We start from the raw sequence: 288358 nt of genomic DNA on the forward strand, positions 1-288358 counted from the left end.
CCAAAGATTGAATGAACCTGCATTACGACCATGGGTAATTGTAAGCACCACGGGGAAGGTCGAAGCTGCACACTGCACCTGTATGGCCGGAGTTGCTGAGACCTGCACCCATGTCGCTGCACTTCTATTTAAAGTGGAGGCAACAGTGAGGATCCGTGGCACAAAGACTGTCAGAAATGCAGCCGCGAGTGGTCACAAAGTTTTTCCTTCTGGTGTCTAGTTTTCTGTCAGAAGTGCATTGAAATATGTATAACTTGATTTCAAACCTGCAGCACTTACCATGTAACAATTGTCAAACTGTAAAATAAAGAGTGAAATACAGTTATTTGTTATCTTGCTTTTATTATAACGTCATTTTAGTGAAACAGGTACAGAAATGGTTACATAACGTAATGTCAGTGTGTTCATACAATAACACATAAAAAAAAAAAGGTTTTACTAGTACTGTCTTCAGAGACATACTGAGAGTTTTCACAATTATTAATTAACAAGTACAAGTCTCATGTGTGCCTGGTTTCACTACCACACTAGGGCACATGTTAACCAAAACACAACACACCCTCACAATTTTATTAATGAAGGTAACGTCTTCACCCTCACATGGAAGAAGAGGACGGATTGGCATGGTGGTATGTAGCATTTTGAACTTGTTGCGCAAACTGCCAATTACTCGCTCGACATGGATTCTTAGGTGTGCAATGGCTCGTGTATTTTCTATGTCCTTGGCATCTAGTTGACAGAAGCCCCTTGTAAATGCTGGGATCTTAACCTCCGCACACATCATTCCCACCGCATCTCTGATGTCAAAGCCTCTGTCAGCCAAAACTACATCCCCTGGTAACAGCTTGTTAAGTATTCCACATTGCTCTGTGATGTGTTTATCTGATGCACTGTCCATCTCTGGCTGCTCTCCTGTGGTAACTTCTGCTGGGGCTTCACCTTCACATTCTGCAGCTCCATTGTGAAAGCCTGTCCAATAAAAGAGTGCAAATACACAAGGGAATTTTAAAGTGGTTTATACATTAAGGCAGTATGAATACTCAAATGTTTGTGTTAATTGACTAAGATCAACTTTTAAAATAAGAGACTGTGGTTGGGGGTGCGGTTGTTGTTTACCTCCTACTAGTGCTTTTTTTGTTGCCGTTGTGTTCGCCTCCTGTGACGGTCTGACTGTGATGTTCGGATTTCGGAGTGCCCCATGTGTAGCGTTGGTACCCAGTCTGGATTTGTTTGATCCATTTCATAGGCAGGCTTCCCTACAGTTGTGCAAAAGAATTAGCGAATCTTTACATAGCACATATGTCTGCAAAGTCACTCCATTCATGTTTGATCGCAATTTCTATAACTTCCGAGACCACCAACGATAATATTATTCAGCTATAAAGTGTGATATGAACATATCTAGCACTTACCGGAATGAAAATGTCTGGAGCACACCAAGTGATATGGGAGATGGAACAGAACTTGATATCAGCTCGTCTCACGGCTGCTATCCAGGCTCGACGCCTTCGTTTGGTAACATCCGATACATGAGCTCCTTGATATTGCTTCCAGGTTGGGAAAGCATAAAAAGACAACCCAAGCTTATTCCGGTGCCGATCGTAAGATCGAACATTGCAGCCGACCACACAGCAAGTACGAACCATTGCTGTGCTTTCGCTCCTTCGTCGCTTGCTCTTAGACCCCGAAAATGGCGGATCAGGCCAAAATCCTTTCCACGCCCACCCCCGTGACATCACGCTCCAAAGCCCTATACGGATTATCCATTGTTTAAATGTCCCGGGCAGTCGAAAAGGAGGCAGATCTGTTGAGAAATGCTAGGAGCTAACTGGGCGCTAACCGTATCATTCAAATATATTGAATGTCGCAATGTTGGCAAAGAGAGGAAGTGACGTAAGATTTGCGCATGCGGGGTACGGATCGGGTTTCCGGTACGGATCGGGTAGTGACAGGCACAACTCGTATCGCACAACTGTCTTCAGTTTCTGGGAGAGTTTAACAATGAGAGACTGATGATGCAGAAGAAATCTCCGTGGTTAAAAACATTAAAAACAGTCGTCCAGGATGATGAGATCAGCCATTGGCTCAGACTGCTGTATATCAGCCGGAGACCCGAGATTAAGTCACGCAGCAGGTATGTAAAACTGTGATGTTCTCAATGAACTAACACAGGAATGATCTGAGCTCAGTCTGTAAGCTAACAGGCTAAAATCAGAGAGCAGCTAATCAAACAAGTGCGTCCCTTTTTTAAAGGTCAACTTTTAACAATAGACATTCATGAGACACATCAAAATCAAACAGGGAGGGAAAGCTTCGGTTTTCTGCACTGTGCCACAGTTCGCTGTCTGCTTCGGTTCACGATGCCTCACTCCGGGGCTACAGACAGTTCTCTGCCGCCTGTGGTGCTCCTCACCTCCGTCTGCACCCACAGACTTCCCGAGGTGGAGGCAGGCCGGCAGGGACTTTGAGAGATGGGCTTTACTTTCAAAAATACCTCTTAATCAGGGTCTAACTCACTAAAAGATGGCCATATGTCTCTCTCCAACTTAATCTCTTTTAAGTAATTGTTTTTCATTGAAATGAAATTAATTGTTCAATAAAATTATTACATTTATAATTTAATTAAAGTTAAATTAATCAAGGTGATTTTGACTTTGCTAGTTAACAGGAAGAGAAACAAACTTACACAGGATAAAATTAAATTTGGACCCAGCAGAAAAAGTCAGATCACAGACAAACAGAAACATTCCTCTTTGGCTAAAATAAAATGCAGATTATTGCTCATCTGCAGTTTTAATCATGGTGAATAATAATTAATGATTCAGCCAAGTAAGATTCTTCTGTGTGGAGGTTTTTCCCCTGTCAAAAGGCATTGACCTTTACCTTCATCTAAACATGGAATTTAAGTCATGTAGTTGCCGTTGTTTGTTTTTAAAGAGGTCATAATATCTTGTGATAGTAGAAATTTATCTTCAAAGTAAAAGTTATAAAGTGAATTAATAAGACTTTCCAAAAAAGAGAGTGAGTCACATGGTGCTTCTGAAACATTTGTACAAACCTCTCTCACAGTCCTGCTGATTGAGGCTGCACCTTTACCTGTCTAATCTTTTTCTTTTTACTTTGTTCCTCAAGTCCCACATCAACATGAAGTGTAAGGAGGAGGAAGATCTGGCTGGCCAGCAGGTCTGCAACCAGGAGAGGAACTTCAATCTGGACCAGGAGGACACAGAGCCTCCACAGATCAAAGAGGAACAGGAGGAACTCTGCATCAGTCAAGAGGGAGAACAGCTTGTAGTGAAACACGAGGATGAAGGCATCGTCGTCTGGGCCGGGGAAGAGCAGCTCAGACAGCTGCATAACATCTGGAAACCTGAGAAAGATTTACAGACCACCGGTAAAACTGTAATCGCTTTTCTGAAGTGTTAACATTAATATTAAACCTACAGTTTGTATCAGTCAGATCTATTTAATGCGTATTTGTGAAAACATGACAGGGAGTTTTAAATGGACTGGTTCTTATAAAGCGCTTTTCTACTCAATCTTGAGCACTCAAAGCGCTTTACAAAAACTTGTGCATTCACCCATTCGCACAAGCACATTTTTCTTAGCCAACATTCAGACACACATTCCACAAATCAAAGAGCAACTTGAGGCAACTTGGAGTTAGTATCTTGCCCAAGGATATTTGAAATGCAGACTAGGTGAAGCCGGGAATCAAACCGATCAGTAGATGATCTGCTCTACCGCCTGAGCCACAGCCACCCCTAATAGTGAAGATTATTTTGAAAATATCAAGATGTAGATCAGTTTCTAGATCAACTCCAAAATAGATCATCAGTCAGTCAGAAATAAGTGAGTTCTTTTTTGTTTTAAAGGGTTTTTTTTACTCTTAATGTTGCTGAAAAATGTGAGAACTCAAGTTCTCATTTGCATCAGAGTGCACAAATATCTTCATTTTTACACACTTTTAATTTCACCTGCAAATGTGAGCAACATGCCCTCATTACAGACTTTAACTAAAACTTTATTTTATCTTCTCAGAAGTGTTTTTCTATAATTACCTTTTTTTATTGTTCGTTTAGACCTCCACCAGCAAACTACCTGTAAGGAGGAGGAGTTTGTCGCCAATCAGCAGGAGAGGAACTCAAGTCTGGACCAGGAGGACCCAGATCCTCCACAGATTAAAGAGGAACAGGAGGAACTGCTGGAGGAGATTGCAGGAGATCAATAGTTTTATGGTGACTTCTAGTTTTGAGGAAAGTGACCTCAGTGAATCAGAACCAAACGATGACCAGCTCCTTGCTCTTCACTTTCCTGAACCAGAGCTTGAGGAACAGGAAGAAAACCAGCATGTGGACTCGGGATCAACTAGAAATGCGGAGCTGAAGAAAAGGAGACGTCACAAAAACAGAACAGATAAGTCTCGAAGTGAAACTGATACAAGTAAAAAATCTGTAAGCTGTGACACTTGTGGAAAAACTTTTCAGTGTAAATCCAACCTGACGAGACACATGAGAGTTCACACAAGTGAGAAGCCACATTCTTGTAGCACCTGTGGGAAAAGATTCATTTGGAAATCAGGATTGGAAACTCACGTAAGGATCCACACAGGCGAGAAGCCATATTTTCGCATCACCTGTGGGAAAAGATTTAATAAGAAATCCGGATTTTAAAGTCACGTGAGAATCCACACAGGTGAGAAGCCGTATTTCTGTAGCACCTGCGGGAAAAGATTTGGTAAGAAATCAGGACTAGAAACTCATTTGAGAATCCACACCGGTGAGAAACCGTATTCTTGCAACGTCTGTAGGAAAGAGTTTAGAGACTTGTCGACTATGAAAAGTCACAGAAGGATCCACACAGGGGAGAAACCATATATTTGTAGCTCCTGTGGGGAAAGATTCAGTTGGAAATCAGGACTGAATTTTCATCTAAGGATCCACCCGAGTGACAAACCAAATCACTTTAGCACCCGAGGTAGAAAATGACCTCATGCTCCAAGTCCATCCATCCATCCATCCATCCATCCATCTTCATCCGCTTTATCCGGGGCCGGGTCGCGGGGGCAGCAGCCTAAGCAAAGAGGCCCAGACCTCCCTCTCCCCAGCCACCTCCTCCAGCTCATCCGGGGAAACACCAAGGCGTTCCCAGGCCAGCCGAGAGATATAATCTCTCCAGCGTGTCCTGGGTCTGCCCCGGGGCCTCCTCCCGGTGGGACATGCCTGGAACACCTCACCCAGGAGGCGCCCAGGGGGCATCCTTGTCACATGCCCAAACCACCTCAGCTGGCTCCTTTCGACGTGGAGCAGCAGCGGCTCTACTCTGAGCCCCTCCCGGATGGCCGAACTTCTCACCCTATCTCTAAGGGAGATGCCAGCCACCCTTCGGAGGAAGCTCATTTCCGCCGCTTGTATCCGCGATCTCGTCCTTTCGGTCACTACCCACAGCTCGTGGCCATAGGTGAGGGTAGGGACGTAGATCGACCGGTAAATTGAGAGCTTTGCTTTTACACTCAGCTCCCTCTTCACCACGACGGACCGGTGCAGCGTCTGCATTACTGCAGCTGCAGCCCCAATCCGTCTGTCGATCTCCGGCTCCCTTCTCCCATCACTCGCGAACAAGACCCCGAGATACTTGAACTCCTCCACTTGGGGCAGCACCTCATCCCCGACCCGGAGTGGGCACTCCACCCTTTTCCGGCTGAGAACCATGGCCTCAGATTTGGAGGTGCTGATCCTCATTCCCGCTGCTTCACACTCGGCTGCGAACCGCTCCAGTGCGAGCTGGAGGCCCTCACCCGATGAAGCCAACAGAACCACATCATCCGCAAAAATCAGAGATGAGATCCTGAGGCCACCAAAGCGAAAGCCCTCCGCCACTTGGCTGCGCCTAGAAATCCTGTCCATAAAAATTATGAACAGAACCGGTGACAAAGGGCAGCCCTGGCGGAGCCCATCACCCACCGGGAACGAGTCCGACTTATTGCCGGCAATGCGAACCAAGCTCTTGCAACGGTTGTATAGGGATCGAATGGCCCGTAGCAATGGGCCAGACACCCCATACTCCCGCGACACCTCCCACAGGACACCCCGAGGGACACGGTCGAATGCCTTCTCCAAGTCCACAAAACATATGTAGACTGGTTGGGCAAACTCCCATGCACCCTCAAGTATCCTCGAGAGGATGAAGAGCTGGTCCAGTGTTCCGCGACCAGGACGAAAACCGCATTGTTCCTCCTGTATCCGAGGTTCGACTAGCGGATGAACTCTCCTTTCCAGCACCCTGGCATAGACTTTCCCGGGGAGGCTGAGGAGTGTGATCCCCCTGTAGTTGGAACACACCCTCCGGTCCCCCTTCTTAAAGATGGGGACCACCACCCCGGTCTGCCAATCCACGGGTACTGCCCCTGATCTCCACGCAACATTGCAGAGGCGTGTCAACCAGGACAGCCCTACAACGTCCAGAGCCTTCAGGAACTCGGGGCGGGCCTCATCAACACCAGGGGCTCTGCCACCAAGGAGTTGTTTAACTGCCTCAGTGACCTCGCCCCCGGAAATTGGCGAGTCATTCCCCTCATCCCCAGACTCTGCTTCCTCCTCGGAAGACGCGTCAGTGGGATTAAGGAGGTCCTCGAAGTATTCCTTCCACCGCCTGACAATTTTCTCAGTCGACGTCAGCAGCGCTCCGCCAGCACTATACACAGTGCAGGTAGAGCACCGCTTTCCCCTCCTGAGACGCCTGACGGTTTGCCAGAACCTCTTCGAGGCAGTCCGAAAGTCTTTTTCCATGGCCTCTCCGAACTCCTCCCACACCCGAGTTTTTGCTTCAGCCACTGCCCGAGCCGCATTCCGCTTGGCCTGTCGATACCTGTCGGCTGCCTCCGGAGTCCCACAGGCTAACCAAGCCCGATAGGACTCCTTCTTCAGCCTGGTGGCTCCCTTCACCTCTGGTGTCCACCATTTGGTTCGGGGATTACCACCACGACAGGCACCAACCACCTTGCGGCCGCAGCTCAATGCAGCAGCTTCGGCAATGGAGGCACTGAACATGGTCCATTCGGACTCAATGTCCCCCGCCTCCCTCGGAATGCTGTTGAAGCTCTGCCGGAGGTGTGCGTTGAAGATCTCGCGGACTGGGGCCTCTGCTAGTCGTTCCCAGCACACCCTCACTACGCGTTTAGGTGCACCAGGTCTGTCCAGCGTCCTCCCCCGCCACCTGATCCAACTCACCACCAGGTGGTGATCAGTTGACAGCTCAGCCCCTCTCTTTACCCGAGTGTCCAGAACATATGGTCGCAGGTCTGGTGATACGATTACAAAATCGATCATCGACCTACGGCCTAGAGCGTCCTGGTGCCACGTGCACTTATGGACACTCTTATGTTCGAACAAGGTGTTCGTTATGGCCAAACTGTGATTAGCACAGAAGTCCAATAACAAAGCACCGCTCGGGTTCAGATCAGGGAGGCCGTTCCTCCCAATCACGCCCCTCCAGGTCACGCTGTCGTTACCCACGTGAGCATTGAAGTCTCCCAGCAGGACAACAGAGTCTCCAGGTGGAGCACCTTCCAGCACCCCCCCAAGGGACTCTAAGAAGGCTGGGTACTCCGAACTGCCACTCGGCGCATAAGCGCAGATGACAGTCAGGACCCGTTCCCCGACCCTAAGGCGCAGGGAACAAACCCTCTCGTCCACCGGGAAAAACTCCAACGTACCGGCAGCAAGCCGAGGGGATATTAGAATACCCACCCCAGCCCGCCGCCTCTCACCAGGGGCAACTCCAGACTGAGACAGAGTCCAGCCCCTCTCCAGGAGACTGGTTCCAGAGCCCAAGCCGTGCGTAGAGGGTGAGCCCGACTATATCTAGCCGGTACCTCTCAACCTCACGCACTAACTCAGGCTCCTTCCCCACCAGAGAGGTGACATTCCATGTCCCTATTGCCAGTCTTGGCAGCCGGGGGTCAGTCCGCCAGGGCCTCCGCTCCTGGCCGCCACCCGGCACACAATGCACCCGACCCCTATGGCGCCTCCTGAGGGTGGTGGGCCTGCGGGAGGATGGGTCCATGTCTCCTCTTCGGGCTGTGCCCGGCCGGGCCCCATGGACTAAGGCCCGGCCACCAGACGCTCGCCCTCGGGCACCCTCCCCGGGCCTGGCTCCAGGGCGGGGCCCCGGTAACCCTATCCCAGGCAGGGTAAACTGTTCCCTCTGTGTTTTTTTCATAAGGGTCTTTTGACCTCATGCTCCAAGTCATGGTACATTTTCTGTCCACAGCAGTGACAAGTTTGATATATTTTTTTTTATTGGTCTTTAAAGGTGACACAAATATTTATTGAACAAAGATGCTCTTTTAATATTTACCACAGAAACTTGTATTTCTTCTTCAGTGTAGAAGAAAACAAACATGAAAATGAGTTTTTCATCACTTGTTTCTTGTAACAACCATGATGTGATTCCTTTTTATCAGCCAATAAATAAGTTTTAATACACAGGAATAAAGATTTTAAAAAAGTTCAAGACAAGTATACAATTTTTATTTAAATATTTTTCCTTTGTGATTTATGTTAATGAAGGTTATACTTCAGTATGGTTTTGACCTGGTTGTCCTGGTTCTTCTTAGCAACATGTTGCAAGATTTGATTAAAAATTTTTGTGACTAATTTTGTCTATTGTGTAATCCCTGCTAAATAAAAGCAGTTAAATGTGCTACATTGGCTCGTGATAAGTGTTTATATCATTTTGCCTAAATGCAAGTAAACTCATTGTTTGCCAACTCTGTGTGTGCAGTTTGCTTCATAAGTACAGTAACAGAACTTAAACTACATGGAGCCTATTTTGATTACATCATTACAGATGTAGATATTATTCATAGTTCATATTTCACAGTGTGCTGCAATCTTCTCCACAGACCTGCATTGCTCTCTTTTCAGACCCGTCATCTTCAAGATGTCCACTAGATGTCGTCAGAGTTCCCCCCCTTTCCTCATCTATTGTGTTGTCATTACCTGAGCCTGCTTAAAACCTACAGTCCTTTACATATGGGTTCATTCAGGGTCTTGTTCCAGAAGGCAGGTTTAACTTTACCTCTGAGTAAGTAACTGGAGTAACAGACTCACTGATTCCTCCCCTCCTGCTGGACATGAACCAGCTGACTGACACTTGTTTTCATTTTCTCATTCATAAAGTTGCTCTCAGTTCAATTCATTTATATTCATATAGTGCCAAAAAAGAACAACAGTTGCCTCAAGGTGCTTATATTGTAAGGTTAAGAATGTAAAAAACCTCCACAATTGAACAAGCTGGAAAGAGCAAATGCTTGGCACCAGTGGCAGAAACAGGCTTTCTGTCGTAATCACTGGTCAGTCATTTGTTGTGTTGCAATCGGTTACGCTGAGGGAAAAAATTTCACAACTGGATCTCGGAGATAATGTGAATATTTGTGAAAATATGTGAAGATGAGGCTGAAATAACTCTGAGACTCTAAAACATGATGAAATGCTTACATATTGAAATGTGTGTAGTAGCATGACCTACAGCTTGTTTAAGAACTCGTGATTTTTTCCCCTGTTGGCATAAGATGAAATCCTGCATAAAGGAGGTGACCTTTGCTTCCTGACTCAGACTTGATAAACATGGCCCAAATCATTCACGTTGGTGCCAAATAATGTTTTGTTAAAGTTTAACAAGCTTTCCCAGCCTGAAACTGCCAGACAAACAAATCACCAACTGATTCAAAGGAGATGCTGGTTTAGCTCCCTGGGTAAAGTGGGTGACCCAGATGCTAAAGCCCAGCTACGACTCCTGCCTGAGGACTTTTAGTCTTGGTTTGCATCCAACTTTAAGATTGAAAATAATGGTTGTCATTACTTTTCATTCAGTCATATATTAAGATACAGAAACACCATCTGTTGTTTGTAAAAATGAACAGTAGGGGTAGGGTGATTTTCACCAGATTAAAGTCATGGATTCAAAATTATGGTTTGGTGCTGTTGAGTACCTGGATAGAAAATGCACATGTGGAATGGTAGAAAGTGTTCAGCATGCTTTGATGATCTGCTTCAATTATTCTGGGGTGAGCATTACAGACTGCTTCTTAAATTTAATACCAAAATTGGATCAATGGGGAACTATAAATTCTACATTTGGATTTCTGATTATTATATCTGGCTGATTTTCATTAGATCAACCTGAGTAGGGCAGCGACAGATGTGTGCGGTCCAGAAGAAGAAGAAGAAGAAGAAGGAGGAGAGCAGAAATGATGACATTCTAGATCTCACTTTTCACCTTTGATGTACTCTTAGCTGGAAGACTTTGGTTTGGTGATGTGTTAGAGATAATTTAGTGGTGGAAGCTACTGTGGACTGACCAGATCTGCCATCAGCTCAGAGTGCTGGATATCACCGGTGTGTGAAACTGTGATGGTCTCAGTGAAATAACACTGACTCATGCAGGACTCTGATCAAAACTCAGCTTGTGGGCTAACAGACTAAAATCAAAGAATGCTTCTCTTTTTCTCTTTTGTTAAAAACTTTGAACATCCAGTGAGACACAGAGTAAAGTGACTTTCCAAGATTGTTTCTTCTTCTACAGATTCAGATAAATGATGTCATTTTGAGCCAGAAAGAACATTTCCATCATAAAGTAGAAGACTTTTATATTCTTTATTTGTTTATCTGGTAAAAAGTCTCATTGACTTTAAAATGTCTTTTTCAAAAGAGATCTGGCCAAGACCAGAAGCTCCAGTTTTCTCTGCTTCTGTTTGCAACAGAGCAAAAAGGACGAGAGAAGACATGAGACAAAGACATGAATGGGACCAAATACTAACCAAGACAACCTAAACAACAAATACTGAATAAATTCAAGAGCGTAAGCCCTTGAATTCTGATTTAATAAAGTAAATCAGAATACTTTATTAATCCTTCGGGATTAATAAAGTATTCTGATTCTGATAACTAGGAAACATAAGATGCAAAACAAGAGATTGGTAGATCACCACCATCCTGACCCCCACATACCGAGTCGGTCAACAGGTATGGCTCTCTGCAAAACACATTCCACTAAAGACTGAGTCAAGTAGTTAGCCCCACGTTTTATCTGTCCCTTTTCCATCCAAGCAGTATTGAACCCTGTAACTTTACAACTAGCGCTTCCCCGTTCCATGAGAGTTCACACTGTTTTTCTTGTATCCCAGGTGAGGCCAGTCCGGACCAGCCCTTTGGGACTCTGTTCAGACAAACCAAGCCTTGTCATGTGGGAGTCTGTTGAGAGGAGCTTTGTGAGTGCTACCCGGTCACAGCCCAACAGAACAAAACATTGCTGCACTCATTATCGGTGGATGGGAGCAGTTCTCATGATGTTTAAAGCTGCCATCTATGAAGACAGACAGCAGGCTGAAAGCTCAAGTTACTGTAGAAAGCAGGAAAAGATCAGGTTTAGTGCTGCAGAACTGCTGCAGTCTGAGCACAGATGTTAGGAGTATAGCAGGGTGCGCTAGAGCCTCTCAGGTGACTCCATCCATGAGCCCTGATGACACAGTTTAGGTATGTGGAGTTCTGTTTATGTTCCCCTAATGCCCATAAACTTTGGTCTAGCCAGACTGTTTATACTGGGGATGATATTGGTTTTATATTGTGACCTCTATACTTTCTAAACAAGGCTGCATAAATTTAACTGTGACAATAAAGTTTTTTTGTATATAAATCTCAATGTGCATCCTCACTCTAAGCTGAATACAGTTGAGCTGAGACAAGTTTTACTTCAGTGAGGTTTAAATGTCAAAAGCAAATTGGACAGCAAAACAGCAGAGGGTAAAAGGACCAGGGTAGCATCCAGTCTGCCTAACATAAAAGGAAGATTTTTACAAATGTCAATAAGTGTTGCTTAATTTTCTAGTATACCCAAAATAAATTTGGAAATTTCTTCCATTCCTTGTTCTGTCTTTTACTTTTCTGGACCAAAAGTTTAAAATGTAGAGAAAAAGATTTCCAGCTATTTGATCTATTGATCTCTGACGAGCCGTCTGCCATTTCTGTTCATCTGAACAATTTGAATGAGAAAGAAAAGAAACATCAGGAGGTCAGACTCAATAATATTTTAAAAAGAACTCTGACAAGTGTATAAAAAGGGTTAAACACATACTCTTTCTGGTATTAAGTACAACCTGATAACTCTTCCTCTTTGTCCTCTTATCTAACTTAGCACCTCCTCTCTTTCCACCTGTTTCCAGATCTACAGGTGTAACCAGATTTGAGTTATAAGGAAGTGAAACTCACACAGTCACTGACACTGAGAGGAGAAATGGCGCAGAAAAGTGTTCAGCTGGACCGAGAAACCTTCTCTTGTTCGATCTGTTTGGATCTACTGAAGGATCCGGTGGCTATTCCCTGTGGACACAGCTACTGCATGAACTGTATTAAAAGCTTTTGGGATGAAGAGGAAAAGAAGAAACTCTACAGCTGCCCTCAGTGCAGACAGACTTTCACAGCGAGGCCTGTCCTGGTGAAAAACACCATGTTAGCAGATTTAGTGGAGCAGCTGAAGAAGACTGGACTCCAAGCTGCTCCTGCTGATCACTGCTATGCTGGACCTGAAGATGTGGCCTGTGATGTCTGCACTGGAAGAAAAATGAAAGCCTTCAAGTCCTGTTTAGTCTGTCTGGCATCTTACTGTGAGAAACACCTTCAGCCTCATTATGATGTGGCTCCATTAAAGAAACACAAGCTGGTGGAGCCCTCCAAGAAGGTCCAGGAGAACATCTGCTCTCGTCATGATGAGGTGATGAAGATGTTCTGCCGTACTGATCAGCAGAGTATCTGTTATCTCTGCTCTGTGGATGAACATAAAGGCCACGACACAGTCTCAGCTGCAGCAGAAAGGACTGAGAGGCAGAGAGAGCTGGAGGTGAGTCGACAAAACATCCAGCAGAGAATCCAGGACGGAGAGAAAGATGTGAAGCTGCTTCAACAGGAGGTGGAGGCCATCAATCTGTCTGCTGATCAAACAGTGGAGCACAGTGAGAAGATCTTCACTGAGCTGATCCATCTCATCCAGAAAAGAAGCTCTGATGTGAAGCAGCAGATCAGATCCCAGCAGGAAACTGAAGTGAGTCGAGTCAAAGAGCTTCAGGAGAAGCTGGAGCAGGAGATCACTGAGCTGAAGAGGAAAGATGCTGAGCTGAAGCAGCTCTCACACACAGAGGATCACATCCAGTTTCTACACAACTACCCCTCACTGTCAGCACTCAGTGAGTCTACAGACTCATCCAGCATCAATATCCGTCCTCTGAGCTACTTTGAGGATGTGACAGCAGCTGTGTCAGAGGTCAGAGATAAACTACAGGACATTCTGAGAGAGGAATGGACAAACATCTCACTGACAGTCACCGAAGTGGATGTTTTACTACCTAATCAGGAGGAACGCCTCGGGATCCATTCCAACCTACCCCGTGCAATGGCTTACCCCTGTAGTGCCTTCATTTGCGTCTTCCCCTCTGGTGTCTCCCCGTGTAGTGCCTCCCCGTACAATGGCTTCCCCTGTAGTGCCTTCATTTGTGCCTTCTCCTCGTGTGTCTCCCCGTGTAGTGCCTCCCCGCACCCCATTAGTGGTTCCCCGTGTACAGCATCAACCAGCTTTCTTAGATCTAAGAAGAAGGGCATACCAGAACCAACTGAAAATGTTTAAAAGTAATAGAAAAAAATTCTAATGACATTCAATGATGAGGATGTTTTACTTACACCACCAGAGCTAAAGAGGCAGGAGAGACGCCTCCTGTGTGGAGCCCTCCCCACTGAGTGTTGTTAGTGTTGCTTCTAGTACACTTCTAGATTTGTCTGTTCATGGGTTGGTTTTATTTTTGTTGTAGGTATTTCATATTTTATTTCCTTGATTATTTTATTAGTTAATTTTGGTTAATTTTGCTAGTTTTTCCAAGGGAAACTTCCCATGTCTCTTTAGTCGTGGAGGCTATCACTGCTCATATGATTTTATGATTTTCATTTTAAACATATATATTTTTTCCAAATGTAAATCTTAAATCTAAATGTAAATCAAAAATTTTATTTAACATGTATATTAATGCTTTTGTATGTTATTGTTGTTTCTCCTTCACTTCATGGGTTTTCCATTATCACAGTTTTTATTTTCTAAATCAAAAAACAAATGGGGTGTTATCAGAACGTTTCTGTGATCACACTTGACGAGGAGATTAGTCATTATGTTCATTGTTTAATGTGGGAACCAGCTGAAGGGTTTTCAAATAAATACATTTTTGAACAAAGTCTTTTCTTCAGTCTTCATTCCAGGATCTTGACGTCAGACTGGTGTTAGTTTGGATGTGTTTTCCTTTGGAATATGAGGTTTATTTTTTGGTTTTTACATTATACAGAATTTAACTCTGTTAGTAGGTCCATACCCAGTGTTATATTAAAATCAATGAAAGTCTCCAAAAAGCCGCAGGAGGTCCTCAAACCTGAACACATCATCGTATAAATGAAATGAGAAATTAATGCACACACAGACATGTAAGAAAAAGCTTCGGATTCCAGGAATTCTTTTCAAATACTGCATCACAAAGTAAAACTGATTCTGTAAATATTACATAATAACTCATAAACATATGAAGCTTTCTAAATGTTTGTGACAGTTACACCTTTTACAAGGCTGAGCAGTAAAGTAAAAGTAGATTTCTGTTTGCACATAATGTTGACATAATGATTACAGTATGCACTGTGTGATCGCCACAGGCCAGGCCGTGTTTTCTTGTTCTCTGTCTCATTCAGGTACCTGCTAGGTGGAGCTGACCTGATTTTGGATGAACATACGTGAGCAGGTCAGGCTCAGGTGCACTATAAAGAAACCCTTTCAGGACTTTTCACAGGCCTTTCTCTGCTCCTCTCTTTTTCATGGATGATACTTGCTATTAACCATTTGTACTTTTCCTTGGGCATATTTTTACAGTGGGGCAAAAAAGTATTTAGTCAGCCACCGATTGTGCAAGTTCCCCCACTTAAAATGATGACAGAGGTCAGTAATTTGCACCAGAGGTACACTTCAACTGTGAGAGACAGAATGTGGAAAAAAAATCCATGAATTCACATGGTAGGATTTGTAAATAATTTATTCGTAAATCAGGGTGGAAAATAAGTATTTGGTCAATAACAAAAATACAACTCAATACTTTGTAACATAACCTTTGTTGGCAATAACAGAGGTCAAACGTTTACTATAGGTCTTCACCAGGTTTGCACACACAGTAGCTGGTATTTTGGCCCATTCCTCCATGCAGATCTTCTCAAGAGCAGTGATGTTTTGGGGCTGTCGCCGAGCAACACGGACTTTCAACTCCCGCCACAGATTTTCTATGGGGTTGAGGTCTGGAGACTGGCTAGGCCACTCCAGGACTTTCAAATGCTTCTTACGGAGCCACTCCTTTGTTGCCCGGGCTGTGTGTTTTGGATCATTGTCATGTTGGAAGACCCAGCCTCATTTCATCTTCAAAGTTCTCACTGATGGAAGGAGGTTTTGGCTCAAAATCTCACGATACTTGGCCCCATTCATTCTGTCCTTAACACGGATCATGTCGTCCTGTCCCCTTGGCAGAAAAACAGCCCCATAGCATGATGTTTCCACCCCCATGCTTCACAGTAGGTATGGTGTTCTTGGGATGCAACTCAGTATTCTTCTTCCTCCAAACACGACGAGTTGAGTTTATACCAAAAAGTTCTACTTTGGTTTCATCTGACCACATGACATTCTCCCAATCCTCTGCTGTATCATCCATGTGCTCTCTGGCAAACTTCAGACGGGCCTGGACATGCACTGGCTTCAGCAGCGGAACACGTCTGGCACTGCGTATTTGATTCCTGCCGTTGTAGTGTGTTACTGATGGTGACCTTTGTTACTTTGGTCCCAGCTCTCTGCAGGTCATTCACCAGGTCCCCCCGTGTGGTTCTGGGATCTTTGCTCACTGTTCTAATGATCATTTTGACCCCACGGGATGAGATCTTGCGTTGAGCCCCAGATCGAGGGAGATTATCAGTGGTCTTGTATGTCTTCCATTTTCTGATGATTGCTCCCACAGTTGATTTTTTCACACCAAGCTGCTTGCCTATTGTAGATTCACTCTTCCCAGTCTGGTGCAGGTCTACAATTCTTTTCCTGGTGTCCTTCGAAAGCTCTTTGGTCTTGGCCATGGCGGCGTTTGGAGTCTGACTGGTTGAGGCTGTGGACAGGTGTCTTTTATACAGATGATGAGGTCAAACAGGTGCCATTCATACAGGTAACGAGTGGGGGACAGAAAAGCTTCTTACAGAAGACGTTACAGGTCTGTGAGAGCCAGGGATTTTCCTTGTTTGAGGTGACCAAATACTTATTTTCCACCCTGATTTACGAATAAATTCTTTACAAATCCTACCATGTGAATTCATGGATTTTTTTTCACATTCTGTCTCTCACAGTTGAAGTGTACCTCTGGTGCAAATTACTGACCTCTGTCATCATTTTAAGTGGGGGAACTTGCACAATCGGTGGCTGACTAAATACTTTTTTGCCCCACTGTAGGTCACTGCAGAGTGACCACCTAAATACAACTAAGCCTGAATAAAGATTAAGAGGAAAGATGCTGAGCTGAAGCAGCTCTCAGGGCGGGGGGACCCTCCCCGCCCTGGAGCCAGGCCCGGGGAGGGTGCCCGCGGGCGAGCATCTGGTGGCCGGGCCTTAGTCCATGGTGCTCGGCCGGGAACAGCCCGAAGAGGAGACATGGGCCCATCCTCCCGCAGGCCCACCACCCACAGGAGGCGCCATAGGGGTCGGGCCGGAAGGTGCTCCACCTGGAGACTCTGTTGTCCTGCTGGGACACTTCAATGCTCATGTGGGTAACGACAGCGAGATCTGGAGGGGCGTGATTGGGAGGAACGGCCTCCCTGATCTGAACCCGAGCGGTGCTTTGTTATTGGACTTCTGTGCTAATCACAGTTTGGCCATAACGAACACTTTGTTCAAACATAAGAGTGTCCACAAGTGCACGTGGCACCAGGACGCTCTAGGCCGTAGGTCGATGATCGATTTTGTAATCGTATTACCAGACCTGCGACCATATGTTCTGGACACTCGGGTAAAGAGAGGGGCTGAGCTGTCAACTGATCACCACCTGGTGGTGAGTTGGATCAGGTGGCGAGTTGGATCAGGTGGCGGGGGAGGACGCTGGACAGACCTGGTGTACCTAAACGAGTAGTGAGGGTGTTCTGGGAATGACTAGCAGAGGCCCCAGTCCGCGAGATCTTCAACGCACACCTACAGCAGAGCTTCAACAGGATTCCGAGGGAGACAGGGGACATTGAGTCCGAATGGACCATGTTCAGTGTCTCCATTGCCGAAGCTGCTGCATTGAGCTGCGGCTGCAAGGTGGTTGGTGCCTGCCGTGGTGGTAATCCCCGAACCAAATGGTGGACACCAGAGGTGAAGGGAGCCACCAGGCTGAAGAAGGAGTCCTATCGGGCTTGGTTAGCCTGTGGGACTCCGGAGGCAGCCGACAGGTATCGACAGGCCAAGCAGAATGCAGCACGGGCAGTGGCTGAAGCAAAAACTCGGGTGTGGGAGGAGTTCGGAGAGGCCATGGAAAAAGACTTTCGGACTGCCTCGAAGTGATTCTGGCAAACCGTCAGGTGTCTCATGAGGGGAAAGTGGTGCTCTACCTGCACTGTGTATAGTGCTTGCGGAGCGCTGCTGACGTCGACTGAGAAAATTGTCAGGCGGTGGAAGGAATACTTCGAGGACCTCCTTAATCCCACTGACACGTCTTCCGAGGAGGAAGCAGAGTCTGGGGATGAGGGGAATGACCCGCCAATTTCCGGGGGCGAGGTCACTGAGGCAGTTAAACAACTCCTTGGTGGCAGAGCCCCTGGTGTTGATGAGGTCCGCCCCGAGTTCCTGAAGGCTCTGGACGTTGTAGGGCTGTCCTGGTTGACACGCCTCTGCAATGTTGCGTGGAGATCAGGGGCAGTACCCGTGGACTGGCAGACCGGGGTGGTGGTCCCCATCTTTAAGAAGGGGGACCGGAGGGTGTGTTCCAACTACAGGGGGATCACACTCCTCAGCCTCCCTGGGAAAGTCTATGCCAGGGTGCTGGAAAGGAGAGTTCGTCCGCTAGTCGAACCTCGGATACAGGAGGAACAATGCGGTTTTCGTCCTGGTCGCGGAACACTGGACCAGCTCTTCATCCTCTCGAGGATACTTGAGGGTGCATGGGAGTTTGCCCAACCAGTCTACATGTATTTTGTGGACTTGGAGAAGGCATTCGACCGTGTCCCTCGGGGTGTCCTGTGGGAGGTGTTGCGGGAGTATGGGGTGTCTGGCCCATTGCTACGAGCCAGTCGATCCCTATACAACCGTTGCAAGAGCTTGGTTCGCATTGCCAGCAATAAGTCTGACTCGTTCCCGGTGGGTGATGGGCTCCGCCAGGGCTGCCCTTTGTCACCGGTTCTGTTCATAATTTTTATGTACAGGATTTCTAGGCGCAGCCAAGTGGCGGAGGGCTTTCGCTTTGGTGGCCTCAGAATCTCATCTCTGATTTTTGCGGATGATGTGGTTCTGTTGGCTTCATCGGGTGAGGGCCTCCAGCTCGCACTGGAGTGGTTCGCAGCTGAGTGTGAAGCAGCGGGAATGAGGATCAGCACCTCCAAATCTGAGGCCATGGTTCTCAGCCGGAAAAGGGTGGAGTGCCCACTCCGGGTCGGGGATGAGTTCCTCTCCCAAGTGGAGGAGTTCAAGTATCTCGGGGTCTTGTTCGCGAGTGATGGGAGAAGGGAGCCGGAGATCGACAGACGGATTGGGGCTGCAGCTGCAGTAATGCAGACGCTGCACTGGTCCGTCGTGGTGAAGAGGGAGCTGAGTGTAAAAGCGAAGCTCTCAATTTGCCGGTCGATCTACGTCCCTACCCTCACCTATGGCCACGAGCTGTGGGTAGTGACCGAAAGAACGAGATCGCGGATACAAGCGGCAGAAATGAGCTTCCTCCGAAGGGTGGCTGGCCCTTAGAGATAGGGTGAGAAGTTCGGCCATCCGGGAGGGGCTCAGAGTAGAGCCGCTGCTGCTCCACATCGAAAGGAGCCAGCTGAGGTGGTTCGGGCATCTGACAAAGATGCCCCCTGGGCGCCTCCTGGGTGAGGTGTTCCAGGCATGTCCCACCGGGAGGAGGCCCCGGGGCAGACCCAGGACATGCTGGAGAGATTATCTCTCGGCTGGCCTGGGAACGCCTTGGTGTTTCCCCAGGTAAGCTGGAGGAGGTGGCTGGGGAGAGGGAGGTCTGGGCCTCTTTGCTTAGGCTGCTGCCCCCGCCACCCGGCCTCGGATAAAGCGGATGAAAATGGATGGATGGATAGGTGATAAAGCGATAGATCTTTCAACACAATTCAACTTTTTCTATATAATCATCATACAAAATGTAATCAAATGGAAAAGTCTCTTTTTAAAACTTGTTTTATTAGTTTTAATCTTTAAACTTTATGCATCAAGCAAAAATTTAATTATCTGCAACATTCTCTGACTGGAAGAAATTAGTTTAATATTTAAACCTATTTTCTGCACATTCCAGCACATAAAATAAAATATTTTTTGTGTGTGTTTACACTCAGTCTTTCAAATACATGCAAGTAAAACACAGCAGAAAATAAATAAAGTCACAGACTAGCGGTCCTTTTGCTCTATTTTCACCTGTAAAGCAGGAGTGGGGTAGGCGGAGGTTTACCCTGGTGCAGGTGTGCCGCAGCGGTCAGTGGAAGAATCCGCGAGTTTCTCTGTGAGTTTCCCATTACGTTGTAGCGCACTCGGTGCTTGCTTGGAAGTTTGGGGGGGGGGGGGGGGGGGGGGTTTGTTGTAAAAAGAAGTTCTTCCCACGCACAGCGGACACTAATGTTTTTGTCACTTTTTATGGAATCAAACTCAAAGTAAGGTCAGTACTTCCACGCTTTAAATGCTGCACGCTCATACTCTCTCTGCACTCGATATATGATCCATTGTTGATCTGCACACAGCTGTTTTCACGAACATCACACTTGCTTACGTCACTGCCATGAGACATTCTCGCAAAAAAAAAAAAAAAAAAAAAAAATCACGGTATTAGTAACGCAGTAATGCAGCATTCCTACGGGAAAGTAAGGGTAATCGAATTACCGTTTTTGCAATAGTAATCCCTTACTTTACTCGTTACCTGAAAAAAGTAATCAGATTACAGTAATGCGTTACAAGTAACGCGTTACGACCATAGATGGGCAGTAACTAATGATGGAGAGTCAGAGGTGGGAAAGTGTGTGGGGGGGAAAGAGAGCGGCTTCTCTCTGTCTTCCTCTTTTACAAACAAGAACAAAGAAAATGAAGGAGTGGAGGTAGAGGAGGAGAATGTGGGGAGATAAAGGATAAAGATTAAGAATAATTAGTCTCTGACTGCTCATCTCACTGTCATAGTTCAGTGTGTTTGGCCCAGAGTCTTAAGATTTTTGGTGGCTCGTGATTTTTTCTTTTGGATTTAAGAGTTCTCTTAAGTCCTTTAAATATTATAGTGATTTTGAGTTTTCTTTTCTATGATCATCAGATGATCTTAGTTTCCATTCATGTCCTGTCTGTCTCATCCCGTCTCTGTGTTTGAAGTCTCCTGTATGAAGGAAGTCCTGTCTCTGTTTGTTTTGCTTTCTGTCCTTGTGGCAGGTCAAGTGCCTGATTGAAGGTAGCTAAAAGCATCTTCAGGTCTGATAGCATAGGGATGTTCAGCTGCTACAGTTTTTGCCTTGCAGTTAGAGGTTTCTTATTCTGAAGGTGGCTCCTTTAACATACTTTAGGGCCCTTTCATAGACGAGTAAAAGTTTATTACAGTAAGATTTAACTATCAAAAGCAAGTGGAATAACAACCAGCATCCACTGTGCCCAAGTGAAGAAAAATAAGTTATGCAGGTCAGTTTGTGTTGCTCAGAAGCAGTTTGCACAAAGTTGCTTATGTTGTTTTTCCTAACTTTCCCCCCATGTTCTTTTATGTGATGTTTCAGTGTTAGTCATTGACTTCTCATTTTATTTGATGGTCATTTGTCTCTTATGCTTTGTATTTAGTTTCACTTCCTGCGTCATTAATTCTGATGAGTCTCACCTGTGTGTTCAGTCGTTCCCTATTCCCCTGATTAGCTCTAATGTGTATAAATTTGTATGAAAAGCACAACATGTATTAGTATAAATAATTTCAGTTATCCTTTGTGACCTTGTCTGTTTTTCAGTCGGGATTTTGTTTGTTGCTTTTCTTCTGAATTTTTGTGGTGTTCTTGCTGGACTGTCACGGGTTGCTCTGAGGATCCACACGCAGGACTCCGGGGTTGTGATTTAACAGAGAAAGTTTTATTTACAGGCAGTGCGGAAATTGTGCTATTTACAAGACGTGAGGGGCGGGGTTCCATGGAAAAAGGGAAATCCCACACATGTCCACGCCGACCTCTCTCCACACTCCACACGGGGAAACACGGGGATGGGTCTGGGGAATCTAGAGACACAGAAACACACTTTAACGTCTGATATGTCGGCACAGGAACAATGAGTGAACAATGAACTCACCCGAAACTCTGATTGACTGATTGGGACCCACACCCAGTTTCACACCTTGGCTCAGGCGATTAGAGGATCATCAGGGGGTCCTTTTGTCTCTCTGTGGGGGGAAACTCCCACTAGGTTTATATCTGGGACTCTCCACCATTTGACCTTAGAACTGAAGAAGCTTCTCGGATGAGAGGTGAAACGTCTTCAAGCAACTTAAAGAAGTCCAGACGCTTTCCTTGCAAGCTCCTTTGACTGCGATGACCTGGATGACTGAGAACCTTCACAGACGTAATAAACACAAAGTTTTGGTTCCATAACATTTTTCTATCATTGCTTTATTATGGATTAGGTGCAAGAGTTGTTAAAATGTATAATTAAATAATAGATGAATTCAATAGCAAATTGTGCCTCATTCTCAGATGGACAGCAAGTGGAATGTGATAGATGAGATGAGGAGATGGAAGGAAGAAGAGAGGCAAAGAGTGATTCACAGGCAGAGCTTAGTTTATTTCCCACAGTTTTGTTGCCTTATGGTTCCAAGAGCTGTGACCAGTCTTTGTGTTTTATTATTATCTCATAACACTTGTTTAATCAGCTACCCTCTCTCCTGTGGACTGTTTAATCTCTACAGTCTCAGATCAACACGGCCCTGCCCTCCAGCACTATCAGCAGCAAGAGCAGAAGCAACCCCCCAAACAGCAACATTGTACCCATCAGGTAAAAAATAGGCTACGTTTGCTTTGCATCGTGCCCACCTGATGACAGTGATATAGTGTGATGCGATTCCATATTAGATTCTTGATGAATGTGGGTTGTTGTTCTTCAGCCTGCTTCTATGAGCCCTTTTTAACTGTGAGCACCCGCCCCTTTAAACATCTCTGCACTGCCCTGACTAAATGTATATATAAACTGTCTCTATGGTTTACAGTCTGAGTCTGACAAGCTGTCAGCTGTTCATTTCTGCTATTTGAATTGTTAAAAGAAACAGAAACTATTCATTTAGCAGATTAACATAAAGAATTGAGAGGCATCCAGTTATTGACATTTATATTATTTAGTTAAAGGTTTGAACAGAAAACAATTAAACACAGAGCCTCTCCCCGCTTTCTGGAATGAATCACAGCATGAAAACCCTTCCTCTTCTTCCTGCTCTCTAGCTAAGCACCTCCTGTCTGTCCATATCTTTCTGTGTTCCCTCCCCTTTAGATCTACATTATGAAGATGGGTGTAACCAACATGTGTTGGCAGGCCCCATCACATGTTGTTCAGATCAGACGTCAGAACAGTTTCTATAATAAGGAAGTGAAACTTACACAATCACTGACACTGAGAGGAGAAATGGCGCAGAAAGGAGTTCAGCTGGACCGAGAAACTTTCTCTTGTTCGATCTGTTTGGATCTACTGAAGGATCCGGTGGCTATTCCCTGTGGACACAGCTACTGCATGAAGTGTATTAAAAGCTTCTGGGATGAAGAGGAAAAGAAGAAAATCTACAGCTGCCCTCAGTGCAGACAGACGTTCACACCGAGGCCTGTCCTGGTGAAAAACACCATGTTAGCAGATTTAGTGGAGCAGCTGAAGAAGACTGGACTCCAAGCTGCTCCTGCTGATCACTGCTATGCTGGACCTGAAGATGTGGCCTGTGATGTCTGCACTGGAAGAAAAATGAAAGCCTTCAAGTCCTGTTTAGTCTGTCTGGCATCTTACTGTGAGAAACACCTTCAGACTCATTATGATTCACCTACATTCAAGAAACACAAGCTGGTGGAGCCCTCCAAGAAGCTCCAGGAGAACATCTGCTCTCATCATGATGAGATGATGAAGATGTTCTGCCGTACTGATCAGCAGAGTATCTGTTATCTCTGCTCTGTGGATGAACATAAAGGCCACGACACAGTCTCAGCTGCAGCAGAAAGGACTGAGAGGCAGAGAGAGCTGGAGGTGAGTCGACAAAACATCCAGCAGAGAATCCAGGACAGAGAGAAAGATGTGAAGCTGCTTCAACAGGAGGTGGAGGCCATCAATCAGTCTGCTGATCAAACAGTGGAGCACAGTGAGAAGATCTTCACTGAGCTGATCCATCTCATCCAGAAAAGAAGCTCTGATGTGAAGCAGCAGATCAGATCCCAGCAGGAAACTGAAGCGAGTCGAGTCAAAGAGCTTCAGGAGAAGCTGGAGCAGGAGATCACTGAGCTGAAGAGGAAAGATGCTGAGCTGAAGCAGCTCTCACACACAGAGGATCACATCCAGTTTCTACACAACTACCCCTCACTGTCAGCACTCAGTGAGTCTACAGACTCATCCAGCATCAATATCCGTCCTCTGAGCTACTTTGAGGATGTGACAGCAGCTGTGTCAGAGGTCAGAGATAAACTACAGGACATTCTGAGAGAGGAACGGACAAACATCTCACTGACAGTCACTGAAGTGGATGTTTTACTGTCAGATCCACCAGAGCCAAAGACCAGAGCTGAATTCTTAAAATATTCATGTGAAATCACACTGGATCCAAACACAGCAAACACATATCTGTTATTATCAGAGGAGAACAGAAAAGTAACAGCAGTGAATCAACAACAGTCTTATTCTGATCATCCAGACAGATTCACTGGATGGTTTCAGGTCCTGAGTAGAGAGAGTCTGACTGGACGTTGTTACTGGGAGGTGGAGTGGAGAGGGAGAGTTCGAGTAGCAGTCGCTTACAAGAATATCAGCAGAAAAGGAGAGGGTAATGAATGCTGGTTTGGACGTAATGACAAATCTTGGTCATTAGATTGTGACAACAACAGTTATACATTTCGGTACAACAACATCCAAACTCGTGTCTCAGGTCCTCGTTCCTCCAGAGTAGGAGTGTACCTGGATCACAGAGCAGGTATTTTGTCCTTCTACAGCGTCTCTGAAACCATGACTCTCCTTCACAGAGTCCAGACCACATTCACTCAGCCGCTCTATGCTGGACTGAGGGTTGGACACATGGCTGAGTTGATTAAAGTGAAATAGACTGAAGTCTTTCATATTGTTGTAAGTTTAAATCTGTATTTTAGTTCCCTTTTAGTTTCTCTCCATCATTATTGTGGTATTTATGTGCTGCACATAAATCAGATGTCAGTCAAACATTATGGGCAGAACCTCGACATCTTCAAGATGTTGTCTTGATGTTTTTACGTTTTATAGGTGGAGCTCTTTCCTGTGTCTGTTCAGCCATGGAGACTATCAATGCTTATGAATATTTTTATTTTAAAAAATTTCTCCACATGAAAACATAAACTTCTCTATCTTCTAAATGTTTACTGAATATTTTTTTTTAGGTATTTGTATGTTGTTGTTTCTCTTCACTGATCTTAACAGAGAAGTCTACAGACCTTCCTTTATCACACAGATTTTATTCTCATTACTTTGTACATTTATAAAGAAAACAATTAATTACAGAGCAATAAGAAATTTTAAGAAAGTGCACTATATCATAATTTATAGTAAAGTGTATTAAAGCATCGTTAGTTAGTCACTTATTTAGTTTGGAGCTGTATCATCTGACACTGTGGAAACATTTCCTCCAGCTTCAGCACAGAATGTTAAAAACAGAACAGAACTATTAATGAGAACAAACAGTAGGAACACAGTATCAGCAAACATCATGGCTTAAAATGGAGAGTAAAAATCAAAAAATAAATAAAATAAATTAGTAAAAAGGATTTCCTGTTGACATGTTATTGGTCCTTACTTGTCTGCAGCACCTCCAGGATGTTTCTTATATGTTTCTGGTTATTTTTGCACCAATTTTAGTTTCTGTCAGTAGGAAGTTCAAGTTCAACTCAGTGTGTTTGTTTGTTTTTTTCAAACTGATACCTGACCTTGAACACCTTTAAAAAAAAAAACTGTCAATAAAGCGATGATATAAAATGCTTATATTAGTACTGAAAAACCCTGCATACCCACTTTACAGATATAAATAATTATATAAATCCACAGCTGAACTGGAGGAGCAGCTGATCTAGTTCACTCATGTGTTTCTGGACTAAGAGTTGGAGCAAATACCTTATGATTCAGTGATGTTTGTTTTGTTAAATATTTTGTAGATCCAAGAGTGAGTTTGACTCATGATGATGATGTTCAATTAAACAAAGTTGGTCACAAATTCTTCAAAGCTGTTTATTAAGAATATATTCACTTGGACTCATCAGAGAGGCTTGTGATCCAAGGGAGCCATCAACTGGACAATTACTGACATGACAACAAAAAAGCTGAGTACAGAGGGGGGAACAGAGGTGAAAATGCTTGCTTTAAAGGATTGTAATGTTTCCTTTTAAAATAAGTCTCTAAGGTCAGACAAAGGGACAGAAACTCATAGCATTCGACCAGCCCAATGACAAAACTATAAGTTGTTTTTTAACATCTACTTTTTCATCTATTTCGTACGGAGCCCCGCAGGGGACATGGGAGAAAAAAAACGGACTTTTGCGAGATCTCGCAAAAGTCCGTTTTTTTTCTCCCATGTCCCCTGCGGGGCTCCGTAGCTCCGTAATTTCGCAGTCACAGTCAAAGTATAAACATTGGCACGCTTTGTCTTGTGATTCTGCTGCTAAAAAATTACCATGTGCAAAGTACCGGACTTTAAGGCTTTGACTTGATGCCAATGGCCTGAGGAGGACAGTATTACCCTTGGACATGTGTAGTCTGCCGTCTATTCAATAGAAGAACAAGAAGCGCGGAAATGGCACAACTCGTATCGCACAACTGTCTTCAGTTTCTGGGAGAGTTTAACAATGAGAGACTGATGATGCAGAAGAAATCTCCGTGGTTAAAAACATTAAAAACAGTCGTCCAGGATGATGAGATCAGCCATTGGCTCAGACTGCTGTATATCAGCCGGAGACCCGAGATTAAGTCACGCAGCAGGTATGTAAAACTGTGATGTTCTCAATGAACTAACACAGGAATGATCTGAGCTCAGTCTGTAAGCTAACAGGCTAAAATCAGAGAGCAGCTAATCAAACAAGTGCGTCCCTTTTTTTAAAAGGTCAACTTTTAACAATAGACATTCATGAGACACATCAAAACCAAACAGGGAGGGAAAGCTTCGGTTTTCTGCACTGTGCCACAGTTCGCTGTCTGCTTCGGTTCACGATGCCTCACTCCGGGGCTACAGACAGTTCTCTGCCGCCTGTGGTGCTCCTCACCTCCGTCTGCACCCACAGACTTCCCGAGGTGGAGGCAGGCCGGCAGGGACTTTGAGAGATGGGCTTTACTTTCAAAAATACCCCTTAATCAGGGTCTAACTCACTAAAAGATGGCCATATGTCTCTCTCCAACTTAATCTCTTTCTTTTAAGTAATTGTTTTTAATTGAAATGAAATTAATTGTTCAATAAAATTATTACATTTATAATTTAATTAAAGTTAAATCAATCAAATTGATTGTGACTTTGCTAGTTAACAGGAAGAGAAACAAACTTACACAGGATAAGATTAAATTTGGACCCAGCAGAAAAAGTCAGAACACAGACAAACAGAAACATTCCTCTTTGGTTAAAATAAAATGCAGATTATTGCTCATCTGCAGTTTTAATCATGGTGAATAATTTATGATTCAGCCAAGTAAGATTCTTCTGTGTGGAGGTTTTTCCCCTGTCAAAAGGCATTGACCTTTACCTTCATCTAAACATGGACTTTAAGTCATGTAGTTGCCGTTGTTTGTTTTTAAAGAGGTCATAATATCTTTGTGATAGTAGAAATTTATCTTCAAAGTAAAAGTTATAAAGTGAATTAATAAGACTTTCCAAAAAAGAGAGGGAGTCACATGGTGCTTCTGAAACATTTGTACAAACCTCTCTCACAGCCCTGCTGATTGAGGCTGCACCTTTACCTGTCTAATCTTTTTCTTTTTACTTTGTTCCTCAAGTCCCACATCAACATGAAGTGTAAGGAGGAGGAAGATCTGGCTGGCCAGCAGGTCTGCAACCAGGAGAGGAACTTCAATCTGGACCAGGAGGACACAGAGCCTCCACAGATCAAAGAGGAACAGGAGGAACTCTGCATCAGTCAAGAGGGAGAACAGCTTGTAGTGAAACACGAGGATGAAGGCATCGTCGTCTGGACCGGGGAAGAGCGGCTCAGACAGCTGCATAACATCTGGAAACCTGAGAAAGATTTACAGAGCACCGGTAAAACTGTAATCGCTTTTCTGAAGTGTTAACATTAATATTAAACCTACAGTTTGTATCAGTCAGATCTATTTAATGTGTATTTGTGAAAACATGACAGGGAGTTTTAAATGGACTGGTTCTTATTAGAGATGGACCGATCCGATATTACGTATCGGTATCGGTCCGATACTGACCTAAATTACTGGATCGGATATCGGAGAGAAATAAAAAATGTAATCCGATCCATTAAATATCAAAAAAGCACCTCACAAAACTTGGCGACATGGCGAGCCGGAGCAGTGTGGTCACGTGATAGAGCCGCTGTGTGTATTTGTAGCCTGCTAGCAAACATTTCATCTCCGAGGACGTTTTCCCAGAGAGAAGTAAAGCAAGTGTGTAAGTTCATCTCTGAATGTTTGTAAAGCATTCCCACCTTAAGCTTAACAACAGATATATGGAGCGACTACCTCTTCTCTCTCTCTCTCTGCTACTTGTGAAACTGATTAATGATCAGCTGATCGGCTTTTCTGTCGCGAGTCCGTCTCTCTTCTTAGTTTTTGGCCCACTTCTCACCAGAAAGAGGAAACCAGCAGCTGAACAACAGCAGCACGTTTAAGCTTGATAAGCTGTTGTTAGAATTTATTTAATATTACTTTCTACACCAGGATCTTTTTCTACAGCTGACGGCTGGTAACTGTGCAGGGGCGGATCTAGCAAAGTTTAGCCAGGGGGGCCGATAGGGCATGGACAGGGAAAAGGGGGCACAAAGACATACTTTTCTTTCTTGTTCTCATTTAAAATGTCGAGCTTTTAATAAATAATTATCTGAATCTTACACCCAAAGTTTTAATCTGATGTAAAATGTATAGAAGTCCATTACTGTATATAGTAACTGTTAAGTCTAATATACCCTAGTAAGATATACTACTGTTTCCTTTGGGAAGATACCATCTGTGCAGTCTGCAGTTCTGTTGAAGAAAGATGTTGAATCTATTTAATTATTCTTGAAAAATAATTTCTTTCTGTGCATTTTTCCCCCTGCATCAAATTAAATTTGATTACATCGATTAAGCATCATAAGGTGGAGGGTGGTTCCCTATTTTATTTTTTTTTTGCTGGGAGTTTGCAACCCTATTAGTTAGGTTGCTTAATATTTCTGCTAAGTACTCTTTAAAATACCAGAATAGGGAGGATGGAGCAGGTTTAACTTTATTAGATTGATCAGTGTTGCTGAACTATGAAATATTTTGGGCGCAGTGTATTTTTTACATACAGGTGTAACAGAATAGCTTTAGTGTTGTTGTTTATTTAAACTTGAGTATAAACTTATACAAAATGCAGCAAGATATTAAAAAAACGTTTTATTGATTAAAAAACACACTATATCGGATTCATATCGGTATCGGCAGATATCCAAATTTATGATATCGGTATCGGTATCGGACATAAAAAAGTGGTATCGTGCCATCTCTAGTTCTTATAAAGCGCTTTTCTACTCAATCTTGAGCACTCAAAGCGCTTTACAAAACTTGTGTATTCACCCATTTGCACAAGCACATTTTTCTTAGCCAACCTTCAGACACACATTCCACAAATCAAAGAGCAACTTGAGGCAATTTGGAGTTAGTATCTTGCCCAAGGATATTTGAAATGCAGACTAGGTGAAGCCGGGAATCAAACCGATCAGTAGATGATCTGCTCTACCGCCTGAGCCACAGCCACCCCTAATAGTGAAGATTATTTTGAAAAATATCAAGATGTAGATCAGTTTCTAGATCAACTCCAAAATAGATCATCAGTCAGTCAGAAATAAGTGAGTTCTTTTTTGTTTTAAAGGTTTTCTTTACTCTTAATGTTGCTGAAAAATGTCAGAACTCAAGTTCTCATTTGCATCAGAGTGCACAAATAACTTCATTTTTACACACTTTTAATTTCACCTGCAAATGTGAGCAACATGCCCTCATTACAAACTTTAACTAAAACTTTATTTTATCTTCTCAGAAGTGTTTTTCTATAATTACCTTTTTTTATTGTTCGTTTAGACCTCCACCAGCAAACTACCTGTAAGGAGGAGGAGTTTGTCGCCAATCAGCAGGAGAGGAACTCAAGTCTGGACCAGGAGGACCCAGATCCTCCACAGATTAAAGAGGAACAGGAGGAACTGCTGGAGGAGATTGTACTGAAGCAGGAGATCAATAGTTTTATGGTGACTTCTAGTTTTGAGGAAAGTGACCTCAGTGAATCAGAACCAAACGATGACCAGCTCCTTGCTCTTCACTTTCCTGAACCAGAGCTTGAGGAACAGGAAGAAAACCAGCATGTGGACTCGGGATCAACTAGAAATGCGGAGCTGAAGAAAAGGAGACGTCACAAAAACAGAACAGATAAGTCTCGGAGTGAAACTGATACAAGTAAAAAATCTGTAAGCTGTGACACTTGTGGAAAAACCTTTCAGTGTAAATCCAACCTGACGAGACACATGAGAGTTCACACAAGTGAGAAGCCACAATCTTGTAGCACCTGTGGGAAAAGATTGATTTGGAAATCAGGATTGGAAACTCACGTGAGAATCCACACAGGCGAGAAGCCGTATTTCTGTAGCACCTGTGGGAAAAGATTTGGTAAGAAATCAGGACTAGAAACTCATTTGAGAATCCACACCGGTGAGAAACCGTATTCTTGCAACGTCTGTAGGAAAGAGTTTAGAGACTTGTCGACTATGAAAAGTCACAGAAGGATCCACACAGGGGAGAAACCATATATTTGTAGCTCCTGTGGGGAAAGATTCAGTTGGAAATCAGGACTGAATTTTCATCTAAGGATCCACCTGAGTGACAAACCAAATCACTGCAGCACCCGAGGTAGAAAATGACCTCATGCTCCAAGTCATGGTACATTTTCTGTCCACAGCAGTGAAGAGCACTCTATGTTGTTTATTCCAGCCCTGACTTTATGTTTCTCTAAGTTTGATTTTTTTTTATTGGTCTTTAAAGGTGACACAAATATTTATTGAACAAAGATGCTCTTTTAATATTTACCACAGAAACTTGTATTTCTTCTTCAGTGTAGAAGAAAACAAACATGAAAATTAGTTTTTCATCACTTGTTTCTTGATGTGATTCCTCTTTATCAGCCAATAAATAAGTTTTAATACACAGAAATAAAGTTTTTTATAAAAAAAAAAGTATAGCATTTTCATTTAAATATGTTTTCTTTGTGATTTTTAAGGAAGGTACTTCAGTATGGCTTTGTCCTGGTTTAGATTCTTGTCCTGTTTCTTCACAGCCTGGGTAATGTGTTACGAGATTTGATTAAAATTTCTTTTGACTAATTTTGTCTATATCCCTGCAATATAAAAGCAGTCATGATTGCCATATTGGCTCATGATAAGTATTTATGTCATAAATGCAAGTAAACCCATTGTTTGCTAACTCTGTGTGTGCAGTTTGCTTCATAAGTACAGAACTTAAACTTAAACTTATCCATCACAGATGTAGATACGAAAATTGGATCAACAGGGAACCATAAATTCTACATTTGGATTTCTGATTATTATTTCTGCCTGATTTTCATTATATTGACCTGAGTAGGGCAGCAACAGATGTGAAGAAGAAGAAGAAGAAAAAAAGAAGAGAGCAGAAATGAAATTCTAGGTCAGGGGTCGGCAACCTGCAGCTCTTTAGTCCTTACAGTGCGGCTCCGCGTGGTTTGGGAAAATAAATTAGAAGTTTTTAGCTGAAGTGTATTTTATTTATGTTAGTTATTTTTTTTAACTTGTAGTTCTAAATTGGAAGATTATTGTGAAATTGAAGTATTAAAATAAAATTATATTTTATTATTTTTTCATCGCTCAAAATAAGCATCACACTCACAGAAGCCGGTGTACCCGCCGAAACTCCGTGCATTTATCGAGACTTTCAACCCCAGGTAGGTCAATTATGGATCTTTGGATCCACATTATGTCAGCAGCTCCACCGTGAACTAAGTTAAAAACAAACACCGCTCACGCCTCACAGACGACAGCTGACAGTCCTGCGTAAAGATGAAAGCCCCGATCTGCAGACGCTGTGCGCAGAGGTTCAGGAGCAGAAGTCTCATTGTAAACATATCACGGCAGACCCGACGATGTTTGCATGAACACGCTTTTCAGCATCTCTTTATTGACCACTTTTCACACACGGTTGCTGTACGCATACAGCCGGCTGTAGCTTTGCAGCTCACAGCCCGACAACACAACAGCAGAGAGAGCACAGACGTTAAGGCGGCGAGGCGTGATTGCGGGTGCCGCTCAGGTGCGTCCGCCTCCCCTGCAGCGGCGCTGCAGACCACGCCCCACCACACACATTAACCTGGTAAAATACATATTTAGGCAGAATTTTTCATCTTTTAGCAGCATAGAGCTTTTTTTCCAGTTATTTTTTAAAAGTCAGGTCAAGGCTCCAAAAGCCCAAAGGAGATATAACGGTGGTGGCTCACAGCAGTTTTTGTTTGCTGGATCATTTTAGTTCAGCTTTCCTTTTTTTATATTTCTTTAAGAGTTCAAAATGTGTTAATTACATAAATAAAATGTAATTTTCTTTGTAGCACTTCATGGATTTCATAAGCAACACACCTTATTTGTTCACACAAAGCATAAAGGTAAAAAACAATATATACAGTGTTATCTTCATTGTAGATGTCAAAAAGTATTTGCGGCTCCCAGAGTTTTCTTTTGCGTGGAAACCGGGTCCAAATGGCTCTTTGGGTCTTAAAGGTTGCAGACCCCTGTTCTAGGGTCACTTTTAAACTGTAATGAACTCTTAGCTGGAAGACTTTGGTTTGGTGATGTGTTAGAGAGATAATTCAGTGGTTGAAGCAACAGTGGACTGACTGCTGTGGAAGAAATCCTCCCAGAGAAGATGTGATCGACCTCTTTGAGGAGATCAGCCATCAGCTCAGAGTGCTGGATATCAATGCAAACCCAAGATAAAGTCATACAGAACAGGTGTGTAAACCAGTGTTGGTCTCAGTGAAATAACACAGGAATACGACTCATGATCAGATCAGAGCTCAGCTAGTGGGCTAACAGAATAAAATCAAGGAGTGCTTCTCATTTTCTTTCTGTTTAATTCTGATTATTCTTAGTTTTTGTTCAGTTAGTTCAAACTAAACTCCCATTGGATACCAGGTGTTCATTTAAAAAAGCTGCAGGTTCAAATGTAATAGCAACATTTTTAAAAATGTGTCTCTAAGCATCATCATTGCTTTTATTCAAATCAGCCATAACTCATATTTAATTTGATGTAGATTTCCCCTCATTTGCATATTGTCTGACCTGCTGTCTACTATTGCATTTTTTTTATCCTTGCACTCACAAAAGATGCAGTGAAGCAGCCGAATGTCAAGATTTTAATGTCATTTAATTCAAAATTTATTGTAGTACTTTGATTAAACTGAATCAAAAATCTTGTGATTTTTATTTTTATTCCTGGACTCTAACTCCAAAATAAAAATAGCTTTGCATGATTAACATAAAAAAATCACATTAAAATAATTTCCTTATTTATTTTGATCTGCAACCCATTACTACATCTTCTGTATCGAACAAACCATTTCAGCTCCTCTTGCTTTCAGTCCACTTTTAAGCTAACTATCTTCTGATTGACTGCTCCTTAAAAACAAAGGTTTAATTAGCACCTGGGGAGGGTTTCTATTTTTCATAATTACTGCTTATTCCACAGGTTCTTCCCCCTGTCCTTCTGTATTCTCTGTGACAATTTTGTGTCCCTGTGTCCCGTGGTTAATTACTTTATTTTGACAGTCCTTCGTCAGTATCAGGTGGATACTATTCAGCTGTTCCCCAGGTGTGTCCTCCCTCTTGCGTTTATATTGTCTGTTTCACCCATTATTTCTTGTCATGTCATCGTCTTATTACTGATTTGACAAATTAATTTCTGCTATATATCACATCACAACTGTGCAACCAACATGAGAGTGGAGGGTTACAAATTTGCTGGTTGGCTAGTAAGTAAAGTTGAATTATATAGCACTTTTTAAGACTATAACCTGTCACAATGTGCTTTACAAAGAATAATCAAGTTGCAGAACTTAGCTGGATTTTTTTGTAGTCATGGCCAAATGAAGCTTTCTGAAGTTAGTATTGAAAACTGTTCATAACTCGAAGCTTTTCAACACAGTCCTCTTTAACGGCATCTGGTGGCCAAAAACCTGAATCTACAACGTAGGATTAACTGCTTCATTATGTTTGATGTCATGTGACAGTTCTGTCTGATATCGGGCTGATGTGCCATGGTGTTTTTCCTTTTGCTTGTGACTTCTGGATGTTTTATATTAATTAAAATAAAAAATACTTCATATATAACAATGTGCAACACAATCTTATAATAGGTTGGGAGTAATGCTTGTGCTGTGAGGTCCCTGCTGCCACCTGATTATATAATTAACCAGTGGACAGGTACGTTTATATAATATACTATAACCTCTATAAATATAAGTATATGTATATCATGTTTCTTACGTACATTTTAAGCCTGGGAGCAGAAATGCTGATGATCTGGTTTTTATTTAATAATATGGAGAGCGTCCTTTCTTCCTGGCTCCATGTCTCTAATTATGTCACACAGTGATTCGCTCTCTATTGCACAAAATCACCAAAACACAGCACAAATCCCACCAATGATTCAATGCCTTATAAACCAACGAGTCAGGAATTGAAGCAACATGCTGAATGAAGCTCCGAATGTCATTGATCACACGACTCTGTTCAGGGAAACCAAGCCTCGGCACAGTGTTTCTGAAGCAGTGTGTTGATTTTTTGACACATATGCTGGAGCTTCAGCCATCACTACTTTTTTTTTACATTCTTTCTTAAATAAAAAGGTTAAACAAAGATTTGGATCACTTATTAAATTAGGTTACTCGTGTTCAAACGATAGACAATCCCTCTACTGTCTGATTACACTTTATTTACAACAAAGAAAAGTAGAAAATAAAACATTAAGCTGTTGTCAGGAAGTTGAAACTCAAACATTGGAAAACTTTGATTAGAAATCACCTGCATGGTAAGTATGTATGGAGGCTCAGAGACATACTGAGCCTCCATACATACTAACCACTAAGTGCAATAATTACTGACTGTAGAGAGGAAGCTGGGAGCAGCAGTGAGTGCACCTGTAGGAAGTTTCAAAGGAGGTGACCAATCAGTAATGTGGGAGTCTGGAGAGAGGAGCGTTGTGAGGGGTAGTGGGTCACAGCCCAACAGAACAAAACATTGCTGCACTCATTATCGGTGGATGGGAGCAGTTCTCATGATGTTTAAAGCTGCCATCTATGAAGACAGACAGCAGGCTGAAAGCTCAAGTTACTGTAGAAAGCAGGAAAAGATCAGGTTTAGTGCTGCAGAACTGCTGCAGTCTGAGCACAGATGTTAGGAGTATAGCAGGGTGCGCTAGAGCCTCTCAGGTGACTCCATCCATGAGCCCTGATGACACAGTTTAGGTATGTGGAGTTCTGTTTATGTTCCCCTAATGCCCATAAACTTTGGTCTAGTCAGAGTGTTTATACTGGGGATGATATTGGTTTTATATTGTGACCTCTATACTTTCTAAACAAGGCTGCATGAATTTAACTGTGACAATAAAGTTTTTTTGTATATAAATCTCAATGTGCATCCTCACTCTAAGCTGAATACAGTTGAGCTGAGAAAACTTTTAATTTATTAAGGTTTAAATGTCAAAAGCAACTTGGACAGCAAAACAGAAGAGGGCAAAAAGGACCAGGGTAGCATCCAGTCTGCCTAACATAAAAGGAAAAGGTTATGAATGTCAGTAAGTGTTGGCTAATTTTCTAGTTTACCCAAAATAAATTTGGAAATTTCCTCCATTCCTTATTCTGTCTTTTACTCTTCTTGACCAAAAGTTTAAAATGTAGAGAAAAAGATTTCCATCTTGTTGGTCTATCAGTCTCTGATAAGCTGTCAGTAATTTGTGTTCATCTGGACTATTTGAATGAGAAAGAAAAGCAATTAGTGCAGCAAATTTACGTGAGAAAGTCAGGTGATTTTTTTTAAAACACAACTCTGACAAGTATTTTAACTCAGAAATTATCTCTGCTGTAAAAAGGGTTGAACACATACTCTTCCTAGAATAAATTACAGCCTGATAACCCTCCCTCTTCTTCCTGCTCTCTCACTCAGCACCTCCTCTCTCTCCACCTATTTCCTTGTTTCCTCCCGATTCCTCGACAATCTACACGTGTGTTTGAATGTAACCAATGAGGTGACGTGGAAAAGCTGACACTCCCCATTCACTGCAGAAATTCATGTTGTTATTGTCAGAGCTCAGACCAGTTTCAGTTATAAGGAAGTGAAACTTACACAGTCACTGACACTGAGAGGAGAAATGGCGCAGAAAGGAGTTCAGCTGGACCGAGAAACTTTCTCTTGTTCGATCTGTTTGGATCTACTGAAGGATCCGGTGACTCTTCCCTGTGGACACAGCTACTGCATGAACTGTATTAATGGCTTTTGGGATGAAGAGGAAAAGAAGAAAATCTACAGCTGCCCTCAGTGCCGGAGGACTTTCACAGCGAGGCCTGTCCTGGTGAAAAACACCATGTTAGCAGATTTAGTGGAGCAGCTGAAGAAGACTGGACTCCAAGCTGCTCCTGCTGATCACTGCTATGCTGGACCTGAAGATGTGGCCTGTGATGTCTGCACTGGAAGAAGAATGAAAGCCTTCAAGTCCTGCCTTGTTTGTGTGATCTCTTACTGTGAACAACATGTTAGGCTTCATTATGAATGTCCTGCCTTTGAAAAACACAAGCTGGTGGAGCCCTCCAAGAAGCTCCAGGAGAACATCTGCTCTCGTCATGATGAGGTGATGAAGATGTTCTGCCGTACTGATCAGCAGAGTATCTGTTATCTCTGCCCTGTGGATGAACATAAAGGCCACGACACAGTCTCAGCTGCAGCAGAAAGGACTGAGAGGCAGAGAGAGCTGGAGGTGAGTCGACAAAACATCCAGCAGAGAATCCAGGACAGAGAGAAAGATGTGAAGCTGCTTCAACAGGAGGTGGAGGCCATCAATCAGTCTGCTGATCAAACAGTGGAGCACAGTGAGAAGATCTTCACTGAGCTGATCCATCTCATCCAGAAAAGAAGCTCTGATGTGAAGCAGCAGATCAGATCCCAGCAGGAAACTGAAGTGAGTCGAGTCAAAGAGCTTCAGGAGAAGCTGGAGCAGGAGATCACTGAGCTGAAGAGGAAAGATGCTGAGCTGAAGCAGCTCTCACACACAGAGGATCACATCCAGTTTCTACACAACTACCCCTCACTGTCAGCACTCAGTGAGTCTACAGACTCATCCAGCATCAATATCCGTCCTCTGAGCTACTTTGAGGATGTGACAGCAGCTGTGTCAGAGGTCAGAGATAAACTACAGGACATTCTGAGAGAGGAATGGACAAACATCTCACTGACAGTCACTGAAGTGGATGTTTTACTGTCAGATCCACCAGAGCCAAAGACCAGAGCTGGATTCTTAAAATATTCATGTGAAATCACACTGGATCCAAACACAGCAAACAAACAGCTGTTATTATCAGAGGGGAACAGAAAAGTAACAGCAGTGAATCAACAACAGTCTTATTCTGATCATCCAGACAGATTCACTGACAGGTTTCAGGTCCTGAGTAGAGAGAGTCTGACTGGACGTTGTTACTGGGAGGTGGAGTGGAGAGGGGGGGAAGTTTATGTCGCAGTCGCATACAAGAATATCAGCAGAAAAGGAGGTAATGAATGTGTATTTGGATATAATGACAAATCTTGGTCATTTGATTGTATCAACAACAGTTATACATTTTGGTACAACAACATCCAAACTCGTGTCTCAGGTCCTCGTTCCTCCAGAGTAGGAGTGTACCTGGATCACAGAGCAGGTATTTTGTCCTTCTACAGCGTCTCTGAAACCATGACTCTCCTCCACAGAGTCCAGACCACATTCACTCAGCCGCTCTATGCTGGACTTTGGGTTGGACACATGGCTGAGTTGATTAAAGTGAAATAGACTGAAGTCTTTCATATTGTTGTAAGTTTAAATCTGTATTTTAGTTCCCTTTTAGTTTCTCTCCATCATTATTGTGGTATTTATGTGCTGCACATAAATCAGATGTCAGTCAAACATTATGGGCAGAACCTCGACATCTTCAAGATGTTGTCTTGATGTTTTTACGTTTTATAGGTGGAGCTCTTTCCTGTGTGTGTTCAGCCATGGAGACTATCAATGCTTATGAATATTTTTATTTTAAAAAATTTCTCCACATGAAAACATAAACTTCTCTATCTTCTAAATGTTTACTGAATATTTTTTTAGGTATTTGTATGTTGTTGTTTCTCTTCACTGATCTTAACAGAGAAGTCTACAGACCTTCCTTTATCACACAGATTTTATTCTCATTACTTTGTACATTTATAAAGAAAACAATTAATTACAGAGCAATAAGAAATTTTAAGAAAGTGCACTATATCATAATTTATAGTAAAGTGTATTAAAGCATCGTTAGTTAGTCACTTATTTAGTTTGGAGCTGTATCATCTGACATGTTATTGGTCCTTACTTGTCTGCAGCACCTCCAGGATGTTTCTTATATGTTTCTGGTTATTTTTGCACCAATTTTAGTTTCTGTCAGTAGGAAGTTCAAGTTCAACTCAGTGTGTTTGTTTGTTTGTTTTTTTCAAACCGATATCTGACCTTGAACACCTTTAAAAAACATCTGTCAATAAAGCGATGATATAAAATGCTTATATTAGTACTAAAAACCCTGCATACCCACTTTACAAATATAAATAATTATATAAATCCACAGCTGAACTGGAGGAGCAGCTGATCTAGTTCACTCATGTGTTTCTGGACTAAGAGTTGGAGCAAATACCTTATGATTCAGTGATGTTTGTTTTTGTTAAATATTTTGTAGATCCAAGAGTGAGTTTGACTCATGATGATGATGTTCAATTAAACAAAGTTGGTCACAAATTCTTCAAAGCTGTTTATTAAGAATATATTCACTTGGACTCATCAGAGAGGCTTGTGATCCAAGGGAGCCATCAACTGGACAATTACTGACATGACAACAAAAAAGCTAAGTACAGAGGGGGGAACAGAGGTGAAAATGCTTGCTTTAAAGGATTGTAATGTTTCCTTTTAAAATAAGTCTCTAAGGTCAGACAAAGGGACAGAAACTCATAGCATTCGACCAGCCCAATGACAAAACTATAAGTTGTTTTTTAACATCTACTTTTTCATCTATTTCGTACGGAGCCCCGCAGGGGACATGGGAGAAAAAAAATTAAGACGGACTTTTGCGAGATCTCGCAAAACTAACTCGGGAAAAGTCGAATTCTCGCAAAAGTTGAATTCCAACAATGGCGGCAGCTACTTAGTTGTAATATTACTCTTTCTGGGTCACAAAATACACTTTTAAGATATTTTGAGGCGTGAATGTAGTTGTGTAAACGTCAGATACCTGCTCGGTTTACAAGACATCAAAAGTGCTCCGACGTTTTCGGAGATCTGACACCCACCATCTCGAAGCTAACGGGAGGTCGAGACCTACTACAGCCGGGAGGAACACCGCTGTCCCGGCACATCGTGCCTCAACCTCCCGGTCGGCTTCGAGCTGGCGGCCTCCGAAGAATGCGGCTAAAACTTTTGCGAGATCCCGAGTTTGTTTTGCGAGATCTCGCAAAAGTCCGTCTTAATTTTTTTCTCCCATGTCCCCTGCGGGGCTCCGTAATTTCGCAGTCACAGTCAAAGCATAAACATTGGCACGCTTTGTCTTGTGATTCTGCTGCTAAAAAATTACCATGTGCAAAGTACCGGACTTTAAGGCTTTGACTTGATGCCAATGGCCTGAGGAGGACAGTATTACCCTTGGACATGTGTAGTCTGCCGTCTATTCAATAGAAGAACAAGAAGCGCGGAAATGGCACAACTCGTATCGCACAACTGTCTTCAGTTTCTGGGAGAGTTTAACAACGAGAGACTGATGATGCAGAAGAAATCTCCGTGGTTAAAAACATTAAAAACAGTCGTCCAGGATGATGAGATCAGCCATTGGCTCAGACTGCTGTATATCAGCCGGAGACCCGAGATTAAGTCACGCAGCAGGTATGTAAAACTGTGATGTTCTCAATGAACTAACACAGGAATGATCTGAGCTCAGTCTGTAAGCTAACAGGCTAAAATCAGAGAGCAGCTAATCAAACAAGTGCGTCCCTTTTTTTAAAAGGTCAACTTTTAACAATAGACATTCATGAGACACATCAAAATCAAACAGGGAGGGAAAGCTTCGGTTTTCTGCACTGTGCCACAGTTCGCTGTCTGCTTCGGTTCACGATGCCTCACTCCGGGGCTACAGACAGTTCTCTGCCGCCTGTGGTGCTCCTCACCTCCGTCTGCACCCACAGACTTCCCGAGGTGGAGGCAGGCCGGCAGGGACTTTGAGAGATGGGCTTTACTTTTAAAAATACCCCTTAATCAGGGTCTAACTCACTAAAAGATGGCCATATGTCTCTCTCCAACTTAATCTCTTTTAAGTAATTGTTTTTAATTGAATTGAAATTAATTGTTCAATAAAATTATTACATTTATAATTTAATTAAAGTTAAATTAATCAAGGTGATTTTGACTTTGCTAGTTAACAGGAAGAGAAACAAACTTACACAGGATAAAATAAAATTTGGACCCAGCAGAAAAAGTCAGATCACAGACAAACAGAAACATTCCTCTTTGGCTAAAATTAAATGCAGATTATTGCTCATCTGCAGTTTTAATCATGGTGAATAATTTATGATTCAGCCAAGTAAGATTCTTCTGTGTGGAGGTTTTTCCCCTGTCAAAAGGCATTGACCTTTACCTTCATCTAAACATGGAATTTAAGTCATGTAGTTGCCGGTGTTTGTTTTTAAAGAGGTCATAATATCTTTGTGATAGTAGAAATTTATCTTCAAAGTAAAAGTTATAAAGTGAATTAATAAGACTTTCCAAAAAACAGTCACATGGTGCTTCTGAAACATTTGTACAAACCTCTCTCACAGCCCTGCTGATTGAGGCTGCACCTTTACCTGTCTAATCTTCTTCTTTTTACTTTGTTCCTCAAGTCCCACATCAACATGAAGTGTAAGGAGGAGGAAGATCTGGCTGGCCAGCAGGTCTGCAACCAGGAGAGGAACTTCAATCTGGACCAGGAGGACACAGAGCCTCCACAGATCAAAGAGGAACAGGAGGAACTCTGCATCAGTCAAGAGGGAGAACAGCTTGTAGTGAAACACGAGGATGAAGGCATCGTCGTCTGGACCGGGGAAGAGCGGCTCAGACAGCTGCATAACATCTGGAAACCTGAGAAAGATTTACAGAGCACCGGTAAAACTGTAATCGCTTTTCTGAAGTGTTAACATTAATATTAAACCTACAGTTTGTATCAGTCAGATCTATTTAATGTGTATTTGTGAAAACATGACAGGGAGTTTTAAATGGACTGGTTCTTATAAAGCGCTTTTCTACTCAATCTTGAGCTCTCAAAGCGCTTTACAAAACTTGTGCATTCACCCATTCGCACAAGCACATTTTTCTTAGTGCTTTTCTACCAACATTCAGACACATTCCACAAATCAAAGAGCAACTTGAGGCAACTTGGAGTTGGTATCTTGCCCAAGGATATTTGAAATGCAGACTAGGTGAAGCCGGGAATCAAACCGATCAGTAGATGATCTGCTCTACCGCCTGAGCCACAGCCACCCCTAATAGTGAAGATTATTTTGAAAAATATCAAGATGTAGATCAGTTTCTAGATCAACTCCAAAATAGATCATCAGTCAGTCAGAAATAAGTGAGTTCTTTTTTGTTTTAAAGGTTTTTTTACTCTTAATGTTGCTGAAAAATGTCAGAACTCAAGTTCTCATTTGCATCAGAGTGCACAAATAACTTCATTTTTACACACTTTTAATTTCACCTGCAAATGTGAGCAACATGCCCTCATTACAGACTTTAACTAAAACGTTATTTTATCTTCTCAGAAGTGTTTTTCTATAATTAGCTTTTTTTATTGTTCGTTTAGACCTCCACCAGCAAACTACCTGTAAGGAGGAGGAGTTTGTCGCCAATCAGCAGGAGAGGAACTCAAGTCTGGACCAGGAGGACCCAGATCCTCCACAGATTAAAGAGGAACAGGAGGAACTGCTGGAGGAGATTGTACTGAAGCAGGAGATCAATAGTTTTATGGTGACTTCTAGTTTTGAGGAAAGTGACCTCAGTGAATCAGAACCAAACGATGACCAGCTCCTTGCTCTTCACTTTCCTGAACCAGAGCTTGAGGAACAGGAAGAAAACCAGCATGTGGACTCGGGATCAACTAGAAATGCGGAGCTGAAGAAAAGGAGACGTCACAAAAACAGAACAGATAAGTCTCGGAGTGAAACTGATACAAGTAAAAAATCTGTAAGCTGTGACACTTGTGGAAAAACCTTTCAGTGTAAATCCAACCTGACGAGACACATGAGAGTTCACACAAGTGAGAAGCCACATTCTTGTAGCACCTGTGGGAAAAGATTGATTTGGAAATCAGGATTGGAAACTCACGTGAGAATCCACACCGGTGAGAAACCGTATTTCTGTAGCACCTGCGGGAAAAGATTTGGTAAGAAATCAGGACTAGAAACTCATTTGAGAATCCACACCGGTGAGAAACCGTATTCTTGCAACGTCTGTAGGAAAGAGTTTAGAGACTTGTCGACTATGAAAAGTCACAGAAGGATCCACACAGGGGAGAAACCATATATTTGTAGCTCCTGTGGGGAAAGATTCAGTTGGAAATCAGGACTGAATTTTCATCTAAGGATCCACCCGAGTGACAAACCAAATCACTGCAGCACCCGAGGTAGAAAATGACCTCATGCTCCAAGTCATGGTACATTTTCTGTCCACAGCAGTGAAGAGCACTCTATGTTGTTTATTCCAGCCCTGACTTTATGTTTCTCTAAGTTTGATATTTTTTTTTATTGGTCTTTAAAGGTGACACAAATATTTATTGAACAAAGATGCTCTTTTAATATTTACCACAGAAACTTGTATTTCTTCTTCAGTGTTGAAGAAAACAAACAAACATGAGTTTTTCATCACTTGTTTCTTGATGTGATTCCTCTTTATCAGCCAATAAATAAGTTTTAATACACAGAAATAAAGTTTTTCATATAAAAAAAAGTATAGCATTTTCATTTAAATATGTTTTCTTTGTGATTTTTAAGGAAGGTACTTCAGTATGGCTTTGTCCTGGTTTAGATTCTTGTCCTGTTTCTTCACAGCCTGGGTAATGTGTTACGAGATTTGATTAAAATTTCTTTTGACTAATTTTGTCTATATCCCTGCAATATAAAAGCAGTCATGATTGCCATATTGGCTCATGATAAGTATTTATGTCATAAATGCAAGTAAACCCATTGTTTGCTAACTCTGTGTGTGCAGTTTGCTTCATAAGTACAGAACTTAAACTTAAACTTATCCATCACAGATGTAGATACGAAAATTGGATCAACAGGGAACCATAAATTCTACATTTGGATTTCTGATTATTATTTCTGCCTGATTTTCATTATATCGACCTGAGTAGGGCAGCAACAGATGTGAAGAAGAAGAAGAAGAAAAAAAGAAGAGAGCAGAAATGAAATTCTAGGTCAGGGGTCGGCAACCTGCAGCTCTTTAGTCCTTACAGTGCGGCTCCGCGTGGTTTGGGAAAATAAATTAGAAGTTTTTAGCTGAAGTGTATTTTATTTATGTTAGTTATTTTTTTTAACTTGTAGTTCTAAATTGGAAGATTATTGTGAAATTGAAGTATTAAAATAAAATTATATTTTATTATTTTTTCATCGCTCAAAATAAGCGTCACACTCGCAGAAGCCGGTGTACCCGCCGAAACGCCGTGCATTTATCGAGACTTTCAACCCCAGGTAGGTCAATTATGGATCTTTGGATCCACATTATGTCAGCAGCTCCACCGTGAACTAAGTTAAAAACAAACACGCTCACGCCTCACAGACGACAGCTGACAGTCCTGCGTAAAGATGAAAGCCCCGATCTGCAGACGCTGTGCGCAAAGGTTCAGGAGCAGAAGTCTCATTGTAAACATATCACTGCAGACCCGACGATGTTTGCATGAACACGCTTTTCAGCATCTCTTTATTGACCACTTTTCACACACGGTTGCTGTACGCATACAGCCGGCTGTAGCTTTGCAGCTCACAGCCCGACAACACAACAGCAGAGAGAGCACAGACGTTAAGGCGGCGAGGCGTGATTGCGGGTGCCGCTCAGGTGCGTCCGCCTCCCCTGCAGCGGCGCTGCAGACCACGCCCCACCACACACATTAACCTGGTAAAATACATATTTAGGCAGAATTTTTCATCTTTTAGCAGCATAGAGCTTTTTTTCCAGTTATTTTTTAAAAGTCAGGTCAAGGCTCCAAAAGCCCAAAGGAGATATAAGGGTGGCGGCTCACAACAGTTTTTGTTTGCTGGATCATTTTAGTTCAGCTTTCCTTTTTTTATATTTCTTTAAGAGTTCAAAATGTGTTAATTACATAAATAAAATGTAATTTTCTTTGTAGCACTTCATGGATTTCATAAGCAACACACCTTATTTGTTCACACAAAGCATAAAGGTAAAAAACAATATATACAGTGTTATCTTCATTGTAGATGTCAGAAAGTATTTGCGGCTCCCAGAGTTTTCTTTTGCGTGGAAACCGGGTCCAAATGTCTCTTTGGGTCTTAAAGGTTGCAGACCCCTGTTCTAGGGTCACTTTTAAACTGTAATGAACTCTTAGCTGGAAGACTTTGGTTTGGTGACGTGTTAGAGAGATAATTCAGTGGTTGAAGCAACAGTGGACTGACTGCTGTGGAAGAAATCCTCCCAGAGAAGATGTGATCGACCTCTTTGAGGAGATCAGCCATCAGCTCAGAGTGCTGGATATCAATGCAAACCCAAGATAAAGTCATACAGAACAGGTGTGTAAACCAGTGTTGGTCTCAGTGAAATAACACAGGAATACGACTCATGATCACATCAGATCAGAGCTCAGCTAGTGGGCTAACAGAATAAAATCAAGGAGTGCTTCTCATTTTCTTTCTGTTTAATTCTGATTATTCTTAGTTTTTGTTCAGTTAGTTCAAACTAAACTCCCATTGGATACCAGGTGTTCATTTAAAAAGCTGCAGGTTCAAATGTAATAGCAACGTTTTTAAAAATGTGTCTCTAAGCATCATCATTGCTTTTATTCAAATCAGCCATAACTCATATTTAATTTGATGTAGATTTCCCCTCATTTGCATATTGTCTGACCTGCTGTCTACTATTGCATTTTTTTTATCCTTGCACTCACAAAAGATGCAGTGAAGCAGCCGAATGTCAAGATTTTAATGTAATTTAATTCAAAATTTAATGTAGTACTTTGATTAAACTGAATCAAAAATCTTGTGATTTTTATTTTTATTCCTGGACTCTAACTCCAAAATAAAAATAGCTTTGCATGATTAACATAAAAAAATCACATTAAAATAATTTCCTTATTTATTTTGATCTGCAACCCATTACTACATCTTCTGTATCGAACAAACCATTTCAGCTCCTCTTGCTTTCAGTCCACTTTTAAGCTAACTATCTTCTGATTGACTGCCCCTTAAAAACAGAAGGTTTAATTAGCACCTGGGGAGGGTTTCTATTTTTCATAATTACTGCTTATTCCACAGGTTCTTCCCCCTGTCCTTCTGTATTCTCTGTGACAATTTTGTGTCCCTGTGTCCCGTGGTTAATTACTTTATTTTGACAGTCCTTCGTCAGTATCAGGTGGACACTATTCAGCTGTTCCCCAGGTGTGTCCTCCCTCTTGCGTTTATATTGTCTGTTTCACCCATTATTTCTTGTCATGTCATCGTCTTATTACTGATTTGACAAATTAATTTCTGCTATATATCACATCACAACTGTGCAACCAACATGAGAGTGGAGGGTTACAAATTTGCTGGTTGGCTAGTAAGTAAAGTTGAATTATATCGCACTTTCTAAGACTATAACCTGTCACAATGTGCTTTACAAAGAATAATCAAGTTGCAGACCTTAGCTGGATTTTTTTGTAGTCATGGCCAAATGAAGCTTTCTGAAGTTAGTATTGAAAACTGTTCATAACTCGAAGCTTTTCAACACAGTCCTCTTTAATGGCATCTGGTGGCCAAAAACTTGAATCTACAACGTAGGATTAACTGCTTCATTATGTTTGATGTCATGTGACAGTTCTGTCTGATATCGGGCTGATGTGCCATGGTGTTTTTCCTTTTGCTTGTGACTTCTTGATGTTTTATATTAATTAAAATAAAAAATACTTCATATATAACAATGTGCAACACAATCTTATAATAGGTTGGGAGTAATGCTTGTGCTGTGAGGTCCCTGCTGCCACCTGATTATATAATTAACCAGTGGACAGGTACGTTTATATAATATACTATAACCTCTATAAATATAAGTATATGTATATCATGTTTCTTATGTACATTTTAAGCCTGGGAGCAGAAATGCTGATGATCTGGTTTTTATTTAATAATATGGAGAGCGTCCTTTCTTCCTGGCTCCATGTCTCTAATTATGTCACACAGTGATTCGCTCTCTATTGCACAAAATCACCAAAACACAGCACAAATCCCACCAATGATTCAATGCCTTATAAACCAACGAGTCAGGAATTGAAGCAACATGCTGAATGAAGCTCCGAATGTCATTGATCACACGACTCTGTTCAGGGAAACCAAGCCTCGGCACAGTGTTTCTGAAGCAGTGTGTTGATTTTTTGACACATATGCTGGAGCTTCAACCATCACTACTTTTTTTTTTACATTCTTTCTTAAATAAATAAAAAGGTTAAACAAAGATTTAGATCACTTATTAAATTAGGTTACTCGTGTTCAAACGATAGACAATCCCTCTACTGTCTGATTACACTTTATTTACAACAAAGAAAAGTAGAAAATAAAACATTAAGCTGTTGTCAGGAAGTTGAAACTCAAACATTGGAAAACTTTGATTAGAAATCACCTGCATGGTAAGTATGTATGGAGGCTCAGAGACATACTGAGCCTCCATACATACTAACCACTAAGTGCAATAATTACTGACTGTAGAGAGGAAGCTGGGAGCAGCAGTGAGTGCACCTGTAGGAAGTTTCAAAGGAGGTGACCAATCAGTAATGTGGGAGTCTGGAGAGAGGAGCGTTGTGAGGGGTAGTGGGTCACAGCCCAACAGAACAAAACATTGCTGCACTCATTATCGGTGGATGGGAGCAGTTCTCATGATGTTTAAAGCTGCCATCTATGAAGACAGACAGCAGGCTGAAAGCTCAAGTTACTGTAGAAAGCAGGAAAAGATCAGGTTTAGTGCTGCAGAACTGCTGCAGTCTGAGCACAGATGTTAGGAGTATAGCAGGGTGCGCTAGAGCCTCTCAGGTGACTCCATCCATGAGCCCTGATGACACAGTTTAGGTATGTGGAGTTCTGTTTATGTTCCCCTAATGCCCATAAACTTTGGTCTAGCCAGAGTGTTTATACTGGGGATGATATTGGTTTTATATTGTGTTGTCTATACTTTCTAAATAAGGCAAAGTGCTGTGACAGTAAACTTTCTTGACTCTAAATTTCAATGTGCACCCTCATTCTAAGCTGAATACAGTTGAGCTGAGACAACTTTTAATTTATTAAGGTTTAAATGTCAAAAGCAACTTGGACAGCAAAACAGAAGAGGGCAAAAAGGACCAGGGTAGCATCCAGTCTGCCTAACATAAAAGGAAAAGGTTATGAATGTCAGTAAGTGTTGGCTAATTTTCTAGTATACCCAAAATAAATTTGGAAATTTCCTCCATTCCTTATTCTGTCTTTTACTCTTCTTGACCAAAAGTTTAAAATGTAGAGAAAAAGATTCCCATCTTGTTGGTCTATCAGTCTCTGATAAGCTGTCAGTAATTTGTGTTCATCTGGACTATTTGAATGAGAAAGAAAAGCAATTAGTGCAGCAAATTTACGTGAGAAAGTCAGGTGATTTTTTTTTAAACACAACTCTGACAAGTATTTTAACTCAGAAATTATCTCTGCTGTAAAAAGGGTTGAACACATGCTCTTCCTAGAATAAATTACAGCCTGATAACCCTCCCTCTTCTTCCTGCTCTCTCACTTAGCACCTCCTCTCTCTCCACCTATTTCCTTGTTTCCTCCCGATTCCTCGACAATCTACACGTGTGTTTGAATGTAACCAATGAGGTGACGCGGAAAAGCTGACACTCCCCATTCACTGCAGAAATTCATGTTGTTATTGTCAGAGCTCAGACCAGTTTCAGTTATAAGGAAGTGAAACTCACACAGTCACTGACACTGAGAGGAGAAATGGCGCAGAAAGGAGTTCAGCTGGACCGAGAAACCTTCTCTTGTTCGATCTGTTTGGATCTTCTGAAGGATCCGGTGGCTCTTCCCTGTGGACACAGCTACTGTATGAACTGTATTAATGGCTTTTGGGATGAAGAGGAAGAGAAGAAAATCTACAGCTGCCCTCAGTGCAGACAGACGTTCACACCGAGGCCTGTCCTGGTGAAAAACACCATGTTAGCAGTTTTAGTGGAGCAGCTGAAGAAGACTGGACTCCAAGCTGCTCCTGCTGATCACTGCTATGCTGGACCTGAAGATGTGGCCTGTGATGTCTGCACTGGAAGAAAAATGAAAGCAATTAAGTCCTGTTTGATGTGTTTGGTTTCTTACTGTGAGAAACACCTTCAGCCTCATTATGATGTGGCTCCATTAAAGAAACACAAGCTGGTGGAGCCCTCCAAGAAGCTCCAGGAGAACATCTGCTCTCGTCATGATGAGGTGATGAAGATGTTCTGTCGTACTGATCAGCAGATTATCTGTTATCTCTGCTCTGTGGATGAACATAAAGGCCACGACACAGTCTCAGCTGCAGCAGAAAGGACTGAGAGGCAGAGAGAGCTGGAGGTGAGTCGACAAAACATCCAGCAGAGAATCCAGGACGGAGAGAAAGATGTGAAGCTGCTTCAACAGGAGGTGGAGGCCATCAATCAGTCTGCTGATCAAACAGTGGAGCACAGTGAGAAGATCTTCACTGAGCTGATCCATCTCATCCAGAAAAGAAGCTCTGATGTGAAGCAGCAGATCAGATCCCAGCAGGAAACTGAAGTGAGTCGAGTCAAAGAGCTTCAGGAGAAGCTGGAGCAGGAGATCACTGAGCTGAAGAGGAAAGATGCTGAGCTGAAGCAGCTCTCACACACAGAGGATCACATCCAGTTTCTACACAACTACCCCTCACTGTCAGCACTCAGTGAGTCTACAGACTCATCCAGCATCAATATCCGTCCTCTGAGCTACTTTGAGGATGTGACAGCAGCTGTGTCAGAGGTCAGAGATAAACTACAGGACATTCTGAGAGAGGAATGGACAAACATCTCACTGACAGTCACCGAAGTGGATGTTTTACTACCTAATCAGGAGGAACGCCTCGTGGATGCATTACACCTCCCCCGTGTAGTGCCTCCACTTTTAGTGGCTCCCCGTGCAATGCCTTCCCCTGTAGTGCCGTCATTTGCGCCTTCACCTGTAGTGCCTTCATTTGCGCCTTCACCTGTAGTGCCGTCATTTGCGCCTTCCCCTCTGGTGTCTCCCCGTGTAGTGCCTCCCCGTGCAATCCCTCCCCGTGTAGTGCCTCAACTTCCTTACTTTGTAGAAACTCTACATGAGCCTCCCCTTTTTTTAGTCCCCCCTTCTTTGACAAACAAAAACAAAAACAAAAAAAAATAGGGTTGTGATTGGATTCAATGTTGCTTGCTTTGGTTCATTTCTAGTTCACTTTAGCTTTCTCTGTTCATGGTCCTTTGAGTTTAGTATTATTTTTGTAGTAAGGTTTTCAAGATTTATTTTCTTGATTATTTTGTCAGTAAATTTTGGTTAATTTTGCTACTTTTTCGAAGGAAGACAATTGTGTTCAGAGTTTATCTAAACTTTTATTTCCTTTTTCTTACTACAGCAGTTGATTAATGCACTATATGCATGCTGAAGAAAAATGAAAGCTAAGAAAAAGAATAAAACTAAAGAGGAAAAAAGATAAATGACTCTTAATTTCAGTTTTAACCAATATGTTCTAGAAACACCTTTGATTTCTCTAAAGACAACTGTAATAAGTAGGAGTCAGTCTCTCAAACTCTGCAAAGTCTTTCCTACAACACATTCCCAGAGGAATTAAACCATGAAAAGGATCCAAACCATAGTAAAGTCAAGTGGAGTTATGAGGAGCAGTCAGAAATAGAAGTTTATCAAACAGAAGCCCTAAAATATTTTACTCAGACTTTAATTAGATGTTTTTGACACTAGGACACACAGCACAGTTAGGTTTTACACTAAGTGTTGTGTGTTTCAAGGTCACAGAAACGTCACAGGATAGGAGCTGGTGATTTAGCAGCTCAGCAGCTCATTCAATGTGTGAGAATGAGTGAATGAACACAAACAACCCACTCTCAGCAGATAATCTGTTTCCATCATGGTGGTGCATCTTTACTGTATATTGATGTTTCTCTACATCACATACAAAGATACAATACGTTTTGTAAATTTAGTGTTATTATTGCCATTGGTGGGGTTCTTGGTCTGAGATAATTTTGTGGTTTTCAGTTCAAATAAAATAGTTATTGTTGCATTTGTGAGTCAGAGGTTTCCTTGATTGAGTTCAGAAAATTTGTTTTTTACAGTTTTGAGAAAACAGTGGAAGATTTGAAGAAGTGTCTCTCAGTGTCTCTCTCTTGTGAAGCACTATTTGAATTTATATCTTTAAAGATGCTATATAAATAAAGTTTCAGTTAGTTACTTGTGTGATAAACATCTCACTGACAGTCACTTAGGTGAATGTTTTACTATCAGATCCAGCAGACTCCAACTGAATTCTTAAAATATTCAAGTTAAATCACACTGGATCCAATCACAGCATATGCGCATCTTTTATTATCAGGGGGAACACAAAAGTAACCACAATGAAATAAAAGTCTTATTCTGATCATCCAGACAGATTCACTGAAAGGTGTCAGGTCCTGAGAAGAGAGAGTGGAGAGGGAGAGGCGTTTGTGTAGCATTCACATACAATAATAGCAAGCTTGAAGAGTAGGAGTGTACCTGGATCACAGAGCAGGTATTTTGTCCTTCTACAGCGTCTCTGAAACCATGACTCTCCTCCACAGAGTCCAGACCACATTCACTCAGCCGCTCTATGCTGGACTGGCTATACATAGATGAATGTTTTTTGTTTTTGTTTTTTAAACACAGAAAAACAATTGCTGAGTTCAATAAAATGAAATAGGCTAGTCTTTCATATGGTTGTCCACATGTAAATGTTATCTAAATGTTTTTTGAATATGTATATTAATGCATTTGTATGTTATTGTTGTTTCTCCTTCACTTCCTGGGCCTTCCATTATCACACAGTTTTTATTTTCTAAATAAAAAACAAATGGATTTATCAGAATATGGTTGATCCCAATCAACAAGGAGATTATTCATGTTTATTGTTTAATGTGGGAACCAACTGAAGGGTTTTCTAATAAATAAATCTTTCTTCTGTCTTCCGTCAGGGTCTTGACGTCAGACTGGTTTATTTTTTTGTTTTTTACATTTTACAGAATTTAATTATGTTATTAGGTCCATACCCAGTGGTATATTAGAATCAAAGTCTTCAAAAAGCAACAGGTCCTCACACCTGAACACATCATATAAATGCAAATGAGCAATAAATGCACAAACAGACATGTAAGGAAAAGCTTCTGATTCCAGGAATTCTTTTCAAATACTGCATCACAAAGAAAAACTGAATCTGTAAATAATAATAACTCATAAACATGTGAAGCTTTTAAATGTTTATGACAGTTATACTTTTTTCAAGTCTAGCAGGAAAGTAAAGCTAAATGATTTGTACTTGCACATAATGTTTGATTACAGTATGCACTGTGTGATAGCCACAGGGCAGGCCTTGTTTTCTTTTTGTCTGCGTCTGTCTCTTTCAGGCAACTGGTAGGCGGAGCTGACCTGATTTTGGATGAACATACGCGAGCAGGTCAGACTCAGGTGCACTATAAAGCATCCCTGTCAGAACCTCTCACAGGCATTTCTCTGCTCCTCTCTTTGTCATGGATGCTACTTGCTATTAACCATTTGCACTTTTCCTTGGGTACATTTTTAAGTCACTGCAGAGTGACCACCTAAATACAGCTAAATGTGAATACAGCTACTTTTAGTACCATTGATGTTAAGTTAGAGTCTTTTTCTCCAATCGATCTTTCTGAGTTAACTTCAATAATTACTTCCTCCAAACCATCAACGTGTCTTTTAGAACCCATTCCTACAAAACTGCTCAAAGAAGTCCTGCCATTAATTAATTCTTCGATCTTAAATATGATCAACCTATCTCTAATAATCGGCTATGTACCACAGGCCTTCAAGGTGGCTGCAGTTAAACCTTTACTCAAAAAGCCATCTCTAGACCCAGCAGTCTTAGCTAATTATAGGCCAATCTCCAACCTTCCTTTCATATCAAAAATCCTTGAAAGAGTAGTTGTCAAACAGCTAACAGATCATCTGCAGAGGAATGGTTTATTTGAAGAGTTTCAGTCAGGTTTCAGAGTTCATCACAGCACAGAAACAGCTTTAGTGAAGGTTACAAATGATCTTCTTATGGCCTCTGACAGTGGACTCATCTCTGTGCTTGTCCTTCTTGACCTTAGTGCAGCATTCGATACTGTTGACCATAATATCCTATTAGAGCGATTAGAACATGCTGTAGGTATTACAGGTATTGCACTGCAGTGGTTTGTATCATATCTATCTAATAGACTCCAATTTGTGCATGTAAATGGAGAGTCCTCTTCACACACTGAGGTTAATTATGGAGTTCCACAGGGTTCAGTGCTAGGACCAATTCTGTTTACATTATACATGCTTCCCCTAGGCAGCATCATTAGAAGACATAGCATATATTTTCACTGCTATGCAGATGACACCCAGCTCTATCTGTCCATGAAGCCAGATAACACACACCAATTAGTTAAACTGCAGGAATGTCTTAAAGACATAAAGACCTGGATGGCCGCTAACTTTCTGCTTCTTAACTCAGATAAAACTGAGGTCATTGTACTCGGCGCTGAAAAGCTTAGAAATATGGTATCTAACCAGATTCTTACTCTGGATGGCATTACCTTGGCCTCCAGTAACGCTGTGAGGAACCTTGGAGTCATTTTTGACCAGGATATGTCCTTCAACGCACATATTAAACAAATATGTAAGACTGCGTTCTTCCATTTGCGCAACATCTCTAAAATTAGAAATATCCTGTCTCAGAGTGATACTGAAAAACTAGTTCATGCATTTATTACTTCCAGGCTGGATGACTGTAATTCATTGTTATCAGGATGTCCAAAAAACTCACTGAAAAGCCTTCAGCTAATCCAAAATGCTGCAGCAAGAGTACTGACAGGGACTAGAAAGAGAGAGCATATTTCTCCTGTTTTGGCTTCCCTTCATTGGCTTCCTGTTAAATCCAGAATTGAATTCAAAATCCTGCTCCTCACATACAAGGTCTTAAATAATCAGGCCCCATCTTATCTTAATGACCTTGTAGTACCATATCACCCTATTAGAGCACTTCGCTCTCGCTCTGCAGGCCTACTTGTTGTTCCTAGAGTATTTAAAAGTAGAATGGGAGGGAGAGCCTTCAGTTTTCAGGCCCCTCTTCTGTGGAACCAGCTTCCAGTTTGGATTCGGGAGACAGACACTATCTCTACTTTTAAGATTAGGCTTAAAACTTTCCTTTTTGCTAAAGCATATAGTTAGGGCTGGACCAGGTGACCCTGAATCCTCCCTTAGTTATGCTGCAATAGACGTAGGCTGCCGGGGGATTCCCATGATGCATTGAGTTTTTCCTTCCCACTGTCGCCAAAGTGCTTGCTCATAGGGGGTCATATGATTGTTGGGTTTTTCTCTGTATCTATGAAGCGCCTTGAGGCGACTTTTGTTGTGATTTGGCGCTATATAAATAAAATTGAATTGAATTGAATTAAAGACAAATTTTCTCAAATCAGCTTTGAATTTAGTGTTAAGACATGCAGAACAAAACAAAACCTTTTATTTTCACATGCTTGCTTCTGACTCAAATAGTGGGAGATGACAGAGGCAGCAGGTGGAGGAAAAGCCTGTGGAGGAGGTCACCTTGTGGCCGTAACTAATGGTGGCGAGTCAGAGGTGGGAGAGTGGCTTCTCCCTTGCTTCCTCTTTCACAAAGAAGAACGAAGCGAAGGTACAAGAGGAGAATGTGGAGAGACAAAGGATAAAGATTAAGAATAAATCTGTCATCAAAACAAAACTCTGAACATAGGAACTGAGCCACTAAACCGGAGCCTAACCAAACTAGAGTTGATAGTCCAGGAGTCCAAGCTGTTCAGGAGGCCGACCCAGGGGGCCAACGTTGAGCCAGACGTGAACGATGCGGTGGCATGCCAACCAGAGGGCCAGACGAGGCAGGGCCAGACGAGGCAGGGCCAGACGAGGCAGGGCCAGACGAGGCAGGGCCAGACGAGGCAGGGCCAGACGAGGCAGGGCCAGACGACGGCGTGGCAGCCGCAAACAATGGAGCAGGTGGTGGCTCTGCAGGCTGGATGGAACCCTTGGACCCTCCAGCGAAGACTGAAGACGCCTGAGGCGATCCCTTGGACCCTCCAGCTGAGACTGAAGACGGCTGAGGCGATCCCTCGGACCCTCCAGTGGAAGCAGGCTGCTGAACAAGCCCACGGACCCTCCAGCGAATGCAGGCTCTGGGCCAGCAGGCACGGAGATCTCTGGCAGAGTCGAGACAAAACCAGCAGGCGCAGAAACCTCTGGCGGAGACGAGACAGGACCAGCAGGCCTGGAGACCTCTGGCAGAGACGAAGCTGATTGGAGCTGCACAGGACGGTGGCTCTGCTCAAGCAGTAACAGCAAGATGCAGTCCTTAGCTGGCTGAATGAGCTCACTAGAGCTTCCAGCATAGAATGGAGGTGGCAGAGTTAACTCCCCTGAGCTTTCAGCAGGGATTAAAGACTGAGACAGCAACCTGTTTCTCTCCTCTCAGGAAAAACAGGTTGCGCTGGCTTCTTCATGTCCAGGCGTCCAGAGTTAGCTGAGGGCTGAAACCCAGCCTCTGGGGAGGCCCTGGAGCAACAGTCTCTAAATAGGCCAGGTCTTGAGAAACACAAAAGTCTTAGTAGGGCTATCCCCCTCCTGAGATATGAGTGGGTGGAGATAGTGGCTGAATAGACTGTGGAGCTGTAACCTGAGTTGATAGGTTACAATTAATCCTGATTAGTCTCACCTGTGTACACAGTCTTTCCCTATTCCCCTTATTAGCCCTAATGGGTATAAATTAGTGTGAACAGCATAACATATATTTGTGGTGTGGTTTTTGATAAGAGATTAACTTGGGAAAATCCCATAGAGCACGTTATGGGGAAAAGTAAAAAGGTTCTTAATATTATGAGGTGTTTAGTAGGGCTGACATGGGGTGCCAATTTTGATGCACTTAAAAGTATTTATGTTACTTTAATTCGGTCAAGATTAGATTATGGGTGTGTGGTATATAGGGAAGCTGGATGTAATCCAAGCTCGAGCAATGAGACTTTGCTTAGGGGCAGTTAAAACAACGCCAATATGTGCTCTACAAGTGGAATCAGGAGAAATGCCACTGTATATTAGAAGGCAACAGTTGATGGTTAACTATTGGATACATTTGAAAGGTCATGACGAAAACCATCCTGTTAATAAAGTGCTAGATAATTGTTGGGAAAGAGGAAAGGATTTTAAAAATAGTTTTGGGTTGGGGTTGATAGAGTGAGAGCTTTTAAAGTGTATGACAAAGACTTCAGTCAGACAGTGTTGTGGCCTTTACGACCCACATGGACATGGGATTACATTAAAGTAGGCAGATCATTAACAGATACTAAGAGAGGAAATTTACAACAGATATTTGTCAAGAATTTTATAACCGATTGGAGAGCAAATATAGTGACTTTTTACAGTTGTAAACAGATGGGTCGAAATATCCCAGAACTGAAGCAACTGGGGTAGCAGTGGTAATTCCAGAGTTAAGTATCAAGATTGCAAAAAGAACATCAAATCTTCTGAGTACATATGCAGTTGAGTTATATGTCATACTGTTGGCTTTAGAATGGGTGGAAGACAGCAGAATTTCAAAAGTGATAATATGTAGTGATTCATTGTCAGCATTATTAAGTACTGAAAAAGGAAACACAAGTAAGCAAATTTTGTATGACCTTCTTTTTGCTCATCATAGATTGTCTGAACAAAATAAACATATAGTAATAATGTGGACTCCAGCTCATGTAGGTATTTTGGGGAATGAAAGAGCAGATATTTTGGCTAAAGCAGCTGTCAAAAAAGTAGATTTAGATGTACAGATACCATTGTCAAAATCTGAAGGGAAAAGTATCGTTTGGACAGAAAGTAAGAACTTCTGGCAAATGGCATGGGATAATGAAACAAAAGGGAAACATTTATATAGGGTACAAAACACAATAGAATTTAAGAGGAGTAGTGGGTTAAATAGACAGGAGGAGGTTATTATAAGTAGAATATGAACAGGTCATTGCTTTCTAAATGGTACTCTTTTTAGGATGGGGAAACATCCGACTGGGTTGTGTGGTTGGTGTAATGCTATGGAGACGGTTGAACGTGTGCTTATTAGTTGTAGGAAGTATGTCACAGGAGGGTGATGAGGGTTGAAATGAGTGGTGGAATGGAAGTTATGTTAGAAAAAGTGGTTAATCAGTTAAGTCATGGTGAAGGGAAAGGGGCGGTTTTTTGTTTTTTGAGAAATACTGGTCTCATCAAGAGGATCTGAGGACTCGGAAGTTAAGTAAGAGTAAAAGCCAGGAGATGGCAGTAGCGCAACATCTTTGGATGCAAGCTGCCGTTAAACATGAAGGAAGAAGAAGAAGAAGAAGAGCCTATATTTGTATAAATAGTTTCAGTTATCCTTTGTTCTTTGTGACCTTGTCTGTTTTTCAGTTTGGATTTTGTTTGTTGCTTTTCTTCTGAATTTTTGTGGTGTTCTTGCTGGACTGTCACGGGTTGCTCTGAGGATCCACACGCAGGACTCCGGGGTTGTGATTTAACAGAGAAAGTTTTATTTACAGGCAGTGCGGAAATTGTGTTATTTACAAGACGTGAGGGGCGGGGTTCCAGGAAAAAAGGGAAATCCCACACATGTCCATGCCGACCTCTCTCCACACTCCACACGGGGATGGGTCTGGGGAATCTAGAGACACAGAAACACACTTTAACGTCTGATATGTCGGCACAGGAACAATGAGTGAACAATGAACTCACCCAAAACTCTGACTGATTGGGACCCACACCCAGTTTCACACCTTGGCTCAGGTGATTAGAGGATCATCAGGGGGTCCTTTTGTCCCTCTGTGGGGGGACACTCCCACTAGGTTTATATCTGGGACTCTCCACCATTTGACCTTAGAACTGAAGAAGCTTCTCGGATGAGAGGTGAAACGTCTTCAAGCAACTTAAAGAAGTCCAGACGCTTTTCTTTACAAGCTCCTTTGACTACGATGACCTGGATGACTGAGAACCTTCACAGACATAATAAACAAAGTTTTGGTTCCATAACATTTTTCTATCATTGCTTTATTATGGATTAGGTGCAAGAGTTGTTAAAATGTATAATTAAATAATAGATGAATTCAATAGCAAATTCTGCCTCATTCTCATATGGACAGCAAGTGGAATGTGATAGATGAGATGAGGAGATGGAAGGAAGAAGAGAGGCAAAGAGTGATTCACAGGCAGAGCTTAGTTTATTTCCCACAGTTTTGTTGCCTTATGGTTCCAAGCGCTGTGACCAGTCTTTGTGTTTTATTATTATCTCATAACACTTGTTTAATCAGCTACCCTCTCTCCTGTGGACTGTTTAATCTCTACAGTCTCAGATCAACACAGCCCTGCCCTCCAGCACTATCAGCAGCAAGAGAAGAAGCAACCCCCCAAACAGCAACATTGTACCCATCAGGTAAAAAAAAGGCTACGTTTGCTTTGCATCGTGCCCACCTGATGACAGTGATATAGTGTGATGCGATTCCATATTAGATTCTTGATGAATGTGGGTTGTTGTTCTTCAGCCTGCTTCTATGAGCCCTTTTTAACTGTGAGCACCCGCCCCTTTAAACATCTCTGCACTGCCCTGACTAAATGTATATATAAACTGTCTCTATGGTTTACAGTCTGAGTCTGACAAGCTGTCAGCTGTTCATTTCTGCTATTTGAATTGTTAAAAGAAACAGAAACTATTCATTTAGCAGATTAACAAAAAGGATAGAGAGGCATCCAGTTATTGACATTTATATTATTTAGTTAAAGGTTTGAACAGAAAACAATTAAACACAGAGCCTCTCCCCGCTTTCTGGAATGAATCACAGCATGAAAACCCTTCCTCTTCTTCCTGCTCTCTAGCTAAGCACCTCCTGTCTGTCCATATCTTTCTGTGTTCCCTCCCCTTTAGATCTACATTATGAAGATGGGTGTAACCAACATGTGTTGGCAGGCCCCATCACATGTTGTTCAGATCAGAGGTCAGAACAGCTTCTATAATAAGGAAGTGAAACTTACACAGTCACTGACACTGAGAGGAGAAATGGCGCAGAAAGGAGTTCAGCTGGACCGAGAAACCTTCTCTTGTTCGATCTGTTTGGATCTTCTGAAGGATCTGGTGACTATTCCCTGTGGACACAGCTACTGCATGAAGTGTATTAAAAGCTTCTGGGATGAAGAGGAAAAGAAGAAAATCTACAGCTGCCCTCAGTGCAGACAGACTTTCACAGCGAGGCCTGTCCTGGAGAAAAACACCATGTTAGCAGTTTTAGTGGAGCAGCTGAAGAAGACTGGACTCCAAGCTGCTCCTGCTGATCACTGCTATGCTGGACCTGAAGATGTGGCCTGTGATGTCTGCACTGGAAGAAAAATCAAAGCCTTCAAGTCCTGTTTATTCTGTCTGGCATCTTACTGTGAGAAACACCTTCAGCCTCATTATGATGTGGCTGCATTAAAGAAACACAAGCTGGTGGAGCCCTCCAAGAAGCTCCAGGAGAAGATCTGCTCTCGTCATGATGAGGTGATGAAGATGTTCTGCCGTACTGATCAGCAGAGTATCTGTTATCTCTGCTCTGTGGATGAACATAAAGGCCACGACACAGTCTCAGCTGCAGCAGAAAGGACTGAGAGGCAGAGAGAGCTGGAGGTGAGTCGACAAAACATCCAGCAGAGAATCCAGGACAGAGAGAAAGATGTGAAGCTGCTTCAACAGGAGGTGGAGGCCATCAATCAGTCTGCTGATCAAACAGTGGAGCACAGTGAGAAGATCTTCACTGAGCTGATCCATCTCATCCAGAAAAGAAGCTCTGATGTGAAGCAGCAGATCAGATCCCAGCAGGAAACTGAAGTGAGTCGAGTCAAAGAGCTTCAGGAGAAGCTGGAGCAGGAGATCACTGAGCTGAAGAGGAAAGATGCTGAGCTGAAGCAGCTCTCACACACAGAGGATCACATCCAGTTTCTACACAACTACCCCTCACTGTCAGCACTCAGTGAGTCTACAGACTCATCCAGCATCAATATCCGTCCTCTGAGCTACTTTGAGGATGTGACAGCAGCTGTGTCAGAGGTCAGAGATAAACTACAGGACATTCTGAGAGAGGAATGGACAAACATCTCACTGACAGTCACTGAAGTGGATGTTTTACTGTCAGATCCACCAGAGCCAAAGACCAGAGCTGGATTCTTAAAATATTCATGTGAAATCACACTGGATCCAAACACAGCAAACACATGGCTGTTATTATCAGAGGGGAACAGAAAAGTAACAAACATGTATCAACAACAGTCTTATTCTGATCATCCAGACAGATTCACTGGATGGTCTCAGGTCCTGAGTAGAGAGTCTGACTGGACGTTGTTACTGGGAGGTGGAGTGGAGAGGGGGAGTTTATGTCGCAGTCGCTTACAAGAATATCAGCAGAGCAGGGAGTGGAAATGAATGTGGTCTTGGACATAATGACAAATCTTGGTCATTAGATTGTGACAACAACAGTTATACATTTCAGTACAACAAGATCCAAACTCGTGTCTCAGGTCCTCGTTCCTCCAGAGTAGGAGTGTACCTGGATCACAGAGGAGGTATTTTGTCCTTCTACAGCGTCTCTGAAACCATGACTCTCCTCCACAGAGTCCAGACCACATTCACTCAGCCGCTCTATGCTGGACTTTGGGTTGGACACATGGCTGAGTTCATTAAAGTGAAATAGACTGAAGTCTTTCATATTGTTGTAAGTTTAAATCTGTATTTTAGTTCCCTTTTAGTTTCTCTCCATCATTATTGTGATATTTATGTGCTGCACATAAATCAGATGTCAGTCAAACATTATGGGCAGAACCTCGACATCTTCAAGATGTTGTCTCGCGTAGTGCCTCCCTGCACCCCATTAGTGGTTCCCCGTGTACAGCATCAATCAGCTATTTCAGATGTAAGAAGAAGGTTACGCCAGAACCAACTGAAAATGTTAAAAAATAATAGAAAAAAATTCTAATGACATTCAATGAAGTGGATGTTTTACTTACACCATCAGAGCTAAAGAGGCAGGAGAGACGCCTCCTGTGTGGAGCCCTCCCCATTGAGTGTTGTTAGTGTTGCTTCTAGTACACTTCTAGATTTGTCTGTTCATGGGTTGGTTTTATTTTTGTTGTAGGTATTTCATATTTTATTTCCTTGATTATTTTATTAGTTAATTTTGGTTAATTTTGCTAGTTTTTCCAAAGGAAACTTCCCATGTCTCTTTAGTCGTGGAGGCTATCACTGCTCATAATAATTTTATGATTTTCATTTTAAACATATATATTTTTTCCAAATGTAAATCTTAAATCTAAATGTAAATTAAAAATTTTATTTAACATGTATATTAATGCTTTTGTATGTTATTGTTGTTTCTCCTTCACTTCATGGGTTTTCCATTATCACAGTTTTTATTTTCTAAATCAAAAAACAAATGGGGTGTTATCAGAACGTTTCTGTGATCACACTTGACGAGGAGATTAGTCATTATGTTCATTGTTTAATGTGGGAACCAGCTGAAGGGTTTTCTAATAAATACATCTTTGAACAAAGTCTTTTCTTCAGTCTTCATTCCAGGATCTTGACGTCAGACTGGTGTTAGTTTGGGTGTGTTTTCCTTTGGAATATGAGGTTTATTTTTTGGTTTTTACATTATACAGAATTTAACTCTGTTAGTAGGTCCATACCCAGTGTTATATTAAAATCAATGAAAGTCTCCAAAAAGCCGCAGGAGGTCCTCAAACCTGAACACATCATCGCATAAATGAAATGAGAAATTAATGCACACACAGACATGTAAGAAAAAGCTTCGGATTCCAGGAATTCTTTTCAAATACTGCATCACAAAGTAAAACTGATTCTGTAAATATTACATAATAACTCATAAACATGTGAAGCTTTTAAATGTTCGTGACAGTTACACCTTTTACAAGGCTGAGCAGTAAAGTAAAAGTAGATTTCTGTTTGCACATAATGTTGACATAATGATTACAGTATGCACTGTGTGATCGCCACAGGCCAGGCCGTGTTTTCTTGTTCTCTGTCTCATTCAGGTACCTGCTAGGTGGAGCTGACCTGATTTTGGATGAACATACATGAGCAGGTCAGGCTCAGGTGCACTATAAAGAAACCCTTTCAGGACTTTTCACAGGCCTTTCTCTGCTCCTCTCTTTTTCATGGATGATGCTTGCTACTAACCATTTGCACTTTTCCTTGGGTATATTTTTAGGTCACTGCAGAGTGACCACCTAAATACAGCTAAGCCTGAATAAAGATTAATTTTCTGTTAATATATGCAGTACAAAACAAAACTTTTTATCTTCACATTCTTGCAGAGGTCCACCTGTGGTCGTAACTAATGATGGAGAGTCAGAGGTGGGAGAGTGTGTGTGGAAGAAAGAGAGCGGCTTCTCTCTGTCTTCCTCTTTTACAAAGAAGAACAAAGAAAATGAAGGAGTGGAGGTAGAGGAGGAGAATGTGGGGAGATAAAGGATAAAGATTAAGAATAATTAGTCTCTGACTGCTCAGCTCACTGTCATAGTTCAGTGTGTTTGGCCCAGAGTCTTAAGATTTTTGGTGGCTCGTGATTTTTTCTTTTGGATTTAAGAGTTCTCTTAAGTCCTTTAAATATTATAGTGATTTTGAGTTTTCTTTTCTATGATCATCAGATGATCTTAGTTTCCTTTCATGTCCTGTCTGTCCTATCCCGTCTCTGTGTTTGAAGTCTCCTGTATGAAGGAAGTCCTGTCTCTGTTTGTTTTGCTTTCTGTCCTTGTGGCAGGTCAAGTGCCTGATTGAAGGTAGCTAAAAGCATCTTCAGGTCTGATAGCATAGGGATGTTCAGCTGCTACAGTTTTTGCCTTGCAGTTAGAGGTTTCTTATTCTGAAGGTGGCTCCTTTAACATACTTTAGGGCCCTTTCATAGATGAGTAAAAGTTTATTACAGTAAGATTTAACTATCAAAAGCAAGTGGAATAACAACCAGCATCCAGTGTGCCCAAGTGAAGAAAAATAAGTTATGCAGGTCAGTTTGTGTTGCTCAGAAGCAGTTTGCACAAAGTTGCTTATGTTGTTTTTCCTAACTTTTCCCCCATGTTCTTTTATGTGATGTTTCAGTGTTAGTCATTGACTTCCCATTTTATTTGATGGTCATTTGTCTCTTATGCTTTGTATTTAGTTTCACTTCCTGCGTCATTAATTCTGATGAGTCTCACCTGTGTGTTCAGTCGTTCCCTATTCCCCTGATTAGCTCTAATGTGTATAAATTTGTATGAAAAGCACAACATGTATTAGTATAAATAATTTCAGTTATTGTGACCTTGTCTGTTTTTCAGTCGGGATTTTGTTTGTTGCTTTTCTTCTGAATTTTTATGGTGTTCTTGCTGGACTGTCACGGGTTGCTCTGAGGATCCACACGCAGGACTCCGGGGTTGTGATTTAACAGAGAAAGTTTTATTTATAGGCAGTGCGGAAATTGTGTTATTTACAAGACGTGAGGGGCAGGATTCCATGAAAAAAGGGAAATCCCACACATGTCCACGCCGACCTCTCTCCACACTCCACACGGGGAAACACGGGGATGGGTCTGGGGAATCTAGAGACACAGAAACACACTTTAACGTCTGATATGTCGGCACAGGAACAATGAGTGAACAATGAACTCACCCAAAACTCTGGCTGATTGGGACCCACACCCAGTTTCACACCTTGGCTCAGGCGATTAGAGGATCATCAGGGGGTCCTTTTGTCCCTCTGTGGGGGGAAACTCCCACTAGGTTTATATCTGGGACTCTCCACCATTTGACCTTAGAACTGAAGAAGCTTCTCGGATGAGAGGTGAAACGTCTTCAAGCAACTTAAAGAAGTCCAGACGCTTTTCTTTACAAGCTCCTTTGACTACGATGACCTGGATGACTGAGAACCTTCACAGACATAATAAACACAAAGTTTTGGTTCCATAACATTTTTCTATCATTGCTTTATTATGGATTAGGTGCAAGAGTTGTTAAAATGTATAATTAAATAATAGATGAATTCAATAGCAAATTGTGCCTCATTCTCAGATGGACAGCAAGTGGAATGTGATAGATGAGATGAGGAGATGGAAGGAAGAAGAGAGGCAAAGAGTGATTCACAGGCAGAGCTTAGTTTATTTCCCACAGTCTTGTTACCTTATGGTTCCAAGAGCTGTGACCAGTCTTTGTGTTTTATTATTATCTCATAACACTTGTTTAATCAGCTACCCTCTCTCCTGTGGACTGTTTAATCTCTACAGTCTCAGATCAACACAGCCCTGCCCTCCAGCACTATCAGCAGCAAGAGCAGAAGCAACCCCCCAAACAGCAACATTGTACCCATCAGGTAAAAAATAGGCTACATTTGCTTTGCATTGTGCCCACCTGATGACAGTGATATAGTGTGATGCGATTCCATATTAGATTCTTGATGAATGTGGGTTGTTGTTCTTCAGCCTGCTTCTATGAGCCCTTTTTAACTGTGAGCACCCGCCCCTTTAAACATCTCTGCACTGCCCTGACTAAATGTATATATAAACTGTCTCTATGGTTTACAGTCTGAGTCTGACAAGCTGTCAGCTGTTCATTTCTGCTATTTGAATTGTTAAAAGAAACAGAAACTATTCATTTAGCAGATTAACAAAAAGGATAGAGAGGCATCCAGTTATTGACATTTATATTATTTAGTTAAAGGTTTGAACAGAAAACAATTAAACACAGAGCCTCTCCCCGCTTTCTGGAATGAATCACAGCATGAAAACCCTTCCTCTTCTTCCTGCTCTCTAGCTAAGCACCTCCTGTCTGTCCATATCTTTCTGTGTTCCCTCCCCTTTAGATCTACATTATGAAGATGGGTGTAACCAACATGTGTTGGCAGGCCCCATCACATGTTGTTCAGATCAGACGTCAGACCAGTTTCTATAATAAGGAAGTGAAACTTACACAATCACTGACACTGAGAGGAGAAATGGCGCAGAAAGGAGTTCAGCTGGACCGAGAAACCTTCTCTTGTTCGATCTGTTTGGATCTTCTGAAAGATCCGGTGACTCTTCCCTGTGGACACAGCTACTGCATGAACTGTATTAATGGCTTTTGGGATGAAGAGAAAGAGAAGAAAATCTACAGCTGCCCTCAGTGCAGACAGACTTTCACACCGAGGCCTGTCCTGGTGAAAAGCACCATGTTAGCAGTTTTAGTGGAGCAGCTGAAGAAGACTGGACTCCAAGCTGCTCCTGCTGATCACTGCTATGCTGGACCTGAAGATGTGGCCTGTGATGTCTGCACTGGAAGAAAAATGAAAGCCTTCAAGTCCTGTTTATTCTGTCTGGCATCTTACTGTGAGAAACACCTTCAGCCTCATTATGATGCTGCTCCATTAAAGAAACACAAGCTGGTGGAGCCCTCCAAGAAGCTCCAGGAGAACATCTGCTCTCGTCATGATGAGGTGATGAAGATGTTCTGCCGTACTGATCAGCAGATTATCTGTTATCTCTGCTCTGTGGATGAACATAAAGGCCACGACACAGTCTCAGCTGCAGCAGAAAGGACTGAGAGGCAGAGAGAGCTGGAGGTGAGTCGACAAAACATCCAGCAGAGAATCCAGGACAGAGAGAAAGATGTGAAGCTGCTTCAACAGGAGGTGGAGGCCATCAATCAGTCTGCTGATCAAACAGTGGAGCACAGTGAGAAGATCTTCACTGAGCTGATCCATCTCATCCAGAAAAGAAGCTCTGATGTGAAGCAGCAGATCAGATCCCAGCAGGAAACTGAAGTGAGTCGAGTCAAAGAGCTTCAGGAGAAGCTGGAGCAGGAGATCACTGAGCTGAAGAGGAAAGATGCTGAGCTGAAGCAGCTCTCACACACAGAGGATCACATCCAGTTTCTACACAACTACCCCTCACTGTCAGCACTCAGTGAGTCTACAGACTCATCCAGCATCAATATCCGTCCTCTGAGCTACTTTGAGGATGTGACAGCAGCTGTGTCAGAGCTCAGAGATAAACTACAGGACATTCTGAGAGAGGAATGGACAAACATCTCACTGACAGTCACTGAAGTGGATGTTTTACTGTCACAACCAGAGCCAAAGACCAGAGCTGGATTCTTAAAATATTCAAAGGAAATCTCACTGGATCCAAACACAGCAAACAAACAGCTGTTATTATCAGAGGGGAACAGAAAAGTAACATTCATTTATCAACAACAGTCTTATTCTGATCATCCAGACAGATTCACTAACAAGTCTCAGGTCCTGAGTAAAGAGAGTCTGACTGGACGTTGTTACTGGGAGGTGGAGTGGAGAGGGAGCGTTTATGTCGCAGTCGCATACAAGAATATCAGCAGAAAAGGATATGAATGTGTGTTTGGATATAATGACAAATCTTGGTCATTAGATTGTAACAACAACAGTTATAAATTTTGGTACAACAACATCCAAACTCGTGTCTCAGGTCCTCGTTCCTCCAGAGTAGGAGTGTACCTGGATCACAGAGCAGGTATTTTGTCCTTCTACAGCGTCTCTGAAACCATGACTCTCCTCCACAGAGTCCAGACCACATTCACTCAGCCGCTCTATGCTGGACTTTGGGTTGGAGAGACTGCTGAGTTGATTAAAGTGAAATAGACTGAAGTCTTTCATATTGTTGTAAGTTTAAATCTGTATTTTAGTTCCCTTTTAGTTTCTCTCCATCATTATTGTGGTATTTATGTGCTGCACATAAATCAGATGTCAGTCAAACATTATGGGCAGAACCTCGACATCTTCAAGATGTTGTCTTGATGTTTTTACGTTTTATAGGTGGAGCTCTTTCCTGTGTCTGTTCAGCCATGGAGACTATCAATGCTTATGAATATTTTTATTTAAAACAATTTCTCCACATGAAAACATAAACTTCTCTATCTTCTAAATGTTTACTGAATTTTTTAGGTATTTGTATGTTGTTGTTTCTCTTCACTGATCTTAACAGAGAAGTCTACAGACCTTCCTTTATCACACAGATTTTATTCTCATTACTTTGTACATTTATAAAGAAAACAATTAATTACAGAGCAATAAGAAATTTTAAGAAAGTGCACTATATCATAATTTATAGTAAAGTGTATTAAAGCATCGTTAGTTAGTCACTTATTTAGTTTGGAGCTGTATCATCTGACACTGTGGAAACATTTCCTCCAGCTTCAGCACAGAATGTTAAAAACAGAACAGAACTATTAATGAGAACAAACAGTAGGAACACAGTATCAGCAAACATCATGGCTTAAAATGGAGAGTAAAAATAAAAAAAATAATAAAATAAATTAGTAAAAAGGATTTCCTGTTGACATGTTATTGGTCCTTACTTGTCTGCAGCACCTCCAGGATGTTTCTTATATGTTCTGGTTATTTTTGCACCAATTTTAGTTTCTGTCAGTAGGAAGTTCAAGTTCAACTCAGTGTGTTTGTTTGTTTTTTTCAAACTGATACCTGACCTTGAACACCTTTAAAAAAAATACATCTGTCAATAAAGCGATGATATAAAATGCTTATATTAGTACTGAAAAACCCTGCATACCCACTTTACAAATATAAATAATTATATAAATCCACAGCTGAACTGGAGGAGCAGCTGATCTAGTTCACTCATGTGTTTCTGGACTAAGAGTTGGAGCAAATACCTTATGATTCAGTGATGTTTGTTTTTGTTAAATATTTTGTAGATCCAAGAGTGAGTTTGACTCATGATGATGATGTTCAATTAAACAAAGTTGGTCACAAATTCTTCAAAGCTGTTTATTAAGAATATATTCACTTGGACTCATCAGAGAGGCTTGTGATCCAAGGGAGCCATCAACTGGACAATTACTGACATGACAACAAAAAAGCTAAGTACAGAGGGGGGAACAGAGGTGAAAATACTTGCTTTAAAGGATTGTAATGTTTCCTTTTAAAATAAGTCTCTAAGGTCAGACAAAGGGACAGAAACTCATAGCATTCGACCAGCCCAATGACAAAACTATAAGTTGTGTTTTAACATCTACTTTTTCATCTATTTCGTACGGAGCCCCGCAGGGGACATGGGAGAAAAAAAATTAAGACGGACTTTTGCGAGATCTCGCAAAACAAACTCGGGAAAAGTTGAATTATCGCAAAAGTTGAATTCCAAAAATGGCGGCAGCTACTTAGTTGTAATATTCCTCTTTCTGGGTCACAAAATACACTTTTAAGATATTTTGAGGCGTGAATGTAGTTGTGTAAACGCCTGCTCGGTTTACAAGACATCAAAAGTGCTCCGACGTTTTCGGAGATCTGACACCCACCATCTCGAAGCTAACGGGAGGTCGAGACCTACAGCCGGGAGGAACACCGCTGTCCCGGCACATCGTCCCTCAACCTCCCGGTCGGCCTCGAGCTGGCGGCCTCCGAAGAATGCGGCTAAAACTTTTGCGAGATCCCGAGTTTGTTTTGCGAGATCTCGCAAAAATCCGTCTTAATTTTTTTCTCCCATGTCCCCTGCGGGGCTCCGTAATTTCGCAGTCACAGTCAAAGTATAAACATTGGCACGCTTTGTCTTGTGATTCTGCTGCTAAAAAATTACCATGTGCAAAGTACCGGACTTTAAGGCTTTGACTTGATGCCAATGGCCTGAGGAGGACAGTATTACCCTTGGACATGTGTAGTCTGCCGTCTATTCAATAGAAGAACAAGAAGCGCGGAAATGGCACAACTCGTATCGCACAACTGTCTTCAGTTTCTGGGAGAGTTTAACAATGAGAGACTGATGATGCAGAAGAAATCTCCGTGGTTAAAAACATTAAAAACAGTCGTCCAGGATGATGAAATCAGCCATTGGCTCAGACTGCTGTATATCAGCCGGAGACCCGAGATTAAGTCACGCAGCAGGTATGTAAAACTGTGATGTTCTCAATGAACTAACACAGGAATGATCTGAGCTCAGTCTGTAAGCTAACAGGCTAAAATCAGAGAGCAGCTAATCAAACAAGTGCGTCCCTTTTTTTAAAGGTCAACTTTTAACAATAGACATTCATGAGACACATCAAAATCAAACAGGGAGGGAAAGCTTCGGTTTTCTGCACTGTGCCACAGTTCGCTGTCTGCTTCGGTTCACGATGCCTCACTCCGGGGCTACAGACAGTTCTCTGCCGCCTGTGGTGCTCCTCACCTCCGTCTGCACCCACAGACTTCCCGAGGTGGAGGCAGGCCGGCAGGGACTTTGAGAGATGGGCTTTACTTTCAAAAATACCTCTTAATCAGGGTCTAACTCACTAAAAGATGGCCATATGTCTCTCTCCAACTTAATCTCTTTTAAGTAATTGTTTTTCATTGAAATGAAATTAATTGTTCAATAAAATTATTACATTTATAATTTAATTAAAGTTAAATTAATCAAGGTGATTTTGACTTTGCTAGTTAACAGGAAGAGAAACAAACTTACACAGGATAAAATTAAATTTGGACCCAGCAGAAAAAGTCAGATCACAGACAAACAGAAACATTCCTCTTTGGCTAAAATAAAATGCAGATTATTGCTCATCTGCAGTTTTAATCATGGTGAATAATAATTAATGATTCAGCCAAGTAAGATTCTTCTGTGTGGAGGTTTTTCCCCTGTCAAAAGGCATTGACCTTTACCTTCATCTAAACATGGAATTTAAGTCATGTAGTTGCCGTTGTTTGTTTTTAAAGAGGTCATAATATCTTTGTGATAGTAGAAATTTATCTTCAAAGTAAAAGTTATAAAGTGAATTAATAAGACTTTCCAAAAAAGAGAGTGAGTCACATGGTGCTTCTGAAACATTTGTACAAACCTCTCTCACAGTCCTGCTGATTGAGGCTGCACCTTTACCTGTCTAATCTTTTTCTTTTTACTTTGTTCCTCAAGTCCCACATCAACATGAAGTGTAAGGAGGAGGAAGATCTGGCTGGCCAGCAGGTCTGCAACCAGGAGAGGAACTTCAATCTGGACCAGGAGGACACAGAGCCTCCACAGATCAAAGAGGAACAGGAGGAACTCTGCATCAGTCAAGAGGGAGAACAGCTTGTAGTGAAACACGAGGATGAAGGCATCGTCGTCTGGGCCGGGGAAGAGCAGCTCAGACAGCTGCATAACATCTGGAAACCTGAGAAAGATTTACAGACCACCGGTAAAACTGTAATCGCTTTTCTGAAGTGTTAACATTAATATTAAACCTACAGTTTGTATCAGTCAGATCTATTTAATGCGTATTTGTGAAAACATGACAGGGAGTTTTAAATGGACTGGTTCTTATAAAGCGCTTTTCTACTCAATCTTGAGCACTCAAAGCGCTTTACAAAACTTGTGCATTCACCCATTCGCACAAGCACATTTTTCTTAGCCAACATTCAGACACACATTCCACAAATCAAAGAGCAACTTGAGGCAACTTGGAGTTAGTATCTTGCCCAAGGATATTTGAAATGCAGACTAGGTGAAGCCGGGAATCCAACCGATCAGTAGATGATCTGCTCTACCGCCTGAGCCACAGCCACCCCTAATAGTGAAGATTATTTTGAAAAATATCAAGATGTAGATCAGTTTCTAGATCAACTCCAAAATAGATCATCAGTCAGTCAGAAATAAGTGAGTTCTTTTTTGTTTTAAAGGGTTTTTTTTACTCTTAATGTTGCTGAAAAATGTGAGAACTCAAGTTCTCATTTGCATCAGAGTGCACAAATATCTTCATTTTTACACACTTTTAATTTCACCTGCAAATGTGAGCAACATGCCCTCATTACAGACTTTAACTAAAACTTTATTTTATCTTCTCAGAAGTGTTTTTCTATAATTACCTTTTTTTATTGTTCGTTTAGACCTCCACCAGCAAACTACCTGTAAGGAGGAGGAGTTTGTCGCCAATCAGCAGGAGAGGAACTCAAGTCTGGACCAGGAGGACCCAGATCCTCCACAGATTAAAGAGGAACAGGAGGAACTGCTGGAGGAGATTGTACTGAAGCAGGAGATCAATAGTTTTATGGTGACTTCTAGTTTTGAGGAAAGTGACCTCAGTGAATCAGAACCAAACGATGACCAGCTCCTTGCTCTTCACTTTCCTGAACCAGAGCTTGAGGAACAGGAAGAAAACCAGCATGTGGACTCGGGATCAACTAGAAATGCGGAGCTGAAGAAAAGGAGACGTCACAAAAACAGAACAGATAAGTCTCGAAGTGAAACTGATACAAGTAAAAAATCTGTAAGCTGTGACACTTGTGGAAAAACTTTTCAGTGTAAATCCAACCTGACGAGACACATGAGAGTTCACACAAGTGAGAAGCCACATTCTTGTAGCACCTGTGGGAAAAGATTCATTTGGAAATCAGGATTGGAAACTCACGTAAGGATCCACACAGGCGAGAAACCGTATTTTTGCATCACCTGTGGGAAAAGATTTAATAAGAAATCCGGACTAGAAAGTCACGTGACAATCCACACAGGTGAGAAACCGTATTTCTGTAGCACCTGCGGGAAAAGATTTGGTAAGAAATCAGGACTAGAAACTCATTTGAGAATCCACACCGGTGAGAAACCGTATTCTTGCAACGTCTGTAGGAAAGAGTTTAGAGACTTGTCGACTATGAAAAGTCACAGAAGGGTCCACACAGGGGAGAAACCATATATTTGTAGCTCCTGTGGGGAAAGATTCAGTTGGAAATCAGGACTGAATTTTCATCTAAGGATCCACCCGAGTGACAAACCAAATCACTGCAGCACCCGAGGTAGAAAATGACCTCATGCTCCAAGTCATGGTACATTTTCTGTCCACAGCAGTGAAGAGCACTCTATGTTGTTTATTCCAGCCCTGACTTTATGTTTCTCTAAGTTTGATTTTTTTTATTGGTCTTTAAAGGTGACACAAATATTTATTGAACAAAGATGCTCTTTTAATATTTACCACAGAAACTTGTATTTCTTCTTCAGTGTAGAAGAAAACAAACATGAAAATGAGGTTTTTCATCACTTGTTTCTTGATGTGATTCCTCTTTATCAGCCAATAAATAAGTTTTAATACACAGAAATAAAGTTTTTTATAAAAAAAAAAGGTTCAAGACAAGTATAGCATTTTTATTTAAATATGTTTTCTTTGTGATTTTTAAGGAAGGTGCTTCAGTATGGCTTTGTCCTGGTTTAGATTCTTGTCCTGTTTCTTCACAGCCTGGGTAATGTGTTACGAGATTTGATTAAAATTTCTTTTGACTAATTTTGTCTATATCCCTGCAATATAAAAGCAGTCACGATTGCCATATTGGCTCATGATAAGTATTTATGTCATAAATGCAAGTAAACCCATTGTTTGCTAACTCTGTGTGTGCAGTTTGCTTCATAAGTACAGAACTTAAACTTAAACTTATCCATCACAGATGTAGATACGAAAATATAATATAATAAATAGAATATCATATATGAAAATATTCCCATATGGTCTAGCGGTTAGGATTCCTGGTTTTCACCCAGGTGGCCCGGGTTCGACTCCCGGTATGGGAACCTTGTTTTTCAGCTTCAAATACCTCGGAGTTCACATCACGCAGGACCTGTCATGGTCCTGTCACATCAACACCGTGGTGAAAAAGGCCCGTCAGCGTCTCTACCACCTCAGACGCTTGAGAGACTTCCAACTGCCCCCCAAGGTGCTCAGGAACTTTTACTCCTGCACCATAGAGAGCATCCTGACGGGAAACATCTTAACCTGGTTCGGGAACAGCACCATGCAGGACAGACGAGCTCTACAGAGGGTTGTGCGTTCAGCTGAGCGCACCATCCGCTCCAAGCTCCCTGACCTGCACTCAATCTACAGCAGGCGGTGCTGGACCAAGGCCAGGAAGATCGTGAAGGACCTCAGACATCCCAACAACGGACTGTTCTCTCTGTTGAGGTCAGGAAAGCGATTCCGCTCCCTGAAGACCAACACAGAGAGACTGAGGAGGAGCTTCTTCCCGCAGGCGATACAGTCTCTCAATCACACCACCACACAGTACTGACCCACACATATAGTTCTTACACACACTGGACATTCTGGACTTTGTTTACACTTCATCACTTAAACCACTTCAAGCATATTTGCACTGCACAAGACACTTACACATGTGGATTGCACAACACTGGACATTATATTCCTCATTTCCAGTTAATACTTGTACAGCTGCTGTTATTGTGTATATATATATATATATATATTTATATTTATTCATACATTCTTATATATTTCTATACTGTGTATTTTGTTGTACAGTTATTTTATTTTCAACTTTAATTTATATATTTTATCTTATTCTTTCCCAGTTAAATTTACCCTTCATTCTAATTTGTGTTGTACAGTTATCTCATTCTTAACTTAATTTTTATATTTTATTTTATTTTATTCCTTCCTGGTTAAATTTACCCTTTTTTATTTTCATATTTATTTCCTATCTTATTCATAGCCTTTTCTTTTTTTCTTTAGGTCACGAGCAGTTGTCTAAGCATTTCACTGCATATCGTACTGTGTATGACTGTGTATGTGACAAATAAAAATTTGAATTTGAATTTGAAATTGGATCAACAGGGAACCATAAATTCTACATTTGGATTTCTGATTATTATTTCTGCCTGATTTTCATTATATCGACCTGAGTAGGGCAGCAACAGATGTGAAGAAGAAGATGAAGAAAAAAAGAAGAGAGCAGAAATGAAATTCTAGGTCAGGGGTCGGCAACCTGCGGCTCTTTAGTCCTTACAGTGCGGCTCCGCGTGGTTTGGGAAAATAAATTACTATTAGCTGAAGTGTATTTTATTTATGTTCGTTTTTTTTTAACTTGTAGTTCTAAATTGGAAGATTATTGTGATATTAAAATATTAAAATAAAATTATATTTTATTATTTTTTCATCGCTCAAAATAAGCGTCACACTCGTAGAAGCCGGTGTACCTGCCGAAACGCCGTGCATTTATCGAGACTTTCAACCCCAGGTAGGCCAATTATGGATCTTCGGATCCACATTATGTCAGCAGCTCCACCGTGAACTATGTTAAAACAAACACCGCTCACGCCTCACAGACGACAGCTTACAGTCCTGCGTAAAGATGAAAGCCCCGATTTGCAGACGCTGTGCGCAGAGGTTCGGGACCATAAATCTTATTGTAAACATATCACGGCAGACCCGACGATGTTTGCATGAACATGCTTTTCAGCATCTCTTTATTGACCACTTTTCACACACGGTTGCTGTACGCATACAGCCGGCTGTAGCTTTTCAGCTCACAGCCCGACACACACCAACACAACAGCAGAGAGAGCACAGACGTTAAGGCGGCGAGGCGTGATTGCGGGTGCCGCTCAGGTGCGTCCGCCTCCCCTGCAGCGGTGCTGCAGACCACGCCCCGCCACACACATTAACCTGGTAAAATACATATTTAGGCAGAATTTTTCATCTTTTAGCAGCATAGAGCTTTTTTTCCAATTATTTTTTTAAAAGTCAGGTCAAGGCTCCAAAAGCCCAAAGGAGATATAAGGCTGGCGGCTCACAGCAGTTTTTATTTGCTGGATCATTTTAGTTCAGCTTTCCTTTTGTTATATTTCTTTAAGAGTTCAAAATGCGTTAATTACATAAATAAAATGTAATTTTCTTTGTAGCACTTCATGGATTTCATAAGCAACACACCTTAGTTGTTCACACAAAGCATAAAGGTAAAAAACAATATATACAGTGTTATCTTCATTGTAGATGTCAGAAAGTATTTGCGGCTCCCAGAGTTTTCTTTTGCGTGGAAACCGGCTCCAAATGTCTCTTTGGGTCTTAAAGGTTGCTGACCGCTGTTCTAGGGTCACTTTTAAACTGTAATGAACTCTTAGCTGGAAGACTTTGGTTTGGTGATGTGTTAGAGGGATAATTCAGTGGTTGAAGCAACAGTGGACTGACTGCTGTGGAAGAAATCCTCCAAGAGAAGATGTGATCGACCTCTTTGAGGAGATCAGCCATCAGCTCAGAGTGCTGGATATCAATGCAAACCCAAGATAAAGTCATACAGAACAGGTGTGTAAACCAGTGTTGGTCTCAGTGAAATAACACAGGAATACGACTCATGATCACATCAGATCAGAGCTCAGCTAGTGGGCTAACAGAATAAAATCAAGGAGTGCTTCTCATTTTCTTTCTGTTTAATTCTGATTATTCTTAGTTTTTGTTCAGTTAGTTCAAACTAAACTCCCATTGGATACCAGGTGTTCATTTAAAAAAGCTGCAGGTTCAAATGTAATAGCAACATTTTTAAAAATGTTTCTCTGCATCATCATTGCTTTTATTCAAATCAGCCATAACTCATATTTAATTTGATGTAGATTTCCCCTCATTTGCATATTGTCTGACCTGCTGTCTACTATTGCATTTTTTTTATCCTTGCACTCACAAAAGATGCAGTGAAGCAGCCGAATGTCAAGATTTTAATGTCATTTAATTCAAAATTTATTGTAGTACTTTGATTAAACCGAATCAAAAATCTTGTGATTATTTCCAACTCCACATTTTTATTCCTGGACTCTAACTCCAAAATAAAAACAGCTTTGCATGATTAACATAAAAACAATCACATTAAAATAATTTCCTTATTTATTTTGATCTGCAACCCATTACTACATCTTCTGTATCGAACAAACCATTTCAGCTCCTCTTGCTTTCAGTCCACTTTTAAGCTAACTATCTTCTGATTGACTGCTCCTTAAAAACAGAAGGTTTAATTAGCACCTGGGGAGGGTTTCTATTTTTCATAATTACTGCTTATTCCATAGTTCTTCCCCCTGTCCTTCTGTATTCTCTGTGACAATTTTGTGTCCCTGTGTCCCGTGGTTAATTACTTTATTTTGAAAGTCCTTCGTCAGTATCAGGTGGACACTATTCAGCTGTTCCCCAGGTGTGTCCTCCCTCTTGCGTTTATATTGTCTGTTTCACCCATTATTTCTTGTCATGTCATCGTCTTATTACTGATTTGACAAATTAATTTCTACTATATATCACATCACAACTGTGCAACCAACATGAGAGTGGAGGGTTACAAATTTGCTGGTTGGCTAGTAAGTAAAGTTGAATTATATAGCACTTTTTAAGACTATAACCTGTCACAATGTGCTTTACAAAGAATAATCAAGTTGCAGAACTTAGCTGGATTTTTTTGTAGTCATGGCCAAATGAAGCTTTCTGAAGTTAGTATTGAAAACTGTTCATAACTCGAAGCTTTTCAACACAGTCCTCTTTAACGGCATCTGGTGGCCAAAAACTTGAATCTACAACGTAGGATTAACTGCTTCATTATGTTTGATGTCATGTGACAGTTCTGTCTGATATCGGGCTGATATGCCATGGTGTTTTTCCTTTTGCTTGTGACTTCTTGATGTTTTATATTAATTAAAATAAAAAATACTTCATATGTAACAATGTGCAACACAATCTTATAATAGGTTGGGAGTAATGCTTGTGGTGTGAGGTCCCTGCTGCCACCTGATTATATAATTAACCAGTGGACAGGTACGTTTATATAATATACTATAACCTCTATAAATATAAGTATATGTATATCATGTTTCTTATGTACATTTTAAGCCTGGGAGCAGAAATGCTGATGATCTGGTTTTTATTTAATAATATGGAGAGCGTCCTTTCTTCCTGGCTCCATGTCTCTAATTATGTCACACAGTGATTCGCTCTCTATTGCACAAAATCACCAAAACACAGCACAAATCCCACCAATGATTCAATGCCTTATAAACCAACGAGTCAGGAATTCAAGCAACATGCTGAATGAAGCTCCGAATGTCATTGATCACACGACTCTGTTCAGGGAAACCAAGCCTCGGCACAGTGTTTCTGAAGCAGTGTGTTGATTTTTTGACACATATGCTGGAGCTTCAGCCATCACTACTTTTTTTTTTACATTCTTTCTTAAATAAATAAAAAGGTTAAACAAAGATTTAGATCACTTATTAAATTAGGTTACTCGTGTTCAAACGATAGACAATCCCTCTACTGTCTGATTACACTTTATTTACAACAAAGAAAAGTAGAAAATAAAACATTAAGCTGTTGTCAGGAAGTTGAAAGTCAAACATTGGAAAACTTTGATTAGAAATCACCTGCATGGTAAGTATGTATGGAGGCTCAGAGACATACTGAGCCTCCATACATACTAACCACTAAGTGCAATAATTACTGACTGTAGAGAGGAAGCTGGGAGCAGCAGTGAGTGCACCTGTAGGAAGTTTCAAAGGAGGTGACCAATCAGTAATGTGGGAGTCTGGAGAGAGGAGCGTTGTGAGGGGTAGTGGGTCACAGCCCAACAGAACAAAACATTGCTGCACTCATTATCGGTGGATGGGAGCAGTTCTCATGATGTTTAAAGCTGCCATCTATGAAGACAGACAGCAGGCTGAAAGCTCAAGTTACTGTAGAAAGCAGGAAAAGATCAGGTTTAGTGCTGCAGAACTGCTGCAGTCTGAGCACAGATGTTAGGAGTATAGCAGGGTGCGCTAGAGCCTCTCAGGTGACTCCATCCATGAGCCCTGATGACACAGTTTAGGTATGTGGAGTTCTGTTTATGTTCCCCTAATGCCCATAAACTTTGGTCTAGCCAGAGTGTTTATACTGGGGATGATATTGGTTTTATATTGTGACCTCGATACTTTCTAAACAAGGCTGCATGAATTTAACTGTGACAATAAAGTTTTTTGTATATAAATCTCAATGTGCATCCTCACTCTAAGCTGAATACAGTTGAGCTGAGACAAGTTTTACTTCAGTAAGGTTTAAATGTCAAAAGCAAATTGGACAGCAAAACAGCAGAGGGTAAAAGGACCAGGGTAGCATCCAGTCTGCCTAACATAAAAGGAAGATTTTTACAAATGTCAATAAGTGTTGGTTAATTTTCTAGTATACCCAAAATAAATTTGGAAATTTCTTCCATTCCTTGTTCTGTCTTTTACTTTTCTGGACCAAAAGTTTAAAATGTAGAGAAAAAGATTTCCAGCTACTTGATCTATTGATCTCTGACGAGCTGTCTGCCATTTCTGTTCATCTGAACAATTTGAATGAGAAAGAAAAGAAACATCAGGAGGTCAGACTCAATAATATTTTAAAAAGAACTCTGACAAGTGTGTAAAAAGGGTTAAACACATACTCTTAATGGTATTAAGTAAAACCTGATAACCCTTCCTCTTTGTCCTCTTATCTAACTTAGCACCTCCTCTCTTTCCACCTGTTTCCAGATCTACAGGTGTAACCAGATTTGAGTTATAAGGAAGTGAAACTCACACAGTCACTGACATCGAGAGGTGAAATGGCGCAGAAAGGAGTTCAGCTGGACCGAGAAACCTTCTCTTGTTCGATCTGTTTGGATCTACTGAAGGATCCGGTGACTATTCCCTGTGGACACAGCTACTGTATGAACTGTATTAATGGCTTTTGGGATGAAGAGGAGGAGAAGAAAATCTACAGCTGCCCTCAGTGCAGACAGACTTTCACAGCGAGGCCTGTCCTGGTGAAAAACACCATGTTAGCAGTTTTAGTGGAGCAGCTGAAGAAGACTGGACTCCAAGCTGCTCCTGCTGATCACTGCTATGCTGGACCTGAAGATGTGGCCTGTGATGTCTGCACTGGAAGAAAAATGAAAGCAATGAAGTCCTGTTTGGTGTGTTTGGTTTCTTACTGTGAGAAACACCTTCAGACTCATTATAATGTGGCTGCATTAAAGAAACACAAGCTGGTGGAGCCCTCCAAGAAGCTCCAGGAGAACATCTGCTCTCGTCACGATGAGGTGATGAAGATGTTCTGCCGTACTGATCAGCAGAGTATCTGTTATCTCTGCTCTGTGGATGAACATAAAGGCCACGACACAGTCTCAGCTGCAGCAGAAAGGACTGAGAGGCAGAGAGAGCTGGAGGTGAGTCGACAAAACATCCAGCAGAGAATCCAGGACAGAGAGAAAGATGTGAAGCTGCTTCAACAGGAGGTGGAGGCCATCAATCAGTCTGCTGATCAAACAGTGGAGCACAGTGAGAAGATCTTCACTGAGCTGATCCATCTCATCCAGAAAAGAAGCTCTGATGTGAAGCAGCAGATCAGATCCCAGCAGGAAACTGAAGTGAGTCGAGTCAAAGAGCTTCAGGAGAAGCTGGAGCAGGAGATCACTGAGCTGAAGAGGAAAGATGCTGAGCTGAAGCAGCTCTCACACACAGAGGATCACATCCAGTTTCTACACAACTACCCCTCACTGTCAGCACTCAGTGAGTCTACAGACTCATCCAGCATCAATATCCGTCCTCTGAGCTACTTTGAGGATGTGACAGCAGCTGTGTCAGAGGTCAGAGATAAACTACAGGACATTCTGAGAGAGGAATGGACAAACATCTCACTGGCAGTCACTGAAGTGGATGTTTCACTGTCACAACCAGAGCCAAAGACCAGAGCTGGATTCTTAAAATATTCACGTGAAATTACATTTGATCCAAACACAGCACACAAAAATCTTGTATTATCAGAAGGACACAGAAAATCAACATTTATTTGTCAAGATCAGTCTTATTCTGATCATCCAGACAGATTCACTTATTGGTCTCAGGTCCTGAGTAGAGAGAGTCTGACTGGATGTTGTTACTGGGAGGTGGAGTGGAGAGGGGGAGTTCGAGTAGCAGTCGCTTACAAGAATATCATCAGAGCGGGGACTGGAAATGAATGTGTGTTTGGATATAATGACAAATCTTGGTCATTAGATTGTAACAACAACAGTTATACATTTTGGTACAACAACATCCAAACTCGTGTCTCAGGTCCTCGTTCCTCCAGAGTAGGAGTGTACCTGGATCACAGAGCAGGTATTTTGTCCTTCTACAGCGTCTCTGAAACCATGACTCTCCTCCACAGAGTCCAGACCACATTCACTCAGCCGCTCTATGCTGGACTTTGGGTTGGAGAGACTGCTGAGTTGATTAAAGTGAAATAGACTGAAGTCTTTCATATTGTTGTAAGTTTAAATCTGTATTTTAGTTCCCTTTTAGTTTCTCTCCATCATTATTGTGGTATTTATGTGCTGCACATAAATCAGATGTCAGTCAAACATTATGGGCAGAACCTCGACATCTTCAAGATGTTGTCTTGATGTTTTTACGTTTTATAGGTGGAGCTCTTTCCTGTGTCTGTTCAGCCATGGAGACTATCAATGCTTATGAATATTTTTATTTTAAAAAATTTCTCCACATGAAAACATAAACTTCTCTATCTTCTAAATGTTTACTGAATAATTTTTTTTAGGTATTTGTATGTTGTTGTTTCTCTTCACTGATCTTAACAGAGAAGTCTACAGACCTTCCTTTATCACACAGATTTTATTCTCATTACTTTGTACATTTATAAAGAAAACAATTAATTACAGAGCAATAAGAAATTTTAAGAAAGTGCACTATATCATAATTTATAGTAAAGTGTATTAAAGCATCGTTAGTTAGTCACTTATTTAGTTTGGAGCTGTATCATCTGACACTGTGGAAACATTTCCTCCAGCTTCAGCACAGAATGTTAAAAACAGAACAGAACTATTAATGAGAACAAACAGTAGGAACACAGTATCAGCAAACATCATGGCTTAAAATGGAGAGTAAAAATAAAAAATAAATAAAATAAATTAGTAAAAAGGATTTCCTGTTGACGTGTTATTGGTCCTTACTTGTCTGCAGCACCTCCAGGATGTTTCTTATATGTTCTGGTTATTTTTGCACCAATTTTAGTTTCTGTCAGTAGGAAGTTCAAGTTCAACTCAGTGTGTTTGTTTGTTTTTTTCAAACTGATACCTGACCTTGAACACCTTTAAAAAATACATCTGTCAATAAAGCGATGATATAAAATGTTTATATTAGTACTGAAAAACCCTGCATACCCACTTTACAAATATAAATAATTATATGAATCCACAGCTGAACTGGAGGAGCAGCTGATCTAGTTCACTCATGTGTTTCTGGACTAAGAGTTGGAGCAAATACCTTATGATTCAGTGATGTTTGTTTTTGTTAAATATTTTGTAGATCCAAGAGTGAGTTTGACTCATGATGATGATGTTCAATTAAACAAAGTTGGTCACAAATTCTTCAAAGCTGTTTATTAAGAATATATTCACTTGGACTCATCAGAGAGGCTTGTGATCCAAGGGAGCCATCAACTGGACAATTACTGACATGACAACAAAAAAGCTAAGTACAGAGGGGGGAACAGAGGTGAAAATACTTGCTTTAAAGGATTGTAATGTTTCCTTTTAAAATAAGTCTCTAAGGTCAGACAAAGGGACAGAAACTCATAGCATTCGACCAGCCCAATGACAAAACTATAAGTTGTTTTTTAACATCTACTTTTTCATCTATTTCGTACGGAGCCCCGCAGGGGACATGGGAGAACAAAAATTAAGATGGACTTTTGCGAGATCTCGCAAAACTAACTCGGGAAAAGTTGAATTCTCGCAAAAGTTGAATTCCAACAATGGCGGCAGCTACTTAGTTGTAATATTACTCTTTCTGGGTCACAAAATACACTTTTAAGATATTTTGAGGCGTGAATGTAGTTGTGTAAACGTCAGATACCTGCTCGGTTTACAAGACATCAAAAGTGCTCCGACGTTTTCGGAGATCTGACACCCACCATCTCGAAGCTAACGGGAGGTCGAGACCTACTACAGCCGGGAGGAACACCGCTGTCCCGGGACACATCGTGCCTCAACCTCCCGGTCGGCTTCGAGCTGGCGGCCTCCGAAGAATGCGGCTAAAACTTTTGCGAGATCCCGAGTTTGTTTTGCGAGATCTCGCAAAAGTCCGTCTTAATCTTTTTTCTCCCATATCCCCTGCGGGGCTCCGTAATTTCGCAGTCACAGTCAAAGTATAAACATTGGCACGCTTTGTCTTGTGATTCTGCTGCTAAAAAATTACCATGTGCAAAGTACCGGACTTTAAGGCTTTGACTTGATGCCAATGGCCTGAGGAGGACAGTATTACCCTTGGACATGTGTAGTCTGCCGTCTATTCAATAGAAGAACAAGAAGCGCGGAAATGGCACAACTCGTATCGCACAACTGTCTTCAGTTTCTGGGAGAGTTTAACAATGAGAGACTGATGATGCAGAAGAAATCTCCGTGGTTAAAAACATTAAAAACAGTCGTCCAGGATGATGAGATCAGCCATTGGCTCAGACTGCTGTATATCAGCCGGAGACCCGAGATTAAGTCACGCAGCAGGTATGTAAAACTGTGATGTTCTCAATGAACTAACACAGGAATGATCTGAGCTCAGTCTGTAAGCTAACAGGCTAAAATCAGAGAGCAGCTAATCAAACAAGTGCGTCCCTTTTTTTAAAGGTCAACTTTTAACAATAGACATTCATGAGACACATCAAAATCAAACAGGGAGGGAAAGCTTCGGTTTTCTGCACTGTGCCACAGTTCGCTGTCTGCTTCGGTTCACGATGCCTCACTCCGGGGCTACAGACAGTTCTCTGCCGCCTGTGGTGCTCCTCACCTCCGTCTGCACCCACAGACTTCCCGAGGTGGAGGCAGGCCGGCAGGGACTTTGAGAGATGGGCTTTACTTTCAAAAATACCCCTTAATCAGGGTCTAACTCACTAAAAGATGGCCATATGTCTCTCTCCAACTTAATCTCTTTCTTTTAAGTAATTGTTTTTTATTGAAATGAAATTAATTGTTCAATAAAATTATTACATTTATAATTTAATTAAAATTAAATTAATCACAGTGATTTTGACTTTGCTAGTTAACAGGAAGAGAAACAAACTTACACAGGATAAAATAAAATTTGGACCCAGCAGAAAAAGTCAATCACAGACAAACAGAAACATTCCTCTTTGGCTAAAATAAAATGCAGATTATTGCTCATCTGCAGTTTTAATCATGGTGAATAATTTATGATTCAGCCAAGTAAGATTCTTCTGTGTGGAGGTTTTTCCCCTGTCAAAAGGCATTGACCTTTACCTTCATCTAAACATGGAATTTAAGTCATGTAGTTGCCGTTGTTTGTTTTTAAAGAGGTCATAATATCTTTGTGATAGTAGAAATTTATCTTCAAAGTAAAAGTTATAAAGTGAATTAATAAGACTTTCCAAAAAAAGAGAGGGAGTCACATGGTGCTTCTGAAACATTTGTACAAACCTCTCTCACAGCCCTGCTGATTGAGGCTGCACCTTTACCTGTCTAACCTTTTTCTTTTTACTTTGTTCCTCAAGTCCCACATCAACATGAAGTGTAAGGAGGAGGAAGATCTGGCTGGCCAGCAGGTCTGGAACCAGGAGAGGAACTTCAATCTGGACCAGGAGGACACAGAGCCTCCACAGATCAAAGAGGAACAGGAGGAACTCTGCATCAGTCAAGAGGGAGAACAGCTTGTAGTGAAACACGAGGATGAAGGCATCGTCGTCTGGACCGGGGAAGAGCGGCTCAGACAGCTGCATAACATCTGGAAACCTGAGAAAGATTTACAGAGCACCGGTAAAACTGTAATCGCTTTTCTGAAGTGTTAACATTAATATTAAGGTTTCTTTTACTCTTAATGTTGCTGAAAAATGTCAGAACTCAAGTTCTCATTTGCATCAGAGTGCACAAATATCTTCATTTTTACACACTTTTAATTTCACCTGCAAATGTGAGCAACATGCCCTCATTACAGACTTTAACTAAAACTTTGTTTTATCTTCTCAGAAGTGTTTTTCTATAATTAGCTTTTTTTATTGTTCGTTTAGACCTCCACCAGCAAACTACCTGTAAGGAGGAGGAGTTTGTCGCCAATCAGCAGGAGAGGAACTCAAGTCTGGACCAGGAGGACCCAGATCCTCCACAGATTAAAGAGGAACAGGAGGAACTGCTGGAGGAGATTGTACTGAAGCAGGAGATCAATAGTTTTATGGTGACTTCTAGTTTTGAGGAAAGTGACCTCAGTGAATCAGAACCAAACGATGACCAGCTCCTTGCTCTTCACTTTCCTGAACCAGAGCTTGAGGAACAGGAAGAAAACCAGCATGTGGACTCGGGATCAACTAGAAATGCGGAGCTGAAGAAAAGGAGACGTCACAAAAACAGAACAGATAAGTCTCGGAGTGAAACTGATACAAGTAAAAAATCTGTAAGCTGTGACACTTGTGGAAAAACTTTTCAGTGTAAATCCAACCTGACGAGACACATGAGAGTTCACACAAGTGAGAAACCACATTCTTGTAGCACCTGTGGGAAAAGATTCATTTGGAAATCAGGATTGGAAACTCACGTAAGGATCCACACAGGCGAGAAGCCATATTTTTGCATCACCTGTGGGAAAAGATTTAATAAGAAATCCGGATTTGAAAGTCACGTGAGAATCCACACAGGTGAGAAACCGTATTTCTGTAGCACCTGTGGGAAAAGATTTGGTAAGAAATCAGGACTAGAAACTCATTTGAGAATCCACACCGGTGAGAAACCGTATTCTTGCAACGTCTGTAGGAAAGAGTTTAGAGACTTGTCGACTATGAAAAGTCACAGAAGGATCCACACAGGCGAGAAGCCATATTTTTGCATCACCTGTGGGAAAAGATTTAATAAGAAATCCGGATTTGAAAGTCACGTGAGAATCCACACAGGTGAGAAACCGTATTTCTGTAGCACCTGTGGGAAAAGATTTGGTAAGAAATCAGGACTAGAAACTCATTTGAGAATCCACACCGGTGAGAAACCGTATTCTTGCAACGTCTGTAGGAAAGAGTTTAGAGACTTGTCGACTATGAAAAGTCACAGAAGGATCCACACAGGGGAGAAACCATATATTTGTAGCTCCTGTGGGGAAAGATTCAGTTGGAAATCAGGACTGAATTTTCATCTAAGGATCCACCCGAGTGACAAACCAAATCACTGCAGCACCCGAGGTAGAAAATGACCTCATGCTCCAAGTCATGGTACATTTTCTGTCCACAGCAGTGAAGAGCACTCTATGTTGTTTATTCCAGCCCTGACTTTATGTTTCTCTAAGTTTGATATTTTTTTTATTGGTCTTTAAAGGTGACACAAATATTTATTGAACAAAGATGCTCTTTTAATATTTACCACAGAAACTTGTATTTCTTCTTCAGTATAGAAGAAAACAAACATGAAAATGAGTTTTTCATCACTTGTTTCTTGTAACAACCATGATGTGATTCCTTTTTATCAGCCAATAAATAAGTTTTAATACACAGGAATAAAGTTTTTTATAACAAAAAAAGTATAGCATTTTTATTTAAATATGTTTTCTTTGTGATTTTTAAGGAAGGTACTTCAGTATGGCTTTGTCCTGGTTTAGATTCTTGTCCTGTTTCTTCACAGCCTGGGTAATGTGTTACGAGATTTGATTAAAATTTCTTTTGACTAATTTTGTCTATATCCCTGCAATATAAAAGCAGTCATGATTGCCATATTGGCTCATGATAAGTATTTATGTCATAAATGCAAGTAAACTCATTGTTTGCTAACTCTGTGTGTGCAGTTTGCTTCATAAGTACAGAACTTAAACTTAAACTTATCCATCACAGATGTAGATACGAAAATATAATATAATAAATAGAATATGATATATATGAAAATATTCCCATATGGTCTAGCGGTTAGGATTCCTGGTTTTCACCCAGGCGGCCCGGGTTCGACTTCCGGTATGGGAACTTTGTTTTTCAGCTTCAAATACCTCGGAGTTCACATCACGCAGGACCTGTCATGGTCCTGTCACATCAACACCGTGGTGAAAAAGGCCCGTCAGCGTCTCTACCACCTCAGACGCTTGAGAGACTTCCGACTGCCCCCCAAGGTGCTCAGGAACTTTTACTCCTGCACCATAGAGAGCATCCTGACGGGAAACATCTTAACCTGGTTCGGGAACAGCACCATGCAGGACAGACGAGCTCTACAGAGGGTTGTGCGTTCAGCTGAGCGCACCATCCGCTCAGAGCTCCCTGACCTGCACTCAATCTACAGCAGGCGGTGCTGGACCAAGGCCAGGAAGATCGTGAAGGACCTCAGACATCCCAACAACAGACTGTTCTCTCTGTTGAGGTCAGGAAAGCGATTCCGCTCCCTGAAGACCAACACAGAGAGACTGAGGAGGAGCTTCTTCCCGCAGGCGATACAGTCTCTCAATCACACCACCACACAGTACTGACCCACACATATAGTTCTTACACACACACTGGACATTCTGGACTTTGTTTACACTTCATCACTTAAACCACTTTAAGCATATTTGCACTGCACAAGACACTTACACATGTGGATTGCACAACACTGGACATTATATTCCTCATTTCCAGTTAATACTTGAACAGCTACTGTTATTGTGTGTATATATATATATATTTATATTTATATTTATTCATACATTCTTATATATTTCTATACTGTGTATTTTGTTGTACAGTTATTTTATTTTCAACTTTAATTTATATATTTTATCTTATTCTTTCCCAGTTAAATTTACCCTTCATTCTAATTTGTGTTGTACAGTTATCTCATTCTTAACTTAATTTTTATATTTTATTTTATTTTATTCCTTCCTGGTTAAATTTACCCTTTTTTATTTTCATATTTATTTCCTATCTTATTCATAGCCTTTTCTTTTTTCTTTAGGTCACGAGCAGTTGTCTAAGCATTTCACTGCATATCGTACTGTGTATGACTGTGTATGTGACAAATAAAAATTTGAATTTGAATTTGAAATTGGATCAACAGGGAACCATAAATTCTACATTTGGATTTCTGATTATTATTTCTGCCTGATTTTCATTATATTGACCTGAGTAGGGCAGCAACGGATGTGAAGAAGAAGATGAAGAAAAAAAGAAGAGAGCAGAAATGAAATTCTAGGTCAGGGGTCGGCAACCTGCGGCTCTTTAGTCCTTACAGTGCGGCTCTGCGTGGTTTGGGAAAATAAATTACTATTAGCTGAAGTGTATTTTATTTATGTTAGTTTTTTTTTTAACTTGTAGTTCTAAATTGGAAGATTATTGTGAAATTGAAGTATTAAAATAAAATTATATTTTATTATTTTTTCATCGCTCAAAATAAGCATCACACTCGCAGAAGCCGGTGTACCCGCCGAAACTCCGTGCATTTATCGAGACTTTCAACCCCAGGTAGGTCAATTATGGATCTTCGGATCCACATTATGTCAGCAGCTCCACCGTGAACTAAGTTAAAAACAAACACCGCTCACGCCTCACAGACGACAGCTGACAGTCCTGCGTAAAGATGAAAGCCCCGATCTGCAGACGCTGTGCGCAAAGGTTCAGGAGCAGAAGTCCCATTGTAAACATATCACGGCAGACCCGACGATGTTTGCATGAACACGCTTTTCAGCATCTCTTTATTGACCACTTTTCACACACGGTTGCTGTACGCATACAGCCGGCTGTAGCTTTGCAGCTCACAGCCCGACAACACAACAGCAGAGAGAGCACAGACGTTAAGGCGGCGAGGCGTGATTGCGGGTGCCGCTCAGGTGCGTCCGCCTCCCCTGCAGCGGCGCTGCAGACCACGCCCCACCACACACATTAACCTGGTAAAATACATATTTAGGCAGAATTTTTCATCTTTTAGCAGCATAGAGCTTTTTTTCCAGTTATTTTTTAAAAGTCAGGTCAAGGCTCCAAAAGCCCAAAGGAGATATAAGGCTGGCGGCTCACAGCAGTTTTTATTTGCTGGATCATTTTAGTTCAGCTTTCCTTTTTTTATATTTCTTTAAGAGTTCAAAATGTGTTAATTACATAAATAAAATGTAATTTTCTTTGTAGCACTTCATGGATTTCATAAGCAACACACCTTATTTGTTCACACAAAGCATAAAGGTAAAAAACAATATATACAGTGTTATCTTCATTGTAGATGTCAGAAAGTATTTGCGGCTCCCAGAGTTTTCTTTTGCGTGGAAACCGGGTCCAAATGGCTCTTTGGGTCTTAAAGGTTGCAGACCCCTGTTCTAGGGTCACTTTTAAACTGTAATGAACTCTTAGCTGGAAGACTTTGGTTTGGTGATGTGTTAGAGAGATAATTCAGTGGTTGAAGCAACAGTGGACTGACTGCTGTGGAAGAAATCCTCCCAGAGAAGATGTGATCGACCTCTTTGAGGAGATCAGCCATCAGCTCAGAGTGCTGGATATCAATGAAAACCCAAGATAAAGTCATACAGAACAGGTGTGTAAACCAGTGTTGGTCTCAGTGAAATAACACAGGAATACGACTCATGATCACATCAGATCAGAGCTCAGCTAGTGGGCTAACAGAATAAAATCAAGGAGTGCTTCTCATTTTCTTTCTGTTTAATTCTGATTATTCTTAGTTTTTGTTCAGTTAGTTCAAACTAAACTCCCATTGGATACCAGGTGTTCATTTAAAAAAGCTGCAGGTTCAAATGTAATAGCAACATTTTTAAAAATGTGTCTCTAAGCATCATCATTGCTTTTATTCAAATCAGCCATAACTCATATTTAATTTGATGTAGATTTTCCCTCATTTGCATATTGTCTGACCTGCTGTCTGCTATTTCATTTTTTTTATCCTTGCACTCACAAAAGATGCAGTGAAGCAGCCGAATGTCAAGATTTTAATGTAATTTAATTCAAAATTTAATGTAGTACTTTGATTAAACTGAATCAAAAATCTTGTGATTTTTATTTTTATTCCTGGACTCTAACTCCAAAATAAAAATAGCTTTGCATGATTAACATAAAAAAATCACATTAAAATAATTTCCTTATTTATTTTGATCTGCAACCCATTACTACATCTTCTGTATCGAACAAACCATTTCAGCTCCTCTTGCTTTCAGTCCACTTTTAAGCTAACTATCTTCTGATTGACTGCCCCTTAAAAACAGAAGGTTTAATTAGCACCTGGGGAGGGTTTCTATTTTTCATAATTACTGCTTATTCCACAGGTTCTTCCCCCTGTCCTTCTGTATTCTCTGTGACAATTTTGTGTCCCTGTGTCCCGTGGTTAATTACTTTATTTTGACAGTCCTTCGTCAGTATCAGGTGGATACTATTCAGCTGTTCCCCAGGTGTGTCCTCCCTCTTGCGTTTATATTGTCTGTTTCACCCATTATTTCTTGTCATGTCATCGTCTTATTACTGATTTGACAAATTAATTTCTGCTATATATCACATCACAACTGTGCAACCAACATGAGAGTGGAGGGTTACAAATTTGCTGGTTGGCTAGTAAGTAAAGTTGAATTATATCGCACTTTCTAAGACTATAACCTGTCACAATGTGCTTTACAAAGAATAATCAAGTTGCAGAACTTAGCTGGATTTTTTTGTAGTCATGGCCAAATGAAGCTTTCTGAAGTTAGTATTGAAAACTGTTCATAACTCGAAGCTTTTCAACACAGTCCTCTTTAACGGCATCTGGTGGCCAAAAACTTGAATCTACAACGTAGGATTAACTGCTTCATTATGTTTGATGTCATGTGACAGTTCTGTCTGATATCGGGCTGATATGCCATGGTGTTTTTCCTTTTGCTTGTGACTTCTTGATGTTTTATATTAATTAAAATAAAAAAATACTTCATATGTAACAATGTGCAACACAATCTTATAATAGGTTGGGAGTAATGCTTGTGCTGTGAGGTCCCTGCTGCCACCTGATTATATAATTAACCAGTGGACAGGTACGTTTATATAATATACTATAACCTCTATAAATATAAGTATATGTATATCATGTTTCTTATGCACATTTTAAGCCTGGGAGCAGAAATGCTGATGATCTGGTTTTTATTTAATAATATGGAGAGCGTCCTTTCTTCCTGGCTCCATGTCTCTAATTATGTCACACAGTGATTCGCTCTCTATTGCACAAAATCACCAAAACACAGCACAAATCCCACCAATGATTCAATGCCTTATAAACCAACGAGTCAGGAATTGAAGCAACATGCTGAATGAAGCTCCGAATGTCATTGATCACACGACTCTGTTCAGGGAAACCAAGCCTCGGCACAGTGTTTCTGAAGCAGTGTGTTGATTTTTTGACACATATGCTGGAGCTTCAGCCATCACTACTTTTTTTTTTACATTCTTTCTTAAATAAATAAAAAGGTTAAACAAAGATTTAGATCACTTATTAAATTAGGTTACTCGTGTTCAAACGATAGACAATCCCTATACTGTCTGATTACACTTTATTTACAACAAAGAAAAGTAGAAAATAAAACATTAAGCTGTTGTCAGGAAGTTGAAACTCAAACATTGGAAAACTTTGATTAGAAATCACCTGCATGGTAAGTATGTATGGAGGCTCAGAGACATACTGAGCCTCCATACATACTAACCACTAAGTGCAATAATTACTGACTGTAGAGAGGAAGCTGGGAGCAGCAGTGAGTGCACCTGTAGGAAGTTTCAAAGGAGGTGACCAATCAGTAATGTGGGAGTCTGGAGAGAGGAGCGTTGTGAGGGGTAGTGGGTCACAGCCCAACAGAACAAAACATTGCTGCACTCATTATCGGTGGATGGGAGCAGTTCTCATGATGTTTAAAGCTGCCATCTATGAAGACAGACAGCAGGCTGAAAGCTCAAGTTACTGTAGAAAGCAGGAAAAGATCAGGTTTAGTGCTGCAGAACTGCTGCAGTCTGAGCACAGATGTTAGGAGTATAGCAGGGTGCGCTAGAGCCTCTCAGGTGACTCCATCCATGAGCCCTGATGACACAGTTTAGGTATGTGGAGTTCTGTTTATGTTCCCCTAATGCCCATAAACTTTGGTCTAGTCAGAGTGTTTATACTGGGGGATGATATTGGTTTTATATTGTGTTGTCTATACTTTCTAAATAAGGCAAAGTGCTGTGACAGTAAACTTTCTTGACTCTAAATTTCAATGTGCACCCTCATTCTAAGCTGAATACAGTTGAGCTGAGACAACTTTTAATTTATTAAGGTTTAAATGTCAAAAGCAACTTGGACAGCAAAACAGAAGAGGGCAAAAAGGACCAGGGTAGCATCCAGTCTTCCTAACATAAAAGGAAAAGGTTATGAATGTCAGTAAGTGTTGGCTAATTTTCTAGTTTACCCAAAATAAATTTGGAAATTTCCTCCATTCCTTATTCTGTCTTTTACTCTTCTTGACCAAAAGTTTAAAATGTAGAGAAAAAGATTCCCATCTTGTTGGTCTATCAGTCTCTGATAAGCTGTCAGTAATTTGTGTTCATCTGGACTATTTGAATGAGAAAGAAAAGCAATTAGTGCAGCAAATTTACGTGAGAAAGTCAGGTGATTTTTTTTTTTAAACACAACTCTGACAAGTATTTTAACTCAGAAATGATCTCTGCTGTAAAAAGGGTTGAACACATACTCTTCCTAGAATAAATTACAGCCTGATAACCCTCCCTCTTCTTCCTGCTCTCTCACTTAGCACCTCCTCTCTCTCCACCTATTTCCTTGTTTCCTCCCGATTCCTCGACAATCTACACGTGTGTTTGAATGTAACCAATGAGGTGACGTGGAAAAGCTGACACTCCCCATTCACTGCAGAAATTCATGTTGTTATTGTCAGAGCTCAGACCAGTTTCAGTTATAAGGAAGTGAAACTCACACAGTCACTGACACTGAGAGGAGAAATGGCGCAGAAAGGAGTTCAGCTGGACCGAGAAACCTTCTCTTGTTCGATCTGTTTGGATCTACTGAAGGATCCGGTGGCTATTCCCTGTGGACACAGCTACTGTATGAACTGTATTAAAAGCTTCTGGGATGAAGAGGAAGAGAAGAAAATCTACAGCTGCCCTCAGTGCAGACAGACGTTCACACCGAGGCCTGTCCTGGTGAAAAACACCATGTTAGCAGATTTAGTGGAGCAGCTGAAGAAGACTGGACTCCAAGCTGCTCCTGCTGATCACTGCTATGCTGGACCTGAAGATGTGGCCTGTGATGTCTGCACTGGAAGAAAAATGAAAGCAATTAAGTCCTGTTTGATGTGTTTGGTTTCTTACTGTGAGAAACACCTTCAGACTCATTATGAAGTAGCTCCATTAAAGAAACACAAGCTGGTGGAGCCCTCCAAGAAGCTCCAGGAGAACATCTGCTCTCGTCATGATGAGGTGATGAAGATGTTCTGCCGTACTGATCAGCAGAGTATCTGTTATCTCTGCCCTGTGGATGAACATAAAGGCCACGACACAGTCTCAGCTGCAGCAGAAAGGACTGAGAGGCAGAGAGAGCTGGAGGTGAGTCGACAAAACATCCAGCAGAGAATCCAGGACAGAGAGAAAGATGTGAAGCTGCTTCAACAGGAGGTGGAGGCCATCAATCAGTCTGCTGATCAAACAGTGGAGCACAGTGAGAAGATCTTCACTGAGCTGATCCATCTCATCCAGAAAAGAAGCTCTGATGTGAAGCAGCAGATCAGATCCCAGCAGGAAACTGAAGTGAGTCGAGTCAAAGAGCTTCAGGAGAAGCTGGAGCAGGAGATCACTGAGCTGAAGAGGAAAGATGCTGAGCTGAAGCAGCTCTCACACACAGAGGATCACATCCAGTTTCTACACAACTACCCCTCACTGTCAGCACTCAGTGAGTCTACAGACTCATCCAGCATCAATATCCGTCCTCTGAGCTACTTTGAGGATGTGACAGCAGCTGTGTCAGAGGTCAGAGATAAACTACAGGACATTCTGAGAGAGGAATGGACAAACATCTCACTGACAGTCACTGAAGTGGATGTTTTACTGTCAGATCCACCAGAGCCAAAGACCAGAGCTGAATTCTTAAAATATTCATGTGAAATCACACTGGATCCAAACACAGCAAACAAACAGCTGTTATTATCAGAGGGGAACAGAAAAGTAACATTAATGGAAGAACAACAGTCTTATTCTGATCATCCAGACAGATTCACTTGGTGGCGTCAGGTCCTGAGTAGAGAGAGTCTGACTGGACGTTGTTACTGGGAGGTGGAGTGGAGAGGGGGAAAAGTTTATGTAGCAGTCGCATACAAGAATATCAGCAGGAAAGGATTGGGTAATGAATCTTTATTTGGACGTAATGACAAATCTTGGTCGTTAGATTGTAACAACAACAGTTATACATTTTGGTACAACAACATTGAAACTCCTGTCTCAGGTCCTCGTTCCTCCAGAGTAGGAGTGTACCTGGATCACAGAGCAGGTATTTTGTCCTTCTACAGCGTCTCTGAAACCATGACTCTCCTCCACAGAGTCCAGACCACATTCACTCAGCCGCTCTATGCTGGACTGAGGATTTACTACAATAATGTTGGAGGCACAGCTGAGTTGATTAAAGTGAAATAGACTGAAGTCTTTCATATTGTGGGTTTAAATCTGTATTTTAGTTTCATTTTATTTTCTCTCCATCATTTCTGCACAGAGATCAGCTGTCAGTCAAACATTATGGGTGGTACCTCCACATCTTCTAGTTGTTGTCTTGATGTTTCTGAGTTTTTAAAGGAGATCTTTCCTGTGACTGTTTATGGAGGCTATCACTGCTCATCATCATTTTGATTTACTAAAATATTTCTCCACATGAAAATGTAAACTTCTCTATCCTCTAAATGTTTCTGGAATATTTGTATTGAAAAATGTCGACATTTCTCTTTATGAGTATGGCAGACCATGTGTGTGTGTTTGTGTTTGTTTTTGTCAAAATCATCAAACAAATGAGGAAAAACTGTGATTTTAATGAATGAATTCATATATTGTGTTGATGTTTTATTGTGTGAATAAACTGGAAGGTTTGACTATAAATCAAACGTTGAACAAAGTCTTTTCTTCTGTCTTCATTCCAGGATCTCACTCAAATCTGATGCAGAAAATATGAAACTAATCTGAGAGAATAACTGAAGCAGTTTTCCTCCTGAAGCATCACAAAGTTCAGAGTTCATGTTTAGAGCAGAAGATTCAGCAGTCGCTCTGTGACCTTTCAACTTTCTTCACTAAAACAGCTTCATTACAGAGAAACAAGTCACATTTTCTTGATGTTCTTAAGTCCTTTCAGATGTTTTTAATGGTCCTTGAATGCAGCATCAGTGTCGCAGGTTTAAAAGGTCACTTTCTGTTGTGTTCAAAGATTTCCTTCAGATATGGTCTTTAATCAGTAAAGCCAGTGATACAGCAGTGTCATTAGCTGTGTTATTGGCACCAGGCTGTGTTTATGTATGTATTTAATTCTGTCTGAGGATGTCTTCAGCATGAAATGATCATTTGCTCAGCTGCTGTGTCTCATCTCTTATCAGACATTGGTTGGAACAGAGTTTTGTTGCTGACCATCTGACAAGAGGGTGAAGAAAAGCTTCAGGCTTCATTTGGACACTACGTTGGACAGAAGTCTCCACAAAAATGACTCAGAAACACAAATATTATTAATGAAAGTCCAAATGTCAAAAAGGGGTCATACATGATCCTGAGAAATGTCCTTGAACATTTGAACATGAGTCAGAGGGTTGTCAGGTTTCTACACTGCATCGTGGCATCAAGCCTGAGATGTCTGTGTAAACAAGTATGGAGGACACAAATGCACAGACGCAGTCGAGCTGTTTACTGCTGATGAGGAAGGAAAATAGTCTGTTGGATATTAAAGCAGCATTTATTAGAGTAAGAACAGATACTTGTGTCCTTCATTTGATCCCCGTCAGTTTACAGAAGACTTAAGGACCCTTTGACTTCTAACATACAGCTGCATGTTTACAATTTTATTATTTATTTATTTCTAGCAAAGCGAGACTTTACTGATTAAAGACATATAATCAGACATATTACTGTTACTTTCTGAAAAAGACTCACATAAAGCAGATTTATCACAAGCAAACATCGAGACACATCCTTCATGGCTTAAAGTTGCAGTGGGACTCTTTCGCCATCTGGTGGTTGTAACAGTTATGACAACTGTTCCTGCATATATGTCCCTCCTCAGTGTGAAGAAGACTGGACTCCAAGCTGCTCCTGCTGATCACTGCGTGTTCCTCCTGTGTCTAAAATCTATTTCCATTATGAATCAGGAAACTGTTTGCACCAATCATAAAGGCAATAAAATACGTCACACACTAAGAAATAACAAAAAGGAATTGTGGATTTCAAGGAGATTTTTCCCTCGTTTTTTGAAATCATAAGAATACAAACTAATGCAAGACTGTCATGTTTTCATAAGTTTGTAGAGACACTGTTCTGTTGTATTCTAGGACATCAGTCACTTTTTAAATGCATGCTACTCCTCCTCCTCATCATCATCATCATCAGCACCCATGACCTCCTTTTAGTCTTTGTTTTGTTATTTTTCAGAGTTCAGGAGACGTTCTTATGGGATTTCCACAGTGTACAAGTACTGTTTAGACCCTTTACCTAAAAGAAAAGAGTAAAGTACAAAGTAGATTTACTCACTGCAGGAAAATAATGCCTCAATCTGATATATTGTCTTATATGACAAACTGAAAGTGATGCATCAAAGTGTAAGCAGCATTTTCCTGTTACAGCTGGTCTAGATGGAACTGATCTGATCTCCTTTATGTACAGGTAGATATCCAGTGGGTTTGCTAAGGGTCACAGATGAAGGGCTGTGTGAGATGTTTAATCAACACGTTCTCACTCCCAACTCGTCAAATGTGTGACGCATGGTCAGGCTCCCTCTGCTTCACTTATCGACGTGCAGGGTCCTCTCATTGAATACTATGCTGCTCCCTTAACGTTGCTTATTGACGACAAGAGATTGCGCGGAAGAGCCTGTTGTCTGTATATTTATATATTTCCGAAATCACATTGTAGTGACGTATACTGAACACAATAAATTATATAATGTAAACAACTACCTGAAAAACATGTAGAACGATACTTTTGTATCGTTTATTGCATTTATGGAGGGAGTGATGTATGCTGGGTAATGGCACAGCTAGCGACTGGGTGACTTTATTCACCCGCTTCGGCTGTTATCAGTCCATACAATGGGCGTTATTAGCACAAATCAGTCCCATAGATATGGGCCATCTCCTGCTAGATTGTTCAGAAGGTTGTTATCATCCATCCAGATGGAGGATCACTAACAGGAGCGTGGGAAGACTCCAGAATCCACTCTGGCTGGAATCCGGTGGATGCAGCAGTGTTTACAGGTAAGACCATTTAAACGGACAGCATTTATAGAATGACTATTAAAAGTCAGCGAGTGTCAATAATGTTAATGTGGTTATGTTAGTAATACACCGAGTGCTAATATAACAGCTTTAAGATGCATTTGTAGATATTATTACGTGTTTTACCGTCTTTATGGTGCTAGCTTAAAGTTACGGTGTAAACGTTAGCTTATATTGGAGTAAAGCTGTTACTGTTTAAACGATGTTAGCACAGAAATATTAGCTTCTGTCATGACTGATTAAGTTACTAGTTAGTAAAGTTTCCAGTAAAGTGTTTAATCGCAGCCACAGATTGACAGCAAATATCTCGATTAGCTTCAGTGCATCTGTAATAAATATGTGCAAGTTTCAGTGCTTCGTTTAAACTGTATGATACTTATACTGACCCAGGGTCAGTGTAAAATACAATCCTAGCTGGGTGAACAAAGCCTGGCTCCTTTAATCCTGCATGACAAACCTCAGGATGCAGGTTATTATTACTCTTTCCTGCTGGCACACCTGTCACACCTGAGAGTCAGCTAGAAACGTACAGTGACGTGGACATCATGCAAAGACTGCCAGACTCTGTAATACTGTAAATGATCAGTGACTCAGGTTAACACTAAACTTTAAACAGTCCCTCTGTGTCTCTGTGTGCTGAACATTTAGGATTGAGTCAGGCTGCATCAGCTGAAGCTGTTATTTGTATATATCGGTATTTTTTTAAATTCAGGTGTGGGGAAAATACATAAGACTGCAGTGAAGCGATGCACCAGATTAATCCCTGGCCAAAGGTATCGCACTTAAATCAGAGTACTGATCCAGCCACATCAGCCTTTTGTGAGGTCTGTTTAAAGTAGACTTAAAATGAACTGCAGGTTCCTCAGAGGTGGACTGTGAGCACAGAAACACATGTTCATACATACAGCTGCAGCAAACTTACATTCATTTTAAATAGATTTGTTACTCTGATGTCTGTCTCTGTGTTAGTCCTCTGACAGACTGGTGACCTGTCCAGGTGTGCTCTACCTATGACTACTGGGACAGGCTCTAGCCTCTGTAATAGAAATTTTCTGTTATTCTCATTTAAAGTTTTTAAGTGCTTATGCATATGCTTAGTGACACTGTTATAGACTGTTCAGTGAAAGTTTCTAAAACTAGATGAACTTACTTCAGCAGTTTGAGAAAACAAATCCCTTTACAGGTGCTGATAAGGCCAAGGGCACAAAACAGCGTAACCATTGATCCGTTAGGTTTCATAACGAGACACGTGAAGTGTGGTAGGATCAGTTTGTAACTTCCTTGGAATGCATAAAGGAGTAGGAGCACCACTTCTGTGGCAGCGCTGACATGACTGAACTGTGATGTTTGATGTGTGTTGGCTCTCCTGCGCGCAGTAATAAATAGCTTGATCACAGCTCTTTCTGTGTTGCAGACTTTATTTAAAAAATTCCACGACACCCCCACCCTCCCACTGTGAACCTGAATTGAATATTCAGAAGACATTTGTTTAAATAGTTCTAGAAATCTGAGCTGTTGGTGTGTCCTTGGATTGTGTGGTAATAATATTAGAGCTGACAATCTTTCTTACTGAATCTCTACTATGAGTCATGTTACCTGAGATTAATTCTATGTTTACCTGTCAGCCTGGACAAATGTGCTGTGTGAAGGAAATTCAATTAAATCAGATCTGAGCTGCGTGCATTTAAGGAACCTGTTCATATTTAATTGAAATATGAACCAGTGTTTTTATTGCTGATTCCAAGAGAGTCTTTGTGGAAATCCTGTTTGGCTTTTTGTTATTTTAATTCTCTTTTCCATTTTCCAGAACAGTTCTCCACAGTCGCTGTCCACATGGGTCAGTGGGACCAAGAAGCACTCTGCTAATGTGTGGACTCTGACCAGCAACATCCAGCAAGACCCAGACAGCGTTTTCTATCTCCCAGCTGGAGTTTTTTGTTTGTCTGTGACTGGAGAGTCAGATTTTTGTTGAGCTTCACACTTGCAGAGGTAAGTCAGTTTGCAGAGATCCCTCCCACCCTGGCTTTTATCTGCTAGATTTCTTATCTGAAACAGTAATATTTCAGTGACTGCTGCTTATACCACAGGTTAATACACTCTACTGATCCCTGATGGGAGAATCATCACCTCTGACAGCAAAGAAGCCTGGTGGATGTTTGTTTACAGTCTGATGATGGGACATCATGCTCTGCATCTTCAAAGTTTACCTCCTCATTATTATTCATACCCAGTAATGTGAAGTATGCTTATATCTACTATAACTGAACCAACCTGGTGCTCTTCATTTATGGAGGCTGTTGAGTCTGAATGTTGGATGTTGTGTATCTCGTGTTCTCTGGGCTTTGTTGTCCTCAGTCTTTTTGCAGGATCAGAAAACAAAACCAGGAGGCGTGTAAATGTTTCTTCTCCATGATGTTTCTTCAAATGTTTCTTCTGGATGATGATAAGACCGTGACACGGGATGCCACCTTTGGTCTTGTGATGAAGCAAAGCTCAGGAAGAAGTGTGATTAAATGGTACCCACATGTGTGCTGCTGAGAAGGATGTACAGGGGCACCTGCAGCCAAATCCAAGCCTCAGGTTAGTTGTAGTTGCAGAACGCTATAGGACTGAGACAGCTGAGGCATCAAATGTTTGATTAAACAGATGAAAAATAAAATTATCACTTCTTAAAATCTGTAGCAACTTCAAGTCTGTCAGCGTGCTGAGCATGCTCAGAATGTGACAATATATTTTTGTTCAATATTTAATTTCTTTCAGTTGCAATTGTTAAATGAAAAAAAATAAAAAAATGTATTCTTATAATTTAGCAAATGAATTTATCAAAAATAAAATATATATACATATATCTGTATTAGTTTTAATAAATTAATTTGACACCTGAATTGAAAATACCGTATTGTATTCATACAGAATCAGTATCATTGTTTGTCTGTTCACTGATTGTTGAAACTAAGAGCTAGTTTGATCTGTTTAGATCTAAAGTATTCAAAGTTGAGCTCTAATGGTTCTTCACCCCTGTGTGTGTGATATGTGATTTCCTACATGCTGGCAGAGCGGCAGTTTGTGCTCACAGATGGTGACGGTGTGGAGAGACGGTGGTGTTTCCTCAGAAAAACCAGCAGAGTCACAAAGGACACCAGTCCATCTCACCATCTCGACTTGCTGACTGATGCTCGTCTGCACTACACAGAGGAAATCAACTGACCGAGGTTTGTCCAGTGCAGTGTTATGAAATGTATATTTGTTTTATGCTTACAGATATGTTTTTCTTGACAGAGGCTCTGCAGAGTTTAGACAAAGCAGAGAAAATATGTGCTTTACATTTTACTGTGATTTACTGAGATATTTCTTGCCTGATGTTCAGCAGGAATGGAGAAATAGAATCAAAGGGAGATGTTTTTGCTGTTTTTGTAATGATGTAAGTAAATCTTGACTATTATATATTTGCTTGGTTATATTAGGAGTGTTTCTGAGTGAGGGAGAGAGGAGTCATCATCCAGGTAAAGTGACGTAGATCAGTGGATACACTTGTCTCCCCTTTAAAGGAGACGATCCAAGTCATCCTTAAATGTTAGTGCTTTCAAATACACAAACATTTTTAAAGGACAAAGATGAACATCCAACTTTGACTGTAATACAAAATAAATCTTTGCATGTGTGTTTTCAAACTCTCAGATGGGCAGCATATCAGTCTTGGACTGTGTAACCTGCCGGAGCAGCGCTGGATGATCACCACACGTGAGCATGTTCCTGCAACATTCAGCATCTGATCTGTCATCTGTGTGCTTCTGCTTTTGGTAAGTAGAGTTACCCAACTACAGTAACTCTAAACACATGCCATCCATTTCCAATGGCCTGGTTACTTCCTGTCAGTTATTTTAGAAACCATGTGGTCACCTGACCTAACACTGTTTCTTCTTCTTCCCCTTAATGTTGAAGTGTCAAACAGCTGGAGAGGAAACTACACCAGTGTACTGGGATGTTTCAGCAACACGTGCCAGATGCTGTTCCTTCATGGTGACATCATCAGAGACAGCCCCGCCCACCTCAGGACCTCACCATTGATCATGATGATTATAATGATGACAGCGAGCAGAACTAAGACTGTAAAAATCCACGACCAGAATGTTTCGATGTTTTCTAATTATTAATGAATACTGAGTTTTTGTCTCTCTTCTTTTTCCTCATTTGTTACTAACAAAGTTCACCAAACTCACACAGTTTACATTCTGTATGTTTCCATCAAGGTTTATTTTCTTAGAAATCATCGTTTTTCTCCTTTTCTCTTTTTCTCTTTTGTAATTGATGATAATACAGTGAATATACTTTTATTGCGTCACACATTGCTTTAAGTTTTTCAGAGTCCAGTTATTTTTTACTGCTGTTTGAATTCTCTGTATGTTTGACCCTGTAGACTGTTTGATGGACTGCTTGTCTTCCTGTTTGTAACCGCCGCCTGTTTTTGACTAAAGATTTGGATTTCTGACTTTAACACAGCCTCTGCGTGTCCTCCCTTTGTGTCCTCTTCCTCTGTGAATGTGTTGCATGTGTCACAGATTCATTTTATTAACAGCTTTCCCACAGTGAGTTGCATCAGCATTCATTCACAGCACATTTCAGAAGGATTCAGATTAATACAGTGATCTTATAGTCAGAATGATCCTGACAGAGTGCCATTGTAAATGATCTTTCATCAGGTAAATTTTAAAGTTCAGTATTTCAAAGCAGGAGTTATGAGGAATCATATTGGAATTAGGACTGTAACAATATGTACTTACAAAGTCTAATTTTTTTAATTATGCTAGAATATTGGAAGGCAATCAACTTTTAGTGTTTTCCGCATATTAATTATTCTGAAATAGAGACGGTGACCCTAACTGTACAGAAGCACACTAAACAACTGACAATCTAACAGACATCATTGTCCCGAGCCGTCATGCACAGTGAGTCTGATCCTTTGCTGTGAGAGTCTGACAAGCATGTTTCTGGTCAGTTTGGAAGAAATAATATCACAATGTTGATCTTTTTTCAACATTCCTTCTCTTTTACAACATAAACTGTGATCAAAGCTACTTATGTTCACAGCATGTAATAATACTGACAGGGCATTGTGGTCTGTTGAGCTAGGGTTAGGGTTAGCAATTCAGACATATGTAATCAATATTAAACGTCTCTGACGTGGGCCACTGTCCGCAGTGTTGGGAAATCCATACCAGGCTGGAACGAGTCAAGGTAGGTGAGCATCCACGAGAAGACACAGCAGATGCATCCTACTAATACTGACAGGACCAGGAGACTCCAGAAACCGAGCATCTTCTCTTCAGTGCCATCCTCTCCTGTCACCCTCTCTGCCCGCAGCTCTTTGAGTATGGGGTAGATAAGGGCGCAGAGAAACCCTTATTACTAATTTGTATTATAATTCAATTTTCATGAAATATTCATATTCAGTATCGGTCCTTTTAAATTATAACCACGTATCCACCCAGGCTCATGGTGGGGCAGGGCTCTGTCCTGGGATGCTTGAGTACAAGGTAATGTACACATGACCAGGTATCCAGTCTGTCAGAATTGTTTTCAATATTTGGTTCAAAAATATGAGTGACAACAAAAATCCAACTAGGATTCTTGCATATGATGAATGAAGTCTGTCTTTGACTGTATTGTCCAGCTGATCCATCAAACCCCCAGCAGGTGAACCTTATGCATGACATAACACAGCAACAATGTAAAAAATTAAACAGCAACAGTCTAAATGTAAAGTGCATTCTAAAGTCCTCTTCAATAAATTATATGCAAAGAGTCATTCAGGACTGTAAAACGTGAACTACAGAACCCAGAGTCTTCATCATTAAATCTCTGGTTGCTTCATTTTTCTATCCTATATCAGATACTTTAAAGGTTAGGTTAGGTAAAGTTGCACTGTCATTGTGAGGCAAAGTGCTTTATGTGTGTGTGTGTGCGTGTCATGAACGGCTATAAAAGGCCTATAATTAAAGAACAAAGCGGGGTTTGAGTTCGAGTTGCGGCAGACTGTCACTACTTGTAAATGGAACGCAGCCTTCCTACGGCGGACAGCTAATAACAGGAATCGGACGCGGTCCACCCAAGTCCACAGCAACCACCATAGCAACCGCCTAGCATGACCTTAAAACATATTCTGTCTTCATAACTATCAAAAACGTGAAATGATTTGCAAAGTGTGAAAGTGTTACAGCTGTAGAGAGCTATGGCGGTATCTTTGGAAACTGTTTACATAGCTAATAATATACGATGTAACCATGGAGACAGTCAGTCACGTGAGCTAGCGGCGCACGTTTACTACAGTAAATAAGGTGATTGTGTGCACAGCGTCCACACGCTGCACAGGGTAAAGACGTTACTTCAATATTGTTTTATATTGATATATATTTGCCTTCTGGTGACCATCACCTCAGGTTCACCATTACAGTTTCAGCATACAAATGCACACTGTCTAAATATGAACACATTCAAAAAACAAAATCATGTCTCAGAAATAAGCACAGCTGTTCATGTTTGTCATTAGAGTTTTATTTGTAAGAAAATTATGAACTTCATATTGTGCATCAAATAAAAGAACATTTCACAACTCTGAGTCAACAGAAACAGGTAACAGAAATGTCTCTAATGTAGACATGTACAGTGTAGTGTAAGCATTAAAAGATCATAAAGGAAACACTAACATTTATGTGAAACTAATTGTAATAAAAAATGAACAGGTGCTTTATAGATTTAAAAGAAAGAATCTGAAAACAACACTTTTTTGGTCTAAGTGATCAAAGTAGAAAACAGAACTGATGTTCAAGAACAAACCGTAGCTGCACTAATATTACACATCTCCATTGTTGTGGTGAACAGACATGTTGCTTTTAAAACCACATGCAGTGTGTGACCATGACTGTTCATTGAGACCATGAACGCCACTTCGCTGAAGCAGTCTTCTTCTTCTTCTTCTTCTACTTCTTCTCATTAAAATAGAAGCAGAAGGAGCACGAGCTGCTTTGATCTACTGAAAGGAAAAAGCAGAACATCTGAGCTGAAACCAGTCAGCTGAAATCTTTAAGACAGGAACAATCATTCAATGCAGTGTCTCAGGTGGCTTAGCCTGTTACAACTGTTGATACAAGCTAAATACGGTTAACACACAGTGTCAGGGAACTCCAGTGTGGGAACTAGTGGCTTTAGGTTTGTAGTCATTTAACTTTCATCCATTCATTCCTTTAATTCAGGAGGAAGAAATGCCAGGTTGGTGCAGGCTGGTTACATGCATTTGGTCCCATGCTGTCTTTAACTAAATGACTTGGTTCATTTTATGGCTGGGCTGTATGTGGGGTTATATCATGTTATTTGGGCAGGAGTACCTGCTGACAGCTTTTTGGTGGCTCTTTTTACCCCACACTGGTTGTGAGTGTGTAAATAGCCCCACTAGTTCTTTTGGGTTGCAGTTAACTTGGGAGGAAGGGGTGGGTCTGCCATAACTAGATGAATAACAATTATCTGGGATACATAAATTTCATAATGCATGCATATATCTCTATAAACCTGGCCTGAGTGCTGCCATTTTTTTACATTCAGTTATTTCTCTTAGAAATGTTGGAACTAAATAATGAATGTGTTCCAGTTAAATGCAAACACTGGTCAGTGTAAATGGCTCATTGGGACACAGAAAGCTTTAAATTAAACCTGATATCTAGTGTCAAACAATATCAAAGCTGTAGAAGATGTTTACAGTCAGGATTTATAAAACTATGATTGTAAATAAATTCAAACAAGTGAGCTTTTCTCTTTGTGCTGAATATCAACACTGTGATTTCTTAGACTGTAAGCTTTACTTTAGCACAACCAGTTGTAGAAGCCGTCACTCCAAATGTCTTTTGATAACAAGAAAAAAATACCTATAGAGTACACGGCCTGAAGTTCTTCTCCGACATCTTCTGCCATCAGCTTTGTCTGCTGGTTTGAAGACAATAAACCACAAAAAAGATGATTTAGTCACTTTGTCTGTGTCGTGCCGCTCGAATGTGTCGTGTAACGATGTTGAATAGCCGTCGTTATCCCTCTGCTGTGTCAGTAGGATTGTACTGTACAGCATCTCATTGATATGTGAGGAATGCTAATGTAACACGATAACAGACAGATTTTTTATATTTATATTACATTATAGCTGACGGATATTACTAAATAGATAGAATTTGCTATATAGCTGGATGAACATGAAAAATATGTCTATAATAACAAATGACCATGAGAGCCAGTAGAATTAATTCAACTGGACACTCAAAAGACGTCCTTAAATGCTCTTTAAGTGGCAGAACAGATGAACAAACAGTTAATCGCTTACTTGAGATGAAATCTGCTCAGCTACTTGGAAAACAGCTTCTAACTGGTTCCTCCTTTAACAGGATGACTGCTCAGGGGTAAGGCCATCATGCAATCCAGCAACCTTTATGGTTCTGCTTTGATTCACCAGGAACTATTAGGGAAACCGTCCAGCGCCTCCTGTGAAAGACACAGGGATAAACACAAACATTTATTAACATGTTCCACAGTGTTCCAGTTTGATTTTCTCATCCTGTGGACAACAACATACAGGGATGCAGGTTTATTGTTAACGTTTGTAAGGTTTATTTAGTGAACATATCCAGCTGCAGCTCCACTGTGATCCTGAACTGGATAAGCACTTAAGAAAATGTGTCAATAAATGGACAAACATCAACTTACTATATTTATCCAAACAGACTGGACCAATAATGCTTCACTGAGTTAGAGACTTTAACAGTCTCTTCTATGTAAGAATGTCTCGTGCTGATAGACCTGCAAACTTGACAACAAAGGTTTTTCAGACTGCATGTAGCTGTCCTCTATGTCAGCTAACACATTTACATTTATGTCACACTTATTTCTGCTTTCCCATTTTATAATTATTACTTACATTTTGATTAGATACCTTAAGTTTGTAAATGATCAGATTACATAATTGGAATACAATGTATCCAATTCAGGGTTGCGGGAGGATGAAGCCTATCCCAGCTGATACAGGACAAAGACAGGACAGGCTGCCAGTTTATTGCAGGGCTAACACAATATGTGTAACAGAAAATCCACTTAAATGTTTGATATTTCTTATAATAATCATAATTATGACTATTATTTAAAGGTTTCTTCATAAATACACTTTGATTTTTTATAAATCAAACTAAAATATAAACACGAGCTGTTTCAGATTCTGACCTCTGACCTCAGTGACCTGGCTGTGTCCACACTGCAGCTCCCTCTTGGAAGTACGTCTGCTTCTTGTCTTCCCCCAGTGTTGACCGCCTGCCCTTGATATCACGTACTGTAACTGAAGAACAAAAAAGGACAAACACTTGCCTTCATTTAAGAAGTACATTCATACAGAGATAATCTATGGAAACACACTAGTTCACCCTTTTGGGAGGAATCAGTTCCTGTGAAACATTTCTGTAAATGAACATCATGTGGAGAATGAAGGAAATGAGTTCTTCAGGTGACTCAGCAGTCCCACACTGACAAATGAAATCTAGTTAAACTATTAAGCATATTTGCTCTTCTGAAATCTGTGTTAAACAACAACAAACAGAAATTAGTAACAAAAATACAGCTTAGTAGAGGCTTTACAAACCACCAGCAGCCATAATGCTAAATTTTAATCTTCAAATGTTTCTGAGCCGTCTTCAACCTGCTTTTAACACATTAAAGTCCCAATAAATAAATGCAGCCTGACTCAATCCTAAATGTTCAGCACACAGAGACACAGAGGGACTGTTTAAAGTTTAGTGTTAACCTGAGTCACTGATCATTTACAGTATTACAGAGTCTGGCAGTCTTTGCATGATGTCCACGTCACTGTACGTTTCTAGCTGACTCTCAGGTGTGACAGGTGTGCCAGCAGGAAAGAGTAATAATAACCTGCATCCTGAGGTTTGTCATGCAGGATTAAAGGAGCCAGGCTTTGTTCACCCAGCTAGGATTGTATTTTACACTGACCCTGGGTCAGTATAAGTATCATACAGTTTAAACGAAGCACTGAAACTTGCACATATTTATTACAGATGCACTGAAGCTAATCGAGATATTTGCTGTCAATCTGTGGCTGCGATTAAACACTTTACTGGAAACTTTACTAACTAGTAATTTAATCAGTCATGACAGAAGCTAATATTTCTGTGCTAACATCGTTTAAACAGTAACAGCTTTACTCCAATATAAGCTAACGTTTACACCGTAACTTTAAGCTAGCACCATAAAGACGGTAAAACACGTAATAATATCTACAAATGCATCTTAAAGCTGTTATATTAGCACTCGGTGTATTACTAACATAACCACATTAACATTATTGACACTCGCTGACTTTTAATAGTCATTCTATTAATGCTGTCCGTTTAAATGGTCTTACCTGTAAACACTGCTGCATCCACCGGATTCCAGCCAGAGTGGATTCTGGAGTCTTCCCACGCTCCTGTTAGTGATCCTCCATCTGGATGGATGATAACAACCTTCTGAACAATCTAGCAGGAGATGGCCCATATCTATGGGACTGATTTGTGCTAATAACGCCCATTGTATGGACTGATAACAGCCGAAGCGGGTGAATAAAGTCACCCAGTCGCTAGCTGTGCCATTACCCAGCATACATCACTCCCTCCATAAATGCAATAAACGATACAAAAGTATCGTTCTACATGTTTTTCAGGTAGTTGTTTACATTATATAATTTATTGTGTTCAGTATACGTCACTACAATGTGATTTAGGAAATATATAAATATACAGACAACAGGCTCTTCAGCGCAATCTCTTGTCGTCAATAAGCAACGTTAAGGGAGCAGCATAGTATTCAATGAGAGGACCCTGCACGTCGATAAGTGAAGCAGAGGGAGCCTGACCATGCGTCACACATTTGACGAGTTGGGAGTGAGAACGTGTTGGAAGGGCGGTTAAAATTGCTTCATAATGATGGAGGTAAGTGTGACCAGACAGTAGTCATGAAAGCAGGAGGGAGATGACTTCTTCGGTACAGGAATGATGGTGGAGGCTTTGAGGCATGTGGGAACGACAGTCTGGCTCAGTGATGTATTAAAGATGTCTGTGAAGACATCTGTGAGTTCTGCAGCACAGTTCTTCAGTGCTCGTCCCGGGATGTTGTCAGGACCTGGGGCTTTGAGTGATCCTAGCAAGGGACCTCCACACACTGTCTGGGGATAGTCTCACCACCCGATCGTTGGGGGGGGTCCTCTGTGCGGGGGTGAAGGTCTGTGCCTCAAAGCGAGTGAAGAATTTGTTTAGCTCATCCGGTAAAGACATGAAACCAATATTAAATTCAGTTCTTTTGAATTCTTTTGGCGACAGAAAAAGACCGTACTCAGAGTGGTCAAAGCTCAAAAAATGATCTTTATTTTACATTTCCGGAAACGGAGACCTGAACACGAACACACACACTCAGGTCTGAAAGCAGTAGCAGCCAGCATGGTTATATTTCTGCAGCACGTCACACACACACTCAGTTAGTTCCTCTTTCTTTTTGTAAATATGATCATAACTCGGTTGGTCCCTTTCACTTTACACTGTAGCGTCAGTGCTTCGTTATCCAATCCGTTCCAGTTGTTCACAGGGGACATCCACATTACTGACAATCCAGTCCTCGTTTTCACTGCTACTTTACACTCCGCCTGTCTACACTTGCAACAGCAAGAAAACATGGATATACGCAGGTTTTTCAAGAAAGTAAGTCTTCATCACTGGCTGGTAGTAACAATTAGGTAGCTTCAGCTAACAGCAGAGAGTCCCATGTAATTAATGAACCAGGTGCTCCCCATTTTGATAAATAAAAACCTGGCTAGCGCACTAAGTTAGATTGTTAGCATAATATTAATTTCTGACACTCGTTTTAGCTCTGAAAAATCGAGCTGAGCTCATTCAGGTATAGTTATCATCAGTGGAAATAATAATTATCACTCCTCCAACCCCATTAACCTGTAGGAGTCAGGGCAGAGGAGCACAGAGAGTGAGAAGGGAGAGACCTCTGCTGAAGAGGTGAGTCAAAGAGTTCACAGGATGGAGTCATTTGTGATGCAGACAGTCTGATTAGAATTTTATGGATATGAAATATGAAACATTTCAGTCATGGTACAACATATAAGACCTGTTTAACTTGAGCTTTTATTTAGGAGAGTCAAGGTTAGAAAGTGGAGAGAGCAAAGATATACATATATATATATATATATATATATATATATATATATATATATATATATATATATATATATATCCTGGGTCTGAGCGACCCAGGATCCCCGAGCAGCTATGAATTATATTATTATTGTATGTATATTTGGTGTTGCTGTCCTTCTCCCTGTTTGCACGTGTGTGTGTGTGTGTGTGTATGTGTGTGTGTGTGTGTATATCTGTTTCTGCAGGTGCCTTCAGGCCTGGTGGGTGTGGCCCTGCTGGCGGACTGGCCACACCCGAAGCCACACACCTGCTGGTTAATGTCTGACTGTCATGCTCCTGGGAATTTGACCCATGTTTTTGAGTTTGTTGGACATTTTATTCATTTTTCAGAATTATGAAATAGTTATGTTCAGGTTTTGAGAGCCTCTGAGTTTTGTTGCTTATGTTTCTAGGTTTTGGTTCTTGTTTCTGTTCATGTTTGTCCCCTTTTCATGTCTAGTCTGTATTTGTCTCATCTTTGTGTTGTCTTTAGTCTCTCCTGTTGTCGTCTCTCTGTCTCTCTATCATCTGTGTTTTGTCCTTTTGTCTCCAGGTCTGTTTATTCCCCAGTATCAAGCTTACATGTCTGAGTCTCAGTGTGCATCACTTGCTGCTTTATTTTGTTCGTTTTTTGTCTCCTATAGCTGAGCCACATTTAGTAATGCCAACATATTAAACGAACAATATTTGTCTCTTATATATGATACATCTATATATACACTGTCAAAGATACTTGTCTTTGAGTGAAGATTTAAGGTGATAGGAAATATAAATAACTGCAACTTAAATCTTTACTGAAGCTCAGTATTTGACACAGAGTTCAAACTCACTGCTGTAATAACTAATAATGATTAATATGATAACTATAATTATGCTGTCCTCGCCCTGAGTCTCTTAGTTTCACCAGCTAGACAGCGAGATAACGATGCTCCAATAATCAGACTTATTTCCTTTTTGCGCTGATTTATTGAAGAATGGCCTCTGACCATTGCCTTCTCTTTGACCATCGTAAAACTGAAAGTACAAAATACTGTATTAGCTAACTAACATTGTAAACTAGCTTGTTACACTCTTACTGCAAGCTAACAAGATAAAACTTTCAAATGTATAAATTATCGAACCATTTTTACACAAAACAAAAGATAATAATTATTTTATCGACACTCATACTTACAGACATATCTTGTCCACGGCAACAACATTTTAAGGTCCGTATAAGCTTAGAACAATAACATTACGGTATCACTTTCCGCCATCTTTTATTTCTTCTCCACGTTCTCATTTTTTCCCTTCCCAAAGTAACCGAACCCATATTACACAGCAGCCACTAGAGGGAGCTCTAGGGCAGTTTACAACTATAATATCCCATTTAAGTTATAAAAGGCAGAACAATAATATTGGCCATATTATATTTACATTACCAAAGTGAGATGACTTTAGTCTCATGAACAACATTAGCTAATTGTTATTTACTAGCTAATCTTAAAATGACTGTTCAGTACAGAAATGAAGCCCAACAATCATGTTTTACAGTCCTGTGGTCTCAGCCTCAGATACTTATTAAATCACACAGAGCTCATGTAGAAACAAATGAACAAAATATGTTCTCCTTCATTTCTGTCAAACAAAGCTGTATGAAACGTTTCCAGCGGTTTGTATCATGGTTGCTAGGCAACCTGGGCAGCGCGACGGAGGCTAGACCGTCCCATTTCACAAGCCTACAAGCCTCGCACTTCCGGCCTTAGCGGTCTTTGAGTATGCGGACCTTGAGGACCGTTAAGGCTGCGTACTTTAAGGCTGCAGAACCTGAATTGGGATACAGCCCTTGTCATGAGCTCACCCTTGCTGTGTGTCTTGTCTGTGTTGTAGTCTAGCTTCCTACTGAAGTTCTTTGTACTATGGTTGCCTGCAAGTCCAGCAATAAAGCTGCCTTTTAGGTTCACTTCTGCATCTGAGTATCTGCATATTGGGTTTATGCCTCTGTCTGCTGCACAGCACATCATGACCAAGACAGGGTTAAATTATTGAAACTGTTCCCTGCTGTTGGTGGAGGTTTTGTCCACAATATGGAGTTACTGAAGGTCACAAAACATACTTTCATAAAACAAAAACATGTAAAAATAGATTAAATATTTCACTGACACTTGAGAGTAGCAATACACCTTAAAAGTGTCGATTCACGTTTAGACACTGATTAACAGAAGAGACGTGTAAAGACTTTTGGGAGATTTTTGAGAAATGAGAATTTGTGAAACCTGTTTGCTGTGGGGAATGTTTCTCAGGTGGTGAAATTGGATGAATATTTGGCTTTGCCCTCAGAAACAGTTTTATTGCCAAAAAATGTTTAACTTACCAAAGAATTTCTCCTGAGTTTTCTATTGAAATATATAAAATAGGAGAATTTGCAAACTAACAGAAAAATGTTCAAGTTCAATGTGAAAACAAAAATGTCAAAGTGAAAAAAACGCAGCACTCTGTCCTTGCAGTGAGTTTCCATCTTTAGCAAACTGTTATTAATCTGTATTTAAGTTCATTTTGTCTGAGGATCTCCTCACCATGAAATAATCCTTCGATCAGGAGCTGTGTCTCAGGTCGGACTAGAGGTTTGTTTTGATGCCGTTTTATTACTTACAAACTAATATCGCCATCTGGTGGTTATACAGTTTATGACAAAAGTTAATGCTTGTCCCCATTTAAAGACTGCTTCCAAAAGAGGACTGAAGAGTCGTTTAGCTTCTAGTTTAATCGGCTTTGCTGTGAAATCTTTGCTGCCAACAGTGAAGTGAAACATTTAAGCTGTACATGAAAGTTAATGTGTAATTATGATGATCTTTACCACAAAGATTTTAAATGAAAGAATAAATAAAGGACATGAAAACTGATTCTTATGTCTACTGTGTATCTTCAGTGTGAATGTTGAGTTATATTTGAGTGTCTGCATTTAAAGCACATATTAATGTATTGTTTCGAAATCCATGTTGGTACACAGGAAAAATGACTAAAGAATGTAGAATTAGAACACTATCTGTATTTGTTTTTTAAATACTTTTACATATATTTTACTATTTAAAAAAATACTCAAGAAATCAAGCTTGCTGCCTGTCTTGTACAGTAATTTCATTTGAACATAGGTTTGATTTAGTGGAGTCAGTTGTTCCCATGCATCATTCTGTAAGTGTGAGAATGAACTACGATTAGAAAATGTCAAAATATAAAGTTTGATTTATTTTTATTCATCACAGCATCCTAACCTTTGCTGAACTTTTTGAAATATAAAATGAACTCGCTGAGAGTTGACTGTCACATTTCAAAGCACCAAGTAAAGATAAACTATTAAACTTTAACTGGGTCAGACTTGTTACTGCATGTTGTAACCAAACATACCACACCCTGCATCATGTGATTGGCTCTTGGTCGCTCTGAAAGAATATTTCTTTAGTGCCTCCCTTCACAGATGTGTCTGTATCAGGATGGGTCTAAACAACATGGTGTAAATGCAGTTGCTGGTGAGCCTCATTTCCTGTAGGAGGAGAAAAAGAGCAGAAATCTGTTTCCCTTCAGAGCACAGAGGTTGTTTCTGTGAGCTCACAGCTACTGCATGAACTGTATTAAAAGCTTCTGGGATGAAGAGGAAAAGAAGAAAATCTACAGCTGCCCTCAGTGCAGACAGATGTTCACAGCCGAGGCCTGTCCTGGTGAAAAACACCATGTTAGCAGTTTTAGTGGAGCAGCTGAAGAAGACTGGACTCCAAGCTGCTCCTGCTGATCACTGCTATGCTGGACCTGAAGATGTGGCCTGTGATGTCTGCACTGGAAGAAAAATGAAAGCTTCAAGTCCTGTTTATTCTGTCTGGCATTTTACTGTGAGAAAAACCTTCAGCCTCATTATGATGTGGCTCCATTAAAGAAACACAAGCTGGTGGAGCCCTCCAAGAAGCTCCAGGAGAACATCTGCTCTCGTCATGATGAGGTGATGAAGATGTTCTGCCGTACTGATCAGCAGAGTATCTGTTATCTCTGCTCTGTGGATGAACATAAAGGCCACGACACAGTCTCAGCTGCAGCAGAAAGGACTGAGAGGCAGAGAGAGCTGGAGGTGAGTCGACAAAACATCCAGCAGAGAATCCAGGACAGAGAGAAAGATGTGAAGCTGCTTCAACAGGAGGTGGAGGCCATCAATCAGTCTGCTGATCAAACAGTGGAGCACAGTGAGAAGATCTTCACTGAGCTGATCCATCTCATCCAGAAAAGAAGCTCTGATGTGAAGCAGCAGATCAGATCCCAGCAGGAAACTGAAGTGAGTCGAGTCAAAGAGCTTCAGGAGAAGCTGGAGCAGGAGATCACTGAGCTGAAGAGGAAAGATGCTGAGCTGAAGCAGCTCTCACACACAGAGGATCACATCCAGTTTCTACACAACTACCCCTCACTGTCAGCACTCAGTGAGTCTACAGACTCATCCAGCATCAATATCCGTCCTCTGAGCTACTTTGAGGATGTGACAGCAGCTGTGTCAGAGGTCAGAGATAAACTACAGGACATTCTGAGAGAGGAATGGACAAACATCTCACTGACAGTCACTGAAGTGGATGTTTTACTGTCAGATCCACCAGAGCCAAAGACCAGAGCTGGATTCTTAAAATATTCATGTGAAATCACACTGGATCCAAACACAGCAAACAAACAGCTGTTATTATCAGAGGGGAACAGAAAAGTAACATTTATGAAACAACAACAGTCTTATTCTGATCATCCAGACAGATTCACTAACAGGTCTCAGGTCCTGAGTAGAGAGAGTCTGACTGGACGTTGTTACTGGGAGGTGGAGTGGAGAGGAGGTTATGTAGCAGTCGCATACAAGAATATCAGCAGAGCAGGGAGTGAATGTGTATTTGGACATAATGACAAATCTTGGTCATTAGATTGTAACAACAACAGTTATACATTTTGGTACAACAACATCCAAACTCGTGTCTCAGGTCCTCGTTCCTCCAGAGTAGGAGTGTACCTGGATCACAGAGCAGGTATTTTGTCCTTCTACAGCGTCTCTGAAACCATGACTCTCCTCCACAGAGTCCAGACCACATTCACTCAGCCGCTCTATGCTGGACTTTGGTTTCAGTATTATGGAAACACTGCTGAGTTTATTACACTGAAATAGACTGAAGTCCAGTTTAATTCGGTATTTTGTGTTTTGGACTTTTAAAGGAGATCTTTCCTGTGACTTTTTATGGAGGCTATCACTGCTCATCATCATGTTTATTTACTAAAATATTTCTCCACATAAAAATGTATACTTCTCTATCCTCTAAATCAGGGGTCAGCAACCTTTAAGATCCAAAGAGCCATTTGCACTGTAAAATCTAATTAGTTCCCAGAACTCAAAGAAATTGAGGAAACTCGTTGCCTCAAAAAAAATTGAGTAAAGCTTAGCTAAAAATGACTAAATTATGACAACTTATTTATTTTGAGTACACTGTACAGCCTTGTTAGTTCCCAGAACTCAAAACTATGCAAACTCGTTGCCTCAAAAAAACTAAGTAAAGCTTACTTAAGATGACTGTTAGGACAACTTACACATTGCAAGTCTGCAGTATTAAGAATAACTTGATATTTCTGACTGTACAATTTTAATTGTTTACCTACTGACAAACATTTCAAGTTCAACTAAATGAAAAAACTATTTGTGGTAACCTGAATATGATTAAAAATAATTAACAACACTTTTTGTAATGATGTTAAAATCAGCCCAACTTTTATTTTCAAACACAACAAAGTATAACAGCCAACATACTGGACACTGTTCTGCTGAACAACAAACAATTATATTGCCATCACTGTTATAATCTTACAATGAAACAAAGTCTCAGATGTAATTATTCTGAAAATAAGTTTAGGCCTACCACAAGTTTGTTTTGTACTTACATTACTTATATAATCAAAATAAAATATTTATTGTTCTGTCACAAGTGCAGTGTCTGATTTAAACAACACATTTGTTTTTCATTCCAACACAGGAGCTGGAATGTTGTAATGTTTTAAGGATGGCTTGTTTCCAGTCCAGGCATTACTGCCCGAATGACTGTCATGGATCGAGGTGATCCAAATGTAAGTGCAGAAGAAGGTCTTTAACTTCCCTTAAGTACAGTGGCAGTGGATGTGGGTTGGAGATGCAATGAGCTTGAACCTGCAGGCGACCATCTTCACTGACCACACCATCTGTGACGGAGGACTCATCTCTCCTGGTGTCCTGCGAGCAAACAATCATATTTTTTGGAACATGAACTTAATTGCTTTCTTAAAACATTTTTTTCTGCATTTGGTATAAAACAGACTCCAATTTACACAATCTCAGGCTCCCTCCCCACCAGAGAGGTGACATTCAATGTCCCAATTGTCAGTCTGGATAGCCCTGACCCCCACCCGACACACAATAATGCCATGAAAGCATCATTTTAAAAAGGGCTATGCAAACATGGCCAATAACTTTCATTCTAATGATGTGCAAAATGATTTGGGAACAAAACAAATTTTGCTGTTAGAAAACTTGCAGACTTCACTATATACAGTGTAGACCCTCTAAACTAAGTTTGGGGGATGTGATCTTTCAAGAAATGCAGACCAAACTGTTGTTGTTTGTTTACTTACACAGCATGTCTTGTAGAATTAACTGGAGTCACCAGCAACAGCATAGTGCAGTCATATCTCAAGTCTAATAACAGAAGACAGGAAAAGATCAGTAAAGAAACAACTTCCCCAAACCAAAGCACGAATAAAACGATAAGTAAAACAGGCTGATCTAAAGTATGATTAAAGTTCAGCCTGATTAATATAAATGTCACTGACAGTTGCTAATATATTGGAAAACCGAAATACTTACCACTGAGTTGATGTCTTTCTGTCCAACAACAGGAGTGCTGATCCCGATCCTCAAAGACAGTAAGAAGCAAGCAGAGGGAGAAAAAGCAGAACAGTTTTCAGAAACTGATTTTATCCTTAATGGCTGTGCAATTATTGTAACATAGAGATTGCTTATGTTGTTAAATAAAGGCTAGATTTGACATTAATAGATGCCACAGATGTTCAAAAGCTGCCACAAAGCATGAAAAAAAAAAATGGACGTCTCCGAAAACTTCAGAGCATTTTTGCAAATATGTGATGTCTTGATAAATCGAGCAGATATTTGAACTTTACACAGCTACATTCTCGCCTGAAAATATCTTAAAAGTTTATTTTGTGACCCAGAAAAAGTAATACGTTTTTTAGCCGCGCTCCTCTGCCATTGCTGCGTTTACAAGTATGCACAGGCTCTAATGACCACCCTCCTCCTTTTCCCCAGACTACCCTTTCTGGGTCACAAAATAACCTTTTAAGATATTTTCAGGCGAGAATGTAGCTGTGTAATGCTCAAACATCTACTTAATTTATAAAAATATCACATATTTGCAAAAGTGCTTCCACGTTTTCGGAGAGCTCTGTTATCCACCAGCGCAATAGCTGACCGGGAGGTCAAGGCTTGATAGAGTCCAGGAGCACAGCTAACTCCTGGCTTATTGTTTTCAACCCCCCTGCACTCTTTTGCTACTCAGGTTAAACATTATATATATAATTAGTTAGTTAGTTATGGCTATGGATTGAAAATACCCACCACACCCCACCCTACCCCTAACGGCTACACCTCCCGAAGAATTTTGTCTGGGCTCTTATCTCACTTTTTTATTTCAAACAATCAACAGAAAATTTCACAGACATAGTTTTATGTAAGGTTTTTAAGGCTGTGGTGTTAATTTTTAAGTAACATGAGCCCAGCGGCAGCAGCAACGCTAGGCTAACACTAACTAGCTAGCAAGATTATAATCCTGGTGCTAAACTAAGAGACGCCACAAAATCAGTTTGAATAAGAGTAAACATTTACTCACCAAGTCAGTGTATCAGCTAAAGATCCACAGCAATGACAATAATATGTTGAGCTGAGGCTTCTCCAGGTTTGCTCAACATATTCCATAACAAATGCTGGCACCGTGAACATGCGGACTGATCCCAGAGGGAGGAGGACGGTAGTGACGTGGCATTTTCAAAACACATCTTTCATCCTTCCGCCCTGTGAAGCAAAACTTCCAGCTTAGTTAGTTTTTCTAAGTTAAGACAAGTGAAATAAATTGAGTTTCTCAGCATTTTTGCATAAAAAGTACTGGTAAGTTATTTAAATGGAGTTCTAATAACAAATTGTTAAAAATTGAGTTGAGCCTATTTAATATTTTAAATGAAACACCAGGGGCGATTCTAGGATCAGAGCTTTGGGGGTGCTGAGCACCCAGAGAGCTGCCCAGCCAGGCAAGATAAACCTGTCTCTCTCAGTCCCTGCATCCTTAAATGTTGTCCCGAGTTCTCTCTGACTGTCACTTTGGTGCATTTAAACTGTTCCTCCCTGTCCTCATCGTCTGCTGTCTTCGTCTCCGTTATCAGTCATCATAATTTTACCATCTCTGTGAAAGTCTTCAAATTTCTTTATTAAATCATAAGATTCTTAAATTCATCAAGTCTCTCTGTGCCTGGGTCACAAAACATGACATCACTGCTTTGTACATTTTAACACAATTTAATCCCCACATTGGTGAAAGAAAAGCAAAACACTTTTGTCTGTAACAAAACCATCAAATCTGATAAAGTTTATTTAAATGCTGCAAAAGCAGCAGAAACAAACAGAGGATCTGCTTCTCTTTACAGCTCCTCACTCCACCAGGACTGTCTTTGGCACTGATAGTGTGCAAATGTGATGTACGTACTGTGGCAGTCATACAGACAACTGGAGGGTCCAAAAGTTGACCTACCTATTACTGGCTGAGGTTTTAGTAGAGTTGTGGCTGAACCACATAAAAATATATCATTAATTTTAATCTCCCCGATCAATGATAATGTTATGTTGGAATGTTGTTTCAACCCAGTTTGTTTAGCAGATTCTGTTTAGCAGCTTTAATATAGGGAGGACACAACTTCCTGATTATGTGAGTAAAATCAGGTTTTTTTTTCTTTGTCAGTTTAACAGTTTCTGTTGTGCCTGTCACTGTTCCCTATCTGTTTTCTTACCTGTTTCTTCCTGACCTTGTACTTTCTCCTCACGTTCCCTCTTTCCTCTCTCCCTCTTTGGACTGACAATCATACACAAATAGATTGTATTCAATTAGATGAAAAATTACATTAATATGAAAAAAATTCTATTAAGATCACAAACAAAAAGTCCTCTCTCAGTGTACTTTCAACCAAAAGGCAAATAACCAAACCACATGAACATCTAATAAAAGATATAAACATTGAAACACTGATCCAACATTATTCCTGATTGACAGATCATTTGATTTTACACTTTTACCTGAATGTGGCTCCTTTTTTTGAAAAAACTTCCTTATATCCATTATGAACCTGGCTGTCTCTCTGTACACACACACACACACACACACACACACGAGGAGTTATAAGGTAATGGGCATCCAGTCAGTTAGCTAGTTAGTATCCATTTCAAACAGGACGGTGGTAACAACAGCAGGCTACGAACAATTAGAAGTTTTAGATTTTAAATAGCCGATATAAATTTCAATGGGAGCAACAGGACGGTCAAATGTCGCTGAATTTTACTACAGAGCAGGACGGATTGTAGAGTAGCAAACATCGTCGGAAAACACGTTTTCAACACTGAGGGTTACCTGGTGTGATGTTTTTCAGCTAAAAAGAAACATGATCTGACTCCTACCTAACTATATAAAGAGTAACTGAAGGTTAAATGCAGCTAATATGTCCTGTTTTAAGCCAGGCACTTATACCTCCTTTCTGCTGCGTCTCAGCCACCATCGCTCTGGTAGCAAGAGCGCTAGAGCCAGAGCAGGGGAGAGCTGGAACAAACCATTTTGGGAGGGGGGGTTATCTATACTTTTGTTGTTAAAATGTTACGTCTCAAACAAGTACAGTACTGTATGATTTTTATATTTTTAGTAGTGTGTCACACAAACAGCAAATATTGTCAAAAAAAAGTAAGAAATCTTTGGGGGTGCTTTGATTCATTTTGGGGGTGCTTAAGCATCTTTCATCCTTCCGCCCTGTGAAGCAAAACTTCCAGCTTAGTTAGTTTTTCTAAGTTAAGACAAGTGAAATAAATTGAGTTTGTCAGCATTTTTGCATAAAAAGTAGTGGTAAGTTATTTAAATGGAGTTCTAATAACAAATAGTTAAAAATTGAGTTGAGCCTATTTAATATTTAAAATGAAACACAATATTCCATTGTACATTGTAGGTTTCCATGTGTAATTAGTGTGTAAGAATATTGCAGAAGAAGCTTAATGTGTACTTTGTAAAAACGATGAGAAATGAAGCTGGCTGAAGAAGAAAAGATAAATGGCCTTTTTTTCAATTGATCTCTCGGCCGGCCGCTTGGCGTATGACATGTGGCGGAAGTCTCTGGTACAGAGGGCCGCCAGTTCGAATCCCTCACGAACTCACTGCCGCGGCCCCTCGCTTGGGGAACGGGGAGACGCATACGCGCGCTTCCTTTAGCACCTTTAGCTTTCACCTAGTAATCATACAGCTCGCCTTCATTTCTTTAACTACTGTGTAGCTTAACCTATACCAACTCATCATAATCACACATTTATATTCATCTCAATCTGCAGTGTAACTGTGTTGCTCTTCAATCCCTACCTCAACAATGTTGTACACTTAAAAGTATAGGAAAAGACAACACTTAACCTAACATATTTAAGTGCAGCACTTAAGGAAATATTCATCTTGGCATTCCACCACTCATTTATTTTTAACATTTATTGTGGTTCATTTCTTTTTCATTATTCTACCTTTTGTCAAGGCAAAACTCAAGGGCTACAGACAGGACAGACTTAAAAGAAGACTTTCAACTGAAACACATTTGCGTAATGTTGCAGAGGTGGACATACAGATGAAGAAAAGAATTCTGCATATGATGGAGTCATCTGAGAGGCCAGCTTCTGAACATCACAGTAAATTATAAGTCACTCTTGAGAGACAAGTTCAGTTGCAGATGGATTTTTACTGCTAAGACAAGTCATGCATCCACCACCACAACCTTTCAACCTGCCACCACACCATGGTCTATGCATGTGCACCACCACCACACGCTGTACCTGGCTCATTTTGAGTACACTGTACAGCCTTGTTAGTTCCCAGAACTCGAAAAAAAATTGAGGAAACTCGTTGCCTCAAAAAAACTAAGTAAAGCTTACTTAAGATGACTGTTAGGACAACTTACACATTGCAAGTCTGCAGTATTAAGAATAACTTGATATTTCTGACTGTACAATTTTAATTCTTTACCTACTGACAAACATTTCAAGTTCAACTAAATGAAAAAACTATTTGTGGTAACCTGAATATGATTAAAAATAATTAACAACACTTTTTGTAATGATGTTAAAATCAGCCCAACTTTTATTTTCAAACACAACAAAGTATAACAGCCAACATACTGGACACTGTTCTGTTGAACAACAACAAACGTCTTTTGAGTGTCCAGTTGAATTAATTCTACTGGCTCTCGTGGTCATTTGTTATTATAGACATATTTTTCATGTTCATCCAGCTATATAGTAAATTCTATCTATTGTTGAATTCTCCCAGTTCTTTGAATCTTTGGGCTGAAGGAAGGACAATACTCGGTGTATAAATGCTCAATCAACAATCCTTTATTTCCATACAATTTTCACACAATGAGCATAAAAACCATCCGGATGGGGAGAGATGCCTGAAGAGGGTCACAGCAAGTCTCCAAATGGTGACGTGTTACACAGCTTCTTATACTTTTCACTGGCCCCCACCTGGTCGTAAACCTAAACATTCACACTCTCTTATCTGTCGTGGCGCCTAAGTTATGACCTCGGCTCCCTGTCTTTCTACCTCCTACAAGGGTGGGGGCACAGAATGTGGTCTGTTTCTGCTATTATCGGCACAAGGTCTTTTGCACACAACATTCTCAGAAAATGATTTAAGCAGTCTGACATGACAAGAAAACAGTGTAAAACATTCACAGCAGATAAATGGTGGCGCCCACTTGTCTAACAGAACCCAAAGGATGGTCACATTCTTTTAATCCCCAGAGATATACTGGAACATTTGTCTAACATACTACAACAATGGTCATGTTCTTTAACCTAAAAATATAAGGAGAATAATGATCTCACAATTCCCCCTTTGATCTCTCTTTAGAGAGATCACTTACAACATACATTCTAGGGTGGAAAAGTGGTGTCAACTATTTCCCAGTCTCCTAGTATTTGTGCTTCACACAGAAACACAATTCCATCGCTGGATTTCCTCTGCGCTGTCACTTTTAGAGCTTGGCACGCTCTCTCCATCCCTCGAGTTGTCACGTCCAACGCTGCTGAAGATTTAAGGCAGAGCACGTCGTACACCTTAGTTGTCTTCCTCAATGTCAACGATGAATCTCTCATTATATTTAAAATCATGCTGTGGGAAGTCTCCTCTCAATCTCCTGGAAGCTCAATAGCACAGCTCTCTGTGTGATGTCTGCTGTGCTGAAGATGATCTCTGATCCTCCTGAAGCCTCTCTCCTGGCCTCAGCTCCCATCTTCTCCCTCTCAGCCACTCCTTCTCGTCATGGCACCTCACGACATCTACAGATTAAAAAATAACACTCCTCTCCCCACATGGCTTCCACCATGTGTCAACTCCCCAATGAGACATGTACAAGAATGTTGCACATTCTCTCTAAAACAATCTCCAGGGTTTCCCACTTGGAGCAGCCATACTCCAACCTGTAACCCTGTGTAAAAACATTCATCAGCAGTTACATGTTCAGCTTATTCACCTCCCAGCTCCACCTGGAGCCTGTATCCTGGAAGACAAATCTGTTAAATCAAACTTCACATTTGCAACCAACTGTAGATCATAAGAGTGATAAAGTATTCAGCATAAAAGACAAGTATCATGTGCAGGTTTTCTCTAATCATTAAATCACTATTATTACCATAATTTGTCCCAAATCATGAATCATCCCAATTTATTCCACAATTTAATCTGTGACTTCCCTTAAACAATGTCACTCCACCCATTTTATCACTATGAGCTCATATTCAACTATTCCATAAACACTACATCTTATTTGTTTCCTCATGTCACTTGTCTGTTTTCTGCTGAATCCTCCACATCCACTCTTAGAAAAAACAGACATTAGGAGCACACATAGACAATCCTGGTGGTCAGGCGCAGGTCGACAGGTTCCAGAGGTGCCGTAAAAGGCCATAAAATGAAGCCTGCTGTAAAAGGAATGACACTGGTTTCAACACAGGAAATTTCTCACGTTATTCACATCGTCAAAGTAACCTTCAATATTTTCCCAACAACACAGTGTAACAGCATCATCAATCCTGTAGTAGAGAAACCAACATCAACCAATTGTTCTGTCATAAATCACATCATCAAACCACATGAAGAACTGTAATGCTGTAGAAAAGAGAATGTAAATGTTAGCGCTGCGCAGATGTATACACACTTTCTCACAGTAATCTCTGTGAGCAACACAAGCCCATGAATAACACACCCCTGGTAGATTCACAAACACAGAAAGTGGCATTTAAAAGGTTAAATCATCACACAACCTCGGATGTTGCTGTCATCTTTCTGCTCCTGTAAAAAGAAACATATAAATTCATCCACCCTTTTGGCCTGTCTAGGTGGAGGTAAACTTTGAGTCGTGGTCAAGTCTTGTCAGCTTTTACCAGTCAGTCAGTTTGTTTTTATTTCCATTCATTCATTCATTCATCCATTCTTTCTTTCTTTGCTGATAGTGGAAACCATCGCCACATTTGATTTCCACCCTCAGCAAAATGACGTCATTTCAAAAAGAAAAAGAAGAACTTTAGGTCGGATTACCTCGCTGAATCCTTTTTTAGGCAGGGACTCTCATTTTCTAATTGTCCCCAATAAGTGGCTTTCTCCTGTGCCCATTTTAATGTGGAGAAAAATACTTTGCGACTGTTTTCAGTAAGAATGTTTTATAGCGCTTTAAAGTTCACTCTCTCAGGCCTGGATTAAAGAGCTGATTTGTTAAATCAGGAACTCACAAAATACCAAAATATCACCACCGGTGGATCACTCCTCTCAGATGTTCTTATTTCAGTGCACACAAAAGCAAAAACAAACGTAACCAATAAAATACTCATATAATAACAAATACTGGGGCCCGTTAGAACCATGTCCAAGCATAAAACCACCTTTCTCTCCCTTAGAGAAAGAAAACAATCCAAACCTCACTGATAAAATCAACCTAGTGTTCAGCAAAACCCAAAATCAACCAAAACTTCACCAGAAAGTGATATGTTACGAGGCAGGGTGCACCCCGAACAGGTCACCAGTCTATCACCTAGAAACAAACAACCATTTACACTTACATTCACGGCTAATTTAGAATCATCAATTAACCTAGCTCTAACAGCTGCATGACTTTTCACTGTGGCAGGAAACCAGAATACCCAGAGAGAAACCACTGCAAACTAACCAGACTGTGGACTTGCACCCAGGACCTTCTTACTGTGGAGCAACAGCACTCACCACCATGCCAACAATTGTAGGAAATACAGGGAAGCTATGATTTCCTGTTGAATTTTGTACAGATCTTTAAAGCCTGAGGCAATTGTGTTAAATACACCTGGGATACTTACGTAAATCCAAGGGCTGGCCCCCTTTTTCTTTTTTTTTCTTTTTTTTTTTAAATTTATTTTTTTATTTTCAGTGTGTTCCTCCTTCAATTAAATCTCAATCACAAAAATGTGGCGCTCCGAAATAAGGCTCACACCGTTAATTCATCATTTTCACTCTGTACCACTGCTCCTTATCAGGCTGTGTGAAGCACAGTAAACAATTCAGTCGAGGCCTTGAGCCATAAACAGACATCACTCACAGACATTGTTTTCATAACCAAACTGCTTTAGACCCTGTCCCCTAAATCTACACAAATGCCCTCTGGGTGACATGCAATGCATTTAACCAATTAACAATCAATGGCTTCTTGTTGTTGTAACAAATTCTGTATTTGGACGTTTGTGTGCAGCATTTTGCGTATCAGCATAGCATTTGTTAGTAAAGCATTCTTCATTGCATCAGCATGTGTATGTGAGTGTGTGTGTGTGTGTGTGTGTGTGTGTGTGTGGATCACTTCTCAGTGAATTGAATCAGCATTTCGATTTGTGTGCGTGTGTGTGTCATTTCTCAGTCAATCAATGAGTGCATATGTGTTCGTATGTGTGTTTCTCTTAATTCTGAGTCAGTGTATGTAGATGTGTGTGTTTGTGTGTGTGTTTGTGTTCATCACTTTCCTGTTCTGGTGTTCTGGGTAAACCAGGGCCTGAAGCGTGCTCTGGGGTCCTGCCTCCCCCTTTCCAGTCCGTTTGCATCCCTTGCTGCTGCTGCCCAAAGTTCTGTCCATACTGGTTCTGGCCCCAATTGAGGCAGTCCTTTTCTCCAGTGTCCTGCATCTTCTCCTTGTCCAGCTCCTCCTGAGCCATGCTCAGTTTCTGCTCTGATGTCTCGAGCTCTCACTGAGGGCAGAAACCTCAGAGTCTTTTCCGTACACGTCAGATTGAAGTTTATTGTTGTTTTCCTTGCTTTGCTCCACGGCCTTCTGCAGCTCTGCTGTTCGGCTCTTCTCAGAGGTCAGCTCCTGGCTGAGCCCCGACACCTGTGCCTTCAGCTTATGTTCTTCTGCTGCTTTTGTCCAATCTGAGGTGCCTCCTGACCTCAGTTACTCCTCGTGTCTGTGGCACGCCCTTTTTGCTGCCCGATCATCCGTGTTGGTCCGTCACTGTCCTGCACAGGTTTAATGCAGTGTTGTTAAGGTCAGCATTCTTTTGCTTGGCCTCACTTTTCATCCGGGCTTAATAGGCGTCTCGTCACAGCTCTGTCAGCTGAAGCTGTCTGGAAATCTCCCCCGTGTAGTGAAACGGGCCTTGGATTTAACGTTCTCCGTCTCCGCTGCATGAGATCTTTTTCCTGCAGCACTGTTGACATTCTCAGGCTGTTGTTGTGGGTCCAGCTGCTGTAGCATTTGGTCAGGGTCACATCAATGATGGTAGAAGGGAGAGCAAAGATGGTAGAGGGGAGAGCAGGAGTCCAGGTCAGCCTCGGCTTTCCGGGCCGACAAAGCAGCCTGTAATTAAGCATAAAGAGAAAAAACAAAAACAAAACAAAAACAGACGAACAGGAAAATGATGTTGTTTTGGCTGTGTTATTCAGAGAGGGGCCAGGCCCTGTGTCAGCCTTCTCCCCCCCTTTTTTTGTTTTTTCTCACTATATAATCAACTCCTAACCCACCAAGTTGACAGGACAACACAGGTACACGTTAAAATTCTTAAGATCATGTTTAATAATTCAAAAAAGGAATTTTCTTTCATTCAATAATCACTTGTATTAATCAATCAGAAGAAAACATGTCACAATTTGACTCTTTTAACCACTAAATTTATTATTTCATCACTGGTTTATCATACCAGTGTCTGTCTTTTTGAAGTCAAGTTGTTGTCCTGCAACCCAGAGAGTTTATTTGTTATTAGTGGATAAACTTTATCATTTAACAACATGTGTATGTTAAGTTTTGCTGCTTTAACCTTGCTGGAAAATCTTCACGTGTTCATGAATGTAAGCTGTTTCTTCATTGCGTGTGTGTGCGTTTGTGGGTGGGTTATTTTAACTTTTTCTCCAACAAGGCATTTCTCTAATTGTGTGTGTTTTTAATTTTGTTTCCCAAATTTTGATTTCCCACCTTAAATAACAGCATTCCATGTCTTCAGCCAGGAATTAGAGCTTGCTTGTGAGATTCAGGGACACATGGTGCCAAAAACAATTCAGTGAAAAACTTGCCTGAAAATTTCCAGTGATGGTAACCGATAACTGGAGGAGAAGATGTCCTTTAAGCTTCTTTTCAGGGTGAGGACGAAGTGAGAGGTCAAGCTGTAAAATTTTGAGCCAGAGCTTGGCCTGTCTGTCGTCCCAATTTTGTTAGTCTATCCTTTTGCTGCTGTACTCAGGTTTCCAGGTTGAGAGAAATCCACCTGTATTAAGAGACTAAAACATTCATTTACTATTTTTCTTAAAACATCCATTTGGTTCATCTGCCTAGATTTTACTCTCTCTCTCTCGGTGCATCGTTCACACAGTCAGGCAGTTGCCTTTTATGGGCATGCAGATTTCCGGCCACCGACACTCACCCCCAGCAGCCGCCAAGCCATCTCTCCTATATCAAAACCCAGCCAAACATCAAACATTCACCGTAGTCATTCAAAAACTGTATCTATAATATTATAATCAACAAAATCAGCGTTTTAATTACAGGCATGTATCATTGTTTGCAAATCATACTTATAAAACTCAATAACACGCTAAACAGGAAGTCCTCTGTGGGCTTCACAGCAGCCACCTCATTTGCATGTTCACACACCGTCTAAACTAGCTCGCAGCGCGCTGTCGTCACACACAGCCTCGTTTCACACTCAACTCTCTATTATATTACAAAGACGTCTTATATTTACAATCACTCCTTCTTTATCACACAACTCCTTACTCTCCTTTGCCACAGCTGCAACCTCTAATTTTTTCTCTGGCGCACTCCCAGGTCGCATGACCTGCAGCGCCCTCAACAACTCCTCTCTCTGCTTCTCAAAAGTTTTCCACTCACCCTGCACACCCCCTTTTTCTATGTTAGACTTAGACCCCAACATTTTCACACCACTACACACCTTTAAACCCTCCAAAATGACTTCACAATTTGCAACAATTCACGACACGACCTCCTGCCGCAATTTCTGCACAACACAAACACACTTTTATACACAAATTATCCCGTTACTTTAATTGACTCCCGTACTTCAGACGAGACGCCGACTCTAACGGCGCTTTCACACAAACTACACCGTCCTATCTTTCTCTCTCTCCTTTTTTTTTTTTTTTTTACACCACAGAGTAATATACCCAATTCAGCCCGTCTATCTCTATGTGGCTCCAAATACCCTCTTTATTTAATTTAACACTCGTCAGGGGACAGGCAAACAACAATTTCAACCACTGAAACGAGGAATACAACCTTTTTCAACCTTTTTAACCTTATTTAACCTTATTTAACCTTATTCTCTTACTATACTTAGAACTCAACCTTTGTTCGCAAAATGTGTCTTGTTCTATGTTCTAATCCAGAATAAAATGTAAACCCGTGATTACACAAACGTTTTCAATATTATTCTGTGGCTATGCGGGAGTCCTCAGTCCCCAAGTCACCACCTCAGCAAACCAGACGCCGCTGGACCTGACTGCGCGTCCACAGGCAGGGGGGTTGCCAACACCATGAACAAAACCAATTTCCACAGGTCCACTAGGCATCAACCTTTGATCCTAAAATGTGTCTTTGCTCTAATGTCCTCCCATTTACACATCAACCGTCACTGTCACCATGTTCATATTTCACACAGAAACACAGCAAGCGCGTCTCATCAGCAGAAACACACACAGAAACCTCTGAGCTCACCTTTGAAAATGCAAGCGCACCATAAGCCAGACTCTATTTCACCTCTATTTCATATTCTACACTTTGGCCGCTTTTTGAAAGTTTTTCCACATTTCTTGCAACAGAAGCCAGTCATAGACAAAATTAATTATGTAGGGTAAAAGTGGGCTGCACCCTAGTCTCAACGTAGAATATGATTAGTATCTTGCTAGAGCCAGTTCCTATAACACACTTGATTTCTAGTCTCAACGTAGAATATTATTAGTATCTTGCTAGAAAATTCCTATAACACTTGAATTCAGCCTCAACTTATGTTGTTAGTATCTTGCGCCGAAAACCAGACACCGACAATTTAATGTGAAAGTACGTGTAACTCAGCGAACAGATTAATTTGGAAAGCCCAATATGCACATTTGGTATTTATAATACAACAGGCTGTGCTTACCTTTTTATGTTTGGACCGTCCTCTGTTCGCCTCGCCCCACGATCTCACCACAGGCCAAATCTGCCCCTCCTCAGCACACCAAAGATCCGGGTCACCGGCACCAAGTTGTTGAATTTTCCCAGTTCTTTGAATCTTTGGGCTGAAGGAAGGACAATACTCGGTGTATAAATGCTCAATCAACAATCCTTTATTTCCATACAATTTTCACACAATGAGCATAAAAACCATCCGGATGGGGAGAGATGCAGAGAGGGTCACAGCAAGTCTCCAAATGGTGACGTGTTACACAGCTTCTTATACTTTTCACTGGCCCCCACCTGGTCGTAAACCTAAACATTCACACTCTCTTATCTGTCGTGGCGCCTAAGTTATGACCTCGGGCTCCCTGTCTTTCTACCTCCTACAAGGGTGGGGGCACAGAATGTGGTCTGTTTCTGCTATTATTGGCACAAGGTCCTTTGCACACAACATTCTCAGAAAATGATTTAAGCAGTCTGACATGACAAGAAAACAGTGTAAAACATTCACAGCAGATAAATGGTGGCACCCACTTGTCTAACAGAACCCAAAGGATGGTCACATTCTTTTAATCCCCAGAGATATACTGGAACATTTGTCTAACATACTACAACAATGGTCATGTTCTTTAACCTAAAAATATAAGGAGAATAATGATCTCACACTGGATAGCCCTGACCCCCACCCGACACACAATAATGCCATGAAAGCATCATTTTAAAAAGGGCTATGCAAACATGGCCAATAACTTTCATTCTAATGATGTGCAAAATGATTTGGGAACAAAACAAATTTTGCTGTTAGAAAACTTGCAGACTTCACTATATACAGTGTAGACCCTCTAAACTAAGTTTGGGGGATGTGATCTTTCAAGAAATGCAGACCAAACTGTTGTTGTTTGTTTACTTACACAGCATGTCTTGTAGAATTAACTGGAGTCACCAGCAACAGCATAGTGCAGTCATATCTCAAGTCTAATAACAGAAGACAGGAAAAGATCAGTAAAGAAACAACTTCCCCAAACCAAAGCACAAATAAAACGATAAGTAAAACAGGCTGATCTAAAGTATGATTAAAGTTCAGCCTGATTAATATAAATGTCACTGACAGTTGCTAATATATTGGAAAACCGAAATACTTACCACTGAGTTGATGTCTTTCTGTCCAACAACAGGAGTGCTGATCCCGATCCTCAAAGACAGTAAGAAGCAAGCAGAGGGAGAAAAAGCAGAACAGTTTTCAGAAACTGATTTTATCCTTAATGGCTGTGCAATTATTGTAACATAGAGATTGCTTATGTTGTTAAATAAAGGCTAGATTTGACATTAATAGATGCCACAGATGTTCAAAAGCTGCCACAAAGCATGAAAAAAAAAATGGACGTCTCCAAAAAACGTCAGAGCATTTTTGCAAATATGTGATGTCTTGATAAATCGAGCAGATATTTGAACTTTACACAGCTACATTCTCGCCTGAAAATATCTTAAAAGTTTATTTTGTGACCCAGAAAAAGTAATACGTTTTTTAGCCGCGCTCCTCTGCCATTGCTGCGTTTACAAGTATGCACAGGCTCTAATGACCACCCTCCTCCTTTTCCCCAGACTACCCTTTCTGGGTCACAAAATAACCTTTTAAGATATTTTCAGGCGAGAATGTAGCTGTGTAATGCTCAAACATCTACTTAATTTATAAAAATATCACATATTTGCAAAAGTGCTTCCACGTTTTCGGAGAGCTCTGTTATCCACCAGCGCAATAGCTGACCGGGAGGTCAAGGCTTGATAGAGTCCAGGAGCACAGCTAACTCCTGGCTTATTGTTTTCAACCCCCCTGCACTCTTTTGCTACTCAGGTTAAACATTATATATATAATTAGTTAGTTAGTTATGGCTATGGATTGAAAATACCCACCACACCCCACCCTACCCCTAACGGCTACACCTCCCGAAGAATTTTGTCTGGGCTCTTATCTCACTTTTTTATTTCAAACAATCAACAGAAAATTTCACAGACATAGTTTTATGTAAGGTTTTTAAGGCTGTGGTGTTAATTTTTAAGTAACATGAGCCCAGCGGCAGCAGCAACGCTAGGCTAACACTAACTAGCTAGCAAGATTATAATCCTGGTGCTAAACTAAGAGACGCCACAAAATCAGTTTGAATAAGAGTAAACATTTACTCACCAAGTCAGTGTATCAGCTAAAGATCCACAGCAATGACAATAATATGTTGAGCTGAGGCTTCTCCAGGTTTGCTCAACATATTCCATAACAAATGCCGGCACCGTGAACATGCGGACTGATCCGAGAGGGAGGAGGACGGTAGTGACGTGGCATTTTCAAAACACATCTTTCATCCTTCCGCCCTCTGAAGCAAAACTTCCAGCTTAGTTAGTTTTTCTAAGTTAAGACAAGTGAAATAAATTGAGTTTATCTGCATTTTTGCATAAAAAGTAGTGGTAAGTTATTTAAATGGAGTTCTAATAAGAAATTGTCAAAAATTGAGTTGAGCCTATTTAATATTTTAAATGAAACACAATATTCCATTGTACAGTGTAGAGTTCCATGTGTAATTAGTGTGTAAGAATATTGCAGAAGAATCTTAATGTGTACTTTGTAAAAACGATGAGAAATGAAGCCGGCTGAAGAAGAAAAGATAAATGGCCTTTTTTTCAATCAATCTCTCGGCCGGCCGCTTGGCGTGTGACATGTGGCGGAAGTCTCTGGTACAGAGGGCCGCCAGTTCGAATCCCTCACGAACTCATTTGCCACGGCCCTCGCTTGAGGGACAGGGGAGACACATACGCGCGTTTCCTTTAGCTTTCACCTAGTAATCATACAGCTCGCCTTCATTTCTTTAACTACTGTGTAGCTTAACCTATACCAACTCATCATAATCACACATTTATATTCATCTCAATCTGCAGTGTAACTGTGTTGCTCTTCAATCCCTACCTCAACAATGTTGTACACTTAAAAGTATAGGAAAAGACAACACTTAACCTAAAATATTTAAGTGCAGCACTTAAGGAAATATTCATCTTGGCATTCCACCACTCATTTATTTTTAACATTTATTGTGGTTCATTTGTTTTTCATTATTCTACCTTTTGTCAAGGCAAAACTCAAGGGCTACAGACAGGACAGACTTAAAAGAAGACTTTCAACTGAAACACATTTGCGTAATGTTGCAGAGGTGGACATACAGATGAAGAAAAGAATTCTGGATATGATGGAGTCATCTGAGAGGCCAGCTTCTGAACATCACAGTAAATTATAAGTCACTCTTGAGAGACAAGTTCAGTTGCAGATGGATTTTTACTGCTAAGACAAGTCATGCATCCACCACCACAACCTTTCAACCTGCCACCACACCATGGTCTATGCATGTGCACCACCACCACACGCTGTACCTGGCTCATTTTGAGTACACTGTACAGCCTTGTTAGTTCCCAGAACTCGAAAAAAATTGAGGAAACTCGTTGCCTCAAAAAAACTAAGTAAAGCTTACTTAAGATGACTGTTAGGACAACTTACACATTGCAAGTCTGCAGTATTAAGAATAACTTGATATTTCTGACTGTACAATTTTAATTGTTTACCTACTGACAAACATTTCAAGTTCAACTAAATGAAAAAACTATTTGTGGTAACCTGAATATGATTAAAAATAATTAACAACACTTTTTGTAATGATGTTAAAATCAGCCCAACTTTTATTTTCAAACACAACAAAGTATAACAGCCAACATACTGGACACTGTTCTGCTGAACAACAACAAACGTCTTTTGAGTGTCCAGTTGAATTAATTCTACTGGCTCTCATGGTCATTTGTTATTATAGACATATTTTTCATGTTCATCCAGCTATATAGCAAATTCTATCTATTTAGTAATATCCGTCAGCTATAAAATGTAATATAAATATAAAAAATATCTAAATATCTCCTGCCCTTTATATTTTAATGATGTAAGTCTGTTATCGTGTTACATTAGCATTCCTCACATATCAATGAGATGCTGTACAGTACAATCCTACTGACACAGCAGAGGGATAACGACGGCTATTCAACATCGTTACACGACACATTCGAGCGGCATGACACAGACAAAGTGACTAAATCATCTTTTTTGTGGTTTATTGTCTTCAAACCAGCAGACAAAGCTGATGGCAGAAGATGTCGGAGAAGAACTTCAGGCCGTGTACTCTATAGGTATTTTTTTCTTGTTATCAAAAGACATTTGGAGTGACGGCTTCTACAACTGGTTGTGCTAAAGTAAAGCTTACAGTCTAAGAAATCACAGTGTTGATATTCAGCACAAAGAGAAAAGCTCACTTGTTTGAATTTATTTACAATCATAGTTTTATAAATCCTGACTGTAAACATCTTCTACAGCTTTGATATTGTTTGACACTAGATATCAGGTTTAATTTAAAGCTTTCTGTGTCCCAATGAGCCATTTACACTGACCAGTGTTTGCATTTAACTGTAACACATTCATTATTTAGTTCCAACATTTCTAAGAGAAATAACTGAATGTAAAAAAATGGCAGCACTCAGGCCAGGTTTATAGAGATATATGCATGCATTATGAAATTTATGTATCCCAGATAATTGTTATTCATCTAGTTATGGCAGACCCACCCCTTCCTCCCAAGTTAACTGCAACCCAAAAGAACTAGTGGGGCTATTTACACACTCACAACCAGTGTGGGGTAAAAAGAGCCACCAAAAAGCTGTCAGCCACAGATGTGCTAGAAGAGTTAGAAACTCTACTTATGGAGAAACTTTCTAAGTCTAACAGGGGACAGGTACTCCTGCCCAAATAACATGATATAACCCCACATACAGCCCAGCCATAAAATGAATTAATTCAATTCTAATTCTAATTCAAACTAATTCACTGGATGGTGTCAGGTCCTGAGTAGAGAGAGTCTGACTGGACGTTGTTACTGGGAGGTGGAGTGGAGAGGGAGAGGAGGTTATGTAGCAGTCGCATACAAGAATATCAGCAGAGCAGGGAGTGAATGTGTATTTGGATATAATGACAAATCTTGGTCATTAGATTGTAACAACAACAGTTATACATTTTGGTACAACAACATCCAAACTCGTGTCTCAGGTCCTCGTTCCTCCAGAGTAGGAGTGTACCTGGATCACAGAGCAGGTATTTTGTCCTTCTACAGCATCTCTGAAACCATGGCCCTTTCTCAATTCTCAAGTACGCGAGTACGTACTCGCGTTCTCGGCGGGTACGTACTCGCCGAGAACGCACGGAAGTACGGACTCGCCGAGAACGCGAGCACTGACTCGCGATTTGTACAATTGGAACACCAGCGTACTTGATGATGTCACAGGTCCGGAGTTTTTACTGCCGTCCTTAATTTAACTGTGAGTAATATGTTATGAAGCTTAACTTTAATCACAGCCAAACCGGTTTACTCAGGAACAAATAAAAAGCCGAAATAAGCCAAACATTAACATTTAGAAGTGATCTAAGTGACTTATATATCATGTTTAACCTCACTAGTGAAATCTCTATTAATAAAAATAGTGCACATGTACATACGTGTACATACCTTAATAAAAACAAGCAGGTGAGATGTTAGAACGCTTTTATTTTTATTTTAGTGGACACTCAATACAATAGACAGCTACTGGGGTTTGTTTAACCTGAGTAGCGAAAAAAACCGCGGGGGGGTTGAAAACGAACTGCCGGGAGTCTGCTGTTCGCGCCGGCTGTAATAATCCTCGACCTCGCTGTCTGCTATGGAGCTGGCGGGTCACAGACGTCTCCGAAAACGTCGGACCTCGTTTGGAAATATATGATATCTTGATAAACTGAGCAGATATTCGAAGTTTACACAGCTACATTCTCGCTTGAAAAGAACTTAAAAGTTTATTTTGTGACCCAGAAAGAGTAATATTTAAAAGTTTTTAGCCCCGCTCGTCCGCCATTGCCGCGTTTGAGTTTTGGACGAAATGCATTCTGGGATATTTAGCTGTACCAAGTCCACACAAGTCACCACCGATGCATGCTCGATAAAACGGGCGGAGCGAGAACACATCCGGGACTTTTTCGCGTTCTCGGCTTGATGCGTACTTCGAATTGGAACAGTACTTGGTCTCCGACTGATGACGTATCCCGAGTACACGAGAACGCAAGTACGCACAAGTACGCATATTGAGAAAGGCCCCATGACTCTCCTCCACAGAGTCCAGACCACATTCACTCAGCCGCTCTATGCTGGACTGATGTTTTACTACAATAATTTTGGAGCCACAGCTGAGTTGATTAAAGTGAAATAGACTGAAGTCTTTCATATTGTGGGTTTAAATCTGTATTTTAGTTTCATTTTATTTTCTCTCCATCATTTCTGCACAGAGATCAGCTGTCAGTCAAACATTATGGGTGGTACCTCCACATCTTCTAGTTGTTCTCTTGATGTTTCTGAGTTTTTAAAGGAGATCTTTCCTGTGACTGTTTATGGAGGCTATCACTGCTCATCATCATTTTGATTTACTAAAATATTTCTCCACATGAAAATGTAAACTTCTCTATCCTCTAAATGTTTCTGGAATATTTGTATTGAAAAATGTCGACATTTCTCTTTATGAGTATGGCAGACCATGTGTGTGTGTTTGTGTTTGTTTTTGTCAAAATCATCAAACAAATGAGGAAAAACTGTGATTTTAATGAATGAATTCATATATTGTGTTGATGTTTTATTGTGTGAATAAACTGGAAGGTTTGACTATAAATCAAACTTTGAACAAAGTCTTTTCTTCTGTCTTCATTCCAGGATCTCACTCAAATCTGATGCAGAAAATATGAAACTAATCTGAGAGAATAACTGAAGCAGTTTTCCTCCTGAAGCATCACAAAGTTCAGAGTTCATGTTTAGAGCAGAAGATTCAGCAGTCGCTCTGTGACCTTTCAACTTTCTTCACTAAAACAGCTTCATTACAGAGAAACAAGTCACATTTTCTTGATGTTCTTAAGTCCTTTAAAATGTTTTTAATGGTCCTTGAATGCAGCATCAGTGTCGCAGGTTTAAAAGGTCACTTTCTGTTGTGTTCAAAGATTTCCTTCAGATATGGTCTTTAATCAGTAAAGCCAGAGATACAGCAGTGTCATTAGCTGTGTTATTGGCACCAGGCTGTGTTTATGTATGTATTTAATTCTGTCTGAGGATGTCTTCAGCATGAAATGATCATTTGCTCAGCTGCTGTGTCTCATCTCTTATCAGACATTGGTTGGAACAGAGTTTTGTTGCTGACCATCTGACAAGAGGGTGAAGAAAAGCTTCAGGCTTCATTTGGACACTACGTTGGACAGAAGTCTCCACAAAAATGACTCAGAAACACAAATATTATTAATGAAAGTCCAAATGTCAAAAAGGGGTCATCCATGATCCTGAGAAATGTCCTTGAACATTTGAACATGAGTCAGAGGGTTGTCAGGTTTCTACACTGCATCGTGGCATCAAGCCTGAGATGTCTGTGTAAACAAGTATGGAGGACACAAATGCACAGACGCAGTCGAGCTGTTTACTGCTGATGAGGAAGGAAAATAGTCTGTTGGATATTAAAGCAGCATTTATTAGAGTAAGAACAGATACTTGTGTCCTTCATTTGATCCCCGTCAATTTACAGAAGACTTAAGGACCCTTTGACTTCTAACATACAGCTGCATGTTTACAATTTTATTATTGATTTATTTCTAGCTCCTCCGTGAATCGCAACCTTATCGTGGTGGAGGGGTTTGTGTGTCCCAGGGATCCCAGGGGCTATGTTGTCTGCGGGCATTTGCCCCCTGGTAGGGTCTCCCATGGCAAATTGGTCCTGGGTGAGGGACCAGACAAAGAGCGATTCAGAAGACCCCTATGAAAAAAACACCGAGGGAACAGTTTACCCTGCCCGGGATAGGGTTACCGGGGCCCCGCCCTGGAGCCAGGCCCGGGGAGGGTGCCCGAGGGCGAGCGTCTGGTGGCCGGGTCTTAGTCCATGGGGCCCGGCCGGGCACAGCCCGAAGAGGAGACATGGGCCCATCCTCCCGCAGGCCCACCACCCGCAGGAGGCGCCATAGGGGTCGGGTGCATTGTGTGCCGGGTGGCGGCCAGGAGCGGAGGCCCTGGCGGACTGACCCCCGGCTGCCAAGACTGGCAATAGGGACATGGAATGTCACCTCTCTGGTGGGGAAGGAGCCTGAGTTAGTGCGTGAGGTTGAGAGGTACCGGCTAGATATAGTCGGGCTCACCTCTACGCACGGCTTGGGCTCTGGAACCAGTCTCCTGGAGAGGGGCTGGACTCTGTCTCAGTCTGGAGTTGCCCCTGGGGAGAGGCGGCGGGCTGGGGTGGGTATTCTAATATCCCCTCGGCTTGCTGCCGGTACGTTGGGGTTTTTCCCGGTGGACGAGAGGGTTTGTTCCCTGCGCCTTAGGGTCGGGGAACGGGTCCTGACTGTCATCTGCGCTTATGCACCGAGTGGCAGTTCGGAGTACCCAGCCTTCTTAGAGTCCCTGGGGGGGGGGTGCTGGAAGGTGCTCCACCTGGAGACTCTGTTGTCCTGCTGGGGGACTTCAATGCTCACGTGGGTAACGACAGCGAGACCTGGAGGGGCGTGATTGGGAGGAACGGCCTCCCTGATCTGAACCCGAGCGGTGCTTTGTTATTGGACTTCTGTGCTAATCACAGTTTGGCCATAACGAACACCTTGTTCGAACATAAGAGTGTCCATAAGTGCACGTGGCACCAGGACGCTCTAGGCCGTAGGTCGATGATCGATTTTGTAATCGTATCACCAGACCTGCGACCATATGTTCTGGACACTCGGGTAAAGAGAGGGGCTGAGCTGTCAACTGATCACCACCTGGTGGTGAGTTGGATCAGGTGGCGGGGGAGGACGCTGGACAGACCTGGTGCACCTAAACGCGTAGTGAGGGTGTGCTGGGAACGACTATCAGAGGCCCCAGTCCGCGAGATCTTCAACGCACACCTCCGGCAGAGCTTCAACAGCATTCCGAGGGAGGCGGGGGACATCGAGTCCGAATGGACCATGTTCAGCGCCTCCATTGCCGAAGCTGCTGCATTGAGCTGCGGCCGCAAGGTGGTTGGTGCCTGCCGTGGTGGTAATCCCCGAACCAAATGGTGGACACCAGAGGTGAAGGGAGCCACCAGGCTGAAGAAGGAGTCCTATCGGGCTTGGTTAGCCTGTGGGACTCCGGAGGCAGCCGACAGGTATCGACAGGCCAAGCGGAATGCGGCTCGGGCAGTGACTGAAGCAAAAACTCGGGTGTGGGAGGAGTTCGGAGAGGCCATGGAAAAAGACTTTCGGACTGCCTCGAAGAGGTTCTGGCAAACCGTCAGGCGTCTCAGGAGGGGAAAGCGGTGCTCTACCTGCACTGTGTATAGTGCTGGCGGAGCGCTGCTGACGTCGACTGAGAAAATTGTCAGGCGGTGGAAGGAATACTTCGAGGACCTCCTTAATCCCACTGACGCGTCTTCCAAGGAGGAAGCAGAGTCTGGGGATGAGGGGAATGACCCGCCAATTTCTGGGGGCGAGGTCACTGAGGCAGTTAAACAACTCCTTGGTGGCAGAGCCCCTGGTGTTGATGAGGTCCGCCCCGAGTTCCTGAAGGCTCTGGACGTTGTAGGGCTGTCCTGGCTGACACGCCTCTGCAATGTTGCGTGGAGATCAGGGGCAGTACCCGTGGATTGGCAGACCGGGGTGGTGGTCCCCATCTTTAAGAAGGGGGACCGGAGGGTGTGTTCCAACTACAGGGGGATCACACTCCTCAGCCTCCCCGGGAAAGTCTATGCCAGGGTGCTGGAAAGGAGAGTTCGTCCGCTAGTCGAACCTCTGATGCAGGAGGAACAATGCGGTTTTCGTCCTGGTCGCGGAACACTGGACCAGCTCTTCATCCTCTCGAGGATACTTGAGGGTGCATGGGAGTTTGCCCAACCAGTCTACATGTGTTTTGTGGACTTGGAGAAGGCATTCGACCGTGTCCCTCGGGGTGTCGGGTGGGAGGTGTTGCGGGAGTATGGGGTGTCTGGCCCATTGCTACGGGCCATTCGATCCCTATACAACCGTTGCAAGAGCTTGGTTCGCATTGCCGGCAATAAGTCGGACTCGTTTCCGGTGGGTGATGGGCTCCGCCAGGGCTGCCCTTTGTCACCGGTTCTGTTCATAATTTTTATGGACAGGATTTCTAGGCGCAGCCAAGTGGCGGAGGGCTTTCGCTTTGGTGGCCTCAGGATCTCATCTCTGATCTTTGCGGATGATGTGGTTCTGTTGGCTTCATCGGGTGAGGGCCTCCAGCTCGCACTGGAGCGGTTCGCAGCCGAGTGTGAAGCAGCGGGAATGAGGATCAGCACCTCCAAATCTGAGGCCATGGTTCTCAGCCGGAAAAGGGTGGAGTGCCCACTCCGGGTCGGGGATGAGGTCCTGCCCCAAGTGGAGGAGTTCAAGTATCTCGGGTCTTGTTCGCGAGTGATGGGAGAAGGGAGCCGGAGATCGACAGACGGATTGGGGCTGCAGCTGCAGTAATGCAGACGCTGCACCGGTCCGTCGTGGTGAAGAGGGAGCTGAGTGTAAAAGCGAAGCTCTCAATTTACCGGTCGATCTACGTCCCTACCCTCACCTATGGCCACGAGCTGTGGGTAGTGACCGAAAGGACGAGATCGCGGATACAAGCGGTGGAAATGAGCTTCCTCCGAAGGGTGGCTGGCATCTCCCTTAGAGATAGGGTGAGAAGTTCGGCCATCCGGGAGGGGCTCAGAGTAGAGCCGCTGCTGCTCCACATCGAAAGGAGCCAGTTGAGGTGGTTTGGGCATCTGGTAAGGATGCCCCCTGGGCGCCTCCTGGGTGAGGTGTTCCAGGCATGTCCCACCGGGAGGAGGCCCCGGGGCAGACCCAGGACACGCTGGAGAGATTATATCTCTCGGCTGGCCTGGGAACGCCTTGGTGTTCCCCCGGATGAGCTGGAGGAGGTGGCTGGGGAGAGGGAGGTCTGGGCCTCTTTGCTTAGGCTGCTGCCCCCGCGACCCGGCCCCGGATAAAGCGGATGAAGATGGATGGATGGATGGATGGATGGATGGATTTATTTCTAGCAAAGCGAGACTTTACTGATTAAAGACATATAATCAGACATATTACTGTTACTTTCTGAAAAAGACTCACATAAAGCAGATTAATCACAAGCAAACATCAAGACATATCCTTCATGGCTTAAAGTTGCAGTGGGACTCTTTCGCCATCTGGTGGTTGTAACAGTTATGACAACTGTTCCTGCATATATGTCCCTCCTCAGTGTGAAGAAGACTGGACTCCAAGCTGCTCCTGCTGATCACTGCGTGTTCCTCCTGTGTCTAAAATCTATTTCCATTATGAATCAGGAAACTGTTTGCACCAATCATAAAGGCAATAAAATACGTCACACACTAAGAAATAACAAAAAGGAATTGTGGATTTCAAGGAGATTTTTCCCTTGTTTTTTGAAATCATAAGAATACAAACTAATGCAAGACTGTCATGTTTTCATAAGTTTGTAGAGACACTGTTCTGTTGTATTCTAGGACATCAGTCACTTTTTAAATGCATGCTACTCATCATCATCATCATCATCATCATCATCAGCACCCATGACCTCCTTTTAGTCTTTGTTTTGTTATTTTTCAGAGTTCAGGAGACGTTCTTATGGGATTTCCACTGTGTACAAGTACTGTTTAGACCCTTTACCTAAAAGAAAGGAGTAAAGTACAAAGTAGATTTACTCACTGCAGGAAAATAATGCCTCAATCTGATATATTGTCTTATATGACAAACTGAAAGTGATGCATCAAAGTGTAAGCAGCATTTTCCTGTTACAGCTGGTCTAGATGGAACTGATCTGATCTCCTTTATGTACAGGTAGATATCCAGTGGGTTTGCTAAGGGTCACAGATGAAGGGCTGTGTGAGATGTTTAATCAACACGTTCTCACTCCCAACTCGTCAAATGTGTGATTCATGGTCAGGCTCCCTCTGCTTCACTTATCGACGTGCAGGGTCCTCTCATTGAATACTATGCTGCTCCCTTAACGTTGCTTATTGACGACAAGAGATTGCGCGGAAGAGCCTGTTGTCTGTATATTTATATATTTCCTAAATCACATTGTAGTGACGTATACTGAACACAATAAATTATATAATGTAAACAACTACCTGAAAAACAGGTAGAACGATACTTTTGTATCGTTTATTGCATTTATGGAGGGAGTGATGTATGCTGGGTAATGGCACAGCTAGCGACTGGGTGACTTTATTCACCCGCTTCGGCTGTTATCAGTCCATACAATGGGCGTTATTAGCACAAATCAGTCCCATAGATATGGGCCATCTCCTGCTAGATTGTTCAGAAGGTTGTTATCATCCATCCAGATGGAGGATCACTAACAGGAGCGTGGGAAGACTCCAGAATCCACTCTGGCTGGAATCCGGTGGATGCAGCAGTGTTTACAGGTAAGACCATTTAAACGGACAGCATTTATAGAATGACTATTAAAAGTCAGCGAGTGTCAATAATGTTAATGTGGTTATGTTAGTAATACACCGAGTGCTAATATAACAGCTTTAAGATGCATTTGTAGATATTATTACGTGTTTTACCGTCTTTATGGTGCTAGCTTAAAGTTACGGTGTAAACGTTAGCTTATATTGGAGTAAAGCTGTTACTGTTTAAACGATGTTAGCACAGAAATATTAGCTTCTGTCATGACTGATGAAGTTACTAGTTAGTAAAGTTTCCAGTAAAGTGTTTAATCGCAGCCACAGATTGACAGCAAATATCTCGATTAGCTTCAGTGCATCTGTAATAAATATGTGCAAGTTTCAGTGCTTCGTTTAAACTGTATGATACTTATACTGACCCAGGGTCAGTGTAAAATACAATCCTAGCTGTGTGAACAAAGCCTGGCTCCTTTAATCCTGCATGACAAACCTCAGGATGCAGGTTATTATTACTCTTTCCTGCTGGCACACCTGTCACACCTGAGAGTCAGCTAGAAACGTACAGTGACGTGGACATCATGCAAAGACTGCCAGACTCTGTAATACTGTAAATGATCAGTGACTCAGGTTAACACTAAACTTTAAACAGTCCCTCTGTGTCTCTGTGTGCTGAACATTTAGGATTGAGTCAGGCTGCATCAGCTGAAGCTGTTATTTGTATATATCGGTATTTTTTAAAATTCAGGTGTGGGGAAAATACATAAGACTGCAGTGAAGCGATGCACCAGATTAATCCCTGGCCAAAGGTATCGTACTTAAATCAGACTACTGATCCAGCCACATCAGCCTTTTGTGAGGTCTGTTTAAAGTAGACTTAAAATGAACTGCAGGTTCCTCAGAGGTGGACTGTGAGCACAGAAACACATGTTCATACATACAGCTGCAGCAAACTTACATTAATTTTAAATAGATTTGTTACTCTGATGTCTGTCTCTGTGTTAGTCCTCTGACAGACTGGTGACCTGTCCAGGTGTGCTCTACCTATGACTACTGGGACAGGCTCTAGCCTCTGTAATAGAAATTTTCTGTTATTCTCATTTAAAGTTTTTAAGTGCTTATGCATATGCTTAGTGACACTGTTATAGACTGTTCAGTGAAAGTTTCGAAAAATAAATGAACTTACTTCAGCAGTTTGAGAAAACAAATCCCTTTACAGGTGCTGATAAGGCCAAGGTCACAAAACAGCGTAACCATTGATCCGTTAGGTTTCATAACGAGACACGTGAAGTGTGGTAGGATCAGTTTGTAACTTCCTTGGAGTGCATAAAGGAGTAGGAGCACCACTTCTGTGGCAGCGCTGACATGACTGAACTGTGATGTTTGATGTGTGTTGGCTCTCCTGCGCGCAGTAATAAATAGCTTGATCACAGCTCTTTCTGTGTTGCAGACTTTATTTAAAAAATTCCACGACACCCCCCACCCTCCCACTGTGAACCTGAATTGAATATTCAGAAGACATTTGTTTAAATAGTTCTAGAAATCTGAGCTGTTGGTGTGTCCTTGGATTGTGTGGTAATAATATTAGAGCTGACAATCTTTCTTACTGAATCTCTACTATGAGTCATGTTACCTGAGATTAATTCTATGTTTACCTGTCAGCCTGGACAAATGTGCTGTGTGAAGGAAATTAAATGAAATCAGATCTGAACTGCGTGCATTTAAGGAACCTGTTCATATTTAATTGAAATATGAACCAGTGTTTTTTATTGCTGATTCCAAGAGAGTCTTTGTGGAAATCCTGTTTGGCTTTTTGTTATTTTAATTCTCTTTTCCATTTTCCAGAACAGTTCTCCACAGTCGCTGTCCACATGGGTCAGTGGGACCAAGAAGCACTCTGCTAATGTGTGGACTCTGACCAGCAACATCCAGCAAGACCCAGACAGCGTTTTCTATCTCCCAGCTGGAGTTTTTTGTTTGTCTGTGACTGGAGAGTCAGATTTTTGTTGAGCTTCACACTTGCAGAGGTAAGTCAGTTTGCAGAGATCCCTCCCACCCTGGCTTTTATGTGCTAGATTTCTTATCTGAAACAGTAATATTTCAGTGACTGCTGCTTATACCACAGGTTAATACACTCTACTGATCCCTGATGGGAGAATCATCCCCTCTGACAGCAAAGAAGCCTGGTGGATGTTTGTTTACAGTCTGATGATGGGACATCATGCTCTGCATCTTCAAAGTTTACCTCCTCATTATTATTCATACCCAGTAATGTGAAGTATGCTTATATCTACTATAACTGAACCAACCTGGTGCTCTTCATTTATGGAGGCTGTTGAGTCTGAATGTTGGATGTTGTGTATCTCGTGTTCTCTGGGCTTTGTTGTCCTCAGTCTTTTTGCAGGATCAGAAAACAAAACCAGGAGGCGTGTAAATGTTTCTTCTCCATGATGTTTCTTCAAATGTTTCTTCTGGATGATGATAAGACCGTGACACGGGATGCCACCTTTGGTCTTGTGATGAAGCAAAGCTCAGGAAGAAGTGTGATTAAATGGTACCCACATGTGTGCTGCTGAGAAGGATGTACAGGGGCACCTGCAGCCAAATCCAAGCCTCAGGTTAGTTGTAGTTGCAGAACGCTATAGGACTGAGACAGCTGAGGCATCAAATGTTTGATTAAACAGATGAAAAATAAAATTATCACTTCTTAAAATCTGTAGCAACTTCAAGTCTGTCAGCGTGCTGAGCATGCTCAGAATGTGACAATATATTTTTGTTCAATATTTAATTTCTTTCAGTTGCAATTGTTAAATGAAAAAAAATAATAAAAAAATGTATTCTTATAATTTAGCAAACTAATTTATCAAAATATATATACATATATCTGTATTAGTTTTAATAAATTAATTTGACACCTGAATTGAAAATACCGTATTGTATTCATACAGAATCAGTATCATTGTTTGTCTGTTCACTGATTGTTGAAACTAAGAGCTCGTTTGATCTGTTTAGATCTAAAGTATTCAAAGTTGAGCTCTAATGGTTCTTCACCCCTGTGTGTGTGATATGTGATTTCCTACATGCTGGCAGAGCGGCAGTTTGTGCTCACAGATGGTGACGGTGTGGAGAGACGGTGGTGTTTCCTCAGAAAAACCAGCAGAGTCACAAAGGACACCAGTCCATCTCACCATCTCGACTTGCTGCCTGATGCTCGTCTGCACTACACAGAGGAAATCAACTGACCGAGGTTTGTCCAGTGCAGTGTTATGAAATGTATATTTGTTTTATGCTTACAGATATGTTTTTCTTGACAGAGGCTCTGCAGAGTTTAGACAAAGCAGAGAAAATATGTGCTTTACATTTTACTGTGATTTACTGAGATATTTCTTGCCTGATGTTCAGCAGGAATGGAGAAATAGAATCAAAGGGAGATGTTTTTGCTGTTTTTGTAATGATGTAAGTAAATCTTGAATATTATATATTTGCTTGGTTATATTAGGAGTGTTTCTGAGTGAGGGAGAGAGGAGTCATCATCCAGGTAAAGTGACGTAGATCAGTGGATACACTTGTCTCCCCTTTAAAGGAGACGATCCAAGTCATCCTTAAATGTTAGTGCTTTCAAATACACAAACATTTTTAAAGGACAAAAATGAACATCCAACTTTGACTGTAATACAAAATAAATCTTTGCATGTGTGTTTTCAAACTCTCAGATGGGCAGCATATCAGTCTTGGACTGTGTAACCTGCCGGAGCAGCACTGGATGATCACCACACGTGAGCATGTTCCTGCAACATTCAGCATCTGATCTGTCATCTGTGTGCTTCTGCTTTTGGTAAGTAGAGTTACCCAACTACAGTAACTCTAAACACATGCCATCCATTTCCAATGGCCTGGTTACTTCCTGTCAGTTATTTTAGAAACCATGTGGTCACCTGACCTAACACTGTTTCTTCTTCTTCCCCTTAATGTTGAAGTGTCAAACAGCTGGAGAGGAAACGACACCAGTGTACTGGGATGTTTCAGCAACACGTGCCAGATGCTGTTCCTTCATGGTGACATCATCAGAGACAGCCCCGCCCACCTCAGGACCTCACCATTGATCATGATGATTATAATGATGACAGCGAGCGGAACTAAGACTGTAAAAATCCACGACCAGAATGTTTCGATGTTTTCTAATTATTAATGAATACTGAGTTTTTGTCTCTCTCTTTTTTTTCCTCATTTGTTACTAACAAAGTTCACCAAACTCACACAGTTTACATTCTGTATGTTTCCATCAAGGTTTATTTTCTTAGAAATCATCGTTTTTCTCCTTTTCTCTTTTTCTCTTTTGTAATTGATGATAATACAGTGAATATACTTTTATTGCGTCACACATTGCTTTAAGTTTTTCAGAGTCCAGTTATTTTTTACTGCTGTTTGAATTCTCTGTATGTTTGACCCTGTAGACTGTTTGATGGACTGCTTGTCTTCCTGTTTGTAACCGCCGCCTGTTTTTGACTAAAGATTTGGATTTCTGACTTTAACACAGCCTCTGCGTGTCCTCCCTTTGTGTCCTCTTCCTCTGTGAATGTGTTGCATGTGTCACAGATTCATTTTATTAACAGCTTTCCCACAGTGAGTTGCATCAGCATTCATTCACAGCACATTTCAGAAGGATTCAGATTAATACAGTGATCTTATAGTCAGAATGATCCTGACAGAGTGCCATTGTAAATGATCTTTCATCAGGTAAATTTTAAAGTTCAGTATTTCAAAGCAGGAGTTATGAGGAATCATATTGGAATTAGGACTGTAACAATATGTACTTACAAAGTCTAATTTTTTTAATTATGCTAGAATATTGGAAGGCAATCAACTTTTAGTGTTTTCCACATATTAATTATTCTGAAATAGAGACGGTGACCCTAACTGTACAGAAGCACACTAAACAACTGACAATCTAACAGACATCATTGGCCCGAGCCGTCATGCACAGTGAGTCCGATCCTTTGCTGTGAGAGTCTGACAAGCATGTTTCTGGTCAGTTTGGAAGAAATAATATCCCAATGTTGATCTTTTTTCAACATTCCTTCTCTTTTACAACATAAACTGTGATCAAAGCTACTTATGTTCACAGCATGTAATAATACTGACAGGGCATTGTGGTCTGTTGAGCTAGGGTTAGGGTTAGCAATTCAGACATATGTAATCAATATTAAACGTCTCTGACGTGGGCCACTGTCCGCAGTGTTGGGAAATCCATACCAGGCTGGAACGAGTCAAGGTAGGTGAGCATCCACGAGAAGACACAGCAGATGCATCCTACTAATACTGACAGGACCAGGAGACTCCAGAAACCGAGCATCTTCTCTTCAGTGCCATCCTCTCCTGTCACCCTCTCTGCCCGCAGCTCTTTGAGTATGGGGTAGATAAGGGCGCAGAGAAACCCTTATTACTAATTTGTATTATAATTCAATTTTCATGAAATATTCATATTCAGTATCGGTCCTTTTAAATTATAACCACGTATCCACCCAGGCTCATGGTGGGGCAGGGCTCTGTCCTGGGATGCTTGAGTACAAGGTAATGTACACATGACCAGGTATCCAGTCTGTCAGAATTGTTTTCAATATTTGGTTCAAAAATATGAGTGAAAACAAAAATCCAACTAGGATTCTTGCATATGATGAATGAAGTCTGTCTTTGACTGTATTGTCCAGCTGATCCATCAAACCCCCAGCAGGTGAACCTTATGCATGACATAACACAGCAACAATGTAAAAAATTAAACAGCAACAGTCTAAATGTAAAGTGCATTCTAAAGTCCTCTTCAATAAATTATATGCAAAGAGTCATTCAGGACTGTAAATGTGAACTACAGAACCCAGAGTCTTCATCATTAAATCTCTGGTTGCTTCATTTTTCTATCCTATATCAGATACTTTAAAGGTTAGGTTAGGTAAAGTTGCACTGTCATTGTGAGGCAAAGTGCTAATAACAGGAATCGGACGCGGTCCACCCAAGTCCACAGCAACCACCATAGCAACCGCCTAGCATGACCTTAAAACATATTCTGTCTTCATAACTATCAAAAACGTGAAATGATTTGCAAAGTGTGAAAGTGTTACAGCTGTAGAGAGCTATGGCGGTATCTTTGGAAACTGTTTACATAGCTAATAATCTACGATGTAACCATGGAGACAGTCAGTCACGTGAGCTAGCGGCGCACGTTTACTACAGTAAATAAGGTGATTGTGTGCACAGCGCGTCCACACGCTGCACAGGGTAAAGACGTTACTTCAATATTGTTTTATATTGATATATATTTGCCTTCTGTTGACCATCACCTCAGGTTCACCATTACAGTTTCAGCATACAAATGCACACTGTCTAAATATGAACACATTCAAAAAACAAAATCATGTCTCAGAAATAAGCACAGCTGTTCATGTTTGTCATTATAGTTTTATTTGTAAGAAAATTATGAACTTCATATTGTGCATCAAATAAAAGAACATTTCACAACTCTGAGTCAACAGAAACAGGTAACAGAAATGTCTCTAATGTAGACATGTACAGTGTAGTGTAAGCATTAAAAGATCATAAAGGAAACACTAACATTTATGTGAAACTAATTGTAATAAAAAATGAACAGGTGCTTTATAGATTTAAAAGAAAGAATCTGAAAACAACACTTTTTTGGTCTAAGTGATCAAAGTAGAAAACAGAACTGATGTTCAAGAACAAACCGTAGCTGCACTAATATTACACATCTCCATTGTTGTGGTGAACAGACATGTTGCTTTTAAAACCACATGCAGTGTGTGACCATGACTGTTCATTGAGACCATGAACGCCACCTCGCTGAAGCAGTCTTCTTCTTCTTCTTCTTCTTCTCATTAAAATAGAAGCAGAAGGAGCACGAGCTGCTTTGATCTACTGAAAGGAAAAAGCAGAACATCTGAGCTGAAACCAGTCAGCTGAAATCTTTAAGACAGGAACAATCATTCAATGCAGTGTCTCAGGTGGCTTAGCCTGTTACAACTGTTGATACAAGCTAAATACGGTTAACACACAGTGTCAGGGAACTCCAGTGTGGGAACTAGTGGCTTTAGGTTTGTAGTCATTTAACTTTCATCCATTCATTCCTTTAATTCAGGAGGAAGAAATGCCAGGTTGGTGCAGGCTGGTTACATGCATTTGGTCCCATGCTGTCTTTAACTAAATGACTTGGTTCATTTTATGGCTGGGCTGTATGTGGGGTTATATCATGTTATTTGGGCAGGAGTACCTGCTGACAGCTTTTTGGTGGCTCTTTTTACCCCACACTGGTTGTGAGTGTGTAAATAGCCCCACTAGTTCTTTTGGGTTGCAGTTAACTTGGGAGGAAGGGGTGGGTCTGCCATAACTAGATGAATAACAATTATCTGGGATACATAAATTTCATAATGCATGCATATATCTCTATAAACCTGGCCTGAGTGCTGCCATTTTTTTACATTCAGTTATTTCTCTTAGAAATGTTGGAACTAAATAATGAATGTGTTCCAGTTAAATGCAAACACTGGTCAGTGTAAATGGCTCATTGGGACACAGAAAGCTTTAAATTAAACCTGATATCTAGTGTCAAACAATATCAAAGCTGTAGAAGATGTTTACAGTCAGGATTTATAAAACTATGATTGTAAATAAATTCAAACAAGTGAGCTTTTCTCTTTGTGCTGAATATCAACACTGTGATTTCTTAGACTGTAAGCTTTACTTTAGCACAACCAGTTGTAGAAGCCGTCACTCCAAATGTCTTTTGATAACAAGAAAAAAATACCTATAGAGTACACGGCCTGAAGTTCTTCTCCGACATCTTCTGCCATCAGCTTTGTCTGCTGGTTTGAAGACAATAAACCACAAAAAAGATGATTTAGTCACTTTGTCTGTGTCATGCCGCTCGAATGTGTCGTGTAACGATGTTGAATAGCCGTCGTTATCCCTCTGCTGTGTCAGTAGGATTGTACTGTACAGCATCTCATTGATATGTGAGGAATGCTAATGTAACACGATAACAGACAGATTTTTTATATTTATATTACATTATAGCTGACGGATATTACTAAATAGATAGAATTTGCTATATAGCTGGATGAACATGAAAAATATGTCTATAATAACAAATGACCATGAGAGCCAGTAGAATTAATTCAACTGGACACTCAAAAGACGTCCTTAAATGCTCTTTAAGTGGCAGAACAGATGAACAAACAGTTAATCGCTTACTTGAGATGAAATCTGCTCAGCTACTTGGAAAACAGCTTCTAACTGGTTCCTCCTTTAACAGGATGACTGCTCAGGGGTAAGGCCATCATGCAATCCAGCAACCTTTATGGTTCTGCTTTGATTCACCAGGAACTATTAGGGAAACCGTCCAGCGCCTCCTGTGAAAGACACAGGGATAAACACAAACATTTATTAACATGTTCCACAGTGTTCCAGTTTGATTTTCTCATCCTGTGGACAACAACATACAGGGATGCAGGTTTATTGTTAACGTTTGTAAGGTTTATTTAGTGAACATATCCAGCTGCAGCTCCACTGTGATCCTGAACTGGATAAGCACTTAAGAAAATGTGTCAATAAATGGACAAACATCAACTTACTATATTTATCCAAACAGACTGGACCAATAATGCTTCACTGAGTTAGAGACTTTAACAGTCTCTTCTATGTAAGAATGTCTCGTGCTGATAGACCTGCAAACTTGACAACAAAGGTTTTTCAGACTGCATGTAGCTGTCCTCTATGTCAGCTAACACATTTACATTTATGTCACACTTATTTCTGCTTTCCCATTTTATAATTATTACTTACATTTTGATTAGATACCTTGAGTTTGTAAATGATCAGATTACATAATTGGAATACAATGTATCCAATTCAGGGTTGCGGGAGGATGAAGCCTATCCCAGCTGATACAGGACAAAGACAGGACAGGCTGCCAGTTTATTGCAGGGCTAACACAATATGTGTAACAGAAAATCCACTTAAATGTTTGATATTTCTTATAATAATCATAATTATGACTATTATTTAAAGGTTTCTTCATAAATACACTTTGATTTTTTATAAATCAAACTAAAATATAAACCCGAGCTGTTTCAGATTCTGACCTCTGACCTCAGTGACCTGGCTGTGTCCACACTGCAGCTCCCTCTTGGAAGTACGTCTGCTTCTTGTCTTCCCCCAGTGTTGACCGCCTGCCCTTGATATCACGTACTGTAACTGAAGAACAAAAAAGGACAAACACTTGCCTTCATTTAAGAAGTACATTCATACAGAGATAATCTATGGAAACACACTAGTTCACCCTTTTGGGAGGAATCAGTTCCTGTGAAACATTTCTGTAAATGAACATCATGTGGAGAATGAAGGAAATGAGTTCTTCAGGTGACTCAGCAGTCCCACACTGACAAATGAAATCTAGTTAAACTATTAAGCATATTTGCTCTTCTGAAATCTGTGTTAAACAACAACAAACATAAATTAGTAACAAAAATACAGCTTAGTAGAGGCTTTACAAACCACCAGCAGCCATAATGCTAAATTTTAATCTTCAAATGTTTCTGAGCCGTCTTCAACCTGCTTTTAACACATTAAAGTCCCAATAAATAAAGTCAATGCAGCCTGACTCAATCCTAAATGTTCAGCACACAGAGACACAGAGGGACTGTTTAAAGTTTAGTGTTAACCTGAGTCACTGATCATTTACAGTATTACAGAGTCTGGCAGTCTTTGCATGATGTCCACGTCACTGTACGTTTCTAGCTGACTCTCAGGTGTGACAGGTGTGCCAGCAGGAAAGAGTAATAATAACCTGCATCCTGAGGTTTGTCATGCAGGATTAAAGGAGCCAGGCTTTGTTCACCCAGCTAGGATTGTATTTTACACTGACCCTGGGTCAGTATAAGTATCATACAGTTTAAACGAAGCACTGAAACTTGCACATATTTATTACAGATGCACTGAAGCTAATCGAGATATTTGCTGTCAATCTGTGGCTGCGATTAAACACTTTACTGGAAACTTTACTAACTAGTAACTTAATCCGTTATGACAGAAGCTAATATTTCTGTGCTAACATCGTTTAAACAGTAACAGCTTTACTCCAATATAAGCTAACGTTTATGCCGTAACTTTAAGCTAGCACCATAAAGACGGTAAAACACGTAATAATATCTACAAATGCATCTTAAAGCTGTTATATTAGCACTCGGTGTATTACTAACATAACCACATTAACATTATTGACACTCGCTGACTTTTAATAGTCATTCTATAAATGTTGTCCGTTTACACCTCCCGAAGAATTTTGTCTGGGCTCTTATCTCACTTTTTTTTATTTCAAACAATCAACAGAAAATTTCACAGACATAGTTTTATGTAAGGTTTTTAAGGCTGTGGTGTTAATTTTTAAGTAACATGAGCAGCAACGCTAGGCTAACACTAACTAGCTAGCAAGATTATAATCCTGGTGCTAAACTAAGAGAAGCCACAAAATCAGTTTGAATAAGAGTAAACATTTACTCACCAAGTCAGTGTATCAGCTAAAGATCCACAGCAATGACAATAATATGTTGAGCTGAGGCTTCTCCAGGTTTGCTCAACATATTCCATAACAAATGCTGGCACCGTGAACATGCGGACTGATCCGAGAGGGAGGAGGACGGTAGTGACGTGGCATTTTCAAAACACATCTTTCATCCTTCCGCCCTGTGAAGCAAAACTTCCAGCTTAGTTAGTTTTTCTAAGTTAAGACAAGTGAAATAAATTGAGTTTATCTGCATTTTTGCATAAAAAGTACTGGTAAGTTATTTAAATGGAGTTCTAATAACAAATTGTCAAAAATTGAGTTGAGCCTATTTAATATTTAAAATGAAACACAATATTCCATTGTACAGTGTAGATTTCCATGTGTAATTAGTGTGTAAGAATATTGCAGAAGAAGCTTAATGTGTACTTTGTAAAAACGATGAGAAAAAACACTGGCTGAAGAAGAAAAGATAAATGGCCATTTTTTCAATCAATCTCTCGGCCGGCCGCTTGGCGTATGACATGTGGCGGAAGTCTCTGGTACAGAGGGCCGCCAGTTCGAATCCCTCACGAACTCACTGCCGTGGCCCCTCGCTTGGGGGACGGGGAAATGCATATGCGCGTTTCCTTTAGCTTTCACCTAGTAATCATACAGCTCGCCTTCATTTCTTTAACTACTGTGTAGCTTAACCTATACCAAGTCATCATAATCACACATTTATATTCATCTCAATCTGCAGTGTAACTGTGTTGCTCTTCAATCCCTACCTCAACAATGTTGTAGAGTTAAAAGTATAGGAAAAGAGAACACTTAACCTAAAATATTGAAGTGGAGCACTTAAGGAAATATTCATCTTGGCATTCCACCACTCATTTATTTTTAACATTTATTGTGGTTCATTTGTTTTTCATTATTCTACCTTTTGTCAAGGCAAAACTCAAGGGCTACATACAGGACAGACTTAAAAGAAGACTTTCAACTGAAACACATTTGCGTAATGTTGCAGAGGTGGACATACAGATGAAGAAAAGAATTCTGGATATGATGGAGTCATCTGAGAGGCCAGCTTCTGAACATCACAGTAAATTATAAGTCACTCTTGAGAGACAAGTTCAGTTGCAGATGGATTTTTACTGCTAAGACAAGTCATGCATCCACCACCACAACCTTTCAACCTGCCACCACACCATGGTCTATGCATGTGCACCACCACCACACGCTGTACCTGGCTCATTTTGAGTACACTGTACAGCCTTGTTAGTTCCCAGAACTCGAAAAAAATTGAGGAAACTCGTTGCCTCAAAAAAACTAAGTAAAGCTTACTTAAGATGACTGTTAGGACAACTTACACATTGCAAGTCTGCAGTATTAAGAATAACTTGATATTTCTGACTGTACAATTTTAATTGTTTACCTACTGACAAACATTTCAAGTTCAACTAAATGAAAAAACTATTTGTGGTAACCTGAATATGATTAAAAATAATTAACAACACTTTTTGTAATGATGTTAAAATCAGCCCAACTTTTATTTTCAAACACAACAAAGTATAACAGCCAACATACTGGACACTGTTCTGCTGAACAACAACAAACGTCTTTTGAGTGTCCAGTTGAATTAATTCTACTGGCTCTCATGGTCATTTGTTATTATAGACATATTTTTTATGTTCATCCAGCTATATAGTAAATTCTATATATTGTTGAATTCTCCCAGTTCTTTGAATCTTTGGGCTGAAGGAAGGACAATACTCGGTGTATAAATGCTCAATCAACAATCCTTTATTTCCATACAATTTTCACACAATGAGCATAAAAACCATCCGGATGGGGAGAGATGCCTGAAGAGGGTCACAGCAAGTCTCAAAATGGTGACGTGTTACACAGCTTCTTATACTTTTCACTGGCCCCCACCTGGTCGTAAACCTAAACATTCACACTCTCTTATCTGTCGTGGCGCCTAAGTTATGACCTCGGCTCCCTGTCTTTCTACCTCCTACAAGGGTGGGGGCACAGAATGTGGTCTGTTTCTGCTATTATCGGCACAAGGTCTTTTGCACACAACATTCTCAGAAAATGATTTAAGCAGTCTGACATGACAAGAAAACAGTGTAAAACATTCACAGCAGATAAATGGTGGCGCCCACTTGTCTAACAGAACCCAAAGGATGGTCACATTCTTTTAATCCCCAGAGATATACTGGAACATTTGTCTAACATACTACAACAATGGTCATGTTCTTTAACCTAAAAATATAAGGAGAATAATGATCTCACAATTCCCCCTTTGATCTCTCTTTAGAGAGATCACTTACAACATACATTCTAGGGTTGACATGAATTAAATGTAGATGAAAGGCTCGTCTCTTTACATCTCTCCCTCACAGAAGGCTTCTCTGCAGAGCATCAAATCTGCATGGCAAAGTGACACACTTTAGGTGATCTTCATCCTTGGGAAAAGTGGTGTCAACTATTTCCCAGTCTCCTAGTATTTGTGCTTCACACAGAAACACAATTCCATCGCTGGATTTCCTCTGCGCTGTCACTTTTAGAGCTTGGCACGCTCTCTCCATCCCTCGAGTTGTCACGTCCAACGCTGCTGAAGATTTAAGGCAGAGCACGTCGTACACCTTAGTTGTCTTCCTCAATGTCAACGATGAATCTCTCATTATATTTAAAATCATGCTGTGGGAAGTCTCCTCTCAATCTCCTGGAAGCTCAGTAGCACAGCTCTCTGTGGGATGTCTGCTGTGCTGAAGATGATCTCTGATCCTCCTGAAGCCTCTCTCCTGGCCTCAGCTCCCATCTTGTGGACGATCCTCTCAGCCACTCCTTCTCGTCATGGCACCTCACGACATCTACAGATTAAAAAATAACACTCCTCTCCCCACATGGCTTCCACCATGTGTCAACTCCTCAATGAGACATGTACAAGAATGTTGCACATTCTCTCTAAAACAATCTCCAGGGTTTCCCACTTGGAGCAGCCATACTCCAACCTGTAACCCTGTGTAAAAACATTAATCAGCAGTTACATGTTCAGCTTATTCACCTCCCAGCTCCACCTGGAGCCTGTATCCTGGAAGACAAATCTGTTAAATCAAACTTCACATTTGCAACCAACTGTAGATCATAAGAGTGATAAAGTATTCAGCATAAAAGACAAGTATCATGTGCAGGTTTTCTCCAATCATTAAATCACTATTATTACCATAATTTGTCCCAAATCATGAATCATCCCAATTTATTCCACAATTTAATCTGTGACTTCCCTTAAACAATGTCACTCCACCCATTTTATCACTATGAGCTCATATTCAACTATTCCATAAACACTACATCTTATTTGTTTCCTCATGTCACTTGTCTGTTTTCTGCTGAATCCTCCACATCCACTCTTAGAAAAAACAGACATTAGGAGCACACATAGACAATCCTGGTGGTCAGGCGCAGGTCGATAGGTTCCAGAGGTGCCGTAAACACGTAAAACGTAAAACGTGAAACGTAAAACGTAAAACGTGAACAACAATTGGTGCAACAGTGCGAACGTTGTTCCTCTCACACGCTCCTGCACACCAAATCTGGAACTACTGTCCATCATGTATCGTCCTTTTTATCTACCTCGAGAGTTTACATCGGTCATTATAAGTGCCGTTTATATTCCACCACAAGCGGACACGGTCACCGCCTTATGCGAGCTGCATGAGGCACTCACACAGCACCAGACACAACACCGGGACGCTGCGCTTATTGTAACGGGGGACTTTAATAGTGCCAACCTCAAACGCGTAGCGCCGAACTTTTATCAACATATCACCTGCCCCACCAGAGGTGAAAGGACACTGGACCACTGCTACACTACGGTCAAGGACGGCTACAAGGCACAATCCCGCCCTCCGTTTGGCAAATCCGATCACGCCGCCATCTTCCTCATGCCAAAATACAAACAAAGGCTGAAACAGGAAGCTCCGGTTCAGAGGAAGGTCGCGCGCTGGACGGATCAATCGGTGGCCGCGTTACAGGACGCACTCGACGACGCAGACTGGGACATGTTCAGAAACAGCTCCGACGATGATGTCAACGTGTTTACGGAAGCGGTTGTGGGATTCATCGGGAAACTAGCGGATGATACCGTGGAGACAAAGGCTATCACAACGTTTCCCAACCAGAAGCCGTGGGTGGATAAAACCATCCGCGACGCTCTGAGATCCCGCACCGCTGCCTACAACACGGGACTCACGACGGGGGACATGGACCCGTACAAAGCCGCGTCATATAACGTGCGGAAGGCGGTGAAAGAGGCGAAGCAGCGCTACGGGAGGAAACTAGAGTCACAACTCCAACAGAGTGACTCTAGGAGCCTGTGGCGGGGACTAAGGACAATAACGGATTATAAAGCACCAACAACCGGTATGACGAACACGGCCGTGACTCTGGCAGATGAGCTGAACACTTTCTATGCTCGCTTTGAGGCTGCAGCCAAGGACTCCAACGATGCTAGTGCTAGCGGCGCTAACGGCTGCAGACAGGAAGATACTGCCAGCACCGGAAACGTGCTCGTCATCTCCGAGCATGAAGTAAGGAGAGCCTTCAAGAGAGTGAACACCAGGAAAGCAGCAGGACCAGACGGCATCCCAGGTCGTATCCTCAGAGCCTGCGCATACCAGCTAGCTCCTGTGTTCACTGAGATATTCAACATCTCTTTATCTCAGTCGGTGATCCCCACATGCTTCAAAGAGTCCATCATTGTTCCTGTCCCGAAGAAACCCCACCCTGCTTCTCTCAATGACTATCGCCCTGTAGCCCTCACCTCAGTAGTGATGAAGTGCTTTGAACGCCTGGTCAGAGACTTCATCATTTCTTCACTACCAGACACACTGGACCCACTACAGTTCGCTTACCGTCCAAATCGTTCCACAGACGATGCCATCTCTCATCTCCTCCACACATCACTTACTCACTTGGACACTAGAAGGGGGAATTATGTTAAAATGCTCTTCATAGACTACAGCTCTGCATTTAATACCATAATTCCCTCCACACTCACCACCAAGCTGGAGCATCTGGGACTCAGCTCATCTATGTGTCAGTGGATCTCCAACTTCCTAACTGGCAGACCACAGGCAGTAAGGATGGGCGGACATGTCTCAGCCTCCACCACTCTCAGCACTGGAGCCCCCCAGGGGTGTGTTCTGAGCCCCCTGCTGTACTCCCTGTACACATATGACTGTGTGGCCACTACCAGCTCCACCACCATCATCAAGTTTGCTGACGACACCGTCGTAGTGGGTCTGATCTCTGACAACAACGAGACGCCCTACCTGAAGGAGATTAGGAATCTGGAGAACTGGTGCCAGAGGAACAACCTCCTTCTAAACGTCAGTAAGACAAAGGAGATGATAGTGGACTTCAGCACTAAGCAGGAGAGGAACTACCGGACCCCCGTCATCAACGAGTGCCCAGTGGAGAGAGTGGACAGCTTCAAATACCTCGGAGTTCACATCACGCAGGACCTGTCATGGTCCTGTCACATCAACACCGTGGTGAAAAAGGCCTGTCAGCGTCTCTACCACCTCAGACGCTTGAGAGACTTCCGACTGCCCCCCAAGGTGCTCAGGAACTTTTACTCCTGCACCATAGAGAGCATCCTGACGGGAAACATCTTAACCTGGTTCGGGAACAGCACCATGCAGGACAGACGAGCTCTACAGAGGGTTGTGCGTTCAGCTGAGCGCACCATCCGCTCAGAGCTCCCTGACCTGCACTCAATCTACAGCAGGCGGTGCTGGACCAAGGCCAGGAAGATCGTGAAGGACCTCGGCCACCCCAACAACGGACTGTTCTCTCTGTTGAGGTCAGGAAAGCGATTCCGCTCCCTGAAGACCAACACAGAGAGACTGAGGAGGAGCTTCTTCCCGCAGGCGATACGGTCTCTCAATCACACCACCACACAGTACTGACCCACACATATAGTTCTTACACACACTGGACATTCTGGACTTTGTTTACACTTCATCACTTAAACCACTTTAAGCATATTTGCACTGCACAAGACACTAAATAATGTGGATTGCACAACACTGGACATTATATTCCTCATTTCCAGTTAATACTTGTACAGCTGCTGTTATTGTGTGTATATATATATTTATATTTATATTTCTTCATACATTCTTATATATTTCTATACTGTGTATTTTGTTGTACAGTTATTTTATTTTCAACTTTAATTTATATATTTTATCTTATTCTTTCCCAGTTAAATTTACCCTTCATTCTAATTTGTGTTGTACAGTTATCTCATTCTTAACTTAATTTTTATATTTTATTTTATTCCTTCCTGGTTAAATTTACCCTTTTTAATTTTCATATTTATTTCCTATCTTATTCATAGCCTTTTCTTTTTTTTCTTTAGGTCAAGAGCAGTTGTCTAAGCATTTCACTGCATATCGTACTGTGTATGACTGTGTATGTGACAAATAAAAAATAAAAATAAAAATAAAAATAAAAAAATTTGAATTTGAATTTAAAAGGCCATAAAATGAAGCCTGCTGTAAAAGGAATGACACTGGTTTCAACACAGGAAATTTCTCACGTTATTCACATCGTCAAAGTAACCTTCAACATTTTCCCAACAACACAGTGTAACAGCATCATCAATCCTGTAGTAGAGAAACCAACATCAACCAATTGTTCTGTCATAAATCACATCATCAAACCACATGAAGAACTGTAATGCTGTAGAAAAGAGAATGTAAATGTTAGCGCTGCGCAGATGTATACACACTTTCTCACAGTAATCTCTGTGAGCAACACAAGCCCATGAATAACACACCCCTGGTAGATTCACAAACACAGAAAGTGGCATTTAAAAGGTTAAATCATCACACAACCTCGGATGTTGCTGTCATCTTTCTGCTCCTGTAAAAAGAAACATATAAATTCATCCACCCTTTTGGCCTGTCTAGGTGGAGGTAAACTTTGAGTCGTGGTCAAGTCTTGTCAGCTTTTACCAGTCAGTCAGTTTGTTTTTATTTCCATTCATTCATTCATTCATCCATTCTTTCTTTCTTTGCTGATAGTGGAAACCATCGCCGCATTTGATTTCCACCCTCAGCAAAATGACGTCATTTCAAAAAGAAAAAGAAGAACTTTAGGTTGGATTACCTCGCTGAATCCTTTTTTAGGCAGGGACTCTCATTTTCTAATTGTCCCCAATAAGTGGCTTTCTCCTGAGCCCATTTTAATGTGGAGAAAAATACTTTGCGACTGTTTTCAGTAAGAATGTTTTATAGCGCTTTAAAGTTCACTCTCTCAGGCCTGGATTAAAGAGCTGATTTGTTAAATCAGGAACTCACAAAATACCAAAATATCACCACCGGTGGATCACTCCTCTCAGATGTTCTTATTTCAGTGCACACAAAAGCAAAAACAAACGTAACCAATAAAATACTCATATAATAACAAATACTGGGGCCCGTTAGAACCATGTCCAAGCATAAAACCACCTTTCTCTCCCTTAGAGAAAGAAAACAATCCAAACCTCACTGATAAAATCAACCTAGTGTTCAGCAAAACCCAAAATCAACCAAAACTTCACCAGAAAGTGATATGTTACGAGGCAGGGTGCACCCCGAACAGGTCACCAGTCTATCACCTAGAAACAAACAACCATTTACACTTACATTCACGGCTAATTTAGAATCATCAATTAACCTAGCTCTAACAGCTGCATGACTTTTCACTGTGGCAGGAAACCAGAATACCCAGAGAGAAACCACTGCAAACTAACCAGACTGTGGACTTGCACCCAGGACCTTCTTACTGTGGAGCAACAGCACTCACCACCATGCCAACAATTGTAGGAAATACAGGGAAGCTATGATTTCCTGTTGAATTTTGTACAGATCTTTAAAGCCTGAGGCAATTGTGTTAAATACACCTGGGATACTTACGTAAATCCAAGGGCTGGCCCCCTTTTTCTTTTTTTTTCTTTTTTTTTTTTTAATTTATTTTTTATTTTCAGTGTGTTCCTCCTTCAATTAAATCTCAATCACAAAAATGTGGCGCTCCGAAATAAGGCTCACACCGTTAATTCATCATTTTCACTCTGTACCACTGCTCCTTATCAGGCTGTGTGAAGCACAGTAAACAATTCAGTCGAGGCCTTGAGCCATAAACAGACATCACTCACAGACATTGTTTTCATAACCAAACTGCTTTAGACCCTGTCCCCTAAATCTACACAAATGCCCTCTGGGTGACATGAAATGCATTTAACCAATTAACAATCAATGGCTTCTTGTTGTTGTAACAAATTCTGTATTTGGACGTTTGTGTGCAGCATTTTGCGTATCAGCATAGCATTTGTTAGTAAAGCATTCTTCATTGCATCAGCATGTGTATGTGAGTGTGTGTGAGTGTGTGTGTGTGTGTGTGTGGATCACTTCTCAGTGAATTGAATCAGCATTTCGATTTGTGTGCGTGTGTGTGTCATTTCTCAGTCAATCAATGAGTGCATATGTGTTCGTATGTGTGTTTCTCTTAATTCTGAGTCAGTGTATGTAGATGTGTGTGTTTGTGTGTGTGTTTGTGTTCATCACTTTCCTGTTCTGGTGTTCTGGGTAAACCAGGGCCTGAAGCGTGCTCTGGGGTCCTGCCTCCCCCTTTCCAGTCCGTTTGCATCCCTTGCTGCTGCTGCCCAAAGTTCTGTCCATACTGGTTCTGGCCCCAATTGAGGCAGTCCTTTTCTCCAGTGTCCTGCATCTTCTCCTTGTCCAGCTCCTCCTGAGCCATGCTCAGTTTCTGCTCTGATGTCTCGAGCTCTCACTGAGGGCAGAAACCTCAGAGTCTTTTCCGTACACGTCAGATTGAAGTTTATTGATGTTTTCCTTGCTTTGCTCCACGGCCTTCTGCAGCTCTGCTGTTCGGCTCTTCTCAGAGGTCAGCTCCTGGCTGAGCCCCGACACCTGTGCCTTCAGCTTATGTTCTTCTGCTGCTTTTGTCCAATCTGAGGTGCCTCCTGACCTCAGTTACTCCTCGTGTCTCTGGCACGCCCTTTTTGCTGCCCGATCATCCGTGTTGGTCCATCACTGTCCTGCACAGTTTTAATGCAGAGTTGTTAAGGTCAGCATTCTTTTGCTCGGCCTCACTTTTCATCCGGGCTTAATAGGCGTCTCGTCACAGCTCTGTCAGCTGAAGCTGTCTGGAAATCTCCCCCGTGTAGTGAAACGGGCCTTGGATTTAACGTTCTCCGTCTCCGCTGCATGAGATCTTTTTCCTGCAGCACTGTTGACATTCTCAGGCTGTTGTTGTGGGTCCAGCTGCTGTAGCATTTGGTCAGGGTCACATCAAAGATGGTAGAAGGGAGAGCAGGAGTCCAGGTCAGCCTCGGCTTTCCGGGCCGATAAAGCAGCCTGTAATTAAGCATAAAGAGAAAAAACAAAACAAAAACAGACGAACAGGAAAATGATGTTGTTTTGGCTGTGTTATTCAGAGAGGGGCCAGGCCCTGTGTCAGCCTTCTCCCCCCCTTTTTTTGTTTTTTCTCACTATATAATCAACTCCTAACCCACCAAGTTGACAGGACAACACAGGTACACGTTAAAATTCTTAAGATCATGTTTAATAATTCAAAAAAGGAATTTTCTTTCATTCAATAATCACTTGTATTAATCAATCAGAAGAAAACATGTCACAATTTGACTCTTTTAACCACTAAATTTATTATTTCATCACTGGTTTATCATACCAGTGTCTGTCTTTTTGAAGTCAAGTTGTTGTCCTGCAACCCAGAGAGTTTATTTGTTATTAGTGGATAAACTTTATCATTTAACAACATGTGTATGTTAAGTTTTGCTGCTTTAACCTTGCTGGAAAATCTTCATGTGTTCATGAGTGTAAGCTGTTTCTTCATTGCGTGTGTGTGCGTTTGTGGGTGGGTTATTTTAACTTTTTCTCCAACAAGGCATTTCTCTAATTGTGTGTGTTTTTAATTTTGTTTCCCAAATTTTGATTTCCCACCTTAAATAACAGCATTCCATGTCTTCAGCCAGGAATTAGAGCTTGCTTGTGAGATTCAGGGACACATGGTGCCAAAAACAATTCAGTGAAAAACTTGCCTGAAAATTTCCAGTGATGGTAACTGATAACTGGAGGAGAAGATGTCCTTTAAGCTTCTTTTCAGGGTGAGGACGAAGTGAGAGGTCAAGCTGTAAAATTTTGAGCCAGAGCTTGGCCTGTCTGTCGTCCCAATTTTGTTAGTCTATCCTTTTGCTGCTGTACTCAGGTTTCCAGGTTGAGAGAAATCCACCTGTATTAAGAGACTAAAACATTCATTTACTATTTTTCTTAAAACATCCATTTGGTTCATCTGCCTAGATTTTACTCTCTCTCTCTCTCGGTGCATCGTTCACACAGTCAGGCAGTTGCCTTTTATGGGCATGCAGATTTCCGGCCACCGACACTCACCCCCAGCAGCCGCCAAGCCATCTCTCCTATATCAAAACCCAGCCAAACATCAAACATTCACCGTAGTCATTCAAAAACTGTATCTATAATATTATAATCAACAAAATCAGCGTTTTAATTACAGGCATGTATCATTGTTTGCAAATCATACTTATAAAACTCAATAACACGCTAAACAGGAAGTCCTCTGTGGGCTTCACAGCAGCCACCTCATTTGCATGTTCACACACCGTCTAAACTAGCTCGCAGCGCGCTGTCGTCACACACAGCCTCGTTTCACACTCAACTCTCTATTATATTACAAAGACGTCTTATATTTACAATCACTCCTTCTTTATCACACAACTCCTTACTCTCCTTTGCCACAGCTGCAACCTCTAATTTTTTCTCTGGCGCACTCCCAGGTCGCATGACCTGCAGCGCCCTCAACAACTCCTCTCTCTGCTTCTCAAAAGTTTTCCACTCACCCTGCACACCCCCTTTTTCTATGTTAGACTTAGACCCCAACATTTTCACACCACTACACACCTTTAAACCCTCCAAAATGACTTCACAATTTGCAACAATTCACGACACGACCTCCTGCCGCAATTTCTGCACAACACAAACACACTTTTAGACACAAATTATCCCGTTACTTTAATTGACTCCCGTACTTCAGACGAGACGCCGACTCTAACGGCGCTTTCACACAAACTACACCGTCCTATCTTTCTCTCTCTCCTTTTTTTTTTTTTTACACCACAGAGTAATATACCCAATTCAGCCCGTCTATCTCTATGTGGCTCCAAATACCCTCTTTATTTAATTTAACACTCGTCAGGGGACAGGCAAACAACAATTTCAACCACTGAAACGAGGAATACAACCTTTTTCAACCTTTTTAACCTTATTTAACCTTATTTAACCTTTTTCTCTTACTATACTTAGAACTCAACCTTTGTTCGCAAAATGTGTCTTGTTCTATGTTCTAATCCAGAATAAAATGTAAACCCGTGATTACACAAACGTTTTCAATATTATTCTGTGGCTATGCGGGAGTCCTCAGTCCCCAAGTCACCACCTCAGCAAACCAGACGCCGCTGGACCTGACTGCGCGTCCACAGGCAGGGGGGTTGCCAACACCATGAACAAAACCAATTTCCACAGGTCCACTAGGCATCAACCTTTGATCCTAAAATGTGTCTTTGCTCTAATGTCCTCCCATTTACACATCAACCGTCACTGTCACCATGTTCATATTTCACACAGAAACACAGCAAGCGCGTCTCATCAGCAGAAACACACACAGAAACCTCTGAGCTCACCTTTGAAAATGCAAGCGCACCATAAGCCAGACTCTATTTCACCTCTATTTCATATTCTACACTTTGGCCGCTTTTTGAAAGTTTTTCCACATTTCTTGCAACAGAAGCCAGTCATAGACAAAATTAATTATGTAGGGTAAAAGTGGGCTGCACCCTAGTCTCAACGTAGAATATGATTAGTATCTTGCTAGAGCCAGTTCCTATAACACACTTGATTTCTAGTCTCAATGTAGAATATTATTAGTATCTTGCTAGAAAATTCCTATAACACTTGAATTCAGCCTCAACTTATGTTGTTAGTATCTTGCGCCGAAAACCAGACACCGACAATTTAATGTGAAAGTACGTGTAACTCAGCGAACAGATTAATTTGGAAAGCCCAATATGCACATTTGGTATTTATAATACAACAGGCTGTGCTTACCTTTTTATGTTTGGACCGTCCTCTGTTCGCCTCGCCCCACGATCTCACCACAGGCCAAATCTGCCCCTCCTCAGCACACCAAAGATCCGGGTCACCGGCACCAAGTTGTTGAATTTTCCCAGTTCTTTGAATCTTTGGGCTGAAGGAAGGACAATACTCGGTGTATAAATGCTCAATCAACAATCCTTTATTTCCATACAATTTTCACACAATGAGCATAAAAACCATCCGGATGGGGAGAGATGCAGAGAGGGTCACAGCAAGTCTCCAAATGGTGACGTGTTACACAGCTTCTTATACTTTTCACTGGCCCCCACCTGGTCGTAAACCTAAACATTCACACTCTCTTATCTGTCGTGGCGCCTAAGTTATGACCTCGGGCTCCCTGTCTTTCTACCTCCTACAAGGGTGGGGGCACAGAATGTGGTCTGTTTCTGCTATTATTGGCACAAGGTCTTTTGCACACAACATTCTCAGAAAATGATTTAAGCAGTCTGACATGACAAGAAAACAGTGTAAAACATTCACAGCAGATAAATGGTGGCGCCCACTTGTCTAACAGAACCCAAAGGATGGTCACATTCTTTTAATCCCCAGAGATATACTGGAACATTTGTCTAACATACTACAACAATGGTCATGTTCTTTAACCTAAAAATATAAGGAGAATAATGATCTCACACTGGATAGCCCTGACCCCCACCCGACACACAATAATGCCATGAAAGCATCATTTTAAAAAGGGCTATGCAAACATGGCCAATAACTTTCATTCTAATGATGTGCAAAATGATTTGGGAACAAAACAAATGTTGCTGTTAGAAAACTTGCAGACTTCACTATATACAGTGTAGACCCTCTAAACTAAGTTTGGGGGATGTGATCTTTCAAGAAATGCAGACCAAACTGTTGTTGTTTGTTTACTTACACAGCATGTCTTGTAGAATTAACTGGAGTCACCAGCAACAGCATAGTGCAGTCATATCTCAAGTCTAATAACAGAAGACAGGAAAAGATCAGTAAAGAAACAACTTCCCCAAACCAAAGCACAAATAAAACGATAAGTAAAACAGGCTGATCTAAAGTATGATTAAAGTTCAGCCTGATTAATATAAATGTCACTGACAGTTGCTAATATATTGGAAAACCGAAATACTTACCACTGAGTTGATGTCTTTCTGTCCAACAACAGGAGTGCTGATCCCGATCCTCAAAGACAGTAAGAAGCAAGCAGAGGGAGAAAAAGCAGAACAGTTTTCAGAAACTGATTTTATCCTTAATGGCTGTGCAATTATTGTAACATAGAGATTGCTTATGTTGTTAAATAAAGGCTAGATTTGACATTAATAGATGCCACAGATGTTCAAAAGCTGCCAAAAGCATGAAAAAAAAAAAATGGACGTCTCCGAAAACGTCAGAGCATTTTTGCAAATATGTGATGTCTTGATAAATCGAGCAGATATTTGAACTTTACACAGCTACATTCTCGCCTGAAAATATCTTAAAAGTTTATTTTGTGACCCAGAAAAAGTAATAAGTTTTTTAGCCGCGCTCCTCTGCCATTGCTGCGTTTACAAGTATGCACAGGCTCTAATGACCACCCTCCTCCTTTTCCCCAGACTACCCTTTCTGGGTCACAAAATAACCTTTTAAGATATTTTCAGGCGAGAATGTAGCTGTGTAATGCTCAAACATCTACTTAATTTATAAAAATATCACATATTTGCAAAAGTGCTTCCACGTTTTCGGAGAGCTCTGTTATCCACCAGCGCAATAGCTGACCGGGAGGTCAAGGCTTGATAGAGTCCAGGAGCACAGCTAACTCCTGGCTTATTGTTTTCAACCCCCCTGCACTCTTTTGCTACTCAGGTTAAACATTATATATATAATTAGTTAGTTAGTTATGGCTATGGATTGAAAATACCCCCCACACCCCACCCTACCCCTAACGGCTACACCTCCCGAAGAATTTTGTCTGGGCTCTTATCTCACTTTTTTATTTCAAACAATCAACAGAAAATTTCACAGACATAGTTTTATGTAAGGTTTTTAAGGCTGTGGTGTTAATTTTTAAGTAACATGAGCCCAGCGGCAGCAGCAACGCTAGGCTAACACTAACTAGCTAGCAAGATTATAATCCTGGTGCTAAACTAAGAGAAGCCACAAAATCAGTTTGAATAAGAGTAAACATTTACTCACCAAGTCAGTGTATCAGGTAAAGATCCACAGCAATGACAATAATATGTTGAGCTGAGGCTTCTCCAGGTTTGCTCAACATATTCCATAACAAATGCCGGCACCGTGAACATGCGGACTGATCCGAGAGGGAGGAGGACGGAAGTGACGTGGCATTTTCAAAACACATCTTTCATCCTTCCGCCCTCTGAAGCAAAACTTCCAGCTTAGTTAGTTTTTCTAAGTTAAGACAAGTGAAATAAATTGAGTTTATCTGCATTTTTGCATAAAAAGTACTGGTAAGTTATTTAAATGGAGTTCTAATAACAAATTGTCAAAAATTGAGTTGAGCCTATTTAATATTTAAAATGAAACCCAATATTCCATTGTACAGTGTAGGTTTCCATGTGTAATTAGTGTGTAAGAATATTGCAGAAGAAGCTTAATGTGTACTTTGTAAAAACGATGAGAAATGAAGCTGGCTGAAGAAGAAAAGATAAATGGCCCTTTTTTCAATCAATCTCTCGGCCGGCCGCTTGGCGTATGACATGTGGCGGAAGTCTCTGGTACAGAGGGCCGCCAGTTCGAATCCCTCACGAACTCATTTGCCACGGCCCTCGCTTGAGGGACAGGGGAGACACGTACGCGCGTTTCCTTTAGCTTTCACCTAGTAATCATACAGCTCGCCTTCATTTCTTTAACTACTGTGTAGCTTAACCTATACCAACTCATCATAATCACACATTTATATTCATCTCAATCTGCAGTGTAACTGTGTTGCTCTTCAATCCCTACCTCAACAATGTTGTACACTTAAAAGTATAGGAAAAGACAACACTTAACCTAACATATTTAAGTGCAGCACTTAAGGAAATATTCATCTTGGCATTCCACCACTCATTTATTTTTAACATTTATTGTGCTTCATTTGTTTTTCATTATTCTACCTTTTGTCAAGGCAAAACTCAAGGGCTACAGACAGGACAGACTTAAAAGAAGACTTTCAACTGAAACACATTTGCGTAATGTTGCAGAGGTGGACATACAGATGAAGAAAAGAATTCTGGATATGATGGAGTCATCTGAGAGGCCAGCTTCTGAACATCACAGTAAATTATAAGTCACTCTTGAGAGACAAGTTCAGTTGCAGATGGATTTTTACTGCTAAGACAAGTCATGCATCCACCACCACAACCTTTCAACCTGCCACCACACCATGGTCTATGCATGTGCACCACCACCACACGCTGTACCTGGCTCATTTTGAGTACACTGTACAGCCTTGTTAGTTCCCAGAACTCGAAAAAAATTGAGGAAACTCGTTGCCTCAAAAAAACTAAGTAAAGCTTACTTAAGATGACTGTTAGGACAACTTACACATTGCAAGTCTGCAGTATTAAGAATAACTTGATATTTCTGACTGTACAATTTTAATTGTTTACCTACTGACAAACATTTCAAGTTCAACTAAATGAAAAAACTATTTGTGGTAACCTGAATATGATTAAAAATAATTAACAACACTTTTTGTAATGATGTTAAAATCAGCCCAACTTTTATTTTCAAACACAACAAAGTATAACAGCCAACATACTGGACACTGTTCTGCTGAACAACAAACAATTATATTGCCATCACTGTTATAATCTTACAATGAAACAAAGTCTCAGATGTAATTATTCTGAAAATAAGTTTAGGCCTACCACAAGTTTGTTTTGTACTTACATTACTTATATAATCAAAATAAAATATTTATTGTTCTGTCACAAGTGCAGTGTCTGATTTAAACAACACATTTGTTTTTCATTCCAACACAGGAGCTGGAATGTTGTAATGTTTTAAGGATGGCTTGTTTCCAGTCCAGGCATTACTGCCCGAATGACTGTCATGGATCGAGGTGATCCAAATGTAAGTGCAGAAGAAGGTCTTTAACTTCCCTTAAGTACAGTGGCAGTGGATGTGGGTTGGAGATGCAATGAGCTTGAACCTGCAGGCGACCATCTTCACTGACCACACCATCTGTGACGGAGGACTCATCTCTCCTGGTGTCCTGCGAGCAAACAATCATATTTTTTGGAACATGAACTTAATTGCTTTCTTAAAACATTTTTTTCTGCATTTGGTATGAAACAGACTCCAATTTACACAATCTCAGGCTCCCTCCCCACCAGAGAGGTGACATTCAATGTCCCAATTGTCAGTCTGGATAGCCCTGACCCCCACCCGACACACAATAATGCCATGAAAGCATCATTTTAAAAAGGGCTATGCAAACATGGCCAATAACTTTCATTCTAATGATGTGCAAAATGATTTGGGAACAAAACAAATTTTGCTGTTAGAAAACTTGCAGACTTCACTATATACAGTGTAGACCCTCTAAACTAAGTTTGGGGGATGTGATCTTTCAAGAAATGCAGACCAAACTGTTGTTGTTTGTTTACTTACACAGCATGTCTTGTAGAATTAACTGGAGTCACCAGCAACAGCATAGTGCAGTCATATCTCAAGTCTAATAACAGAAGACAGGAAAAGATCAGTAAAGAAACAACTTCCCCAAACCAAAGCACAAATAAAACGATAAGTAAAACAGGCTGATCCAAAGTATGATTAAAGTTCAGCCTGATTAATATAAATGTCACTGACAGTTGCTAATATATTGGAAAACCGAAATACTTACCACTGAGTTGATGTCTTTCTGTCCAACAACAGGAGTGCTGATCCCGATCCTCAAAGACAGTAAGAAGCAAGCAGAGGGAGAAAAAGCAGAACAGTTTTCAGAAACTGATTTTATCCTTAATGGCTGTGCAATTATTGTAACATAGAGATTGCTTATGTTGTTAAATAAAGGCTAGATTTGACATTAATAGATGCCACAGATGTTCAAAAGCTGCCACAAAGCATGAAAAAAAAAATGGACGTCTCCAAAAAACGTCAGAGCATTTTTGCAAATATGTGATGTCTTGATAAATCGAGCAGATATTTGAACTTTACACAGCTACATTCTCGCCTGAAAATATCTTAAAAGTTTATTTTGTGACCCAGAAAAAGTAATACGTTTTTTAGCCGCGCTCCTCTGCCATTGCTGCGTTTACAAGTATGCACAGGCTCTAATGACCACCCTCCTCCTTTTCCCCAGACTACCCTTTCTGGGTCACAAAATAACCTTTTAAGATATTTTCAGGCGAGAATGTAGCTGTGTAATGCTCAAACATCTACTTAATTTATAAAAATATCACATATTTGCAAAAGTGCTTCCACGTTTTCGGAGAGCTCTGTTATCCACCAGCGCAATAGCTGACCGGGAGGTCAAGGCTTGATAGAGTCCAGGAGCACAGCTAACTCCTGGCTTATTGTTTTCAACCCCCCTGCACTCTTTTGCTACTCAGGTTAAACATTATATATATAATTAGTTAGTTAGTTAGTTATGGCTATGGATTGAAAATACCCCCCACACCCCACCCTACCCCTAACGGCTACACCTCCCGAAGAATTTTGTCTGGGCTCTTATCTCACTTTTTTATTTCAAACAATCAACAGAAAATTTCACAGACATAGTTTTATGTAAGGTTTTTAAGGCTGTGGTGTTAATTTTTAAGTAACATGAGCCCAGCGGCAGCAGCAACGCTAGGCTCACACTAACTAGCTAGCAAGATTATAATCCTGGTGCTAAACTAAGAGACGCCACAAAATCAGTTTGAATAAGAGTAAACATTTACTCACCAAGTCAGTGTATCAGCTAAAGATCCACAGCAATGACAATAATATGTTGAGCTGAGGCTTCTCCAGGTTTGCTCAACATATTCCATAACAAATGCCGGCACCGTGAACATGCGGACTGATCCGAGAGGGAGGAGGACGGAAGTGACGTGGCATTTTCAAAACACATCTTTCATCCTTCCGCCCTCTGAAGCAAAACTTCCAGCTTAGTTAGTTTTTCTAAGTTAAGACAAGTGAAATAAATTGAGTTTATCTGCATTTTTGCATAAAAGGTACTGGTAAGTTATTTAAATGGAGTTCTAATAACAAATTGTCAAAAATTGAGTTGAGCCTATTTAATATTTAAAATGAAACCCAATATTCCATTGTACAGTGTAGGTTTCCATGTGTAATTAGTGTGTAAGAATATTGCAGAAGAAGCTTAATGTGTACTTTGTAAAAACGATGAGAAATGAAGCTGGCTGAAGAAGAAAAGATAAATGGCCCTTTTTTCAATCAATCTCTCGGCCGGCCGCTTGGCGTATGACATGTGGCGGAAGTCTCTGGTACAGAGGGCCGCCAGTTCGAATCCCTCACGAACTCATTTGCCACGGCCCTCGCTTGAGGGACAGGGGAGACACGTACGCGCGTTTCCTTTAGCTTTCACCTAGTAATCATACAGCTCGCCTTCATTTCTTTAACTACTGTGTAGCTTAACCTATACCAACTCATCATAATCACACATTTATATTCATCTCAATCTGCAGTGTAACTGTGTTGCTCTTCAATCCCTACCTCAACAATGTTGTACACTTAAAAGTATAGGAAAAGACAACACTTAACCTAAAATATTTAAGTGCAGCACTTAAGGAAATATTCATCTTGGCATTCCACCACTCATTTATTTTTAACATTTATTGTGCTTCATTTGTTTTTCATTATTCTACCTTTTGTCAAGGCAAAACTCAAGGGCTACAGACAGGACAGACTTAAAAGAAGACTTTCAACTGAAACACATTTGCGTAATGTTGCAGAGGTGGACATACAGATGAAGAAAAGAATTCTGGATATGATGGAGTCATCTGAGAGGCCAGCTTCTGAACATCACAGTAAATTATAAGTCACTCTTGAGAGACAAGTTCAGTTGCAGATGGATTTTTACTGCTAAGACAAGTCATGCATCCACCACCACAACCTTTCAACCTGCCACCACACCATGGTCTATGCATGTGCACCACCACCACACGCTGTACCTGGCTCATTTTGAGTACACTGTACAGCCTTGTTAGTTCCCAGAACTCGAAAAAAATTGAGACACAACTACCCCTCACTGTCAGCACTCAGTGAGTCTACAGACTCATCCAGCATCAATATCCGTCCTCTGAGCTACTTTGAGGATGTGACAGCAGCTGTGTCAGAGGTCAGAGATAAACTACAGGACATTCTGAGAGAGGAATGGACAAACATCTCACTGACAGTCACTGAAGTGGATGTTTCACTGTCAGATCCACCAGAGCCAAAGACCAGAGCTGGATTCTTAAAATATTCATGTGAAATCACACTGGATCCAAACACAGCATACAAACAGCTGTTATTATCAGAGGGGAACAGAAAAGTAACATTAATGAATCAACAACAGTCTTATTCTGATCATCCAGACAGATTCACTGGATGGTGGTGTCAGGTCCTGAGTAGAGAGAGTCTGACTGGACGTTGTTACTGGGAGGTGGAGTGGAGAGGGGGAGGAGTTTATGTAGCAGTCGCATACAAGAATATCAGCAGAAAAGGAGATGGTAATGAATGTGGATTTGGACATAATGACAAATCTTGGTCATTAGATTGTAACAACAACAGTTATACATTTCGGTACAACAACATCCAAACTCGTGTCTCAGGTCCTCGTTCCTCCAGAGTAGGAGTGTACCTGGATCACAGAGCAGGTATTTTGTCCTTCTACAGCGTCTCTGAAACCATGACTCTCCTCCACAGAGTCCAGACCACATTCACTCAGCCGCTCTATGCTGGACTGGGGGTTTACTTTATTGGAGACACTGCTGAGTTGATTAAAGTGAAATAGACTGAAGTCTTTCATATTGTGGGTTTAAATCTGTATTTTAGTTTCATTTTATTTTCTCTCCATCATTTCTGCACAGAGATCAGCTGTCAGTCAAACATTATGGGTGGTACCTCCACATCTTCTAGTTGTTCTCTTGATGTTTCTGAGTTTTTAAAGGAGATCTTTCCTGTGACTGTTTATGGAGGCTATCACTGCTCATCATCATTTTGATTTACTAAAATATTTCTCCACATGAAAATGTAAACTTCTCTATCCTCTAAATGTTTCTGGAATATTTGTATTGAAAAATGTCCACATTTCTCTTCATGAGTATGGCAGACCATGTGTGTGTGTTTGTGTTTGTTTTTGTCAAAATCATCAAACAAATGAGGAAAAACTGTGATTTTAATGAATGAATTCATATATTGTGTTGATGTTTTATTGTGTGAATAAACTGGAAGGTTTGACTATAAATCAAACTTTGAACAAAGTCTTTTCTTCTGTCTTCATTCCAGGATCTCACTCAAATCTGATGCAGAAAATATGAAACTAATCTGAGAGAATAACTGAAGCAGTTTTCCTCCTGAAGCATCACAAAGTTCAGAGTTCATGTTTAGAGCAGAAGATTCAGCAGTCGCTCTGTGACCTTTCAACTTTCTTCACTAAAACAGCTTCATTACAGAGAAACAAGTCACATTTTCTTCATGTTCTTAAGTCCTTTCAGATGTTTTTAATGGTCCTTGAATGCAGCATCAGTGTCGCAGGTTTAAAAGGTCACTTTCTGTTGTGTTCAAAGATTTCCTTCAGATATGGTCTTTAATCAGTAAAGCCAGTGATACAGCAGTGTCATTAGCTGTGTTATTGGCACCAGGCTGTGTTTATGTATGTATTTAATTCTGTCTGAGGATGTCTTCAGCATGAAATGATCATTTGCTCAGCTGCTGTGTCTCATCTCTTATCAGACATTGGTTGGAACAGAGTTTTGTTGCTGACCATCTGACAAGAGGGTGAAGAAAAGCTTCAGGCTTCATTTGGACACTACGTTGGACAGAAGTCTCCACAAAAATGACTCAGAAATACAAATATTATTAATGAAAGTCCAAATGTCAAAAAGGGGTCATACATGATCCTGAGAAATGTCCTTGAACATTTGAACATGAGTCAGAGGGTTGTCAGGTTTCTACACTGCATCGTGGCATCAAGCCTGAGATGTCTGTGTAAACAAGTATGGAGGACACAAATGCACAGACGCAGTCGAGCTGTTTACTGCTGATGAGGAAGGAAAATAGTCTGTTGGATATTAAAGCAGCATTTATTAGAGTAAGAACAGATACTTGTGTCCTTCATTTGATCCCCGTCAATTTACAGAAGACTTAAGGACCCTTTGACTTCTAACATACAGCTGCATGTTTACAATTTTATTATTGATTTATTTCTAGCAAAGCGAGACTTTACTGATTAAAGACATATAATCAGACATATTACTGTTAGTTTCTGAAAAAGACTCACATAAAGCAGATTTATCACAAGCAAACATCGAGACACATCCTTCATGGCTTAAAGTTGCAGTGGGACTCTTTCGCCATCTGGTGGTTGTAACAGTTATGACAACTGTTCCTGCATATATGTCCCTCCTCAGTGTGAAGAAGACTGGACTCCAAGCTGCTCCTGCTGATCACTGCGTGTTCCTCCTGTGTCTAAAATCTATTTCCATTATGAATCAGGAAACTGTTTGCACCAATCATAAAGGCAATAAAATACGTCACACACTAAGAAATAACAAAAAGGAATTGTGGATTTCAAGGAGATTTTTCCCTCGTTTTTTGAAATCATAAGAATACAAACTAATGCAAGACTGTCATGTTTTCATAAGTTTGTAGAGACACTGTTCTGTTGTATTCTAGGACATCAGTCACTTTTTAAATGCATGCTACTCCTCCTCCTCCTCATCATCATCATCATCATCATCAGCACCCATGACCTCCTTTTAGTCTTTGTTTTGTTATTTTTCAGAGTTCAGGAGACGTTCTTATGGGATTTCCACAGTGTACAAGTACTGTTTAGACCCTTTACCTTAAAGAAAAGAGTAAAGTACAAAGTAGATTTACTCACTGCAGGAAAATAATGCCTCAATCTGATATATTGTCTTATATGACAAACTGAAAGTGATGCATCAAAGTGTAAGCAGCATTTTCCTGTTACAGCTGGTCTAGATGGAACTGATCTGATCTCCTTTATGTACAGGTAGATATCCAGTGGGTTTGCTAAGGGTCACAGATGAGGGGCTGTGTGAGATGTTTAATGGGAAAGGAAATAAAACCATTGTTCCAGACCTGCAGCTAAGATACTCGAGTATCTTCAAACATGAAGCTGAGTATTACTTCCATACTTTCCTCCACTGCTGATGACCTTGTTACCTGCTGCTCCCTGTTAATGATCAGCCTCAGTTCTGATAGTAAACTGTTGGCTCTCGTTCTGTCAGCTTGTTGCTCAGTGACGTCTTGTTTTCATTTTCCTTCTTCTTCAAATGTGTCTTCCTTTAACTCTTTGCTTTTGTTTCTGCTTCAAACACCAAATGATACACGTGCTGCACCTCTGATGGTTTGTCAGAGAGCAGAACAATTTACATTACAGAGAATATTTTACAGTTGAACATAAACTTTCACTTTTTTCCTCTAAAGTGTGCTCACTGGTTTTTCCAGCTGCTGTGAGATGTTTATGCCTGACTGTAAAGATGGAAATAAACACAGCATTGGAAAAGATGGCGCTGGTGAGGTCGGCTGCCATCACGATTGCTCCGACCACCTTTTCTTTGTTTTTGTTTTTTAAGTTAGTTTTCAGCGCTTCTAAATCGGCAAAATCATCACCATTGGGTACATTAGGTATGACAGTGACACTCTTGTTTCTATTGGTATACAATGTACTCACAATTCGAAGTTTTTAACTCCGGATCCGAGCTGGCCGAGTGAGATCTTGAGGGGGAACAAAGGACGCGACGCGGCGGCCTCGAGGGAAACGAGCCGGCGTCAGGAACAGGCTGAGAGTTCGTGCACACCGCACACCTCTGCCTAGCATCCTGCTCGCCAACGTCCAGTCAGTGGAGAACAAGCTTGATGACCTCAGGGCCAGGATAAAGTTCCAGAGAGACATTCAGGACTGCAATCTCCTCTGCTTCACCGAGACATGGCTGAACCCAGCGGTGCTGGACCACGCCATCCAGCCGGCCGAGTTCTTCTCGGTTCACCGCATGGACAGGACACGGGACTCGGGGAAGTCAAGGGGAGGCGGCGTGTGTTTAATGGTGAACAACAATTGGTCCAACAGTGCGAACGTTGTTCCTCTCACACGCTCCTGCACACCAAATCTGGAACTACTGTCCATCATGTGTCGTCCTTTTTATCTACCTCAAGAGTTTACATCGGTCATTATAAGTGCCGTTTATATTCCACCACAAGCGGACACGGTCACCGCCTTATGCGAGCTGCATGAGGCACTCACACAGCACCAGACACAACACCGGGTCGCTGCGCTTATTGTAACGGGGGACTTTAATAGTGCCAACCTCAAACGTGCAGCGCCGAACTTTTATCAACATATCACCTGCCCCACCAGAGGTGAAAGGACACTGGACCACTGCTACACTACGGTCAAGGACGGCTACAAGGCACAATCCCGCCCTCCGTTTGGCAAATCCGATCACGCCGCCATCTTCCTCATGCCAAAATACAAACAGGAAACAAGGCTGAAACAGGAAGGACGCAACCCATAACGGCGATGCTCAGTGGCTAGTGGATCTGAGGGCAGACCATAGCGACCTCCCTGAACAGGGTCCAGTAACCATCACAGTGGCAGATATCCAAGAAAGGGTCTCCAGTATGAAGAGTTGGACAGCACCAGGGCCCGACATGGTTCACGCCTACTGGCTAAAGAAGCTGACTGCACTCCACGAGCGTCGGGCAGCACAAATGAACCAGCTGCTAGTTAACGAGGGACACCCGGAATGGCTAACCGAAGGTCGGACGGTCCTGATCCCCAAGGACCCCAAGAAGGGACCAGTCCCCTCCAACTACCGACCAATAACCTGCCTCAGTACTACATGGAAGCTCCTGTCAGGCATCATATCGGCTAAGATGAACAGGCACATGGGTCAATACATGAGCGGGACACAGAAAGGAATTTGCAAGAATACCAGAGGCGCAAAACACCAGCTACTGGTAGACAGAACAGTCAGCCGAGACTGCAAGACCAGACTAACCAACCTGTGCACTGCCTGGATTGATTACAAGAAGGCCTATGACTCAATGCCCCACAGCTGGATACTGGAATGCCTAGAATTGTACAAGATCAATGGGACCCTAAGAGCCTTCATCAGGAACTCAATGGGGATGTGGCGTACAACACTAGAGGCCAACTCCAAGCCCATAGCACAAGTCACCATCAAGTGCGGGATCTACCAAGGAGATGCTCTGTCCCCACTGCTGTTCTGCATAGGCCTGAACCCCCTCAGTGAGATCATTAACAAGACTGGCTACGGATACCGACTACGGAACGGAGCAGTTGTCAGCCACCTCCTGTACATGGATGACATCAAGCTGTATGCCAAGAGTGAACAAGACATCGATTCACTGATCCACACTACCAGGCTATACAGCAATGACATTGGAATGTCGTTCGGGCTGGAGAAGTGTAGTCGGATGGTAACAAAGAGAGGGAAGGTAGTCAGAACTGAGGGGATTGAACTACCAGAAGGCAACATTGCAGACATAGAGGACAGTTACAAGTACCTGGGGATCCCGCAGGCGAATGGGAACCATGAAGAGGCCGCTAGAAAAGCTGCAACCACCAAGTACCTGCAGAGGGTCAGGCAAGTCCTGAGGAGTCAGTTGAACGGTAAGAACAAGATCCGGGCCATCAACACCTACGCCCTGCCCGTGATCAGGTACCCTGCTGGGGTAATAGGCTGGCCAAAGGAGGAGATAGAAGCCACTGACATAAAGACAAGAAAGCTCCTTACCATGCATGGAGGGTTTCACCCCAAGTCCAGCACCCTGAGGCTGTACGCTAAGCGGAAGGAAGGGGGTCGGGGACTGGTGAGTGTCAGCACCACAGTCCAGGATGAGACAACGAACATCCAAGAATACATCACGAAGATGGCCCCAACTGACAGCGTGCTCAGTGAATACCTCAGGCAGCAGAAACCCAAGAAAGAGGAGGGAGACGAGGAACCATCATGGAAGGACAGGCCCCTGCACGGTATGTACCACCGGCAGATAGAGGAGGTGGCTGATATCCAGAAATCCTACCAGTGGCTGGACAAAGCTGGCAGCACAAGAACAAGCTCTGAGTACAAGATCCATAGAGGCTGGGGTCTATCACACAGGCAAGACCCCAGGTGCAGGCTGTGTAAAGATGCCCCAGAGACAATCCAGCACATAACAGCAGGGTGCAAGATGCTAGCAGGCAAGGCATACATGGAACGCCATAACCAAGTGGCCGGCATAGTGTACAGGAACATCTGTGCCGAGTATAACCTGGAAGTCCCGAGGTCAAAATGGGAAATGCCCCCAAGGGTGGTGGAGAATGACCGAGCTAAGATCCTGTGGGACTTCCAGATACAGATGGACAAAATGGTGGTGGCTAACCAACCGGACATAGTGGTGGTAGACAAACAGAAGAAGACGGCCGTAGTGATCGATGTAGCGGTTCCGAATGACAGCAATATCAGGGAGAAGGAACACAAGAAGCTGGAGAAATACCAAGGGCTCAGAGAAGAGCTCGAGAGGATGTGGAGGGTGAAGGTAACGGTGGTCCCCGTGGTAATCGGAGCACTAGGTGCGTTGACTCCCAAGCTAGGCGAGTGGCTCCAGCAGATCCCGGGAATAACATCGGCGATCTCTGTCCAGAAGAGCGCAGTCCTGGGAACAGCTAAGATACTGCGCAGGACCCTCAAGCTCCCAGGCCTCTGGTAGAGGACCCGAGCTTGAAGGATAAACCGCCCGCAGGGGCGTGCTGGGTGTTTTTTTTTATATATATGTGTGTGTATATGTATATATTATTATATTTATATTTCTTCATACATTCTTATATATTCCTATACTGTGTATTTTGTTGTACAGTTATTTTATTTTCAACTTTAATTTATATATTTTATCTTATTCTTTCCCAGTTAAATTTACGCTTCATTCTAATTTGTGTTGTACAGTTATTTGTACAACACAAATTAGTGAAATGAAACTTAAAGTTTCATTTTTAACTTTAATTTTTATATTTTATTTTATTCCTTCCTAGTTAAATTTACCCTTTTTAATTTTCATATTTATTTCCTATCTTATTCAAGGCCTTTTCTTTTTTTCTTTAGGTCACGAGCAGTTGTCTAAGCATTTCACTGCATATCGTACTGTGTATGACTGTGTATGTGACAAATAAAATTTGAATTTGAACAGATGGAAACACTCAGAGTGTTGCTGCTGGTTAGTCAGTAAATTAACAGAACATGGTTCATAAAACTGCTCCTACAACTGTTTTTGAATCATTTTTAAAGACACTTTTGTCATGGTCTGCGGTGGGTGGCTGGAATTTCCATAAGGCTCCTGAACTTACCTGGGATCCGCCCCTGGGCAGGGCCAACTCCTCCAGCTCCTGCACACCTGGAGCCTATTGCAGGCAATCAAGCCAGAGGGATTTAAGCCACACGTTGATGTTCATTCTCTGCCAGTTTGTCATCAACACATGTTGGTAACAAGCCCTTATACTTCAAGTGCTTGCTGTGATTTGTCTTGTTAACAAGACTCTCTTGTGCTGCAGTTACTGTATTCACCTTGGCTCACGCTCCACCTCTGGACTCAGGATACCAAGCAATCATTTTGAAAATCTCTCTGTGCCTCACCTGCCTGCCCTCCTGCCATCACACTCCATCTGAAGCCCCGGATCTCAGGTCAGCCTTTCCACGCCACTCAGCCTCCCCTGGATTCTCATCACCCCCCTCTCAACACTCCATGTGCCCTACTGCAAGTAAGAATTGCTACTCTTACAACTTGCCACTTCAGAGCTGCCTCCACTATCTTCTCTCTTCAGTGTGACTGTTCCCTGCTCAGCTCCACTCTGCATCTCAGGCCCCGTTCCCTCGCCCTAGCCACGTTTCCCAGGCCACGCCACATCAAACTCCACGTCTTATTGGTTTTTTTTGTCCTTGCTACGTTTTTTGCACTTAAGCCTAATAAATGTTACATCATCTGCTGTCTCTGCTCTGGGTTCCTGCACCTGAGTCCTGTTCAGTACAGGCCACTCGGCCCCGTGACAACTTTATTGTTCTGTTTTTGTGTTTTGGCATGTCTGTGCTAACTTCTTGTTTTAATGGTACTCTAATTTAAACTGATTTTTCCTGTTTTAATACCTAAATCAATAATCATTTATTTTTTTTGTTCATTTGTCTAAATTCTGGGAAAAGAAAGTAGTTTGTATTTGTTTAAGATACAATGAAATCATATTTTGACATATTGGAAGATGACGTCGAGCTGAAAAAATACTACAGGTATAAATGGAAACTACAGTTTATTTCTGTTATTTCCTGTGATAGTGTTTGTAACTCGCTCATGATAACTGTTCATTCAGCTGCTGTTTTTGTCTGCTGGACATCTTTAGCTTTCAGTAAGGATGCATTCATAGATCAGCACATCTTTTTGAACCACATTTCTTATGAGACTCAGAGTTTACATTTTGGAAATGTGGTGAGACCTGGGGTAGAAAGAGACTGAAGCCAGCTTCAACCTCGGCAGTTTTGTGTGTGTGTGAAGCAGAAAGATAAGAACTGTGTGGCCAACTCATCACACACATAATCCTGAATCAGAAAAACAGCATCAAGTGTTGTAATTGTTAAACACAGAAGTGTGATTTATATGTGGTTTTACTGATGGTTAACACAGTCGCACAAACACCTGAAACTGATCAAAATATAAAACAACATATTAAACATAAATATGTGCCAGTTACCAGAACTTATATGTGGTTTCACTGAGGTTTAATTATGCTCAGTTTATCAATACTCACTCATACAAAAGTTTTATTGATTATTTGGCTTTAGGTTTTCCAGTTTTCCAGCTGCTGCTGTTTAATGTTTGCCTGGGAAAAGAAACTTCAGTCAGTGTGGGAAGTTTGGTTAAGCTGGTGGAAAACAATACTGTTACACTGACCTTTTAGATAAGATTGTCTTACCTGTGGTTTCTCTGATGTGCACGACAAAACAGTCTCCAGGCAGCTTGAGGCCCATTTAAAGGTTCCTGGTGGTACCAAGTGATTGAAGAGAGGATTGAAAAGCCATATTAGTTTATTGTAGATTGTAGTCAGTTGGCCAAGCTTGTAATGAAAAACTGTTCTTTACTCGAAGCTTTCATCACAGTCCTCTTTGGTGACATCTGGTGGACAAATATATGAAGAGCAGCTTGAGTCTGCAGCTTATAATGAACGGCTTCATTATGATTGCCCACTCTGCAGAGCTGACAGCTTGTGTTTGATGTCATGTGACAGTTCTGTGTGATATCGGGCTGATATGTTGCTTTGAACGTGAATTTTTTGGGGGGTGAAAAAACGATGTTATCATCAATCAATCATGTGGTCAGAAGAATCTGTGCTTACCTTGCAGGAATGTTTTAAATTTACAGATTGGGAAGTTTTTATTCAGTCTTGATGCTTTGGTGGATGTTAGCTCATATGCAGTTTTTTGTAAAGACATGATTATACCCCTTATACCCCTTAAGCGTGCTAAAGTGTACCCTAACAATAAGCCATGGGTCACCAAAGGCATCAAATCCTGTTTAAGGAAAAAGAGACAGGCTTTTAAAGAGGGGGCTGTTACTGACTTTCAGGCAGTCACCAAAGACTTGAAAATCGAGCTCTTGAAAGCAAAACAGATCTACAAAAACCTTCTTGAAAGCAAATTTGCTGCAAAACATTTTGGGTGTGCCTGGACTTGTATGAAAACCATATCAGGGTTTCAAAATCCCCAGAGCAGCAGTCAGATCATTGTAGACGCTTTTAAGTCAGACAGAGATTTGAATATGCTTTATGCTCGTTTTAGTTCTTCTGAACTGAAACAGAAACTGAAAGATACTCAACACTTCATCACTGAACTCAGCGATGTCCAAAAGGCCTTTCATACAGTTAATGTGAACAAGAGCCAGGGCCCTGATAACATTAGTGCCGCCTAATTAAATCTTGTGCTAAAGAGCTCAGTCCTAAATTTCAGCTTATTTTTAATAAATCCTTTCAAATACAAAATGTGCCCTCGCTTTGGAAGGAAGCTGTCGTCGTTCATGTCCCTAAATCTAGTCGTCCAAACGTCCTGAATGACTTCAGGCCTGTTGCCTCACCTGAGTTGTCATGAAAGTCTTTGAAAAAATCATCAGAAATGTGATTATGGAAGAGATTGAATATCAGCTGGATCCAATGCAATTTGCGTCCAGGCCCAACAGAGGAGTGCAGGACGCGCTTTTGACTCAACTAAATCTGATTCTTAAACATGTAGAGAGTAAAGGGACTTTTGCAAGACTTCTTTTCATTGATTTTTCTTCAGCTTTTAATACAATACAGCCCCATATTTTAATGAAAAGACTTTTAGAAGAGTTTGAAATCAGGAAAAACCTGGTTTGCTGGATTTTAGATCTTTTAACTGAAAGGTCACAAAGAGTGAGAATAAATGGGGTCCTGTCTGACCCAGTGTTCTCCTCCACAGCTTCTCCTCCAGGGTGTCTCTTATCGCCCTTATTATTCATTCTCTTTACAAACATGTGTCTGAGCCAAGGGCGTAGATTTGGTTTTGGCATTGGTGGGGACGGATGATTCAACCACCGAACTCTGCCCTGTTTCTTTTTTTTTTTTCCTTTTTGTTTTTGCTCCTTAATAAAAAGAGGAGAAATATACTTGCCTACATATGCTATTCTACGTGTTTTTAAACCATTTAAAATCACAATTCATAGTTTTATATGTGAATTAGATAATGTTAAATTACTATTAAACAAATGACTGACTAAGTATTTTAGACTTTAGTTTACTTCAGTCATATTCCATATAAATCAGGTATCATACAAACATAAAAATAGCTTCAAATACAGTCATGACAATAAAAGAAAATGACTTTAAGAAATTAACAACATTAGTTCAGTTATAGTACACCAACATCTCTGATACATTTGCACTAAGGGAACACTGAATGACCTGCTGGGTTTTGTCCATAAAACTACTCGTCTAAGATGACCACAAAGTAAAAGATCTCAGCAAAATTATGCAACATTTTAGGCACTATTGCCCCGATCAAATCAGTGAGCTGGGATGTTTTATTCTAAACATGAACTACTGTTACAGCAACAGACATGGACTACTGGTGTCCCACACAACAACTCAATGTCCACTATGTGAAGGAGCCAAACACATGCCTGCTCCTCTCGTTAACTGAGATAAACTGCTGGCATATTTGTTTTACATCTATACTGTCCAGTCTCTGCTGGTGGACACACAGCAGCATTGTTTAATCTCATTTGAGTCATTGTTGACCTTAGCCATCTTTTTAGTCTTCTGAGAGCACTGAAGCTTCTTTCAGCCTCAGTACATGAGTTTTATCCTCAGATTAAAATTATTATTCTGTGCTTGATGTGCCTCACCTTTGGCTCTTCCCCTCTGACTGCACTAGGACATATTGCCACCTGATAAAATAACACATGGATTCGTGCCATATAAAAAGTGAGACGTGTCAATTCAGATTCTTTGTCAAATATACACTAATGAATCAATTTACATCAGCAGCCTAACAATTGTCATGATAATAAATACTAGTTAATCTATAGCACCAAATCATCAGTCAGTCACCTGTGACCTCACCTCTTCACCTCTGTCTGAGCTACAACATGGCAGAGCTGCCTCTGTCAGCTGATAAATAACAGTGAGACATTCACATACATGCAGTCACACATGTGCTTCAAATACAGTCATGAACCATCAGGTCATCATCCAATTTCACCTGTGATCTTGTATCACCATTACTTTCTATCACCTGACAAATAGGACATACATGACAATAAGAATAAAATGTGGAGCTGCTTCAGTGTTTCTGTCAATTTGTGCAGATCTTGACTCGTCAGTAATGTTTGTAGTGTGAGTGCATTTTTAAAACAATTTGTGCAAACTGCACTACAAGGTGGAATATTTGCAAAATCCTGACTACCTCATGATATTTTGTCTCAAAAATTAACGCTATGAATATGTCAGTACCATTAGGATAAAATTATTGTGTCACCAACATTTTAACGTTAGACATATAATTTTAACAGCCTCTGTAAACTAATATCCTGGCTCGCTCGAGGCTCCGTTTTCTCTGACAGTTTCAATCAAAATTAGAAATGCTGCTCTGAGACTGAGAGAACTGATAGTGCTGCCTGCTGTGCAGTTAGTTTACAAAACACGTTATTCATGGTTACATACAATTTTAGACTGATGTGGGCCAAAGCCTAGCATAGCCTGTAACGTTATTGTGTCGAAGCTCCGAATCGTGCGTCGGGTAATCTCGGGGGCGTTTTTCTGAAGCGCGTATCGAGGCTTGCTTTGATTACGTATGCAGTGACGTTCGAGGCCTCGCGGGCAGTCCGTACCACGTGACTGATTCGGGAACTGGTTCACCGTTTCGCGCCAAATTCGAAATAAAATGGGCAGCAAAACACAGCTGATTCCCCCATCACGTTGTGTTGTGGAATTGGATTACGTACGTGTTACATAGTTACTTGAGCATTTCTTCCCTCGATGGAACCAGCAAGGAAAAGAAAATTTTCCCCTGTCTGGCAACATTTTGATGTCATCTCTCCTAATAAGGTATACACACTGTAATAAAGAAATGATAAGTACCATAATATAAATAAACCACACCACAGATCCTATAATCAGATTTCTGTCTTTCTGTTTATTAAAAGGTGAAGTGTTTGCTGTGCTCTAAAGAACTTGGATACAGCAACAACACCTCATCTATGCTGAGGCATTACAGAGCCCTGCATGAGAACAAGGAGACTAACCAAGGTGGACCAAGCTCAGGTGAGTTTTTGTAGGTTTTAAGGATACAGTCATTTGATACATTTATATTCCCCATGTAATTCATTAATATTTGGGTTCTATTTACTGAAATATGTAATTTCTTAATGTTTTTTTGTTGTATCAGGGGAGAGGAATGATGTGGATGAGGCCTTGGTCAACATGGTGATAGAGGATTCCCAGCCCTTCACTATTGTGGAGGACAGTGGGTTTAGGAAGCTTGTTAAAGTTTTGAACCCTAACTATGTTCTCCCCACAAGGCAGGTGTGTATCTTAAAATATGAAGCATGTTTCCATTTTGCCTTTATTTACATATTAAGTACTGTACCTTCTTTTGTTTAGGCTTTGAAAGCTATGGTGGACCAAAGATACAAAGAGTCCAAACAAAAAGAAAAACTGACTGTGGCCAAGGTTTCTGCAGTTAGTTTGACATCTGATATGTGGACCTCCATTAACACAGAGGCTTACCTAGCCGTCACCTGCCATTTCATTGACTCTAACACTGCATTGCATTCTGTAGTGTTAGGTGTTCAGCACTTCCCTCAAGCACATACTGCTGTCAATTTGTCACAAGTAACAGCAGCGCTCATGTCAGAGTGGGGCATTACAGACAAAGTTACATGTTATGTGACTGATGGAGCAGCAAACATGGGTGCTTGTGCTAAGGAGCTTCGTTTGCGTCACAGTAATTGTGTGGCACATACATTAAACCTAATGGTCAAAAAAGCTCTTGATCAACACACGACGCTGTCTGACATCCGGACTACCTGTAGGAGGATAGTGGGATATTTCAAGAGCAGTACAACTGCTAAGGTTTGTTCCATTATTTCATTACTGCTTTGAGGTGCTGCTGCAGTAACACAGCTTGAATTAATCAGTTTGTGTTGGCTGTTTTTCTAGGAGAGGCTGACAGAGGTGCAGGAGCAAATGGGCCGGCCTGCACTGAAGTTAATTCAAGAGGTGGATACACGTTGGAACAGCACATTCCAAATGCTTCAACGTGTTCATGAACTCAGGGAACCTATTGGAGCATCGTTAGCTGGCCTGCACACTGATATTTGCCCACTATCCTCTGAACAGTATGACCTTATGGCAGAATGTCTTAAAATACTCTCCCCATTTAATGATGCCACCACTGAGCTGTCAGAGGAAAAGCGAGTGTCTGGATCCAAAGTAATTCCACTTCTAACAATGTTGCACCATGCACTAAATGAAGAGGAAATGGGAGTTGTCCTAACTCCAGAGAGCTCCACCATGGTTGAGTGTCTAAGGAGACAATTAAAGGAGAAGCTCTACACATTGCAGTCAATGAGCATCATGTCACTGGCAACATTGCTGGATCCAAGGTTCAAAAAAATAGGCTTCTTTAGCCCAAATAAAGCAATGGATGCTGAGAAGAGACTTATTTTTGAATGTGCTGCTATTTTGCGGCACGTGGCCTTCTCATCAGCAGCCTCATCATCAAAAGCTTCTCAGCCTGTGACTCAAGGTATATGAGCACATTTTGATTATTATATTGTATTTAGTTACTTACATTCTGTTTGTTTTAGGTAGCAAACTGTGGCATCGTTTGGACACCACTGTTCTGGAGACAAAGACCCCAAATGCTACTGCTGATGCAACAGCTGAAGTACAGAAATACCTCCATGAACCAAATATGGGCAGACTGGAGAATCCGCTGGAGTACTGGGCTGGACACAAATTTCTTTATCCAAACTTGTATAAACTTGCTGTGGTTTTTCTTGCAACCCCTGCTTCATCTGTGCCCTGTGAGAGGATATTTTCAAAAGCAGGAGAAATCCTCTCAAAAAAGAGGAACCGTCTTAAGCCCAGCACTGTGGAAAAGCTGCTATTTTTGAATAAAAACAAATGAAAACTTTTCCCTAGTGTCATGAGCACTGTTATAAAGTCACAACCACATTCACATCACAACTCCCTCCCTTTTTGTTTCCATGTACATTCCTGTGTTAAGCTGCCAATTTATTATACACAAACATTAATTAAATTAAATTAATATAAAATTAGTATAATATTAAATATAACTAATATTTAGAGTTTAGTTATTGGTGTCATGAACAAAAGTAATTTCTTTATTCATTCAACTTGAAGCGCCACACACTAGTTTGTGTCATTATTGAGATGTACATAAGCATGATTACACAGTTACACAATCATCCCAAAAACTCTGTACTGATAGTTTCCACTTTCTCTTTTGTATCAGACATACTGAGACAATATTCGGGATAAACAACCATAAAAACAATTTATTTATTCAGTTTAGAGGTTTACACATCACATCATTATAATCATTGAGCCCGTTTCACTTGAATCGTCCACTTGATGGCGCAGTAGAGCAAATGAATCATCACAATGCTTCGAACCATGAGTCGACCAGTTGGATGGAAAGCTTCATTTCATCACGAGGCTTCATCTCACCATCACTACATGTTATGAGTGAGCTTGACTTTAAGTGACTTACAGGTTTCTTTGAAAAATACTTTCTTATATCCAGGTTCTTCCTCTTTGCTGCCGTCCTCCTCTCCTCCTCGCAGCGCAGGCTTGCCGCTGCTAAAACTAAACAGAGCTCCAATCACATTGGCCATATTTGTCACGTGACGTAGGACTCCAGTAGAGAACGTAATTTAACTCTTTCTGCACCGCTGGGTGAATGAGACGCTGACAGATCGTTTTTTTCTTTCTATCGGGTTTGTTTTTCTTTCAAATTATTGGTGGGGACAATTCAATAATCGCTGGATATTGGTGGGTCCCTTCCGTCCATGCCAAATCTACGCCCTTGGACTGAACAGTCGTTTAGCTTCTAGTTTAATCGGCTTTGCTGTGAAATCTTTGCTGCCAACAGTGTAGTGAAACATTTAAGCTGTACATGAAAGTTAATGTGTAATTATGATGATCTTTACCACAAAGATTTTAAATGAAAGAATAAACAAAGGGCATGAAAACGGATTCTTATGTCTACTGTGTATCTTCAGTGTGAATGTTGAGTTATATTTGAGTGTCTGCATTTAAAGCACATATTAATGTATTGTTTCAAAATCCATGGTGGTACACAGGAAAAATTACTAAAGAATGTAGAATTAGAACACTATCTGTATTTGTTTTTTAAATAGTTTTACATATATTTTACTATTTAAAAAAACAATCAAGAAATCAAGCTTGCTGCCTGTCTTGTACAGTAATTTTATTTGAACATAGGTTTGATTTAGTGGAGTCAGTTGTTCCCATGCATCATTCTGTAAGTGTGAGAATGAACTAAGATTAGAAAATGTCAAAATATAAAGTGTGATTTATTTTTATTCATCACAGCATCCTAAACTTTGCTGAACTTTTTGAAATATAAAATGAACTCGCTGAGTGTTGACTGTCACATTTCAAAGCACCAAGTAAAGATAAACTATTAAACTTTAACTGGGTCAGACTTGTTACTGCATGTTGTAACCAAACATACCACACCCTGCATCATGTGATTGGCTCTTGGTCGCTCTGTAAGAATATTTCTTTAGTGCCTCCCTTCACAGATGTGTCTGTATCAGGATGGGTCTAAACAACATGGTGTAAATGCAGTTGCTGGTGAGCCTCATTTCCTGTAGGAGGTGAAAAAGAGCAGAGATCTGTTTCCCTTCAGAGCACAGAGGTTGTTTCTGTTCAGAGGAAGTGAAACTGTCTGACAGTCACTGAGAGACGGTGAAACGGCACAGCACATGAATCAAATGGATCAAACAAAATTCTGCTGTTCAGTCTGTTTGGATCTACTGAAGGATCCGGTGACTATTCCCTGTGGACACAGCTACTGCATGAACTGTATTAAAAGCTTCTGGGATGAAGAGGAAAAGAAGAAAATCTACAGCTGCCCTCAGTGCCGGAGGACTTTCACAGCGAGGCCTGTCCTGGTGAAAAACACCATGTTAGCAGATTTAGTGGAGGAGCTGAAGAAGACTGGACTCCAAGCTGCTCCTGCTGATCACTGCTATGCTGGACCTGAAGATGTGGCCTGTGATGTCTGCACTGGAAGAAAAATGAAAGCCTTCAAGTCCTGTTTAGTCTGTCTGGCATCTTACTGTGAGAAACACCTTCAGACTCATTATGATTCACCTACATTCAGGAAACACAAGCTGGTGGAGCCCTCCAAGAAGCTCCAGGAGAACATCTGCTCTCGTCATGATGAGGTGATGAAGATGTTCTGCCGTACTGATCAGCAGAGTATCTGTTATCTCTGCCCTGTGGATGAACATAAAGGCCACGACACAGTCTCAGCTGCAGCAGAAAGGACTGAGAGGCAGAGAGAGCTGGAGGTGAGTCGACAAAACATCCAGCAGAGAATCCAGGACAGAGAGAAAGATGTGAAGCTGCTTCAACAGGAGGTGGAGGCCATCAATCAGTCTGCTGATCAAACAGTGGAGCACAGTGAGAAGATCTTCACTGAGCTGATCCATCTCATCCAGAAAAGAAGCTCTGATGTGAAGCAGCAGATCAGATCCCAGCAGGAAACTGAAGTGAGTCGAGTCAAAGAGCTTCAGGAGAAGCTGGAGCAGGAGATCACTGAGCTGAAGAGGAAAGATGCTGAGCTGAAGCAGCTCTCACACACAGAGGATCACATCCAGTTTCTACACAACTACCCCTCACTGTCAGCACTCAGTGAGTCTACAGACTCATCCAGCATCAATATCCGTCCTCTGAGCTACTTTGAGGATGTGACAGCAGCTGTGTCAGAGGTCAGAGATAAACTACAGGACATTCTGAGAGAGGGATGGACAAACATCTCACTGACAGTCACTGAAGTGGATGTTTTACTGTCACAACCAGAGCCAAAGACCAGAGCTGGATTCTTAAAATATTCATGTGAAATCACACTGGATCCAAACACAGCAAACAAACAGCTGTTATTATCAGAGGGGAACAGAAAAGTAACATTAATGGATCAACAACAGTCTTATTCTGATCATCCAGACAGATTCACTTGGTGGCAGGTCCTGAGTAGAGAGAGTCTGACTGGACGTTGTTACTGGGAGGTGGAGTGGAGAGGGGGAGGAGTTTATGTAGCAGTCGCATACAAGAATATCAGGAGAAAAGGAGATGAATCTAAATTTGGAAATAATGACAAATCTTGGTCATTAGATTGTGACAACAACAGTTATACATTTTGGTACAACAACATCCAAACTCCTGTCTCAGGTCCTCCTTCCTCCAGAGTAGGAGTGTACCTGGATCACAGAGCAGGTATTTTGTCCTTCTACAGCGTCTCTGAAACCATGACTCTCCTCCACAGAGTCCAGACCACATTCACTCAGCCGCTCTATGCTGGACTGAGGGTTTATAATTATGGAGCCACAGCTGAGTTGATTAAAGTGAAATAGACTGAAGTCTTTCATATTGTGGGTTTAAATCTGTATTTTAGTTTCATTTTATTTTCTCTCCATCATTTCTGCACAGAGATCAGCTGTCAGTCAAACATTATGGGTGGTACCTCCACATCTTCTAGTTGTTCTCTTGATGTTTCTGAGTTTTTAAAGGAGATCTTTCCTGTGACTGTTTATGGAGGCTATCACTGCTCATCATCATTTTGATTTACTAAAATATTTCTCCACATGAAAATGTAAACTTCTCTATCCTCTAAATGTTTCTGGAATATTTGTATTGAAAAATGTCCACATTTCTCTTTATGAGTATGGCAGACCATGTGTGTGTGTTTGTGTTTGTTTTTGTCAAAATCATCAAACAAATGAGGAAAAACTGTGATTTTAATGAATGAATTCATATATTGTGTTGATGTTTTATTGTGTGAATAAACTGGAAGGTTTGACTATAAATCAAACTTTGAACAAAGTCTTTTCTTCTGTCTTCATTCCAGGATCTCACTCAAATCTGATGCAGAAAATATGAAACTAATCTGAGAGAATAACTGAAGCAGTTTTCCTCCTGAAGCATCACAAAGTTCAGAGTTCATGTTTAGAGCAGAAGATTCAGCAGTCGCTCTGTGACCTTTCAACTTTCTTCACTAAAACAGCTTCATTACAGAGAAACAAGTCACATTTTCTTCATGTTCTTAAGTCCTTTCAGATGTTTGTAATGGTCCTTGAATGCAGCATCAGTGTCGCAGGTTTAAAAGGTCACTTTCTGTTGTGTTCAAAGATTTCCTTCAGATATGGTCTTTAATCAGTAAAGCCAGTGATACAGCAGTGTCATTAGCTGTGTTATTGGCACCAGGCTGTGTTTATGTATGTATTTAATTCTGTCTGAGGATGTCTTCAGCATGAAATGATCATTTGCTCAGCTGCTGTGTCTCATCTCTTATCAGACATTGGTTGGAACAGAGTTTTGTTGCTGACCATCTGACAAGAGGGTGAAGAAAAGCTTCAGGCTTCATTTGGACACTACGTTGGACAGAAGTCTCCACAAAAATGACTCAGAAACACAAATATTATCAATGAAAGTCCAAATGTCAAAAAGGGGTCATACATGATCCTGAGAAATGTCCTTGAACATTTGAACATGAGTCAGAGGGTTGTCAGGTTTCTACACTGCATCGTGGCATCAAGCCTGAGATGTCTGTGTAAACAAGTATGGAGGACACAAATGCACAGACGCAGTCGAGCTGTTTACTGCTGATGAGGAAGGAAAATAGTCTGTTGGATATTAAAGCAGCATTTATTAGAGTAAGAACAGATACTTGTGTCCTTCATTTGATCCCCGTCAATTTACAGAAGACTTAAGGACCCTTTGACTTCTAACATACAGCTGCATGTTTACAATTTTATTATTGATTTATTTCTAGCAAAGCGAGACTTTACTGATTAAAGACATATAATCAGACATATTACTGTTACTTTCTGAAAAAGACTCACATAAAGCAGATTTATCACAAGCAAACCTCAAGACACATCCTTCATGGCTTAAAGTTGCAGTGGGACTCTTTCGCCATCTGGTGGTTGTAACAGTTATGACAACTGTTCCTGCATATATGTCCCTCCTCAGTGTGAAGAAGACTGGACTCCAAGCTGCTCCTGCTGATCACTGCGTGTTCCTCCTGTGTCTAAAATCTATTTCCATTATGAATCAGGAAACTGTTTGCACCAATCATAAAGGCAATAAAATACGTCACACACTAAGAAATAACAAAAAGGAATTGTGGATTTCAAGGAGATTTTTCCCTCGTTTTTTGAAATCATAAGAATACAAACTAATGCAAGACTGTCATGTTTTCATAAGTTTGTAGAGACACTGTTCTGTTGTATTCTAGGACATCAGTCACTTTTTAAATGCATGCTACTCATCATCATCATCATCATCATCAGCACCCATGACCTCCTTTTAGTCTTTGTTTTGTTATTTTTCAGAGTTCAGGAGACGTTCTTATGGGATTTCCACTGTGTACAAGTACTGTTTAGACCCTTTACCTAAAAGAAAAGAGTAAAGTACAAAGTAGATTTACTCACTGCAGGAAAATAATGCCTCAATCTGATATATTGTCTTATATGACAAACTGAAAGTGATGCATCAAAGTGTAAGCAGCATTTTCCTGTTACAGCTGGTCTAGATGGAACTGATCTGATCTCCTTTATGTACAGGTAGATATCCAGTGGGTTTGCTAAGGGTCACAGATGAGGGGCTGTGTGAGATGTTTAATCAACACGTTCTCACTCCCAACTCGTCAAATGTGTGACGCATGGTCAGGCTCCCTCTGCTTCACTTATCGACGTGCAGGGTCCTCTCATTGAATACTATGCTGCTCCCTTAACGTTGCTTATTGACGACAAGAGATTGCGCGGAAGAGCCTGTTGTCTGTATATTTATATATTTCCTAAATCACATTGTAGTGACGTATACTGAACACAATAAATTATATAATGTAAACAACTACCTGAAAAACATGTAGAAGGATACTTTTGTATCGTTTATTGCATTTATGGAGGGAGTGATGTATGCTGGGTAATGGCACAGCTAGCGACTGGGTGACTTTATTCACCCGCTTCGGCTGTTATCAGTCCATACAATGGGCGTTATTAGCACAAATCAGTCCCATAGATATGGGCCATCTCCTGCTAGATTGTTCAGAAGGTTGTTATCATCCATCCAGATGGAGGATCACTAACAGGAGCGTGGGAAGACTCCAGAATCCACTCTGGCTGGAATCCGGTGGATACAGCAGTGTTTACAGGTAAGACCATTTAAACGGACAGCATTTATAGAATGACTATTAAAAGTCAGCGAGTGTCAATAATGTTAATGTGGTTATGTTAGTAATACACCGAGTGCTAATATAACAGCTTTAAGATGCATTTGTAGATATTATTACGTGTTTTACCGTCTTTATGGTGCTAGCTTAAAGTTACGGTGTAAACGTTAGCTTATATTGGAGTAAAGCTGTTACTGTTTAAACGATGTTAGCACAGAAATATTAGCTTCTGTCATGACTGATGAAGTTACTAGTTAGTAAAGTTTCCAGTAAAGTGTTTAATCGCAGCCACAGATTGACAGCAAATATCTCGATTAGCTTCAGTGCATCTGTAATAAATATGTGCAAGTTTCAGTGCTTCGTTTAAACTGTATGATACTTATACTGACCCAGGGTCAGTGTAAAATACAATCCTAGCTGTGTGAACAAAGCCTGGCTCCTTTAATCCTGCATGACAAACCTCAGGATGCAGGTTGTTATTACTCTTTCCTGCTGGCACACCTGTCACACCTGAGAGTCAGCTAGAAACGTACAGTGACGTGGACATCATGCAAAGACTGCCAGACTCTGTAATACTGTAAATGATCAGTGACTCAGGTTAACACTAAACTTTAAACAGTCCCTCTGTGTCTCTGTGTGCTGAACATTTAGGATTGAGTCAGGCTGCATCAGCTGAAGCTGTTATTTGTATATATCGGTATTTTTTTAAATTCAGGTGTGGGGAAAATACATAAGACTGCAGTGAAGCGATGCACCAGATTAATCCCTGGCCAAAGATATCGCACTTAAATCAGAGTACTGATCCAGCCACATCAGCCTTTTGTGAGGTCTGTTTAAAGTAGACTTAAAATGAACTGCAGGTTCCTCAGAGGTGGGCTGTGAGCACAGAAACACATGTTCATCCAGAACAGTTCTCCACAGTCGCTGTCCACATGGGTCAGTGGGACCAAGAAGCACTCTGCTAATGTGTGGACTCTGACCAGCAACATCCAGCAAGACCCAGACAGCGTTTTCTATCTCCCAGCTGGAGTTTTTTGTTTGTCTGTGACTGGAGAGTCAGATTTTTGTTGAGCTTCACACTTGCAGAGGTAAGTCAGTTTGCAGAGATCCCTCCCACCCTGGCTTTTATGTGCTAGATTTCTTATCTGAAACAGTAATATTTCAGTGACTGCTGCTTATACCACAGGTTAATACACTCTACTGATCCCTGATGGGAGAATCATCACCTCTGACAGCAAAGAAGCCTGGTGGATGTTTGTTTACAGTCTGATGATGGGACATCACGCTCTGCATCTTCAAAGTTTACCTCCTCATTATTCTTCATACCCAGTAATGTGAAGTATGCTTATATCTACTATAACTGAACCAACCTGGTGCTCTTCATTTATGGAGGCTGTTGAGTCTGAATGTTGGATGTTGTGTATCTCGTGTTCTCTGGGCTTTGTTGTCCTCAGTCTTTTTGCAGGATCAGAAAACAAAACCAGGAGGCGTGTAAATGTTTCTTCTCCATGATGTTTCTTCAAATGTTTCTTCTGGATGATGATAAGACCGTGACACGGGATGCCACCTTTGGTCTTGTGATGAAGCAAAGCTCAGGAAGAAGTGTGATTAAATGGTACCCACATGTGTGCTGCTGAGAAGGATGTACAGGGGCACCTGCAGCCAAATCCAAGCCTCAGGTTAGTTGTAGTTGCAGAACGCTATAGGACTGAGACAGCTGAGGCATCAAATGTTTGATTAAACAGATGAAAAATAAAATTATCACTTCTTAAAATCTGTAGCAACTTCAAGTCTGTCAGCGTGCTGAGCATGCTCAGAATGTGACAATATATTTTTGTTCAATATTTAATTTCTTTCAGTTGCAATTGTTAAATGAAAAAAAAATAAAAAAATGTATTCTTATAATTTAGCAAACTAATTTATCAAAAAAATATATATATACATATATCTGTATTAGTTTTAATAAATTAATTTGACACCTGAATTGAAAATACCGTATTGTATTCATACAGAATCAGTATCATTGTTTGTCTGTTCACTGATTGTTGAAACTAAGAGCTAGTTTGATCTGTTTAGATCTAAAGTATTCAAAGTTGAGCTCTAATGGTTCTTCACCCCTGTGTGTGTGATATGTGATTTCCTACATGCTGGCAGAGCGGCAGTTTGTGCTCACAGATGGTGACGGTGTGGAGAGACGGTGGTGTTTCCTCAGAAAAACCAGCAGAGTCACAAAGGACACCAGTCCATCTCACCATCTCGACTTGCTGACTGATGCTCGTCTGCACTACACAGAGGAAATCAACTGACCGAGGTTTGTCCAGTGCAGTGTTATGAAATGTATATTTGTTTTATGCTTACAGATATGTTTTTCTTGACAGAGGCTCTGCAGAGTTTAGACAAAGCAGAGAAAATATGTGCTTTACATTTTACTGTGATTTACTGAGATATTTCTTGCCTGATGTTCAGCAGGAATGGAGAAATAGAATCAAAGGGAGATGTTTTTGCTGTTTTTGTAATGATGTAAGTAAATCTTGAATATTATATATTTGCTTGGTTATATTAGGAGTGTTTCTGAGTGAGGGAGAGAGGAGTCATCATCCAGGTAAAGTGACGTAGATCAGTGGATACACTTGTCTCCCCTTTAAAGGAGACGATCCAAGTCATCCTTAAATGTTAGTGCTTTCAAATACACAAACATTTTTAAAGGACAAAAATGAACATCCAACTTTGACTGTAATACAAAATAAATCTTTGCATGTGTGTTTTCAAACTCTCAGATGGGCAGCATATCAGTCTTGGACTGTGTAACCTGCCGGAGCAGCACTGGATGATCACCACACGTGAGCATGTTCCTGCAACATTCAGCATCTGATCTGTCATCTGTGTGCTTCTGCTTTTGGTAAGTAGAGTTACCCAACTACAGTAACTCTAAACACATGCCATCCATTTCCAATGGCCTGGTTACTTCCTGTCAGTTATTTTAGAAACCATGTGGTCACCTGACCTGACACTGTTTCTTCTTCTTCCCCTTAATGTTGAAGTGTCAAACAGCTGGAGAGGAAACTACACCAGTGTACTGGGATGTTTCAGCAACACGTGCCAGATGCTGTTCCTTCATGGTGACATCATCAGAGACAGCCCCGCCCACCTCAGGACCTCGCCATTGATCATGATGATTATAATGATGACAGCGAGCGGAACTAAGACTGTAAAAATCCACGACCAGAATGTTTAGATGTTTTCTAATTATTAATGAATACTGAGTTTTTGTCTCTCCCTTTTTTTTCCTCATTTGTTACTAACAAAGTTCACCAAACTCACACAGTTTACATTCTGTATGTTTCCATCAAGGTTTATTTTCTTAGAAATCATCGTTTTTCTCCTTTTCTCTTTTTCTCTTTTGTAATTGATGATAATACAGTGAATATACTTTTATTGCGTCACACATTGCTTTAAGTTTTTCAGAGTCCAGTTATTTTTTACTGCTGTTTGAATTCTCTGTATGTTTGACCCTGTAGACTGTTTGATGGACTGCTTGTCTTCCTGTTTGTAACCGCCGCCTGTTTTTGACTAAAGATTTGGATTTCTGACTTTAACACAGCCTCTGCGTGTCCTCCCTTTGTGTCCTCTTCCTCTGTGAATGTGTTGCATGTGTCACAGATTCATTTTATTAACAGCTTTCCCACAGTGAGTTGCATCAGCATTCATTCACAGCACATTTCAGAAGGATTCAGATTAATACAGTGATCTTATAGTCAGAATTATCCTGACAGAGTGCCATTGTAAATGATCTTTCATCAGGTAAATTTTAAAGTTCAGTATTTCAAAGCAGGAGTTATGAGGAATCATATTGGAATTAGGACTGTAACAATATGTACTTACAAAGTCTAATTTTTTTAATTATGCTAGAATATTGGAAGGCAATCAACTTTTAGTGTTTTCCGCATATTAATTATTCTGAAATAGAGACGGTGACCCTAACTGTACAGAAGCACACTAAACAACTGACAATCTAACAGACATCATTGTCCCGAGCCGTCATGCACAGTGAGTCTGATCCTTTGCTGTGAGAGTCTGACAAGCATGTTTCTGGTCAGTTTGGAAGAAATAATATCACAATGTTGATCTTTTTTCAACATTCCTTCTCTTTTACAACATAAACTGTGATCAAAGCTACTTATGTTCACAGCATGTAATAATACTGACAGGGCATTGTGGTCTGTTGAGCTAGGGTTAGGGTTAGCAATTCAGACATATGTAATCAATATTAAACGTCTCTGACGTGGGCCACTGTCCGCAGTGTTGGGAAATCCATACCAGGCTGGAACGAGTCAAGGTAGGTGAGCATCCACGAGAAGACACAGCAGATGCATCCTACTAATACTGACAGGACCAGGAGACTCCAGAAACCGAGCATCTTCTCTTCAGTGCCATCCTCTCCTGTCACCCTCTCTGCCCGCAGCTCTTTGAGTATGGGGTAGATAAGGGCGCAGAGAAACCCTTATTACTAATTTGTATTATAATTCAATTTTCATGAAATATTCATATTCAGTATCGGTCCTTTTAAATTATAACCACGTATCCACCCAGGCTCATGGTGGGGCAGGGCTCTGTCCTGGGATGCTTGAGTACAAGGTAATGTACACATGACCAGGTATCCAGTCTGTCAGAATTGTTTTCAATATTTGGTTCAAAAATATGAGTGAAAACAAAAATCCAACTAGGATTCTTGCATATGATGAATGAAGTCTGTCTTTGACTGTATTGTCCAGCTGATCCATCAAACCCCCAGCAGGTGAACCTTATGCATGACATAACACGGCAACAATGTAAAAAATTAAACAGCAACAGTCTAAATGTAAAGTGCATTCTAAAGTCCTCTTCAATAAATTATATGCAAAGAGTCATTCAGGACTGTAAAACGTGAACTACAGAACCCAGAGTCTTCATCATTAAATCTCTGGTTGCTTCATTTTTCTATCCTATATCAGATACTTTAAAGGTTAGGTTAGGTAAAGTTGCACTGTCATTGTGAGGCAAAGTGCTTTATGTGTGTGTGTGCGTGTCATGAACGGCTATAAAAGGCCTATAATTAAAGAACAAAGCGGGGTTTGAGTTCGAGTTGCGGCAGACTGTCACTACTTGTAAATGGAACGCAGCCTTCCTACGGCGGACAGCTAATAACAGGAATCGGACGCGGTCCACCCAAGTCCACAGCAACCACCATAGCAACCGCCTAGCATGACCTTAAAAACATATTCTGTCTTCATAACTATCAAAAACGTGAAATGATTTGCAAAGTGTGAAAGTGTTACAGCTGTAGAGAGCTATGGCGGTATCTTTGGAAACTGTTTACATAGCTAATAATATACGATGTAACCATGGAGACAGTCAGTCACGTGAGCTAGCGGCGCACGTTTACTACAGTAAATAAGGTGATTGTGTGCACAGCGCGTCCACACGCTGCACAGGGTAAAGACGTTACTTCAATATTGTTTTATATTGATATATATTTGCCTTCTGGTGACCATCACCTCAGGTTCACCATTACAGTTTCAGCATACAAATGCACACTGTCTAAATATGAACACATTCAAAAAACAAAATCATGTCTCAGAAATAAGCACAGCTGTTCATGTTTGTCATTAGAGTTTTATTTGTAAGAAAATTATGAACTTCATATTGTGCATCAAATAAAAGAACATTTCACAACTCTGAGTCAACAGAAACAGGTAACAGAAATGTCTCTAATGTAGACATGTACAGTGTAGTGTAAGCATTAAAAGATCATAAAGGAAACACTAACATTTATGTGAAACTAATTGTAATAAAAAATGAACAGGTGCTTTATAGATTTAAAAGAAAGAATCTGAAAACAACACTTTTTTGGTCTAAGTGATCAAAGTAGAAAACAGAACTGATGTTCAAGAACAAACCGTAGCTGCACTAATATTACACATCTCCATTGTTGTGGTGAACAGACATGTTGCTTTTAAAACCACATGCAGTGTGTGACCATGACTGTTCATTGAGACCATGAACGCCACTTCGCTGAAGCAGTCTTCTTCTTCTTCTCATTAAAATAGAAGCAGAAGGAGCACGAGCTGCTTTGATCTACTGAAAGGAAAAAGCAGAACATCTGAGCTGAAACCAGTCAGCTGAAATCTTTAAGACAGGAACAATCATTCAATGCAGTGTCTCAGGTGGCTTAGCCTGTTACAACTGTTGATACAAGCTAAATACGGTTAACACACAGTGTCAGGGAACTCCAGTGTGGGAACTAGTGGCTTTAGGTTTGTAGTCATTTAACTTTCATCCATTCATTCCTTTAATTCAGGAGGAAGAAATGCCAGGTTGGTGCAGGCTGGTTACATGCATTTGGTCCCATGCTGTCTTTAACTAAATGACTTGGTTCATTTTATGGCTGGGCTGTATGTGGGGTTATATCATGTTATTTGGGCAGGAGTACCTGCTGACAGCTTTTTGGTGGCTCTTTTTACCCCACACTGGTTGTGAGTGTGTAAATAGCCCCACTAGTTCTTTTGGGTTGCAGTTAACTTGGGAGGAAGGGGTGGGTCTGCCATAACTAGATGAATAACAATTATCTGGGATACATAAATTTCATAATGCATGCATATATCTCTATAAACCTGGCCTGAGTGCTGCCATTTTTTTACATTCAGTTATTTCTCTTAGAAATGTTGGAACTAAATAATGAATGTGTTCCAGTTAAATGCAAACACTGGTCAGTGTAAATGGCTCATTGGGACACAGAAAGCTTTAAATTAAACCTGATATCTAGTGTCAAACAATATCAAAGCTGTAGAAGATGTTTACAGTCAGGATTTATAAAACTATGATTGTAAATAAATTCAAACAAGTGAGCTTTTCTCTTTGTGCTGAATATCAACACTGTGATTTCTTAGACTGTAAGCTTTACTTTAGCACAACCAGTTGTAGAAGCCGTCACTCCAAATGTCTTTTGATAACAAGAAAAAAATACCTATAGAGTACACGGCCTGAAGTTCTTCTCCGACATCTTCTGCCATCAGCTTTGTCTGCTGGTTTGAAGACAATAAACCACAAAAAAGATGATTTAGTCACTTTGTCTGTGTCGTGCCGCTCGAATGTGTCGTGTAACGATGTTGAATAGCCGTCGTTATCCCTCTGCTGTGTCAGTAGGATTGTACTGTACAGCATCTCATTGATATGTGAGGAATGCTAATGTAACACGATAACAGACAGATTTTTTATATTTATATTACATTATAGCTGACGGATATTACTAAATAGATAGAATTTGCTATATAGCTGGATGAACATGAAAAATATGTCTATAATAACAAATGACCATGAGAGCCAGTAGAATTAATTCAACTGGACACTCAAAAGACGTCCTTAAATGCTCTTTAAGTGGCAGAACAGATGAACAAACAGTTAATCGCTTACTTGAGATGAAATCTGCTCAGCTACTTGGAAAACAGCTTCTAACTGGTTCCTCCTTTAACAGGATGACTGCTCAGGGGTAAGGCCATCATGCAATCCAGCAACCTTTATGGTTCTGCTTTGATTCACCAGGAACTATTAGGGAAACCGTCCAGCGCCTCCTGTGAAAGACACAGGGATAAACACAAACATTTATTAACATGTTCCACAGTGTTCCAGTTTGATTTTCTCATCCTGTGGACAACAACATACAGGGATGCAGGTTTATTGTTAACGTTTGTAAGGTTTATTTAGTGAACATATCCAGCTGCAGCTCCACTGTGATCCTGAACTGGATAAGCACTTAAGAAAATGTGTCAATAAATGGACAAACATCAACTTACTATATTTATCCAAACAGACTGGACCAATAATGCTTCACTGAGTTAGAGACTTTAACAGTCTCTTCTATGTAAGAATGTCTCGTGCTGATAGACCTGCAAACTTGACAACAAAGGTTTTTCAGACTGCATGTAGCTGTCCTCTATGTCAGCTAACACATTTACATTTATGTCACACTTATTTCTGCTTTCCCATTTTATAATTATTACTTACATTTTGATTAGATACCTTAAGTTTGTAAATGATCAGATTACATAATTGGAATACAATGTATCCAATTCAGGGTTGCGGGAGGATGAAGCCTATCCCAGCTGATACAGGACAAAGACAGGACAGGCTGCCAGTTTATTGCAGGGCTAACACAATATGTGTAACAGAAAATCCACTTAAATGTTTGATATTTCTTATAATAATCATAATTATGACTATTATTTAAAGGTTTCTTCATAAATACACTTTGATTTTTTATAAATCAAACTAAAATATAAACACGAGCTGTTTCAGATTCTGACCTCTGACCTCAGTGACCTGGCTGTGTCCACACTGCAGCTCCCTCTTGGAAGTACGTCTGCTTCTTGTCTTCCCCCAGTGTTGACCGCCTGCCCTTGATATCACGTACTGTAACTGAAGAACAAAAAAGGACAAACACTTGCCTTCATTTAAGAAGTACATTCATACAGAGATAATCTATGGAAACACACTAGTTCACCCTTTTGGGAGGAATCAGTTCCTGTGAAACATTTCTGTAAATGAACATCATGTGGAGAATGAAGGAAATGAGTTCTTCAGGTGACTCAGCAGTCCCACACTGACAAATGAAATCTAGTTAAACTATTAAGCATATTTGCTCTTCTGAAATCTGTGTTAAACAACAACAAACAGAAATTAGTAACAAAAATACAGCTTAGTAGAGGCTTTACAAACCACCAGCAGCCATAATGCTAAATTTTAATCTTCAAATGTTTCTGAGCCGTCTTCAACCTGCTTTTAACACATTAAAGTCCCAATAAATAAATGCAGCCTGACTCAATCCTAAATGTTCAGCACACAGAGACACAGAGGGACTGTTTAAAGTTTAGTGTTAACCTGAGTCACTGATCATTTACAGTATTACAGAGTCTGGCAGTCTTTGCATGATGTCCACGTCACTGTACGTTTCTAGCTGACTCTCAGGTGTGACAGGTGTGCCAGCAGGAAAGAGTAATAATAACCTGCATCCTGAGGTTTGTCATGCAGGATTAAAGGAGCCAGGCTTTGTTCACCCAGCTAGGATTGTATTTTACACTGACCCTGGGTCAGTATAAGTATCATACAGTTTAAACGAAGCACTGAAACTTGCACATATTTATTACAGATGCACTGAAGCTAATCGAGATATTTGCTGTCAATCTGTGGCTGCGATTAAACACTTTACTGGAAACTTTACTAACTAGTAATTTAATCAGTCATGACAGAAGCTAATATTTCTGTGCTAACATCGTTTAAACAGTAACAGCTTTACTCCAATATAAGCTAACGTTTACACCGTAACTTTAAGCTAGCACCATAAAGACGGTAAAACACGTAATAATATCTACAAATGCATCTTAAAGCTGTTATATTAGCACTCGGTGTATTACTAACATAACCACATTAACATTATTGACACTCGCTGACTTTTAATAGTCATTCTATTAATGCTGTCCGTTTAAATGGTCTTACCTGTAAACACTGCTGCATCCACCGGATTCCAGCCAGAGTGGATTCTGGAGTCTTCCCACGCTCCTGTTAGTGATCCTCCATCTGGATGGATGATAACAACCTTCTGAACAATCTAGCAGGAGATGGCCCATATCTATGGGACTGATTTGTGCTAATAACGCCCATTGTATGGACTGATAACAGCCGAAGCGGGTGAATAAAGTCACCCAGTCGCTAGCTGTGCCATTACCCAGCATACATCACTCCCTCCATAAATGCAATAAACGATACAAAAGTATCGTTCTACATGTTTTTCAGGTAGTTGTTTACATTATATAATTTATTGTGTTCAGTATACGTCACTACAATGTGATTTAGGAAATATATAAATATACAGACAACAGGCTCTTCAGCGCAATCTCTTGTCGTCAATAAGCAACGTTAAGGGAGCAGCATAGTATTCAATGAGAGGACCCTGCACGTCGATAAGTGAAGCAGAGGGAGCCTGACCATGCGTCACACATTTGACGAGTTGGGAGTGAGAACGTGTTGGAAGGGCGGTTAAAATTGCTTCATAATGATGGAGGTAAGTGTGACCAGACAGTAGTCATGAAAGCAGGAGGGAGATGACTTCTTCGGTACAGGAATGATGGTGGAGGCTTTGAGGCATGTGGGAACGACAGTCTGGCTCAGTGATGTATTAAAGATGTCTGTGAAGACATCTGTGAGTTCTGCAGCACAGTTCTTCAGTGCTCGTCCCGGGATGTTGTCAGGACCTGGGGCTTTGAGTGATCCTAGCAAGGGACCTCCACACACTGTCTGGGGATAGTCTCACCACCCGATCGTTGGGGGGGGTCCTCTGTGCGGGGGTGAAGGTCTGTGCCTCAAAGCGAGTGAAGAATTTGTTTAGCTCATCCGGTAAAGACATGAAACCAATATTAAATTCAGTTCTTTTGAATTCTTTTGGCGACAGAAAAAGACCGTACTCAGAGTGGTCAAAGCTCAAAAAATGATCTTTATTTTACATTTCCGGAAACGGAGACCTGAACACGAACACACACACTCAGGTCTGAAAGCAGTAGCAGCCAGCATGGTTATATTTCTGCAGCACGTCACACACACACTCAGTTAGTTCCTCTTTCTTTTTGTAAATATGATCATAACTCGGTTGGTCCCTTTCACTTTACACTGTAGCGTCAGTGCTTCGTTATCCAATCCGTTCCAGTTGTTCACAGGGGACATCCACATTACTGACAATCCAGTCCTCGTTTTCACTGCTACTTTACACTCCGCCTGTCTACACTTGCAACAGCAAGAAAACATGGATATACGCAGGTTTTTCAAGAAAGTAAGTCTTCATCACTGGCTGGTAGTAACAATTAGGTAGCTTCAGCTAACAGCAGAGAGTCCCATGTAATTAATGAACCAGGTGCTCCCCATTTTGATAAATAAAAACCTGGCTAGCGCACTAAGTTAGATTGTTAGCATAATATTAATTTCTGACACTCGTTTTAGCTCTGAAAAATCGAGCTGAGCTCATTCAGGTATAGTTATCATCAGTGGAAATAATAATTATCACTCCTCCAACCCCATTAACCTGTAGGAGTCAGGGCAGAGGAGCACAGAGAGTGAGAAGGGAGAGACCTCTGCTGAAGAGGTGAGTCAAAGAGTTCACAGGATGGAGTCATTTGTGATGCAGACAGTCTGATTAGAATTTTATGGATATGAAATATGAAACATTTCAGTCATGGTACAACATATAAGACCTGTTTAACTTGAGCTTTTATTTAGGAGAGTCAAGGTTAGAAAGTGGAGAGAGCAAAGATATACATATATATATATATATATATATATATATATATATATATATATATATATATATATATATATATATATATCCTGGGTCTGAGCGACCCAGGATCCCCGAGCAGCTATGAATTATATTATTATTGTATGTATATTTGGTGTTGCTGTCCTTCTCCCTGTTTGCACGTGTGTGTGTGTGTGTGTGTATGTGTGTGTGTGTGTGTATATCTGTTTCTGCAGGTGCCTTCAGGCCTGGTGGGTGTGGCCCTGCTGGCGGACTGGCCACACCCGAAGCCACACACCTGCTGGTTAATGTCTGACTGTCATGCTCCTGGGAATTTGACCCATGTTTTTGAGTTTGTTGGACATTTTATTCATTTTTCAGAATTATGAAATAGTTATGTTCAGGTTTTGAGAGCCTCTGAGTTTTGTTGCTTATGTTTCTAGGTTTTGGTTCTTGTTTCTGTTCATGTTTGTCCCCTTTTCATGTCTAGTCTGTATTTGTCTCATCTTTGTGTTGTCTTTAGTCTCTCCTGTTGTCGTCTCTCTGTCTCTCTATCATCTGTGTTTTGTCCTTTTGTCTCCAGGTCTGTTTATTCCCCAGTATCAAGCTTACATGTCTGAGTCTCAGTGTGCATCACTTGCTGCTTTATTTTGTTCGTTTTTTGTCTCCTATAGCTGAGCCACATTTAGTAATGCCAACATATTAAACGAACAATATTTGTCTCTTATATATGATACATCTATATATACACTGTCAAAGATACTTGTCTTTGAGTGAAGATTTAAGGTGATAGGAAATATAAATAACTGCAACTTAAATCTTTACTGAAGCTCAGTATTTGACACAGAGTTCAAACTCACTGCTGTAATAACTAATAATGATTAATATGATAACTATAATTATGCTGTCCTCGCCCTGAGTCTCTTAGTTTCACCAGCTAGACAGCGAGATAACGATGCTCCAATAATCAGACTTATTTCCTTTTTGCGCTGATTTATTGAAGAATGGCCTCTGACCATTGCCTTCTCTTTGACCATCGTAAAACTGAAAGTACAAAATACTGTATTAGCTAACTAACATTGTAAACTAGCTTGTTACACTCTTACTGCAAGCTAACAAGATAAAACTTTCAAATGTATAAATTATCGAACCATTTTTACACAAAACAAAAGATAATAATTATTTTATCGACACTCATACTTACAGACATATCTTGTCCACGGCAACAACATTTTAAGGTCCGTATAAGCTTAGAACAATAACATTACGGTATCACTTTCCGCCATCTTTTATTTCTTCTCCACGTTCTCATTTTTTCCCTTCCCAAAGTAACCGAACCCATATTACACAGCAGCCACTAGAGGGAGCTCTAGGGCAGTTTACAACTATAATATCCCATTTAAGTTATAAAAGGCAGAACAATAATATTGGCCATATTATATTTACATTACCAAAGTGAGATGACTTTAGTCTCATGAACAACATTAGCTAATTGTTATTTACTAGCTAATCTTAAAATGACTGTTCAGTACAGAAATGAAGCCCAACAATCATGTTTTACAGTCCTGTGGTCTCAGCCTCAGATACTTATTAAATCACACAGAGCTCATGTAGAAACAAATGAACAAAATATGTTCTCCTTCATTTCTGTCAAACAAAGCTGTATGAAACGTTTCCAGCGGTTTGTATCATGGTTGCTAGGCAACCTGGGCAGCGCGACGGAGGCTAGACCGTCCCATTTCACAAGCCTACAAGCCTCGCACTTCCGGCCTTAGCGGTCTTTGAGTATGCGGACCTTGAGGACCGTTAAGGCTGCGTACTTTAAGGCTGCAGAACCTGAATTGGGATACAGCCCTTGTCATGAGCTCACCCTTGCTGTGTGTCTTGTCTGTGTTGTAGTCTAGCTTCCTACTGAAGTTCTTTGTACTATGGTTGCCTGCAAGTCCAGCAATAAAGCTGCCTTTTAGGTTCACTTCTGCATCTGAGTATCTGCATATTGGGTTTATGCCTCTGTCTGCTGCACAGCACATCATGACCAAGACAGGGTTAAATTATTGAAACTGTTCCCTGCTGTTGGTGGAGGTTTTGTCCACAATATGGAGTTACTGAAGGTCACAAAACATACTTTCATAAAACAAAAACATGTAAAAATAGATTAAATATTTCACTGACACTTGAGAGTAGCAATACACCTTAAAAGTGTCGATTCACGTTTAGACACTGATTAACAGAAGAGACGTGTAAAGACTTTTGGGAGATTTTTGAGAAATGAGAATTTGTGAAACCTGTTTGCTGTGGGGAATGTTTCTCAGGTGGTGAAATTGGATGAATATTTGGCTTTGCCCTCAGAAACAGTTTTATTGCCAAAAAATGTTTAACTTACCAAAGAATTTCTCCTGAGTTTTCTATTGAAATATATAAAATAGGAGAATTTGCAAACTAACAGAAAAATGTTCAAGTTCAATGTGAAAACAAAAATGTCAAAGTGAAAAAAACGCAGCACTCTGTCCTTGCAGTGAGTTTCCATCTTTAGCAAACTGTTATTAATCTGTATTTAAGTTCATTTTGTCTGAGGATCTCCTCACCATGAAATAATCCTTCGATCAGGAGCTGTGTCTCAGGTCGGACTAGAGGTTTGTTTTGATGCCGTTTTATTACTTACAAACTAATATCGCCATCTGGTGGTTATACAGTTTATGACAAAAGTTAATGCTTGTCCCCATTTAAAGACTGCTTCCAAAAGAGGACTGAAGAGTCGTTTAGCTTCTAGTTTAATCGGCTTTGCTGTGAAATCTTTGCTGCCAACAGTGAAGTGAAACATTTAAGCTGTACATGAAAGTTAATGTGTAATTATGATGATCTTTACCACAAAGATTTTAAATGAAAGAATAAATAAAGGACATGAAAACTGATTCTTATGTCTACTGTGTATCTTCAGTGTGAATGTTGAGTTATATTTGAGTGTCTGCATTTAAAGCACATATTAATGTATTGTTTCGAAATCCATGTTGGTACACAGGAAAAATGACTAAAGAATGTAGAATTAGAACACTATCTGTATTTGTTTTTTAAATACTTTTACATATATTTTACTATTTAAAAAAATACTCAAGAAATCAAGCTTGCTGCCTGTCTTGTACAGTAATTTCATTTGAACATAGGTTTGATTTAGTGGAGTCAGTTGTTCCCATGCATCATTCTGTAAGTGTGAGAATGAACTACGATTAGAAAATGTCAAAATATAAAGTTTGATTTATTTTTATTCATCACAGCATCCTAACCTTTGCTGAACTTTTTGAAATATAAAATGAACTCGCTGAGAGTTGACTGTCACATTTCAAAGCACCAAGTAAAGATAAACTATTAAACTTTAACTGGGTCAGACTTGTTACTGCATGTTGTAACCAAACATACCACACCCTGCATCATGTGATTGGCTCTTGGTCGCTCTGAAAGAATATTTCTTTAGTGCCTCCCTTCACAGATGTGTCTGTATCAGGATGGGTCTAAACAACATGGTGTAAATGCAGTTGCTGGTGAGCCTCATTTCCTGTAGGAGGAGAAAAAGAGCAGAAATCTGTTTCCCTTCAGAGCACAGAGGTTGTTTCTGTGAGCTCACAGCTACTGCATGAACTGTATTAAAAGCTTCTGGGATGAAGAGGAAAAGAAGAAAATCTACAGCTGCCCTCAGTGCAGACAGATGTTCACACCGAGGCCTGTCCTGGTGAAAAACACCATGTTAGCAGTTTTAGTGGAGCAGCTGAAGAAGACTGGACTCCAAGCTGCTCCTGCTGATCACTGCTATGCTGGACCTGAAGATGTGGCCTGTGATGTCTGCACTGGAAGAAAAATGAAAGCTTCAAGTCCTGTTTATTCTGTCTGGCATTTTACTGTGAGAAAAACCTTCAGCCTCATTATGATGTGGCTCCATTAAAGAAACACAAGCTGGTGGAGCCCTCCAAGAAGCTCCAGGAGAACATCTGCTCTCGTCATGATGAGGTGATGAAGATGTTCTGCCGTACTGATCAGCAGAGTATCTGTTATCTCTGCTCTGTGGATGAACATAAAGGCCACGACACAGTCTCAGCTGCAGCAGAAAGGACTGAGAGGCAGAGAGAGCTGGAGGTGAGTCGACAAAACATCCAGCAGAGAATCCAGGACAGAGAGAAAGATGTGAAGCTGCTTCAACAGGAGGTGGAGGCCATCAATCAGTCTGCTGATCAAACAGTGGAGCACAGTGAGAAGATCTTCACTGAGCTGATCCATCTCATCCAGAAAAGAAGCTCTGATGTGAAGCAGCAGATCAGATCCCAGCAGGAAACTGAAGTGAGTCGAGTCAAAGAGCTTCAGGAGAAGCTGGAGCAGGAGATCACTGAGCTGAAGAGGAAAGATGCTGAGCTGAAGCAGCTCTCACACACAGAGGATCACATCCAGTTTCTACACAACTACCCCTCACTGTCAGCACTCAGTGAGTCTACAGACTCATCCAGCATCAATATCCGTCCTCTGAGCTACTTTGAGGATGTGACAGCAGCTGTGTCAGAGGTCAGAGATAAACTACAGGACATTCTGAGAGAGGAATGGACAAACATCTCACTGACAGTCACTGAAGTGGATGTTTTACTGTCAGATCCACCAGAGCCAAAGACCAGAGCTGGATTCTTAAAATATTCATGTGAAATCACACTGGATCCAAACACAGCAAACAAACAGCTGTTATTATCAGAGAAGAACAGAAAAGTAACATATATGAAACAACAACAGTCTTATTCTGATCATCCAGACAGATTCACTAACAGGTCTCAGGTCCTGAGTAGAGAGAGTCTGACTGGACGTTGTTACTGGGAGGTGGAGTGGAGAGGAGGTTATGTAGCAGTCGCATACAAGAATATCAGCAGAGCAGGGAGTGAATGTGTATTTGGACATAATGACAAATCTTGGTCATTAGATTGTAACAACAACAGTTATACATTTTGGTACAACAACATCAAAACTCGTGTCTCAGGTCCTCGTTCCTCCAGAGTAGGAGTGTACCTGGATCACAGAGCAGGTATTTTGTCCTTCTACAGCGTCTCTGAAACCATGACTCTCCTCCACAGAGTCCAGACCACATTCACTCAGCCGCTCTATGCTGGACTTTGGTTTCAGTATTATGGAAACACTGCTGAGTTTATTACACTGAAATAGACTGAAGTCCAGTTTAATTCGGTATTTTGTGTTTTGGACTTTTAAAGGAGATCTTTCCTGTGACTTTTTATGGAGGCTATCACTGCTCATCATCATGTTTATTTACTAAAATATTTCTCCACATAAAAATGTATACTTCTCTATCCTCTAAATCAGGGGTCAGCAACCTTTAAGATCCAAAGAGCCATTTGCACTGTAAAATCTAATTAGTTCCCAGAACTCAAAGAAATTGAGGAAACTCGTTGCCTCAAAAAAAATTGAGTAAAGCTTAGCTAAAAATGACTAAATTATGACAACTTATTTATTTTGAGTACACTGTACAGCCTTGTTAGTTCCCAGAACTCAAAACTATGCAAACTCGTTGCCTCAAAAAAACTAAGTAAAGCTTACTTAAGATGACTGTTAGGACAACTTACACATTGCAAGTCTGCAGTATTAAGAATAACTTGATATTTCTGACTGTACAATTTTAATTGTTTACCTACTGACAAACATTTCAAGTTCAACTAAATGAAAAAACTATTTGTGGTAACCTGAATATGATTAAAAATAATTAACAACACTTTTTGTAATGATGTTAAAATCAGCCCAACTTTTATTTTCAAACACAACAAAGTATAACAGCCAACATACTGGACACTGTTCTGCTGAACAACAAACAATTATATTGCCATCACTGTTATAATCTTACAATGAAACAAAGTCTCAGATGTAATTATTCTGAAAATAAGTTTAGGCCTACCACAAGTTTGTTTTGTACTTACATTACTTATATAATCAAAATAAAATATTTATTGTTCTGTCACAAGTGCAGTGTCTGATTTAAACAACACATTTGTTTTTCATTCCAACACAGGAGCTGGAATGTTGTAATGTTTTAAGGATGGCTTGTTTCCAGTCCAGGCATTACTGCCCGAATGACTGTCATGGATCGAGGTGATCCAAATGTAAGTGCAGAAGAAGGTCTTTAACTTCCCTTAAGTACAGTGGCAGTGGATGTGGGTTGGAGATGCAATGAGCTTGAACCTGCAGGCGACCATCTTCACTGACCACACCATCTGTGACGGAGGACTCATCTCTCCTGGTGTCCTGCGAGCAAACAATCATATTTTTTGGAACATGAACTTAATTGCTTTCTTAAAACATTTTTTTCTGCATTTGGTATGAAACAGACTCCAATTTACACAATCTCAGGCTCCCTCCCCACCAGAGAGGTGACATTCAATGTCCCAATTGTCAGTCTGGATAGCCCTGACCCCCACCCGACACACAATAATGCCATGAAAGCATCATTTTAAAAAGGGCTATGCAAACATGGCCAATAACTTTCATTCTAATGATGTGCAAAATGATTTGGGAACAAAACAAATTTTGCTGTTAGAAAACTTGCAGACTTCACTATATACAGTGTAGACCCTCTAAACTAAGTTTGGGGGATGTGATCTTTCAAGAAATGCAGACCAAACTGTTGTTGTTTGTTTACTTACACAGCATGTCTTGTAGAATTAACTGGAGTCACCAGCAACAGCATAGTGCAGTCATATCTCAAGTCTAATAACAGAAGACAGGAAAAGATCAGTAAAGAAACAACTTCCCCAAACCAAAGCACAAATAAAACGATAAGTAAAACAGGCTGATCCAAAGTATGATTAAAGTTCAGCCTGATTAATATAAATGTCACTGACAGTTGCTAATATATTGGAAAACCGAAATACTTACCACTGAGTTGATGTCTTTCTGTCCAACAACAGGAGTGCTGATCCCGATCCTCAAAGACAGTAAGAAGCAAGCAGAGGGAGAAAAAGCAGAACAGTTTTCAGAAACTGATTTTATCCTTAATGGCTGTGCAATTATTGTAACATAGAGATTGCTTATGTTGTTAAATAAAGGCTAGATTTGACATTAATAGATGCCACAGATGTTCAAAAGCTGCCACAAAGCATGAAAAAAAAAATGGACGTCTCCAAAAAACGTCAGAGCATTTTTGCAAATATGTGATGTCTTGATAAATCGAGCAGATATTTGAACTTTACACAGCTACATTCTCGCCTGAAAATATCTTAAAAGTTTATTTTGTGACCCAGAAAAAGTAATACGTTTTTTAGCCGCGCTCCTCTGCCATTGCTGCGTTTACAAGTATGCACAGGCTCTAATGACCACCCTCCTCCTTTTCCCCAGACTACCCTTTCTGGGTCACAAAATAACCTTTTAAGATATTTTCAGGCGAGAATGTAGCTGTGTAATGCTCAAACATCTACTTAATTTATAAAAATATCACATATTTGCAAAAGTGCTTCCACGTTTTCGGAGAGCTCTGTTATCCACCAGCGCAATAGCTGACCGGGAGGTCAAGGCTTGATAGAGTCCAGGAGCACAGCTAACTCCTGGCTTATTGTTTTCAACCCCCCTGCACTCTTTTGCTACTCAGGTTAAACATTATATATATAATTAGTTAGTTAGTTAGTTATGGCTATGGATTGAAAATACCCCCCACACCCCACCCTACCCCTAACGGCTACACCTCCCGAAGAATTTTGTCTGGGCTCTTATCTCACTTTTTTATTTCAAACAATCAACAGAAAATTTCACAGACATAGTTTTATGTAAGGTTTTTAAGGCTGTGGTGTTAATTTTTAAGTAACATGAGCCCAGCGGCAGCAGCAACGCTAGGCTAACACTAACTAGCTAGCAAGATTATAATCCTGGTGCTAAACTAAGAGACGCCACAAAATCAGTTTGAATAAGAGTAAACATTTACTCACCAAGTCAGTGTATCAGCTAAAGATCCACAGCAATGACAATAATATGTTGAGCTGAGGCTTCTCCAGGTTTGCTCAACATATTCCATAACAAATGCCGGCACCGTGAACATGCGGACTGATCCGAGAGGGAGGAGGACGGAAGTGACGTGGCATTTTCAAAACACATCTTTCATCCTTCCGCCCTCTGAAGCAAAACTTCCAGCTTAGTTAGTTTTTCTAAGTTAAGACAAGTGAAATAAATTGAGTTTATCTGCATTTTTGCATAAAAGGTACTGGTAAGTTATTTAAATGGAGTTCTAATAAGAAATAGTCAAAAATTGAGTTGAGCCTATTTAATATTTAAAATGAAACCCAATATTCCATTGTACAGTGTAGGTTTCCATGTGTAATTAGTGTGTAAGAATATTGCAGAAGAAGCTTAATGTGTACTTTGTAAAAACGATGAGAAATGAAGCTGGCTGAAGAAGAAAAGATAAATGGCCCTTTTTTCAATCAATCTCTCGGCCGGCCGCTTGGCGTATGACATGTGGCGGAAGTCTCTGGTACAGAGGGCCGCCAGTTCGAATCCCTCACGAACTCATTTGCCACGGCCCTCGCTTGAGGGACAGGGGAGACACGTACGCGCGTTTCCTTTAGCTTTCACCTAGTAATCATACAGCTCGCCTTCATTTCTTTAACTACTGTGTAGCTTAACCTATACCAACTCATCATAATCACACATTTATATTCATCTCAATCTGCAGTGTAACTGTGTTGCTCTTCAATCCCTACCTCAACAATGTTGTACACTTAAAAGTATAGGAAAAGACAACACTTAACCTAAAATATTTAAGTGCAGCACTTAAGGAAATATTCATCTTGGCATTCCACCACTCATTTATTTTTAACATTTATTGTGGTTCATTTGTTTTTCATTATTCTACCTTTTGTCAAGGCAAAACTCAAGGGCTACAGACAGGACAGACTTAAAAGAAGACTTTCAACTGAAACACATTTGCGTAATGTTGCAGAGGTGGACATACAGATGAAGAAAAGAATTCTGGATATGATGGAGTCATCTGAGAGGCCAGCTTCTGAACATCACAGTAAATTATAAGTCACTCTTGAGAGACAAGTTCAGTTGCAGATGGATTTTTACTGCTAAGACAAGTCATGCATCCACCACCACAACCTTTCAACCTGCCACCACACCATGGTCTATGCATGTGCACCACCACCACACGCTGTACCTGGCTCATTTTGAGTACACTGTACAGCCTTGTTAGTTCCCAGAACTCGAAAAAAATTGAGGAAACTCGTTGCCTCAAAAAAACTAAGTAAAGCTTACTTAAGATGACTGTTAGGACAACTTACACATTGCAAGTCTGCAGTATTAAGAATAACTTGATATTTCTGACTGTACAATTTTAATTGTTTACCTACTGACAAACATTTCAAGTTCAACTAAATGAAAAAACTATTTGTGGTAACCTGAATATGATTAAAAATAATTAACAACACTTTTTGTAATGATGTTAAAATCAGCCCAACTTTTATTTTCAAACACAACAAAGTATAACAGCCAACATACTGGACACTGTTCTGCTGAACAACAAACAATTATATTGCCATCACTGTTATAATCTTACAATGAAACAAAGTCTCAGATGTAATTATTCTGAAAATAAGTTTAGGCCTACCACAAGTTTGTTTTGTACTTACATTACTTATATAATCAAAATAAAATATTTATTGTTCTGTCACAAGTGCAGTGTCTGATTTAAACAACACATTTGTTTTTCATTCCAACACAGGAGCTGGAATGTTGTAATGTTTTAAGGATGGCTTGTTTCCAGTCCAGGCATTACTGCCCGAATGACTGTCATGGATCGAGGTGATCCAAATGTAAGTGCAGAAGAAGGTCTTTAACTTCCCTTAAGTACAGTGGCAGTGGATGTGGGTTGGAGATGCAATGAGCTTGAACCTGCAGGCGACCATCTTCACTGACCACACCATCTGTGACGGAGGACTCATCTCTCCTGGTGTCCTGCGAGCAAACAATCATATTTTTTGGAACATGAACTTAATTGCTTTCTTAAAACATTTTTTTCTGCATTTGGTATAAAACAGACTCCAATTTACACAATCTCAGGCTCCCTCCCCACCAGAGAGGTGACATTCAATGTCCCAATTGTCAGTCTGGATAGCCCTGACCCCCACCCGACACACAATAATGCCATGAAAGCATCATTTTAAAAAGGGCTATGCAAACATGGCCAATAACTTTCATTCTAATGATGTGCAAAATGATTTGGGAACAAAACAAATTTTGCTGTTAGAAAACTTGCAGACTTCACTATATACAGTGTAGACCCTCTAAACTAAGTTTGGGGGATGTGATCTTTCAAGAAATGCAGACCAAACTGTTGTTGTTTGTTTACTTACACAGCATGTCTTGTAGAATTAACTGGAGTCACCAGCAACAGCATAGTGCAGTCATATCTCAAGTCTAATAACAGAAGACAGGAAAAGATCAGTAAAGAAACAACTTCCCCAAACCAAAGCACAAATAAAACGATAAGTAAAACAGGCTGATCCAAAGTATGATTAAAGTTCAGCCTGATTAATATAAATGTCACTGACAGTTGCTAATATATTGGAAAACCGAAATACTTACCACTGAGTTGATGTCTTTCTGTCCAACAACAGGAGTGCTGATCCCGATCCTCAAAGACAGTAAGAAGCAAGCAGAGGGAGAAAAAGCAGAACAGTTTTCAGAAACTGATTTTATCCTTAATGGCTGTGCAATTATTGTAACATAGAGATTGCTTATGTTGTTAAATAAAGGCTAGATTTGACATTAATAGATGCCACAGATGTTCAAAAGCTGCCACAAAGCATGAAAAAAAAAATGGACGTCTCCAAAAAACGTCAGAGCATTTTTGCAAATATGTGATGTCTTGATAAATCGAGCAGATATTTGAACTTTACACAGCTACATTCTCGCCTGAAAATATCTTAAAAGTTTATTTTGTGACCCAGAAAAAGTAATACGTTTTTTAGCCGCGCTCCTCTGCCATTGCTGCGTTTACAAGTATGCACAGGCTCTAATGACCACCCTCCTCCTTTTCCCCAGACTACCCTTTCTGGGTCACAAAATAACCTTTTAAGATATTTTCAGGCGAGAATGTAGCTGTGTAATGCTCAAACATCTACTTAATTTATAAAAATATCACATATTTGCAAAAGTGCTTCCACGTTTTCGGAGAGCTCTGTTATCCACCAGCGCAATAGCTGACCGGGAGGTCAAGGCTTGATAGAGTCCAGGAGCACAGCTAACTCCTGGCTTATTGTTTTCAACCCCCCTGCACTCTTTTGCTACTCAGGTTAAACATTATATATATAATTAGTTAGTTAGTTAGTTATGGCTATGGATTGAAAATACCCCCCACACCCCACCCTACCCCTAACGGCTACACCTCCCGAAGAATTTTGTCTGGGCTCTTATCTCACTTTTTTATTTCAAACAATCAACAGAAAATTTCACAGACATAGTTTTATGTAAGGTTTTTAAGGCTGTGGTGTTAATTTTTCAGTAACATGAGCCCAGCGGCAGCAGCAACGCTAGGCTAACACTAACTAGCTAGCAAGATTATAATCCTGGTGCTAAACTAAGAGACGCCACAAAATCAGTTTGAATAAGAGTAAACATTTACTCACCAAGTCAGTGTATCAGCTAAAGATCCACAGCAATGACAATAATATGTTGAGCTGAGGCTTCTCCAGGTTTGCTCAACATATTCCATAACAAATGCCGGCACCGTGAACATGCGGACTGATCCGAGAGGGAGGAGGACGGAAGTGACGTGGCATTTTCAAAACACATCTTTCATCCTTCCGCCCTCTGAAGCAAAACTTCCAGCTTAGTTAGTTTTTCTAAGTTAAGACAAGTGAAATAAATTGAGTTTATCTGCATTTTTGCATAAAAGGTACTGGTAAGTTATTTAAATGGAGTTCTAATAACAAATTGTCAAAAATTGAGTTGAGCCTATTTAATATTTAAAATGAAACCCAATATTCCATTGTACAGTGTAGGTTTCCATGTGTAATTAGTGTGTAAGAATATTGCAGAAGAAGCTTAATGTGTACTTTGTAAAAACGATGAGAAATGAAGCTGGCTGAAGAAGAAAAGATAAATGGCCCTTTTTTCAATCAATCTCTCGGCCGGCCGCTTGGCGTATGACATGTGGCGGAAGTCTCTGGTACAGAGGGCCGCCAGTTCGAATCCCTCACGAACTCATTTGCCACGGCCCTCGCTTGAGGGACAGGGGAGACACGTACGCGCGTTTCCTTTAGCTTTCACCTAGTAATCATACAGCTCGCCTTCATTTCTTTAACTACTGTGTAGCTTAACCTATACCAACTCATCATAATCACACATTTATATTCATCTCAATCTGCAGTGTAACTGTGTTGCTCTTCAATCCCTACCTCAACAATGTTGTACACTTAAAAGTATAGGAAAAGACAACACTTAACCTAAAATATTGAAGTGGCAGCACTTAAGGAAATATTCATCTTGGCATTCCACCACTCATTTATTTTTAACATTTATTGTGGTTCATTTGTTTTTCATTATTCTACCTTTTGTCAAGGCAAAACTCAAGGGCTACAGACAGGACAGACTTAAAAGAAGACTTTCAACTGAAACACATTTGCGTAATGTTGCAGAGGTGGACATACAGATGAAGAAAAGAATTCTGGATATGATGGAGTCATCTGAGAGGCCAGCTTCTGAACATCACAGTAAATTATAAGTCACTCTTGAGAGACAAGTTCAGTTGCAGATGGATTTTTACTGCTAAGACAAGTCATGCATCCACCACCACAACCTTTCAACCTGCCACCACACCATGGTCTATGCATGTGCACCACCACCACACGCTGTACCTGGCTCATTTTGAGTACACTGTACAGCCTTGTTAGTTCCCAGAACTCGAAAAAAATTGAGGAAACTCGTTGCCTCAAAAAAACTAAGTAAAGCTTACTTAAGATGACTGTTAGGACAACTTACACATTGCAAGTCTGCAGTATTAAGAATAACTTGATATTTCTGACTGTACAATTTTAATTGTTTACCTACTGACAAACATTTCAAGTTCAACTAAATGAAAAAACTATTTGTGGTAACCTGAATATGATTAAAAATAATTAACAACACTTTTTGTAATGATGTTAAAATCAGCCCAACTTTTATTTTCAAACACAACAAAGTATAACAGCCAACATACTGGACACTGTTCTGTTGAACAACAACAAACGTCTTTTGAGTGTCCAGTTGAATTAATTCTACTGGCTCTCGTGGTCATTTGTTATTATAGACATATTTTTCATGTTCATCCAGCTATATAGTAAATTCTATCTATTGTTGAATTCTCCCAGTTCTTTGAATCTTTGGGCTGAAGGAAGGACAATACTCGGTGTATAAATGCTCAATCAACAATCCTTTATTTCCATACAATTTTCACACAATGAGCATAAAAACCATCCGGATGGGGAGAGATGCCTGAAGAGGGTCACAGCAAGTCTCAAAATGGTGACGTGTTACACAGCTTCTTATACTTTTCACTGGCCCCCACCTGGTCGTAAACCTAAACATTCACACTCTCTTATCTGTTGTGGCGCCTAAGTTATGACCTCGGCTCCCTGTCTTTCTACCTCCTACAAGGGTGGGGGCACAGAATGTGGTCTGTTTCTGCTATTATCGGCACAAGGTCTTTTGCACACAACATTCTCAGAAAATGATTTAAGCAGTCTGACATGACAAGAAAACAGTGTAAAACATTCACAGCAGATAAATGGTGGCGCCCACTTGTCTAACAGAACCCAAAGGATGGTCACATTCTTTTAATCCCCAGAGATATACTGGAACATTTGTCTAACATACTACAACAATGGTCATGTTCTTTAACCTAAAAATATAAGGAGAATAATGATCTCACAATTCCCCCTTTGATCTCTCTTTAGAGAGATCACTTACAACATACATTCTAGGGTGGAAAAGTGGTGTCAACTATTTCCCAGTCTCCTAGTATTTGTGCTTCACACAGAAACACAATTCCATCGCTGGATTTCCTCTGCGCTGTCACTTTTAGAGCTTGGCACGCTCTCTCCATCCCTCGAGTTGTCACGTCCAACGCTGCTGAAGATTTAAGGCAGAGCACGTCGTACACCTTAGTTGTCTTCCTCAATGTCAACGATGAATCTCTCATTATATTTAAAATCATGCTGTGGGAAGTCTCCTCTCAATCTCCTGGAAGCTCAGTAGCACAGTTCTCTGTGGGATGTCTGCTGTGCTGAAGATGATCTCTGATCCTCCTGAAGCCTCTCTCCTGGCCTCAGCTCCCATCTTGTGGACGATCCTCTCAGCCACTCCTTCTCGTCATGGCACCTCACGACATCTACAGATTAAAAAATAACACTCCTCTCCCCACATGGCTTCCACCATGTGTCAACTCCTCAATGAGACATGTACAAGAATGTTGCACATTCTCTCTAAAACAATCTCCAGGGTTTCCCACTTGGAGCAGCCATACTCCAACCTGTAACCCTGTGTAAAAACATTAATCAGCAGTTACATGTTCAGCTTATTCACCTCCCAGCTCCACCTGGAGCCTGTATCCTGGAAGACAAATCTGTTAAATCAAACTTCACATTTGCAACCAACTGTAGATCATAAGAGTGATAAAGTATTCAGCATAAAAGACAAGTATCATGTGCAGGTTTTCTCTAATCATTAAATCACTATTATTACCATAATTTGTCCCAAATCATGAATCATCCCAATTTATTCCACAATTTAATCTGTGACTTCCCTTAAACAATGTCACTCCACCCATTTTATCACTATGAGCTCATATTCAACTATTCCATAAACACTACATCTTATTTGTTTCCTCATGTCACTTGTCTGTTTTCTGCTGAATCCTCCACATCCACTCTTAGAAAAAACAGACATTAGGAGCACACATAGACAATCCTGGTGGTCAGGCGCAGGTCGACAGGTTCCAGAGGTGCCGTAAAAGGCCATAAAATGAAGCCTGCTGTAAAAGGAAGGACACTGGTTTCAACACAGGAAATTTCTCACGTTATTCACATCGTCAAAGTAACCTTCAATATTTTCCCAACAACACAGTGTAACAGCATCATCAATCCTGTAGTAGAGAAACCAACATCAACCAATTGTTCTGTCATAAATCACATCATCAAACCACATGAAGAACTGTAATGCTGTAGAAAAGAGAATGTAAATGTTAGCGCTGCGCAGATGTATACACACTTTCTCACAGTAATCTCTGTGAGCAACACAAGCCCATGAATAACACACCCCTGGTAGATTCACAAACACAGAAAGTGGCATTTAAAAGGTTAAATCATCACGCAACCTCGGATGTTGCTGTCATCTTTCTGCTCCTGTAAAAAGAAACATATAAATTCATCCACCCTTTTGGCCTGTCTAGGTGGAGGTAAACTTTGAGTCGTGGTCAAGTCTTGTCAGCTTTTACCAGTCAGTCAGTTTGTTTTTATTTCCATTCATTCATTCATTCATCCATTCTTTCTTTCTTTGCTGATAGTGGAAACCATCGCCGCATTTGATTTCCACCCTCAGCAAAATGACGTCATTTCAAAAAGAAAAAGAAGAACTTTAGGTCGGATTACCTCGCTGAATCCTTTTTTAGGCAGGGACTCTCATTTTCTAATTGTCCCCAATAAGTGGCTTTCTCCTGAGCCCATTTTAATGTGGAGAAAAATACTTTGCGACTGTTTTCAGTAAGAATGTTTTATAGCGCTTTAAAGTTCAATCTCTCAGGCCTGGATTAAAGAGCTGATTTGTTAAATCAGGAACTCACAAAATATCACCACCGGTGGATCACTCCTCTCAGATGTTCTTATTTCAGTGCACACAAAAGCAAAAACAAACGTAACCAATAAAATACTCATATAATAACAAATACTGGGGCCCGTTAGAACCATGTCCAAGCATAAAACCACCTTTCTCTCCCTTAGAGAAAGAAAACAATCCAAACCTCACTGATAAAATCAACCTAGTGTTCAGCAAAACCCAAAATCAACCAAAACTTCACCAGAAAGTGATATGTTACGAGGCAGGGTGCACCCCGAACAGGTCACCAGTCTATCACCTAGAAACAAACAACCATTTACACTTACATTCACGGCTAATTTAGAATCATCAATTAACCTAGCTCTAACAGCTGCATGACTTTTCACTGTGGCAGGAAACCAGAATACCCAGAGAGAAACCACTGCAAACTAGCCAGACTGTGGACTTGCACCCAGGACCTTCTTACTGTGGAGCAACAGCACTCACCAGCATGCCAACAATTGTAGGAAATACAGGGAAGCTATGATTTCCTGTTGAATTTTGTACAGATCTTTAAAGCCTGAGGCAATTGTGTTAAATACACCTGGGATACTTACGTAAATCCAAGGGCTGGCCCCCTTTTTCTTTTTTTTTCTTTTTTTTTTTTAATTTATTTTTTATTTTCAGTGTGTTCCTCCTTCAATTAAATCTCAATCACAAAAATGTGGCGCTCCGAAATAAGGCTCACACCGTTAATTCATCATTTTCACTCTGTACCACTGCTCCTTATCAGGCTGTGTGAAGCACAGTAAACAATTCAGTCGAGGCCTTGAGCCATAAACAGACATCACTCACAGACATTGTTTTCATAACCAAACTGCTTTAGACCCTGTCCCCTAAATCTACACAAATGCCCTCTGGGTGACATGAAATGCATTTAACCAATTAACAATCAATGGCTTCTTGTTGTTGTAACAAATTCTGTATTTGGACGTTTGTGTGCAGCATTTTGCGTATCAGCATAGCATTTGTTAGTAAAGCATTCTTCATTGCATCAGCATGTGTATGTGAGTGTGTGTGTGTGTGTGTGTGTGGATCACTTCTCAGTGAATTGAATCAGCATTTCGATTTATGTGCGTGTGTGTGTGTCATTTCTCAGTCAATCAATGAGTGCATATGTGTTCGTATGTGTGTTTCTCTTAATTCTGAGTCAGTGTATGTAGATGTGTGTGTTTGTGTGTGTGTTTGTGTTCATCACTTTCCTGTTCTGGTGTTCTGGGTAAACCAGGGCCTGAAGCGTGCTCTGGGGTCCTGCCTCCCCCTTTCCAGTCCGTTTGCATCCCTTGCTGCTGCTGCCCAAAGTTCTGTCCATACTGGTTCTGGCCCAATTGAGGCAGTCCTTTTCTCCAGTGTCCTGCATCTTCTCCTTGTCCAGCTCCTCCTGAGCCATGCTCAGTTTCTGCTCTGATGTCTCGAGCTCTCACTGAGGGCAGAAACCTCAGAGTCTTTTCCGTACACGTCAGATTGAAGTTTATTGATGTTTTCCTTGCTTTGCTCCACGGCCTTCTGCAGCTCTGCTGTTCGGCTCTTCTCAGAGGTCAGCTCCTGGCTGAGCCCCGACACCTGTGCCTTCAGCTTATGTTCTTCTGCTGCTTTTGTCCAATCTGAGGTGCCTCCTGACCTCAGTTACTCCTCGTGTCTCTGGCACGCCCTTTTTGCTGCCCGATCATCCGTGTTGGTCCATCACTGTCCTGCACAGTTTTAATGCAGAGTTGTTAAGGTCAGCATTCTTTTGCTCGGCCTCACTTTTCATCCGGGCTTAATAGGCGTCTCGTCACAGCTCTGTCAGCTGAAGCTGTCTGGAAATCTCCCCCGTGTAGTGAAACGGGCCTTGGATTTAACGTTCTCCGTCTCTGCTGCATGAGATCTTTTTCCTGCAGCACTGTTGACATTCTCAGGCTGTTGTTGTGGGTCCAGCTGCTGTAGCATTTGGTCAGGGTCACATCAAAGATGGTAGAAGGGAGAGCAAAGATGGTAGAGGGGAGAGCAGGAGTCCAGGTCAGCCTCGGCTTTCCGGGCCGATAAAGCAGCCTGTAATTAAGCATAAAGAGAAAAAACAAAAACAAAACAAAAACAGACGAACAGGAAAATGATGTTGTTTTGACTGTGTTATTCAGAGAGGGGCCAGGCCCTGTGTCAGCCTTCTCCCCCCCTTTTTTTGTTTTTTCTCACTATATAATCAACTCCTAACCCACCAAGTTGACAGGACAACACAGGTACACGTTAAAATTCTTAAGATCATGTTTAATAATTCAAAAAAGGAATTTTCTTTCATTCAGTAATCACTTGTATTAATCAATCAGAAGAAAACATGTCACAATTTGACTCTTTTAACCACTAAATTTATTATTTCATCACTGGTTTATCATACCAGTGTCTGTCTTTTTGAAGTCAAGTTGTTGTCCTGCAACCCAGAGAGTTTATTTGTTATTAGTGGATAAACTTTATCATTTAACAACATGTGTATGTTAAGTTTTGCTGCTTTAACCTTGCTGGAAAATCTTCACGTGTTCATGAATGTAAGCTGTTTCTTCATTGCGTGTGTGTGCGTTTGTGGGTGGGTTATTTTAACTTTTTCTCCAACAAGGCATTTCTCTAATTGTGTGTGTTTTTAATTTTGTTTCCCAAATTTTGATTTCCCACCTTAAATAACAGCATTCCATGTCTTCAGCCAGGAATTAGAGCTTGCTTGTGAGATTCAGGGACACATGGTGCCAAAAACAATTCAGTGAAAAACTTGCCTGAAAATTTCCAGTGATGGTAACCGATAACTGGAGGAGAAGATGTCCTTTAAGCTTCTTTTCAGGGTGAGGACGAAGTGAGAGGTCAAGCTGTAAAATTTTGAGCCAGAGCTTGGCCTGTCTGTCGTCCCAATTTTGTTAGTCTATCCTTTTGCTGCTGTACTCAGGTTTCCAGGTTGAGAGAAATCCACCTGTATTAAGAGACTAAAACATTCATTTACTATTTTTCTTAAAACATCCATTTGGTTCATCTGCCTAGATTTTACTCTCTCTCTCTCTTGGTGCATCGTTCACACAGTCAGGCAGTTGCCTTTTATGGGCATGCAGATTTCCGGCCACCGACACTCACCCCCAGCAGCCGCCAAGCCATCTCTCCTATATCAAAACCCAGCCAAACATCAAACATTCACCGTAGTCATTCAAAAACTGTATCTATAATATTATAATCAACAAAATCAGCGTTTTAATTACAGGCATGTATCATTGTTTGCAAATCATACTTATAAAACTCAATAACACGCTAAACAGGAAGTCCTCTGTGGGCTTCACAGCAGCCACCTCATTTGCATGTTCACACACCGTCTAAACTAGCTCGCAGCGCGCTGTCGTCACACACGGCCTCGTTTCACACTCAACTCTCTATTATATTACAAAGACGTCTTATATTTACAATCACTCCTTCTTTATCACACAACTCCTTACTCTCCTTTGCCACAGCTGCAACCTCTAATTTTTTCTCTGGCGCACTCCCAGGTCGCATGACCTGCAGCGCCCTCAACAACTCCTCTCTCTGCTTCTCAAAAGTTTTCCACTCACCCTGCACACCCCCTTTTTCTATGTTAGACTTAGACCCCAACATTTTCACACCACTACACACCTTTAAACCCTCCAAAATGACTTCACAATTTGCAACAATTCACGACACGACCTCCTGCCGCAATTTCTGCACAACACAAACACACTTTTATACACAAATTATCCCGTTACTTTAATTGACTCCCGTACTTCAGACGAGACGCCGACTCTAACGGCGCTTTCACACAAACTACACCGTCCTATCTTTCTCTCTCTCCTTTTTTTTTTTTTTACACCACAGAGTAATATACCCAATTCAGCCCGTCTATCTCTATGTGGCTCCAAATACCCTCTTTATTTAATTTAACACTCGTCAGGGGACAGGCAAACAACAATTTCAACCACTGAAACGAGGAATACAACCTTTTTCAACCTTTTTAACCTTATTTAACCTTATTTAACCTTATTCTCTTACTATACTTAGAACTCAACCTTTGTTCGCAAAATGTGTCTTGTTCTATGTTCTAATCCAGAATAAAATGTAAACCCGTGATTACACAAACGTTTTCAATATTATTCTGTAGCTATGCGGGAGTCCTCAGTCCCCAAGTCACCACCTCAGCAAACCAGACGCCGCTGGACCTGACTGCGCGTCCACAGGCAGGGGGGTTGCCAACACCATGAACAAAACCAATTTCCACAGGTCCACTAGGCATCAACCTTTGATCCTAAAATGTGTCTTTGCTCTAATGTCCTCCCATTTACACATCAACCGTCACTGTCACCATGTTCATATTTCACATAGAAACACAGCAAGCGCGTCTCATCAGCAGAAACACACACAGAAACCTCTGAGCTCACCTTTGAAAATGCAAGCGCACCATAAGCCAGACTCTATTTCACCTCTATTTCATATTCTACACTTTGGCCGCTTTTTGAAAGTTTTTCCACATTTCTTGCAACAGAAGCCAGTCATAGACAAAATTAATTATGTAGGGTAAAAGTGGGCTGCACCCTAGTCTCAACGTAGAATATGATTAGTATCTTGCTAGAGCCAGTTCCTATAACACACTTGATTTCTAGTCTCAACGTAGAATATTATTAGTATCTTGCTAGAAAATTCCTATAACACTTGAATTCAGCCTCAACTTATGTTGTTAGTATCTTGCGCCGAAAACCAGACACCGACAATTTAATGTGAAAGTACGTGTAACTCAGCGAACAGATTAATTTGGAAAGCCCAATATGCACATTTGGTATTTATAATACAACAGGCTGTGCTTACCTTTTTATGTTTGGACCGTCCTCTGTTCGCCTCGCCCCACGATCTCACCACAGGCCAAATCTGCCCCTCCTCAGCACACCAAAGATCCGGGTCACCGGCACCAAGTTGTTGAATTTTCCCAGTTCTTTGAATCTTTGGGCTGAAGGAAGGACAATACTCGGTGTATAAATGCTCAATCAACAATCCTTTATTTCCATACAATTTTCACACAATGAGCATAAAAACCATCCGGATGGGGAGAGATGCAGAGAGGGTCACAGCAAGTCTCCAAATGGTGACGTGTTACACAGCTTCTTATACTTTTCACTGGCCCCCACCTGGTCGTAAACCTAAACATTCACACTCTCTTATCTGTCGTGGCGCCTAAGTTATGACCTCGGGCTCCCTGTCTTTCTACCTCCTACAAGGGTGGGGGCACAGAATGTGGTCTGTTTCTGCTATTATTGGCACAAGGTCCTTTGCACACAACATTCTCAGAAAATGATTTAAGCAGTCTGACATGACAAGAAAACAGTGTAAAACATTCACAGCAGATAAATGGTGGCGCCCACTTGTCTAACAGAACCCAAAGGATGGTCACATTCTTTTAATCCCCAGAGATATACTGGAACATTTGTCTAACATACTACAACAATGGTCATGTTCTTTAACCTAAAAATATAAGGAGAATAATGATCTCACACTGGATAGCCCTGACCCCCACCCGACACACAATAATGCCATGAAAGCATCATTTTAAAAAGGGCTATGCAAACATGGCCAATAACTTTCATTCTAATGATGTGCAAAATGATTTGGGAACAAAACAAATTTTGCTGTTAGAAAACTTGCAGACTTCACTATATACAGTGTAGACCCTCTAAACTAAGTTTGGGGGATGTGATCTTTCAAGAAATGCAGACCAAACTGTTGTTGTTTGTTTACTTACACAGCATGTCTTGTAGAATTAACTGGAGTCACCAGCAACAGCATAGTGCAGTCATATCTCAAGTCTAATAACAGAAGACAGGAAAAGATCAGTAAAGAAACAACTTCCCCAAACCAAAGCACAAATAAAACGATAAGTAAAACAGGCTGATCTAAAGTATGATTAAAGTTCAGCCTGATTAATATAAATGTCACTGACAGTTGCTAATATATTGGAAAACCGAAATACTTACCACTGAGTTGATGTCTTTCTGTCCAACAACAGGAGTGCTGATCCCGATCCTCAAAGACAGTAAGAAGCAAGCAGAGGGAGAAAAAGCAGAACAGTTTTCAGAAACTGATTTTATCCTTAATGGCTGTGCAATTATTGTAACATAGAGATTGCTTATGTTGTTAAATAAAGGCTAGATTTGACATTAATAGATGCCACAGATGTTCAAAAGCTGCCACAAAGCATGAAAAAAAAAAATGGACGTCTCCAAAAAACGTCAGAGCATTTTTGCAAATATGTGATGTCTTGATAAATCGAGCAGATATTTGAACTTTACACAGCTACATTCTCGCCTGAAAATATCTTAAAAGTTTATTTTGTGACCCAGAAAAAGTAATACGTTTTTTAGCCGCGCTCCTCTGCCATTGCTGCGTTTACAAGTATGCACAGGCTCTAATGACCACCCTCCTCCTTTTCCCCAGACTACCCTTTCTGGGTCACAAAATAACCTTTTAAGATATTTTCAGGCGAGAATGTAGCTGTGTAATGCTCAAACATCTACTTAATTTATAAAAATATCACATATTTGCAAAAGTGCTTCCACGTTTTCGGAGAGCTCTGTTATCCACCAGCGCAATAGCTGACCGGGAGGTCAAGGCTTGATAGAGTCCAGGAGCACAGCTAACTCCTGGCTTATTGTTTTCAACCCCCCTGCACTCTTTTGCTACTCAGGTTAAACATTATATATATAATTAGTTAGTTAGTTATGGCTATGGATTGAAAATACCCCCCACACCCCACCCTACCCCTAACGGCTACACCTCCCGAAGAATTTTGTCTGGGCTCTTATCTCACTTTTTTATTTCAAACAATCAACAGAAAATTTCACAGACATAGTTTTATGTAAGGTTTTTAAGGCTGTGGTGTTAATTTTTAAGTAACATGAGCCCAGCGGCAGCAGCAACGCTAGGCTAACACTAACTAGCTAGCAAGATTATAATCCTGGTGCTAAACTAAGAGACGCCACAAAATCAGTTTGAATAAGAGTAAACATTTACTCACCAAGTCAGTGTATCAGCTAAAGATCCACAGCAATGACAATAATATGTTGAGCTGAGGCTTCTCCAGGTTTGCTCAACATATTCCATAACAAATGCCGGCACCGTGAACATGCGGACTGATCCGAGAGGGAGGAGGACGGAAGTGACGTGGCATTTTCAAAACACATCTTTCATCCTTCCGCCCTCTGAAGCAAAACTTCCAGCTTAGTTAGTTTTTCTAAGTTAAGACAAGTGAAATAAATTGAGTTTGTCAGCATTTTTGCATAAAAGGTACTGGTAAGTTATTTAAATGGAGTTCTAATAAGAAATAGTGAAAAAATTGAGTTGAGCCTATTTAATATTTAAAATGAAACCCAATATTCCATTGTACAGTGTAGGTTTCCATGTGTAATTAGTGTGTAAGAATATTGCAGAAGAAGCTTAATGTGTACTTTGTAAAAACGATGAGAAATGAAGCTGGCTGAAGAAGAAAAGATAAATGGCCCTTTTTTCAATCAATCTCTCGGCCGGCCGCTTGGCGTATGACATGTGGCGGAAGTCTCTGGTACAGAGGGCCGCCAGTTCGAATCCCTCACGAACTCATTTGCCACGGCCCTCGCTTGAGGGACAGGGGAGACACGTACGCGTGTTTCCTTTAGCTTTCACCTAGTAATCATACAGCTCGCCTTCATTTCTTTAACTACTGTGTAGCTTAACCTATACCAACTCATCATAATCACACATTTATATTCATCTCAATCTGCAGTGTAACTGTGTTGCTCTTCAATCCCTACCTCAACAATGTTGTACACTTAAAAGTATAGGAAAAGACAACACTTAACCTAAAATATTGAAGTGCAGCACTTAAGGAAATATTCATCTTGGCATTCCACCACTCATTTATTTTTAACATTTATTGTGGTTCATTTCTTTTTCATTATTCTACCTTTTGTCAAGGCAAAACTCAAGGGCTACAGACAGGACAGACTTAAAAGAAGACTTTCAACTGAAACACATTTGCGTAATGTTGCAGAGGTGGACATACAGATGAAGAAAAGAATTCTGGATATGATGGAGTCATCTGAGAGGCCAGCTTCTGAACATCACAGTAAATTATAAGTCACTCTTGAGAGACAAGTTCAGTTGCAGATGGATTTTTACTGCTAAGACAAGTCATGCATCCACCACCACAACCTTTCAACCTGCCACCACACCATGGTCTATGCATGTGCACCACCACCACACGCTGTACCTGGCTCATTTTGAGTACACTGTACAGCCTTGTTAGTTCCCAGAACTCGAAAAAAATTGAGGAAACTCGTTGCCTCAAAAAAACTAAGTAAAGCTTACTTAAGATGACTGTTAGGACAACTTACACATTGCAAGTCTGCAGTATTAAGAATAACTTGATATTTCTGACTGTACAATTTTAATTGTTTACCTACTGACAAACATTTCAAGTTCAACTAAATGAAAAAACTATTTGTGGTAACCTGAATATGATTAAAAATAATTAACAACACTTTTTGTAATGATGTTAAAATCAGCCCAACTTTTATTTTCAAACACAACAAAGTATAACAGCCAACATACTGGACACTGTTCTGCTGAACAACAAACAATTATATTGCCATCACTGTTATAATCTTACAATGAAACAAAGTCTCAGATGTAATTATTCTGAAAATAAGTTTAGGCCTACCACAAGTTTGTTTTGTACTTACATTACTTATATAATCAAAATAAAATATTTATTGTTCTGTCACAAGTGCAGTGTCTGATTTAAACAACACATTTGTTTTTCATTCCAACACAGGAGCTGGAATGTTGTAATGTTTTAAGGATGGCTTGTTTCCAGTCCAGGCATTACTGCCCGAATGACTGTCATGGATCGAGGTGATCCAAATGTAAGTGCAGAAGAAGGTCTTTAACTTCCCTTAAGTACAGTGGCAGTGGATGTGGGTTGGAGATGCAATGAGCTTGAACCTGCAGGCGACCATCTTCACTGACCACACCATCTGTGACGGAGGACTCATCTCTCCTGGTGTCCTGCGAGCAAACAATCATATTTTTTGGAACATGAACTTAATTGCTTTCTTAAAACATTTTTTTCTGCATTTGGTATAAAACAGACTCCAATTTACACAATCTCAGGCTCCCTCCCCACCAGAGAGGTGACATTCAATGTCCCAATTGTCAGTCTGGATAGCCCTGACCCCCACCCGACACACAATAATGCCATGAAAGCATCATTTTAAAAAGGGCTATGCAAACATGGCCAATAACTTTCATTCTAATGATGTGCAAAATGATTTGGGAACAAAACAAATTTTGCTGTTAGAAAACTTGCAGACTTCACTATATACAGTGTAGACCCTCTAAACTAAGTTTGGGGGATGTGATCTTTCAAGAAATGCAGACCAAACTGTTGTTGTTTGTTTACTTACACAGCATGTCTTGTAGAATTAACTGGAGTCACCAGCAACAGCATAGTGCAGTCATATCTCAAGTCTAATAACAGAAGACAGGAAAAGATCAGTAAAGAAACAACTTCCCCAAACCAAAGCACAAATAAAACGATAAGTAAAACAGGCTGATCCAAAGTATGATTAAAGTTCAGCCTGATTAATATAAATGTCACTGACAGTTGCTAATATATTGGAAAACCGAAATACTTACCACTGAGTTGATGTCTTTCTGTCCAACAACAGGAGTGCTGATCCCGATCCTCAAAGACAGTAAGAAGCAAGCAGAGGGAGAAAAAGCAGAACAGTTTTCAGAAACTGATTTTATCCTTAATGGCTGTGCAATTATTGTAACATAGAGATTGCTTATGTTGTTAAATAAAGGCTAGATTTGACATTAATAGATGCCACAGATGTTCAAAAGCTGCCACAAAGCATGAAAAAAAAAATGGACGTCTCCAAAAAACGTCAGAGCATTTTTGCAAATATGTGATGTCTTGATAAATCGAGCAGATATTTGAACTTTACACAGCTACATTCTCGCCTGAAAATATCTTAAAAGTTTATTTTGTGACCCAGAAAAAGTAATACGTTTTTTAGCCGCGCTCCTCTGCCATTGCTGCGTTTACAAGTATGCACAGGCTCTAATGACCACCCTCCTCCTTTTCCCCAGACTACCCTTTCTGGGTCACAAAATAACCTTTTAAGATATTTTCAGGCGAGAATGTAGCTGTGTAATGCTCAAACATCTACTTAATTTATAAAAATATCACATATTTGCAAAAGTGCTTCCACGTTTTCGGAGAGCTCTGTTATCCACCAGCGCAATAGCTGACCGGGAGGTCAAGGCTTGATAGAGTCCAGGAGCACAGCTAACTCCTGGCTTATTGTTTTCAACCCCCCTGCACTCTTTTGCTACTCAGGTTAAACATTATATATATAATTAGTTAGTTAGTTAGTTATGGCTATGGATTGAAAATACCCCCCACACCCCACCCTACCCCTAACGGCTACACCTCCCGAAGAATTTTGTCTGGGCTCTTATCTCACTTTTTTATGTCAAACAATCAACAGAAAATTTCACAGACATAGTTTTATGTAAGGTTTTTAAGGCTGTGGTGTTAATTTTTAAGTAACATGAGCCCAGCGGCAGCAGCAACGCTAGGCTAACACTAACTAGCTAGCAAGATTATAATCCTGGTGCTAAACTAAGAGACGCCACAAAATCAGTTTGAATAAGAGTAAACATTTACTCACCAAGTCAGTGTATCAGCTAAAGATCCACAGCAATGACAATAATATGTTGAGCTGAGGCTTCTCCAGGTTTGCTCAACATATTCCATAACAAATGCCGGCACCGTGAACATGCGGACTGATCCGAGAGGGAGGAGGACGGAAGTGACGTGGCATTTTCAAAACACATCTTTCATCCTTCCGCCCTCTGAAGCAAAACTTCCAGCTTAGTTAGTTTTTCTAAGTTAAGACAAGTGAAATAAATTGAGTTTATCTGCATTTTTGCATAAAAGGTACTGGTAAGTTATTTAAATGGAGTTCTAATAACAAATTGTCAAAAATTGAGTTGAGCCTATTTAATATTTAAAATGAAACCCAATATTCCATTGTACAGTGTAGGTTTCCATGTGTAATTAGTGTGTAAGAATATTGCAGAAGAAGCTTAATGTGTACTTTGTAAAAACGATGAGAAATGAAGCTGGCTGAAGAAGAAAAGATAAATGGCCCTTTTTTCAATCAATCTCTCGGCCGGCCGCTTGGCGTATGACATGTGGCGGAAGTCTCTGGTACAGAGGGCCGCCAGTTCGAATCCCTCACGAACTCATTTGCCACGGCCCTCGCTTGAGGGACAGGGGAGACACATACGCGCGTTTCCTTTAGCTTTCACCTAGTAATCATACAGCTCGCCTTCATTTCTTTAACTACTGTGTAGCTTAACCTATACCAACTCATCATAATCACACATTTATATTCATCTCAATCTGCAGTGTAACTGTGTTGCTCTTCAATCCCTACCTCAACAATGTTGTACACTTAAAAGTATAGGAAAAGACAACACTTAACCTAAAATATTGAAGTGGAGCACTTAAGGAAATATTCATCTTGGCATTCCACCACTCATTTATTTTTAACATTTATTGTGGTTCATTTCTTTTTCATTATTCTACCTTTTGTCAAGGCAAAACTCAAGGGCTACAGACAGGACAGACTTAAAAGAAGACTTTCAACTGAAACACATTTGCGTAATGTTGCAGAGGTGGACATACAGATGAAGAAAAGAATTCTGCATATGATGGAGTCATCTGAGAGGCCAGCTTCTGAACATCACAGTAAATTATAAGTCACTCTTGAGAGACAAGTTCAGTTGCAGATGGATTTTTACTGCTAAGACAAGTCATGCATCCACCACCACAACCTTTCAACCTGCCACCACACCATGGTCTATGCATGTGCACCACCACCACACGCTGTACCTGGCTCATTTTGAGTACACTGTACAGCCTTGTTAGTTCCCAGAACTCGAAAAAAATTGAGGAAACTCGTTGCCTCAAAAAAACTAAGTAAAGCTTACTTAAGATGACTGTTAGGACAACTTACACATTGCAAGTCTGCAGTATTAAGAATAACTTGATATTTCTGACTGTACAATTTTAATTGTTTACCTACTGACAAACATTTCAAGTTCAACTAAATGAAAAAACTATTTGTGGTAACCTGAATATGATTAAAAATAATTAACAACACTTTTTGTAATGATGTTAAAATCAGCCCAACTTTTATTTTCAAACACAACAAAGTATAACAGCCAACATACTGGACACTGTTCTGCTGAACAACAAACAATTATATTGCCATCACTGTTATAATCTTACAATGAAACAAAGTCTCAGATGTAATTATTCTGAAAATAAGTTTAGGCCTACCACAAGTTTGTTTTGTACTTACATTACTTATATAATCAAAATAAAATATTTATTGTTCTGTCACAAGTGCAGTCTCTGATTTAAACAACACATTTGTTTTTCATTCCAACACAGGAGCTGGAATGTTGTAATGTTTTAAGGATGGCTTGTTTCCAGTCCAGGCATTACTGCCCGAATGACTGTCATGGATCGAGGTGATCCAAATGTAAGTGCAGAAGAAGGTCTTTAACTTCCCTTAAGTACAGTGGCAGTGGATGTGGGTTGGAGATGCAATGAGCTTGAACCTGCAGGCGACCATCTTCACTGACCACACCATCTGTGACGGAGGACTCATCTCTCCTGGTGTCCTGCGAGCAAACAATCATATTTTTTGGAACATGAACTTAATTGCTTTCTTAAAACATTTTTTTCTGCATTTGGTATGAAACAGACTCCAATTTACACAATCTCAGGCTCCCTCCCCACCAGAGAGGTGACATTCAATGTCCCAATTGTCAGTCTGGATAGCCCTGACCCCCACCCGACACACAATAATGCCATGAAAGCATCATTTTAAAAAGGGCTATGCAAACATGGCCAATAACTTTCATTCTAATGATGTGCAAAATGATTTGGGAACAAAACAAATTTTGCTGTTAGAAAACTTGCAGACTTCACTATATACAGTGTAGACCCTCTAAACTAAGTTTGGGGGATGTGATCTTTCAAGAAATGCAGACCAAACTGTTGTTGTTTGTTTACTTACACAGCATGTCTTGTAGAATTAACTGGAGTCACCAGCAACAGCATAGTGCAGTCATATCTCAAGTCTAATAACAGAAGACAGGAAAAGATCAGTAAAGAAACAACTTCCCCAAACCAAAGCACAAATAAAACGATAAGTAAAACAGGCTGATCCAAAGTATGATTAAAGTTCAGCCTGATTAATATAAATGTCACTGACAGTTGCTAATATATTGGAAAACCGAAATACTTACCACTGAGTTGATGTCTTTCTGTCCAACAACAGGAGTGCTGATCCCGATCCTCAAAGACAGTAAGAAGCAAGCAGAGGGAGAAAAAGCAGAACAGTTTTCAGAAACTGATTTTATCCTTAATGGCTGTGCAATTATTGTAACATAGAGATTGCTTATGTTGTTAAATAAAGGCTAGATTTGACATTAATAGATGCCACAGATGTTCAAAAGCTGCCACAAAGCATGAAAAAAAAAATGGACGTCTCCAAAAAACGTCAGAGCATTTTTGCAAATATGTGATGTCTTGATAAATCGAGCAGATATTTGAACTTTACACAGCTACATTCTCGCCTGAAAATATCTTAAAAGTTTATTTTGTGACCCAGAAAAAGTAATACGTTTTTTAGCCGCGCTCCTCTGCCATTGCTGCGTTTACAAGTATGCACAGGCTCTAATGACCACCCTCCTCCTTTTCCCCAGACTACCCTTTCTGGGTCACAAAATAACCTTTTAAGATATTTTCAGGCGAGAATGTAGCTGTGTAATGCTCAAACATCTACTTAATTTATAAAAATATCACATATTTGCAAAAGTGCTTCCACGTTTTCGGAGAGCTCTGTTATCCACCAGCGCAATAGCTGACCGGGAGGTCAAGGCTTGATAGAGTCCAGGAGCACAGCTAACTCCTGGCTTATTGTTTTCAACCCCCCTGCACTCTTTTGCTACTCAGGTTAAACATTATATATATAATTAGTTAGTTAGTTAGTTATGGCTATGGATTGAAAATACCCCCCACACCCCACCCTACCCCTAACGGCTACACCTCCCGAAGAATTTTGTCTGGGCTCTTATCTCACTTTTTTATTTCAAACAATCAACAGAAAATTTCACAGACATAGTTTTATGTAAGGTTTTTAAGGCTGTGGTGTTAATTTTTAAGTAACATGAGCCCAGCGGCAGCAGCAACGCTAGGCTAACACTAACTAGCTAGCAAGATTATAATCCTGGTGCTAAACTAAGAGACGCCACAAAATCAGTTTGAATAAGAGTAAACATTTACTCACCAAGTCAGTGTATCAGCTAAAGATCCACAGCAATGACAATAATATGTTGAGCTGAGGCTTCTCCAGGTTTGCTCAACATATTCCATAACAAATGCCGGCACCGTGAACATGCGGACTGATCCGAGAGGGAGGAGGACGGAAGTGACGTGGCATTTTCAAAACACATCTTTCATCCTTCCGCCCTCTGAAGCAAAACTTCCAGCTTAGTTAGTTTTTCTAAGTTAAGACAAGTGAAATAAATTGAGTTTTGTCAGCATTTTTGCATAAAAGGTACTGGTAAGTTATTTAAATGGAGTTCTAATAAGAAATAGTGAAAAATTGAGTTGAGCCTATTTAATATTTAAAATGAAACCCAATATTCCATTGTACAGTGTAGGTTTCCATGTGTAATTAGTGTGTAAGAATATTGCAGAAGAAGCTTAATGTGTACTTTGTAAAAACGATGAGAAATGAAGCTGGCTGAAGAAGAAAAGATAAATGGCCCTTTTTTCAATCAATCTCTCGGCCGGCCGCTTGGCGTATGACATGTGGCGGAAGTCTCTGGTACAGAGGGCCGCCAGTTCGAATCCCTCACGAACTCATTTGCCACGGCCCTCGCTTGAGGGACAGGGGAGACACGTACGCGTGTTTCCTTTAGCTTTCACCTAGTAATCATACAGCTCGCCTTCATTTCTTTAACTACTGTGTAGCTTAACCTATACCAACTCATCATAATCACACATTTATATTCATCTCAATCTGCAGTGTAACTGTGTTGCTCTTCAATCCCTACCTCAACAATGTTGTACACTTAAAAGTATAGGAAAAGACAACACTTAACCTAAAATATTGAAGTGGCAGCACTTAAGGAAATATTCATCTTGGCATTCCACCACTCATTTATTTTTAACATTTATTGTGGTTCATTTCTTTTTCATTATTCTACCTTTTGTCAAGGCAAAACTCAAGGGCTACAGACAGGACAGACTTAAAAGAAGACTTTCAACTGAAACACATTTGCGTAATGTTGCAGAGGTGGACATACAGATGAAGAAAAGAATTCTGGATATGATGGAGTCATCTGAGAGGCCAGCTTCTGAACATCACAGTAAATTATAAGTCACTCTTGAGAGACAAGTTCAGTTGCAGATGGATTTTTACTGCTAAGACAAGTCATGCATCCACCACCACAACCTTTCAACCTGCCACCACACCATGGTCTATGCATGTGCACCACCACCACACGCTGTACCTGGCTCATTTTGAGTACACTGTACAGCCTTGTTAGTTCCCAGAACTCGAAAAAAATTGAGGAAACTCGTTGCCTCAAAAAAACTAAGTAAAGCTTACTTAAGATGACTGTTAGGACAACTTACACATTGCAAGTCTGCAGTATTAAGAATAACTTGATATTTCTGACTGTACAATTTTAATTGTTTACCTACTGACAAACATTTCAAGTTCAACTAAATGAAAAAACTATTTGTGGTAACCTGAATATGATTAAAAATAATTAACAACACTTTTTGTAATGATGTTAAAATCAGCCCAACTTTTATTTTCAAACACAACAAAGTATAACAGCCAACATACTGGACACTGTTCTGCTGAACAACAAACAATTATATTGCCATCACTGTTATAATCTTACAATGAAACAAAGTCTCAGATGTAATTATTCTGAAAATAAGTTTAGGCCTACCACAAGTTTGTTTTGTACTTACATTACTTATATAATCAAAATAAAATATTTATTGTTCTGTCACAAGTGCAGTGTCTGATTTAAACAACACATTTGTTTTTCATTCCAACACAGGAGCTGGAATGTTGTAATGTTTTAAGGATGGCTTGTTTCCAGTCCAGGCATTACTGCCCGAATGACTGTCATGGATCGAGGTGATCCAAATGTAAGTGCAGAAGAAGGTCTTTAACTTCCCTTAAGTACAGTGGCAGTGGATGTGGGTTGGAGATGCAATGAGCTTGAACCTGCAGGCGACCATCTTCACTGACCACACCATCTGTGACGGAGGACTCATCTCTCCTGGTGTCCTGCGAGCAAACAATCATATTTTTTGGAACATGAACTTAATTGCTTTCTTAAAACATTTTTTTCTGCATTTGGTATAAAACAGACTCCAATTTACACAATCTCAGGCTCCCTCCCCACCAGAGAGGTGACATTCAATGTCCCAATTGTCAGTCTGGATAGCCCTGACCCCCACCCGACACACAATAATGCCATGAAAGCATCATTTTAAAAAGGGCTATGCAAACATGGCCAATAACTTTCATTCTAATGATGTGCAAAATGATTTGGGAACAAAACAAATTTTGCTGTTAGAAAACTTGCAGACTTCACTATATACAGTGTAGACCCTCTAAACTAAGTTTGGGGGATGTGATCTTTCAAGAAATGCAGACCAAACTGTTGTTGTTTGTTTACTTACACAGCATGTCTTGTAGAATTAACTGGAGTCACCAGCAACAGCATAGTGCAGTCATATCTCAAGTCTAATAACAGAAGACAGGAAAAGATCAGTAAAGAAACAACTTCCCCAAACCAAAGCACAAATAAAATGATAAGTAAAACAGGCTGATCCAAAGTATGATTAAAGTTCAGCCTGATTAATATAAATGTCACTGACAGTTGCTAATATATTGGAAAACCGAAATACTTACCACTGAGTTGATGTCTTTCTGTCCAACAACAGGAGTGCTGATCCCGATCCTCAAAGACAGTAAGAAGCAAGCAGAGGGAGAAAAAGCAGAACAGTTTTCAGAAACTGATTTTATCCTTAATGGCTGTGCAATTATTGTAACATAGAGATTGCTTATGTTGTTAAATAAAGGCTAGATTTGACATTAATAGATGCCACAGATGTTCAAAAGCTGCCACAAAGCATGAAAAAAAAAATGGACGTCTCCAAAAAACGTCAGAGCATTTTTGCAAATATGTGATGTCTTGATAAATCGAGCAGATATTTGAACTTTACACAGCTACATTCTCGCCTGAAAATATCTTAAAAGTTTATTTTGTGACCCAGAAAAAGTAATACGTTTTTTAGCCGCGCTCCTCTGCCATTGCTGCGTTTACAAGTATGCACAGGCTCTAATGACCACCCTCCTCCTTTTCCCCAGACTACCCTTTCTGGGTCACAAAATAACCTTTTAAGATATTTTCAGGCGAGAATGTAGCTGTGTAATGCTCAAACATCTACTTAATTTATAAAAATATCACATATTTGCAAAAGTGCTTCCACGTTTTCGGAGAGCTCTGTTATCCACCAGCGCAATAGCTGACCGGGAGGTCAAGGCTTGATAGAGTCCAGGAGCACAGCTAACTCCTGGCTTATTGTTTTCAACCCCCCTGCACTCTTTTGCTACTCAGGTTAAACATTATATATATAATTAGTTAGTTAGTTAGTTATGGCTATGGATTGAAAATACCCCCCACACCCCACCCTACCCCTAACGGCTACACCTCCCGAAGAATTTTGTCTGGGCTCTTATCTCACTTTTTTATGTCAAACAATCAACAGAAAATTTCACAGACATAGTTTTATGTAAGGTTTTTAAGGCTGTGGTGTTAATTTTTAAGTAACATGAGCCCAGCGGCAGCAGCAACGCTAGGCTAACACTAACTAGCTAGCAAGATTATAATCCTGGTGCTAAACTAAGAGACGCCACAAAATCAGTTTGAATAAGAGTAAACATTTACTCACCAAGTCAGTGTATCAGCTAAAGATCCACAGCAATGACAATAATATGTTGAGCTGAGGCTTCTCCAGGTTTGCTCAACATATTCCATAACAAATGCCGGCACCGTGAACATGCGGACTGATCCGAGAGGGAGGAGGACGGAAGTGACGTGGCATTTTCAAAACACATCTTTCATCCTTCCGCCCTCTGAAGCAAAACTTCCAGCTTAGTTAGTTTTTCTAAGTTAAGACAAGTGAAATAAATTGAGTTTATCTGCATTTTTGCATAAAAGGTACTGGTAAGTTATTTAAATGGAGTTCTAATAAGAAATTGTCAAAAATTGAGTTGAGCCTATTTAATATTTTAAATGAAACCCAATATTCCATTGTACAGTGTAGGTTTCCATGTGTAATTAGTGTGTAAGAATATTGCAGAAGAAGCTTAATGTGTACTTTGTAAAAACGATGAGAAATGAAGCTGGCTGAAGAAGAAAAGATAAATGGCCCTTTTTTCAATCAATCTCTCGGCCGGCCGCTTGGCGTATGACATGTGGCGGAAGTCTCTGGTACAGAGGGCCGCCAGTTCGAATCCCTCACGAACTCATTTGCCACGGCCCTCGCTTGAGGGACAGGGGAGACACATACGCGCGTTTCCTTTAGCTTTCACCTAGTAATCATACAGCTCGCCTTCATTTCTTTAACTACTGTGTAGCTTAACCTATACCAAGTCATCATAATCACACATTTATATTCATCTCAATCTGCAGTGTAACTGTGTTGCTCTTCAATCCCTACCTCAACAATGTTGTACACTTAAAAGTATAGGAAAAGACAACACTTAACCTAAAATATTGAAGTGGAGCACTTAAGGAAATATTCATCTTGGCATTCCACCACTCATTTATTTTTAACATTTATTGTGGTTCATTTCTTTTTCATTATTCTACCTTTTGTCAAGGCAAAACTCAAGGGCTACAGACAGGACAGACTTAAAAGAAGACTTTCAACTGAAACACATTTGCGTAATGTTGCAGAGGTGGACATACAGATGAAGAAAAGAATTCTGCATATGATGGAGTCATCTGAGAGGCCAGCTTCTGAACATCACAGTAAATTATAAGTCACTCTTGAGAGACAAGTTCAGTTGCAGATGGATTTTTACTGCTAAGACAAGTCATGCATCCACCACCACAACCTTTCAACCTGCCACCACACCATGGTCTATGCATGCGCACCACCACCACACGCTGTACCTGGCTCATTTTGAGTACACTGTACAGCCTTGTTAGTTCCCAGAACTCGAAAAAAATTGAGGAAACTCGTTGCCTCAAAAAAACTAAGTAAAGCTTACTTAAGATGACTGTTAGGACAACTTACACATTGCAAGTCTGCAGTATTAAGAATAACTTGATATTTCTGACTGTACAATTTTAATTGTTTACCTACTGACAAACATTTCAAGTTCAACTAAATGAAAAAACTATTTGTGGTAACCTGAATATGATTAAAAAGAATTAACAACACTTTTTGTAATGATGTTAAAATCAGCCCAACTTTTATTTTCAAACACAACAAAGTATAACAGCCAACATACTGGACACTGTTCTGCTGAACAACAAACGTCTTTTGAGTGTCCAGTTGAATTAATTCTACTGGCTCTCATGGTCATTTGTTATTATAGACATATTTTTCATGTTCATCCAGCTATATAGTAAATTCTATCTATTTAGTAATATCCGTCAGCTATAAAATGTAATATAAATATAAAAAATATCTAAATATCTCCTGCCCTTTATATTTTAATGATGTAAGTCTGTTATCGTGTTACATTAGCATTCCTCACATATCAATGAGATGCTGTACAGTACAATCCTACTGACACAGCAGAGGGATAACGACGGCTATTCAACATCGTTACACGACACATTCGAGCGGCATGACACAGACAAAGTGACTAAATCATCTTTTTTGTGGTTTATTGTCTTCAAACCAGCAGACAAAGCTGATGGCAGAAGATGTCGGAGAAGAACTTCAGGCCGTGTACTCTATAGGTATTTTTTTCTTGTTATCAAAAGACATTTGGAGTGACGGCTTCTACAACTGGTTGTGCTAAAGTAAAGCTTACAGTCTAAGAAATCACAGTGTTGATATTCAGCACAAAGAGAAAAGCTCACTTGTTTGAATTTATTTACAATCATAGTTTTATAAATCCTGACTGTAAACATCTTCTACAGCTTTGATATTGTTTGACACTAGATATCAGGTTTAATTTAAAGGTTTCTGTGTCCCAATGAGCCATTTACACTGACCAGTGTTTGCATTTAACTGTAACACATTCATTATTTAGTTCCAACATTTCTAAGAGAAATAACTGAATGTAAAAAAATGGCAGCACTCAGGCCAGGTTTATAGAGATATATGCATGCATTATGAAATTTATGTATCCCAGATAATTGTTATTCATCTAGTTATGGCAGACCCACCCCTTCCTCCCAAGTTAACTGCAACCCAAAAGAACTAGTGGGGCTATTTACACACTCACAACCAGTGTGGGGTAAAAAGAGCCACCAAAAAGCTGTCAGCCACAGATGTGCTAGAAGAGTTAGAAACTCTACTTATGGAGAAACTTTCTAAGTCTAACAGGGGACAGGTACTCCTGCCCAAATAACATGATATAACCCCACATACAGCCCAGCCATAAAATGAATTAATTCAATTCTAATTCTAATTCAAACTAATTCACTGGATGGTGTCAGGTCCTGAGTAGAGAGAGTCTGACTGGACGTTGTTACTGGGAGGTGGAGTGGAGAGGGAGAGGAGGTTATGTAGCAGTCGCATACAAGAATATCAGCAGAGCAGGGAGTGAATGTGTATTTGGATATAATGACAAATCTTGGTCATTAGATTGTAACAACAACAGTTATACATTTTGGTACAACAACATCCAAACTCGTGTCTCAGGTCCTCGTTCCTCCAGAGTAGGAGTGTACCTGGATCACAGAGCAGGTATTTTGTCCTTCTACAGCATCTCTGAAACCATGGCCCTTTCTCAATTCTCAAGTACGCGAGTACGTACTCGCGTTCTCGGCGGGTACGTACTCGCCGAGAACGCACGGAAGTACGGACTCGCCGAGAACGCGAGCACTGACTCGCGATTTGTACAATTGGAACACCAGCGTACTTGATGATGTCACAGGTCCGGAGTTTTTACTGCCGTCCTTAATTTAACTGTGAGTAATATGTTATGAAGCTTAACTTTAATCACAGCCAAACCGGTTTACTCAGGAACAAATAAAAAGCCGAAATAAGCCAAACATTAACATTTAGAAGTGATCTAAGTGACTTATATATCATGTTTAACCTCACTAGTGAAATCTCTATTAATAAAAATAGTGCACATGTACATACGTGTACATACCTTAATAAAAACAAGCAGGTGAGATGTTAGAACGCTTTTATTTTTATTTTAGTGGACACTCAATACAATAGACAGCTACTGGGGTTTGTTTAACCTGAGTAGCGAAAAAACCGCGGGGGGGTTGAAAACGAACTGCCGGGAGTCTGCTGTTCGCGCCGGCTGTAATAATCCTCGACCTCGCTGTCTGCTATGGAGCTGGCGGGTCACAGACGTCTCCGAAAACGTCGGACCTCGTTTGGAAATATATGATATCTTGATAAACTGAGCAGATATTCGAAGTTTACACAGCTACATTCTCGCTTGAAAAGAACTTAAAAGTTTATTTTGTGACCCAGAAAGAGTAATATTTAAAAGTTTTTAGCCCCGCTCGTCCGCCATTGCCGCGTTTGAGTTTTGGACGAAATGCATTCTGGGATATTTAGCTGTACCAAGTCCACACAAGTCACCACCGATGCATGCTCGATAAAACGGGCGGAGCGAGAACACATCCGGGACTTTTTCGCGTTCTCGGCTTGATGCGTACTTCGAATTGGAACAGTACTTGGTCTCCGACTGATGACGTATCACGAGTACACGAGAACGCAAGTACGCACAAGTACGCATATTGAGAAAGGCCCCATGACTCTCCTCCACAGAGTCCAGACCACATTCACTCAGCCGCTCTATGCTGGACTGATGTTTTACTACAATAATTTTGGAGCCACAGCTGAGTTGATTAAAGTGAAATAGACTGAAGTCTTTCATATTGTGGGTTTAAATCTGTATTTTAGTTTCATTTTATTTTCTCTCCATCATTTCTGCACAGAGATCAGCTGTCAGTCAAACATTATGGGTGGTACCTCCACATCTTCTAGTTGTTCTCTTGATGTTTCTGAGTTTTTAAAGGAGATCTTTCCTGTGACTGTTTATGGAGGCTATCACTGCTCATCATCATTTTGATTTACTAAAATATTTCTCCACATGAAAATGTAAACTTCTCTATCCTCTAAATGTTTCTGGAATATTTGTATTGAAAAATGTCGACATTTCTCTTTATGAGTATGGCAGACCATGTGTGTGTGTTTGTGTTTGTTTTTGTCAAAATCATCAAACAAATGAGGAAAAACTGTGATTTTAATGAATGAATTCATATATTGTGTTGATGTTTTATTGTGTGAATAAACTGGAAGGTTTGACTATAAATCAAACTTTGAACAAAGTCTTTTCTTCTGTCTTCATTCCAGGATCTCACTCAAATCTGATGCAGAAAATATGAAACTAATCTGAGAGAATAACTGAAGCAGTTTTCCTCCTGAAGCATCACAAAGTTCAGAGTTCATGTTTAGAGCAGAAGATTCAGCAGTCGCTCTGTGACCTTTCAACTTTCTTCACTAAAACAGCTTCATTACAGAGAAACAAGTCACATTTTCTTGATGTTCTTAAGTCCTTTAAAATGTTTTTAATGGTCCTTGAATGCAGCATCAGTGTCGCAGGTTTAAAAGGTCACTTTCTGTTGTGTTCAAAGATTTCCTTCAGATATGGTCTTTAATCAGTAAAGCCAGAGATACAGCAGTGTCATTAGCTGTGTTATTGGCACCAGGCTGTGTTTATGTATGTATTTAATTCTGTCTGAGGATGTCTTCAGCATGAAATGATCATTTGCTCAGCTGCTGTGTCTCATCTCTTATCAGACATTGGTTGGAACAGAGTTTTGTTGCTGACCATCTGACAAGAGGGTGAAGAAAAGCTTCAGGCTTCATTTGGACACTACGTTGGACAGAAGTCTCCACAAAAATGACTCAGAAACACAAATATTATTAATGAAAGTCCAAATGTCAAAAAGGGGTCATCCATGATCCTGAGAAATGTCCTTGAACATTTGAACATGAGTCAGAGGGTTGTCAGGTTTCTACACTGCATCGTGGCATCAAGCCTGAGATGTCTGTGTAAACAAGTATGGAGGACACAAATGCACAGACGCAGTCGAGCTGTTTACTGCTGATGAGGAAGGAAAATAGTCTGTTGGATATTAAAGCAGCATTTATTAGAGTAAGAACAGATACTTGTGTCCTTCATTTGATCCCCGTCAATTTACAGAAGACTTAAGGACCCTTTGACTTCTAACATACAGCTGCATGTTTACAGTTTTATTATTGATTTATTTCTAGCTCCTCCGTGAATCGCAACCTTATCGTGGTGGAGGGGTTTGTGTGTCCCAGGGATCCCAGGGGCTATGTTGTCTGCGGGCATTTGCCCCCTGGTAGGGTCTCCCATGGCAAATTGGTCCTGGGTGAGGGACCAGACAAAGAGCGATTCAGAAGACCCCTATGAAAAAAACACCGAGGGAACAGTTTACCCTGCCCGGGATAGGGTTACCGGGGCCCCGCCCTGGAGCCAGGCCCGGGGAGGGTGCCCGAGGGCGAGCGTCTGGTGGCCGGGTCTTAGTCCATGGGGCCCGGCCGGGCACAGCCCGAAGAGGAGACATGGGCCCATCCTCCCGCAGGCCCACCACCCGCAGGAGGCGCCATAGGGGTCGGGTGCATTGTGTGCCGGGTGGCGGCCAGGAGCGGAGGCCCTGGCGGACTGACCCCCGGCTGCCAAGACTGGCAATAGGGACATGGAATGTCACCTCTCTGGTGGGGAAGGAGCCTGAGTTAGTGCGTGAGGTTGAGAGGTACCGGCTAGATATAGTCGGGCTCACCTCTACGCACGGCTTGGGCTCTGGAACCAGTCTCCTGGAGAGGGGCTGGACTCTGTCTCAGTCTGGAGTTGCCCCTGGGGAGAGGCGGCGGGCTGGGGTGGGTATTCTAATATCCCCTCGGCTTGCTGCCGGTACGTTGGGGTTTTTCCCGGTGGACGAGAGGGTTTGTTCCCTGCGCCTTAGGGTCGGGGAACGGGTCCTGACTGTCATCTGCGCTTATGCACCGAGTGGCAGTTCGGAGTACCCAGCCTTCTTAGAGTCCCTGGGGGGGGGGGGTGCTGGAAGGTGCTCCACCTGGAGACTCTGTTGTCCTGCTGGGGGACTTCAATGCTCACGTGGGTAACGACAGCGAGACCTGGAGGGGCGTGATTGGGAGGAACGGCCTCCCTGATCTGAACCCGAGCGGTGCTTTGTTATTGGACTTCTGTGCTAATCACAGTTTGGCCATAACGAACACCTTGTTCGAACATAAGAGTGTCCATAAGTGCACGTGGCACCAGGACGCTCTAGGCCGTAGGTCGATGATCGATTTTGTAATCGTATCACCAGACCTGCGACCATATGTTCTGGACACTCGGGTAAAGAGAGGGGCTGAGCTGTCAACTGATCACCACCTGGTGGTGAGTTGGATCAGGTGGCGGGGGAGGACGCTGGACAGACCTGGTGCACCTAAACGCGTAGTGAGGGTGTGCTGGGAACGACTATCAGAGGCCCCAGTCCGCGAGATCTTCAACGCACACCTCCGGCAGAGCTTCAACAGCATTCCGAGGGAGGCGGGGGACATCGAGTCCGAATGGACCATGTTCAGCGCCTCCATTGCCGAAGCTGCTGCATTGAGCTGCGGCCGCAAGGTGGTTGGTGCCTGCCGTGGTGGTAATCCCCGAACCAAATGGTGGACACCAGAGGTGAAGGGAGCCACCAGGCTGAAGAAGGAGTCCTATCGGGCTTGGTTAGCCTGTGGGACTCCGGAGGCAGCCGACAGGTATCGACAGGCCAAGCGGAATGCGGCTCGGGCAGTGACTGAAGCAAAAACTCGGGTGTGGGAGGAGTTCGGAGAGGCCATGGAAAAAGACTTTCGGACTGCCTCGAAGAGGTTCTGGCAAACCGTCAGGCGTCTCAGGAGGGGAAAGCGGTGCTCTACCTGCACTGTGTATAGTGCTGGCGGAGCGCTGCTGACGTCGACTGAGAAAATTGTCAGGCGGTGGAAGGAATACTTCGAGGACCTCCTTAATCCCACTGACGCGTCTTCCAAGGAGGAAGCAGAGTCTGGGGATGAGGGGAATGACCCGCCAATTTCTGGGGGCGAGGTCACTGAGGCAGTTAAACAACTCCTTGGTGGCAGAGCCCCTGGTGTTGATGAGGTCCGCCCCGAGTTCCTGAAGGCTCTGGACGTTGTAGGGCTGTCCTGGCTGACACGCCTCTGCAATGTTGCGTGGAGATCAGGGGCAGTACCCGTGGATTGGCAGACCGGGGTGGTGGTCCCCATCTTTAAGAAGGGGGACCGGAGGGTGTGTTCCAACTACAGGGGGATCACACTCCTCAGCCTCCCCGGGAAAGTCTATGCCAGGGTGCTGGAAAGGAGAGTTCGTCCGCTAGTCGAACCTCTGATGCAGGAGGAACAATGCGGTTTTCGTCCTGGTCGCGGAACACTGGACCAGCTCTTCATCCTCTCGAGGATACTTGAGGGTGCATGGGAGTTTGCCCAACCAGTCTACATGTGTTTTGTGGACTTGGAGAAGGCATTCGACCGTGTCCCTCGGGGTGTCGGGTGGGAGGTGTTGCGGGAGTATGGGGTGTCTGGCCCATTGCTACGGGCCATTCGATCCCTATACAACCGTTGCAAGAGCTTGGTTCGCATTGCCGGCAATAAGTCGGACTCGTTTCCGGTGGGTGATGGGCTCCGCCAGGGCTGCCCTTTGTCACCGGTTCTGTTCATAATTTTTATGGACAGGATTTCTAGGCGCAGCCAAGTGGCGGAGGGCTTTCGCTTTGGTGGCCTCAGGATCTCATCTCTGATCTTTGCGGATGATGTGGTTCTGTTGGCTTCATCGGGTGAGGGCCTCCAGCTCGCACTGGAGCGGTTCGCAGCCGAGTGTGAAGCAGCGGGAATGAGGATCAGCACCTCCAAATCTGAGGCCATGGTTCTCAGCCGGAAAAGGGTGGAGTGCCCACTCCGGGTCGGGGATGAGGTCCTGCCCCAAGTGGAGGAGTTCAAGTATCTCGGGTCTTGTTCGCGAGTGATGGGAGAAGGGAGCCGGAGATCGACAGACGGATTGGGGCTGCAGCTGCAGTAATGCAGACGCTGCACCGGTCCGTCGTGGTGAAGAGGGAGCTGAGTGTAAAAGCGAAGCTCTCAATTTACCGGTCGATCTACGTCCCTACCCTCACCTATGGCCACGAGCTGTGGGTAGTGACCGAAAGGACGAGATCGCGGATACAAGCGGCGGAAATGAGCTTCCTCCGAAGGGTGGCTGGCATCTCCCTTAGAGATAGGGTGAGAAGTTCGGCCATCCGGGAGGGGCTCAGAGTAGAGCCGCTGCTGCTCCACATCGAAAGGAGCCAGTTGAGGTGGTTTGGGCATCTGGTAAGGATGCCCCCTGGGCGCCTCCTGGGTGAGGTGTTCCAGGCATGTCCCACCGGGAGGAGGCCCCGGGGCAGACCCAGGACACGCTGGAGAGATTATATCTCTCGGCTGGCCTGGGAACGCCTTGGTGTTCCCCCGGATGAGCTGGAGGAGGTGGCTGGGGAGAGGGAGGTATGGGCCTCTTTGCTTAGGCTGCTGCCCCCGCGACCCGGCCCCGGATAAAGCGGATGAAGATGGATGGATGGATGGATGGATTTATTTCTAGCAAAGCGAGACTTTACTGATTAAAGACATATAATCAGACATATTACTGTTACTTTCTGAAAAAGACTCACATAAAGCAGATTAATCACAAGCAAACATCAAGACACATACTTCATGGCTTAAAGTTGCAGTGGGACTCTTTCGCCATCTGGTGGTTGTAACAGTTATGACAACTGTTCCTGCATATATGTCCCTCCTCAGTGTGAAGAAGACTGGACTCCAAGCTGCTCCTGCTGATCACTGCGTGTTCCTCCTGTGTCTAAAATCTATTTCCATTATGAATCAGGAAACTGTTTGCACCAATCATAAAGGCAATAAAATACGTCACACACTAAGAAATAACAAAAAGGAATTGTGGATTTCAAGGAGATTTTTCCCTTGTTTTTTGAAATCATAAGAATACAAACTAATGCAAGACTGTCATGTTTTCATAAGTTTGTAGAGACACTGTTCTGTTGTATTCTAGGACATCAGTCACTTTTTAAATGCATGCTACTCATCATCATCATCATCATCATCATCATCATCAGCACCCATGACCTCCTTTTAGTCTTTGTTTTGTTATTTTTCAGAGTTCAGGAGACGTTCTTATGGGATTTCCACTGTGTACAAGTACTGTTTAGACCCTTTACCTAAAAGAAAAGAGTAAAGTACAAAGTAGATTTACTCACTGCAGGAAAATAATGCCTCAATCTGATATATTGTCTTATATGACAAACTGAAAGTGATGCATCAAAGTGTAAGGAGCATTTTCCTGTTACAGCTGGTCTAGATGGAACTGATCTGATCTCCTTTATGTACAGGTAGATATCCAGTGGGTTTGCTAAGGGTCACAGATGAGGGGCTGTGTGAGATGTTTAATCAACACGTTCTCACTCCCAACTCGTCAAATGTGTGACGCATGGTCAGGCTCCCTCTGCTTCACTTATCGACGTGCAGGGTCCTCTCATTGAATACTATGCTGCTCCCTTAACGTTGCTTATTGACGACAAGAGATTGCGCGGAAGAGCCTGTTGTCTGTATATTTATATATTTCCGAAATCACATTGTAGTGACGTATACTGAACACAATAAATTATATAATGTAAACAACTACCTGAAAAACATGTAGAACGATACTTTTGTATCGTTTATTGCATTTATGGAGGGAGTGATGTATGCTGGGTAATGGCACAGCTAGCGACTGGGTGACTTTATTCACCCGCTTCGGCTGTTATCAGTCCATACAATGGGCGTTATTAGCACAAATCAGTCCCATAGATATGGGCCATCTCCTGCTAGATTGTTCAGAAGGTTGTTATCATCCATCCAGATGGAGGATCACTAACAGGAGCGTGGGAAGACTCCAGAATCCACTCTGGCTGGAATCCGGTGGATGCAGCAGTGTTTACAGGTAAGACCATTTAAATGGACAGCATTTATAGAATGACTATTAAAAGTCAGCGAGTGTCAATAATGTTAATGTGGTTATGTTAGTAATACACCGAGTGCTAATATAACAGCTTTAAGATGCATTTGTAGATATTATTACGTGTTTTACCGTCTTTATGGTGCTAGCTTAAAGTTACGGTGTAAACGTTAGCTTATATTGGAGTAAAGCTGTTACTGTTTAAACGATGTTAGCACAGAAATATTAGCTTCTGTCATGACTGATGAAGTTACTAGTTAGTAAAGTTTCCAGTAAAGTGTTTAATCGCAGCCACAGATTGACAGCAAATATCTCGATTAGCTTCAGTGCATCTGTAATAAATATGTGCAAGTTTCAGTGCTTCGTTTAAACTGTATGATACTTATACTGACCCAGGGTCAGTGTAAAATACAATCCTAGCTGGGTGAACAAAGCCTGGCTCCTTTAATCCTGCATGACAAACCTCAGGATGCAGGTTATTATTACTCTTTCCTGCTGGCACACCTGTCACACCTGAGAGTCAGCTAGAAACGTACAGTGACGTGGACATCATGCAAAGACTGCCAGACTCTGTAATACTGTAAATGATCAGTGACTCAGGTTAACACTAAACTTTAAACAGTCCCTCTGTGTCTCTGTGTGCTGAACATTTAGGATTGAGTCAGGCTGCATCAGCTGAAGCTGTTATTTGTATATATCGGTATTTTTTTAAATTCAGGTGTGGGGAAAATACATAAGACTGCAGTGAAGCGATGCACCAGATTAATCCCTGGCCAAAGGTATCGTACTTAAATCAGAGTACTGATCCAGCCACATCAGCCTTTTGTGAGGTCTGTTTAAAGTAGACTTAAAATGAACTGCAGGTTCCTCAGAGGTGGACTGTGAGCACAGAAACACATGTTCATACATACAGCTGCAGCAAACTTACATTAATTTTAAATAGATTTGTTACTCTGATGTCTGTCTCTGTGTTAGTCCTCTGACAGACTGGTGACCTGTCCAGGTGTGCTCTACCTGTGACTACTGGGACAGGCTCTAGCCTCTGTAATAGAAATTTTCTGTTATTCTCATTTAAAGTTTTTAAGTGCTTATGCATATGCTTAGTGACACTGTTATAGACTGTTCAGTGAAAGTTTCTAAAACTAGATGAACTTACTTCAGCAGTTTGAGAAAACAAATCCCTTTACAGGTGCTGATAAGGCCAAGGGCACAAAACAGCGTAACCATTGATCCGTTAGGTTTCATAACGAGACACGTGAAGTGTGGTAGGATCAGTTTGTAACTTCCTTGGAATGCATAAAGGAGTAGGAGCACCACTTCTGTGGCAGCGCTGACATGACTGAACTGTGATGTTTGATGTGTGTTGGCTCTCCTGCGCGCAGTAATAAATAGCTTGATCACAGCTCTTTCTGTGTTGCAGACTTTATTTAAAAAATTCCACGACACCCCCCACCCTCCCACTGTGAACCTGAATTGAATATTCAGAAGACATTTGTTTAAATAGTTCTAGAAATCTGAGCTGTTGGTGTGTCCTTGGATTGTGTGGTAATAATATTAGAGCTGACAATCTTTCTTACTGAATCTCTACTATGAGTCATGTTACCTGAGATTAATTCTATGTTTACCTGTCAGCCTGGACAAATGTGCTGTGTGAAGGAAATTCAATTAAATCAGATCTGAACTGCGTGCATTTAAGGAACCTGTTCATATTTAATTGAAATATGAACCAGTGTTTTTATTGCTGATTCCAAGAGAGTCTTTGTGGAAATCCTGTTTGGCTTTTTGTTATTTTAATTCTCTTTTCCATTTTCCAGAACAGTTCTCCACAGTCGCTGTCCACATGGGTCAGTGGGACCAAGAAGCACTCTCCTAATGTGTGGACTCTGACCAGCAACATCCAGCAAGACCCAGACAGCGTTTTCTATCTCCCAGCTGGAGTTTTTTGTTTGTCTGTGACTGGAGAGTCAGATTTTTGTTGAGCTTCACACTTGCAGAGGTAAGTCAGTTTGCAGAGATCCCTCCCACCCTGGCTTTTATCTGCTAGATTTCTTATCTGAAACAGTAATATTTCAGTGACTGCTGCTTATACCACAGGTTAATACACTCTACTGATCCCTGATGGGAGAATCATCACCTCTGACAGCAAAGAAGCCTGGTGGATGTTTGTTTACAGTCTGATGATGGGACATCATGCTCTGCATCTTCAAAGTTTACCTCCTCATTATTATTCATACCCAGTAATGTGAAGTATGCTTATATCTACTATAACTGAACCAACCTGGTGCTCTTCATTTATGGAGGCTGTTGAGTCTGAATGTTGGATGTTGTGTATCTCGTGTTCTCTGGGCTTTGTTGTCCTCAGTCTTTTTGCAGGATCAGAAAACAAAACCAGGAGGCGTGTAAATGTTTCTTCTCCATGATGTTTCTTCAAATGTTTCTTCTGGATGATGATAAGACCGTGACACGGGATGCCACCTTTGGTCTTGTGATGAAGCAAAGCTCAGGAAGAAGTGTGATTAAATGGTACCCACATGTGTGCTGCTGAGAAGGATGTACAGGGGCACCTGCAGCCAAATCCAAGCCTCAGGTTAGTTGTAGTTGCAGAACGCTATAGGACTGAGACAGCTGAGGCATCAAATGTTTGATTAAACAGATGAAAAATAAAATGATCACTTCTTAAAATCTGTAGCAACTTCAAGTCTGTCAGCGTGCTGAGCATGCTCAGAATGTGACAATATATTTTTGTTCAATATTTAATTTCTTTCAGTTGCAATTGTTAAATGAAAAAAAATGTATTCTTATAATTTAGCAAACTAATTTATCAAAAATATATATATATACATATATCTGTATTAGTTTTAATAAATTAATTTGACACCTGAATTGAAAATACCGTATTGTATTCATACAGAATCAGTATCATTGTTTGTCTGTTCACTGATTGTTGAAACTAAGAGCTAGTTTGATCTGTTTAGATCTAAAGTATTCAAAGTTGAGCTCTAATGGTTCTTCACCCCTGTGTGTGTGATATGTGATTTCCTACATGCTGGCAGAGCGGCAGTTTGTGCTCACAGATGGTGACGGTGTGGAGAGACGGTGGTGTTTCCTCAGAAAAACCAGCAGAGTCACAAAGGACACCAGTCCATCTCACCATCTCGACTTGCTGACTGATGCTCGTCTGCACTACACAGAGGAAATCAACTGACCGAGGTTTGTCCAGTGCAGTGTTATGAAATGTATATTTGTTTTATGCTTACAGATATGTTTTTCTTGACAGAGGCTCTGCAGAGTTTAGACAAAGCAGAGAAAATATGTGCTTTACATTTTACTGTGATTTACTGAGATATTTCTTGCCTGATGTTCAGCAGGAATGGAGAAATAGAATCAAAGGGAGATGTTTTTGCTGTTTTTGTAATGATGTAAGTAAATCTTGACTATTATATATTTGCTTGGTTATATTAGGAGTGTTTCTGAGTGAGGGAGAGAGGAGTCATCATCCAGGTAAAGTGACGTAGATCAGTGGATACACTTGTCTCCCCTTTAAAGGAGACGATCCAAGTCATCCTTAAATGTTAGTGCTTTCAAATACACAAACATTTTTAAAGGACAAAAATGAACATCCAACTTTGACTGTAATACAAAATAAATCTTTGCATGTGTGTTTTCAAACTCTCAGATGGGCAGCATATCAGTCTTGGACTGTGTAACCTGCCGGAGCAGCACTGGATGATCACCACACGTGAGCATGTTCCTGCAACATTCAGCATCTGATCTGTCATCTGTGTGCTTCTGCTTTTGGTAAGTAGAGTTACCCAACTACAGTAACTCTAAACACATGCCATCCATTTCCAATGGCCTGGTTACTTCCTGTCAGTTATTTTAGAAACCATGTGGTCACCTGACCTAACACTGTTTCTTCTTCTTCCCCTTAATGTTGAAGTGTCAAACAGCTGGAGAGGAAACTACACCAGTGTACTGGGATGTTTCAGCAACACGTGCCAGATGCTGTTCCTTCATGGTGACATCATCAGAGACAGCCCCGCCCACCTCAGGACCTCGCCATTGATCATGATGATTATAATGATGACAGCGAGCAGAACTAAGACTGTAAAAATCCACGACCAGAATGTTTCGATGTTTTCTAATTATTAATGAATACTGAGTTTTTGTCTCTCTCTTTTTTTTCCTCATTTGTTACTAACAAAGTTCACCAAACTCACACAGTTTACATTCTGTATGTTTCCATCAAGGTTTATTTTCTTAGAAATCATAGTTTTTCTCCTTTTCTCTTTTTCTCTTTTGTAATTGATGATAATACAGTGAATATACTTTTATTGCGTCACACATTGCTTTAAGTTTTTCAGAGTCCAGTTATTTTTTACTGCTGTTTGAATTCTCTGTATGTTTGACCCTGTAGACTGTTTGATGGACTGCTTGTCTTCCTGTTTGTAACCGCCGCCTGTTTTTGACTAAAGATTTGGATTTCTGACTTTAACACAGCCTCTGCGTGTCCTCCCTTTGTGTCCTCTTCCTCTGTGAATGTGTTGCATGTGTCACAGATTCATTTTATTAACAGCTTTCCCACAGTGAGTTGCATCAGCATTCATTCACAGCACATTTCAGAAGGATTCAGATTAATACAGTGATCTTATAGTCAGAATGATCCTGACAGAGTGCCATTGTAAATGATCTTTCATCAGGTAAATTTTAAAGTTCAGTATTTCAAAGCAGGAGTTATGAGGAATCATATTGGAATTAGGACTGTAACAATATGTACTTACAAAGTCTAATTTTTTTAATTATGCTAGAATATTGGAAGGCAATCAACTTTTAGTGTTTTCCGCATATTAATTATTCTGAAATAGAGACGGTGACCCTAACTGTACAGAAGCACACTAAACAACTGACAATCTAACAGACATCATTGTCCCGAGCCGTCATGCACAGTGAGTCTGATCCTTTGCTGTGAGAGTCTGACAAGCATGTTTCTGGTCAGTTTGGAAGAAATAATATCACAATGTTGATCTTTTTTCAACATTCCTTCTCTTTTACAACATAAACTGTGATCAAAGCTACTTATGTTCACAGCATGTAATAATACTGACAGGGCATTGTGGTCTGTTGAGCTAGGGTTAGGGTTAGCAATTCAGACATATGTAATCAATATTAAACGTCTCTGACGTGGGCCACTGTCCGCAGTGTTGGGAAATCCATACCAGGCTGGAACGAGTCAAGGTAGGTGAGCATCCACGAGACGACACAGCAGATGCATCCTACTAATACTGACAGGACCAGGAGACTCCAGAAACCGAGCATCTTCTCTTCAGTGCCATCCTCTCCTGTCACCCTCTCTGCCCGCAGCTCTTTGAGTATGGGGTAGATAAGGGCGCAGAGAAACCCTTATTACTAATTTGTATTATAATTCAATTTTCATGAAATATTCATATTCAGTATCGGTCCTTTTAAATTATAACCACGTATCCACCCAGGCTCATGGTGGGGCAGGGCTCTGTCCTGGGATGCTTGAGTACAAGGTAATGTACACATGACCAGGTATCCAGTCTGTCAGAATTGTTTTCAATATTTGGTTCAAAAATATGAGTGACAACAAAAATCCAACTAGGATTCTTGCATATGATGAATGAAGTCTGTCTTTGACTGTATTGTCCAGCTGATCCATCAAACCCCCAGCAGGTGAACCTTATGCATGACATAACACGGCAACAATGTAAAAAATTAAACAACAACAGTCTAAATGTAAAGTGCATTCTAAAGTCCTCTTCAATAAATTATATGCAAAGAGTCATTCAGGACTGTAAAACGTGAACTACAGAACCCAGAGTCTTCATCATTAAATCTCTGGTTGCTTCATTTTTCTATCCTATATCAGATACTTTAAAGGTTAGGTTAGGTAAAGTTGCACTGTCATTGTGAGGCAATGTGCTTTATGTGTGTGTGTGCGTGTCATGAACGGCTATAAAAGGCCTATAATTAAAGAACAAAGCGGGGTTTGAGTTCGAGTTGCGGCAGACTGTCACTACTTGTAAATGGAACGCAGCCTTCCTACGGCGGACAGCTAATAACAGGAATCGGACGCGGTCCACCCAAGTCCACAGCAACCACCATAGCAACCGCCTAGCATGACCTTAAAACATATTCTGTCTTCATAACTATCAAAAACGTGAAATGATTTGCAAAGTGTGAAAGTGTTACAGCTGTAGAGAGCTATGGCGGTATCTTTGGAAACTGTTTACATAGCTAATAATATACGATGTAACCATGGAGACAGTCAGTCACGTGAGCTAGCGGCGCACGTTTACTACAGTAAATAAGGTGATTGTGTGCACAGCGCGTCCACACGCTGCACAGGGTAAAGACGTTACTTCAATATTGTTTTATATTGATATATATTTGCCTTCTGGTGACCATCACCTCAGGTTCACCATTACAGTTTCAGCATACAAATGCACACTGTCTAAATATGAACACATTCAAAAAACAAAATCATGTCTCAGAAATAAGCACAGCTGTTCATGTTTGTCATTAGAGTTTTATTTGTAAGAAAATTATGAACTTCATATTGTGCATCAAATAAAAGAACATTTCACAACTCTGAGTCAACAGAAACAGGTAACAGAAATGTCTCTAATGTAGACATGTACAGTGTAGTGTAAGCATTAAAAGATCATAAAGGAAACACTAACATTTATGTGAAACTAATTGTAATAAAAAATGAACAGGTGCTTTATAGATTTAAAAGAAAGAATCTGAAAACAACACTTTTTTGGTCTAAGTGATCAAAGTAGAAAACAGAACTGATGTTCAAGAACAAACCGTAGCTGCACTAATATTACACATCTCCATTGTTGTGGTGAACAGACATGTTGCTTTTAAAACCACATGCAGTGTGTGACCATGACTGTTCATTGAGACCATGAACGCCACTTCGCTGAAGCAGTCTTCTTCTTCTCATTAAAATAGAAGCAGAAGGAGCACGAGCTGCTTTGATCTACTGAAAGGAAAAAGCAGAACATCTGAGCTGAAACCAGTCAGCTGAAATCTTTAAGACAGGAACAATCATTCAATGCAGTGTCTCAGGTGGCTTAGCCTGTTACAACTGTTGATACAAGCTAAATACGGTTAACACACAGTGTCAGGGAACTCCAGTGTGGGAACTAGTGGCTTTAGGTTTGTAGTCATTTAACTTTCATCCATTCATTCCTTTAATTCAGGAGGAAGAAATGCCAGGTTGGTGCAGGCTGGTTACATGCATTTGGTCCCATGCTGTCTTTAACTAAATGACTTGGTTCATTTTATGGCTGGGCTGTATGTGGGGTTATATCATGTTATTTGGGCAGGAGTACCTGCTGACAGCTTTTTGGTGGCTCTTTTTACCCCACACTGGTTGTGAGTGTGTAAATAGCCCCACTAGTTCTTTTGGGTTGCAGTTAACTTGGGAGGAAGGGGTGGGTCTGCCATAACTAGATGAATAACAATTATCTGGGATACATAAATTTCATAATGCATGCATATATCTCTATAAACCTGGCCTGAGTGCTGCCATTTTTTTACATTCAGTTATTTCTCTTAGAAATGTTGGAACTAAATAATGAATGTGTTCCAGTTAAATGCAAACACTGGTCAGTGTAAATGGCTCATTGGGACACAGAAAGCTTTAAATTAAACCTGATATCTAGTGTCAAACAATATCAAAGCTGTAGAAGATGTTTACAGTCAGGATTTATAAAACTATGATTGTAAATAAATTCAAACAAGTGAGCTTTTCTCTTTGTGCTGAATATCAACACTGTGATTTCTTAGACTGTAAGCTTTACTTTAGCACAACCAGTTGTAGAAGCCGTCACTCCAAATGTCTTTTGATAACAAGAAAAAAATACCTATAGAGTACACGGCCTGAAGTTCTTCTCCGACATCTTCTGCCATCAGCTTTGTCTGCTGGTTTGAAGACAATAAACCACAAAAAAGATGATTTAGTCACTTTGTCTGTGTCGTGCCGCTCGAATGTGTCGTGTAACGATGTTGAATAGCCGTCGTTATCCCTCTGCTGTGTCAGTAGGATTGTACTGTACAGCATCTCATTGATATGTGAGGAATGCTAATGTAACACGATAACAGACAGATTTTTTATATTTATATTACATTATAGCTGACGGATATTACTAAATAGATAGAATTTGCTATATAGCTGGATGAACATGAAAAATATGTCTATAATAACAAATGACCATGAGAGCCAGTAGAATTAATTCAACTGGACACTCAAAAGACGTCCTTAAATGCTCTTTAAGTGGCAGAACAGATGAACAAACAGTTAATCGCTTACTTGAGATGAAATCTGCTCAGCTACTTGTAAAACAGCTTCTAACTGGTTCCTCCTTTAACAGGATGACTGCTCAGGGGTAAGGCCATCATGCAATCCAGCAACCTTTATGGTTCTGCTTTGATTCACCAGGAACTATTAGGGAAACCGTCCAGCGCCTCCTGTGAAAGACACAGGGATAAACACAAACATTTATTAACATGTTCCACAGTGTTCCAGTTTGATTTTCTCATCCTGTGGACAACAACATACAGGGATGCAGGTTTATTGTTAACGTTTGTAAGGTTTATTTAGTGAACATATCCAGCTGCAGCTCCACTGTGATCCTGAACTGGATAAGCACTTAAGAAAATGTGTCAATAAATGGACAAACATCAACTTACTATATTTATCCAAACAGACTGGACCAATAATGCTTCACTGAGTTAGAGACTTTAACAGTCTCTTCTATGTAAGAATGTCTCGTGCTGATAGACCTGCAAACTTGACAACAAAGGTTTTTCAGACTGCATGTAGCTGTCCTCTATGTCAGCTAACACATTTACATTTATGTCACACTTATTTCTGCTTTCCCATTTTATAATTATTACTTACATTTTGATTAGATACCTTAAGTTTGTAAATGATCAGATTACATAATTGGAATACAATGTATCCAATTCAGGGTTGCGGGAGGATGAAGCCTATCCCAGCTGATACAGGACAAAGACAGGACAGGCTGCCAGTTTATTGCAGGGCTAACACAATATGTGTAACAGAAAATCCACTTAAATGTTTGATATTTCTTATAATAATCATAATTATGACTATTATTTAAAGGTTTCTTCATAAATACACTTTGATTTTTTATAAATCAAACTAAAATATAAACACGAGCTGTTTCAGATTCTGACCTCTGACCTCAGTGACCTGGCTGTGTCCACACTGCAGCTCCCTCTTGGAAGTACGTCTGCTTCTTGTCTTCCCCCAGTGTTGACCGCCTGCCCTTGATATCACGTACTGTAACTGAAGAACAAAAAAGGACAAACACTTGCCTTCATTTAAGAAGTACATTCATACAGAGATAATCTATGGAAACACACTAGTTCACCCTTTTGGGAGGAATCAGTTCCTGTGAAACATTTCTGTAAATGAACATCATGTGGAGAATGAAGGAAATGAGTTCTTCAGGTGACTCAGCAGTCCCACACTGACAAATGAAATCTAGTTAAACTATTAAGCATATTTGCTCTTCTGAAATCTGTGTTAAACAACAACAAACAGAAATTAGTAACAAAAATACAGCTTAGTAGAGGCTTTACAAACCACCAGCAGCCATAATGCTAAATTTTAATCTTCAAATGTTTCTGAGCCGTCTTCAACCTGCTTTTAACACATTAAAGTCCCAATAAATAAATGCAGCCTGACTCAATCCTAAATGTTCAGCACACAGAGACACAGAGGGACTGTTTAAAGTTTAGTGTTAACCTGAGTCACTGATCATTTACAGTATTACAGAGTCTGGCAGTCTTTGCATGATGTCCACGTCACTGTACGTTTCTAGCTGACTCTCAGGTGTGACAGGTGTGCCAGCAGGAAAGAGTAATAATAACCTGCATCCTGAGGTTTGTCATGCAGGATTAAAGGAGCCAGGCTTTGTTCACACCAGCTAGGATTGTATTTTACACTGACCCTGGGTCAGTATAAGTATCATACAGTTTAAACGAAGCACTGAAACTTGCACATATTTATTACAGATGCACTGAAGCTAATCGAGATATTTGCTGTCAATCTGTGGCTGCGATTAAACACATTACTGGAAACTTTACTAACTAGTAACTTAATCCGTCATGACAGAAGCTAATATTTCTGTGCTAACATCGTTTAAACAGTAACAGCTTTACTCCAATATAAGCTAACGTTTACACCGTAACTTTAAGCTAGCACCATAAAGACGGTAAAACACGTAATAATATCTACAAATGCATCTTAAAGCTGTTATATTAGCACTCGGTGTATTACTAACATAACCACATTAACATTATTGACACTCGCTGACTTTTAATAGTCATTCTATAAATGTTGTCCGTTTACACCTCCTGAAGAATGTTGTCTGGGCTCTTATCTCACTTTTTTTTATTTCAAACAATCAACAGAAAATTTCACAGACATAGTTTTATGTAAGGTTTTTAAGGCTGTGGTGTTAATTTTTAAGTAACATGAGCAGCAACGCTAGGCTAACACTAACTAGCTAGCAAGATTATAATCCTGGTGCTAAACTAAGAGAAGCCACAAAATCAGTTTGAATAAGAGTAAACATTTACTCACCAAGTCAGTGTATCAGCTAAAGATCCACAGCAATAACAATAATATCTTGAGCTGACGATTCTCCAGGTTTGCTCAACATATTCCATAACAAATGCTGGCACCGTGAACATGCGGACTGATCCGAGAGGGAGGAGGACGGTAGTGACGTGGCATTTTCAAAACACATCTTTCATCCTTCCGCCCTGAGAAGCAAAACTTCCAGCTTAGTTAGTTTTTCTAAGTTAAGACAAGTCAAATAAATTGAGTTTCTCGGCATTTTTGCATAAAAAGTACTGGTAAGTTATTTAAATGTAGTTCTAATAAGAAATAGTTAAAAATTGAGTTGAGCCTATTTAATGTTTTAAATGAAACACAATATTCCATTGTACAGTGTAGGTTTCCATGTGTAATTAGTGTGTAAGAATATTGCAGAAGAAGCTTAATGTGTACTTTGTAAAAACGATGAGAAAAAAAGCTGGCTGAAGAAGAAGAGATAAATGGCCTTTTTTTCGATCGATCTCTGGGCCGGCCGCTTGGCGTATGACATGTGGCGGAAGTCTCTGGTACAGAGGGCCGCCAGTTCGAATCCCTCACGAACTCATTGCCACGGCCCCTCGCTTGGGGGACGGGGAGACGCATACGCGCGTTTCCTTTAGCTTTCACCTAGTAATCATACAGCTCGCCTTCATTTCTTTAACTACTGTGTAGCTTAACCTATACCAAGTCATCATAATCACACATTTATATTCATCTCAATCTGCAGTGTAACTGTGTTGCTCTTCAATCAACAATGTTGTACACTTAAAAGTATAGGAAAAGAGAACACCTAACCTAAAATATTTAAGTGGATAAGGAAATATTCATCTTGGCATTCCACCACTCATTTATTTTGAACATTTATTGTGGTTCATTTGTTTTTCATTATTCTACCTTTTGTCAAGGCAAAACTCAAGGGCTACAGACAGGACAGACTTAAAAGAAGACTTTCAACTGAAACACATTTGCGTAATGTTGCAGAGGTGGACATACAGATGAAGAAAAGAATTCTGGATATGATGGAGTCATCTGAGAGGCCAGCTTCTGAACATCACAGTAAATTATAAGTCACTCTTGAGAGACAAGTTCAGTTGCAGATGGATTTTTACTGCTAAGACAAGTCATGCATCCACCACCACAACCTTTCAACCTGCCACCACACCATGGTCTATGCATGTGCACCACCACCACACGCTGTACCTGGCTCATTTTGAGTACACTGTACAGCCTTGTTAGTTCCCAGAACTCGAAAAAAATTGAGGAAACTCGTTGCCTCAAAAAAACTAAGTAAAGCTTACTTAAGATGACTGTTAGGACAACTTACACATTGCAAGTCTGCAGTATAAGAATAACTTGATATTTCTGACTGTACAATTTTAATTGTTTACCTACTGACAAACATTTCAAGTTCAACTAAATGAAAAAACTATTTGTGGTAACCTGAATATGATTAAAAAGAATTAACAACACTTTTTGTAATGATGTTAAAATCAGCCCAACTTTTATTTTCAAACACAACAAAGTATAACAGCCAACATACTGGACACTGTTCTGCTGAACAACAAACGTCTTTTGAGTGTCCAGTTGAATTAATTCTACTGGCTCTCATGGTCATTTGTTATTATAGACATATTTTTCATGTTCATCCAGCTATATAGTAAATTCTATCTATTTAGTAATATCCGTCAGCTATAAAATGTAATATAAATATAAAAAATATCTAAATATCTCCTGCCCTTTATATTTTAATGATGTAAGTCTGTTATCGTGTTACATTAGCATTCCTCATATATCAATGAGATGCTGTACAGTACAATCCTACTGACACAGCAGAGGGATAACGACGGCTATTCAACATCGTTACACGACACATTCGAGCGGCATGACACAGACAAAGTGACTAAATCATCTTTTTGTGGTTTATTGTCTTCAAACCAGCAGACAAAGCTGATGGCAGAAGATGTCGGAGAAGAACTTCAGGCCGTGTACTCTATGGGTGACGGAGGACTCATCTCTCCTGGTGTCCTGCAAGCAAACAATCATATTTTTTGGAACATGAACTTAATTGCTTTCTTAAAACATTTTTTTTCTGCATTTGGTATAAAACAGACTCCAATTTACACAATCTCAGGCTCCCTCCCCACCAGAGAGGTGACATTCAATGTCCCAATTGTCAGTCTGGATAGCCCTGACCCCCACCCGACACACAATAATGCCATGAAAGCATCATTTTAAAAAGGGCTATGCAAACATGGCCAATAACTTTCATTCTAATGATGTGCAAAATGATTTGGGAACAAAACAAATTTTGCTGTTAGAAAACTTGCAGACTTCACTATATACAGTGTAGACCCTCTAAACTAAGTTTGGGGGATGTGATCTTTCAAGAAATGCAGACCAAACTGTTGTTGTTTGTTTACTTACACAGCATGTCTTGTAGAATTAACTGGAGTCACCAGCAACAGCATAGTGCAGTCATACCTCAAGTCTAATAACAGAAGACAGGAAAAGATCAGTAAAAAAACAACTTCCCCAAACCAAAGCACGAATAAAACGATAAGTAAAACAGGCTGATCTAAAGTATGATTAAAGTTCAGCCTGATTAATATAAATGTCACTGACAGTTGCTAATATATTGGAAAACCGAAATACTTACCACTGAGTTGATGTCTTTCTGTCCAACAACAGGAGTGCTGATCCCGATCCTCAAAGACAGTAAGAAGCAAGCAGAGGGAGAAAAAGCAGAACAGTTTTCAGAAACTGATTTTATCCTTAATGGCTGTGCAATTATTGTAACATAGAGATTGCTTATGTTGTTAAATAAAGGCTAGATTTGACATTAATAGATGCCACAGATGTTCAAAAGCTGCCACAAAGCATGAAAAAAAAAAATGGACGTCTCCGAAAACGTCAGAGCATTTTTGCAAATATGTGATGTCTTGATAAATCGAGCAGATATTTGAACTTTACACAGCTACATTCTCGCCTGAAAATATCTTAAAAGTTTATTTTGTGACCCAGAAAAAGTAATACATTTTTTAGCCGCGCTCCTCTGCCATTGCTGCGTTTACAAGTATGCACAGGCTCTAATGACCACCCTCCTCCTTTTCCCCAGACTACCCTTTCTGGGTCACAAAATAACCTTTTAAGATATTTTCAGGCGAGAATGTAGCTGTGTAATGCTCAAACATCTACTTAATTTATAAAAATATCACATATTTGCAAAAGTGCTTCCACGTTTTCGGAGAGCTCTGTTATCCACCAGCGCAATAGCTGACCGGGAGGTCAAGGCTTGATAGAGTCCAGGAGCACAGCTAACTCCTGGCTTATTGTTTTCAACCCCCCTGCACTCTTTTGCTACTCAGGTTAAACATTATATATATAATTAGTTAGTTAGTTATGGCTATGGATTGAAAATACCCCCCACACCCCACCCTACCCCTAACGGCTACACCTCCCGAAGAATTTTGTCTGGGCTCTTATCTCACTTTTTTATTTCAAACAATCAACAGAAAATTTCACAGACATAGTTTTATGTAAGGTTTTTAAGGCTGTGGTGTTAATTTTTAAGTAACATGAGCCCAGCGGCAGCAGCAACGCTAGGCTAACACTAACTAGCTAGCAAGATTATAATCCTGGTGCTAAACTAAGAGAAGCCACAAAATCAGTTTGAATAAGAGTAAACATTTACTCACCAAGTCAGTGTATCAGCTAAAGATCCACAGCAATGACAATAATATGTTGAGCTGATGCTTCTCCAGGTTTGCTCAACATATTCCATAACAAATGCTGGCACCGTGAACATGCGGACTGATCCGAGAGGGAGGAGGACGGTAGTGACGTGGCATTTTCAAAACACATCTTTCATCCTTCCGCCCTGTGAAGTAAAACTTCCAGCTTAGTTAGTTTTTCTAAGTTAAGACAAGTGAAATAAATTGAGTTTATCTGCATTTTTGCATAAAAAGTACTGGTAAGTTATTTAAATGTAGTTCTAATAAGAAATAGTTAAAAATTGAGTTGAGCCTATTTAATATTTAAAATGAAACCCAATATTCCATTGTACAGTGTAGGTTTCCATGTGTAATTAGTGTGTAAGAATATTGCAGAAGAAGCTTAATGTGTACTTTGTAAAAACGATGAGAAAAGAAGCCGGCTGAAGAAGAAAAGATAAATGGCCCTTTTTTTCAATAGATCTCTCGGCCGGCCGCTTGGCGTATGACATGTGGCGGAAGTCTCTGGTACAGAGGGCCGCCAGTTCGAATCCCTCACGAACTCATTGCCACGGCCCCTCGCTTGGGGGACGGGGAGACGCATACGCGCGTTTCCTTTAGCTTTCACCTAGTAATCATACAGCTCGCCTTCATTTCTTTAACTACTGTGTAGCTTAACCTATACCAAGTCATCATAATCACACATTTATATTCATCTCAATCTGCAGTGTAACTGTGTTGCTCTTCAATCCCTACCTCAACAATGTTGTAAACTTAAAAGTATAGGAAAAGAGAACACCTAACCTAAAATATTTAAGTGGAGCACTTAAGGAAATATTCATCTTGGCATTCCACCACTCATTTATTTTTAACATTTATTGTGGTTCATTTGTTTTTCATTATTCTACCTTTTGTCAAGGCAAAACTCAAGGGCTACAGACAGGACAGACTTAAAAGAAGACTTTCAACTGAAACACATTTGCGTAATGTTGCAGAGGTGGACATACAGATGAAGAAAAGAATTCTGGATATGATGGAGTCATCTGAGAGGCCAGCTTCTGAACATCACAGTAAATTATAAGTCACTCTTGAGAGACAAGTTCAGTTGCAGATGGATTTTTACTGCTAAGACAAGTCATGCATCCACCACCACAACCTTTCAACCTGCCACCACACCATGGTCTATGCATGTGCACCACCACCACACGCTGTACCTGGCTCATTTTGAGTACACTGTACAGCCTTGTTAGTTCCCAGAACTCGAAAAAAATTGAGGAAACTCGTTGCCTCAAAAAAACTAAGTAAAGCTTACTTAAGATGACTGTTAGGACAACTTACACATTGCAAGTCTGCAGTATTAAGAATAACTTGATATTTCTGACTGTACAATTTTAATTGTTTACCTACTGACAAACATTTCAAGTTCAACTAAATGAAAAAACTATTTGTGGTAACCTGAATATGATTAAAAAGAATTAACAACACTTTTTGTAATGATGTTAAAATCAGCCCAACTTTTATTTTCAAACACAACAAAGTATAACAGCCAACATACTGGACACTGTTCTGCTGAACAACAAACGTCTTTTGAGTGTCCAGTTGAATTAATTCTACTGGCTCTCATGGTCATTTGTTATTATAGACATATTTTTCATGTTCATCCAGCTATATAGTAAATTCTATCTATTTAGTAATATCCGTCAGCTATAAAATGTAATATAAATATAAAAAATATCTAAATATCTCCTGCCCTTTATATTTTAATGATGTAAGTCTGTTATCGTGTTACATTAGCATTCCTCACATATCAATGAGATGCTGTACAGTACAATCCTACTGACACAGCAGAGGGATAACGACGGCTATTCAACATCGTTACACGACACATTCGAGCGGCATGACACAGACAAAGTGACTAAATCATCTTTTTTGTGGTTTATTGTCTTCAAACCAGCAGACAAAGCTGATGGCAGAAGATGTCGGAGAAGAACTTCAGGCCGTGTACTCTATGGGTGACGGAGGACTCATCTCTCCTGGTGTCCTGCAAGCAAACAATCATATTTTTTGGAACATGAACTTAATTGCTTTCTTAAAACATTTCTTTCTGCATTTGGTATAAAACAGACTCCAATTTACACAATCTCAGGCTCCCTCCCCACCAGAGAGGTGACATTCAATGTCCCAATTGTCAGTCTGGATAGCCCTGACCCCCACCCGACACACAATAATGCCATGAAAGCATCATTTTAAAAAGGGCTATGCAAACATGGCCAATAACTTTCATTCTAATGATGTGCAAAATGATTTGGGAACAAAACAAATTTTGCTGTTAGAAAACTTGCAGACTTCACTATATACAGTGTAGACCCTCTAAACTAAGTTTGGGGGATGTGATCTTTCAAGAAATGCAGACCAAACTGTTGTTGTTTGTTTACTTACACAGCATGTCTTGTAGAATTAACTGGAGTCACCAGCAACAGCATAGTGCAGTCATATCTCAAGTCTAATAACAGAAGACAGGAAAAGATCAGTAAAAAAACAACTTCTCCAAACCAAAGCACGAATAAAACGATAAGTAAAACAGGCTGATCTAAAGTATGATTAAAGTTCAGCCTGATTAATATAAATGTCACTGACAGTTGCTAATATATTGGAAAACCGAAATACTTACCACTGAGTTGATGTCTTTCTGTCCAACAACAGGAGTGCTGATCCCGATCCTCAAAGACAGTAAGAAGCAAGCAGAGGGAGAAAAAGCAGAACAGTTTTCAGAAACTGATTTTATCCTTAATGGCTGTGCAATTATTGTAACATAGAGATTGCTTATGTTGTTAAATAAAGGCTAGATTTGACATTAATAGATGCCACAGATGTTCAAAAGCTGCCACAAAGCATGAAAAAAAAAAATGGACGTCTCCGAAAACGTCAGAGCATTTTTGCAAATATGTGATGTCTTGATAAATCGAGCAGATATTTGAACTTTACACAGCTACATTCTTGCCTGAAAATATCTTAAAAGTTTATTTTGTGACCCAGAAAAAGTAATACATTTTTTAGCCACGCTCCTCTGCCATTGCTGCGTTTACAAGTATGCACAGGCTCTAATGACCACCCTCCTCCTTTTCCCCAGACTACCCTTTCTGGGTCACAAAATAACCTTTTAAGATATTTTCAGGCGAGAATGTAGCTGTGTAATGCTCAAATATCTACTTAATTTATAAAAATATCAGCTATTTGCAAAAGTGCTTCCACGTTTTCGGAGAGCTCTGTTATCCACCAGCGCAATAGCTGACCGGGAGGTCAAGGCTTGATAGAGTCCAGGAGCACAGCTAACTCCTGGCTTATTGTTTTCAACCCCCCTGCACTCTTTTGCTACTCAGGTTAAACATTATATATATAATTAGTTAGTTAGTTATGGCTATGGATTGAAAATACCCCCCACACCCCACCCTACCCCTAACGGCTACACCTCCCGAAGAATTTTGTCTGGGCTCTTATCTCACTTTTTTATTTCAAACAATCAACAGAAAATTTCACAGACATAGTTTTATGTAAGGTTTTTAAGGCTGTGGTGTTAATTTTTAAGTAACATGAGCCCAGCGGCAGCAGCAACGCTAGGCTAACACTAACTAGCTAGCAAGATTATAATCCTGGTGCTAAACTAAGAGAAGCCACAAAATCAGTTTGAATAAGAGTAAACATTTACTCACCAAGTCAGTGTATCAGCTAAAGATCCACAGCAATGACAATAATATGTTGAGCTGATGCTTCTCCAGGTTTGCTCAACATATTCCATAACAAATGCTGGCACCGTGAACATGCGGACTGATCCGAGAGGGAGGAGGACGGTAGTGACGTGGCATTTTCAAAACACATCTTTCATCCTTCCGCCCTGTGAAGTAAAACTTCCAGCTTAGTTAGTTTTTCTAAGTTAAGACAAGTGAAATAAATTGAGTTTATCTGCATTTTTGCATAAAAAGTACTGGTAAGTTATTTAAATGTAGTTCTAATAAGAAATAGTTAAAAATTGAGTTGAGCCTATTTAATATTTAAAATGAAACACAATATTCGATTGTACAGTGTAGGTTTCCATGTGTAATTAGTGTGTAAGAATATTGCAGAAGAAGCTTAATGTGTACTTTGTAAAAACGATGAGAAAAGAAGCCGGCTGAAGAAGAAAAGATAAATGGCCTTTTTTTCAATAGATCTCTGGGCCGGCCGCTTGGCGTATGACATGTGGCGGAAGTCTCTGGTACAGAGGGCCGCCAGTTCGAATCCCTCACGAACTCATTGCCACGGCCCCTCGCTTGGGGGACGGGGAGACGCATACGCGCGTTTCCTTTAGCTTTCACCTAGTAATCATACAGCTCGCCTTCATTTCTTTAACTACTGTGTAGCTTAACCTATACCAAGTCATCATAATCACACATTTATATTCATCTCAATCTGCAGTGTAACTGTGTTGCTCTTCAATCCCTACCTCAACAATGTTGTAAACTTAAAAGTATAGGAAAAGAGAACACCTAACCTAAAATATTTAAGTGGAGCACTTAAGGAAATATTCATCTTGGCATTCCACCACTCATTTATTTTTAACATTTATTGTGGTTCATTTGTTTTTCATTATTCTACCTTTTGTCAAGGCAAAACTCAAGGGCTACAGACAGGACAGACTTAAAAGAAGACTTTCAACTGAAACACATTTGCGTAATGTTGCAGAGGTGGACATACAGATGAAGAAAAGAATTCTGGATATGATGGAGTCATCTGAGAGGCCAGCTTCTGAACATCACAGTAAATTATAAGTCACTCTTGAGAGACAAGTTCAGTTGCAGATGGATTTTTACTGCTAAGACAAGTCATGCATCCACCACCACAACCTTTCAACCTGCCACCACACCATGGTCTATGCATGTGCACCACCACCACACGCTGTACCTGGCTCATTTTGAGTACACTGTACAGCCTTGTTAGTTCCCAGAACTCGAAAAAAATTGAGGAAACTCGTTGCCTCAAAAAAACTAAGTAAAGCTTACTTAAGATGACTGTTAGGACAACTTACACATTGCAAGTCTGCAGTATTAAGAATAACTTGATATTTCTGACTGTACAATTTTAATTGTTTACCTACTGACAAACATTTCAAGTTCAACTAAATGAAAAAACTATTTGTGGTAACCTGAATATGATTAAAAAGAATTAACAACACTTTTTGTAATGATGTTAAAATCAGCCCAACTTTTATTTTCAAACACAACAAAGTATAACAGCCAACATACTGGACACTGTTCTGCTGAACAACAAACGTCTTTTGAGTGTCCAGTTGAATTAATTCTACTGGCTCTCATGGTCATTTGTTATTATAGACATATTTTTCATGTTCATCCAGCTATATAGTAAATTCTATCTATTTAGTAATATCCGTCAGCTATAAAATGTAATATAAATATAAAAAATATCTAAATATCTCCTGCCCTTTATATTTTAATGATGTAAGTCTGTTATCGTGTTACATTAGCATTCCTCACATATCAATGAGATGCTGTACAGTACAATCCTACTGACACAGCAGAGGGATAACGACGGCTATTCAACATCGTTACACGACACATTCGAGCGGCATGACACAGACAAAGTGACTAAATCATCTTTTTTGTGGTTTATTGTCTTCAAACCAGCAGACAAAGCTGATGGCAGAAGATGTCGGAGAAGAACTTCAGGCCGTGTACTCTATGGGTGACGGAGGACTCATCTCTCCTGGTGTCCTGCAAGCAAACAATCATATTTTTTGGAACATGAACTTAATTGCTTTCTTAAAACATTTTTTTCTGCATTTGGTATAAAACAGACTCCAATTTACACAATCTCAGGCTCCCTCCCCACCAGAGAGGTGACATTCAATGTCCCAATTGTCAGTCTGGATAGCCCTGACCCCCACCCGACACACAATAATGCCATGAAAGCATCATTTTAAAAAGGGCTATGCAAACATGGCCAATAACTTTCATTCTAATGATGTGCAAAATGATTTGGGAACAAAACAAATTTTGCTGTTAGAAAACTTGCAGACTTCACTATATACAGTGTAGACCCTCTAAACTAAGTTTGGGGGATGTGATCTTTCAAGAAATGCAGACCAAACTGTTGTTGTTTGTTTACTTACACAGCATGTCTTGTAGAATTAACTGGAGTCACCAGCAACAGCATAGTGCAGTCATACCTCAAGTCTAATAACAGAAGACAGGAAAAGATCAGTAAAAAAACAACTTCTCCAAACCAAAGCACGAATAAAACGATAAGTAAAACAGGCTGATCTAAAGTATGATTAAAGTTCAGCCTGATTAATATAAATGTCACTGACAGTTGCTAATATATTGGAAAACCGAAATACTTACCACTGAGTTGATGTCTTTCTGTCCAACAACAGGAGTGCTGATCCCGATCCTCAAAGACAGTAAGAAGCAAGCAGAGGGAGAAAAAGCAGAACAGTTTTCAGAAACTGATTTTATCCTTAATGGCTGTGCAATTATTGTAACATAGAGATTGCTTATGTTGTTAAATAAAGGCTAGATTTGACATTAATAGATGCCACAGATGTTCAAAAGCTGCCACAAAGCATGAAAAAAAAAAAAATGGACGTCTCCGAAAACGTCAGAGCATTTTTGCAAATATGTGATGTCTTGATAAATTGAGCAGATATTTGAACTTTACACAGCTACATTCTCGCCTGAAAATATCTTAAAAGTTTATTTTGTGACCCAGAAAAAGTAATACATTTTTTAGCCGCGCTCCTCTGCCATTGCTGCGTTTACAAGTATGCACAGGCTCTAATGACCACCCTCCTCCTTTTCCCCAGACTACCCTTTCTGGGTCACAAAATAACCTTTTAAGATATTTTCAGGCGAGAATGTAGCTGTGTAATGCTCAAATATCTACTTAATTTATAAAAATATCACCTATTTGCAAAAGTGCTTCCACGTTTTCGGAGAGCTCTGTTATCCACCAGCGCAATAGCTGACCGGGAGGTCAAGGCTTGATAGAGTCCAGGAGCACAGCTAACTCCTGGCTTATTGTTTTCAACCCCCCTGCACTCTTTTGCTACTCAGGTTAAACATTATATATATAATTAGTTAGTTAGTTATGGCTATGGATTGAAAATACCCCCCACACCCCACCCTACCCCTAACGGCTACACCTCCCGAAGAATTTTGTCTGGGCTCTTATCTCACTTTTTTATTTCAAACAATCAACAGAAAATTTCACAGACATAGTTTTATGTAAGGTTTTTAAGGCTGTGGTGTTAATTTTTAAGTAACATGAGCCCAGCGGCAGCAGCAACGCTAGGCTAACACTAACTAGCTAGCAAGATTATAATCCTGGTGCTAAACTAAGAGAAGCCACAAAATCAGTTTGAATAAGAGTAAACATTTACTCACCAAGTCAGTGTATCAGCTAAAGATCCACAGCAATGACAATAATATGTTGAGCTGATGCTTCTCCAGGTTTGCTCAACATATTCCATAACAAATGCTGGCACCGTGAACATGCGGACTGATCCGAGAGGGAGGAGGACGGTAGTGACGTGGCATTTTCAAAACACATCTTTCATCCTTCCGCCCTGTGAAGTAAAACTTCCAGCTTAGTTAGTTTTTCTAAGTTAAGACAAGTGAAATAAATTGAGTTTATCTGCATTTTTGCATAAAAAGTACTGGTAAGTTATTTAAATGTAGCTCTAATAAGAAATAGTTAAAAATTGAGTTGAGCCTATTTAATATTTAAAATGAAACACAATATTCCATTGTACAGTGTAGGTTTCCATGTGTAATTAGTGTGTAAGAATATTGCAGAAGAAGCTTAATGTGTACTTTGTAAAAACAATGAGAAAAGAAGCCGGCTGAAGAAGAAAAGATAAATGGCCTTTTTTTCAATAGATCTCTCGGCCGGCCGCTTGGCGTATGACATGTGGCGGAAGTCTCTGGTACAGAGGGCCGCCAGTTCGAATCCCTCACGAACTCATTGCCACGGCCCCTCGCTTGGGGGACGGCGAGACGCATACGCGCGTTTCCTTTAGCACCTTTAGCTTTCACCTAGTAATCATACAGCTCGCCTTCATTTCTTTAACTACTGTGTAGCTTAACCTATACCAAGTCATCATAATCACACATTTATATTCATCTCAATCTGCAGTGTAACTGTGTTGCTCTTCAATCAACAATGTTGTACACTTAAAAGTATAGGAAAAGAGAACACCTAACCTAAAATATTTAAGTGGAGCACTTAAGGAAATATTCATCTTGGCATTCCACCACTCATTTATTTTTAACATTTATTGTGGTTCATTTGTTTTTCATTATTCTACCTTTTGTCAAGGCAAAACTCAAGGGCTACAGACAGGACAGACTTAAAAGAAGACTTTCAACTGAAACACATTTGCGTAATGTTGCAGAGGTGGACATACAGATGAAGAAAAGAATTCTGCATATGATGGAGTCATCTGAGAGGCCAGCTTCTGAACATCACAGTAAATTATAAGTCACTCTTGAGAGACAAGTTCAGTTGCAGATGGATTTTTACTGCTAAGACAAGTCATGCATCCACCACCACAACCTTTCAACCTGCCACCACACCATGGTCTATGCATGTGCACCACCACCACACGCTGTACCTGGCTCATTTTGAGTACACTGTACAGCCTTGTTAGTTCCCAGAACTCGAAAAAAATTGAGGAAACTCGTTGCCTCAAAAAAACTAAGTAAAGCTTACTTAAGATGACTGTTAGGACAACTTACACATTGCAAGTCTGCAGTATTAAGAATAACTTGATATTTCTGACTGTACAATTTTAATTGTTTACCTACTGACAAACATTTCAAGTTCAACTAAATGAAAAAACTATTTGTGGTAACCTGAATATGATTAAAAAGAATTAACAACACTTTTTGTAATGATGTTAAAATCAGCCCAACTTTTATTTTCAAACACAACAAAGTATAACAGCCAACATACTGGACACTGTTCTGCTGAACAACAAACGTCTTTTGAGTGTCCAGTTGAATTAATTCTACTGGCTCTCATGGTCATTTGTTATTATAGACATATTTTTCATGTTCATCCAGCTATATAGTAAATTCTATCTATTTAGTAATATCCGTCAGCTATAAAATGTAATATAAATATAAAAAATATCTAAATATCTCCTGCCCTTTATATTTTAATGATGTAAGTCTGTTATCGTGTTACATTAGCATTCCTCACATATCAATGAGATGCTGTACAGTACAATCCTACTGACACAGCAGAGGGATAACGACGGCTATTCAACATCGTTACACGACACATTCGAGCGGCATGACACAGACAAAGTGACTAAATAATCTTTTTTGTGGTTTATTGTCTTCAAACCAGCAGACAAAGCTGATGGCAGAAGATGTCGGAGAAGAACTTCAGGCCGTGTACTCTATGGGTGACGGAGGACTCATCTCTCCTGGTGTCCTGCAAGCAAACAATCATATTTTTTGGAACATGAACTTAATTGCTTTCTTAAAACATTTCTTTCTGCATTTGGTATAAAACAGACTCCAATTTACACAATCTCAGGCTCCCTCCCCACCAGAGAGGTGACATTCAATGTCCCAATTGTCAGTCTGGATAGCCCTGACCCCCACCCGACACACAATAATGCCATGAAAGCATCATTTTAAAAAGGGCTATGCAAACATGGCCAATAACTTTCATTCTAATGATGTGCAAAATGATTTGGGAACAAAACAAATTTTGCTGTTAGAAAACTTGCAGACTTCACTATATACAGTGTAGACCCTCTAAACTAAGTTTGGGGGATGTGATCTTTCAAGAAATGCAGACCAAACTGTTGTTGTTTGTTTACTTACACAGCATGTCTTGTAGAATTAACTGGAGTCACCAGCAACAGCATAGTGCAGTCATACCTCAAGTCTAATAACAGAAGACAGGAAAAGATCAGTAAAAAAACAACTTCCCCAAACCAAAGCACGAATAAAACGATAAGTAAAACAGGCTGATCTAAAGTATGATTAAAGTTCAGCCTGATTAATATAAATGTCACTGACAGTTGCTAATATATTGGAAAACCGAAATACTTACCACTGAGTTGATGTCTTTCTGTCCAACAACAGGAGTGCTGATCCCGATCCTCAAAGACAGTAAGAAGCAAGCAGAGGGAGAAAAAGCAGAACAGTTTTCAGAAACTGATTTTATCCTTAATGGCTGTGCAATTATTGTAACATAGAGATTGCTTATGTTGTTAAATAAAGGCTAGATTTGACATTAATAGATGCCACAGATGTTCAAAAGCTGCCACAAAGCATGAAAAAAAAAAATGGACGTCTCCGAAAACGTCAGAGCATTTTTGCAAATATGTGATGTCTTGATAAATCGAGCAGATATTTGAACTTTACACAGCTACATTCTCGCCTGAAAATATCTTAAAAGTTTATTTTGTGACCCAGAAAAAGTAATACATTTTTTAGCCGCGCTCCTCTGCCATTGCTGCGTTTACAAGTATGCACAGGCTCTAATGACCACCCTCCTCCTTTTCCCCAGACTACCCTTTCTGGGTCACAAAATAACCTTTTAAGATATTTTCAGGCGAGAATGTAGCTGTGTAATGCTCAAACATCTACTTAATTTATAAAAATATCACATATTTGCAAAAGTGCTTCCACGTTTTCGGAGAGCTCTGTTATCCACCAGCGCAATAGCTGACCGGGAGGTCAAGGCTTGATAGAGTCCAGGAGCACAGCTAACTCCTGGCTTATTGTTTTCAACCCCCCTGCACTCTTTTGCTACTCAGGTTAAACATTATATATATAATTAGTTAGTTAGTTAGTTATGGCTATGGATTGAAAATACCCCCCACACCCCACCCTACCCCTAACGGCTACACCTCCCGAAGAATTTTGTCTGGGCTCTTATCTCACTTTTTTATTTCAAACAATCAACAGAAAATTTCACAGACATAGTTTTATGTAAGGTTTTTAAGGCTGTGGTGTTAATTTTTAAGTAACATGAGCCCAGCGGCAGCAGCAACGCTAGGCTAACACTAACTAGCTAGCAAGATTATAATCCTGGTGCTAAACTAAGAGACGCCACAAAATCAGTTTGAATAAGAGTAAACATTTACTCACCAAGTCAGTGTATCAGCTAAAGATCCACAGCAATGACAATAATATGTTGAGCTGAGGCTTCTCCAGGTTTGCTCAACATATTCCATAACAAATGCCGGCACCGTGAACATGCGGACTGATCCGAGAGGGAGGAGGACGGAAGTGACGTGGCATTTTCAAAACACATCTTTCATCCTTCCGCCCTCTGAAGCAAAACTTCCAGCTTAGTTAGTTTTTCTAAGTTAAGACAAGTGAAATAAATTGAGTTTATCTGCATTTTTGCATAAAAGGTACTGGTAAGTTATTTAAATGGAGTTCTAATAACAAATTGTCAAAAATTGAGTTGAGCCTATTTAATATTTAAAATGAAACCCAATATTCCATTGTACAGTGTAGGTTTCCATGTGTAATTAGTGTGTAAGAATATTGCAGAAGAAGCTTAATGTGTACTTTGTAAAAACGATGAGAAATGAAGCTGGCTGAAGAAGAAAAGATAAATGGCCCTTTTTTCAATCAATCTCTCGGCCGGCCGCTTGGCGTATGACATGTGGCGGAAGTCTCTGGTACAGAGGGCCGCCAGTTCGAATCCCTCACGAACTCATTTGCCACGGCCCTCGCTTGAGGGACAGGGGAGACACGTACGCGCGTTTCCTTTAGCTTTCACCTAGTAATCATACAGCTCGCCTTCATTTCTTTAACTACTGTGTAGCTTAACCTATACCAACTCATCATAATCACACATTTATATTCATCTCAATCTGCAGTGTAACTGTGTTGCTCTTCAATCCCTACCTCAACAATGTTGTACACTTAAAAGTATAGGAAAAGACAACACTTAACCTAAAATATTGAAGTGGAGCACTTAAGGAAATATTCATCTTGGCATTCCACCACTCATTTATTTTTAACATTTATTGTGGTTCATTTGTTTTTCATTATTCTACCTTTTGTCAAGGCAAAACTCAAGGGCTACAGACAGGACAGACTTAAAAGAAGACTTTCAACTGAAACACATTTGCGTAATGTTGCAGAGGTGGACATACAGATGAAGAAAAGAATTCTGCATATGATGGAGTCATCTGAGAGGCCAGCTTCTGAACATCACAGTAAATTATAAGTCACTCTTGAGAGACAAGTTCAGTTGCAGATGGATTTTTACTGCTAAGACAAGTCATGCATCCACCACCACAACCTTTCAACCTGCCACCACACCATGGTCTATGCATGTGCACCACCACCACACGCTGTACCTGGCTCATTTTGAGTACACTGTACAGCCTTGTTAGTTCCCAGAACTCGAAAAAAATTGAGGAAACTCGTTGCCTCAAAAAAACTAAGTAAAGCTTACTTAAGATGACTGTTAGGACAACTTACACATTGCAAGTCTGCAGTATTAAGAATAACTTGATATTTCTGACTGTACAATTTTAATTGTTTACCTACTGACAAACATTTCAAGTTCAACTAAATGAAAAAACTATTTGTGGTAACCTGAATATGATTAAAAAGAATTAACAACACTTTTTGTAATGATGTTAAAATCAGCCCAACTTTTATTTTCAAACACAACAAAGTATAACAGCCAACATACTGGACACTGTTCTGCTGAACAACAACAAACGTCTTTTGAGTGTCCAGTTGAATTAATTCTACTGGCTCTCATGGTCATTTGTTATTATAGACATATTTTTCATGTTCATCCAGCTATATAGTAAATTCTATATATTGTTGAATTCTCCCAGTTCTTTGAATCTTTGGGCTGAAGGAAGGACAATACTCGGTGTATAAATGCTCAATCAACAATCCTTTATTTCCATACAATTTTCACACAATGAGCATAAAAACCATCCGGATGGGGAGAGATGCCTGAAGAGGGTCACAGCAAGTCTCAAAATGGTGACGTGTTACACAGCTTCTTATACTTTTCACTGGCCCCCACCTGGTCGTAAACCTAAACATTCACACTCTCTTATCTGTCGTGGCGCCTAAGTTATGACCTCGGCTCCCTGTCTTTCTACCTCCTACAAGGGTGGGGGCACAGAATGTGGTCTGTTTCTGCTATTATCGGCACAAGGTCTTTTGCACACAACATTCTCAGAAAATGATTTAAGCAGTCTGACATGACAAGAAAACAGTGTAAAACATTCACAGCAGATAAATGGTGGCGCCCACTTGTCTAACAGAACCCAAAGGATGGTCACATTCTTTTAATCCCCAGAGATATACTGGAACATTTGTCTAACATACTACAACAATGGTCATGTTCTTTAACCTAAAAATATAAGGAGAATAATGATCTCACAATTCCCCCTTTGATCTCTCTTTAGAGAGATCACTTACAACATACATTCTAGGGTTGACATGAATTAAATGTAGATGAAAGGCTCGTCTCTTTACATCTCTCCCTCACAGAAGGCTTCTCTGCAGAGCATCAAATCTGCATGGCAAAGTGACACACTTTAGGTGATCTTCATCCTTGGGAAAAGTGGTGTCAACTATTTCCCAGTCTCCTAGTATTTGTGCTTCACACAGAAACACAATTCCATCGCTGGATTTCCTCTGCGCTGTCACTTTTAGAGCTTGGCACGCTCTCTCCATCCCTCGAGTTGTCACGTCCAACGCTGCTGAAGATTTAAGGCAGAGCACGTCGTACACCTTAGTTGTCTTCCTCAATGTCAACGATGAATCTCTCATTATATTTAAAATCATGCTGTGGGAAGTCTCCTCTCAATCTCCTGGAAGCTCAGTAGCACAGCTCTCTGTGGGATGTCTGCTGTGCTGAAGATGATCTCTGATCCTCCTGAAGCCTCTCTCCTGGCCTCAGCTCCCATCTTGTGGACGATCCTCTCAGCCACTCCTTCTCGTCATGGCACCTCACGACATCTACAGATTAAAAAATAACACTCCTCTCCCCACATGGCTTCCACCATGTGTCAACTCCTCAATGAGACATGTACAAGAATGTTGCACATTCTCTCTAAAACAATCTCCAGGGTTTCCCCACTTGGAGCAGCCATACTCCAACCTGTAACTCTGTGTAAAAACATTAATCAGCAGTTACATGTTCAGCTTATTCACCTCCCAGCTCCACCTGGAGCCTGTATCCTGGAAGACAAATCTGTTAAATCAAACTTCACATTTGCAACCAACTGTAGATCATAAGAGTGATAAAGTATTCAGCATAAAAGACAAGTATCATGTGCAGGTTTTCTCTAATCATTAAATCACTATTATTACCATAATTTGTCCCAAATCATGAATCATCCCAATTTATTCCACAATTTAATCTGTGACTTCCCTTAAACAATGTCACTCCACCCATTTTATCACTATGAGCTCATATTCAACTATTCCATAAACACTACATCTTATTTGTTTCCTCATGTCACTTGTCTGTTTTCTGCTGAATCCTCCACATCCACTCTTAGAAAAAACAGACATTAGGAGCACACATAGACAATCCTGGTGGTCAGGCGCAGGTCGACAGGTTCCAGAGGTGCCGTAAAAGGCCATAAAATGAAGCCTGCTGTAAAAGGAATGACACTGGTTTCAACACAGGAAATTTCTCACGTTATTCACATCGTCAAAGTAACCTTCAACATTTTCCCAACAACACAGTGTAACAGCATCATCAATCCTGTAGTAGAGAAACCAACATCAACCAATTATTCTGTCATAAATCACATCATCAAACCACATGAAGAACTGTAATGCTGTAGAAAAGAGAATGTAAATGTTAGCGCTGCGCAGATGTATACACACTTTCTCACAGTAATCTCTGTGAGCAACACAAGCCCATGAATAACACACCCCTGGTAGATTCACAAACACAGAAAGTGGCATTTAAAAGGTTAAATCATCACGCAACCTCGGATGTTGCTGTCATCTTTCTGCTCCTGTAAAAAGAAACACATAAATTCATCCACCCTTTTGGCCTGTCTAGGTGGAGGTTAACTTTGAGTCGTGGTCAAGTCTTGTCAGCTTTTACCAGTCAGTCAGTTTCTTTTTATTTCCATTCATTCATTCATTCATCCATTCTTTCTTTCTTTGCTGATAGTGGAAACCATCGCCGCATTTGATTTCCACCCTCAGCAAAATGACGTCATTTCAAAAAGAAAAAGAAGAACTTTAGGTCGGATTACCTCGCTGAATCCTTTTTTAGGCAGGGACTCTCATTTTCTAATTGTCCCCAATAAGTGGCTTTCTCCTGAGCCCATTTTAATGTGGAGAAAAATACTTTGCGACTGTTTTCAGTAAGAATGTTTTATAGCGCTTTAAAGTTCACTCTCTCAGGCCTGGATTAAAGAGCTGATTTGTTAAATCAGGAACTCACAAAATACCAAAATATCACCACCGGTGGATCACTCCTCTCAGATGTTCTTATTTCAGTGTAACAAAAGCAAAAACAAACGTAACCAATAAAATACTCATATAATAACAAATACTGGGGCCCGTTAGAACCATGTCCAAGCATAAAACCATCTTTCTCTCCCTTAGAGAAAGAAAACAATCCAAACCTCACTGATAAAATCAACCTAGTGTTCAGCAAAACCCAAAATCAACCAAAACTTCACCAGAAAGTGATAGGTTACGAGGCAGGGTGCACCCCGAACAGGTCACCAGTCTATCACCTAGAAACAAACAATCATTTACACTTACATTCACGGCTAATTTAGAATCATCAATTAACCTAGCTCTAACAGCTGCATGACTTTTCACTGTGGCAGGAAACCAGAATACCCAGAGAGAAACCACTGCAAACTAACCAGACTGTGGACTTGCACCCAGGACCTTCTTACTGTGGAGCAACAGCACTCACCACCATGCCAACAATTGTAGGAAATACAGGGAAGCTATGATTTCCTGTTGAATTTTGTACAGATCTTTAAAGCCTGAGGCAATTGTGTTAAATACACCTGGGATACTTACGTAAATCCAAGGGCTGGCCCCCTTTTTCTTTTTTTTTTAAATGTATTTTTTATTTTCAGTGTGTTCCTCCTTCAATTAAATCTCAATCACAAAAATGTGGCGCTCCGAAATAAGGCTCACACCGTTAATTCATCATTTTCACTCTGTACCACTGCTCCTTATCAGGCTGTGTGAAGCACAGTAAACAATTCAGTCGAGGCCTTGAGCCATAAACAGACATCACTCACAGACATTGTTTTCATAACCAAACTGCTTTAGACCCTGTCCCCTAAATCTACACAAATGCCCTCTGGGTGACATGAAATGCATTTAACCAATTAACAATCAATGGCTTCTTGTTGTTGTAACAAATTCTGTATTTGGACGTTTGTGTGCAGCATTTTGCATATCAGCATAGCATTTGTTAGTAAAGCATTCTTCATTGCATCAGCATGTGTATGTGAGTGTGTGTGTGTGTGTGTGTGTGTGGATCACTTCTCAGTGAATTGAATCAGCATTTCGATTTGTGTGTGTGTGTGTGTCATTTCTCAGTCAATCAATGAGTGCATATGTGTTCGTATGTGTGTTTCTCTTAATTCTGAGTCAGTGTATGTAGATGTGTGTGTTTGTGTGTGTGTTTGTGTTCATCACTTTCCTGTTCTGATGTTCTGGGTAAACCAGGGCCTGAAGCGTGCTCTGGGGTCCTGCCTCCCCCTTTCCAGTCCGTTTGGGTCCATTGCTGCTGCTGCCCAAAGTTCTGTCCATACTGGTTCTGGCCCCAATTGAGGCAGTCCTTTTCTCCAGTGTCCTGCATCTTCTCCTTGTCCAGCTCCTCCTGAGCCATGCTCAGTTTCTGCTCTGATGTCTTGAGCTCTCACTGAGGGCAGAAACCTCAGAGTCTTTTCCGTACACGTCAGATTGAAGTTTATTGATGTTTTCCTTGCTTTGCTCCACGGCCTTCTGCAGCTCTGCTGTCCGGCTCTTCTCAGAGGTCAGCTCCTGGCTGAGCCCCGACACCTGTGCCTTCAGCTTATGTTCTTCTGCTGCTTTTGTCCAATCTGAGGTGCCTCCTGACCTCAGTTACTCCTCGTGTCTCTGGCACGCCCTTTTTGCTGCCCGATCATCCGTGTTGGTCCATCACTGTCCTGCACAGTTTTAATACAGAGTTGTTAAGGTCAGCATTCTTTTGCTCGGCCTCACCTTTCATCCGGGCTTAATAGGCGTCTCGTCACAGCTCTGTCAGCTGAAGCTGTCTGGAAATCTCCCCCGTGTAGTGAAACGGGCCTTGGATTTAACGTTCTCCGTCTCCGCTGCATGAGATCTTTTTCCTGCAGCACTGTTGACCTTCTCAGGCTGTTGTTGTGGGTCCAGCTGCTGTAGCATTTGGTCAGGGTCACATCAATGATGGTAGAAGGGAGAGCAAAGATGGTAGAGGGGAGAGCAGGAGTCCAGGTCAGCCTCGGCTTTCCGGGCCGACAAAGCAGCCTGTAATTAAGCATAAAGAGAAAAAACAAAAACAAAACAAAAACAGACGAACAGGAAAATGATGTTGTTTGAAAATGATGTTGTTTTGGCTGTGTTATTCAGAGAGGGGCCAGGCCCTGTGTCAGCCTTCTCCCCCCCTTTTTTTGTTTTTTCTCACTATATAATCAACTCCTAACCCACCAAGTTGACAGGACAACACAGGTACACGTTAAAATTCTTAAGATCATGTTTAATAATTCAAAAAAGGAATTTTCTTTCATTCAGTAATCACTTGTATTAATCAATCAGAAGAAAACATGTCACAATTTGACTCTTTTAACCACTAAATTTATTATTTCATCACTGGTTTATCATACCAGTGTCTGTCTTTTTGAAGTCAAGTTGTTGTCCTGCAACCCAGAGAGTTTATTTGTTATTAGTGGATAAACTTTATCATTTAACAACATGTGTATGTTAAGTTTTGCTGCTTTAACCTTGCTGGAAAATCTTCACGTGTTCATGAATGTAAGCTGTTTCTTCATTGCGTGTGTGTGCGTTTGTGGGTGGGTTATTTTAACTTTTTCTCCAACAAGGCATTTCTCTAATTGTGTGTGTTTTTAATTTTGTTTCCCAAATTTTGATTTCCCACCTTAAATAACAGCATTCCATGTCTTCAGCCAGGAATTAGAGCTTGCTTGTGAGATTCAGGGACACATGGTGCCAAAAACAATTCAGTGAAAAACTTGCCTGAAAATTTCCAGTGATGGTAACCGATAACTGGAGGAGAAGATGTCCTTTAAGCTTCTTTTCAGGGTGAGGACGAAGTGAGAGGTCAAGCTGTAAAATTTTGAGCCAGAGCTTGGCCTGTCTGTCGTCCCAATTTTGTTAGTCTATCCTTTTGCCGCTGTACTCAGGTTTCCAGGTTGAGAGAAATCCACCTGTATTAAGAGACTAAAACATTCATTTACTATTTTTCTTAAAACATCCATTTGGTTCATCTGCCTAGATTTTACTCTCTCTCTCTCTCTCGGTGCATAGTTCACACAGTCAGGCAGTTGCCTTTTATGGGCATGCAGATTTCCGGCCACCGACACTCACCCCCAGCAGCCACCAAGCCATCTCTCCTATATCAAAACCCAGCCAAACATCAAACATTCACCGTAGTCATGCAAAAACTGTATTTATAATATTATATTCAACAAAATCAGCGTTTTAATTACAGGCATGTATCATTGTTTGCAAATCATACTTATAAAACTCAATAACACGCTAAACAGGAAGTCCCCTGTGGGCTTCACAGCAGCCACCTCATTTGCATGTTCACACACCGTCTAAACTAGCTCGCAGCGCGCTATCGTCACACACAGCCTCGTTTCACACTCAACTCTCTATTATATTACAAAGACGTCTTATATTTACAATCACTCCTTCTTTATCACACAACTCCTTACTCTCCTTTGCCACAGCTGCAACCTCTAATTTTTTCTCTGGCGCACTCCCAGGTCGCATGACCTGCAGCGCCCTCAACAACTCCTCTCTCTGCTTCTCAAAAGTTTTCCACTCACCCTGCACACCCCCTTTTTCTATGTTAGACTTAGACCCCAACATTTTCACACCACTACACACCTTTAAACTAGAGATGGCACGATACCACTTTTTTATGTCCGATACCGATATCATAAATTTGGATATCTGCCGATACCGATATGAATCCGATATAGTGTGTTTTTTAATCAACAAAACGTTTTTTTAATATCTTGCTGCATTTTGTATAAGTTTATACTCAAGTTTAAATAAATAACAACACTAAAGCTATTCTGTTATACCTGTATGTAAAAAATACACTGCGTCCAAAATATGTCATAGTTCAGCAACACTGATCAATCTAATAAACTTAAACCTGCTCCATCCTCCCTATTCTGGTATTTTAAAGAGTACTTAGAAGAAATTTTAAGCAACCTAACTAATAGGGTTGCAAACTCCCAGCAAAAAAAAAAAAAATAGGGAACCACCCTCTTCCTCATGATGCTTAATCGATGTAATCAAATTTAATTTGATGCAGGGGGAAAATGCACAAAAATAAATTCTTTTTCAAGAATAATTAAATAGATTCAACATCTTTCTTCAACAGAATTGCAGACTGCACAGATGGTATCTTCCCAAAGGAAAAAGTAGTATAGCTTACTAGGGTATATTAGACTTAACAGTTACTATATACAGTAATGGACTTCTATATATTTTACACAAGATTAAAACTTTGGGTGTAAGAGTCAGATAATTATTTATTAAAAACTAGACATTTTAAATGAGAATAAGAAAGAAAAGTATGTCTTTGTGCCCCCTTTTCCCTGTTCATGCCCTATCGGCCCCCCTGGCTAAACTTTGCTAGATCCGCCCCTGCACAATTACCAGCCGTCAGCTACGTAGAAAAAGATCCTGGTGTAGAAAGTAATATTAAATAAATTCTAACAACAGCTTATCAAGCTTAAACGTGCTGCTGTTGTTCAGCCGCTGGTTTCCTCTTTCTGGTGAGAAGTGGGCCAAAAACTAAGAAGAGAGACGGACTCGCGACAGAAAAGCCGATCAGCTGATCATTAAGCTGTTTCACCCGATTGAAGCAGCAGGAGAGCGAGAGAGAGAGAGGCAGTCGCTCCAGGTATGGTTGTTAAGCTTAACGTGGGAACGCTTTACAGACATTCAGAGATGAACTTACACACTTGCTTTACTTCTCTCTGGGAAAACGTCCTCATAGATGAAATGCTGGTTTGCTAGCAAGGCTACAAATACACACAGCCGCTCTATCACGTGATGCACACTGCTGCTACGTGCTACGGTTATGAGCCGAGTTACCCCGCGTAGCAAGTTTTGTGAGGTGCTTTTTTGATATTTAATGGATCGGATTACATTTTTTATTTCTCGCCGATATCCGATCCAGTAATTTGGGTCAGTATCGGACCGATACCGATACGTAATATCGGATCGGTCCATCTCTACTTTAAACCCTCCAAAATGACTTCACAATTTGCAACAATTCACGACACGACCTCCTGCCACAATTTCTGCACAACACAACCACACTTTTAGACACAAATTATTCTGTTGGCCTCCTGCCACAATTTCTGCACAACACAAACACACTTTTAGACACAAATTATCCCGTTACTTTAATTGACTCCCGTACTTCAGACGAGACGCCGACTCTAACGGCGCTTTCACACAAACTACACCGTCCTATCTTTCTCTCTCTCCTTTTTTTTTTTTTTTTTTTTTTTTACACCACAGAGTAATATACCCAATTCAGCCCGTCTATCTCTATGTGGCTCCAAATACCCTCTTTATTTAATTTAACACTCGTCAGGGGACAGGCAAACAACAATTTCAACCACTGAAACGAGGAATACAACGTTTTCATATATATTCTGTGGCTATGCGGGAGTCCTCAGTCCCCAAGTCACCACCTCAGCAAACCAGACGCCGCTGGACCTGACTGCGCGTCCACAGGCAGGGGGGTTGCCAACACCATGAACAAAACCAATTTCCACAGGTCCACTAGGCATCAACCTTTGATCCTAAAATGTGTCTTTGCTCTAATGTCCTCCCATTCACACATCAACCGTCACTGTCACCATGTTCATATTTCACACAGAAACACAGCAAGCGCGTCTCATCAGCAGAAACACACACAGAAACCTCTGAGCTCACCTTTGAAAATGCAAGCGCACCATAAGCCAGACTCTATTTCACCTCTATTTCATATTCTACACTTTGGCCGCTTTTTGAAAGTTTTTCCCCATTTCTTGCAACAGAAGCCAGTCATAGACAAAATTAATTATGTAGGGTAAAAGTGGGCTGCACCCTAGTCTCAACGTAGAATATGATTAGTATCTTGCTAGAGCCAGTTCCTATAACACACTTGATTTCTAGTCTCAACGTAGAATATTATTAGTATCTTGCTAGAAAATTCCTATAACACTTGAATTCAGCCTCAACTTATGTTGTTAGTATCTTGCGCCGAAAACCAGACACCGACAATTTAATGTGAAGATGCGTGTAACTCAGCGAACAGATTAATTTGGAAAGCCCAATATGCACATTTGGTATTTATAATACAACAGGCTGTGCTTACCTTTTTATGTTTGGACCGTCCTCTGTTCGCCTCGCCCCACGATCTCACCACAGGCTAAATCTGCCCCTCCTCAGCACACCAAAGATCCGGGTCACCGGCACCAAGTTGTTGAATTTTCCCAGTTCTTTGAATCTTTGGGCTGAAGGAAGGACAATACTCGGTGTATAAATGCTCAATCAACAATCCTTTATTTCCATACACTTTTCACACAATGAGCATAAAAACCATCCGGATGGGGAGAGATGCAGAGAGGGTCACAGCAAGTCTCCAAATGGTGACGTGTTACACAGCTTCTTATACTTTTCACTGGCCCCCACCTGGTCGTAAACCTAAACATTCACACTCTCTTATCTGTCGTGGCGCCTAGGTTATGACCTCGGGCTCCCTGTCTTTCTACCTCCTACAAGGGTGGGGGCACAGAATGTGGTCTGTTTCTGCTATTATTGGCACAAGGTCCTTTGCACACAACATTCTCAGAAATGATTTAAGCAGTCTGACATGACAAGAAAACAGTGTAAAACATTCACAGCAGATAAATGGTGGCGCCCACTTGTCTAACAGAACCCAAAGGATGGTCACATTCTTTTAATCCCCAAAGATATACTGGAACATTTGTCTAACATACTACAACAATGGTCATGTTCTTGAACCTAAAAATATAAGGAGAATAATGATCTCACACTGGACAGCCCTGACCCCCACCCGACACACAATAATGCCATGAAAGCATCATTTTAAAAAGGGCTATGCAAACATGGCCAATAACTTTCATTCTAATGATGTGCAAAATGATTTGGGAACAAAACAAATTTTGCTGTTAGAAAACTTGCAGACTTCACTATATACAGTGTAGACCCTCTAAACTAAGTTTGGGGGATGTGATCTTTCAAGAAATGCAGACCAAACTGTTGTTGTTTGTTTACTTACACAGCATGTCTTGTAGAATTAACTGGAGTCACCAGCAACAGCATAGTGCAGTCATATCTCAAGTCTAATAACAGAAGACAGGAAAAGATCAGTAAAGAAACAACTTCCCCAAACCAAAGCACAAATAAAACGGATGATTGTTTGTTTGGATAATGACGGATGATTCAACCATCGAACTTGTTTCTTTTTTTTTTTTTTTCCCTTTTTGTCTTTGCTTCTTGATTTAAAAAAAAAAAAAAAAAAAAAAGAGAGAAATATACTTGCCTACATATGCTATTCTACATGCTTTTAAACCACTTAAAATTACAATTCATAGTTTTATATGTGAATTAGATTATGTTAAATTACTATTAAACAAATGACTGACTAAGTATTTCAGGCTTTAGTTTACTTCAGTCATATTCCATATAAATCAGGTTTCATACAAACATAAAAATAGCTTCAAATACAGTCATGACAATAAAAGAAAATGACTTTAAGAAATTAACAACATTAGTTCAGTTACATTCAGTGTTGGTCAAGTTACTTGAAAAAAGTAATCAGTAATTAATTACTGATTACTTCCCAAAAAAAGTAATCCCGTTACTTTACTGATTACTTATTTTCAAAAGTAATTAGTTACTTAGTTACTTTTTAAAAACATGATTTACAACGTGAATAGGTGATAAAGCGATAGATCTTTCAGCCCAATTCTACTTTTTCTACATAATCCATCATACAAAATGTAATCAAATGGAAACGTCTCTTTTTAAAACTTGTTTTGTTAGTTTTAATCTTTTAACTTTATGCATGAAGCAAAATTTTAATTATATGCACCATTCTCTGACTGGAAGAAATTAGTTTAACATTTAAACCTATTTTCTGCACATCCCAGCACATAATATATATATATATATATATATGTTTTTGTGTTTACACTCACTCTTTCAGATGCAAGTAAAACACAGCAGAAAATAAATAAAGTCAAAGACTAGCGGTCCTTTTGCTCTATTTTCACCTGTAAAGCAGGAGTGGGGTAGGCGGAGGTTTATCCTGGTGCAGGTGTGCCGCAGCGGTCAGTGGAAGGATACCGCAGTTTCTCTGTGAGTTTCTCATTACGTGGTAGCTACTCGGTGCTTGCTCGGAAGTTTAGGGGTTTTTTTTTCGCTGTAAAAAGAAGTTTTCTTCCCACGCACAACGGACACTAATGTTTTTGTCACTTTTTACGGAATCAAACTCAAAGTAAGGTCAGTACTTCCACGCTTTAAACGCTGCACGCTCATACTCTCTCCTGCACTCGATATATTATCCATTGTTGATCTGCACACAGCTGTTGTCACGAACATCACACTCGCTTACGTCACTGTCATGAGACATTCTAGCAAGAAAATCACGGTTTTAGTAACGCAGTAACGCAGCGTTCCTACGGGAAAGTAACGGTAATCTAATTACCGTTTTTGCAATAGTAATCACTTACTTAACTCGTTACTTGAAAAAAGTAATCGGATTACAGTAACGCGTTACTGCCCATCTCTGGTTACATTACATCAACATCTCTGATACATTAGCACTAAGGGAACACTGAATAACCTGGTGGGTTTTGTCCATAAAACTACTCGTCTAAGATGACCACAAAGTAAAAGATCTCTCAGCAAAATTATGCAACATTTTAGGCACTATTGCCCCGATCAAATCAGTGAGCTGGGATGTTTTATTCTAAACATGAACTACTGTTACAGCAACAGACATGGACTACTGGTGACCCACACAACAACTCAATGTCCACTATGTGAAGCAGCCAAACACATGCCTGCTCCTCTCGTTAACTGAGATAAACTGCTGGCATATTTGTTTTACATCTATACTGTCCAGTCTCTCCTGGTGGACACACAGCAGCATTGTTTAATCTCATTTGAGTCATTGTTGACCTTAGCCATCTTTTTAGTCTTCTGAGAGCACTGAAGCTTCTTTCAGCCTCAGTACATGAGTTTTATCCTCAGATTAAAATTATTATTCTGTGCTTGATGTGCCTCACCTTTGGCTCTTCCCCTCTGACTGCACTAGGACATATAGCCACCTGATAAAATAACACATGGATTCGTGCCATATAAAAAGTGAGACGTGTCAATTCAGATTCTTTGTCAAATATACACTAATGAATCAATTTACATCAGCAGCCTAACAATTGTCATGATAATAAATACTAGTTAATCTATAGCACCAAATCATCAGTCAGTCACCTGTGACCTCACCTCTTCACCTCTGTCTGAGCTACAACATGGCAGAGCTGCCTCTGTCACCTGATAAATAACAGTGAGACATTCAACATACATGCAGTCACACATGTGCTTCAAATACAGTCATGAACCATCAAGTCATCATCCAATTTCACCTGTGATCTTGTGTCACCATTACTTTCTATCACCTGACAAATAGGACATACATGACAATAAGAATAAAATGTGGAGCTGCTTCAGTGTTTCTGTCAATTTGTGCAGATCTTGACTCGTCAGTAATGTTTGTAGTGTGAGTGCATTTTTACAACAATTTGTGCAAACTGCACTACAAGGTGGAATATTTGCAAAATCCTGACTATCTCATGATATTTTGTCTCAAAAATTAACGCTATGAATATGTCAGTACCATTAGGATAAAATTATTGTGTCACCAACATTTTAACTTTAGACATATAATTTTAACAGCCTCTGTAAACTAATATCCTGGCTCGCTCGAGGCTGCCGTTTTCTCTGACAGTTTCAATCAAAATTAGAAATGCTGCTCTGAGACTGAGAGAACTGATAGTGCTGCCTGCTGTGCAGTTAGTTTACAAAACACGTTATTCATGGTTACATACAATTTTAGACTGATGTGGGCCAAAGCCTAGCATAGCCTGTAACCTTATTGTGACGGACACATTTTAAAATGTGTGTCTAAGCTCCGAATCGGGTAATCTCGGGGGCGTTTTTCTGAAGCGCGTATCGAGGCTTGCTTTGATTACGTCTGCAGTGACGTTCGAGGCCTCGCGGGCAGTCCGTACCACGTGACTGATTCGGGAACTGGTTCACCGGTTCGCGCCAAATTCGAAATAAAATGGGCAGCAAAACACAGCTGATTCCCCCATCACATTGTGTTGTGGAATTGGATTACGTACGTGTTACATAGTTACTTGAGCATTTCTTCCCTCGATGGAACCAGCAAGGAAAAGAAAATTTTCCCCTGTCTGGCAACATTTTGATGTCATCTCTCCTAATAAGGTATACACACTGTAATAAAGAAATGATAAGTACCATAATATAAATAAACCACACCACAGATCCTATAATCAGATTTCTGTCTTTTTGTTTATTAAAAGGTGAAGTGTTTGCTGTGCTCTAAAGAACTTGGATACAGCAACAACACCTCATCTATGCTGAGGCATTACAGAGCCCTGCATGAGAACAAGGAGACTAACCAAGGTGGACCAAGCTCAGGTGAGTTTTTGTAGGTTTTAAGGATACAGTCATTTGATACATTTATATTCCCCATGTAATTCATTAACATTTGGGTTCTATTTACTGAAATATGTAATTTCTTAATGTTTTTTTGTTGTATCAGGGGAGAGGAATGATGTGGATGAGGCCTTGGTCAACATGGTGATAGAGGATTCCCAGCCCTTCACTATTGTGGAGGACAGTGGGTTTAGGAAGCTTGTTAAAGTTTTGAACCCTAACTATGTTCTCCCCACAAGGCAGGTGTGTATCTTAAAATATGAAGCATGTTTCCATTTTGCCTTTATTTACATATTAAGTACTGTACCTTCTTTTGTTTAGGCTTTGAAAGCTATGGTGGACCAAAGATACAAAGAGTCCAAACAGAAAGAAAAACTGACTGTGGCCAAGGTTTCTGCAGTTAGTTTGACATCTGATATGTGGACCTCCATTAACACAGAGGCTTACCTAGCCGTCACCTGCCATTTCATTGACTCTAACACTGCATTGCATTCTGTAGTGTTAGGTGTTCAGCACTTCCCTCAAGCACATACTGCTGTCAATTTGTCACAAGTAACAGCAGCGCTCATGTCAGAGTGGGGCATTACAGACAAAGTTACATGTTATGTGACTGATGGAGCAGCAAACATGGGTGCTTGTGCTAAGGAGCTTCGTTTGCGTCACAGTAATTGTGTGGCACATACATTAAACCTAATGGTCAAAAAAGCTCTTGATCAACACACGACGCTGTCTGACATCCGGACTACCTGTAGGAGGATAGTGGGATATTTCAAGAGCAGTACAACTGCTAAGGTTTGTTCCATTATTTCATTACTGCTTTGAGGTGCTGCTGCAGTAACACAGCTTGAATTAATCAGTTTGTGTTGGCTGTTTTTCTAGGAGAGGCTGACAGAGGTGCAGGAGCAAATGGGCCGGCCTGCACTGAAGTTAATTCAAGAGGTGCATACACGTTGGAACAGCACATTCCAAATGCTTCAACGTGTTCATGAACTCAGGGAACCTATTGGAGCATCGTTAGCTGGCCTGCACACTGATATTTGCCCACTATCCTCTGAACAGTATGACCTTATGGCAGAATGTCTTAAAATACTCTCCCCATTTAATGATGCCACCACTGAGCTGTCAGAGGAAAAGCGAGTGTCTGGATCCAAAGTAATTCCACTTCTAACAATGTTGCACCATGCACTAAATGAAGAGGAAATGGGAGTTGTCCTAACTCCAGAGAGCTCCACCATGGTTGAGTGTCTAAGGAGACAATTAAAGGAGAAGCTCTACACATTGCAGTCAATGAGCATCATGTCACTGGCAACATTGCTGGATCCAAGGTTCAAAAAAATAGGCTTCTTTAGCCCAAATAAAGCAATGGATGCTGAGAAGAGACTTATTTTTGAATGTGCTGCTATTTTGAGGCACGTGGCCTTCTCATCAGCAGCCTCATCATCAAAAGCTTCTCAGCCTGTGACTCAAGGTATATGAGCACATTTCGATTATTATATTGTATTTAGTTACTTACATTCTGTTTGTTTTAGGTAGCAAACTGTGGCATCGTTTGGACACCACTGTTCTGGAGACAAAGACCCCAAATGCTACTGCTGATGCAACAGCTGAAGTACAGAAATACCTCCATGAACCAAATATGGGCAGACTGGAGAATCCGCTGGAGTACTGGGCTGGACACAAATTTCTTTATCCAAACTTGTATAAACTTGCTGTGGTTTTTCTTGCAACCCCTGCTTCATCTGTGCCCTGTGAGAGGATATTTTCAAAAGCAGGAGAAATCCTCTCAAAAAAGAGGAACCGTCTTAAGCCCAGCACTGTGGAAAAGCTGCTATTTTTGAATAAAAACAAATGAAAACGTTTCCCTAGTGTCATGAGCACTGTTATAAAGTCACGACCACATTCACATCACAACTCCCTCCCTTTTTGTTTCCATGTACATTCCTGTGTTAAGCTGCCAATTTATTATACACAAACATTAAT

General features: G+C 40.8%; 15 protein-coding genes, 12 long non-coding RNA genes, 2 other non-coding genes and 3 pseudogenes across 61 annotated transcripts in view; 22 read left to right on the top strand and 10 right to left on the bottom strand.

Moving 5' to 3' along the window:
* The first annotated feature begins 1780 nt into the window (after positions 1-1780).
* Positions 1781-5502, top strand: LOC146497059 (uncharacterized; annotated as a pseudogene). Its single transcript, XR_014870641.1, has 3 exons — positions 1781-2134; positions 3133-3394; positions 4083-5502. The product of XR_014870641.1 is annotated as an uncharacterized LOC146497059 (transcript).
* A 5317-nt stretch (positions 5503-10819) lies between these two features.
* LOC146497060 (E3 ubiquitin/ISG15 ligase TRIM25-like) lies at positions 10820-14544 on the top strand. 2 transcript variants are annotated; one of them, XM_085140852.1, is made up of 4 exons: positions 10823-11027; positions 11189-11272; positions 12224-13462; positions 13536-14543. In XM_085140852.1, exons 3-4 carry the CDS (start codon positions 12295-12297, stop codon positions 13697-13699), a joined length of 1332 nt encoding a protein of 443 aa, XP_084996978.1. In that variant the 5' UTR covers positions 10823-11027; positions 11189-11272; positions 12224-12294; the 3' UTR covers positions 13700-14543. The 2 variants fall into 2 exon arrangements, with proteins under 2 accessions (XP_084996977.1, XP_084996978.1); XM_085140851.1 differs by having other exon boundaries at positions 10820-11027; positions 12224-14544.
* An 8306-nt stretch (positions 14545-22850) lies between these two features.
* LOC146497061 (E3 ubiquitin/ISG15 ligase TRIM25-like) lies at positions 22851-24851 on the top strand. 2 transcript variants are annotated; one of them, XM_085140708.1, is made up of 2 exons: positions 22856-23706; positions 24411-24548. In XM_085140708.1, exons 1-2 carry the CDS (start codon positions 22903-22905, stop codon positions 24465-24467), a joined length of 861 nt encoding a protein of 286 aa, XP_084996834.1. In that variant the 5' UTR covers positions 22856-22902; the 3' UTR covers positions 24468-24548. The 2 variants fall into 2 exon arrangements, with proteins under 2 accessions (XP_084996833.1, XP_084996834.1); XM_085140707.1 differs by having other exon boundaries at positions 22851-24851.
* Positions 24852-26086: 1235 nt separating this feature from the next.
* LOC146497062 (uncharacterized) lies at positions 26087-32511 on the top strand. The gene is made up of 3 exons (XM_085141055.1): positions 26087-26463; positions 27466-27727; positions 29752-32511. The coding sequence occupies exons 2-3, from the start codon at positions 27478-27480 to the stop codon at positions 30579-30581; spliced, it is 1080 nt and encodes a 359-aa protein (XP_084997181.1). The 5' UTR covers positions 26087-26463; positions 27466-27477; the 3' UTR covers positions 30582-32511.
* Positions 32512-35918: 3407 nt separating this feature from the next.
* Positions 35919-38388, top strand: LOC146497063 (tripartite motif-containing protein 16-like). The gene has a single exon (XM_085140749.1). The coding sequence runs from the start codon at positions 36109-36111 to the stop codon at positions 37771-37773; it is 1665 nt and encodes a 554-aa protein (XP_084996875.1). The 5' UTR covers positions 35919-36108; the 3' UTR covers positions 37774-38388.
* A 191-nt stretch (positions 38389-38579) lies between these two features.
* LOC146497064 (uncharacterized) lies at positions 38580-42839 on the top strand. Of its 2 annotated transcripts, XM_085140910.1 has the most exons (3): positions 38580-39873; positions 40866-41127; positions 41822-42837. In XM_085140910.1, exons 2-3 carry the CDS (start codon positions 40878-40880, stop codon positions 42649-42651), a joined length of 1080 nt encoding a protein of 359 aa, XP_084997036.1. In that variant the 5' UTR covers positions 38580-39873; positions 40866-40877; the 3' UTR covers positions 42652-42837. The 2 variants fall into 2 exon arrangements, with proteins under 2 accessions (XP_084997036.1, XP_084997037.1); XM_085140911.1 differs by lacking the exon at positions 38580-39873 and having other exon boundaries at positions 41822-42839.
* Positions 42840-46660: 3821 nt separating this feature from the next.
* Positions 46661-51660, top strand: LOC146497065 (E3 ubiquitin/ISG15 ligase TRIM25-like). 2 transcript variants are annotated; one of them, XM_085140837.1, is made up of 2 exons: positions 47900-48983; positions 50951-51644. In XM_085140837.1, the coding sequence occupies exons 1-2, from the start codon at positions 48180-48182 to the stop codon at positions 51005-51007; spliced, it is 861 nt and encodes a 286-aa protein (XP_084996963.1). In that variant the 5' UTR covers positions 47900-48179; the 3' UTR covers positions 51008-51644. The 2 variants fall into 2 exon arrangements, with proteins under 2 accessions (XP_084996962.1, XP_084996963.1); XM_085140836.1 differs by having other exon boundaries at positions 46661-51660.
* Positions 51661-58515: 6855 nt separating this feature from the next.
* On the top strand, positions 58516-170564 carry LOC146497066 (tripartite motif-containing protein 16-like). The gene is made up of 2 exons (XM_085140706.1): positions 58516-59814; positions 169703-170564. Exons 1-2 carry the CDS (start codon positions 58531-58533, stop codon positions 170093-170095), a joined length of 1677 nt encoding a protein of 558 aa, XP_084996832.1. The 5' UTR covers positions 58516-58530; the 3' UTR covers positions 170096-170564.
* LOC146497067 (tripartite motif-containing protein 16-like) lies at positions 63017-67854 on the top strand. 2 transcript variants are annotated; one of them, XM_085140711.1, is made up of 2 exons: positions 63017-65283; positions 65979-67854. In XM_085140711.1, exons 1-2 carry the CDS (start codon positions 64357-64359, stop codon positions 66033-66035), a joined length of 984 nt encoding a protein of 327 aa, XP_084996837.1. In that variant the 5' UTR covers positions 63017-64356; the 3' UTR covers positions 66036-67854. The 2 variants fall into 2 exon arrangements, with proteins under 2 accessions (XP_084996837.1, XP_084996836.1); XM_085140710.1 differs by having other exon boundaries at positions 63027-63858; positions 64348-67850.
* Positions 67930-71771, top strand: LOC146497068 (uncharacterized). Its single transcript, XM_085140890.1, has 3 exons — positions 67930-68391; positions 69392-69653; positions 70342-71771. The coding sequence occupies exons 2-3, from the start codon at positions 69404-69406 to the stop codon at positions 71253-71255; spliced, it is 1164 nt and encodes a 387-aa protein (XP_084997016.1). The 5' UTR covers positions 67930-68391; positions 69392-69403; the 3' UTR covers positions 71256-71771.
* Positions 71939-72010, top strand: trnae-uuc (transfer RNA glutamic acid (anticodon UUC)). Its single transcript has one exon. It is a non-coding gene; the product is annotated as a tRNA-Glu (tRNA).
* Positions 77769-79769, top strand: LOC146497070 (tripartite motif-containing protein 16-like). Its single transcript, XM_085140760.1, has one exon. It carries the CDS (start codon positions 77824-77826, stop codon positions 79483-79485), a length of 1662 nt encoding a protein of 553 aa, XP_084996886.1. The 5' UTR covers positions 77769-77823; the 3' UTR covers positions 79486-79769.
* Positions 81249-85065, top strand: LOC146497071 (uncharacterized). 2 transcript variants are annotated; one of them, XM_085140841.1, is made up of 3 exons: positions 81249-81756; positions 82758-83019; positions 83271-85063. In XM_085140841.1, exons 2-3 carry the CDS (start codon positions 82770-82772, stop codon positions 84434-84436), a joined length of 1416 nt encoding a protein of 471 aa, XP_084996967.1. In that variant the 5' UTR covers positions 81249-81756; positions 82758-82769; the 3' UTR covers positions 84437-85063. The 2 variants fall into 2 exon arrangements, with proteins under 2 accessions (XP_084996967.1, XP_084996968.1); XM_085140842.1 differs by lacking the exon at positions 81249-81756 and having other exon boundaries at positions 83271-85065.
* trnae-uuc (transfer RNA glutamic acid (anticodon UUC)) lies at positions 85122-85193 on the top strand. The gene has a single exon. It is a non-coding gene; the product is annotated as a tRNA-Glu (tRNA).
* Positions 89751-93277, top strand: LOC146497073 (tripartite motif-containing protein 16-like). Of its 2 annotated transcripts, XM_085140719.1 has the most exons (2): positions 89751-91940; positions 92648-93277. In XM_085140719.1, exons 1-2 carry the CDS (start codon positions 91137-91139, stop codon positions 92702-92704), a joined length of 861 nt encoding a protein of 286 aa, XP_084996845.1. In that variant the 5' UTR covers positions 89751-91136; the 3' UTR covers positions 92705-93277. The 2 variants fall into 2 exon arrangements, with proteins under 2 accessions (XP_084996845.1, XP_084996844.1); XM_085140718.1 differs by having other exon boundaries at positions 90803-93277.
* LOC146497074 (uncharacterized) lies at positions 102175-117986 on the bottom strand. 3 transcript variants are annotated; one of them, XR_014870721.1, is made up of 6 exons: positions 117266-117986; positions 115815-117044; positions 104897-105008; positions 104007-104164; positions 103561-103618; positions 102175-102674 (listed from the first exon to the last, which is right to left on the bottom strand). It is a non-coding gene; the product is annotated as an uncharacterized LOC146497074 (long non-coding RNA). The 3 variants fall into 3 exon arrangements; XR_014870722.1 differs by lacking the exon at positions 117266-117986 and having other exon boundaries at positions 104904-105008; positions 115815-116080; XR_014870723.1 differs by lacking the exons at positions 115815-117044; positions 117266-117986 and adding an exon at positions 106086-107773.
* On the top strand, positions 111507-115216 carry LOC146497075 (tripartite motif-containing protein 16-like; annotated as a pseudogene).
* LOC146497076 (uncharacterized) lies at positions 138930-143906 on the top strand. 6 transcript variants are annotated; one of them, XR_014870702.1, is made up of 6 exons: positions 138931-139389; positions 141220-141992; positions 142465-142621; positions 142874-142982; positions 143088-143209; positions 143352-143906. It is a non-coding gene; the product is annotated as an uncharacterized LOC146497076 (long non-coding RNA). The 6 variants fall into 6 exon arrangements; XR_014870703.1 differs by having other exon boundaries at positions 141220-141401; positions 141479-141992; positions 142874-143209; XR_014870704.1 differs by having other exon boundaries at positions 138933-139389; positions 142874-142912.
* Positions 145808-164504, bottom strand: LOC146497077 (uncharacterized). Of its 3 annotated transcripts, none has more exons than XR_014870720.1 (5): positions 164344-164504; positions 148524-148635; positions 147634-147791; positions 147188-147245; positions 145808-146301 (listed from the first exon to the last, which is right to left on the bottom strand). It is a non-coding gene; the product is annotated as an uncharacterized LOC146497077 (long non-coding RNA). The 3 variants fall into 3 exon arrangements; XR_014870719.1 differs by lacking the exon at positions 164344-164504 and adding an exon at positions 149942-150164 and having other exon boundaries at positions 148531-148635; XR_014870718.1 differs by lacking the exon at positions 164344-164504 and adding an exon at positions 149942-150162.
* LOC146497078 (uncharacterized) lies at positions 165250-167970 on the bottom strand. The gene is made up of 3 exons (XR_014870759.1): positions 167000-167970; positions 166768-166831; positions 165250-166369 (listed from the first exon to the last, which is right to left on the bottom strand). It is a non-coding gene; the product is annotated as an uncharacterized LOC146497078 (long non-coding RNA).
* A 6891-nt stretch (positions 170565-177455) lies between the features above and the next one.
* LOC146497079 (E3 SUMO-protein ligase ZBED1-like) lies at positions 177456-184020 on the top strand. The gene is made up of 6 exons (XM_085140713.1): positions 177456-181927; positions 182026-182143; positions 182268-182404; positions 182483-182953; positions 183041-183629; positions 183691-184020. Exons 1-6 carry the CDS (start codon positions 181859-181861, stop codon positions 184011-184013), a joined length of 1707 nt encoding a protein of 568 aa, XP_084996839.1. The 5' UTR covers positions 177456-181858; the 3' UTR covers positions 184014-184020.
* Positions 184021-185337: 1317 nt separating this feature from the next.
* On the top strand, positions 185338-187981 carry LOC146497080 (tripartite motif-containing protein 16-like). Its single transcript, XM_085140784.1, has one exon. The coding sequence runs from the start codon at positions 185860-185862 to the stop codon at positions 187510-187512; it is 1653 nt and encodes a 550-aa protein (XP_084996910.1). The 5' UTR covers positions 185338-185859; the 3' UTR covers positions 187513-187981.
* A 7982-nt stretch (positions 187982-195963) lies between these two features.
* Positions 195964-209781, bottom strand: LOC146497081 (uncharacterized). Of its 4 annotated transcripts, none has more exons than XR_014870726.1 (5): positions 209598-209781; positions 198678-198782; positions 197781-197938; positions 197335-197392; positions 195964-196448 (listed from the first exon to the last, which is right to left on the bottom strand). It is a non-coding gene; the product is annotated as an uncharacterized LOC146497081 (long non-coding RNA). The 4 variants fall into 4 exon arrangements; XR_014870728.1 differs by having other exon boundaries at positions 195964-196445; positions 198671-198782; positions 209598-209780; XR_014870724.1 differs by having other exon boundaries at positions 198671-198782; positions 209598-209778.
* On the top strand, positions 205262-208995 carry LOC146497082 (tripartite motif-containing protein 16-like; annotated as a pseudogene).
* A 337-nt stretch (positions 209782-210118) lies between the features above and the next one.
* Positions 210119-213200, bottom strand: LOC146497083 (uncharacterized). 2 transcript variants are annotated; one of them, XR_014870757.1, is made up of 3 exons: positions 212254-213200; positions 212022-212085; positions 210119-211623 (listed from the first exon to the last, which is right to left on the bottom strand). It is a non-coding gene; the product is annotated as an uncharacterized LOC146497083 (long non-coding RNA). The 2 variants fall into 2 exon arrangements; XR_014870756.1 differs by lacking the exon at positions 212254-213200 and having other exon boundaries at positions 212022-212247.
* Positions 213201-225423: 12223 nt separating this feature from the next.
* On the bottom strand, positions 225424-227998 carry LOC146497084 (uncharacterized). The gene is made up of 3 exons (XR_014870758.1): positions 227197-227998; positions 226965-227028; positions 225424-226566 (listed from the first exon to the last, which is right to left on the bottom strand). It is a non-coding gene; the product is annotated as an uncharacterized LOC146497084 (long non-coding RNA).
* A 1276-nt stretch (positions 227999-229274) lies between these two features.
* LOC146497085 (uncharacterized) lies at positions 229275-232097 on the bottom strand. Its single transcript, XR_014870753.1, has 3 exons — positions 230896-232097; positions 230664-230727; positions 229275-230265 (listed from the first exon to the last, which is right to left on the bottom strand). It is a non-coding gene; the product is annotated as an uncharacterized LOC146497085 (long non-coding RNA).
* Positions 232098-232825: 728 nt separating this feature from the next.
* LOC146497086 (uncharacterized) lies at positions 232826-235398 on the bottom strand. Its single transcript, XR_014870761.1, has 3 exons — positions 234597-235398; positions 234365-234428; positions 232826-233966 (listed from the first exon to the last, which is right to left on the bottom strand). It is a non-coding gene; the product is annotated as an uncharacterized LOC146497086 (long non-coding RNA).
* A 9906-nt stretch (positions 235399-245304) lies between these two features.
* LOC146497087 (uncharacterized) lies at positions 245305-250464 on the top strand. 10 transcript variants are annotated; one of them, XR_014870687.1, is made up of 7 exons: positions 245316-245954; positions 247784-247965; positions 248064-248556; positions 249023-249179; positions 249338-249388; positions 249646-249767; positions 249910-250464. It is a non-coding gene; the product is annotated as an uncharacterized LOC146497087 (long non-coding RNA). The 10 variants fall into 10 exon arrangements; XR_014870679.1 differs by lacking the exon at positions 249338-249388 and adding an exon at positions 249432-249540 and having other exon boundaries at positions 245317-245954; XR_014870682.1 differs by lacking the exon at positions 249338-249388 and adding an exon at positions 249432-249470 and having other exon boundaries at positions 245318-245954.
* A 2035-nt stretch (positions 250465-252499) lies between these two features.
* Positions 252500-255949, bottom strand: LOC146497088 (uncharacterized). 3 transcript variants are annotated; one of them, XR_014870765.1, is made up of 4 exons: positions 255204-255949; positions 254314-254471; positions 253868-253925; positions 252500-252981 (listed from the first exon to the last, which is right to left on the bottom strand). It is a non-coding gene; the product is annotated as an uncharacterized LOC146497088 (long non-coding RNA). The 3 variants fall into 3 exon arrangements; XR_014870764.1 differs by having other exon boundaries at positions 253868-254471; XR_014870763.1 differs by lacking the exon at positions 252500-252981 and having other exon boundaries at positions 253633-253925.
* A 17816-nt stretch (positions 255950-273765) lies between these two features.
* LOC146497089 (uncharacterized) overlaps positions 273766-288358 on the bottom strand; it is a 38348-nt gene continuing 23755 nt past the window's right edge. Inside the window, exon 4 of the long non-coding RNA XR_014870778.1 lies at positions 273766-280851. This is a non-coding gene — a long non-coding RNA (uncharacterized LOC146497089). The remainder of the gene's footprint in view (positions 280852-288358) is intronic.
* The window catches only part of LOC146497090 (E3 SUMO-protein ligase ZBED1-like), a 2544-nt gene continuing 59 nt past the window's right edge, over positions 285874-288358 (top strand). Inside the window, exons 1-6 of the mRNA XM_085140714.1 lie at positions 285874-286144; positions 286243-286360; positions 286485-286621; positions 286700-287170; positions 287258-287846; positions 287908-288358. The exon at positions 287908-288358 is cut by the window's right edge and continues 59 nt beyond it. Coding sequence (XP_084996840.1) covers positions 286076-286144; positions 286243-286360; positions 286485-286621; positions 286700-287170; positions 287258-287846; positions 287908-288230 — 1707 coding nt within the window. The 5' untranslated portion in view covers positions 285874-286075 and the 3' untranslated portion in view covers positions 288231-288358. The remainder of the gene's footprint in view (positions 286145-286242; positions 286361-286484; positions 286622-286699; positions 287171-287257; positions 287847-287907) is intronic.

The sequence above is a fragment of the Neolamprologus multifasciatus genome, chromosome 18 (assembly GCF_963576455.1).
Source record: "Neolamprologus multifasciatus chromosome 18, fNeoMul1.2, whole genome shotgun sequence".
Classification (NCBI taxonomy): domain Eukaryota; kingdom Metazoa; phylum Chordata; class Actinopteri; order Cichliformes; family Cichlidae; genus Neolamprologus; species Neolamprologus multifasciatus.

Excerpts from the sequence above, each read along its gene's own strand:
- LOC146497079 (XM_085140713.1), top strand. The coding sequence starts at position 181,859 with ATGGAACCAGCAAGGAAAAGAAAATTTTCCCCTGTCTGGCAACATTTT. Across the intron at positions 181,928-182,025 it reads ATGTCATCTCTCCTAATAAG|GTGAAGTGTTTGCTGTGCTC; the intron begins GTATACACACTG and ends GTTTATTAAAAG. Across the intron at positions 183,630-183,690 it reads TTCTCAGCCTGTGACTCAAG|GTAGCAAACTGTGGCATCGT; the intron begins GTATATGAGCAC and ends TGTTTGTTTTAG.
- LOC146497066 (XM_085140706.1), top strand. The coding sequence starts at position 58,531 with ATGGCGCAGAAAGGAGTTCAGCTGGACCGAGAAACCTTCTCTTGTTCG. Across the intron at positions 59,815-169,702 it reads GATTCACTGGATGGTCTCAG|GTCCTGAGTAGAGAGAGTCT; the intron begins GTCCTGAGTAGA and ends TGGTGGTGTCAG.
- LOC146497080 (XM_085140784.1), top strand. The coding sequence starts at position 185,860 with ATGAATCAAATGGATCAAACAAAATTCTGCTGTTCAGTCTGTTTGGAT.
- LOC146497060 (XM_085140851.1), top strand. The coding sequence starts at position 12,295 with ATGGCGCAGAAAAGTGTTCAGCTGGACCGAGAAACCTTCTCTTGTTCG.
- LOC146497064 (XM_085140910.1), top strand. The coding sequence starts at position 40,878 with ATGAAGTGTAAGGAGGAGGAAGATCTGGCTGGCCAGCAGGTCTGCAAC. Across the intron at positions 41,128-41,821 it reads GAAAGATTTACAGAGCACCG|ACCTCCACCAGCAAACTACC; the intron begins GTAAAACTGTAA and ends TTGTTCGTTTAG.
- LOC146497065 (XM_085140836.1), top strand. The coding sequence starts at position 48,180 with ATGGCGCAGAAAGGAGTTCAGCTGGACCGAGAAACCTTCTCTTGTTCG.
- LOC146497063 (XM_085140749.1), top strand. The coding sequence starts at position 36,109 with ATGGCGCAGAAAGGAGTTCAGCTGGACCGAGAAACTTTCTCTTGTTCG.
- LOC146497073 (XM_085140718.1), top strand. The coding sequence starts at position 91,137 with ATGGCGCAGAAAGGAGTTCAGCTGGACCGAGAAACCTTCTCTTGTTCG.
- LOC146497061 (XM_085140707.1), top strand. The coding sequence starts at position 22,903 with ATGGCGCAGAAAGGAGTTCAGCTGGACCGAGAAACTTTCTCTTGTTCG.
- LOC146497071 (XM_085140841.1), top strand. The coding sequence starts at position 82,770 with ATGAAGTGTAAGGAGGAGGAAGATCTGGCTGGCCAGCAGGTCTGGAAC. Across the intron at positions 83,020-83,270 it reads GAAAGATTTACAGAGCACCG|ACCTCCACCAGCAAACTACC; the intron begins GTAAAACTGTAA and ends TTGTTCGTTTAG.
- LOC146497068 (XM_085140890.1), top strand. The coding sequence starts at position 69,404 with ATGAAGTGTAAGGAGGAGGAAGATCTGGCTGGCCAGCAGGTCTGCAAC. Across the intron at positions 69,654-70,341 it reads GAAAGATTTACAGACCACCG|ACCTCCACCAGCAAACTACC; the intron begins GTAAAACTGTAA and ends TTGTTCGTTTAG.
- LOC146497070 (XM_085140760.1), top strand. The coding sequence starts at position 77,824 with ATGGCGCAGAAAGGAGTTCAGCTGGACCGAGAAACCTTCTCTTGTTCG.
- LOC146497062 (XM_085141055.1), top strand. The coding sequence starts at position 27,478 with ATGAAGTGTAAGGAGGAGGAAGATCTGGCTGGCCAGCAGGTCTGCAAC. Across the intron at positions 27,728-29,751 it reads GAAAGATTTACAGAGCACCG|ACCTCCACCAGCAAACTACC; the intron begins GTAAAACTGTAA and ends TTGTTCGTTTAG.
- LOC146497067 (XM_085140710.1), top strand. The coding sequence starts at position 64,357 with ATGAAGATGGGTGTAACCAACATGTGTTGGCAGGCCCCATCACATGTT.